Genomic DNA, 263,415 nt, shown 5'->3' with positions numbered 1-263,415 from the left:
TGTCACACAGCCCTGGTGGCACTGAGGGGCTGCCCGGGGTGGCACAGGCCCTGCAGGGTCCCTCAGCCCCATGGGTTTGGTGTCTCTGCCATCTCCTGGGATCTGGAGAATTTTGGGGTGACCAGGGACCACCTGTGGGTGCAGGCAGTGGTGGGCAGGTGCCGCTGACCCTCAGAGGTGGGAGAGCTGAGCACAGGGGGAACACCCACCAGTAATTTGCTCCCTGCTCCCTGCAGACCTCGGGGTGCAGGGCACAGCAGGGCTGGGGAGCCCCTGACCCTCACCCAAGGATTCACACGGTGCAAGAGGGGTCACAGGGAGCTTCTGTCACCTCCCTGTGGCACCAGGGCTGGGAGCTGGCTCCAAGCTGGGAGCTAGAAAAGAGGCTTTTGGGGATTTTTCAGTGCTCTCTTCTCCAGGTTGTGCTCAGCAGCTGTGTGGCCATGACAACCCCAGCGTGGCCGTGGTGTGCTCACCCACACCTCCCTCCCAACACAGAGAGGTTTCCTGCTCCCTGTGATCCCCAGCATCCCCCTGAGGCTCTGCCCTGTCCCCTGAGGGCAGGGGGCTCTCAGGGTGCAGTGCTGCCATGTTCCATGGAGCAGGAATGGCTTTATGGGCAGTTCAGGCTGTCCAGCCCATGCAGCTCCCAGCTCTGCACAGGCTGTTCCCTGCCCAGCCATGGGGTTTTCCCTTCCCTTCCCTTCCCTTCCCTTCCCTTCCCTTCCCTTCCCTTCCCTTCCCTTCCCTTCCCTTCCCTTCCCTTCCCTTCCCTTCCCTTCCCTTCCCTTCCCTTCCCTTCCCTTCCCTTCCCTTCCCTTCCCTTCCCTTCCCTTCCCTTCCCTTCCCTTCCCTTCCCTTCCCTTCCCTTCCCTTCCCTTCCCTTCCCTTCCCTTCCCTTCCCTTCCCTTCCCTTCCCTTCCCTTCCCTTCCCTTCCCTTCCCTTCCCTTCCCTTCCCTTCCCTTCCCTTCCCTTCCCTTCCCTTCCCTTCCCTTCCCTTCCCTTCCCTTCCCTTCCCTTCCCTTCCCTTCCCTTCCCTTCCCTTCCCTTCCCTTCCCTTCCCTTCCCTTCCCTTCCCTTCCCTTCCCTTCCCTTCCCTTCCCTTCCCTTCCCTTCCCTTCCCTTCCCTTCCCTTCCCTTCCCTTCCCTTCCCTTCCCTTCCCTGGCTCTGCAGGGACCAAACTGCCACCAGCAGCTGCCCAGGGTGTCTGACTGACAGGGGATCCATGGCCAGCGGGTCAGGGACCGCAGCTGAGCTCCTGAGGGGCTCTGGGGCTGCATTTGGGGTCTGCCATGGGTGCTGGGGGCTGGCAGGAGTTTCTGTGTGTTATGGGATGGGCAGGTAGCTCAGGGTGCCCCGGAGAAGTCCGGATCTGGGAGCACTGGGTTTGGAGCTGCTGGCCTTTGCCAAGAGCAGCAGGAACGGGAAGTGCTTTGGGCACCTGGGCAGTCATGAGTGGAGATCTCAGGCCTGCCTTCCCCTGAAGGGTCCCGGGCTCCTCTGCCCTGCTCCGGGTGTGCTGCTGCCTCTTGTCGTGTGCCTGCTTTGATTTCAGTGAATTTAATTTTGATTTCTCTTGATCTTTGGGACTTGGTGCATTCTCAGCGATAGGAAAAGCAGGTTTTGTTCAGATCCCAGAGCACAGCTTGGATCTCTCCTCTGCCCGTTCCCAAACCTGTTCCTGCTCCCAGCCCTGCCTGCTGCCACGGGTCAGCGGGGGCTCGGCGTCCCCTGTGACCTCTGTCCCTGCAGTGTCCCCTCTGCTATAACTGTGTGTCCTGCCATGTCCTGCACAGCTAAATGGCACCGAGCCTGTCCCCAGAGCTGCCCCACAGCGGGGCCGGGACCCCCACGGGTAACCCCCGTCCTGGGGGTGCTCCCAGCCTGTCCTGCCTGTGCCGGGGCTGAGCCAGCAGGACCCGCGCACTGGAGGGCACGGGGGGAGAAACCACACGGGGTTCTCTCTCATCCTGGCCCCGTTCCAGCGCGGGCACAGCGCCCGACGGAGCCGAACCCGCCGGGGGTCCCGGCTCGGCCCGGGGGGCGCGGGCAGAGGGCGGCGCTCCCGGCCCCGGGACCCCCGACGGCGGCTCTGGGGCGCTCGGAGCCGCCGTGCCGTGCCGTGCCGTGCCGTGCCGTGCCGTGCCGTGCCGTGCCCGTGCCCGTGCCCGTGCCCGTGCCCGTGCGCGCCGTCCCGCCCGGCGCTGCCCCCGCCGCTCCCCCGGGGCCTCCCGCGGGCCGCGAGGCAAAGTCCGCCCCGGCGGGCGCTAAGGGCCGGGCCGAGCCGTGCCGGGCCGGGGCGGGGGCCGGAGGAGAGGCTTTGGCGCTGATTTGCATAAGGTATAATGCCTTATGGTGGCGGTCATGGCTCGGTAGAGCGCGGCCCGCGGCCCGCAGCAGCCGCGGCCGGGGCGGAGCGGGAGCAGCGCGGCGAGCGGAGCGGCAGGAGCGGGGAGGATGGTGTCCCAGCTGAGCGCCCTGCAACGGGAGCTGCTGGGCGCCCTGCTCAGCTCCGGCGCCACCAAGGAGGGGCTGATCCGCGCCCTGGAGGACATGGTGCCCGCCGCCGGCTTCGGCGTCAAGCTGGAGAGCCTGCCGCTGTCCCCGGGCGGGCCCCCCGACGGCAGGGCCGCGCTGCCGCCGCTGGCCAACGGGCACGGCAAGGGCAAGCTCTCGGGCGACGAGGGCTCCGAGGACGGCGACGACTTTGACACGCCGCAGATCCTCCGCGAGCTGCAGTCGCTCAACACGGAGGAGGCCGTGGAGCAGCGGGCGGAGGTGGAGAGGATGATCAGGTACCGGCACCGCCGGATCCGCCCGCGGGGCTCGGCCCGACGGCCGCGGCCCCAGCGCCCTGCCGGGGCTCGCTCCGGTGTGCCGGGCCCGGTGCGGGCTCCCGGCGCTCCCCGCTCGCCCCGCGGTCGGTCCCGGTGGCGGCTCCCGGGGCTCCCGGCTCTCCCTGTCCGGACCCCGCGGCGGAGCGGCGCGCAGCGGGCAGGGGGAAGCCGGAGCCGGCGGCCGCGTCCCCCCGTCCCGTCGGGGCTGCCCGTCCCCGGTAGCGGCGGGGCTCGGACCGGCCGCCGGCTCCGTCCGTCCGCGCCGGCGGCTCAAACGTAAACCGCACCACGTGGAGCCCGCGGCGTTATTAATTTATTTCTATAAATCATCAACAGAAAGATACACAAAAGGCCGCGATCAGGGCGATCGGGCCGGCGGGTTATTCATTGCCGGGGTTGTAAAGCGGACCGGGAGCGGGGAAGGAGGAGGGAACCCCGACGGCGGCGGCTCCGCTCCGGCCCATCCCGGGATGCGGCTCCGCTCCGAACCGAACCGAGCCGGGCCGGCCCGAACGGGGCAGCCCCGGGCTCGGCGGGCAGCGCTGCCCCGGCCCGTGGGAGCGGCACCGAGCCCGCTCCGGAGCCCCGGGGAAGCGGCGCCGGTGTGAGCAGGTGGGAGCCCCGCGGGCCGGCCCCGAGTGCGGCGGGCACAGCTCGGGCTCTGTCCGTGTGGGGACACCGGGCGCTGCCGTTCCTGTCGCGATGCCCAGCGCGGTGCCCGGAGCGCGGCCCGGTGCTGCCGGCCCTGTGTGCCCGGTGCGGCCCGCCGTGTGTGCCCGCCGTGTGTGCCCGCCGTGTGTGCCCGGTGCTGCCCGCCGTGTGTGCCCGCCCTATGTGCCCGGTGCTGCCGCCGTGCGTGCCCGGTGCTGCCCGCCCTGTGTGCCCGCCCAATGTGCCCGGTGCTGCCGCCGTGTGTGCCCGTGCCCTCCGCCAGCCCGCAGAGCCCGGGGACGGCCCCGACTCTTCCCCCGGGATCTCGGCAGTCGCGCTCCTGTCCCGTCCCGGTACCGGCAGGTGCCCTTTTGGGGACCGGGCAGTGCCACCCATGCCCAGACCGGGACCCTTCGGGTGCCGAGGGGGTTCCTGCGAGGGAGGATCCATCGCGGGCCTCTCCCGATGGGCTCCCAGCCCTCCTGCCCGGCACGGAGCCCGCACCCCTGGGTGCTCCCGCCTGTCCCCAGTGTCCCCTTGCCGGCCACATCCACCCGGGGTGCCCGGGGTGCTGAGCGCCGGGGTCTCCGTGCTCCCACAGGTGTTTCTGAGCAAAGTTTGCCTCGGGTTCAAACAAGAGCGGGCACATGTCCCTGAGGAGCCTTTGCAAGGAGCTCGTGTTTGCTCTGAGAGAGGCCTTTGTACTTGGAGAGGGAGCAGCCAGGGCGGCCGGGAGACACCGACCGCAGCCCTGCTGGGGCTGAGCCCCTCTTCTCCTTCTCTCCTGGTGTCCCGACCCAGGGCAGGCTCAGCCCGGGCTGTGCCCACATCCCGGGGCTGCTCAGGAGCCCTGCGGCTCTCTGGGATTGGGGTCTGGGCTTTGCTGCCCACCCATGGCGTGGTGGGTGCTGTGGGGTGACCCATAGAGAGCCCAGCTCTGGACAGACCCCGCAGCTCCCTCCGTGCCCCATCCACCTGCAGGGCTCACCCACACCTCACTCAGGGAAACAATAAACCCCAGATGCCACCCGTGGGCTGGGGACTTTGGGAAGGCCACCAGCCCTGGGGACCCAGCAGAGCCACCTGAGATGCGTGGGGAGCGCAGGCACAGCCTGGTGTGCGGGGAGATGCTGGGCAGGACGGCATTTCTGCAGGGAGCTGGGCTTATAATCCATCTCTATAAATTCTTGGCATATTTCTCTGAGGATGTGGAGTGTATTTACCTGGTTTTGAGGCTGACAAAATGGGCGAGCTGGTCTGGGAGTCCCTGGGAAGAGGAACAGGATTTGCCCCCGCCTGTGTGTGAGGCTGGATGGGGAAATGATGGCTTTTTCTCGGGCAGCATTGGCAGCCAGGCTTTGTGGGGCTAATTTTGTGCAAGAAAAACACCTTTCCATGGTTCTGGTGAGAAGGACCGTGGAGCCAGGGCTGTAAACTGGTTTTCCAGTATTAGAAAGCACTCCTGGGCTGGGTCGGGGCTTTGGTTTTGTTTGTAAGTAAACTCCTGTTGAAGATTGGACAATTAATGTTTGTTTTATTTCATTTTGGTGACAGAATCAAAGAATAAGGGCTGGTGTTGACTCAAAAGGTTTTCCTCTCTGGCTTTTTAGGTTACCAAAAAAGAAAGGAAAAAAAAAAAGAGGCCAAACAAACACTCAAACGTTTCATTTTGGGTCAAGTCCAAACATTTTGTTTAACATGAAACAAAATGTTTGGGTTTGGTTTCAGGTTGTTTAACCCTTTTGAATACGGTCAAGTTGATTCGTAAAGGAAAAATCACTGCTCAGAAATTAAGACCTGAGTAATTGTTTTGAAAGTGTAAGTGTGAAACACGTTGGAAATGTCAAGGTGAAGCCTTTTTAAAAATAATTAAATGGAGGGAAATTCCGGGACTATTTTTACTAATTCTCTGATATTTTTCCAACCAAAATGTTGCCAAATTTTATGTGAATTTCCAAATCTCCTGTGTAGCCCCCGAGTCCCTCATTTGACATTTTCCAAGCGTGCTCTGATTCACATTCACTGACTCTCGGTTTCACTCTGAGCAAACGCTGCCCTGGGCTCGGTTGCGAACCAAACCTCTCTTAGAAATTATAATGAGCTCTGTTTCATTAACTCATTATTAATCAGTAATTAGTGGGATCAGTTGTGTGACATGAGCTGCTGGTGACAGCGGTCTGCCCGAGCCCCTCAGCTGGGGCACGGCGCCTGTGCCCGGTTCTCCTGGGCAGGACATTTCCTCCACATCCTTCTCCTCGATTCCCACTTTTTCTGAGAGCCATCCCACGGACAGGACCCCCAAACCAGCGGGGTTCCCTGCCTGGGGGTGCAGCTTTGGGCTCAGCAGCTCCAGGAAGGCTCCGTGGCTCCTTCCCGGGACTGACAAAGCCCAGCTGGGCTCTGCTCCGGTGTTTTGCCGTGGATCCAACCAGCTTTGTTTTCAAGCTACATTCAGGAATAAAAGTAAGAAATCTACTTGTTGGGCTTTTTTTTTTTTTTTTTTTTTTTCACTTGACAAGGTGAAGGATCCAAAGTAGGTGATGAATTGGGAAAGCAGTTGGACGTTCCAAGCCGGCGCTGGGGCATCGCATTATTTGAGTGCAGGACTGTGACCAGCTCTGGGCTCACGCTGATTTTTCAGTGCTGAAAGTGCTCCCTTTTAGCCCAGAATAAACCCTGGGGTCTTGGGTACAGCACAGGTGTTTTGGCCTTTTCCTCTGCTGTCACACTGGGTATTCGATAGAGCTAAAGACCACGGACAGCATTTGGATTTTCAGCTAATTTTCGTAATTTTATTTTTTCTAAAATAAAATGACGCAAATCATCAGACTGAATCAGCGGACAGTAAAGTAGTGTGATTTAGAGAAGAGTCATTTAGAGAAGAGTCATTTGGGTCCTACAGGAGCCAAATTCAAGTGTTTAATAATAATCAGGAATGACTCAAAATTTTCGGGGGTTTGGTTTCGGTTTTGCATTCGGGGTTTGTGTGCCTGGTTTGACCTTGGCTTCTCAGCCTTTTGCGTACGGTCAGTGCATGCACAGCTGTGGGAGCGAGGGAATAGGGTCCCTTTTAAGGGGATATTGAGATTTTTAGGTCGTTATCCCTGTGGGAATGGAAGGAAGAAGCTGCACAGCAAGTGCGATGGGTTCGGTGGCAGGGCAGGGGGCACGGGCACAGTGCAGGTGCTGCACCCTGAGCAGGGCAGGAAAAGCATCCCCAGCCCTTCTCCCTCTTCATGAGCAGAGCAGGATGGGCTCCCCATGCCCATCCATGCGCATGTCCCACTGCCTGTGCGTATCTTCCATGGGGAAATCACGCTGAACACAAGGGCAGCAGCTCATGGACGGGCTGTGCTTCTCCTTGGAGGGTCTGGAGGAGCTTTGCAGGCATTGATGGCACCTTGGTGTGTCCCATCAGGACACTGGGGTGCTCTCTGGGGGAACAGCCTGGCTGTGATCACACAGTGATGCTGTGAGCCCCCATTCTGCCATCCTGGGCTGGGACAGGGCTCTTTTGGGAGCCTGGGCAAAAACATACACTTGTGTACTTCTGAAGCAGTTTTAATAATACTAATAATCAATAATATTAGTAATGAAAGGTCTCCATTATGGGGAGAAGCAAATCCTGGGGGCTTTCCCCTGGCAGCAGGTGTTAACCCTTGGTTTCCCTGCCCGCAGCGAGGACCCGTGGCGGGCAGCGAAGATGATCAAGGGCTACATGCAGCAGCACAACATCCCCCAGAGGGAGGTGGTGGATGTCACCGGCCTCAACCAGTCCCACCTGTCCCAGCACCTCAACAAGGGCACCCCCATGAAGACCCAGAAGAGAGCTGCCCTGTACACGTGGTACGTCCGCAAGCAGCGGGAGATCCTCCGCCGTAAGTACCTGTGGGAATGGGGGCAATGGGGGAAATGGGGGAAATGGGGGTCCCCGTGTCCCTGTCCTGCCCTGGGCACCAGCACCAGCCCCAGACTCCACCTCCCCAAAGCAGTTTTCCAAGTGAAATGAATTTAAGGTGCAGGAAAAGTGGGTGAGAGCCGCTCTGGGTGGCAGGGCTCCCCCTGGCTCATCCACACGGCTGAATTTCTGGGTGTTTGTGTTTGTTAGAGCTGGGAAAGCAATTAATGATGGCTCACAATTAGGTGCCTTTCCCACCTTTCTACCTTTTCCCTGTTATTTTTCAGGCTGCTAATTTTTTTTTTCAACTAAGTGCAAAAAATGTAGAGAGAGAAAATTAAAAACCCCCGAGTTGCTGCTGTGTGTAGCAGGGTTTGGGGCAGTCAGTGCTGTTTAAATACGGATTATTTTGACCAAGCACACTTTGTGCCCCTCTCCCACTCTTCCCTGGCCTGGGATCTGTCCCGTAGCTCTCAAAGCAGCCCTGAGTGGCACTGGCACCCCTCAGGAAAGGGCTCTGCCTCCCTCTTCCAGAAGGATGCAATATCCAGCAGAGGGGAAGTGCAGAGAAGGGTTTAGCACCAAATACCATTGCTCTGAAAACACACCTTGAGACGTTAGAGCAAACAGAGCCTGCTCCAGCCTTGCCCTGTGCTTCCCCCCCGTCACGGGGGGAAAAGCCATTATAAAAAGAGGGAGAATTCCCCTGCAAAACTGGGAATAATAAAACCCTCCCATTAATCTCCCTTTACTGCCGTGGTGACAAGTGCCGGGGCTGGGGCGGCCGCCGAAGGTCACCTCTGGTGCTGCCCGCCCCGGGCACGGGTCCCACCGTGCTGGGAGGGGACTGGGAGGGAGCTGTGGCTGAGCACAGATCTGGGGCTCCCTCTCGGGGGGCTCTGCAGCCGTCCTGCTGGAAAAATCCTCCCGAAACAAGCGCGGGCTGGCAGGGCCCTGCCCATGAATATGCATGGCCATAGCGTGCCCTGCTCATGCCTCCCCATTAAACAGGGGTGGCAGCAGGCTGGCCCCTTCCCTTCCCTTCCCTTCCCGGGGTGGGTGGCAGGGGGCACCCGGCTGGCTCCAAAGGCTGCCCTGGGCTCGGGGTGCTGGGCAGGGGACACGGGGGGACCCTCGGCGCGGGACGGTGGCCACAGGCCAGCTCACGTCTGCTCCTTTCTCTTTCAGAGTTCAACCAGGCAGTCCAGGGTTGTGGAAATATGACAGACAAAGGCAGTCAGGATCAGCTGCTGTTTCTCTTTCCAGAGTTCAATCAGCAGAACCAGGGGGCTGCCCAGCTCGACGACGCCTGCTCCGAAACGCCCAGCAAGAAGATGCGGCGCAATCGGTTCAAGTGGGGGCCGGCCTCCCAGCAAATCTTGTACCAAGCCTACGAGCGCCAGAAGAACCCCAGCAAGGAGGAGAGGGAGACCCTGGTGGAGGAGTGCAACAGGTAATGGCTGCCCCACGCACCTGGGCTGCCTCCCCTGCCCACAGCCTCAGCCTTCCTTCTGAAACCACGGGAGATGCTGCAGGAGATGCCGTGGGAAATGCCGTGCTCCTGGCTCACCACCCCAGCTCCCGGCTCGTGGCACGGCTTTGCCGAGCTGCCAGGCCTCTCCTTGCCATGTTTTCCCTCTCTGGGTGATGTCTGGGGCAGAGTGAGCTCCATGCTTGGGCAGGGTGAGATGGGGATGCTGCAGGGATGGTACAGGGGGTACCACAGGGATGCTGCAGCATTGTCAGAGGGAGCGGGGATGGCGTTTACAGCATGGCTGGGTGGGCGTGCAGGAAGGGCCGAAACCCCCCAGATTTGTGGTGTCCTAGGCCCCCCGCTTGCCCCCAGCAGCCCCCTTGCTCACACGTGTCCCTTGCCCTGCAGGGCCGAGTGTCTGCAGCGAGGAGTGTCCCCCTCCAAGGCGCACGGGCTGGGCTCCAACCTGGTGACGGAGGTGCGGGTGTACAACTGGTTTGCCAACCGGCGCAAGGAGGAGGCGTTCCGCCAGAAACTGGCCATGGATGCCTACAGCTCGGGCCAGCCCCCGCACAGCATGAACCTGCTGCTGTCCCACGGCTCCCCCCACCACAACCAGCCCAGCGCCTCCCCGCCCAGCAAAATGCCAGGTGAGCCTTGCCCAGGGTGCTGGGGGGATGGCAGAGTTTGGGGGTGCTGTGTGTGCAGGGGGAGGATGCTCAGCCTGGTCCCAATGGTGACGGAGGGCAGCTCGTGCTGTCGCTGCAGCGCCGTGGCCGCGTGCCGAGGGCTGGATTTCCACCGTGCCGGGATAAATCAGTGTTTGCTCGATTGGTTTGACTCGTGGCAGCTCAGTTCCGTGTGGGCTCGGCTGGGCAGGGAGAGGCTGTGCCCAGCAGGGCAGGAGGAGCTGCCCCGTGCCTGCCGTGGTGTGGCAGTGCCAGCTCGTGGTGCGTGGCCACTGGGGAGCCCTGGCTCTGGGGGTGCACAGCGTTGTGCCAGTGCCCGTTCATGGGGTGTAACCCACTGGGGAGCCCTGCCTCTAGGGGTGCACGGGCAATGCAGAGGGAAGGGGTGGCAGCGTGTCCTGGCCCCGCTGCAGGGCTGGCTCCATGGCTCTGCAGCATCCCCGTGCCACAGCGGAGCGAGGAGGATGAAGAAAGCTGCCGGGGGTGCAGAGTGACCCCTCCTCCTCCTCCTCCTCCTCCTCCCAGCCCAAAGTCCGGCCCTGCCGTGCCCAGGGCTGGGCAGAGCTGAGCAGAGCCGCCAAAAACCCCCGAGGGATTGAGTGGGAGATAACGGCGTGGGGAGGGGGCTGCACACCGGGGGCTGCACACCGGGCAGGGGCGAGAGGCATTGTTGGGAGAACAATCCCCATTGTCCCTTACCTGCAGCCCGCTATGGGCACAGGGGGCTCGGTGATGGGGGCGCAGCATCCCCACTGCCCCGCGTCCCCTCGGACACAGCCCTGGAAATGCCCCTGGCTGGTGTGACACGCACCCAGCTGTGGAAATGCCCCTGGTTGGTGTGACACGCACCCAGCTGTGGAAATGCCCGTGGCTGATGTGACACGCACCCAGCTGTGGAAATGCCCCTGGCTGGTGTGACACGCACCCAGCTGTGGAAATGCCCCTGGCTGGTGTGACACGCACCCAGCTGTGGAAGTGCCCCTGGCTGGTGTGACACGCACCCAGCTGTGGAAATGCCCCTGGTTGGTGTGACACGCACCCAGCTGTGGAAATGCCCCTGGTTGGTGTGACACGCACCCAGCTGTGGAAGTGCCCCTGGCTGGTGTAACGCACACTCAGCTGTGGAAGTGCCCCTGGCTGGTGTGACACGCACCCAGCTGTGGAAGTGCCCCTGGCTGGTGTGACACGCACCCAGCTGTGGAAGTGCCCCTGGCTGATGTGACACGCACCCAGCTGTGGAAGTGCCCCTGGCTGGTGTGACACGCACCCAGCTGTGGAAATGCCCCTGGCTGCTGTAACGCACACTCAGCTGTGGAAGTGCCCCTGGCTGCTGTAACGCACACTCAGCTGTGGAAGTGCCCCTGGCTGGTGTGACACGCACCCAGCTGTGGAAGTGCCCCTGGCTGGTGTAACGCACACTCAGCTCGGCACAAGGCAAACCCGACGGAGCCCGTGCTGCGGACGGTGCCCATGGGAAGGGCAGGGTACCAGGGATGCTCCTGCACACCGGGGCTCGGTGCTGGCAGCCCCCGGGGATGCCCGTGCGCCGCTCCCGGCCCCGGAGGAACCGGCAGCATCCCGGGGAGCGGCCAGCGGTGACCAAGATGTGACCCTGCCCCAGGAATGCCCCGCACAATGGCCGGGACGGGCGGGACGTTTGCCCTGCTGTCAGCGGCTGATTGCTTACAAGGTGCCCCACAAGCACATTGTCAGCAGCATCAGCTGTTTTCGGTGTCGCGGCGGGGCTCACAATGCCCCACCAGCATGCAGCCCCGCATCGTCACGGCGCGTCCCCCGTGCATGCTTAATTGACAATTACGGCGGGGCTTTGAACGGAGCCCGCTGCCTTTGATGTGCCCCCGGCCTGGCAGCGCACATGGGGCACCCCCGAGAGCCTTTGTGTCCTTCGGGCAGGGGACAGCAATTACGGGAACCGCGGGCATTTATCTCGGCGCTGGAGGGCCCTGACGCCCCCGGCTTTCTTTGGCCGTCGGAGCGGGGCCAGCAGGGGCCGGCCGTGCCTGCAGGGCTCTCGTAGGGCCGCTGACAGCCCGAGCCGAGGGGCTTTCAGCGGGGCAGGAGTGATGGCTGCGGAGCACGGCCCCTCCGGAGGGGTCAGCAGGGCTTGGATGCGGGGACTCCTCTGGTGCTGGGATCCGTCCTGAGGAGGGGAAGATGGGCATGGCGAGGGACGCCGTGGGGTTTTAGGGCTGATTTTGGGGAAGCAGGCAGGGATGAAGCTCAGCCGTGGTCGCTCCAGGACACCGTGGGGTTTTAGGGCTGATTTTGGGGAAGCAGGCAGGGATGGAGCTCAGCTGTGATTGCTCCAGGACACCGTGGAGTTTTAGGGCTGATTTTGGGGGTAACAGGCAGGGATGGAGCTCAGCTGTGATTGCTCCAAGACACCGTGGGGTTTTAGGGCTGATTTTGGGGGTAACAGGCAGGGATGGAGCTCAGCTGTGGTGGCTCCAGGACGCTGTGGGGGTTTAGGGCTGATTTTGGGGGGAACAGGGAGGGATGGAGCTCAGCGGTGATTGCTCCAGGACGCTGTGGGGTTTTAGGGCTGATTTTGGGGAAGCAGGCAGGGATGGAGCTCAGCCATGATTGCTTCAGGGCGCTTGGACCAAGCCGTATCCCGGACGTTCCCAAACCAGCACCGGGTCCATCCCTGCTGTAACCCCTCCAGGGCATGTTTGGGATGCCCTCCCGGTGGGGCACACCCGGCTGACCCCATGGTGGCCGTCCATGCTGGGATTTGAACTGTCCTTGCCCCGAGGTGGCGGCGTCTGGGCCGCTCAATGCCTTAACAGCTTAATGACAGCCTGGGACGGTGTCCCTGTCCCCCTGCCCGCCACAGAAACGAGGGGCTGCAGCTCTGGGGCTGCTCAGAGCTCCCCCGTGCCCCTGCACAAAGGGGGTCACCCCTCCTTGGGACATCAATGGGGTCCTGCCAAAGGGCGGGATGACAGCGGGGCAGGGGTGGGAGCTGTAAAAGTCAAACATCCCCCGGCCTCTTCTCGGGGACCCATCTGTCAGGCCTCGAGCTGTGGGTTTTACCTGTTTGCAGGTAAATACCTAAAGCCTTTCTATCTTGGAGGCTCCTCTCCGAGGCTGGACTTTTCCCTTCCTCTGGGTTTTATCAGTGATCTTGGTTCCCTGTTTGATTTGAAGGTCACTCGGGGCTTTATCTCGGTGCCATGGCAGACTCTGGCTTATGCCATTTTTATCTTCAAGAGCCCCGAAGACAATCGGGGCATTGATGAGATTAGGGGAAGCACCGCCCGCCCCCGAGCCCACCCTGCATACAAAGGGCCCCAGGGTGGGGGGCACAGCATCCCTGGAGCCTGTCTGGGGGGCACAGCATCATCTCCAGCCTGTCCTGGGGGGCTGCATACCCATGGGGGTCAGGGTGTCATCCCTCCATCCATCCATCCATCCATCCATCCATCCATCCATCCATCCATCCATCCTTCCATCCTTCCATCCTTCCACCCCTGCTCTGCAAACATCAGAGTAGCAGATCAATATCTGAGCAATCACATTTATTTACATATATATGTGTATATAGGTATATGTTTAAACTCATTACTTTTATTTATATATATATATACACACACATTTAGATATCTCTATATTTAAATGCATTACATATATATTATATATTTATTTATTTAGATATCTCTATATTAAAATGCATTATATATATATATATATATATATATATATATATATATATACACATTTAGATATCTCTGCAGCTGGAGATAAACATAAAAATAACCCAGTGCCACCCCTGACATTCTCCCTAAAACCCAAAGGGCAGCTGAAGGGCTTTACCTTCCCTTTACAAGAAGAGCCCATCAGCAAACCCTGGCTCTGGGGTACCTGGTTTGTTCCTGGCTCTGGGGTACCTGGTTTGTTCCTGGCTCTGGGGTTCCCTGGTTTGTTCCTGGCTCTGGGGTACCTGGTTTGTTCCTGGCTCTGGGGTTCCCTGGTTTGTTCCTGGCTCTGGGTTCCCTGGTCTGTGCCTGGCTCTGGGGTACCCGGTCTGTTCCTGGCTCCCTCCCCATGTTCTGGGGGTGCTGTCTGTCACTGGGACCCTGTGGCAGTGGCTGTAATATTTTACTGTCAGGGACATTGTGGGGCTGGCTGGGTACAGTGCACTGTTAGGAGCTTTTCCCTGCTTTATGGGGGTAATTAGAACTTTATGACAGCAGTGAAATGGGAGGGTCTAGTCCCCATAAACGGGTTTATAATGGATATAAACTATGCACCTCTGTAACTGAGCGAGATTAACACTTTAGGGACAATTTGAGTGGCAGCCCAAAAGTCAGAGGTGCCCTCGGTGCTGCCTGGACCTGAATTTTGGGAGAGTGAAGTTGGTTGTCCCACAGTGACCTGGCTGTCCATAGTGTCAGTGGGTGAAGCATCACTGAGTCCAGCATGTCCCCAAAAGTTACACTTTGCTTTTCTCACCCCATTCTCACACCCTAGTCTGTGCTGGTGGCTGCATCCTGAGGGGTCAGGCAGAGCCAGAGCTGCATCCCCTCCACCACCAGATCACCGGTGAATTTTTGGGGTCTGTCTTGGGGTTTGGCATGGCTGGTGATGTGCAGGACATCGGTGAAGGTCTGGGCAGAAGCCTGGAGCTGGGGGAAGGGGCAGGCACAGTTGAGATGTGCTGTGGCACGGTGGCAGCAGGGCTCTCACTGCATGGGAATGACAGTTAAAAGTACAATGAGGGTTTTGTTTTAATATATACAATTTATTAATATCAAACATGACTTAAAGCAAAGCAGAACCAAACTGCTTCCCTGCTGGTGCCTGCCAAAGGCAGGGCCTGGTGTGTTCTGAGGAAAGGCACAAGGCTGTGATGAGAGTGATAAAGAGACTGATCCTTGCCCCAAACTCCCTCACCACCCCAAAAGCCCCCAAAGCCAAGCCAGGAGGGTGAGTGTGGCACCCCAGAGCAGTCGGGAGGTGCTGGGGCCCCTGCCCTGGGGCTGTCACTGCTGTCCCCATCCGTGGCTGTCACTGCTGTCCCCATCCGTGGCTGGAGCAGGGTTAAGGCTATGGAGCCAGACCCTGCTGGGGCAAGGGAGGGCAGTAAAACATTTCACAGCCTGTGCAGCTCAGGGCCCACACAATGGCCCGTCCCATAAACACACTTTTATGTTATGGCTGTAGCTCCAGTTAAAAATAAAGCCTTGAGGAGGGCAGGCTCCCGGGCCAGACCCATTCCTGTGACCCCATCCCGGCTCCTCTCCTGAGGGAGCAGACTGAGGGGGAATAAATCCCTTTGCACAAGGGCTGCCTCCAGCTGTGGAGGCACAGCAGAGCAGCAGGAGAACCCTTGTGCTGGGCCCTGATGGCTGTCTGGGCCCAGCCCATAAAGCCTGGATGCCAGAGCTCTGGAGGAATCCTTCATTCCCGGTGCTCACAGCTGTAACCCTGCCCCTGCATTCACCCCAGCCCTCTGGGGAGCTCCCAGGGCTGTGCTGCCAGGGCAGGGCTGCATCCCAGCCCTCAGTGATGGAGGGAGCCCGGGGAGCTCAGAGGAAAGGCTTCCCCATCCCCAGGGAGCTCCCTGAGTCCCAGCAGTGACAGCAGCAGCAATGCCTTGTGGTGGCATTAATATCCCTGATGTGAATGATGTGATCTGCCCAAACGCAGCCCAGCCCTGGGGACACGTAAATAGTAACACCCCTCCCGTTGTGGGGATGGGGAAATAATAATAATAATAATAACAACACTCCTCCCATTGTGGGGATGGGGGAATAATAATAACAACAACAGTCCTCCCATTGTGGGGATGGGGAAATAATAATAATAACAACAACACTCCTCCCATTGTGGGGATGGGGGAATAATAATAATAGCAACACTCCTCCCATTGTGGGGATGGGGGAATAATAATAATAGCAACACTCCTCCCATTGTGGGGATGGGGGAATAATAATAATAACAATAATAATAATAATAACACTCTTCCCATTGTGGGGATGGGGAATAATAATAAAACACCCCTCCCATTGTGGGGATGGGGATGGCCCAGTGAGGGTGGATGCTTCCCAAAATGAGCCCTGCAGGAGGATTCTGCCTGCCCTGCAAGTGTTTCTGAGCAGGTCCCTGGTGGGGCAGGACAGTGGCACTGCTGTCACCAACCCCAGGGCCCAGCCTGGCTCTCCTGGGGAGAGCTAATCCTCATCAGGACTCTTCATCAACACACAGAGCCTGCTGTGGTTTTATCTGGAGGCCCAAAATCTCAGTCCCCAGCCTATCTGGGGATCTCGGCGCTGGTTATTGTTCCTCAAACAATCAAAGGCTCGTCCTTGGGGCTGCAAGGAAGAGCTTCAGAATCAGCATTTAGCCACCCTCCTGTGTGTTATAAAGCCAGCTTCACAGCTTTGGGTGGCTTGGCTCACGAGGTACCACCCCCTCGGCTGGATAGGGCATGATTTTGCATTTAAAATGCACTTTTTGTTGTTTGGCTGAGCCCAGAGGAGGCTGAAGACAGCAGAAACTCTGATTTCCCTGGCGAGAGGAGCCGTCTGGCCCGGGTCTATCTCTCAGATCACGGCCAGAAGAAAGGGCTTTGTTTTATCTCCATGCCATTGTTCCACAGCGGGATGGATCCCGGCCCGCAGGGAATGAAGCACCCTCTGCAGGAATGGGAACGGGAATGGGAACGGGAACGGGAATGGGAATGGGAATGGGAATGGGAATGGGAACGGGAACAGGAACAGGAACAGGAATGGGAATGGGATTGGGAACGGGAACGGGAATGGGAATGGGAACGGGAATGGGAATGGGAACGGGAACAGGAAAGGAAATGGGAACGGGAATGGGAATGGGAACGGGAATGGGAACGGGAACGGGAATGGGAATGGGAACGGGAACAGGAATGGGAATGGGAATGGGAATGGGAACAGGAAAGGAAATGGGAATGGGAATGGGAATGGGAATGGGAATGGGAACGGGAACGGGAACAGGAACAGGAATGGGAATGGGAATGTGTGTGACAGTGCCCGGCTTGGGCAATGTTTAAATGTTTACCCTGCTCGCGCCTGGGACGTCCACTCGGGCCAATATCCACCTGCCAGAGGACATTCTTTTATTATCAGGGATAAAGGGGTTTGCTGGGAAATCATCAGGAGCCAGACATCGAGCTGATTCCTATCTGTGGCTCGTGTTTAACCAGCTGATGGGGGAAATTCAGGGTGATTGCAGAGTGGCTGTGGTGTGGTTTGGGTGGAGGCTCTGTGCTTGGTTTTGGAGCTGGGGGAAGCTCCTGGACTCCAGTTCTGGTTTCTTTGCTTTTCCTTGGTCCAGATATTGATTTTAGATCTGTCCTTAGAGCATCCTTCACAAGCCAGCCCCAGGGATGGGCACTCTGAGGAGCTGTCCCCAGTGTCCTTGGGGTGGATGGCAAGGTGGCTTTGCCACCATGGGATTTTCCCCCAGGAGAGCCATGGTTTGTCTGTCTGTCCATCCTCCAGCACTTCCATCCCAGAGCAGTTCAGTGAATCTGGCTGGGAGCACAGGGCTGGGCTCCTCCTAACCAATGGTTTTTCCTCCTAACAAATGGTTTTTCACCCTAGCTGTCAGGGCAGCCCTGTAAAAGACACTTTTGTTTGCCCTGGGTTTTCCTCAGTTAATTATTTGTGATCTGTGGATGCCTTTCCATGGCACATGGCTGATCATATGGCTATCAGTGTGGGGTGCTTCGGCCAAATTAAATACATTTATATGGGAGACCTGTGCTGGGGGCACATTTCCCTGAGGGCAGGGGAGGGCTGGGGTCTGCTCTGGGGGCTGGGGGGTGTCTGGTCCCTCTGGCTCGCTGCAGCCCCGTGTGTGTGTTGCAGGGGTCAGGTACAGCCAGGGCACACCTGGCACATCTCTGTGTTCCCCATGGATGACACCATGCCCATGTGTTTCAGGGGTCAGGTACAGCCAGGGCACACCTGGCACATCTCTGTGTTCCCCATGGATGACACCATGCCCATGTGTTTCAGGGGTCAGGTACAGCCAGGGCACACCTGGCACATCTCTGTGTTCCCCATGGATGACACCATGCCCATGTGTTTCAGGGGTCAGGTACAGCCAGGCGGGCGGCGAGGCCGTGTCCTCGGGGGCCATCAGCCACCACGGCGGCGCTGCCATGGTCACCACGAGCCAGGCTGTGCTGCAGCAGGTCTCCCCGGCCAGCCTGGACCCGGGCCACGCTCTGCTGTCTCCCGAAGGGAAAATGGTGAGTACACCTGGCCCATTGTGGCGGCGGCGGCGCTGATAAGATAAGAGGGCCCAGGGGCAGAGCAAACAGAGCTTTCCCCGGGTTTCACACCGGCCCGGCTGAACAATGGGGCATTGTGGGGGCCCGGGGTGCCACTGTCCCCACCTCCGAGGCGGTGGGACACACGGTGTGCTCCAGCTGCATCTGCCAGAGCCGGGCTCATTGATTGCAGGCTGGGTGGATCTCTGTTTGCTTTCCCCTGCCCATGACATGGTATCGATAAAATACTCATTCATTACTTCTCCTGAAGCCCTCCCGAGTTTGGGAAGGCTTCAGGAAAAGTATCCTGAAGCTGATAAAAAAAAAATCCAGGGGATTTTTTTTATTTAATCCCCTGTCCCAGGGGATTAAAGCTCTGACCCCACAACTCCTGCCTCTCCCCATCCCCTTTGCCATGGGGCTCTGCTGGGCAGAGCTGTTAGTGTCTCCAAGAATGGAGATGGGACATCAGCATCCCTGATGGGGATGGGGACACCAGCATCCCTGTGCTGCTGGACATGTCCCCATGCTGCTGCTGCAGGGCCATGGCACTCGGGGTGCCCCTTCCTGGGGCAAAGCCCCTGCAGGGTGGGTGAAGGAACAGGACAAGGAGGGGTGCAGGAGGGCAAGGAGGGGGTACAGAGGCTCAGGCCAGCACGGGATGGGTGTGATAGCCGAGCACAGCCCGTCCCTGGAGCAGCCTGGCAGGGCTTTGCCTGCAGCTGCTGCTTTTCCGGGAGTTTTTTTCCGGCTGAAATCGAAAGTCAAACATGGCACTGGGTGACGGGGCCAAGCCGGTTCCTGCCCGGTTTTCACTTCCATTTTCAGAGGGCTGTCCCTGCTGGGCCATGCTGTGGGTGCCCTGGTGAGGCTGGGTGTCCATGGAGGGGCTCCCTGTGCCCTCCCTCACTATGGCACCGTTTTGCTGTGCCATTCCCCCTGGCTGGGCAGGGTCTCTGTGCAGCCCCTCCGCTCTGGCACTCACCCTGCCGAGCCCAACGTGCCCTGCCACGCTGGGGGGACACTGCAGACAGACACCCCAGCCCACTGCCTCTGCCCCAGCATGCCCAGCTCAGCCCAGGGTGTGTTGAGCCTCATAACCCTCAGCCTGGAAGCCATAAAATGAGTCAGGGACAAAGGCAGCAGCAGCAGCACCGCATGCCCAGGGTGGGGGTCCCCGAGCACCAGGCAATGCCAGCACCCCCTGGGACTGGGCAGAGACCCCCAGAAGGGGCTGGGCAGCACGACAGGAGGAAAGGGAGCAGGTTAAACTGGGAAAGGCACTCAGTGAAGTGCAGCAGAAGAGATCTCCCCAAGGCACAGACACTGCCCAGCCGTGGGGACCCTGGCTCTGCCAGCTTATCTCTGATCTCCAGGCAGGGCTAGCTGGTGCTTGCCAGTGATTTAATAGAAACATGCTGTAGGCTGTGGTTTCTAGTAAGTAAACATGTGCCTTTGCTGCCCCACATGAAACGAGGAGCTGCCAAGGAAGTTGCTGCATCTCTCAGGAAGGAGCATTACTGAAATCCCTCGTGGCTCACTCTTTCCTGCTCCGGTGTTTGCCTGGGCTGTGTCAGTGCCAGGGGGTCTGCCCTGAGGGCCCAGTGCCCGGAGGGTCTTTTCCATCATGCCCAGTGCAGGTGCAGTGCTCTGGGGCCAAACACCCCGTGAGAGGAGCAGGGCTGCAGCGTGTGCCCGCCGGGAGCTGTTTGGCTTGTGCAGCCGAGTGTGCTGTAACCCGGCCTTGGAGGCACTTGGAAAGTGGAAAATACCGGATCAGGAAACGTGAGTCACTCCCGGGCTGTGGAATTTATTGATGGATTTGTTTCAATTGCTATCTCCAGCTCACATGTGCAAAATAAACAAGGTGCTCGGCACCGGTGTCCAGAAATGTCACCTGAAGGGCTGCAGGGATGGCTCTGCGCTGGGACTGGGGTCACCCTGTGCAGGAGGGCTAACAGCAGGAATTAGGGGAAGGGGCAGCAGTTAAAGAAATGAGGCACTGACACGTCCTGGGGAGCAGCTCCAGTGCTGGCAGCCCATGCCAAGTGCCTTTGTCTGATCCCTAAACTTTGGCCCGAAACCCCAGCACTGGCTCTGGCTGTGCACACCCGCCCTGTCTCACCAGTATCCTGCCAGGCTGGTGACTAAGATCATCACCACGAGGCCCTTTTCACCTTCCTCCTGTCATTTTTCTCCACTTCTCCGAGTTTATAGGTCCCACTTTCCCCTGCAAGCAGGATGGCTGAGTCTCATAAGGATGGTTAGGAGTTAATGAGTGCTGAGAGCCCTCAGCTGTCCCCAGGGCTGGAGCTTGGACTCGGGGTACAGAGCAGCCAGGGTTTGGGATGTGCTGTGTTCCAGTGCCATGCTCCAGTGCAGCTGGAGGCCAGTGCCAGCAGAGCCTTTCCCAATGCTGCTCTGCTGCACATTAACACCAAGATGAGGTGCTGCAGGCAGCGGGGGCTGTCTGGGGTGAAGTTCAGCAGGACTGCAGCCTGCTCCCCTCTGGGGAGGGGGCTCTGCTGATGCCCCCGTGCCCCACGGAGGGAAGCAGGGGGCTGTGCTGACTGTGCCTGTCCTGCCCCGCAGATCTCGGTGTCGGGGGGCGGGCTGCCCCCGGTGAGCACCCTGACCAACATCCACAGCCTGTCCCACCACAACGCGCAGCAGTCGCAGAACCTCATCATGACGCCGCTCTCGGGGGTCATGGCCATCGCCCAGAGTAAGTGTCCCCCCAGCTCCCCTGGTGCCCTGCCCTGGCCAGGGTGGCCCTGCTGCCCCTGCTGACGCCCCGCTCTGCTCTCTCCCTGCTCCCAGGTCTGAACACCTCGCAGGCCCAGAGCGTCCCCGTCATCAACAGCGTGGCGGGCAGCCTGGCAGCCCTGCAGCCCGTGCAGTTCTCCCAGCAGCTGCACAGCCCCCACCAGCAGCCCCTGATGCAGCAGTCCCCGGGCCACATGGCACAGCAGCCCTTCATGGCCACCGTCACCCAGCTGCAGAACTCACACAGTAAGGCCTGGGGAGCTGCAAGGGGCCCTGCATGGATTCACATGGGAAATGAGCTTGTGCCCTCCTCCTCCTGCTCTGTCCTTGGCTGCTGTCCCTCTTGTGGTTCCAGCCCATGGATGCTCAGCAGAGCAGGCTGGTCACGTCCTGCCTCATCCCTTCCTCCCTCTGGTCCAGCCACAGCCCCTCAGTCCCCACGGGTTCCTGGGGGTGAGCTGCTGCCTGAGGACGCAGTGGCTTGGGGGGAAGTGCTGGGTTCCTTCCTTGGCTTGTTTGATCCCATCCCCATTCCCAGCTGCCCGTTCCCATTCCTGGACATGCTGTGGCAGGGTTTGGGGTGGCTTTTCCCTGACCCGTCCCCTTGTGCCCACAGTGTACACACACAAGCAGGAGCCTCCCCAGTACTCGCACACCTCGCGCTTCCCCTCGGCCATGGTGGTGACGGACACCAGCAGCATCAGCACGCTCACCAACATGTCCTCCAGCAAGCAGGTAATGCCCTCGGGGCTGGCTGAGGGGGCACAGGGTGGGCTGTGAGCCTGGGGGGCAGCTTTACCCCCTCTGCATGTGGGGCTGGAGGGGGGAGTAGCACAGACCCCATCCTGCTGCCTGTGCTGTGCTCCTGGGGGGAGCTGAGGATGGGAACCCCGCTGCAGCCCCTTCATGGGCTCCAGAACACCTGCTTGTGGTGGTGGGATGGGATTTGGGTGGTTTTGGCTCCAGAGCACCTGCCAGCAGTGGTGGGATGGGATTTGGGTGGTTTTGGTGGTACCAGGCAGGCCCTGCTCATCCCTGGGAGTGGAGCATCCTGCTGGGGCTGAGGAGGCAGAACCAAGCAGGTTCTGCTGCCCACGTCCAGGGGGATCAGCCCTGGCTGGAGTCGAGTGCAGTCCAAGGCTGCCCAGCCTCCCCCAGCCCATAAACCTTTATCATCTGCCCACTGCAGGTGTAAGGCCGGACTTATCCTGGTTCAAATCAGGTGTGTGAGGTTTTCCTGAGACAATGGTCCCTTTCTGAGAGCCAGCTCTGGGGACTGTGGGAAATATGTGGCCCTTATTGATCGCTAGATAAATAAGAGAGAGCCTTGAACTTGCATTCAGATAAACTTTTCTTCCCGAGGTTTGACAGGGGACAGGGAAAAAATGTCTGCAATGACCACAGAGTAAATACGGCGTGGGATTGCTGAGACACCCCCCCGGCACCGCTGTGGGATCCTGGGCAGGGATGGAGGGAGGGGCTGCAAAGGGGGCACCTGGGGGGTTTGGGGCGCTTGGGGAGGGGTCAGGAACGGCTCCCCCGGGGGATCCCACTCGGGGCAGTCCCAGGGTGAGCGCTCAGGCACGGCCGCCCCCAGCTCCATTTCCTGCGTGCGGCGTTATCGGCCCATCTGCTGCGCGCTCAGCCCGAACTGCCCCTGATTAATCGAGCTCTGCTGCCTTTGATGCGGCAGCCCCGGGACACAGGAAATGTCCCTGGCAGCGAGATGGAGCCCGGCCATCCCCTGCTGCCCGGGGCCCTGCGATCAGCCTACCCTGACCACGCCGGGGCTCTGCCTCCATCACCTTCCTGCGCTTCATTCCAGCAGGGCTCAGGAGGGATACGGGGCCAGGACCCTTCACCTGCACCCCGTTACCCCCAATACATGATAAACATCCTGCAAGCACCAGGGCAGGACGTGAGCTGTGTCCTCCCGGCCCCCAGAACCTCTTTTCCCACCAACCATTCTGTGCCCAAGCTACTGCTGAAAAAATTCATCTTTGGGCATGGATTTCTTTCTTGGTGGTCAGCAGTTTCATCAGCCAGAGGTGGATGGAGTGTGACACATGCAGTGTAGGGAGACCATAAATGCTGTTCACCACCCAAATTGCTCAAATACCTGAATATTTTTGGTGATTTGGGTTTCTATCATTGAATGGGGCTACCAGGGGCTGCGCCCTGGCTCCTCCACACTTTGCCTCGGCATAAGGCAGGGAGCCCCCACCATATCCCAAAACCTGTTCCGTGGTGGAGGTGGCTGCTCCAGGTCCTGCCAGCGGGACGGAGCAGGAGGGAGGTCCCTGCTCACCCCCAGCTCCCTTATCAGATGCTGCTGTTAGACCTGGAAGGGGCAAATACCTCTCTGTTCCTTTGACAACGCTCGGGGCCGAGGCACGGCGTTTATGACGTTGGCAAACACCTGATAGCCAGGGCCAGTCCCTAATGACATGTCACGGGAGCCTCCTGGCGTCTCCTTATCTGCGCCTGATGATGTTTGCTGTGCAAGGTCACCCCGCCCCTGCCGGGCCCGCCGGGGGGACCCCCGGGATGGGCAGGGATGGGGAAGGGGCCCTGCAGTGGGATGGATGTGGCAGGGGGGGCTCTGTCCCTGGAGATGAGAGCATTGCTGGGGATGAGCCCCGGCACTGCTCCCACCCCAGCCGAGCTCAGCCCCACGCCTGGCTGCTCCCGGGCACAAACACGACTCCTGGCACAGCCTGGGCACAAACAGGACCTTTTTTGGCGTTATTATTTTTGGGAGGGGTGGCAATAGCTGGCTAAGAAAGTATTTTCTCACTGGCTCCCCCATAGGGGTGCCAAGGAGGGCTGGGGGCTGAGCAGGGCAGCACCAAGGTGGTCACAGAGCAGGGCAGGAGGGGATGCAGGGATGCAGGAGATGATGCAGGGATACAGGAGGTGATGCAGGAGATGATGCAGGGATACAGGAGGTGATGCAGGGATACGGGAGGTGATGCAGGGATACGGGAGGTGATGCAGGAGGGGATCAGGGATGCAGGAGATGATGCAGGGATACAGGAGGTGATGCAGGAGATGATGCAGGGATACAGGAGGTGATGCAGGGATACAGGAGGTGATGCAGGAGGGGATGCAGGGATGCAGGAGGTGATGCAGGAGGTGATGCAGGGGGCAATGCCTCCGAATGCTTTGTGTTGCTGCCTCCTCCTGCCGGCGCCGCTCACTGTGCCCCTCTCTCTCCCTGCGCAGTGTCCCCTGCAAGCCTGGTGATGCTCCACACCTCGCTGCTCTTGCACACAGCTACGGGAGCTCCTTTTCCTCACCATCCCGCCGGGAGCCGCCTGCCGGAGCAGCGCCCAGCAGCGAGCGAGGAGCCCGACACGGAGCCGGGCCCGGGGCTCCCCCTCCGGGGCTCTCCCGGGGCTCTCCCGGTCCTGCCTCTCCATCCCTCCGCGCAGTGTTTCCAAGACGTGTCTCGGGGATTGTTTCGCTGAAGTGTTTGCCTTGCAAGAGGCTCTCCCGAGGAACGAGGCACGGGCTGTGCTGGGAGCTGGCAGAAGGGGAAGATGGATCATGTTTGAGTTGTACTCCTCCGCTCGGACTGAGAGGGACCGGGTCTGTTACTTGGCGTTCGGAGGGAGGAACTGCATGTGTTGTTGAACTGAGCCAATTAACCTGTAAATATAGGTACAGTCTGCTCCATCCTCCCCCCTCCCACTCCTATACACAGAGATTTATATAAAAAAGAAGTAAATTTTGTCCAATGGATGTAAACTACTGTAATTAAGTGCAATTCCCCCATCTGTATATATTGGTCCTGAATATCTTCATTTTGTCTTTTTTTTTTTTTTTTTTTTTTTTTTTTTTTTTTTTTTTTTTTATGGTAAAGGTCAGAGCTGAAGATGGTTTTGGTTTTGTATTTCTCTTTTTCCTTTAAATGATTTAGTTGCAGTCCTGGGGCTGGCAAGGACCCTGGTCAGGCAGCACTGGGCTCTGCTGTGCAGGACAGACAGACAGACAGACAGTGTCCCCTGCACGGTGACACCCCACATGAAGGAAGGGCACAGGGCGAGCTGAGCAGAGCCCTGGCAGGACCTGGATGATCCATGTGGGGACAGCTGTGATATGAATTAATCTCAATGGATTTCCCTGCTTTTGGGGGCTCTGAGGGGGCTCTGGTGCGTGGGGAAGGACTCAGCAGCCCACAGGTACTGGGACGTGTCAGCAGCTTCCAGGTGAGCCTGGAGCATTTGCAGCACAGAGTGAATGAGGCGACATGGAATTCTGATGGGATCTGCCCCAGTGGGTTCAGACTCTCCCTTTTCTCCTCTCCCAGGGCACAGGAGGCTTGGGTGCCCAGTCACTGCCTCATCTCCTGCCCAGTGAATGGCCAGCACAGGTGGCTTCTTTCCACCTTCAGCAGGTGATGATGAACCTTGTTGGCTCCACCCTTAGTACACAGGGTGCTCTGGTCCTCATGGTGTCCTGGATGGATGGATGGATGGATGGATGGATGGATGGATGGATGGATGGATGGATGGATGGATGGATGGAACATGGGCTGTGGTGTGAACACTCCAGCTGCTGCCCTGCCTCAGCTGGCACCAGCTCCTGCATGGGAAGCCCTGCAGAAACATCTGCAGCTTGTGAATGACCCCAGCTCTGTGGGGAGGGCATGTCCAGCCCCTCAGCACACACACCACAGCTCTGAAACAGTTTGGGTGCCCAAGTCCAGCCTCCCAAAGCCATGGAAGTGTTAAAGGCATCGTCTGCCCTCTGTGAGACACGAGCTGCTCTGTAAATGGATCTCGTGCTCCCCAGCTGTGCTGATTTTCCGTGAACTCTGTGGCATGTGCCAACTTCTGAGAGGGATTTCGAGAGGTGGGCAGCAGCAGAGGTGCCCATGGACAGACAGCCATGCTAAGGACAGCACTGGATGTTCTCTTTGGGCTGAGAAGAGCTCTTTGACTCACAGTGGGACCCTCACCCTGGCTGGCACTGACAGGAGCTGCCCACTGGTGAATGCCATCAGGAATTTGGAGACCAATACTCAGAATTACATTTAATTTAATGTATACCATAATTAAACACCATTTTTTTCTGAGCCCTTGCTGCTGTGTGGTCTGTGAGCTCCACAGTGACCATCTGTGGTGGTTTGGCAGAGGTGGGGCTGAGGGGACACGGGCTGGTGGCACGTCCCTGCTGCTGTCCCTTGCAATGACCATCTCATTTACACCTGCCTGCATGTCCAGGGTTTCCTGTGCACCCCCAGGTGTCAGCCAGGAGGCTTTTGGAGGTGGGCAGAGCCACCCTCACCCCCTAATGATGCTGCCCTTGTCCCAGCAGTGGTCCCTCATTCCCTGCTCCTTTGGCAGCCCTTTAGCTGAGCAAACCAGTCAGGAAATCAGGAGGGGAGTGCCAAAGGCAAGCCCTGTGTGCTGGGCATGCTGAGCCCCAGGGGGAGGTGGTGGCAGGGTGTGCTCCAGGGGCTGGAGAGCTTTTGGAGGGCCTTGGTTGTGAAGAGCTAACAGAGCTGAGTGACTCTGGGCACAGCACTGGGAAAGGGTGGGACCTCTGTGGAGTTAATGGCAAATAATGTGGGGCTTTCCTGGCTGGTGCAAATCCAGGCTGGAGTGGCCCTGCAGAGGCAGGAATGGACAATCCAGGTGGGAGAGGGAGGCACTGGACCTGCTGCAGCTGAGCCTTTTGGGAATTGATTTCTGCACCAGCTGTAAGAGAGTCACAGAATTAAAGGATGGAGGCTGGGGTGTGGAAAACCCTTTAGGAAATGGTGCAGGGTCAGTGCTGCTCTGCAAGGAAGGTAAGTGAAAACCTTGGGAAAAGGAGGCTTTGAGAATTGACCCCACCACAGAGGGATGTGGTGAAGGAAGAGGGGACAGAGCCAGAAAACAAGGGGGGAAACAGCACAAATGAAGGCAGAGATGGAGAAGGTGGCTCCCAGAGCACGGTGTGGTGAGGCAGACAGGATAAAGTCTGTAATGTGAGTAGAACAAATGATTAATAACAGGTAATTTCCCCAGAGGTGTGGGTTTCTGGAGCTGCTGAACAGTGATTGTGTGCTGTCCCTTCCCACCCCTGGGCAGCGGCTCTGGGAAGGTGAAATCAGGGCAGGTTGCTGAAGGTGCTGTGGGTGCTGCACACTCCTGCATGGGGAGAAACTTCCTCTGGTTTTGAGTTAAAAATCAGGCTCAGGAAACCTTTCTGGGTGGCAAATATCACATAAAACTCCTGAGAGCAGCCTCTGCAGCAGCTGGGCTGGGGCTGTCCCTGGACCTCACCTTGCCCGGAGAAGCCCTGGGTGGGGTGTTTGCTCCCACAGGTGCCCTGGTGCCTCATTAAATGGCTGGGAAATGCCGTGTCATGTCAAATGAAGCTCCTGGAGGATCCTTCTTTCCTCCTGTTGCTGTGGGGCACGTGGTGTTTGTGTCTGATGCAGCTGTTATGGGGCAAAGACACAGCAGAGCCATGACAAAGTTCGTTTATGACCAAAACAATTTTTTACAGGCTCGGGTGATTATTTTACAGTTCAAATAAGGGAATTCCTTGCACGTGAGGATCCACGGGCTGTCACGAGGCTTTAGCATTTTCATCATTGTGGGAGGAACAGAGACAGGGAAACCTGTCCAGGGCTGAGTTTGGGGGCCTGGTGCCTGTCCCTGTCCTCAGGGGGGTGACTGCAGCCTGGTGCTGTGCCCACCTGGCTGTGCTGGGGTTCAGCTGCCAGGTGAGCAGCTGGTGCTGGCTGGGCTCACATGGGCCAGCAGCAAACACCGGAGTGCTCAGGGGGTCCCAGGTCACCCCTCTGGTGTCCTGCTGGCCAGGAGGGCACGGATGGGCTCGGGGGACACCGTTCCGGTGGCAGCTCAGCCCTTTCAGGGGCTGTGGGCGCTCTCTCGGTGTCTCTTGGTCGCACAAGAGCGCGGCTCACACACACACCCGCCGCCGCTCCAGACCCGTTCTGCCAGTCCGGCCGGTGCCCGGTGCCCGGCTGGGCGGGAGTGCCCGCGGCAAGGGCAGCGACAGCGGGGCCGTGTAGGGCCACGCCGTGCCAGGCTGGACTGTGGAAGGCCGAGCTATGCCGGGCCGTGAGGGGCCGGGCCATGCCAGGCTGGACCGTGCGGGATTGGCTGTGCCAGGCCAGGCTGGGCTGTGCGGGATCAGGCTGTGCCAGGCTGTGCAGGGCCAGACTGTGCGGGATCAGGCTGTGCCAGGCCGGGCTGTGCGGGATCGGGCTGTGCCAGGCTGTGCTGGGCCAGACTGTGCGGGATCAGGCTGTGCCAGGCCGGGCTGTGCAGGGCCAGACTGTGCGGGATCGGGCTGTGCCAGGCCGGGCTGTGCGGGATCGGGCTGTGCCAGGCTGTGCGGGGCTGGGCTGTGCGGGATCGGGCTGGGCCGGGCCGGGCTGTGCGGGGCCAGACTGTGCGGGATCGGGCTGTGCCAGGCTGGACTGTGGGAGCCCGGGCGGGATCGGGCTGGTATGGGCTGGGGCAGGACCTGCAGCCGGAGCGCTCCCTGTGCCAGGCGCTGATCCCAGCCCCCAGTGGCTGCCCTGCCCGTGATGTGCCTGCAGCAGAGCTGCACCAGTCCGTCACCAGGTGTGATGGGGCACAGGGGTGAGCCGGGAACGGCTCTGGGACAGTTTGCTGTCCTGAACCAGCAGCAGCCAGGGACCTGTGAATCCTGCAGCATCCTTTTCCCTGCTGCAGCCCCGAGCAGAACGGCAGCGTTGGGGAGCCACCAGCACCCGCAGGGAGAGGTCTCTGAGCCCCTGCGCTTTATTTCTCTGACCCAGAGAGGAAATTTAAAAGTCTAAAAACTCAAATGTGCCCCAGAGTTGTCCTCTCCCAGTGTAGGCGTGATGCGGAGCCACGGAAAACCAAAGCCTCAGGCGTTTTACGCTGTCTTGTAATTCAAGGAACTTTGATTTTACTTTTCTACTCAGCAAAATGAATCCTCCTCTCTGTAATTAATATGCTGCTCAAATGGATTCTTAATTACAGATAAATCACAAATCTACACACTCAACTGTTTTGCTTTTCAAGTAATAAAACAGATCATTTGTCTTCCTCAGATGAACAGAGCCCAACCAGCACACCATTTCCCCCTTTATGAAGAATTCATTTGCCTTAGAAAGAGAGTCTTTAAAAAAACATTGCAAGGATTTCTTGAATAGGGGATCAAAGCTCCCACACTGCTGGAAACCATTTTTCGCTAAACAAGATGTGAGTAAAGGGGGGAAAAGTAAAAGTTTTTTGGTAGTGGTTGGGATTACAACACCCTTGGGAGGGACGGGGACGTGGGGTCAAGAAGTGGTGACCAGGTTAGCAACACAGGGAACAGGAGGGCAGCACAAAGGAACAGAAAGTGGAAATGGACAGCTGAATGGGGACGCATGTTTCTGTGCTGCAAGAGAATGGATGCTACATCAATTCATACTGAGAGCTGAGGGCTGGGGGCCTGCGAATGCATCGGGGCACACAGCAGGGGCCAGAGGTCAGCAGTGTGCTCAGCCGGGCTAATTGACTCTCGTGGGCATGCAGGGAGGGTGATGGAGCACAGGGCACACTGTCCTGCATCCCTGCCACACAAACTGACTCTCGTGGGCATGCAGGGAGGGTGATGGAGCAGGGCAGGGCATGGGGGCACACTGTCCTGTGTCCCTGCCTCACACCCATGGGACAGATGGACACACACCTGTCTGAGTCTGTGTCTCCACCACAAAGCACAAGGACTCATGTCTACATGGTCTGTCCAGGGTCACCTGTGTACGACAGGGAAAAGGTACACCAGCAGCTGGGTCCTCATCATTTCATGTTGTTCTTCTCTGGCACTGTTGAAATATTTTTACCTCTTTTTACAAGGCCAACGGATGCTGGATTTCTGCAGGAGCCCACGGCTGCAGGGACTCGGACCTGGCTGCGCACACGGTGGAATAAATGCTCTCACCTGATCTGCTTTGCCATCTGATGGCATTTTATTTGAGCTCCATGCCTGGGGCACAGCCCAGTGACTGCCCAGGGCTCTCGGCCCTGGGAAGCTCCTCACCCTCACACAGAAGGATTTCCCAGCTGACCCACAGGGAGAATATTCCATTTCCTCACTCCTGGATCTGCCAGCAGCATCCCTTGGTGGGTGATGGATACTGGAGATGATTTATGGTTCTTTGTTACACAAATGCCTCCACATTCTTGCCCATCCTCTCGCAGCAACCAGCAGAGAGCAGGAGCCCCGGCCTGGGAACTGCACCCAGGATGCAGAGCTGGCTCTTTATTCACTGGAAATGCACAGCTGGGGACACAAGAAAGGGAAATGTCACCGCTGTGGGGCTCTGCACCCAGGCCCCTGGCTCTGCTTCCACCCGTGTGCTGGGAAGTTAAAGGTCTGGCAAAGAAAAGGGGATATAAATCAGGCAGAGAAGGGCAGAGGGGAGGATCAGGTTTACCCAATTTTTCATCTCAAGCTTTGTTATTAAAGTAGTGAATGTTCCAGAAGGAACAGCCTATATGTCTTAGAGCTCTTGGATTTCAGCAACATAAACCTTTAGCCCTCAAGACTTTTATTACATTAAATAATTTCTGCTGTTGCTAATTAAATTTCTGTTTGTTTTCCTTCATGAACAACCAGGAAAAATCTGTATTCTTTGATCTGATAGAGAGCACTAGATTTACCTGCATTATTGGACCTCACAGCTTATCATAATGAATAAATCCATTAATTAAATAAATTCTGATCTTAATCTGGGCAAACTTTCTTGAATGCCCTGAGGAGCTCAGCCAGTTGCCAGGTTGCTCCTGCCACAGCCTCAAGCATTGCTTTCCTCGGGCAGTTTGCGAGGCGGGATTGTATAAATCAAGGATTAGCAAAGTGGGTGTGCACGGGGCAGCACCCGCACCCTCCTCTGCTCCCTGCCGGGCTGCAGGCGGGGCCGGGCGGAGGCACCGGGGGAAGGAATTCTCCCTTGTCGCCCCCGTGCTGTCGCGATAGTTCTCCCATGTCGCCGCGGCCTAGCGAAGCCTGCCCGCGCCGTTGCCGTTGCCGTGGTAACGGGCCGCCATGCCGCCCGGGGCGGTTGCCATGGCAGCGGCCGGAAGTGCTCCCGGTTCCGGCGGCGCGGGGGCTGCCGGGAGCGGGGCGGCATGGAGACCCGCGAGCTGTTCCGCCGCCTCGGAGCCGGCGCTCGCTTCGACGTGCGGCGCTTCGGGCTCGACGCGCGGCGCTTCGGGGTGCGGGGACACCGAGGGGAGCGCTCGGGCGCCGGCCCGTGCGCGGGGCAGGCTCCGGAGCCCCGTTCCCACCGGGCGCGGCGCTGAGGAGCGGGGCCCGGCCGTGGCGTCTCACCCTTCTCCTGTTCTCCCGCAGGTGGTTAAAGGGAACCGCGGCAGCGTCTCGCTGGAGAGCCTCGACTTCTTCGGGAGCAAGGAGGGAGCCCCTCAGGGAGCTGCCGAGGAGGGCAGGGGGTTCGCAGGGGCTGAAGAGGAGGTGAAGCAGCAGAAAGATGGAGCGGGCAAGAACGATGGAAAGAGGAAAAGAACGGCAGAAAACGGCGAAGGGAACAGGAAAAAGAAAAAGGCACGAGGTATCTGTGCACACACACACACACGTGTATCCCTGGCAGAACCATCAGAATCCCAGGATGGGTTAGGGTGGAAGGGACCTTGAAGCCCATGCAGTTCTGGGTTCCTTGGCTGGCCTGGCTCAGAGCTGATATCATTACTGGCCAAGATTCAGTGCTGAGACCTGGGGTGTGGTTGCCATCCCTCTGGAGTCTGCATTAATGTTCTTGAGAATGACAGAAAAAAGGCTCTGAGATTTTTTTTTTGTCTCCAAGTAATGTCTGTCTGTATTTTACTAAAGCAAATTTCAATTTGTTTGCAACTTCCAGGAGCAGTATCAATGCCAGAGCTGTCAGAAAACAATGGAATAAAGTGGATGTCCTCTCTGGAAGCAAAAATTGAAGATGCAAAAGACAAAAAGCCTACTGCAGAGAAGCTTGAACGCTTGAGGAGAGAAAAGGTGGGACCAGGGGATTCTGGTGCAACAAGAGCTGCCTGGTGTTCTGTGGGTGTTTAATCCAAATTGGGGTTTATTTATGGTGATTCCTCACTGGAGGAGGGTGGAGGAAAAAGCCAGGGGAGGAATCCTTATGTGGTGAGTTTTGGGGTGCAAATTAAAAAGGAGTTTGTGTTTTGCCTCACAGATCAATCGCTTCAGGCACCAGCACAGGATCAGCATCCAGGGGACAGATCTCCCTGACCCCATTGCCACCTTTGAGCAGCTTCAGGAGGAGTACAAAGTGCACCCTAAGATCCTGGAGAACATCCATGCTGCAGGCTTCCACGTCCCCACAGCCATCCAGATGCAGGCAATCCCTGTCATGCTGCACGTGAGTGCTCTGGGTGTCAGGGGTCCCACAGAACCTGGGCCGGGGCTGCCTCGTGGCACTGTCACAGCTGGATCAGCTTCATCCAGCTGAGAACTTGGCTTTTTCAGTTTGCCTGAGGTATCTTGGGTCAGTTTGCGGCATCGATGTTTATGGGAATGGAATTTTTCCTCTTTTTTCTTTTTTTCCCTTGCTGAAATATAAGTTTGGTTTTTTTCTTACAGGGTCGGGAGCTTCTGGCTTCAGCTCCTACAGGGTCTGGGAAAACACTGGCATTTTGTATCCCTCTCTTAACACACCTGAAGCAGCCCAGGAACAAAGGATTCAGGGCTCTGATCATATCTCCCACCCGAGAACTTGCCAGCCAGGTGTGTGCTGAGGGGTCTCACCCTGACGGGCTGCAGTGTTGTCACTCTGCATCAGCAAAACAGCAGCTCAGTAAATGTTTTTTTCCTTTATTGCCCTCACATATCAGGGAAAGCCAATTTAAATGTTTCTTTCAAGTCTTTTGACTTCTGTGGAGTAGGTACATATCTATTATCTGGGTCTAATCTCAGTGATTAGATTAGGGGCTCAAGATTCTTTGATCATATTTTAAACTGCCCCATGCTCAGGTGCTCTTAAAACCTCCTTTCCTACTTGAGATTGCTCTGAGAGATTTATCTGTTTGTCCCAAACTTGGAATTTCAAGGGATAACTTTATAACACAGCTGTGTTGATAAATGATATAAAAATGCCACCTTTGTGCAGTTTTTATTCATGTGACAGAGGGAGCCACATGTGGTAGTGATGTGAATAATGCCTGTTAGAGAGCTACATTTTATTGTGCTAAGGAAATCAGAGATTTCTCTTAACTCTGAGATCAGGGTGAGGTTTGAAGCTCTAGGTTCAGGATTAGGGTGCCCAGAGCAGCTGTGGCTGCCCCTGGATCCCTGGCAGTGCCCAGGCCAGGCTGGACAGGGCTGGGAGCACCTGGGACAGTGGGAGGTGTCCCTGCCATGGCAGGGGGAACTGGATGGGCTTTAATGTCCCAAAGCATTCCGTGACTCCACGATGGGCAGCAGATTTTTGGTTAGAAAAGCTCATCAGCTCAGTTTGGACACCCAATCTCTGCTGCCTTTGCAGACCCACCGGGAGCTGGTGAAGCTGGCAGAAGGCACAGGCTTCAGAATCCACATGATCCACAAGGCAGCCGAGGCAGCCAAGAAGTTTGGGCCCAAGTCTTCCAAAAAATTTGGTAACTCTTCTAATGACTGAAGTGCTTCTAAAAATTAAAAATTGTCACTGGCCTTTCTCTTTGGGCTGTGTGGTTTTAAAGAGGTGGTTAAAAAGTGGCAGGGAGGAAAAGGGAAGTGAGAGGACATGGACTCTGCTAAACTGTACCTCTGGCACATTGGGTTGGATCTGATGCTCTGATTGTTGGGTTTATTTTGTGTCTTTTTTGACATTTTGCTTCTTTTCTTTTAATAGATATACTGGTTACTACTCCCAACAGACTGATTTATCTGCTGAAAGAAGATCCTCCAGCCATAGACTTGAGCAGGTAGGAGAGTGTTTTCAGTGTGCTTTGCCTCTCAGGAGTGGCTCTCCTGAAAACCAAACCTCTTGTTCCCAGTGTGGAGTGGCTGGTGGTGGATGAGTCAGACAAGCTGTTTGAGGATGGCAAGTCAGGATTCAGGGAGCAGCTGGGCACAATCTTCCTGGCATGCACCTCCCACCTGGCCAGGAGGGCCCTGTTCAGCGCCACCTTTGCCCATGATGTGGAGGAGTGGTGTAAGCTCAACCTGGACAACCTGGTGCTGGTGTCTGTTGGGGCAAGGTAGGTATTGTCTGCTTCTTTTTCTAAAAAAGTTTCACGGGAAATTGTTTTCTCTGCATCATCAGCCTCCTTGATTTTGTGGCTGCTCTTAGTCAGCACTGCAGGTTGTTTGTCTCAGTGAAAATTGTGTAGGCACTGAGATATTTCTCTTGTGTTGAATAAAGTGTTCTTTTCCTTTGCCAATTACAATTATTATCATCAAATAAACATCAATGTTAGGAGCATGCACTGCTTTTAATGTGCAGCATTTCTCATCCACCAGCTTATATTTTTGTGGGGGTTATATATGCTATATATATTTACTAATATATAAGTTTTTGTTAATGTATATAAAAATACTAAAGTGTTTGCGTTGGATTTCTGGTTTCAGAAACTCTGCAGCAGAGACAGTAGAACAAGAGCTGCTGTTTGTTGGATCTGAGACAGGAAAGCTAACGGCAATGAGAGAGCTTGTTAAAAAGGTATTTTGGAGAGACTGAGCATCTTTCTCTTCCTCAACTGAGCTGTGGTCTGTCAGAGACTCCCAATTTCCCAGGTCAAACACTTCTCTGTGACACATGTTAAACCATTGCCCAAATGTGCTGTGTCTCAGTTTCTGCAAAGAAGAGGATTTTGGAACCTGAGATAAACTTACTCTTTTGCAGGGTTTTGCTCCTCCAGTCCTTGTTTTTGTACAGTCTATTGAGAGGGCTAAAGAGCTTTTCCATGAGCTGATTTATGAAGGCATCAATGTGGATGTCATCCATGCAGACAAGACTCAGCAACAGGTAGGAGGATTTTATTTCTTTTCAAGAAATGCATTAGAAAAATTTAGCAAATTCCTGCAGGATTTTGTTCAGAGGTTTAGTTTTATTCCTTAACATCGTGACAACTTTAAGGAAACAAGTTCACCTCCTTTCTCAATTTGCTATTGGAACTGTTTCCAATTATCTTTTCTGTTCTTTTCCTAGAGAGACAAGGTAGTGCAGAGTTTCAGAGCTGGGAAGATCTGGGTGCTCATCTGCTCTGCGTTACTGGCTCGAGGGATGGACTTCAAAGGTGTGAACATGGTCATCAATTATGATTTACCAACCAGTGCAGTGGAATACATCCACAGGATAGGTGAGGCATGGCTCACAAAGCACCTCCTTTTCCCCATTTCTCAGGTCTTTAATGTAGATGCTCTTGTTTTTGTCAGCACCCTGTGAACCTTATTGAGATTTTTCAGACATAGCTGTGCTGGGGAGGAGGCTGGGGCTGTGAGGAGGAATGAAAGGACATGTCTGAAGTAAAATCTCTACTCTGCAAAATGTGTGCTTGGCAGGTCGTACTGGAAGAGCAGGACACAGAGGAAAGGCAGTCACTTTCTTCACAGAAGATGATAAACCTTTATTACGCAGGTAATATGTCTGGATTAATAATGTCTTTATTTCTTGCTTTGTAAAAAAATCACCACAAAAGAAAAGATCAACAACAAACCAGCCAGTTTGTTTGGTTTGCTGTTTTCCACAAAAAATATTTATCACTTTTCCGAGCACTGGAGTTGATCTCTTCCCTCCTGTCCTTTCCAGCATTGCCAACGTTATCCAGCGAGCTGGCTGTCCTGTGCCAGAATACATAAAACATTTGCCCAAACTGCAGAGGTATGTTCATTTCAGCACTTAATCAGTTTTTTAATCAGTGCTTTTTAATGACTTATGGAAGTTTCTAGAACTAGAAACCCTAGTAATTTAATCTTTCTTCACTATACGTTGTTCTCAGCAAACAAAAGAAGAAATTCATTAAGAAACCTTTGACAAGAGAATCCATTTGTACCACCCCAAAGTGCTTCTTGAAAAAAGACAAAAGAAAAATGTAAGTAGCTTTTGCTGAAGAGGAGGTAGGAGTTGCTTTTTGTCAAGAAACAGCCCAGAAAATTTAAGCAGAGAAATAGATATCTTATTTGGATGAACCACCCAGTCATAATGATTTTAGTGATGAAGTTTTAGTGTCAGAATCTTTCTGCTGGAGCTTGGATTAATGGCAACATTTTGCCTTGTGTGGTGGCATGTGTCAGGTGACAGCAGCCTGAATTTAAACCACCGGTTATGTTCGGGTGTCTGATCTCAGATGTGTTTCTTGTAGGAAAACCACAAAGGAAAATACTAAGGGAAAGAAGAAAGGTAAAGAAGACAAAAATGGCAGTAAATTACAGACTGTTGCAGAAAGCTGAATTCAGGCTGGTGAGCTGGGGCTGACACCTCTGTGCTGGAACAGAAGAATGAAGATGGCAGTGATGGTGAAGGGAGAAGAACATTTCTCATGCTTCCTTTGGGGTGGGGGTGGAGGTTTACATGCTAGAAAGTCTCTACTGCAATGCCAGAAGAGAATTCCTGGATGCTTCTTATAGAAGCTGGAGCATGTGCTCGTGCAGTGAATGCTCTGTATTTCTGAGAGTAGTTCAAAACCAGCATCAGCTTGTGTTACTTTCACACAGTTTTGTACTGCTCATTGAAAATATTGTTTGTGTTCAGATCACCCCTAATACATTTTTTAGACACTTCCAGGAGATTCAGAGACAAAAACCCCACAATGTTTACCATTAGGTTTGATAAATGCAACTGTCAGAGACTTCCCCGGACACTTCAAAAAAGCCTAAACAAACCCACTTGTATGTGAAAGTAAAGCCTTGCTCTTCCTACTGTTTTTCTTCTATAAAATTATTTTGAAATAAACTAATACATGCCATTAATTTTGTATGGTTTTATAACTGAGCCTGAAACTAGAATAAACAAGGTCATAAAATGCTAATTCAGAGACCTGTGTGTTTGTGCAGCCTCAGTGGAACAAGTCTGCAGGCAAAAAAGGCCCAGCTCTGTGCATTTTCCCTGTCTTCATCTGCCCAGCGTGTTCTCAGCCCACCCTGCTTTTGTCATCAGAATTCCAGTCAGGCAGGAATGGCTTCTTTGCAACTGCGATACTTTCAGGAAGAATTTCTGGACAGGATTGTCTTGGTTTAATCTGGTTTGGATGGGGCAGGCACAGCCCCCTGTGGCAGGGCCTCAGCACCCTCACGGGGAGGAATTTATTCCCAATATCCATCTAACCCTCCCTCTGTCGCTGTGAATCCATTGCCCCTTGTCCTGTCATTTTCAGGCTCTTGTCGCACGTCCCCAAATGACCCCTGCGAGAGGTCGGGCAGAAAGGCAGCACTTTATTTTCCTTTTTACGGAAAAGCGGTGGTTTGGATGCTGGAAACCGGCGCTCCCCGGGGGCAGCCGGGGCCACTCATCCCATCCAGGCCGTTCCCGGGGGCATGTGGGGCTGAGGAACCGAGGGGATGTGGGAGTGAGGAACCAAAGAATTGTGGGGCTGTGAAATCGAGAACCCACGGGGCTTTGGGTCGGTGGAGCAGGGGAACCGAGGGGCTGTGGAATCGAGAACCCACGGGGCTTTGGGTCGGTGGAGCAGGGGAATTGAGGGGCTGTGGGGAACCGAGGGGCTCTGTGGGTGTGGAAGCGGGGAGCTGCGGGATCGTGGGGCTGTGGAACTGAGGGGATGTGGGGATGTGGGCCTATGGAATCGAGGGGATGTAGGTCTACGCTTCTCTGGGGCTGAGACACGGAGGAGCTGTGGGGCTGTGGAACGAAAGAACCGAGAGGATGTGGCTCTGTGGAACGAAAGAACCGAGAGACCGTGGCTCTGTGTAACGGAGGAACCGAGGGGCCGTGGCTTTGTGGAACGGAAGAACAGAGGGGCCGTGGCTCTGTAGAGCTGCGGCTCTGTGGAACGGCGGAACCGAGGAGCCGTGGCTCTGTGGCTCTGTGCACCGGAGGAACCGAGGAGCCGTGGCTCTCTGGGGCTGTGTACCGGAGGAACCGAGGAGCCGGGGAGCGGCGGGGCCGGGGGCGGTGCCTGCCCGGGCCGGCCCCGGAAGCCGCCGCCGCCGCTCCGCTGACAGACGGCGGGGCCGAGCGCGAAGATGGCGCTGCGGCCCGGGCCCGGCGCGGGGGGCGCCGGCGGGGCGGGCGGCGGAGCGGCCGGGGCCGCCAGGTCGGTGTGACCGGGAGCAGCGGGCGAGGGGCTGCGGAGAGGGAGCGGACAAAGAGGGAAGGGCGGTGATGGGGAATGGAGGGGACGCGGGGAGGGGCGGACGGAGATGGGGGCGATGGTCGGGCTGGGGTGGCGGCTCGGAGGGCAGGTGCGGTGTCAGGGCCCAGGTGGGCTGTGCGGGGTTTCTGGCTGGCCTCTGGGGGTCCCAGGTAGGGTCTGTGGGGTCTCAGGTGTGGCACATCCTGGCTGGGGTGTGGGGCTCGCAGGTGTGGTGCAGGGGGTCTCAGGTGAGGTTCGTGGGATGTGGGTGGGGGTCCCAGGTGGGGTTCGTGGGTTGTCAAGTGGGCTTTGTGGGGTCCTGGGTGGGGTGTGCGGGTCTCGGGTGTAGTACCTGTGATCCCGGATGGAACATCGGAGGCCCAGGCGGGATGTGGGGTCCTGGATGGGGAGGTCCCAGGTGTGTTGTTGGGAATGCAGCCACGGTATCTCTGCATTTTGCTGCGATTTATTCACGTTTTGGGGGCCCAGGCTTGGGCAGTTGCGCCCCCCTTGCTGTCAGGCTCTGCAGCTGCCATCTCAGATGTTGGAGTGGGAAGGATTTGGGGGTTCTGCCAGCCCCGCTTGGTGCTGCCACGGTAAATGTTCTGTCACCGCTGCTCTGTCTGTCTGTGTCCTCCTGGGACCCAGCCTCCCTGGGGACTTCCCTCTTCCCCTCCTCACAAAGGGCACCTTGGCCACAGGGAGGACTGAGGAATCCTGTCAGGAGGGAAAAAAAACAATGTTAAAAGAGATGTTGCTGTGTTTCTGGAAAGGTTGGAAAACTGGATTTCACCACCTTTGAAGACTCTAGTAATGTGTTTTTTCCAATGTAGGTTCTTGTCTGCTATTTATCTCTTGTCCTACTTCCAGGGAAGCTGAAGAAATTTTGCATTTCACAATTAAGCTCAATGAGTTGTCTTGGAAATCCGAATCCCATGGTTTTGTCAGTGTTACTGGGAGTGTTGTCGTTGTTGTCAGTTTCAGAAATTGTTGTCAGTTTCAGAAATAAAGGTTCTGAGAAATAAAAGGATTTACAAATCGCCATTGCCCATTGATAGTATTTTGGTTTCTTTGAGGAAAAAGTCTTGAGGTAGAGGAAAAGTTCTGTTCTGTCTGTGTGGGTTCTTTGCCTGATTTCACTTCAATTTTTGTGCATTTCTGCCATTCAAAAATACTCTGACAATCTGTTGCATCGATGGAGTTGTACTGCTTGGGAGTTAAGGGGTTTAAAAATGCACTTGTGGATGGGAAAGCATTCTGTGTGGTTTGGAGCTGTTACAGTGAAGTCTCCATTCAGAAAAGGAGTTTTCGCTCCCCGCTCCTGCGTTTTGGCTGAAGCTGTTGCTTGGTTGGTTTGGGGCTTGGTGTTCCTTTTAAGCTCCATATTTAAAACACTGATTTAGTAGGACTGTACAGATTTCTGGTGCTGCTTTCAGAGGTCCGTTGCAGGGTGATCACTTTGTTCCCTTCCCTTCATTGTGTTTGTGCAGCGTGCCCAGGGCGCTCTCGCCCAGCACCGTCCCTGCGCTGGCTCCCTCAGCCGCCAGAGCCAGCTGCTTTCCCTGATTGCTCTGGGCAATTCTGCAGCTCCAAACAAGCACTTCACTCATCAGTCCCCATTGGTGGAGGGGTTTGAATCTTGGAGTGAATTGTGGTGGATCTGAGTACACGCACGGGGCTGTGCTGCCAGGGCTTGCTTTGGACCAGCTCCTCTTCCCGTGCCCTCTAATCAGCTGAGGGGGTTTTGCTTGATTGTTTATTTTTATTTTTTTCAGCCGGGACTTATAAATAAACCAGGAGCTCTGTGGAAAGGGATAAATATTTAATAGTTTGGCCTTTACTTGCTCCCAACAAGCAGTGGTACCTCCCGACGCTTGTTCGGTTTACGTTGCATTTGCTGGTTTGGGGAATTCTTGTTGATCAGGTTCCCCAACAAGAAGGGAAGCATGACACTTAGAACACTTCTACATGATTAGGAGATCTTCAGAAGTTACATTTAATATTTCATCATTCTATTTGTTTTCGTGTTGATACTGTGTGCCAAGGAGTGGATTAAAATGACTGAGTTGAGTTAAACAGACCTTGGCTGTGGTGAGAACCAAGCCCTGCACGTGTTTGGGGCTGAGCTCTGTAAGTCTGCAGACTTCTTAGGAGGGAGAACCCCAGAATGATGGGGTGGAGGATGGCAAGACTGGAGCATTGGGAAGCACAGGTGTTTGATAGTTGTGGAAGGAGAAATCAGCACACAGTGCTCAGGGCTGAAGGAAAAAGCTTCAGGATGATGAAGATCCTGAGTAGAGGATGAAGAGCAAATGGGTTGTCTTGGTGACCGTTGACCTGCTGCCTGTACAGTGGAGAGGTGCAATTTGCTCCTGGATAAATGCATAATTTAAATTCCCTATTTTATCCTAGTGCTCATATTACAGAGCTCTTTTATATTTATAAAGCAGGTTGGCTTTCAGCACTTCCTGCGGCCATTTCTGATGGCATTTTCTCTTGTACTCTTCGTCAGTTTCTTTTACATCCACGCTTGAAATTGAACATTGAATATCTATAAGTGTGTTTCCCTTCCACAGCACTTTGATGTAATAACTGCCTGGGACACTGAGTGAGGTTCTTGTTTGGGAAATTGCTGCTGACGTGGGTTTCTGCAAGTTGCTTGCAAATGAGAATTTTCAACTAGGTCCTTTTTGGCTGTTTGGCAGCTGTTTGAGAGCGAGGGCTAGCAATTTCCATCAGGATTTTAGTTGAAATTTTAATGGTTCTTCCTCTAGGTGCACTTGACCCTTGATATGTGAAAGGAGTGTTTTCTCCAAGGTTCTATTTTTGTTGTAAGTAGATAACTGAGAAAATAGAAACTCCATTATTTTGTGATGTTTCTAAAGGAGGCAGAAAGTGATGGGGTTTTGTGGATAGTTTATTTTTCTTCAGAAAGGCTGTTCCTAAGCAGCTGAGAATTGTTCTCTGGTGGTCCTGCTGAGTCAGATACTTCCAAGAGGAGCTGTTTATTCACTGCGTACTTAGCCCACACAACACACTGACCTGTTCCCACGCTGTGTGGGTGCTGGAAGTCTCTTGTGGGTGATGTGGATGAGTCAAAGCCGTGTCAGGGCTGCTGGGAGGATCAGCTCTGTGTTTCCTGGCTCTGCACTGCCGGGGTGCTTTGGGATCCCGCTGAGGGTTAACCACTCCCTTGGATGGTATTGTTTTCTGTGGGACCTGCAGGAGCAGCTGCAGGTGCTGACCAGAAGGTGAGAGGCTCCTGGTGATGGTGCTGATGTGGAAGTCGAGGTGGGTTTTCCGTTTTCACTGAAGTGACAGAATTTCACGTACTCTCGTTTTCCTCCTGCAGCTTCATGTTTCCCGTCGCAGGCGGTTTGGGCCCCCCTCAAGGTACGTATCAGCTTCACGTGCTGAGCACAAAGTTCTTGATTTTGTTTAGACAAACTAGACCTAAACCAGGTCTGCAGTGATGTTCAGAGGTGTGATTATTAATTGAACTCCATGGCTGATTTTTGCCCTTGAATTCAGCTCTCTCACTCCTCTGTTGGGAAAACCTCCTGTGTGTTGTTGAGGCAGCGTCACCAGAATGTGGATTAAAGGTCCAGGAAAACTACATCTCCTTTTTTAACCTGAACTGGCCTTTTGGATTCTGCTGTTATTTTGAGTGTGGTATTTCACCTCTCTCTGCTTCATCTCCCAGCTGTGTACACCCATGCTGTGTGGGTGTTGCAAGAGCTGGTAAATATTTACAAAGCACATCAAGACCCCGGGACAAGAGTCACAACCTGTGTGGAAAGTATTAATACAATGGGAGAGCCCCAGCCTTAAATTGCCTTTGTTCTCATTCCTGATGCAGTGCTATTTGTTTAATTAGGGGAAAATATGCAGAGAATTTATGGGGAGAATGGAGAGGTTTTTTTTTATTAAAATCCCAGGGACTGATTCATGGATTATTCCTGCCTGTGTCATGGCCTCCTGGAGTGTTTTTTGCATAATTATCTCATGGTGTGCTGGTAGCAAGTGCATGTTAGTGTTTGTCTCCCAAGACAGCAAAATGTGAGGCAGGAAGATACTGAAACATATCACACTTGCTTTGTTCATTGAATTAACACATTCCAGCTTGGTTTGTCCAATTTTGTGCATGTTTGGCTTTTACTGACAAGTACTGTTACCATTCTAACACGTGTAGTGGGCTAAATTAACCTAAAGTATGATAATTAACGTACAGCAAATTATCCAGCCAGGTCAGAGTGTGAAGTTGCTTTGTGAAAGGTTGACTTTATTTCCCAAGATTTATTTTCAGAAGCTGCTGGTTTCAAGAGAAATGGGAATTGCCAGCACCAGTCATCCTGGTTAATTAAATCTTTTTAATTGGAAATGACCCTTCCAAAAATCATATGGGAAGAAACCCACAGAGAATCTTTAGGATGGTGGGATAATTCATCAGCTTAGTTACTGAAAAGCCCTGAAATATTTTTCCCTGTAGACTGACCAGTGTTTAAACTAAGGAGATTATGTGGCTGCCTGCAGTGTAGCAAATGTTATTATTTTTATTTTTAAACCATCCAGCACAACTCAGAGTTTTTTATTTTCCTTTGCTAGTTTAGTAAACAAAAAAGAACAATTAAATGGGGGAGGCAGGGTTAGTGAGGGGGGAATAAAAAGCTTTTAACATTAACTGGGCACTTGGCTTGTTTACTGTTTCATTGCAGGGATGATTCCTATGCAACAGCAAGGGTTTCCAATGGTTCCTGTCATGCAGACCAACATGCCAGGGATGATGGCAATGAATTATGGCTCTCAGATGCCTCCTGGACCCATGGCCATGCAGGTGTGTGGCAGGGAAATGTGGGCTGGAACTGCAGGGCCCCAGGCTGGTTTGGGTTGAGAGGGACACTAAAGCCCATCCATTTCCACCCCTGCTATGGGCAGGGACACCTTCCACCATCCCAGGCTGCTCCAAGCTCCATCCAGCCTGGCCTTGGGCACTGCCAGGGATGGGGAGCCCACAGGCTCTCTGGGCACCCTGTGCCAGGGCCCCACCACCCTCACAGGGAAGAATTTCTCTCTAATATCCAATCTAAGTCTGCCTTCCTTCAGGTTAAGGCCATTCCCTCTGTCCTATCATTATAATTTTTTTTCCTTAAAGTAACTTTTGTCTTTAGTGCTGCTGTTGCTAATTGAGAAATAATAATTCAATATGAGCAGATAATACTATGTTTTCTCTCTTTTAATCTATTGTTTTCTTTTTAGCACCATATGTGCTTATGTACAAATTTCCACTTTGCTGAAATTTAATGTTTTTGCATGACTTTCTAACCAAATTGCTGTGTCACAAATGGAATTTATTGTTTTGCCATGTCCTTACACTCCCTTCCCTCCCCCAGCTGCAATTTATTATGTTATTCTGGCAAAATTTATAGTAGGAAGATGTTTTTATGAGAGCTGGTCTAAAAATAATAAACAACTTTTGTTCTCTTCCTACGTGTTCTGAGACCAAATGCAAAATGAATGGTAAGAAAAGTAAATTATTTTCTGGCTCCTTCTATATTAGGCAGCTTTGCTGCTCTAAATGTCCCAGAATATATTTCTCAGCAAATGCTTCTGATACAGTTTATTCAGACAAGGTTCCTCTTGGCTGTTATCATATATTGTCTGGGAAATGCCTAGACTACATTTTCCAGCATCTGTGCTTGGTAGGAGGCAATATAAAAATATTATGAAATCCCTTAGAATAGGAACCAGAAATCCCAAGAAAGCCCATTCTGAGCAGTGTAGGACGGCTGTAGCCTTCCTGCTCCTGGGGCAGGTTGGATTTGCAGAGCTGATTTTTGCCAGTTTTCCCAAAAGCTGCGAGTTTGAGTGCTTGTGGAGAGGAAGAGTGCCATCTACTGAGGGCACTGCTCCTCCAGCGCTCCGCATTCCACAGACTCCGCTTTGCTGCCGCTGCCAGTGGTTTGGCTTTTTCTATGGGAAAAAAAAAATACACTGGAGCAGAAAGCAGTGCCCTGGAGCTGTGTGCTGTGCTTGTTTGCAGGGTGGCATGGCCCTGGGGCCCGTGCCAGCAGCTGGAATGCCCTACATGGGACAGGCCTCCTTCCTGGGAATGCGCCCCGCCGGCCCCCAGTACGGCCCCGACATGCAGAAGCAGTTTGCAGAGGAGCAGCAGTAAGTGACACCTCCCTGCCTCTTGGGCAGTCCTTCTGGCAGGGGGACACGTGCTTTCTCTGCAGCAGCATTGTGTGGGGCTGTAGGATATTGCTGGATATTCCATTGTCTATGAAGTTTGTGGTGCTTGTCCTGGTCTGAGTAGAAGCAGGAGTGTGTGCACCAAACCATCTGAATCTGAGACAGTAGAAATGGAGAAATCAAGCACAAACCTGACGTGAAAAGTCTCATAAAAATTATTTATATTTTTAATTTTTTTTTAAATTTTCCTTCAGGAAAAGGTTTGAGCACCAGCAGAAGTTCTTAGAGGAGGAAAGAAAACGGCGGCAGTTTGAAGAGCAGAAACAAAAGCTGAGACTCCTGAGCAGTGTGAAACCCAAGGTATGGCCTGATAATATTTCTTTCTTCAGGTTGTTTTTTAATAGCTTTTAATGGGAGGGTCTCTTTTCAACAAGCAAATCAGTGGGAATTGCATAAGATGCTTCAAAAGCCTCTGGAAGAGTCAGTCCTTTGCACACTGCCAGCAGCAGGCATTGCTAATTCTGGTACTGAAGAAGTGTGGGTATTGGAGGAAAACTGAGCTGTTCTGTCAATTCTTCAAAACTTTTTCTGTGCTCTTTCAGACAGGTGAAAAAAGCAGAGATGATGCTTTGGAAGCCATTAAAGGGAACCTAGATGGCTTTTCTAGAGATGCTAAAATGCACCCAACACCAGCAACACATCCAAAAAAGCCAGGTTTGTAATTTTCCTCATTTTCCAACTGAAAATAAAACTCCAGCATTGGAAATCCTCAGCAGGGGAACTAATTCCAGCAAGTATTTTTATTTAGTAGTACAAAATGAGTGGATTAACAGTTTTGTAAAATTAAATGTCATTGTGGCAACTGTTTGCTAGGTCAGGGTATGAGAGTGAAATATTGATAGATATGAACCTTTATTAGAAGACTTGAAATCTTTAACAGAAAGCCTCATGTGCTGTGCTAAATGTGAAACATCAAGGAAATTGATAAAGCGTTTGTTCTTTTCTAGTCAAAGCATTAATTAATGTTTTGCAGAGTGCTTTTGAAGATGAGAAGTGGTATTTTAAGTGCTAAGAATGATCAAAACCAAATATAAAGACTTGAGTGGAGTGTCACAGCTGGCTGTTGTGTTGTTGGGCCTGGTCAAACCAAGCCTCTGTTCTCAGTAATTACACTGGCAACAATTGCCACTTAAGACTTCTTACGGTCTGTAGTCTAGTTTTTTTAGTGTCTAGCCTGAAACAAAGCTTATCTAGGCCAGCTTTTTCCTGTATAAAATTTGTGTCTGTGCTCTGGATTCACTCCCTGGTAAGTTTGTAGTTACAGGTGGTCTCTGACAACTTCCCTCTGTCTGTAGATTTGCCTGTCCTTCACCAGTTCTGTTAAAATGGGTAACACTGGAAGGGATCAAGCAGAAAATTGTCTACATGAGCAGACATTTCTTTTGTACTTCATGATACATTGCTGAGTTTCTGTGGATAAAACATTCCTTTGAGGGAGAATGTCCCCCTGACAGACCCCATTATGTCCAGTTTGAAATATTACCTCTGGATTTGTTTTAACCCTGTCTGCTTAAGACAGACAGAATACTTTCACAGCACGTGTTAAGAACCAGCTTTCAGTGTTCACATCCTAAAACCTGGGAGAGAAGATGTGTGGTTGGAAGGGGCTGCTCAGTTTTACCTTGTGCCAGTGACACCCTTCACGTGTCAGCACACGGACTCCACGCTGCTCCTCCTCACCCGTTTGCTGTGTATTCCCAGTGTTTGCCACTTTTCCACATTCCCACCCATGACCCCTGTTCCTCATCACTTTGCCTTGTGTGTTCATTCCATTTGCAGATCATCCCACACCATCCCATTGTGCTGTATCTGTTTCCCATTCTGCTTTTCTCGATGATGAAGAATTTAGTGACTTTATGCAAGGGCCTGTTGAAACCCCCAAACTGGTGCCTCAGTCCACCTCTCAGCCTTTCCATCCTGCCACTGAGGCTGGGCAGCTGCTTTCAGAGAGGGCTGTGCTCCATCCTGTCCCTCCAGCCCAGGCTCCAGTGCTATCCACCCTGCATGGTACAGCTGGGCAGGTTCCTTATTTTCCTACCTCTGCATCTCCATCCAATACCCATAAAACAGGTAACTCTAAAGTATCTTCTTTTACATGTCACCCTCTGAGCTACACAAACTCTTTACTTAATTTGTTGGGGTTTTTTTTTTTCAGTCTGGCTGGAAAAAAAAAATTTAGGCAATTAAGCAGAAACCTGCTGATCCACGGGAAAAGATGATTTAAGTTCTCTTCTTGCTTCCCTTAGAGCTGCCTGTAAAATCAAGTCATGTATGGATCCAAATACTGCTAGATATTCACATACCTGATCTTAGGTGAATTAAATCTTGTGTTTTAGCATCACCCTAAATCTGTGGGGTAGAAAAAGTCACAGTTGAGATGGTGGTATATGAAATAATGATTATGCTGCTGTGGAGCACTTGTGTGCTTTCTCCCTTGGAGGCTGAAGGGATGTTGCTGAGATGAACATGAATTTTGGAGATGTAAGTAGATACTGGGCACTTGTGCTCCTGATGCCTGGATGATTACACAACAATAACCCTAACGCAGGAAATAGCTTTGTGTCTTCCTCCTCTTACTTGTTTTTTGCTTGTTGAGTTTGTTGTGTTTGTGGTAAATGAAGGGCAGAACCAGGCTCTGAAATGTCCAGAGAGGGTGGTGCTGTTGGTCTGAGCTGGGGCTGATCATCTCTAACTCATCAGTGGTACCAAAAGTGTGCAAGTGCAGTCTGGGCAGTTCATAACAAAGTATAAATAATTCCTCCTGCTGTTTATTCAGGCTCTTCCTTGGAGGAGAAAGCCTTAGCTAATGGCTCAGATGAATCTGAACAAGAGCAAACCAAAGTTAAAACGTCCGAAGTTGGGCACAAAGCCTCGGCTGCAAGCCAAGCCCATCCCAGTCCCACCAGCAGTGACTGGGATGTTGTAGGTGGACATGAAAGTGGTCCCAGTGCTGCTGCAGAGGTGCACAAGGCTTCAGAACAAAACAGAGCAGTTGAAGAGTGTGGTGAGCAATCCAAACATTTGACGGAATTTCAGTCTAATGAGATGCTGCTTGGTGCTAACGCTCTGTTCACTAATTCCAAGGCCAACCCTGTAATTTTGCTCTGAACGCCTGCTTGAATAATATGTCAGTGCCTCCTGCTCCTTGCTCAAAGTGTAACTGCCATGATTTTGCTCTGAACTTTCTCCATGTGAGTTTTTTGTTGTAATTACCTTTAACATGTTTGTTTAATCAGGTTCACTGTTTTAAAATATTCTGTCCTGTCTTGGGGAAAAAGAAGTTGTGCTGTCTGAAGATATTTAAAAAAAACTGTTCAGGGAAACTTACCACTAAAGATGGTCAATGTCATGGTGGGTTTTAATCTTTTAACCTTGAGGGGATAAAATCTTGCCAGGTTAAAACTCTTAGCTAGTTAATACTTGTTTCTCAAGTATTTGCTGCTCATACACATTATGTCTAAAACTACCTGAATATTCAAAAGATGGTCTAGAGGAAATCTTAAAACAAGGCTTTGTTCCAGTTTGGATTTTGTTAAAACTGTAGACTCAGTATGGAAGGGGGGTTAAAACCGAAAAATAATGAGATCTGAGGAAGTGGCAAATTTATTTTACTTGGTTGTTGAAATGAAAGGAATTGCTTATACAAGAATGTGCTTGGGGTTGTGGGATAATTAGAAATTAGACTTCAGTCAAGAGGGAATCCATGTGGAAGATGAGATGCAAGAGTACTGAGAAAGACAATGAAATCTGAAGTGATGCTGATTTTGGTCAGAGCTCCATCCAAGATGAGCATAAAATCTGCTCAGGGAGACTGAGGGGAAGAGTCCCCATAGTGGAGAAAGAAATAACCAATTTTTGGGGGGTGAAGTGTGGCAGATGATGTTACAAAAGCCTGTAGGAGTGAAGGTGGCTGTGGTGTCCCCTGGAGCTGCGGACTGGGAGCAGTGGATACAGGTTTGTGCATGTGGGATATGATCTTGCTGAGGTTCAGTCCCTGGGCTGTTTGAGCATTTTCCAGTGGAGGATGTTCTGGGGGAACATTGAGGGGTTTATGGTAGGTATGGATTTATTTATTCCACAAATACCCCTAATAGCAGGGAGCTGATGGGAAGCTGAATTTGTTCTGACAGAACTGCTGTGAAACTTGAAGACAGTGAGACTTTAGGTTCTGTACATCTGCATTTTAGAGGGAGGCACGTGAGGAGCTCCTTATTTCATTACATATATAACTATAATCTATTACTGCCACATCATTCTAGTTATTATTTCATATTCCTGCAGTATCTGTTTTTCCTCTGAGCACAGTGATTCCTATCTGAAATCTTTGCCTGAAATGCTCAATGATGCTGACCAGCTGTGGTGTAGCCTCTAAGATCGCTGTGCTCTGTGTCCTAACACAACTGTTTTTCTTCCTGAATGGAATACTTTAGGAGTTGGAGTGTTCCCTCCCCAGGACCCCATCCAGCAAATGATGCCTCCCTGGATTTACAACGACAGCTTGGTCCCAGGTAAAGCATCCAGGAGCATTTGGCCAGGTGGGCAGTGCAAGGTGTGGGTGTGCCTGTGCTTGCATGGCCACTTATTGATCAAAGCCTTATTCCCTCATCAATAGAATCCTGGATCTTTGATATGTTACATATTTATGGTGTCTTATCTGCATTTGAAGAAACAGGGGTTTTATTTGAGCATGTTAACAAATTCTAGATTAAACATTTATGGCAGCAGCTTATCCCAGCAGAGGATGCATTGCTGATAATGCTGCTTTCATGGGTATTCTGGTTTTTGGCATGTCTTGTAATTAGGCAGGCTCATTTCTGAAGGCTATTTGTCTTCTATGTGTAAATAACACAGTGAATAGGAAATGAATTGCTGTAGTAAATATTGATTACACTGAGGTTTAAGTACATAAGGCTCTTACAGCTAGCTTTTTATATGGGTTATCCTGCAATTTCATTAAAGAAATGTGGTTTGAAATGCAGCACTAAGTGTATTTCATATAGAATATTTCTCTGCTTGAGTTAAACTTGTCTGTAAAGACCATCCAATAACACATTTAGATGAAACATGGTGATAGAATACAGTGCCAGAATGCTCTTGCCTTACCTTACACTGAGTGCTCCTGATTTGATATCATGAGTTTGAGACAACATAAAAAAGCAATAATGTTTGAAAAGAGCAGTTGTCACTGTCTAACACTGCCTCCCTCACAACAGAGCTGTATAAGAAAATCTTAGAAACCACTCTGACTCCTGCTGGGATCGACACAGCCAAGCTCTACCCCATCCTGATGTCCTCAGGACTGCCCAGGGAGACCCTGGGGCAGATCTGGGCCTTGGCCAACCGCACCACGCCCGGGAAGCTCACCAAGGAGGAGCTCTACTGTGTGCTGGCCATGATAGCAGTGACCCAGGTATGCTCTATGACAGCAGTGACCCAGGTGTGCTCTCACCTGAGCCCCTGAGCTGAGGGCCAGGCACTGCACAGCTCTGTAAAACACTGCTCCTGTTCAAGTGCAGCAGGGAAACTGCCCTTGTCACTTCAGTGGGCTTATAATCTTATCAATTTCATTGCTTATATTTCAGTTACTCTTTCCTTTAGTGTCAACTGAAGTTCTCAGATATAGTTACAAAACTCCTGAATATATATATATATGTAATATCAAATGTAACGAGCGACAGGACAAGAATACATGGCCTCTAGCTGTGGCAGGGGGTTTCAGATGTAACATGGGGAAGAATTTATTCACGGAAAGGGTAATTGTTACTGAGCACTGGAAGGGGCTCCCCAGGGCGGTGGTGGAGTCCCCATCCCTGGAGCTGTCCAAGGAAGGACATTGCTCTGGGCTGGGTGACAGGATGGGTCAAAGGATTAACTCAATGGCCTTGGAGGCCTTTTCCTACTTCAGTAATTCTGTGTTGAATATAATTCCCTTACGTGGACTCTGTTGGCACATTTGGATGTGGGAGGTTTACTGGGAGCTTGAGCAGTGCCCTGCTCGTAGTTGGCTTCAGCACGAGGAGCTGCAGGCTGGAGCTGAGAGCACACTGCAGCCTTTGTTCAGCCCTGCCCCTGGAATAACTGTGCTCGTTGTCTCTGCAGAGAGGGATCCCAGCCGTGAGCCCTGACGTGCTGAACCAGTTCCCGGCCGCGCCCGTCCCCACCCTGTCCGGCTTCCCGGTGCCGCTGCCCGCCGGGGTGAGCCAGCCCCCGCTGCTGCCCGCGGCCGCGCCGGCCCCCGTGGGGCTGGGCATGGGGCCCTCCGTGATGGGCATGGGCATCCCCGGCCCTGCCCCGGCCCCGGCCCCGGCCCCGGCCCCGGCTGCGGCGGGAGCAGCTCCTGCACAGCCCTCCGGAGCCTTCCTGCCCTCCTACCCGCCCGGCCAGGTGAGCTCCTGCCTGCCTGCAGACCCCTTCCCTGCAAGGGACATTGGCCTGGCTCTTCCACACTTACATGGGGAGAACAACCCCTTCCCTGCAAGGGACATTGGCCTGGCTCTTCCACACTTACATGGGGAGAACAACCCCTTCCCTGCAAGGGACATTAGCCAGGCTCTTCCACACTTACATGGGGAGAACAACCCCTTCCCTGCAAGGGACATTGGCCTGGCTCTTCCACACTTACATGGGGAGAGCAGCCCCTTCCCTGCAAGGGACATTGGCCTGGCTCTTCCACACTTACATGGGGAGAACAACCCCTTCCCTGCAAGGGACATTGGCCTGGCTCTTCCACACTTACATGGGGAGAGCAGCCCCTTCCCTGCAAGGGACATTGGCCTGGCTCTTCCACACTTACATGGGGAGAGCAGCCACTTCCCTGCAAGGGACATTGGCCTGGCTCTTCCACACTTACATGGGGAGAACAACCCCTTCCCTGCAAGGGACATTGGCCTGGCTCTTCCACACTTACATGAGAACAGATTTTAACTAAATGGCAAAAAAATCCCCAGCGCTGAAATCCAGCATGTGACATCTGAAAATGTGAAGTGCCTTCTACCTGCCTGGCCAGGTGAGCTCCTGCCTGCCCGCAAACCCCTTCCCTGCAAGGGACATTAGCCTGGCACTTCCAAACTTATATGACAACAGGTTTTAAGTAAATGGCACAAAAAAACCAGAGCTGAAATCCAGCATGTGACGTCTGAAAATGTGAAGTGCCGCTAAAGGCGTTCTTTTATTTTTGCAGTTCTTTCTGGTGGCATTAGAAGAGGTACAAAAGTGTTCTGTGTTCCAAAGAGGATTTTAGTTGTAGTTAGGATTTTGTAACGCACATGAAATGGAATTTTAGGTTAAACTGTGCAGCAGACTCTAATAGCTGGTAAAATAGGAGTTTCAGGAGCAGCTGAGAACACTGAAAACCTTCAGTTTACAAAGGTAAATCGTGGGGGATAAATTTGCTGTTTGCAGACATGCTTCATCCTTCAGAAAATATTTTTGTGGTGCTATTAATTTTAAATTATCCACTGATTTAAATTATTAATATTTGTCTTGTATTAAAAGATGACAGGGCTATGATCAATAAGACATTTATTGTGAAATAATGAACTATTGTTCATTCTCGCTCCCTGTAATCCTGTGTGTGTTTGAGTAGGGTGAGGTGCAGACAAGGTGGAAATGCTGATGATGCTGGTGTTGAAATGTTCTTTTCCTTCTTTTTTTCCCCTCTTAATCACACTGCTCCAAGCTGCTTTCTTGCTGTGTGACAGTTTGAAGAGGCAGCAGCGTAGCAATTCTTGTGTTGTTTGTAACTCAGGTAGTAAAACCAGAAGATGATGACTTCCAGGAGTTTCAGGATGCCTCCAAGTCTGGCTCCCTGGATGACTCCTTCACTGATTTCCAGGGGGAGGCAGCCAAAGCAGCCAGCTCACAGCACCGCAGCAGGTACCAGGTCCTTGGTGTTTCTGTCATTTCTCTGGCCAGTGCCTGAACTTTGGATACCTGACTATAAATCTCAATTGAAGCATCATTCAGACTCCAGCAGTCCTGGCTTTTCCTTTGGGAGACAAGATGTAATTCCTGATCAGGCAGGTTTTGTATAACAAAATAAATAAACATGTTTCCTCCCTTTGATAGTTTACTGTCGACCTTTCAAGGTCTACAAAGACTACAAAATTTCACCCTTCTTTCCTCTTTGTGCACCTCCCAGGTGTCTGATTGTAGACAGACATATTTTCTGGGTAGGAGCTGGCTGCTCTTACTGGCAAACAGAGCTCTGAATTCCATGTGAGCCCTGATTACCAGGTGCTCCCTCAGCAGTGACATCAAAGGGGGATGCTCAACCCAATTGTTCTCTTATGCTTCTGTGTAAGAAATAGAATTTTATATTTTATATAATTTTAAATACAACCCCAGAATGTTTTGGTTTGGAAGGGACATTAAAGATAATCAGTTCCACCCTCACCATGGGCCAGAGACACCTTCCATTAGACCAGATTGCTCCAAACCCTGTCCAGCCTGGCCTTGGACTCTCCCAGGGATGTCAGTCAATGCCACATGGGTCTGAAGATGCTGATTTAAGTATATCTTGTGTTAGATGTCGTTTTGCAGCTGAGGCTAATCTGTTACTGAAAGTTTTGACAGAAAACTGTTTGTTAGTTGCACAATGGGAAGTAGAGGATCATAAGGAAATATTTCAGAAAATGGTGTTTCTTTTTCATTGCAGCAGTTTTCTTTATTTAGTTGTGAAAGCGTTCAGTTTTGAACAAAATGTTACAATGAGCTATAATCTAATTGCTTATGGAGCTTTATTTTAAAAAAAGCCATCTGTGGAGTACAGCTGATTAACCATTCCATTTGCCAAGATTGCATATCTAATAGCCTGCTTTGCAGGGATGGGAAATTTAATTATATTACCATAAGCTCTGTTTTTTTGCCGTTGCACTGTCTGCCTGCAAGCAGCACAGACCAGCATCAGCACATGTGTGCAAGTGCTTGGTTTGTGTGTTGCTTGTAGGCTGCTGATAAGGAGATTTAAATGGCTCTGGAAAGATTCTTGCTCCGGGCTGAAGAATGCAATAGAAATTCATTCAGGTTTCCAGTGTGAGTGACACAAACTGGAGGTAGAATGCATCATTCATATGGAAAGGATGCTGTTGTGTGGAGCTGCCAAGGTCTGATAACAGGGCTTGTGTGGAGGGCAGGCAAAGCTCTCTCCTAAATCTTCCAGCCTTTGCTAACAAGGTGTTAGGTTGTTGTGGTGGTTTTAGTGGATAAAATAGAGTGTGTTTATGCAAAAAGACTTGCTTGTGTAACTGTGCACTAATCCTTATTTTGCTGACTAGATACCTGATTGGCACTGACAAAAATTCAGAGTTATTATTTTCCTTCCTTTGAACAGTGATCCCACTTTATTATCCTAATTTTACAATATGTAATGAGATATAATCAGAATTAGATAAGCTGAAAGTATGGAGCTGTTAAAATCTCATGCAGTTTTAACTCTTTACTGTACCTAGTTTTATTAGGGGGAATTTTCATAGGAATAAATTAAGCGGGAGTGGTTCCTGGGGTGTGTCTGTGTGCTTGTTCTCTCCTGGGCTACAGATTGCTTGGTATAAAGTTCTGGAGTGTTCTGTTCACAGTTTTGATAGAAATTAAAATCAAGAATGGTGCAAATTGACTTTGAACCAAAGAAATATAATTAGTTGAGATAAAGTGGGAATTTACCCAGCTGAGGTCACTTACATCAGGGGCTGGATTAAACACTCATTAAGGCATAAGCTTAGGTTTAGGAACCAAATTGTGTAGGCATAATAAGAGGCTCCATTAAATAAAACCTGGAAATGCAGATTTCTTATGGATCAATTAAGGAACTTTGCTTTTATCTTTTTTGTTTTTAGTGTTCCTTCTTTACTAATGCCACTCCCAGGTACTAAGCCACTTTCACCAGCTGACAAATATGCTGTGTTTAAAGGAATGGCAGCTGAGAAGCCTTCTGAGAGTGCAGCTGCTTTTGGAGGTAAAAGGACAAATACACAACCACTATGAGTAATTTCTTGTACAATTTCATATATCTTCTTTTTGGCATTGACAAGATATTCATCTTTAAAAAATCAGAGCAATTAATGTAACGTTTGCTGTATGAATTCCTCATTTTGCTGTATGAATTCCTCATTTCTCTGTGTAAATGTATTTCTTTTCTGCTCTTCTCTAGACGGAGGGGACAAGTACAGCGCTTTCCGGGAATTAGAGCAACCAGCAGAAAGCAAATACTTGGGTAAGCACTGGGCCTTTATTGGGTTTTCATTATCATTTGGAGCATTTCTCTTTGAGCTGCAGAATTTCCGTCTCTGCAATTCTAAAATAATGGTGCTGCTGCTTCTCTAAAAAACTTGGTAGGAAGTGTCTTGTAAAAGCAGGGCAATATCCTATTGGAACAACGTGCTGATGGTATTTCTGGGAGGTTGGCATCTCCTCTGGGTGCTCCTGAGTTTTATTTTAAAGTAATGATGTGGTTGGAATTTGTTTTAAGTAAGGAGTCATTCATTTATGAAGCCCCTGTGGTGTTTTGTGAGCTTCTCATGCTTGGAACCTCTTCAGGATTAAATGCTTGCAGTAAAATGAAATAACATTTGATCTCTTTCTGTACATGTTCTAAAATATAGAAAGTTGCTGTATTTGCCTGCTTTCAAAGTCTGACCACTCTTAACCCTTTCACCAGCTTCCATTTCTAATGGAAAAGTTTGCAATTATTCAGTAAGTTGAGTTTGCTGTGCTGTTGCAGTTTTGATCAATGAGTAGCAATTTCAGGAATATTTATATTGTTGCTGAGCCAAATGAATTTGTTTGGAGGGGAGGGAGAATGGAATAAAAGGTCAGGTGTAGTTGTGGTCCTGTAGTGCCATCACTAAGAGTATTCTTTTAAATCTTGGTTAAACTGATTTTAAAGTGTGACACTGAGGTAGCTTAATAATAAAATGCTAGTGGTGTGTTTCTAAAACAGAAAAAATCTATTTATTGGACACTTGTCTTACAGTAAGCATCAATACTTTAAAATTACAAGTAGTCCAAGTATGTATGTGCTGGTGAATGGGTTAAACAATGTTTTCATGTTCAAAAGAAGAAAGTTATAAAATTAACACACCAAAATATTGAATGTAAATTCAATGAAAACATTCTTACCTCATGTTGGTTTTGTCTCAGCCATCTGGTGATCCCCCCTGAAAAAGCTGCAGTATTTCAGAGGGAGGAAGGGAAGAATTGCTTCCATAAAAAGCAAACACTGTATTGGTATAAGTGAAATTCAAAATTACATTCATTGTTTGGCAAACACGAAGAGGATGAGGTGGGGAGAACAACTTGCATGGAAGCCAAATGAGGCAGTATTGGTCTCCTTTTGAATCCCTTTGTCATGGTGTGTTTTGATATTAACTCGGTGTAAAGGGAGTTTAAAATGACTTTGGGGCTGTTTGAGAGAATCAGGTGTTTGCTGGAGTGCAGAGCAGAATCAGTGCCCCTGACACTTGTGTGGCTCATGGAGGTTGAGTTTGCAGTTCCGTGTGCACCCCGAGGGCTTCCATTTCAACAGTTTGCCTAAAACCTTCTGGCGCTGCATGGAGTAGTTTGCTTGCTTGCATGGTGTGAATGCGCTGTGTGTGTTGTGCAGGGTTTAATTGTTGTTTTCTCCCTGTTTTCATTCCCAGGAGAGAACCTTGCAGAGTTCAAGCCCGCAGGAGCCGACGATGGTTTCACAGATTTCAAAACCGCTGACAGCGTCTCCCCGTTAGAGCCACCCTCCAAGGACAAAACCTTCCCTGCCCCCTTCCCTCCTCTGCCTGCTCAGCCAAAACAGCCAACACAAGCCAAGACCCCTTTGAACCTGGCAGACTTGGAGCTCTTTTCCTCTCCTGGAGAAAACAAGCAGCCATCCTTCCCACCTGCCTTCAACACCTCAAAGCCGGGCTCCTTTCCCCCTCCACCCCTTCCATCTGCCTCTGCCCAGCCAGCACCCAGCAAAACTTCAAGCTTAGCTGATGACTTTGGAGAGTTCAATCTCTTTGGGGAATTTTCTAACGGCGCATCAGCCAGTGGACAGGATGACTTTGCAGATTTTATGGCTTTCAACAACAGCGGCGGCTTTTCCGAACAAAAGCCCGAGGACAAATACAATGCACTGAAGCTGGAGGCCAGCCCTGGTGCTCAGGCTGGCTCCTCAGGCAGCACAGCGAAGGGTGGGCAGAGCTCTGCCACCTCTGCTACGCCCACCAAGTACGACATCTTCAAGCAGCTGTCCCTGGAGGGCCCCGGGGCGCCCTTCGAGGAGGGCAAGGATGGCGCGCTCTCCTCGGCCAAGAGCGACGATGACTTTGCTGACTTCCACTCCAAGTTCTCTTCCGGCGGCGCCGAGAAGTCGCTGGTGGACAAAGTGGCAGCTTTCAAGCAGGCCAAAGAAGACTCTGCTTCGGTGAAGTCCCTGGACCTGCCTTCCATCGGCGGCAGCAGCGTGGGCAAGGAGGACTCCGAAGACGCGCTGTCTGTTCAGTTTGACATGAAACTGGCTGATGTGGGAGGAGATCTTAAGCATGTCATGTCTGATAGCTCTTTGGATTTGCCAACAGTTAGTGGCCAGCATCCACCAGCAGCAGGTGAGGAACTGGTTAGATTGCTCTGGTAACGTAGGTGGTGCAGATTCCGTGTTCTCTGTGCTCAATTACAGTATTATGCACTCGTCTTTCAGTAGTGGAAGACTCCTCTGTGTGTGTCCCCGCCAGCCACGGCCCCTCAGCAGGGCACTCTTTAGTTTTTGTCTTAGAAGACTATAAATATAACTAGCTGGAACAGTTTGAACTCCAGGCCAGTTTATTTTTGAGATTTAACATCATCATACTGGTACCTGTTCGCCATTAAGGGACTCGAGTGGAAAATATTCCAGTGCAAACAGTGTCATTCCATTGTGTCAGCAAGATGATGGCAGAGTCTCACTTTTAATCTCTTGTTTTCCACAAAGCATTTGGCTTGGGGACTTCCCCCTCGGCGCTTCCCAAGGGTCACTAATTGGGGCTGTTAATGAGAAGCTGACTAATCGCCAAGAGCAGTGTATTCCCCTTACCGTGGGGCTCACTCTGGGTAGGCAGGGTTTTGCAGGACTGCAGTTTAGAGTATTTCACACACCTTCCAGTGTTAAACCCCTCGTGGAAATCATTGTGCCAAGGGGCTGCAAGTGCTGGTCTCATGATTGGGAGCTCTTGGACCTGAATTTAAACCATGAGACTTTCACTTTATCAGGTTTCCACCTTCTTTAATTTCCCTTTATGACAACATTCCTGAGGGAGTGAACTGACCATCTCTGACCTGATCACATATCATAAAACAAATTTCCCAAGTGTCCTGCTTTTTCTTTTCATATATACATAGGAGATAAGCTGTAGTTAAATGTTCTGTGGCCTTCAACAACACGGGAACATTACTGTGTTCTAGGACAAGTTTTATGCAGTCAAAGGCTGAACAGGGGGAACATACCAACTGTAAATGTAAAAGCTCCTACTGCAAGAATTGGTTATTTCCACATGAAATATTTCTTCCATTTTTTGCAGATATGGGTAGAGAAAAGATATACAGTACTGTAATTTTGCATTATATGATATTTTTAAGAAGGGGAGAGAATTAAGTTGGCAACTTCGATGTGGAAGATACTCTCTAACAGGGTATAAAATATCAGGAATAATTTATTAGCAAAGACATTTAATTTTCATATAACTGCTTGGGAAAACTCCAAGTTGAGTGAGCTGGCAAAACGTAGCACCAACAGTGTATTCTTGAATGTTTACTTTGGGTTTGAAAGCACTTTTTCCTAATATTTTTCTAGCCTCTTTAGTGGTAGTTTGACTTCTGTAGCTCTTTACAGGACGTGTGATTTTGCCACAGCAACCTGTGGTGAATAATTGCTGTTTGTGGCAGGAAAGCCTCTTTTTTTTTGGTTTGTTTAAAGGGGTTAGCCCTTCATGTGCTTGTTGCTAAACTTTTGAACTCTGAAGTATTAATTAGAAGCTATTTTTATTAAACTTAAACAAGTCTGTATTCTCCTATGGTGCCAAGTTAGATGTTATTCTAAAAGGGAGAGTTTAGCTCCATTTAAGTGTTTGGATTTGGTAGCAGGACGTGCTCTGGACACTGCTACAAACACTCCTGTGCTCACGTGTTCCTTTCTGTGTGTTTGATGCATTTCAAGCTGTGAACTGCTGATGGTCAAGTCCTTTATTTATTTTTTTTCTTTTTTTCAGTTTACACGAAGCTAAAAAGCAGATTTTTTTTTTTTCCTTTTTTCCTCACCGTTTCCTTCGATCTGTAAATGTAACGTCAGAAAGGGGCAGGATCCCTTGGTCACCTCCCTGCTGGGAGCTGGGAGAGTGTCCTGGGGAGCTGCCCCTGTGTCCCAGCTGCAGGGGAGCAGCAGCAGCACAGAGGTGCAGGGACGTGGTGCCCACACGGAGCTGTTGGTCCCTGGGCTCTGAGCTTTGCCATTTGTAGCTTCCAGGTACGGGCAGGTAGGTGCTGATGCTGGGAATCAGGGAGAAATCCTTGGCTTGCTTCCCCTGCCAGGGCCCTGTGCTCTCTTGAGGGGTGAAAGGTTCCCAGATTTTCTCTCTCCAGAGGGGATCCAGTCTCTCTAAGCTGCTAACTCTGTGTGTGGAAGGTAGATTGTACTAATGTTGCCTGATTCCTCCTGCGTTTTCTGCTATAACCCTTTGAGCGCTGGCTGCATGCTGTTAGTTGAACCAGGCTGCTTCTTCTACACCAAATTTCCCTTTCACTCTGAGCTGAGAGCTTTTGAATGGGCACCTGCTCCTGTTGGGTGAGCCTGATCTGTCCTTCCTGCCAAAGGCTGCAGCCAGAGGAGCCCTGCCCCAGGCACCCTCAAAGGGTTATCTGCTGCACTCACACACCTGTACAGTTCCTTTTTCTTTGGCATTACTGGAGATTCTCTGTATATTTTAATCAACTTCAGGTTTTTTTGCTGCTTTTTCTAATGTCTGATTTCAACTAAACATTTCCTGTGTGAATGTGCCTTTTCAGATCTGCTTTGGTATCTCTCTTCTGCAAGTATTGACCTGCATGCTTTTCTCTGATACCGCCCTCCCGAGCTCCTCTGTATCACTATCTTTTGTGATCTGTAAGTCCTGCTGTGTTAATAAATATTATCTTGGCATATTTTGAAAATGTGGGGGTGTGTGTGATTTGTTGCAAACTAGCAATGTATCTCTGCTCCCTCAAAAATACAGAGTTGAAGGTTCTGGTGTCCCCTTGAGCTGGTGGGAGCCTTTCTCTTGCAGAGCAGGGTGTGGGTGAGCTTCCTTCTCCTCCTCTTCAGTGCTTTGAGCTTCCTCCCTGTGACCTCCTGAATCTTTACATATCAACCTCAATAATATTTTTCCAAAGATCTGTGCTTGAGGGGGATGGAGTGGAGGAAATGTGTGGTGGCAGGGTTGTTTCTGTGAGTTGGCACTGAAACTGTGTTGCTGTCTAGACTTTTATGAGTAGAAGCCCACTCAATAATATTCTGGTATTTATTTACCTAATCCAGTGAGTTAACCAGACCCCCAAAGTAAATTTCCCATTTGGGAAGTTATACCTTTTAAATATTGAAACTTTCAAACATGAATGACAGCTGCAAATTTTTGGCATGCAATTATGTCACTTCACATTCCTCCAGCTCCTGAGCCACTGACAGCTTGGGATTAGCATCAAATTAGCAGACAAGAGAAAAAGCTAAAAATAATTGAGATGTGGAATAGTTCAAATGTTGTTTTGGGGTTTTGGAGTTGCCACAAGAGCAGAAACCAGCTCAGGAAGCAGAATGTGGCTTTTCTTCTTTACACCAAACTGGAGAGGCTTGAAAAAGGAAAAAAAGAAAAAGGGAGAAAAACATAACACCCCTCCTTGGTTCTGGAGATCCCAAGGTGTCCCCAGACCTGAAGGTTTTTAAACCAAAGCTTTGAATATAAAGCTGAGACCTAATTCTGCAGGGCTGGTGCAGTTTGTGTTTGTTCAGCCTGTCATTCCTGGAGCAGGCAGAGGAACCTTCATGGCTGTATTTGTGATGTTTTTGTCCAGGCTGAGTCAGATTGACTCCCTTGGCCTCATTTGGGTTAATTCTGCACACAGAAGAGCTCATCCACCCTGGTTTATCCAGGAGGGCTCTGCCAGGGAGGGTGTGGATGTGTTTGCCATGGCCTTCCCAAGGGCCTCAGTGGGACTGAGCTCCCAGTGTCAGCTCTGGGCTTTTATTCTGCTGTGAAACGTTGTTGAGCATGATCACTTCAAAATAATTAGCAAATCCTGTAATTCCGCAAGGTTTGGAGCCTTTTCTCTGCTGTTATTTACCTTACAGTCAGCATTCGTGATGCTTTCCACCTTAGCTACCGCCATTCTTTAGAGAAAGCAAATGGGAATAATTCCTTTTTGTTAACTGCTCCAGGCTTGCCCAGCTGAGAAACAGGCTTGGGATTTTCCAGGTTGCTGCAGCAGTGCATGAAACTGTTCTGCATCCTTCTGTTCCTTCCTGAGGGAGCAGGGAGAGGTGGAGCCTGTCCTGGGCTGCTGCTCTGGCTGCAGGGGATGTTCAGGGTGGCAGAGTGGGGATGTTCCAGGGTGACAGCACTGATGGAGCAGGGGATGTTCAGGGTACCAGCACTGATGCTCTGCAGGAGCAGAGCTGCACAGCTGCCACCTGTGTCACCCTAACAACCAAAACGTGGCACCAGAGCCAGGTTTATTCATCAGACTCTAATATCTACTCAAATACAAAAACCCGAAAGTCTCCTGTGCTGGCTGAAATCCCCAAATTTGTCCCAATGTCCCTGAGTTGTCTGTCTCAGTTTCCTTCAGGTAGGCACTAATGCTGTCAAGGGTTTTCCTTAAATGATTAAACTGTTGACATTGAAGGCTCCAGCTTGTAATTTGCCTCCAGCCATAACTTAATCCTTGGTAGTTGAAATAAATTATTATACTTGGCTCAAATCAGGGCTGGGAAGCTTTCCTTTAGATGAGACTGGATAACAGTATTTTTAACTGTATTTCATCCTGCTGTGCATTCCTTGCAGCCAGTGCTTTCCCTTGCTGGTTCCTGCAGGTGCACCTGGCCCCAGGTGATGATCAGGCACCTTGGACTTTGGGTTCCACATTCATATTTTTTGTAATTCTCACTAAATTGTTTAGGACTGCTTGAGCTGTTAACACTGACTCTGAATGCAGTGTTTTCCCAGTAATATAATATTCATAGAAAAAGGTTTATTCACTGGAGTGATCCTTCTGGAATTATCCGAGAAAAAAACAATCAAATGTACAGAATTGAACCATTACATTTCACCTGAGCCCTTGCACCTCTTCAGAGGTTTCATGTCTGCCTGAATTCACAGGCAGAGAATCCTGACTCTTGCTTTGTGAATAATTAAACTGTTGTTCCGCCTCCCTGCCCTATTGATTGCAGGTCAGTCAGGATTCCCCTGGAGCCTGCTGCTGATCCTGCCTGAGCCCGGGGCAGGCTTGGATCAGCAGAGCCCTGAGCTGGGCCTTCGGGATGTGTTTGCAGCTCAGAATCTGAGCAGCTATCAAAGGAACAATTCCCAGCAGGATGGGGTGGGGTGGGGTGGGATGGGATGGGATCAGCTCTCCTCCCTCTCTCCAGAACCACGGCAAGGCTCGGCTCTGTGCTGGGCTTTGGAGCCAGCACATGGTCAGGGGAAGCTGGTGCTGTTTGCAGGATCCCAGCATTAATTACAGCTGGCTCTCTCTTTCATGCAAAGCTTTCCTTTCCCTTCCTCAAACAAAAACGTGAGAGCCCAGCGTGTGGTGTGTGGGGTATGGTGATAAATCACTGAACCCTCTGAGCTCCTTTCACTCAGGTGCTTCCATCTCTCCGCTCACCCTCTGCTCATCCACAGCTCCAGGGGCACTGAGATCTGTGTGCAGGGTTCCCCTCTGGGTTTGGGGTGCTGGCAGGACAAGTGGCAGCTCCAGGAGGGGCTGATGGATGGATGGCTGGCTGGCTGTGCCTCACTGACCCACAGCAGTGGCCATTGAACAGTGCCATGTGTTGGTCAGGTTTTTCATTAGCCGTGGATGTGGGTCATGCCTGGGAAGCAGCCTGGAGCCTGGCCTGCTGTGCCCCTCCAGGGAGATGAACAAACCAAGGCAGAAATGGTTTGTTGGAATGGTTTCATCCTCGGGCTGGTGAGGCTGCAGTGAAGGAAGCGCAGCTGGGAATTCAGCTCGTTCCCCGTGGCTCTGTCAGTGTGCCAGCCTGCTCAGCACCAGGGTCTCAGCCCCAGGGAGGCTCAGGGAAACTCTCTGTGCTCTGGGTTTGCTGTCCCTGCAGCCTCCAGACCCTGAGCAGCCCAAACTGACAGTTCCTGCTGGAAAACAATGCCAAAAGTAGGCAAGGAGGGCTGGTTTGCTGGGGAGGGGGCTGATGCTCTAATGCCAACTGCCCAGCCCTGCTCTGGGTGCCTTTGGGGATCAGAGTCAGTCTGGAGTGAAAGATCCTTCTCTGATCTCACAGCTGCCCCTGGCAGGGAGAAGAACCTATTGGGCCATGTAATCACCAGGTGGGTACAAATGTTTGGAGCTTTCTGCGAAATAATTGGATTTTCTCTAGACTTAGCTTTTACAAACTATTTATTCAGTTAAAACATGATCTCTGCGATGTCCCTGTCAGTGCTGGCACCTGGAAGTTTGACGAGTCGGCCGTGCAGCACTGCAGGAGCCCTGATAAGCTCCAACAGGATTTCTAGGCTTTTTCAGATCCTTGCAGCACATTTTTACATGTTATTTGTATCAAAGCATGAATATAAAATTAAAGTGTATTAATACTTTATCAGAGGAATGGAAAAGTCAGCCCAGTCTTCTGTGTGGTTGGATTTGATAAGATGAAATAACTCATTAAAGGTGTTTGAGTTGTAACATTTATATTTTGATTGTAGATTCTGCAGCCAGAAAACTCAACTGGTGATCTGTGCAGCCTGGACTGGCCAGAAACTTTTTTTTTTTTTAGTGTTTCTTCACTACCATAGTGGTATGGTGACTTTCAGCTTAAAATGTAAGGCAGCATTCAAAGGTCAAGGCTTAGATTCATTGAGCAGAGAAATTTCTGTATGAAATGCTCAGGTATTTTCCAGGTTATTTTTGTGCACGCTGCAAGCCTCAGCGAGACAGAGATTCAGTGTTTGTCCTTGCAGCTCCTCCAGGCTCTCAGCAGGTCGGTGGAGAGTTGGAGGGTTTGGAGTTCAGCTCCTAACTGTGGGGCTTTGTTTCAGATGTGGATGACTTTAAGGGCGGCCCGTTTGGAAGCTGTCCTGGTGCTGGTGGTGGCTCTGCACTCGGCAGCCTGGCGAGCTCCGACAGGGACCTGCAGGACAGGGACAGGGACAGGAGGCTCCCCTGCGCCGCCACCGCCGTCCTGCAGAAGAAGGAGACCTTCTTTGGCAGCTCAGAGAACATCACCATGACCACAGTTTCCAAAGTGACCACCTTCTCCAGCGAGGATGCTCTGCAGGACGTTCCCTTCGCGCCCTTCGCCAACTTCAAGGACTCGGGGCCTGGCGACGATGACCTCGGGGACTTTGGGGACTTTGCCAGGCTCCCCTCGGAAGCTCAGGATGCAGCAGCAGCTGACACAGCCCTGGGCAATGATTTCCCCGCTGGAGCCTCCCCTGAGCTGCACAGAGAGGCCACGGATGACTTTGGGGAGTTCCAAAGTGAGAAACCAAAAATCAGCAAGTTCGACTTCTTGGTGGCCACTTCCCAAGGCAAGGTGAAATCCAGTGAGGAGATGATCAGGAGTGAGCTGGCCACCTTTGACCTGTCTGTGCAAGGTAAGTCTGCCTGTGGTGGAGGAACCTCATGGTGCGTGGGCTCATCAAAGGCTGATTTTCCTAATTGAATTATAAATCAGCTAATGGGGATTGTTCCAAAGGCTGCTGGAAACGACCTGAGTCTTCTCATTGATTTCTGTGGCATTTGGAGCAGGTCTTTTTCTACAAGGGAAATATTTGTTGTGCCAAAAACCTGTAAGAATTGAGGGACTTGGGGAGATCTGCAGCAGTCACTGAGTAAAGACAAATATTTGTTCTTCTGCAGGAGCGGGACAGTCCTTGCTGCCACTCCATTCATTTTAAACAGCCTGGATCTTCAGAGTGCAGGAATAACTTTTTACAACCTGACATTTCAGGGTCTCACAAGAGGAGCCTGAGCCTGGGGGACAGAGAAATCAGCCGCTGCTCGCCCCTGGCAGCCCTGGAGCAGCCCTTCAGGGACCGCTCCAACACGCTGAGCGAGAAGCCAGCCCTGCCCGTCATCAGGGACAAGTACAAGGACCTCACGGGGGAGGTGGAGGTGAGGAGCAGCCTGGGACACCCCTGAGGGGCTTCTGTGCCCCACTCTTTGGGGTTTTACCTGTTTGAGGATGGTGTGACTGTGAGATGTGTCTGGGTGCAGGCGGATGTTGAGTGGAACCTGGAGGTTTCTTCTCTCACGTCCTTAAAGGGAGATGGGAAAACACAGGATGTTGTCTGAAACACAGAATGTTGTCTGAAACACACACAGGATGTTGTCTGAAACACAGAATGTTGTCTGAAACACAGAATGTTGTCTGAAACACACACAGGATGTTGTCTGAAACACAGAATGTTGTCTGAAACACACACAGGATGTTGTCTGAAACACAGAATGTTGTCTGAAACACACACAGGATGTTGTCTGAAACACAGAATCACTTGACCTTGCAGCCTAAGCTTATGACTGGAAATTGGTTACAGTTTAAATCTAATCCCAGCTCTGGCAGAGAGCGTTTGCTTTGGGAATGGCTTTTTGGCTGCGTGGCAGTTATTTCTCTTGCTCATCCTGAGAAGAGATGGGAAAAGGACTCAGATTAAATTCTGCTAATCCCCATTGCTAGAACAACAGACTGGAACAAATGTGTCAGGAGGAGCTGTGTGCAATGAAACCTTTTACCCACCCCTATACATTCTCCTTTTGAAACTCGTTCCCACTCCCAGAAATAAAATTTTAGAGTTCAGGTGCACAGAGAATCTTGAAAGAATGGGGAGAAATTAGGAACAGATGTGTTAGAAGCTCACACAGCTGATCTGCAAACAGTCTTTTGAAATACCTGTCTGCTGTGTAGGAGAGAGGGAGAGAAATGGGTGTAGGAACAAGACTGAGCCTGTGCTTCTCTTTGCTCCAGGAGAGTGAGAGGTATGCCTACGAGTGGCAGAGGTGCCTGGAGAGTGCCCTGCAGGTGAGTGTGCCTCCTCCTCCTCCCTCAGCACCTGCCTCACTCAGTGCTTGGCAAAGTGTGGCAATCAGCCCTGGGAACTGCAGTTTTTAAACCAAAACTGCCACCTCCTCCTCAGCTGAGCACCCCACACTGCTCTCCCTGTGGCTGGGGATTAGTTTGGCTTCTCCCTGAATATCCCAGCTCTCTGGTTAGGGCTGCTCCCCTGTTTGGGTCCCAGTACTGGGCATTGGTACCAGAGCCTGGCTCCTCAGGGCTCCCTGAGGGACAGAGCTGGTGCTGTGCTGTGCCCAGGCACCGTTCCTGTGCTGCTGGGGGATATTGCACAGCCAGATCTGTGCTCCTGAACATTGCTCCTTTGCATCTGAGTACTAGAGAGCCCGAACTGTGAATGCTCTTATTAAATTAGACAGCAAGGCAAGCATGCTCTTAAAACTCTTATTTTGGTAATGAAACTATTGGGGGAATACATTAAGGTTTTAAATGTTCACACTCTCCCCTGATCTGCTTAAGCAGGAGTGTATAAAACATGTGATGGAGTGTGGCAGTCATTTCTTGTTTAATTTGCCTCCTTTTCTGAAGAGCAGCTTCTGCTGGGGGTAATCTTGTTTGTAATGATTATTCAAAGATAGAAACCCCATCATTTTATGGAATCCATTCCCACCAGGTCATAAAGAAAGCCAACGACACCTTAAATGGAATCAGCAGCTCATCTGTGTGCACTGAAGTCATCCAGTCTGCCCAAGGCATGGAATATTTACAGGGTATGTTTTCACTTTCCACGTGCTTTGCACTGAAAGTCCTTCCCTAAAAACCAGGAATATAGAGTCACTCTTCCCCACATGGCATTATTTTAAATCCTAATCTTTGCCTGCATATGAATAATGAAGAACTCTTCAGCCAAATAAATGTAAACTCCAGCTTTGAGCTGCCCCTCCATGGCCACCCCTCCTGTGCCTCTCTGGTTTTGCCATTTCCAGTGCATTCCCTGCAATCCCCCCTCTTTTACATCCACAGGGGTTGTTGAAGTCTACAGAGTCACAAAGAGGGTGGAGCTGGGCATCAAAGCCACTGCAGTGTGCAGTGAGAAGCTGCAGCAGCTGCTGAAGGATATTGATAAAGTGTGGAACAACCTGATCAGCTTCATGTCCCTGGCTGCTCTCACGGTAAGGCCCAAACAAGCTGCCTGGTTGCTAAAACAAATGTCATAATTTCATTTAAGGAGGCTTTGCAGGGTGTGCTGAGTTGACTGTTTGTGTTTCTTGTCTTGGAAAATGGAAATGAACTTATATTTATAAAAGCCAGTTTAAAATCCCCTAAGAGAAGTGTTATTTATGCACAAACATGATGTTGTCTTACTTGGTACCTCAATAATTTAGGCGATATCCTGGGTGTCTGTGGGCATCTCCAGTGAGGCAAATTGAATAAATTCCAAATAAGTCATTTTACAGAGCCAGAATGACATGGACATGTCTTGTTCTTTAATGTCCCTGCAATTGGCTTTAATGCTCACAATTGTGGAGCAACACAGGAACAACTGAACTGTTTTCCCTTCTCTCTGCACTTGGAAGTGCCTGAGTTTGTTTCGGTTCAGCTTTCCCTGCTCTGCACTGCCAGAAGAGCTCCCAGGGAGGCTGGAGGAGCTGCAGGGCTTTGGGTCAGGCAGGGATGGGGTGAGGGGAGCCCCTCTGGAGCAGGAGCATCCATGGGCAGGGTCTGCAGAGGAGCTGGGGTGGAGAGGGGCACAGAACAGACACAAAGGGAAGGCAGGAAAACCACCCTGCCATTGAATACCTTGGGGGGTTTGTGCTGCAGGAGATGCAATGCCCAAAATCACTTTCTTTAGCCATGGAAAACCTCATTATCTTAGGGAATCACCCCTTTTTGAGTGCTTTACATTGACTGACACAGATCCCTGGGACTCAGTGCACATCCAAGAGGCCTTCAGGGCCAGCACACCCCCCCAAGCATCACTGAGCACATCATTACCATGGGCAGGTTCCCTCTGAGCTTTTTAATTTGTGGCTTCCTCCCTGCACTGCAGCTGTGCCCACAAAAGGTTTTTCCTTCCCAATGAACACCCATTTGTCAGTAAGGCTTGGAATTCTTGGTTTCTGCCTGAAATGCCCATCTCCAGCTCACTGTCCTTCCCTGCAAGGCAGGGTTTATAAATGAGCAGTCCCTTTTTACACCTTTTGCGCATTTCAAACCTCCCCAGGTATTTTGGTGGGGGCACAGAGCCTGCCATCCTAGGAACTCTGTTTCCTCAGCATTTTCCTGCCTGGCAGAGGAGGCTGACAGACCTGGACTCACCTGTTGGAGCTCTGCCTTTGCTGATAGGAGCAGTCCCAAGAGCTGCCAGGATCTTGTCCTCATTTAAACGGGTGGATTAGAACACAGCTGCTGAAGCGCTTTTCCTTGGAAGATTGCAGGGATTACTGAAGTCCAGAGCCCGGCCCTGTGTTCCCTGAGCCACAGCAGCTCCTGGCTCGTGGCTGCAGCTGGAACACAGCAGGAGCTGCAAATTCTCACCTGCACCAGAGTCCGGCTGAGCTTACACAAACCAGGATTCCTTAATTCCCCAAATCCCCCCCGATCCTGCTTCTCTTCCCCACTGGGAGGGTGGAGCCCACACTTCTGCTCTTGCAGGATCCTGAGTGATGCAGAAATGCCAATTAACTGCAGAGAAGGATTCCCGCTCCCAGGCATGCTCTTGGAAAGGTTAATTTTATCTTTTAAGGGATTTTGTTACAAGGTAATTTTATGCACAGCCTTGTGGTTTTTCACAGCAAATTGCAGGATGACCTTCTCATTTGCTTCACTCATGCATTTGGTAAACAAATATTATTGAGTGCCTTTATTAATTTGATTGATCTGCTCAGAGATTAAAGGGGTTTTTTTCAGGATTTCAGTTCCTCTGCAGCCATTCAGAAGGGCAGTGTGAGCAGCATACCCACAGTGGGCATTAGGACACACATGGCCTGGGATCACACCATTTTAAAGTTCCTTGCATTTCTAATCATTGTTTTTATTTGCTATTTTCAATGCGAAATTTGAACGGTTTTATATCATCTTTGTGCAGTGTTTTAATTGATCATTTATCCTGTGGCTGAAATGTGAGGTTAAGCACTGGAAAAGTGACCACAATAATTTATTATTTACAGGTTTATTCTCCCACCCTTTGCCTCTCTTTACCCTGAGCATGTGTGTGCCTGGTGGCTGAATTCCATGGTTTGTTTAACCTTAATATCCCATTTTGTACTGCTCTGCCATATTGTAGGTTCAAAAAAAAAACCCAAAAGGAGAAAACCAGGTGCCCTTTTTTGCTGAGGCAATCCCAGGGAGTCGAGGACAATGAGCCCTGCTGCAGCCACCTGCCCACAGCTGCACAAACACCTGCAGACCCTCTGTTTGCCTTCCCCCAGCTCCCAGGGCTCCTTCCCCTTTGGATGGGGGAATGTGCAGCTCAGGAGCCCCTTCCTTTGTACTTGAGGCCTTTTTGAAGGCTTTGAGTGTTATAAACTGGTGCTGGTGGGGATGGCAGATCCCTCCTGGTGGTGTCACCGTGCCATGCCAGGTGACACCCTGGCTCTTGGTGCTCACTGATTTTTATTGTGGTGTCTGAAACCTTCCCAGGCCCTGGGAATGCTCAGAGCTGCTGTGTGCTCTCTTTAGCCAGATGAGAACTCCCTGGATTTCTCCTCCTGCATGCTGCGCCCGGGCATCAAGAACGCGCAGGACCTTGCCTGTGGGGTGTGTCTGCTGAACGTGGATTCCAGGAGCAAGGTGAGTGTGTGCTGCTGCAAATCCTGAATTTACAGCCTGGGCTTCCGTTTGTACAACCCCAGACTGGTTTGGGTTGGAAGGGACCCTAAAACCCACCCAGAGCCATGGGCAGGGACACTTCCCACTGTCCCAGCCTGTCCAGCCTGGCCTTGGGCACCTCCAGGGATGGGTGCATTGAAAAAATATTCCTGGTTATAATTTGTAAACTCTGAGCTGTAGAAGGGTCTCAATAAAATCCTGTAATGGAATATCCAGAGTTCCTTGGGCTCTGGTGTGACAAAGCTGTGGAGGAAGGGTTGAGTTTAATTGTTCGTAATGGGCAAGAAACTGCCATACTAAGATTTAAAAAAATATACATATTTTTTAACAAATAAAAATCCTTTAATGACTTTTCTTCATGAGATGGCTCACCAGAGGGGAGCAGAGCTGGGAGGGCCTCCCAGGACACGTGCAGAGCTGTGCCAGCCAGTTAAACCTAGAGGCACTTTTCCTGACTCTTTTTGGTTTCAACGTTATTTCAGAAAGAAGAGAAACCTGTGGAAGAGCTTCCCAAAAAAGTATGAACCTGTAAAAAGCATTCTTTCTAGACTCATTCTTCCTGAGTGTGGAAGGCTGAGGTGCTGCTGGGCTCTCAGCTGTCATTTCAGTTGTACCAATCATTAATCCTCTGCTCCAGTCGTGTTTTGTGGCCGTTAACTCTCGATCTGATCAACTAACACACCCCAGAGCCTCTCCCTGTGTGTCTGCATGCTGTGCCCTGTGCCCGGCTCTCTGGGCTTGTGCTCCTCCTGTTGTGTGCCACAAAATCCCTGACTTCCCCAGTTTGTGCTGCCCGGGTGTCTCTAGCAGGAGAGGGGGGATTTCAGGGCCTTTGTGCTAGGAATATTGACTTTTGCCTTTGTCTGGCAGGCTGTGGCATTTTTAGAAATCTCTGCAGGAAATCCAGGGTGTGGAGAGCAGGGCTGGGATATTTTTTTTAAAATAGGGAGCTGTGAGGCATTGGAAAATATCTCCTAGCAACAAACAGCGAGATGGTTTCAGCCTGCTCATGGCTTCACAGAGGCTCCTGTTGTAAGGCAGCTTCAATTAACAGGAGGAAGCAGATGAAATTCAACCTGAAATAACACTAATAGCAAGAATTGCACCTGCCTAACCCTCAGCCGGGCTGGAGCCAGGGAAATAAGTGCGGGAGCTGCCTGCTGGCAAGCAGGGCAAGGTTCCCCTTTGGTGGGGAGGTGGAACAGAAGCAGGAGGTGCAGAACAAGGTGAGTTAGCTCCAGGGCTCCCTCCTGCAGGGGGAGCTTGGCTCAGGTGTGATGGCTGAAGGTTTTGTCCTCCTGCAGTTGAAATCAGATGGAGTTGATGGGGTGGAGCTCAGGGGAGAGTCCTGGGCTGTTTCCCACCCTGGGTTTGGACCCTGGAGGGGATCAGGCTGTCACACTTGTTTCATTTCTTCTTGCAGGCCTTTAATTCTGAGACAGATAACTTCAAGCTGGCATATGGAGGGCACCAGTACCACGCCAGCTGTGCCAACTTCTGGATCAACTGTGTGGAGCCCAAACCCCCAGGTCTCATCCTGCCAGACCTGCTCTGAGAGCAGCTGCACTGCAGGTGGAGCCTTGGGCTCACCCTGCAGCACCTGGGGTAATGCTCTGCTGGAGGCCAGCCTTTCAAACCTTTGGGGTTGATTTTTGGTCCAAAAATCAACAGATTAAAGCCTGCTACTGCTACAGATGGGGAAGAGTTCACTTGTAATGGCCAAGGTTTCAGGAATAACTGGATAATATAAAGTATGGCATAAAGAAACAAAAGAGTGGCATTTCAGTCTTTGTGAGGATGCAAACGTTATCCTGTGCAAAAGCAGCCTGGGAACCATGTGCACAAAGCTGTGCATGGGAGAGGCCAGCATGGAGCTGCCCTGAGAGCCTGGGGTGCTGGGCTGGTTTGCATACAAACAACCACTGTCATACTTGAAGTCTGCATTTGCAAGCAAATCTTTTCCTTAGCGTTTTTGGGACCCAGACCTTGATGTTCTTTAAGTATTTGCTGCTGTGATATCACAGCACATGAGTCACACAGCATCCAGGCAGGATGAATTATTGACTCAGGAGAAGCTGCTGGGTGCTGGTGCTTGCACTGCTCTGTGCTGGAAGTTGTGCTGGATGCAGAACTGGTCAGTGCTGGAGGGTGGGACTGGAAAACTGCTGGAATTTTCCCTGTGCTCTGTGCATTCTGTAGTGCAGGCAGCTGGAGTTTCAAACTCCAGTCTTTGTTGTAAATACAGATAAACTTCCCTGGCTCTGTGCTGAGCTCCAGGCAGGGTTCTGTCTCTCCTGACCCTTTGGGAGCTGTGTGGCTGCAGCCCTGCTGGGAGCTGTGCTCTGCTGATGCAGCACATCTGTGCTCTGGAGGTTCTTTCCCTTTTTTGGCTGTGGAGATGCTGTTCCTGCTGGGATGGGGTGGCTGTGTGTGATCCTGCAGTCTGTGCTACCTGTAGCAACGTGTTCCTGTGACTCACAGCTGGCTCCTGCAGCAGGGAGTGCGATTGAACAGCCAGAGGGAATCAGCCCTGGAAGCTGGTGGTCTCAGCAAGCTGTGTTTGAACAGGCATTGTGTCCCTGCTGGTTTGTGGCTTTTGTAGGTGCCTCTCTGGACAGGTTTGTGTCACAGGCTCTCACTAAAAGTCACCTGTGCATCTAAAGTACCTGGTTCCTCCTTCAGATCCAGTATCCAGAGGACAGTGCAGGCAATGGAGTGCTGGTTACAGGATTTAAACCTGGGGGAGCCTCATGGTGTTACAAGAGACGTCCCACCCCCTGTCTGGGGCTGCAGGGAATGAAGTGAGCTGTAAGTCCATAGGGTGCAACTCTCTCCTTAATTCCTTGGCTTAGCCTCTCACATCTGTTCCTTTCCTCCAGCCTCTCCAAGCTAATCCTGCCCCCATTACCAGTACCTGACACTGACCTGTGGTTGTTTGCTGAAACAGAAATTACAATGAGGAAAACGATGCTTTGTATTTAAAAAACAAACAGGCTTAGTTATACGAAACTATTAATTAGGCCAAATGAAAGAATCTTGGCTCAGAGGTGTCTGGCTCCTTCCTTACACCAGTTACAATAAATCTCCTTGCTGCCTCAAATTAGCTCATTCATGAAATGCAGCCCCGTGTGCCTGCAGCTCCATCTGATCCAGAGGCAGAGTTCCCGTGCTCTGCTTCCCACATCCTGCCCAGCAATTTCCAAAAATGCAGGAAAACAGCTCCTTGCTTCTCTCCCTTTGTTTTATCAGGTGGGAAGGAGCTGCAGCAGCCCAGCTTGTGCCCGCAGCCCTTGCTGTGCAGCACAGTGAGGTGCTGTGCCCTCAGCAGTTTGGGGACAGGGAGAGGCTGGTGCTGAGGGTGCTGTGTTGGGAACAGGGATTTTTATGTCAGCCACCACAGCTCCCCAGCGCTTTGCTAGAGAGGATTTTTCCCCCTTAATTGAAAGAAGATGCCACAAATAAGGGGCCATGGTGTGAAGCTGTGACAGGGGCACTTCTGTGCTGGTTTTTCAGCACCTGTCACCAGGTCAGCCCCTCTCGTGTCCTTTGGCCCATGAAAAAGGGAAGGACATTTACAATTCCAGCTGCAGCAGAGCTCACTGCAGGATGGTGACACCATCCCTGTCCTCGTGGGGCTGGGATGCTGCTCCCAGGGAGGGTTTGCAGGGAGATCCCTGGATGGAGGCATGGCACAGCAGGATCAGCTGCAGATCCCAGTGACTCACTGGAGCATTCAGCATCCTCGGGTGCTGCTGCCAGCCAGAGCCCAATGTCCTTCCAAGCTGTCTCCAAGGTGACAGGATTGTCACAGCCCACCTTCCCCCACTGCCTTCCCTCTGCTTGGGCCCGATTTCAGACCTGTAACTCCTTTTCCTGCATGGATTCTCTCACTGGAGAAGAGAAATGAGGTTTTATTTGTTTTTTTTTAGCTAGAAAAAAGGGGCTGCCTTGGCGTGACCTGTGCAAAGTGGGGTTTCTGTCTCTGTGTGTACATTTGCAGCTCTGAGGATTTATTTGCTTGGTTATTTAATGTATTTATGGCTTAGCCCCGTTGTGTTCCTGGTGCTTCCTGCCCTGGCAGCTCCCCCTGGTGCTGGGGCTGCTCCAGCCTCTGCCCTGCCTTCCCTCCTGGTGTTTGGCTGCGAGTCCCTGCAGCCCTGGGATGACACTGTGCCCTGGCACTGTCACCTCCTGCCCTCACCATTCATTCCAGACCTTTCCTGGCTGGGTTTGGTGCTGGCTGTGAGTCCCTGCAGCCCTGGGATGTCACTGTGCCCTGGCACTGTCACCTCCTGCCCTGTCCATTCATTCCAGACCTTTCCTGGCTGGGTTTGGTGCTGGCTGTGAGTCCCTGCAGCCCTGGGATGACACTGTGCCCTGGCACTGTCACCCCCTGCCCTCACCATTCATTCCAGACCTTTCCCCCTGCAGCAGCTGCTCCAGGCTGGGTTGGTGGGAGCAGCTCCTGCCCTGAATCCCTGCAGAGGCTCAGGGTGAGGGTCTGAGGTTCAGCCCCAGGCTGAGCAGGAGCCCCTGCACACCCAAGGGCTGCTCAGAGCCCTGGCAGCTGCACTGGGAACCATAAACTTGAAACAAAACCTGCCTTTCCAATAAAGCTGCTATTGTACAAACTGCTGCTTTGGATTTGCTTTTGGTTCTGCACCTGTATTTAATTCCAGTTCTCAGTGTTAAAATAGGAATGTCATAATTTTATGAAGGAGAGCAATCAGAAAAGTTCTCTTTCTATTGTGATTCTTCTCCTGCCCTCTGGGCAAATGTTATTTTGCTTCCAGAAGTGGTTTTGTGATTATTATTTGGAGCTGTTTGGGTTTGTGCTGTGCCGGAGTTGCTGCTGATATTTTAAATCCAGTGAGAATAAGTGTTATTAATTGACTTTAGTACCTTGTTTACTCCCTTAATTCCTGCAATGATTTATAAATCCTGTGTTGAGATTCAAACCTGGTGTTCAATAAAAAGCTTGTTTCATATCTGACCGGCCTGGGAAGCTGAAATATTTATATCATATTTATATCATAATGTAAGTAAACCCTGCTCTGTGGCTGGGATGGGAAAGGTGTCTCACCAAATACTGGAAGATATAAAATATATTTTCAGATGATTTAGATACCACTTGGAAAAGCCTGTGGGGAGCAGGAGAAGGGGTGTGCTCAGAGCAATCCAAGCTAAACCAGAGCTCTCTTTTCTTTGGTTTCTGTGGATTTGAGAATGGAGAAAAACCTGGATTTTGAGGGGGAAAACACTTGTGTAAAATCTTTTGCTGTAGTGAATACAAGAGGAGCTTTTGCAGTGAAATTCCCACAAGCACTAAGAGTGTAATATAACCATGAATGGGGATTTCAGGTGAATTGTTTTCTCATGTGTTTTATTAGGCAATTTAACTTTTTATGGGTCTAACTTTCCCTTGTGTTTAGAGCCAGCCTTTGGTGCCTTCTTGGCTGAACATCAGCATCTCCCTCGCTCCTCGGGCAGTGTGTGCATAAAATCTACAGAATAATTCAAAGGAGAATTTTTAACCTTATATTTTTTAATACCAGAAATGCTGTAAAACCCTACGTTGCCCATTTTTAGGTAAAGTTAAATTTTGTGAGCAGATTTCAGTTTTTAGCATTTTTTTCCCTGTAAAATGTCATGTGTTGGAACATCTCCAGACCAGTGATTAATCCTGATTTTCACTCTCTAGTTCCTCACTTACCATTTCCCTGGCTGAAGCTTAACTCTGATAAATTTGGAAGATGAGTCTGTGTGTCTGCCTGCCACTGGAACTGGGATGCAGCCATGGAACCCGATGGCAAACCTCACCTTTATTTCAGTGGGGCAGAACTCACTGGGAAAAGCAGAAAACATCCTTCAGGCACAATTGTTTAAAGGCTGCTGCTGGAGCTCCACTAGCACAGTTTGGAACAGGAAACCAACACATGTTCTGGTTTAATCTTTATTGATTTTGGTTTTTTTACAAGTATAGAATCTCATTGAAATCAGACAGCGATCGCAGCACTCTGCCTGCTCCTCCTCCTCCAGAGGCCGCAGAAGCTCTGGTGCCTTCTCAGGAGCACCAGGGGCTCTCCTGGGCTCCAGCCACACTCCAAGGACCCAGCAAGGCTTCTCCAGGGAGGGCTGGGGCTGGGGTGGCTCCTGGCACGCTCTGAGCGAGGCCAGGCCTCTGTCACCACCCTGGGGACAGAGAGGAGCAGCCCTGGAGTGCAGCATAACCTCGAGGACGGAATGGAGAGAGGCAGGAGTGGCTAAGGCAGGTCCTGAGGGGAGCTGGAGCTGAGCAGCCCAGGGGATTGAGCCCCTCCAGGGCTGGGCTGGCTGCTGGATGCTGCTGGATGCTGGCACACACCCCCAGCCCTGGCAGGGCCATGCACACGTTCCTGAGCGTCTCTTTGGCTGCCCCAGAGGCTTCATCCCTCCTGCTTCTGCCTTGAGCCACATCTGGACAAGATCTGTCAACTTTCCACCCACAGAACACACCAGCATTTTCCAGTGGTTGAAGTGTATTCCAGGACTATTGCCCTGGCATGGAATGAGTGAAAAAGGATCTTGTATTTATTTGATTTGAATTGCTCAATTTTTATTTTACTTGTGGCCGACACGGACTGATTCAATCTTTTTGTTTGTTTGTTTTTTCCCTTTTTCCCCCTAACTTTGAATACGATTAAGAGCTGACTAAAGGTCTCAAACACTATATACTGAGAGTCACTACGGATGTTAAAGAAATCACCAGCACCAGCACCACAGCCCCTGTGCTCCTGCCTCCCTGGTGCTTGGAAAACCTGCTGCTGTGGGGCAGGGCCTTGCTGGTGCTGCTCCTGAGCCACTACAGGGTTGTGCAAGGAAGCAAACAAGCTAGAACAAAATATCCAGGCTACTACTGAGGCAGGAAGCGTACTTGGGCCATCCACTCTGCCCAATGCCTCTCAGGCCCTTCCCTGGAGGATCCTAATAAACTGACTAAAAAAAAAAAAGGAAAAAAATATGGAGGCTTTATGGAAGGAATAAACTTATAATGAGACCCGGATTTACTAAATCAGAGATGCAGATGGGAAATCCCCATAAGAAAAATGCTTCGAAGGGAATCGTTGGCCTTGCGGGTTAGTGAGGTGAGAGTTGAGGTTCTGCTGTGTGGTAGAGAACCAAAGTTGGCTGTAGAAGGAGAAGGGAACATCTCCAGTCTGCTCAACTCGCGTTTCCCCTCTGCAGTCCCGTTAAATTCCCCAGTAAGGCATCAGGGGTCTCCTCTCTCTCTCGTAAACGTCCGGGACGATGCCGTAGGGCGTCTGTACCATTTTAACCGTGGTCTTGCCAAAGAGCTTCCTCTCGTAGTCTATCAGCTGCCGCCAGAAGCCCACGTTGGGCCGGATCACGGGGCGCCGCGCCTTCACCCAGCTGTAGGCCTCCAGCAGGGAGACCTTGTGGTGCTTCATGAGGAAGGCGATGCAGAGCGTGGCCGACCTGCTGACGCCGGCGGCGCAGTGCACCAGCGCGGCGCCGTGCTTGCGCGCCACGCTCTGGATCTTGTCGGCCACGCTGTCGAAGTAGAGCGAGATGGGCGCGTTGGGCATGTCGGCCAAAGGCACTTTGACGTACTCAAACTGGGGCCAGTTGAAGTTGGGGATCTCGATGGTGGCGTTGATGATGCACGTGATGCCCCGCGACAGCAGCAGGTGCCGGTTGGAGGCCACGCTGCCCCGGCTCAGGTACAGCGAGGGCGTGATCTGGGCGATGCCCCCCAGGGCGCCTTCCGAGAGCAGCCGCGGAGCCATCAGAGTTCTCGGCAGGGAGTTGTGGCTTCTGGAGGTCATGGAGGATCCTGGCGCTCAGGCTTCCATCATGGGGAGAGAGCCAAGGGAGGATTGTCTGGCCCGCTGGCGGCGGGACAGCGAGAGCTCCCGCTGCTCGGTCACTGCAAAACACAAGGGAGGCCGTGAGCGGGGAGCTGGCCCTGACCTGTGCCAGGGAACAGGAAAGCCCAGCTCGCCCCGCTCTGGCCTGGCACGGCTCCGTGGGGAATGTGGGGCCGGGCTCACGGTGCTCGTTACTGCCGTCCCCCAGGCACTGCCTGGACAGATAGTAACAAAAAAATCTTCAGCCTAATTAACTCCAATTACTCGTCAAGGGTTCACTTGTGGGCCCGGACAGCATCTCAGCCGTGGAGGATGAGCTACACCTCTTCCATGCTTAAACACAGCAGCTTCACAGCTGGCCACAGTTCAAAGCGATGGTGAGGAACAGCAGATGCCAGCAATTTCCAGCAGGCTGCCCTCTCCCCAGTGCCACCCTTCTCCTTTTTAGGTGCAGGAAAGGCCCCGCCAAAGCACATAAACAGAGGAAAGTCGCTCATTAGGAAAGGCGGTGAGTCACGTCCATCCCCATCAGTCATCAGCTCTCACAGAGGCAGGGGAAGTGTGGAAACAGTGACCTGGTTATGTCAGAAGCTGGGAGTAAAACCCAAGAGCAGAGGCTGGGACAGGGGAGGCTCTTGTCCTGCTTTAATGCCTGACTAATGCTTGGCAGAGGCCTGGGATCACCTGTGAGAGCCACACGGGCCTGGAGGGTCCCTGCTCTGACCCTCCTGCTCCTTTGGGGCACCTCCAAAGCCAGGGAGAAGCTGCAGGCAAGGGGATGAGCCCTGGAGCATCAATAATCTGCCAGTCCCTGTTCTCTGTTTGGAGAAGGGCACGGGAAAGGCTCCAGTCTGTGCAGGCTGGGGAGTCCCTGCCCAGGTACCTCTGAGCCCACTTTGGTGGCACTGGCAGAGCTGAGGGGACTTGGGATGCTCAGGGCCTTGGGGAGAGGGATCTGCCCCTCCAGAATTCCTAATTATGTTAAGAGGGTCCTTTAAAGGGCTGTGGTTTCCCCTGCCCTCAGCTGTGTGCCCTCATGCCATGCTCTGGGAGGCACCAGCAGGTCCCAGCAGTGGCTGGTGGTGCTGCCAGTGGATTTTTGGCTCTGTGCTACAGAAACTTAATGAGCACAACGTGGCCTCCCCTGTGACTCTTCCCTGCTGGCAGCTACCTGAGCAGCTCCTGAAGCTGTGGACCTGAAGCTGCAAAAGTTCCTGCCCCAACAAGGCTTTTGCTGCAGCTACGAGTGCCCAGCTTCCCCCCAGTGCAGCCACCCAGCTGCAGCAGCAAGGAAAAGGGTGTTTTTCCAGAGGAATAAATTTCTGTGAGCAGGGGATATCCCTGCTCTGTCAGCTCTCACTGACAATGCAGAGGGTTTGGGCACTTACAGTTGGTGACAAGGTCCTGCTCTCGGTCACGGCGCGGCACCGCGGAGCTCGGGGCTGCTGGGGCTGGGGTGGCTCAGGGAGAGTGTCCCACGCTGGGCTGGGGAGACAAAGCAGCATGGATTGTACTGGGAGCTGTGCTGGATGTGACTAGGGGTGCCCAAACAGCATGGATTGTACTGGGAGCTGTGCTGGATGTGATTAGGGGTGCCCAAACAGCATGGATTTACTGGGATCCGTGCTGGATCTGATTAGGGGTGCCCAAACAGCATGGATTGTACTGGGATCCGTGCTGGATCTGATTAGGGGTGCCCAAACAGCATGGATTGTACTGGGAGCTGTGCTGGATGTGATTAGGGGTGCCCAAACAGCATGGATTGTACTGGGAGCTGTGCTGGATGTGATTAGGGGTGCCCAAACAGCATGGATTGTACTGGGAGCTGTGCTGGATGTGATTAGGGGTGCCCAAACAGCATGGATTGTACTGGGAGCTGTGCTGGATGTGATTAGGGGTGCCCAAGAACTGGCAGAGAGCACCACAGCTTCCCCACCGAGAGATGAGGACTCAGGGTGGCACTTGCTGCCAACACCAGAATGTCACCAGTTCCTGCCAATACGGCACTCAGAATCACCGTGAGCCCTGAGGAATCTGAGGCTGGCACAGAAGTCATTTAAGTAATTGATTTACTCTAATGTCTCCTTTAGCATCTGCCCAAGCCCAGACAGCTGGGGCAGGTCTGTGCCCTTCTGATGGTGCCCATGCCACCCACAGGGACCCCCTGTTCCTGTGAATGGGAAGGGGCAGAGCTGATGCCAGAGCCACAGCACCGTGCCCCCAAAAAGCTGAGGATGGGGCCAACATCCCCTTCCTTCCCCAGAAGCCCCCAGAGTGGAATCCCCTGGGAAACGCTGCTGGGTGAGAGCAGAGCCACCCCAAAGCAGCTCTGGGCAAGGCAGAGCCTCCAGCTGCTCCTGGGGGAGCTGGAGTGGTTTGGGAAGGGCTCTGCTGCTTTCCATAAAGTGGTTCCTGTTTGCAGGCAGGAACTTATCCGGGGATTTGCATGTGACAGGCTGGGCTCGCTCTGCAAACTGGGGCTGCTGCACTGGCAGCAAACACCTGCTCATCCCATCCCATCCCATCCCATCCCATCCCATCCCATCCCATCCCATCCCATCCCATCCCATCCCATCCCAGGGTGCTCCCAGCCCCATCCAGCCTGCCAGGACACCTCCAGGGACGCAGGGGCAGCCACAGCTGCTCTGTCCCACCTGTTACACCCCAGGCACACACACACGTATCCCCGGGGCTCGGAATGGCCAACACGGCTCCCCCTGAGCCAGAGCAGCTCTCAGCCAGGAGGATGGGATATTTGGAGGAGAATCTCGTTATTGCAGCGAGAGATAAGGCTGCTGTGCCCACAGCCCCGTGCCTGGGGGTGACAGCGCCCGGCTCTGGGCACAGCAGGGCGGGCACCGGGTCCCTCCCGTGCGGCGGAGCTGCTGCGATGCCACCGGCTGTGGCTGCTGGCTCAGGCATGTGACAGAGCCACGCTGCTGCCCACACACACCCGGCTGAGCAGCTGCTGCTGAGCAGGGAGCTGGGCATGGAAGGGGCTGCGCTGGCAGCAGCTCTGGCTCCCCCAGGCTCGCAGGTGTGAGCCTTCACCTGTGCCCGGGGCTGCACCCACATCCCTCCCGTCTGACCCCAGTGCCCTGCTGTGATCCTGGGAGATCCCTCTTTGTCCCCAGGGCCGCACCCACATCCCTCCTGCCCAGCCCCAAATCCTCCTGCCTAGCCCCAGAGCCCTGCTGTGCCCCCATGAAAGTCCCTCTGCCTCTCCCAGCACAGCCCCAGCGCACCCCCTGCAATCCAACGCTGCCGCTCTTCACGCGGCCATTCCCCTCCCCTCATTGTGCTGGGGCAGAGGAACAGAAAAGGAATGAAAAGCCTCTCCCCAGCCGTTGCTGAGCACAGAAAAAAATAAAGGAGAAAATGGCAGAAGATGGAACAAAGCCCTCACACAGCCTGGCGTGGCTGTGATGGCAAGGCTGGTGGCACAAGGGGCTCCTGGCAGGGCACAGGGAGGGGCACCGCTGCCCCTTCAGCCTCTGCACTGCCAGGTACAGCCAGGGAGCAGTGCCTCATGTGAAATAAAAACACCAGCTCTTCTCCCACTGCTCCTTGGTTGGGGTTTCTGAGTGCTGGCACAGGCTGGGCAGTCACAGCAGCCCAAAGCCCCGGGGTGCTGGAGCCAGAACTGTCCCCAAAGCAGCACTGGAAATGTTTTCCAAAGGAGCTGGAATGTCACTGGGGTTTCCTGCAAAGGCCTGACATCCCCAGAGGCTGCAGATGGTCCTCCAGGAGAACAGTGGGCTGTTGGCATCCAGGTGTTCCTGCCATCACATCCTCCTTTTCTGGGCTGACTCCAGTTAATGAATTAATTAATCTTGCAGCAGCCCTGACCCACAGTAAATCCCTTTCCAGACTGTGCCTTGGTCTTGTCCATGTGTCGAGCCTGGACAGTGCCCAGAGGGAGGGCTGGGACCCTGGGGTGGCAGGGGGACCCTGATGCAGCAGGGGCAGGACTGGAGCAGCCTCCTCCCTCCCCGGCAGACTGGTGGGTTCTGCCATTTCCCTCCTCTGCATAATCAGGGGTGGGGGAAGCCAGTGACTAATTACAGCCTGGAGAACACTCTGCTCCTCAAAGCCTCCAGGTCCTTCACCAGCGCTCCTGGCCAGCACCATCCTCGGGTTTATGGCGAGGGGACACTTCTGCAGCCCCGTCCAGCCTGGATCTCATCCTGCAGCCAGGGTCTCCAGCTCTCAGGTGTAGCTCCTGCTGCACTCCAGGCTGAGCTTTGTGCTTCCCCAGTGTCAGGAGGAGAGGCAGGTGCCCAGCCCGGGCAGCTGCTCCCATGGAAGGCTGGCTGTGTCCCACCTGGGCTGGATGTCCTGGCCCCAGAGCAGCTCCTTTGCAGGTAAGAGGATTTCCAGAGCAGTGCAGCGATCCCGATGCCGTGCTGGGTGTTTTTGGTGGTGCAGCCCCTTGGAAAGGTGGCTGCCGGCAACGCTCGTGGCTCTGCTCCTCCAAATCTTGCAACAGCTGGAGTTTGTTTCTCTTGCTTTCGTTCCTGGGAAGGCAGTCCTGTTAACAAAGGCTGGAATTCCCACGGGAAAGCGTTGCTGGCTCCTGGACCTCCTGAGAAAGACTTGAAAACACCTCTGGAAGCTCAGATGACAAACAGGGTGAGTTTGTGAGTGGAGTACTGTGATCTCCAGGACAGGAGGGAGAACTGGTCGGGCTCTAGACAATGAGTTGGCAAGTCTGAGCTTCTGCCTTCTTATTCTGGTGCTGCCGGGCGGTTTGCTCTGATTTTTAAGGGTTTGGTTTTTTGTTTGTTTGTTTTTTAACGCAGCTCCTCTGCCTTGAGAGCTGAGGCTGTGGCTCGTCCCTGGGGCACTTGAGTTTCTGTTGTGTTGTGTGGCAGGAACACAACCAGGGGCTGCTACCTGGACAGGTGAGAGCTCCCCAGGCCTCCCTCCCTCTGGAGCTCAGGTTTAGTGCAGGGTGGGCCCTGCTCTGCTCAGGGAACAGAGACACTGAAGCCCCTGCTTTAATTCCCAGATCATCATCTGAGATTTGGAGAAGATTTCTGGGCTGGGTGTGCGAAATGTCAGTACTGAGGCAAGGCTTCTCCCCCCTCCCAGGAGAGGAAAAGTTATTCATTTTGGAGATGACAAATGCTCTCTAATCCTGCAGTAAAGAGAAGAGTCAATATCGCCGGCACTGAATGAACGAGCCTGCTCAGGGCTCTTCCCAGCCAGCCTGAACAGCAAATTGCTGCAGAAATGGTCCTGGAGAGTGGCATTTCAAATAAATTTCAGCAGACGGCACAAACTGCAGCCATTCTGGGGTCAGGGCTTGCTTGTGCTGAGTCCGAGGGAGCCCAAAGCAGAGCCGGGAGGGGAGAGATCGAGTGGGAGCCGCCGGCTCCTCTTCCCAGCGCTTGGCTCTGCTCTCCTGCCTTTGGTCGCGCTCCTGGAGCCATTACAGGCGTGGGTCAGAGCCATCAGCACATCCTCACCGTGGAAAGGTCGAGTGGTTCCGTTTGGAACGGGAAAGGAGGAAGGGGAGCAGGCGGGGTGATCTGGGCTGAGACAGAGGATGCTGCGACCAACCCCCGGCTGCTGCTGCTGGCAGCCTGGGCCGGCCTCTCCGAGCAGGATGGGAGCTGTCAGATGTTAAATCAAGATAATAATCTGTCTGCCCGGAGCTCGGAGCAGGCCTGGCTGCCTGTGCAGCTCCCAGCACAGCTGGGTCCCCGCGCTTGCCAGAACACACCAGTAACTTCCCAGAGGATCCACAAAAAGGGGAATCGCGCCCAAAACGCACAACAAGGCACCCTGGGCTCTCTGGGAAGCTGAACGACCCCAGAGCGAGCAGTTCGGTCTGCAAGCACAGAGCCCTGCCTGCCCCCCGAGCCAGGGCAGCTCCTGCAGGGCTGGCAGTGCCACAGGAGCCTGTCCCAGCCTGCTGGCAATGCCAGCCTGCTGCCTCCAGAGGGGTGGCAGCTGACACTGCTGCGTCCCAGGGCTTGGCAAGGCTCACCCACTGCCTCCTGCCTCGCTCCACAGCCGCGCTCTGCTCCCACATGGCAGCACCGAGCCTCGGGCTGGCACCAGGCTCAGGGTGGTGCCTCCAACCCAGCCCAAAGTGCCCGGCTGAGCAGTGTCTGAGTGCTCTGCCAGCCCAAATCCCTCCCTGGCCGCCATGCTCCCAGCAGGAAATATGGGCCGTGAGGCTTTTGCAAGCACTCCTCTGAGGGAGGATGCCATTGGTGCCATGGGCAGGGTCCCAGGCTGCCAGGCAGGGCAGCAGCTCCGGATTGACACTGCCACCAACTCCTGGGACAGCGGCGCTGCCCACGGCCACGCTGTGATCCCTGCTGGGATCCCTGTCACCCTGCCATGGTCCCTACCATGCAGCCATCCCCTCCACAGCAGGAACAGGCGCTGCTCCCTCTCCAGCTGGGCCCTGCCAGCTGACAGCCAAACCTCTGGCCACAGGGAGGGCTCCTGGCCACAGGGACAGAGCGAGATGGGCAGCGGGCACAACCTGGGGCACGCTGGTATTTATAAACGCTCGCTCTGCTCTGAGGACAAGCCTCCCTCAGCAAGCAGCGAGAGGATTGGATGCAAGAAAAACAAACCATCTTCCCTTGAAACGCCACGTCTGTGCTTCCAGAGCCACGGGCTCCGTGTGCTGCTGGCCGGGGCACGGGGCTCCCCCAGCACGGGGCAGTGGCGTGGCCACCTGCATCCTGCTTCAGAACTGTGAGAAATGCTTTAAAATCCAGACCCAAGCTGTGAGGAGGCACGAAGGGATCCTCACAGGGGCGTGCAGCATCGGTTCCCCACTGGGCTGAGCACTGAGGGCTGTTTTCCAGCCCTGAGAGGCGACGCCGCCTCCTCTGGAGCGCCACAGATCGTTCCAGCGCCAGCTGATGGCATCTGGATCGCAGGTGGAGTTTGGGAAAGCTCCACGCCCTGCTCCCCGTGTCCAGTGTGACCCGGGGGAGGTGGATGGGGGGCACGTTCAGGGAGCAGACCCAGGCCTGGCTCTGGCTCACAGGGTGCTGCAAGATGGAGCCTTGTTTGTTCCGGAGCCGTGCCCTGCACGGTCACAGCTGACAGGAGGGACACAATCTCTTCCCTGTTAGCAGAACAAAACACAGGGACCTGGTGTGCTTGCTCGTGTGTGACCCTGCCGGGCCCAGGGCTGTGCCTGCTGCTCGTGGGGCTCTGCCCCAGCCCACCCCAGAGCCCATGAAATCGAAGGCAGCTGCAAATTCTCTGCAACGTGTCCTGGAAACAGCTCGGTGCCTCCGTGCTGGCCTCACCCGGGCCTTTTCCAGGGCCAGCGCCAACTGCTGCGTGCTCTCGGCTGCCTGGCTTCCAGGGGGGACCAAAGCTGGCACCCGATGGTGGCACCTTCCCCTCCGGAGGCACTCCTGGCGGGCAGGGGCTGCCCAGCCTTGCCCAGGCTCCCCAAGGCCGGGAGCAGAGGGATGTGCCCACAGCAGCTGTGAGGAACGAGGTCAGCCCTGAGCACACCCCTGGGGTTGTGTCGGGTAACAGGCAGAGAGGCCCATTTTAACCAGTTCGGGGAGATGGAGTTTACACTGGAGCCTCCTCCCCTGTGGGCAGCACCCCTCGGCTGCCAGGAGGCCCCTCTGGCTGCTCCAGGCTGGGGGAATTCCCTTTTCCAGAGATGCTGTGCAAATTCACATTTCCTCCATGAAGGACTCCTGCCCCCAAAGGGAGGGACCTGCAGACCCACCACACTGGGGGGTGGGATGGTGAAAATAAATGAGAATTAATTCTCACTGGCCTGGGAACGCTGACCCATCTGGCCTAGGGGTGGCTGTGGCAGCACCTGTTGATCCTTCCTGCTGGGAACTCCAAACCTGCCTGGGTATTATAATTTTATGCTATTTTTAAAGCAGGGGAGTAGCTGTGTGAGCTGAGCCCACGCACTGCCTGCACCACAGGTGCCCCGGGAAGGGTGGGCAGTGCCTTTGCCTCCCAGTTCCTGGCTTTATTCCCAAGCATCCAGGGAGCTGGGGCTCCTGTTCAGAGATTCCTCAGCTATTTCCGAATGCCAGAGCACTCCCTGCATGTTATGGCTGCTCAGAATGTCCTTTTGGAGCGATAAATGGGTGTGTGTGTGCTGTGTACCTGGAGAGGAGGGGCTGGGAGAGGCTCCTGCGCTGGTTTGAGGTGTTACCCCTCCCTTCCAGGGAAAACCACCCTGGAAGGACAGTCCTGCAGGGGTGGCAGGAAGCCTGGAAGGCTGCTCTGGTGAACAGCCTGGAATTGATGGCTCTGGTGGGGTCAGTGTGTGGTGCTGCCAGGCCCCACTGCCCTGCCCAGGTGCCTTTTCCCCACTCCTCATTCCCAGCCTTTCCCTGCACGCCCAGGCGTGCTGGTTCCATGGGACAAAGCTGGTTCTGGCTCCCAGAACACAAACCTGACACTTTTTTTGTGGTGGCTCTGCACCCCTTTGCTCCCTCCCAGGCTCAGGCAGATTTCCCCCACAGCCCACACGTTTCCAGCACTAGAGCACCGTGAGCTCTCCGGCTTTCCAGCTCCGAGATTCCAGCTGGGGTCAGGTATTGGATTAAGCAATGCAAATTTCCATCTTGCCCTGACCAAGGAGGAAGCAGTGCCAGAGCCCAGAGCAGAGCCCGCAGCGAGGGCTTGGATGAAATCCCCGGCATTTCACCTTTGTTCCTGCAGGAACCCGGGATCTGTGTCCCTGTCCAGGACCCAGGCGAGCCCTCGGGGGCAGGAAGGACAGGCAGAGCTGCACGGTCACACCTTCCAGGCACAAACTGATTAAAACCTGCTGCATTACTGCTCCCCTGACGCTCACCAGGGTCACGGCAGCCGAGCCGTGGCATCGGATCTCTGTGCCAGAGGGGAACAGCACGCGTCCCCCAAATGAGGGATCCTTCCTCCCCATTCCTTGGGAACCAGAGTGCCACAGAGCCCGTCCCAGCCACCGGGAACACAGCAAACACCAGGGTTTACAGCGAGGCCTGGGGGAGGAACGCACTCCCTGCCAGAGAAGGGCAGCTGATCCGGTGTCTCAGAAGGGAAAACAGTGTTTTGCCAGTGCTAATCCTCCACCATTCCTGAGGCAGGGGCATTAGGGATAAACTGAACTTGCAACATGATATTAAGGCATCTGCCAACACTCAAGCCTCCAGAATAAAAGGCTCATTTGCTGCCCAGTCGAACAGGTTAGAATCCTGCCCCATCTCCCTACAGCCAAATGCCACTCATTGATTACCGGTGTTGCTCAAAGCAGCTGCTCCGGAGCTGAGTCAAGGGCCGTGCATGCAGCCGGGCTGGATGTGAGGCCGGGCAGCTGCAGGCACCCCCGGGGCTTGGGGACACCGGGCTGCCCTGGGAGCCGGGGTGGGGAGGGCAGGAGCCACGGGTGGCAGCGAGGGCAGGAGCCAGGGGTGGATGCCTGGATGCCCAGAGCAGGAGAGCAAGGGCAGGAGCCAGGGATGGACGCCCAGAGCAGGAGTGCAAGGGCAGGATTTAGGGATGGGAGCAAGGGCAGGATTTAGGGATGGGAGCCCTCAACAGGAGTGCAAGGGCAGGATCCAGGGATGGATGCTGAGCTGGGGTGCCGAGGGCAGGATTTAGGGATGGGAGCCCTCAGCAGGAGGGCAAGAGCAGGATCCAGGGATGGATGCTGAGCTGGGGTGCCGAGGGCAGGAGCCGGGGGATCCAGAGATGGATGCCGAGCTGGGGTGCCGAGGGCAGCAGCCAGAGGGGGGGGCCGAGGCAGGATGCGGGGATGGAGCCCTGTTACAGCACAGCCCGTGCTGGGGTTGGTTCCGTTCCCCGTCGAGGAGCCCCCGGAGCCGTGCCCGCGGCTGCTCCGGTGCCGCTCGGAGCTGCCCCCCGCTCTCCCACCGCGATCTCTGCCGCGTCCCGCTCCCCGGGGCGCCCCGGCAGCGCTGCCCCGTCCCGCTGTCCCACGGCACAGCCCCGGCACCCCGGGCCCGCCGGGGATCGCAGCCTCCCCGCGTCCCGTCCCGTCCCGCCCTCCGGGGCCCCTCCGGAGGCACCGTAAGCGAGAGGGGCGGGCTGGGCACAGCGAACACAGCGGGGAACGGCGGGCCCCCCATCCCGAGCGCCCCGGCTCCCCCCGCCCGGCCCGGCCCGGCTCGTCCCTACCATGGCTCCCGGGCGGCGGCTCCGCGCTCCCTCGCGGCCGTGGCGGCGGCGGGCCGGGACTTTTATCGTGCTCGGCCGGCTCCGTCTCGGCGGTGCCACCTGACCGCGGCTGCCGGGGCCGCCCCCGCCCGCAGAGCCGCCGTTACCAGGCTACGGGGGGCGGCCCGGCCCGGCCCCCGGGCGGGGGCTCCGGGAGACCGGCCCCGCTTAAAGGCGCCGCCGCCGCCGGGCCCGCGCGGCCTGGGCGAGAAAAGGGACGGGAAAAGGGGCCCCGGTGGGGACATGACGGGGTCCCTGTGGGGATGGGGACGGCTGAGTGTCACTGTGGGGAAAACACGGGGTCCCTGTGGGGCTGGGGACGGCTGAGAGTCAGTGTGGAGAAAACACGGGGTCTCTGTGGGGAAGGGGAAAAATGGAGCATCCTGTGGGGCACATCAGGGTCGTGGTGGGGATCTGACTTCTCTGTGTGGGGATGTGACTGTGTGGGGATGAGTGGGGGCCCCGTGGGGATGGGAACAAGTGAGGGTTTCAGTGGAGACGTGATGGGATCACTGTGGGGATGGAGATGATGGGGACCTCAGTGGGGACATGACGGGTGTCCTGTGGGGATGGGATATGTTGAAGTCAGTGAAGGGACATGGCAGGGAGAGGTGGCTGCTGTGGGCACAGGGATGTGGCAGGGTCTCGGTGAGGATGGGACAGCCTGTGGGGATGTGGCAGAGCCCAGGACATCCCTTGTTAGGGATGGGACATGCCATGTCCCCATGGGGACCCTGCCAGCGTGTGTGGGGACAAGATGGGGTCCCTTTGGGGATGGGGATCTGCCAAGAGTCCCTCAGCTCAATGCGTCCTCACTGGGGAGGGGGCCAGCCCTGAGAAAGAGAGAGGAACCTGGTTTTGGGACTCAGGACATGCCAAGCTGCTCCTCCCCACACTGGGAGCACAGTGAAGGAATGCCAGGTGGTCCTGAGGCTCCCAGGGCTTCTTGTGGCACCCTCCTGGGGCCAGCTGTACCCTGGCCAAGGCAGGGTGGGCTCAGGTTCCTGTGGAGAGCTGGCATGGGCTGGGATCCGCAAGGAGGGATGGGGATCTCCAGGGAGGGATGCCACGGGCTGGGATTCCCAAGGAAGGATGCCCTGGGTGAGGGGATCCACACGGCACAGGGGCCACAGAGTTTTTTCCGGCTGCAAACTGTTGGATTGAGGTGAGGGCTCTGCTCGCACTGCCTCACCACCATGGCAGGGACGGGACAAGGCTGGCACTGGCAGAGGAGGAGGAGGTGGGAGGAGGAGGAGGGCAGCCTCTGCCTTAACCCCGCGGCTGCCGGAGCGAAGCGTGGCCACCCCAGCCCGCTTTTGTTCGCTTTCTGGTTTTGTTGTCGCACGCTCCGACTGAAATAGCCCAAATCCCTCATAGGAAGCTTCCCCCAGCCCGAGCCCTCGGCTGGTATCTCGCTCGGGCAGGTTTCATGACTCAGCAGCCCAGATGGAGCCGTCCCTCACAGCCCTCCGCTCCAAATCTGTTTATTGCTCCAGAGGCTGTTTTTCCAAGAACCTCGCTGCTTTATAGCAGCCAGAGCTCTCCCTTAAAACCCTGCCTCTCCAGCGAGGGCTCGCGTCACACTCCGCGCGGAGGTGGGCGAGGAACAAAAATAGACAAATTAAGAAAACCTCAAAAGGCCAAAAAAATGAGAATGTGAGGGGTTTGGCTCTCCAAGCTCGAGGTTTGCTTTGCCTCCGTGTTGCATCAGTTCTGCTGCCTTCCTTGGAGCTGCACCATCTCGGGGAGGGCAGGGATGAATCCCGGGTGATCGCGGGGTGATCACAGCTCTGAGATGATGAGAGACGGCTGAGCCCCCGGGGTGTCCCCTCGGGGTGTCCCCCCGGAGCTGGGGGCTCGGAGCCCTGGCAGGGCAGCCTGGGGGTGTTTATGGGCCACGGGCAGCGTAGGGAGAGCCGAGGATGGGCTTTGAGTGGCAGCCTGTGGGATTCCCTGCGCAAGCATCTACACCCCTCATTCCCCCTCACCACTGCCGAATGAGGAAAAGGCTCTTGCACATCTCCAGTTGCTCATCCTGGGCAGTTTTTAGCTACTCACACAACTACAAAGGTGTTTCTAATGCTGGTGCTTTTAACCTGCACTCTGCCAGGAGCTTTATGTGTGTTTGCATCTCTTGGAAAAGTTCTGAAGATTGCAGGGACAAGATGCTCCAAGTGGTGACCGATGACGCCCCATGGTGCCTTTGGGGGTGATGGCTTTGGAAGGGCCAGGATTGGGCTCTGGTGCTGATGGGTCAGGATATTCCGTGACTCTGTGAGCTCAGCTTGCCCAGCCCAGCCTGGCAGATGCCCCTGGCTGTGCTGGGGTGAGCTCTGCCCGGTGGGTCCCGGCACATTCCCGAAGCGTGCGCCCGACCACGGGCCATTAGCTGGTCATTAGGGCAATTATCTTAATCAGGGTGTTGCCCTGCTCCGTGCAGGGTGTGCTCAGGGTCACGCAGGCATGGATGGATGGATGGATGGATGGATGGATGGATGGATGGATGGATGGCAGCCTGCTCCCATCCATCCATCCATCCATGCATGCAGATGTGGCCATGGAGAGCCTGTGGTGGGGCAGGCATTGCCCAACAGCTCCCACTCTGCTTGCCCCCATCTCTGTGCTCCCCATGCTCTTCCTACTCCCTGTTGGGTTCCACATGGTCCTGACCCAGCTTTGCCAGGTGTGACAGCACCCAGCTGGGGTGTGTGACAGCACACGGCCGGGATGTGTGACAGCACACAACAGGGATGTGTGGCCAGGCTGTGGTTCCCCTGTAGAGGTGTGTTCAGCTCCCTGGGCAGCAGCCAGGTGTGAAGAGGCCCGGTGGGCTGGGGGCTGCAGGAATTGGTGAGCCTGGTGCTGGGCTCAGTCCCAGCACTGTGCGTCGGCTCCAGTCACAGGGAGGGCTGTGGGAATGTGCTTTCTCCAATAAATCCATGCTGGCTTTTCCTGGAAGGTCACCCAGCCAGTTTGCTGGAAGGCCAGAGATCACTATGGGGCATCACCACGTGGATCTTTCCCTTTTCCCTTCTCACCAGGACGGCAGCCTGGGGTTTCTCTAACCACGGCTCAGAAGCTGCTGCTCCAGCGTGGTGTTTTCTCCCAAGGAAAGGTGGTTTAGGTTTCACGGGCCCCTCCTGACGGGAATTTGAGCAGGCACTAAAAGTAGGGCTCCTTGTGTGCCGCCGTTATCGGCGCTATCTGCTCCGTGGGGAGCAGGAGGGCGGGAGGAGCCCCCACCGCCTGGGCTGAGTCACAGCGGGCCCAGCGCTTGCTGCTGGGGTGACGGCAGCTGTGAGTCCCAAAAAAAGCCCCCAGCACTGATGCTTTAATGACAGGCGGATAACACAGCCCCGGGAAGACTCATTCCCTGCATAGCTCAGTGCTGTGACTAAGCTGGAGCAGCCGCAGCCTCACCCCGGCCCTGGTGTCACCAATCCTGCAGGTCCCAAAGTGCCCATCTCCAGCCTGGCTCCATATTTAATGTTCCATATTTAATGTTCCATGGCCGCCCGAGGCTGTAATTAAGGACCTGCATCCCCCAGCTGTGAGTCTGGAGTGCAGTGGGGGCTGGTGTTCCCCAGCCCCCCAAACCAGCCCCAGGATGGTTCCAGTGCCCTCGGCTCCTTTTCTGCCTTTGGGTGAAGTCACCCAAAAGAAAGGCAGTTTGGCTGTTAACTGTTAAAAGACAAGTGGGAAAAGCATTCCCAAGGTTTTACAGCTTACTGTGCCCTTTCCCTCGGCGTCCCCAGTCTCAATTTCTGGATTTTAATCTCCAGCACGTCGTTTATTACTGCTGCTTTTCTTTAAACAGAAGTATTTGCTAGGCAATGCAGTGGCTGCATCCCTACGGCCGCTGCTGGGGTTTATCTCCTCTCTCCTGGTGAGGAGCTGATGGATATAGATCCAGGCAGCTGTGTGACCTTTACAGTCTCACTCCGAGTCTGGGGACGTGGATGTAAGATTGTTTCAAGTCATTTTGATTTTATTACAAACCAAAATACTTCACATTCAATGGCACCTCCTGTCCACAGGATAATTACTCTTGGGGAGCAAACAACAACCCAAACCTCAACACCTTACTGGTACTGGTGCAGCTGGAGCTCAGTTAGGCTGTTCCAAGAGATCCCAAACTTGGGAGCATCCAACACCCCACCTGCTCTGGCTCCTGGCTTTCCTGTGGGACATTATTCCAGCATTACACCCTAGCAGGAAGCTGTCTGACAAACAATTCACTGTTCAATAAACACACAAGCTGCACCTGCAGAGAGCCATCTTCATCATCCAACTGACTGCCAAATCCCCACGTTTGGTGCTGGAGCTCCTGGATCAGATGATGGCATGGGGGCTGTGTTTGAGCAGTGACTTGTGGCATCTCCTCAGGCATGTCACTGGTAATGCTGAGGGAATAAAGCCCCACAAACAGGAGCTTCTTCACTCCTTTTCTGTGGGAGAACATCAGGGTCCCGAGAAGCTTTTTATCCCTGTTCCCAAAAGCTGCATGGCTGTAGCTTCCAGCCTTCCCAAGGAGCAGAAGGCTGAAATGGAGGGATTATATTTAACCTGACACCCCCAAATCACGGGGGGAGCAGGATCCAAGCTCCTTGGTTTGTGCAGAGCCGTCCTGCTGGGATGTGTGCTAATACCACATAAAAGTAACAACTGTTGAGGAGCTTCCCTGCCACGTCCTTTCCCATCCTTTATCACAATCAAGTTAAAAGGACCGGACCACTGCAAGCTCTATTTTTACAGCCTCGGGCACGTGCTGTCGCCTCTGAGAGCTGCTGCTGATGTAGGGAGGAACACAAGGAGGGAGGGACTGCATCTCTGTACCCTGTGCTGCAAAAAGTGTGGCTGTGTCCTGATTCTTTGTCAGCAGCACACAGAGGTACCGTGGTGCTCTCTGCAGCCACGGGAGGTGTGAGGAATGAATGCCCATTCACGTTTAACATCAGCTTCTGTGGCACATGATCCTTCCCAGCGCTGCAAGGCAGAGCAATCCTGACATGACAACAGCAGAGTCAGAGTCAAAAGGAACCCAGACAAATGTCAGCATTCATGCAATTTAACAAAGCTCCCCATTTGTTTCTACAAAAAAAAAAAAAAAAAAAAAGGAAAAAAAAAGCCCCGAAAGGTTTTAAACAAAAGGAAATGTCCTTCATTCAACACTGGTGAAATATTTCAGCGCTGTCAAAGCAACTTCAAAGCTTTCTCCACATCTGCCTGCTCCAGCCAAGCACTGCTGCCTGTCCTCAGGCCTTTGTGATGTACCCCTCTCTGATCAGGAAGTCATAGATTTTCCTGGTTTTGTTCACATCAATCTTGATGAGGGCTCGAGCCTGCGCCAGTCTCAGGCCTCCCTGTTTGTTGCACTCGTTCACTAAAGCAGCTTTATACTCCAAATAGGCTCCAGGGACCAGCCTCACCATCTGACAGAGCTGCAAGACAAAAGGTGAAGTTAATAAACACCAACACTTGCCGTGGTCTCCCATTCCCAGAGCCCTGCTGGGGGAGGAGCACGGGGAATATTTTCCTGAGAACACTTGCAGCGTTTCCTTGCACAGGGCAGGCACACGGGAATGCTGTTTGCATCCACAGGTAGGGAGGGGAGGAGCCTGCTGGCTGCTGCATTCACAAACACTCCTGATGGAAAATAAAGGAGGAGGATGAGAGCAAGGCCTGGGCTGGCAGGAGCAGGGCTCTGAGTGTGCCCTGTGTGGGTGCTGCTCCTTCCCAAGCCCGGGAAGCACACATGCCACACTTGGAAGCAGCAACTGGGCTGGCTGGGAGCCAGGGAGGGCATCTGGCTGCTAATCCCCTGCAGACTCAGGCTCTAATACCTTCCACAAAAGCAGCTCCCTCTCCACAAGTCTGGCGTGGAGGCTGTGCAGGGAAGGCATTCCGTGGCTGGAAGTTTGGTGAGGAATGGCTGTGCACAGCCCCTGAGCTGTTTGGCTGCACAGCTCCTGCTCAGCTCCCAAATTCCAGCTGCCTTCCAGGAGCATGGCATTGCTCCTGCTGGAGAAACTGTCTGTCTCCTCCCTTTAATAAGGAAATGCTTCATGCTCATTCCTCGCGGATAGGAAATTGCAGAATTCCTCAGCCCTCAGACTTTCTGTCTCAGCTGACCAGGGAATCAGATTCCGCACACACACTGATGTCCTGCCACCATTATTCCCGTGCTGAATGGAGCAGAAATGCCAGTTCCACCAAAGCCAGGAGCTGATTCCCAGCGCTGCCAGCTGCAGCCAAGGGAAACACGCACAGAGGGGAGGCTGAGGTACAGCTGTGCTTCCCGGGCACTGCAACCTGCCTGGGGCAGCCTAAGGACACCTCAGGGCTTCTATGAAGAAATAATAATCTCTCATTTCAGTATTGTTCACTGAGTTAGAGGAAGGGCCTGCACTGGGCTGAAAAACAACCAGTGTTCATTAAGAAAAATTAACCCCTGTGCTCAGCCCAGCCTCAGAGAGCAGGCAGGGAGATGGATGTGGAAACAGCACCAAATATCACCCCGGTGCTCTGCTCCTTTCTTTGCTACACGAGCCACTTTGTGCTGTATGTGTACAACTGGAAACCCTGAATGATTTCTGTGAGAAAGGAAGAGCAGCCAGGGCGTGTGCCTGAGGTGACATTCACAGCTCCACAGGCGTGCTGTGGAGACACAGACGATGGAGATGGTCCTTCCATCCTCTCCTCACCTCCTTCTCCTTCTCGTTGAGCTTCTCGGTGCCCGGCAGGCCAGTGAGGTTCAGCGGTGGGGCACTCCTTCTGCCTGGGGATGGGGAGGAAAAGCTCCGTCAGAAAAGCTCTGTCAGAACCAGAACAGCATGGGCTGGCTGCTCCTGGGCTCTGCCAGGGATGAGGAGGAAAAGCCCCATCAGGAAAGCCCTGTCAGAACCAGAGCAGCCTGGGCTCTGCCGGGGAGGCACACCAACCCAGCTGGAGCCAGGTGTTTACAGACAGGGTTAGTCAGGGCTCAGCAGAAAGCTCTGCTGATGCCACAAAAGGTTTGGTTTTGCAATTTGAAGCTCTGTGGATGTTGCATGAGACTCGTGAACTGTTGGTTTTTGGGAGGAACTGCAGAACAAAAGCTCTGTGTCAGACTGGCATCAGGCATGGCTCAGCCCAGCTGACTGTCCCACTGCAGGGAGGGTGTGCCAGGTGTGCTGAAACCAGCACCTTGTAAGGATGATGAGACTTTTTATTGCTGTGATTAAGCCAATTTCTCTCTGGCATTACTGACAGCTTCATGAGGCACAGTTTTCTTCAAATGCCTTTAAATACCATGCAGGTATTGCAAATTTGTTTTGCAATCCCCTGTTTGGGCATTGATTTTTTTGTCTGTTAGGATGAACAGTTCTGAAGGAATATTTATCACAAGCTCATCTGGTGTTTATCACTTTCACTATTGTTTCTATATTATTATATAAACAGCAGTTATAAGTTATTGTTTATTTTGCTGTTACCTTGCATAGCCTAACTTTCACAAGGGCTGCCTGCTTGCAGACAGCTTTTTTCTCTAATAGTTGTTTGGGTTTTTTTTTTTCCAACTTGCAGATCTCAGGACAAAGTTTGGGTTATTTATTCACATTGAAAAAAGGCTCTCACCCTGTGCTGTGGGCTGCATATTTAGCACTGTTAGAGATAGGTGTCCATCCCAGGATAACTCCCCAAATTTGGTGAAGTGATGAGACCTTGGGAAATGTGCAAAATAAATTTGTTTGTCCCAAGGATGCTGCCCTGGCCAGGTCCTGCCCTGGCACTGGAAAGTGTCTGTGTCTCTGGGCATCTGCAGGAACAGAAGGGATCTGGCTGGGTGTGAGGAGCTGAGCAGAGGGAGCTGGGGACTGGGGAGAAGCTGCAGTGTGAGTCTGTGGGAGGTGTAAAGGAAGTTATTTCTCAGCACTGCTCCCCCTTCCCATGGCATGGGGCCACTGTGCTAGGAGGGACACGACAGAATTCAGTTTTACTCTTTTATAAACCAGAAAATACCACACACACACACACACAAACTACATGAAATAAAACATATCAAGGCTGCAAAATCAAGAGCTCAGAATCTAGAAGTGAAGCATTAATTTGCCCTCTTGTATATTCAGAGTGATGCAGCCTTTAATTAGAGCCACGTGGCAGCTCTTCCCCAGCATCCCTGGGCAGGATGTTTGCTTCATTAGCAACTCTATGGTATTCTGTTTGGGTTTTGTTCCACACGTGATGCTGCTTGTAAACACTGTGAGCTATCACACTCCACAGGCAGCACAGTCCCCTCCATGGGACACTGGATCCCTGACTAACAGGGAAGTTCATCCCTCATTCCAGACCTTCAGCTGGAAGACGCTGTCCTCCCTTCACGGACTCCGAGATACACAAAGCTGGTTTTTAATCCAAAACACCAGATCTTGGCAATCACCAAACAGGTTCAGGACAGTCTGGAGTGCCCTGACTCACTGCTTGGCATCCTGACCCAAATCTACCAGGAGGAAATGAGGGAGAACATATAAACCAGTGTCCACCTCTGAGAGTTTCATTCAAGTGGTTTAACAGCATCCACATAAAAAACTGGGTGTAGGGACAGAGCCAAAGCCATTTTGCCTGGCAACATTTAACAACCTTGTAGTAAAGCTTTATCCCAGTCTCAGTCACCCCACGACCTCAACAAATGGGATGGGAATTTATTTATGAGGACCTTGACTGACCCCTGAATCTGTCCTGACTGGCACTGAAAGAAGATGGGGTCCTCTTGGTGGAAATACCCTGATTTGTGCTTACAGACTGTGAAAATTCTTTTGTTTCCTGCCTTGCTAATGTAGCTTTAAGATGGGTTTTGACCTCTAGTCAGAAAAATCTAGAAATTCAGCAAAAAATCCTGCAGGATATGTGAGTGGAATGACTTGCAGATTGATGTGATGTTGACTTAAGCAGTGCTTAACCGTGAAGCTTGAGGACTGACACTTTGCCACTCAAGAGAAAGAGTCAGAAAAAGGCTGTCAGAGAAATATTACTGGCTTTTGGCAGACACCATCTAACACTTACCTGTAGTTGAAGGAACTGGTACCGTGGGAGTCAGGCCAGAATCACTGCAAAGAAAGGAAATTTTCAAATTGCCTTCAAGTTTTTTTAAGCATAACTTCATGTGTTGGCCCTGAAATTGCTTCTTCCACAACTTGTAATAATTATACAATTCAACTTGCATAACCCAGGCCCTGACTAGGAGTCAACGGGATTTATAAATATTTAGTGTTCCCACATTGACAAATATGTGTGGAACCTGTTAAAAAACCCAACAAAGAAACGTGGAGGGGCACACAACTAAAAATGCAGTGGAGATTGAGTGGGGAAATTCCAAACCATCTCCTGCACACAGGATGCACTTCCTTTATGTTTGCTCCTTAAATCCAAGTGCTCGTGCAGGGTGATGACACATTAATAATGCTGCTACATCTAAAATCATCTGAAATATTTCAGGCATCAGCTGTACCCTCATTAATATCCATAAAGAGCTCATTTCCCTCTGTGACTTTATGAACAGCAGCTCAGTTCCTGAAATCTAAATTTGGGAAAACTGAGGGGTTTGAGTCCCTCCTTTGCCTGCACTCAACAAGCACTATTGCTGTCACCCACCTTTCTGCCCTTCTCAATTCTGCAGGCTGCTCCCACTTTGATAAACTGGGAACGGATTTGTGACTATCAGGCAGGAAAATGTGTTGGATGCAAACTGAAGCACAGAACCCCAGGAAGGTTTGGGGTGGAAGGGACCCCGAAGCTCATCGCTCCCAGGGGCAGGGACAGCTCCCAGTGGAACAGGCTGCTCCCCAAGCCCCTGGCAGCTGGACGGGGCAGTGCCAGGCTGGGGCAGGCTCCCTGGGCACCCTGTGGCAGTGCTTACATGTCTGCCTGGCGGCTGAGCCACTGCTGGCAGGCGCTGCTGTCCTGGATGTACTGCAGCACCTCCGAGAGCATCGTGCGCTTCAGCCGCTCCTCGTCCCGGCTCTTCTTCAGGTGCTCGTAGGTCCGGGCACCTGTGGCACACACACAGCCTGCCCTCACCACCTGCCTCATCCAAAAACTCTCCAGACTGGCTTGCCCCTGCTTCAGGGGATTTTGGGAAGGTCAGGAGCCTGCCACCCCCAAAGCCTTGTCCCTGTTCAGGAGATTTTGGGAAGGTCTCTGCCCCCAGCCCAGCCTCTGCTGTTTCCCCTCGTGGTGACCACTTGGCACCAAAAGGGTCCAGATCCCACCCTGCACCCTTCCCCCTGTTAATTTCAGGCCAAAACCAAACAAAAAGAGCTCCCATGATCCAATTCCAGGACAAAGCAGGGTATTTTGTTATGGGGAGGTCTTAGGCCTCTCTCCAGATATCACAGGTGTTGACAGGCAGTGAAAGTGTCCCAAGATAAAGCACTGAGTCCACTGTGCTGTGACATAAATATTTTTAAATGAAGCTTTTGCAAAGTGCTGCCCAGGGCAGACACTGTGTTAGACACTGATCTCCAGGCTGATGGCTCAGATCAGCTCCAAACCAGCCCAGCTGGACTGTGCATCATTGCTGAAGCCTTGCTCAGCCCCAGAGCCTCTCTGAGCTAAGTGCCTTTTTATTCAACACATCCTGGATGTTGTAAAATCATCCTTCCCTTCCTTGATGGATGGGAATGGGCTGAATAATGCATCAGGTACTTACTGCAGAAATTGGTGATTCCTGCTGCTCTGTATTCCTGCAGTCTCTTTATTTCCCTGCGCAGCTCAAATTCCACTGTGGGACCCCGCGAGGTGGCAGGAGGGAAAACCAAAAAAGCAAAAGTGGGTCAGTGGGGTGAACTGGGAATGTGGCTCTTTGTTATCTGCCTGCCCAGCTCAGCTCTGAGCACACAAACCACAGCCAGGGCTACCCTCCCTCCACAGGACCTCAATATCTCTGTGTCCCCGTGCTCCTTGGTCACAGATTGCAGCTGGTTTCTAGAATTTCTGTGTTCTGAAAAGTCATTTTCTCTTCATGCTTTGATAGTCCCTTTGCCCTACCCTAGACAAGGCAAATAACAATACTGTGGGATTTCTAGAAGGCATTTCAATAGCTTTGAGGAGCCTGCTCCAGCCAGGCTCCTTATACATCAAATATTCTCTTGGAACTATGATTTTCCTAGCTGGACCTTCCAAAATTTTTCCTTGCAGACAATTTTTTTCCGGCAGTCAGGAAGATGAAATTATGAAATGTTTCTTTTGCTCAGAGATATTTCCTGTCTGTTGCTTTCATCAGCTGCCTTCCAGCACTGCTCAGTTTTGCAGGGAATTAGTTTCCTTGTGAATTTATTTCCTGCTGCTGCTCAGAGACCTGGGTAGTGCCTGTACCTCACTGCCAGGTTCACCTGAGGATCTGCAGCCACTACAACAACAAAACCAGGTTCCATGCAGGACTCATGACTTTGCAGGATCATGCTTTTGGTATTTCACACTGGCTGTCCTGAAAACACAGGCACAACTTGGTAAATGCTTTGTTCTTTCTAATGAGCAACAACTGTCCCAGTTTAAGTCACAGCATGAAGCAGGATGTGGTGACTGGGACTGGAATCTGCCTAAATGCAGGCTATGGGATGATTCAGGGATGGAACAATGCCTCTCCCCTAAGGTAAGGACATAATGACCACTGCACTATGTAATTATGTGACATTAAGCACTTTAACGTGTGTCTTTCAAAGAATTCACTCTGCTGCCAGCTCCCAATCTCTCCACACAGACATAATATAGGGATTTTATTCTTCCCCTGATACAGAGTCCCAGTAAATAAACAGAGCTCTTCAGATAAAAAAATATTACCTCTACCACATGACCAGAATGTTCAGTCAGCTGCAAACTCAAACAAAGAGCTGGGACACACTTTAGTGGAAAAACCCCACTGGCTGCTCACTGAACACATCAAACCACAGACGCATTTGCTTTCCTGAGGTGGTTAGATGGGGAGGAGGAGGAGGAGAAGCCCCCAGGACAGGGCTGCGTGTGTGGGGAGCAGGGCTGCAGCCCCCCGACTCACATGCGTGGCTCTCGATGAACTTGTCGTGCTCCAGGGGCCCCAGGATGCGAGCAAACCTCCTCATGGTCTCGTAGAGCTCCTGCACCTCCTTGGGGTAGCGCCTTTCCAGGACTGCAGGGACAAAGGGCCACGTGTCACCACGCCTGCTGCCAGGGGAACACACCTCTGGGGGGCTGCTGCGAGCCCCAGCCTGGCATTCACTAAAAATCCACATTTTGGCCTTTTTGGTGCCACAGCTACAAACTGCTGAGTGAAAAGCAACAGAAGTTACAGGCTCGGGGTAACGCCTTTCCAGGACTGCAGGGACAAAGGGCCACGTGTCACCACGCCTGCTGCCAGGGGAACACACCTCTGGGGGGCTGCTGGGAGCCCCAGCCTCAGCACTGCCCCAAAATCCACATTCTGGCCTTTTTGGTGCCATGGATACAAACTGCTGAGCGAAAAGCAACAGAAGTTACAGCCCTTAAAGTCCTTAAGGCATAAAGGATGATATTTAAATGTTGCTCAGTCATTTCTCACAAGAGTGAGGTGCACTTGAAAGGCCTGGGTTTCACCTTGCCCCTTTTCCCCACTCAGCAAAGCCCAAAGTGCTTCTCAGGAGCAATTTTGAGACAAGAACTAAAGCGCTGGGCTGGGAGTAGTTAGAAGCAGACAGCTGGAAACAGCTGGGGCAGGAAATCTGCTGGAATTTAGAACATCTGAATATGTTCCAGTATGAACAAACCACACTGGTGACCTGGAAGTGGTGAATGTGTGAAGCTTTGCCACTTTGAAGTCAAGCAGTTACACCTGATACTCACTCTGAAATTTTCTGAGGTTGATCAGGCCATGATCTCTTATAATTCTGGAAATGAAAGAAAATGATATTAATAAAGGCCATTACTCCTGCACTGCCTCACAAACACAAAGGCTTCAGAAGAAACTTTGATTTAGACCATCAGAGGAGTCTAAAACTAAACATGAATGAGATTTCCATAAGCCCTGGGCTGGCTGGAATGGAAACATGATGCAGTGTGTCTTTAATCAGGGTAAATTCTGGGCAGTGGTGTGCATTAGCACTGAGCACAAAGGGAGCTGCAATCACTTTAAAGGTTGGAAATTGCTTCTTTAGGCACACATTTCACATCCACAGCATCTTATAACTTGTCCTTCCAAAATCAGAGGTAATGAATGTCTCATGAACATCATTCCCAGCCTCAGAGAGAGACAAACTTCCCTCTGCTCAAGCACAGGGCAGAGCTGGCTGTGAATGCCACCACTGGCACAGAGAAATGCATTTTTCCATGGCAGCCTGGGTTTTAAGGAGGTGATGGAGGTAACTCTGGGCTTGAGCTGCTCCTGCTGGGATCAGGGGAGGAGCAGAGGGACAGCAGGTGCCTGACAAGTCCCTTTGTGCTGGGGTGAGCAGTGCCACGTGCTCATTGCTCTGTGGTGACTCCACTGTGGAAAATAAAATACCACAGAGCTGGGCTGGCAAGGGCAGCCCAGAGCCTGCCCTGTAAAATCCATGACATTTCCTCTGCTGGGCACAAAACCTTCCTGTCCTGTGCACAGTCACCTTCCTGACAGTGGCATCAGTGACTTTTGGGGCATTTTCCACATTTCTGTCCCATCCTGCTGCTGGAACTTCACAAAACCTGACACTGGTGTAACCACAAGAGTTATGGAGAGCCCTGCAGCACTTTCCTTCAGCATGACAAGATGGATCATCATGGAAATTACACCACATAAATACTTTTTATTTATGAATGACAAAGAACCAGGTCAATCCTTGCTGTCACTCAGCAGAACTGTGGAGTTTTATGAGAAGGACTGGAGCAGCCTCACTTCAAATCACTAATCCTTCCACTATGGACTAATCCAGCAAGATATAACTTTAAATATTGAACAAAGTACTTCAAAGTTATAATAAAACTTAATTTAATTAATAGATTGAGTCATTCTAGAGCACTGTCAAATGAGTTGAATAAATTATTCAAGCCCACGTCAGCAATTGAGTTATCTTCAGCGTGGAAAACTAACTTGGGGGCCACTAGGATTTAAAAATAATGATGCAAATATTTCTGGGGGAAAAGTGGGGGTCCAGCAATCAGTCACAGTCTGGCAGGATTTTTCTGCAGAAGGAAATTCATGGTGTGCAATCCATCAGCATTGCACAGGGAAGGGAACACACAGTGACTGCTTCAAAACTCACTTTTTCCGTCTCTGCCTCTCCTTTAACCTGGAATGATAGATATCTACAACTGCAATCTTCAGAGCTGCAAAACACACAGATTAAAGAATTCATCAGCAATCGCTGCAGGAGGCTGGATTCCAAGCTTTTATGTTCACATTAGGCTGAAATGGTTTAAAAATCCTGAGGCAGTTTCACAGGGGCATCAGCTCAGTGCAGCCCTTGCTACCTGGGGAAGGTTTCCTTTGCTTCCTCCTGCCAAATCCATCCCTGTAAACACACCCATGTCAACATGAACCTGGGCAGGTCTGGGAACTCCTCTCTCCTCCTTCTTGGACTGTTCTGCCATCTGCAAATATTTGTTCCTTCATACATGCAATAGCCAATATTCCCTCTCCTGAGGCGTCATCCTTGGGCAGAGGTGTTTGGCCAGAACAGGGAACCCCAAAAAGCAGACACAGCTCTCACTGTGGGCACTCAAAGCAGCCTTTGCTGCAGTTGCTAAAGACATCTGGAAGGTTCCAGCTTGTTAACTTCCAAACTTACCTGTCTGCCAGGAGAACAAAGCACGGCTCAGGACAATGTGAAGAAGCCCAGGAAAAAGCCATGCTCATTAGGAATCACATCCTTCCCCAAATCAAACCTGCCCGAGCCACTCACACAGCCTGCAGCTCCTTTCTCCTGCACACATTAGCTTAAGAAACTTTCTTTTGGGTAAATTCTTGAAAGACAAGATAAAGAGACACCTATCACCTTCCCTTCCCTCGCTCTGTTGGATAACACAAATTCTAGGACATTAAATGAGTGCAAAAGTGGCTGATTTTTAATGTTTCTTTAGAATTTATGTTAATAATTTCCATGTGCTCTCAGAAGGAAGAGGCTCAAGGCTTGGCAGTGGTTTGGAGGCTGGGACACAACAACCAGATTTTGGAAAAAGGGGAACTGGGGAGGCCCAAAGGGGGCAGAACCCAGGATCCATTTCGCCCTGTAGCTACACAAAAAGAACAAAACTGATAGTGGCAGTTTATTGATTGTACTCTGGGATTAATAATTAATAATGCAATTAAGAAGCGTGGTTCTGTGCCTATCTGAAATATGTATGTAGGTGTAAACAGCAGGAAGCCCCAGCCTGTGGGAAATGCATCCCTGCATCCCTCTGGGTAATCAAATTTCATACAGACAGGGACAAAGCCCAGAGGCTGTGGGGATTCACTCAGGAGCTTGATCCAACAAAACCCCTTCAGTTTGCCCCAAATTGCTCTGACATTAATCTAAGAGTTAAAGATTCTGTATGAGCTAGGAGGGGTGCTGCAACATTCCTCCTTGTTTTTCCAAATTTCTTGCATTTTCCAGCATCATTGTGTATTTTCACAGCGAGGGATTTAAGAACAAGTTTCCTAATTTAAGAACAAGCAGAGACAGCAAATTCTCCTTCGTGTTAAAATGTGGGGATGAGAAATTGGGAATGCAGCAAGTTAAACATGAATGAAATCCATTAGGAAGGGCTGGAATTGGAGCCAATTTACAGAAAATATTTTTGTAGTTTTGAAACCCTCTGCAAGCTCAGCCAACTTGTTATTTTCTGGGGTTTGTGTGGGCAGAACTTAATAAGTACATGCAGAAACTGCACTGGAGAACCTCTATAAATATCACAAGCAATTATGCACCTCTAACCATGGAGTTTTGATGCTTTCACCTGGGTGCACAATATTCTAAAGAAACGATGATCAGCTGTGGAGGGGAAGGAACAAACGAAGGGAAAAAATGGAGTTTCTACTCGCAGAGAAACGAGCATTTCTGCCACAAGCCCTTCTGGAGGGGCTTTTGTTTTTAAGATCCAGACTCAGGCAGGACAGGCATTGCCAAGGGTGGAATGCATGAATGGCTCTGAGCGCTCCAGTGCCCCTCAGAGCATGGAAATGAGACGGGAGATGCTGGGGGAATGGCAATGACCTGCAGGGCTCTGTTTGTGCTGCTGCTGCTGGGAGACAACCCGGGCTGGCCCCGTGCTCAGCGTCCACTCTGGCCTCTGATAAGGCTCTGATAAGGCTCTGAAGGCCCCACTGACAGGCAGCAATTCAAGGTTTCTTCCTCCATTCAAAAAAAAAAAAAAAAAACCCAAAACCCCCAAATATTTTGGTTTCTCCAGAGCGTGCCCAAAACAGTTCCTTTGCTTTTCATTCCTGTCCAGCCTCACTGGGTGTGCAGGAAAGTTTGTGGAACACCCATGAGTGAGAGCTTTGCTCCATGGAGAGAAACCTGCCTTGGCAGGGGAGGCACAGACAATGGGGAGAACGCAAATAATCCCAGTGACAACTGTGGGATGGGCTGGGGACGAGCTGAGGGGCTGCAGCCCAAATCCAGGCACTGGAGCACAGCAGGACCAGGGCAAGCAGGTAAATCTGCTTTTGGGGCACGGCAGAGCTCGCACAGCACAGCAAACATTGCTCTGCCAGGCAGGACATGCAGCTGCAGCTCAACTTCACATCCCCCTGCCACTTGCAGCCCATTTCCACTCCCTCCTAAATCTGTGGTTTCAGCAATTACTTTGCAGTGTTAGAAGTGAAAAAATCATTTACATGAGAAGGGGGGGGGGGAAAGCTGGGAAAAAAGATAAATTACCAATGTTCTAATTCAGCCTGATGAAAACTTGTAGTTCATGAAATATTCAAGCACTGTGGGCTGAGTTAGGCTTGTAACTGGTTGGTGCTTTTGATCTGTCCATTATGTTTTTGTGTAACTGCAATATGGATTTGCATGCCCTCACTGTACTGCCAGCACTGAACAAAAGGGAACAATTCCAGAATTTAACTGAAATATCAGAGGTTTCATACAAATTTTTGCCTGGAAGTGGCAGAATGATGTCTGTGACCTCCTGTGAGGTGGGAAGGCAGCAGGTACAGGTTCTGTGATCCTCATAAAAGCTGCCCGGGAGCCTTCCCACCTTGCAATAAATATCATTTTCTTGTGGGAATACCAAGAACTTGTTTAGAGTGACACAGGGAAATCTGACAGATAAAATACATAAGATAAAGCTTTAAATATAAATGTCATATAAAAGATATACATCAGAAAAAACATCAAGCAGCTCAGATCCAGAACTTCTTAAAAAATAATTTTTACAAAATATGACAGAAAGCAGTGTGGGAGAAGGGGAAGAAGGGGGAATTCCACTGCAGTGGAAGCACAAATGTTCCTGTGGGATGTGCAGCACCAAGCTCTGGTGCACCAAGAAAAGGAAAGAGAGACCACAGGAATTGCACTGGGGTGTCCTAGGGCCCAGCCTGAGTGACTTGCAGCAAATGCAATATAAAAGTAATTTTCAAAAGTTAATCTTGAACCCAGTGAGGTTTAACAGGAAAACAGAGGATTTTCCTCCCCACCTGAGCCTTAGGCTGTGAGGCCTCGTTTGGGTTTCTCTGGGTTATGAAATGGGTTCAATCCCATTTTTGTCCCATTTTCACTCTCACCCAGGCTGTCCCACAGCCCATCCCCAAGCACAAAGCTCCTAAACCACCCCTGCTCTCAAGACCCCTTGTTGAGCATTCCCTGCCCCTTGGGCTCCACAGCTGGGCTGCAAAATTCTCCCAAGCAAAGTGGGCAGCTCCAAACCTGCAGCACAGGGAGCATGAGGCTCCTGCTTTTTGCTGTATTAAATACCAGGGGTGAAAGATCTCACTCCAAATTCTTTAGAAAATAATTCCTGCTCTCCCCAAGGGAAGGCAAGAAGCTGGCTGGACCCCGGGGCTCATTCTGGCCAGGTTTTCACTGCCACAGGGGCACATCTGGGGAGGCAATGCCAGAGTTGCTGGGCTCAGAGACCCCAAGTGCAGCTGGCCAGGCTCTGCCAGGCTCTGCCAGGCTCTCTGCACACTGCAAATCCCTGCCAGCCCTTCCCAAACTCTGCAGGCAGCCGAGGGATGGAGCAGAGAACACCCAATGAAATTACCCAGTGAAAATATTGCACAGGCCGGGGGAAGTGCTTTTTCACACAACAGGTAATTGAATTGTGAGCTCCTAATTGGATTGTGGCAGTCCCTGGTGCAGGATGTGCAGCAGCACAGGCAGATCCAGCTCCAGCAGGGGTGAGCAGAGCTCCCGCAGGATGGGGGCTGCCAGGAGGGCAGTGGAAGGCAGTGCTGCACAGCCTCCTTGTCTGTCATTAATGGGCAGAAATAGGAGATTATTTTGCTTTTTCAGCTCACCAGCACCCAGGATAGGATGAAACACAGAGAGCTGGCAGGAGGAGTCCCTGCCCTGGCCTCCAGCCAGTTTCCCCTCAATAGAAGCTGAAAGGGGAGAGGCTGACACAGGACCCAGGAGCTGCCCTGAGCCAGGGCAGTTTGCATTCCCAAAGCTCCTGCGTGCACTGCTCCACTTCCAACTGGCTTTTTAAACTTTGCCAAGCCTGTCTGTACGTAACAGGGATTTGTCTGTCTCCAAGGGATGCAGAGGCTTTAGCTCAGAACTGCCTGACACAGATGGCAGAGTTCTGAGGCACAAACACAGGGCTCCTAAAGCCTGGGTGTACTCACAAATGTGGGGAAATGCAGGATCTTCTCCTCTCTGTGGATTAAAATGTCACTTCAGTAATTCCTGTTATTGCATGTGATTAAGGCAGCATGCCCACAGAAACTCAGAGCAGGAACTGGGCTCATCAAATCATCTTCACAATGAAAGGAAGTTGTCACACACAGCTGATGCTACTCTAACTCAGGGCATGCTCAACATATGAGAAATCACAGCTTTGAGTCCAACACTTTTAATGTGTTTCACATACACTGCACACCTCCCTGCTGCCTGCATTAACACCCACCCTGATAGATTTAATGCATTAAAAACCCAAACATGAAACCCCATACATTAAGTGTATGCTCCCTTTTAAAGTGTGTGCAGAAAGAAATTAAAAGCTGCACAGGCATCTGAAAGAGTTTCAGCCTGGGTACAAAAATATGGCACTTACCATGCAAAATGTCTGAATCATCTTCCACAAAATCAATATCTCTCAAATCCCACTCGGCATAGTTGTCAAACTCCTGTGCAGAGGTGATTAATACAGGGTCACTAACGAGCATAAAACATTGCCCTCAGGTTTCAGAACAGGCTGGAGGAGTGGGACAGAGATGTTCACCCAGATACAGGGCACACGGACAGAGATGTTCACCCAGACCCAGGGCACACAGATGTTCACCCAGACACAGGGCACAGGATGGCACAGAGATGTTCACCCAGACATGGGGCACGAGGCTCCATCCAAACAAACAGCCCAGGGCAGCTTTGCCTGGGGCAAACGTGTAAATGCTCCCCCAGGGCTGCGGCCCAGCAGGATGTTGTGACAGGACACTGGAATTAGCCAGCTCATGGGATGGAACTCAGGGTGTCCTGAGCCGGAAGGGACTCACAAACACCCCCAAGCCCAACTCCTGGCCTGGCTCAGGACACCCCCCTGTGCCTGAGAGCCCTGGCTGGGATTTTGGGGTGCTGATCCTGCTCCGAGACCCAAACCCGAGGCCCTGTGGGGCTGAACTGGTTCCTGCACGGACAGGAGCAGGAATGGGGCCTGTTCCATGCCCAAAGCTGATCTCCCAGCGATGTGGGGAGCAGGGAGTGTGCTCCCCTCAGGCAGGGACAGCGCTGGAGCCGGCCCTTAGGCCCAGCAGCCAATCCCAGTGCCCAGCAGAGCCACCTGGACGGACAGCTGGACAGCTGGACAGGCGGACATCTGCTGGCAGCAGCAGGGCCTGCAGCCTGTGCTCCTGCCCTGCCTCTGCAGGCCACCAGCGCCACCTCGGGCACCAAAGGCCTCATTAACACAGGGCTTAATTACCAACATCTCACCGTGGGAGGGAGGATCAGAGAGCAGCTCCTTACAGGAGGATAAAATAAATGTAAAATTAAATGGGAGGAGAGTGTTTCTTACCTCAACAAAGTCAGCTCTGGCCGGCATGTAGCCAGCCATGTCCCTGGAGAGCAAGGAGTCAAAGGTGGGCCGTGGGGGATCATCAGCAGCTGCAAAAAACAAAAGGTTTCCAGCTGTTGAGTGGGGCTTGGGATCTTCTTTTAAGGATCTGTAAATAGGTGTTTATTTTGCAGGAAAAGTGGGAATAATTAGCTGAAGAAAAATACCCTGATTGGGGTTTTATTCGGTGTTACAGTCAGAAAAGAAAGAGTTCATCCAGAGAAAAATGCAGCAATCTGAGATCTCCGCAGTATTCTCAAGAGTCAGACACAAATTCAAGGTAATAAACAGGTAATAAAACGTAAACTTTGCATTTTGGAGCTCAGCATCCCCCTGTAAAGCCCTGCAGACCCCTGGGGCTCAGCGTGCAGGCTCCTTTAGTTAATGGCACCAGGAGTGTTAAATCTGCCTCCTTCTGGGGGCCATTGGCAGGGCTGCAATGAGAGGCAGAGAACTCCCAGTTTTACAGCCCTTCCCAGCTGAGGAGCTCGGTGTTTCACAGACAACACGAGCCTGGGGCTCACAGAGCACTCAGCTTTGTGTGTCCCAGGGCACTGATAAAGCAGGCTGAGGCACAGGGCACATAAAAATATCAATAACAGCCAGGGACACAACCAAAATTGCCCAGTTCCCCCTGCTCAGCTCTAACCACTTCAGTGGGAAATGTAAAGTGCTTGGCCCAGGGGGGCTGGGGAGCTCTGCCATGAGCAGCTGCCAGACCGGGGGAATGCTAAAGATGTGAAATGCAAGGAAAACTGAGAATTTGTGAACTTGCTGCAGACTTTTTTAACAGGCAGCTTTCAAGGGAGAGGTGTGAAATCAGCATAGCTGAAAGGAGTGATTTTCTGGCAAACTGAATCAGCAGGCAGGCCTGGGACAGGGCGTGTGCACAGAAATGTGCACGGGAGCAGGGGGAACGCTGCAAGGCACAAACCCCTGCTCAGCTCCCTTTGCTGGGCAGGGTGACAACCACACTGGGATCTGTGCTGAGGGAGCTTTGGGGTGGGATAAAACACCCAAAACCTCTGCTGGGGTGGTTTCTGTGTTGTGGAGGATTTCTATATTGTGGAGGAACTTCTGCTTGTGATGCCCTGACGTTTGTGCCAGAGCCTGTTTCCTGCCTTGCCCATGGAGCTGGCAGCCAGGAATCCATGCAGTGTGAAGGGAACCAGCTGCTGAAACCCCCCAGAGCAGCTCCCAGCCCAGGCTATCCCCTGGGAATGAGGGCACACAGAGCTGGGGTACTCACAGTGGAAGGGAATGGCTGTCTCGTGGTGCTGAGCCTCCTCTGCCTGCCTCAGCTTCAGCAGCGTGGAGGCAAACAGGGGGTTGTTGATGAAGTGCTTCATGTAGTGCTTCTCACACTCCTCCTTGGACTTGGTGCACATCTGGTTGGCCACGTCCTGCCTGGGGTGGGGAGAGGGGGAGGCTTGGTGTGAGCAACACAGAAATGTTGTCTTTTTAAAATTTTCTCCAGTGGGAAAAGGTGATTTTGGACGAGAGATTGGTTGTGTGCAGAGAGCTCACATCTTGGTGCCAGGGAACATTTTTGGGAGCCCATGAACAATGAAATTCACTGATTTCATATGGGAAACCCTCCGGCTGATGCAATGTGCCTCATCTTTAACAGGCTTGAAATTTTACTGATGTTATTGGAGAGCTTTTTACACGTTTTACTGACTGCAGTTAACGGCAAACTCTGTGACCAGTTGTCAATCCTATTTCTGACAGCAACGTGCACCTGAGAACTCTCAGCTCTGCTTCTGTGCATTCTGGGGTTCTGCACTTTAAACACAACTATTTTTAATAAAGGAGGAGACAGATAGCTCATGAAAACAGGATCTGATACCCCAGCCTGCTTTCAGCTGCTGAATTAGTGCCTCACCCACAATAAATCATTGAACAGTCAATGTGCACTGATGAATTCCACTGTGAGACCCAGGGAAAAGAAAGGAAAAGCTGCCCATCAGTGACTGAAATTGGCTGAAGCACAGAACTCTCACCAGTTCCCAAATCCACAGTCCATCACAGCTTCCAGGAGAGACATCTCCTCCTGGGCAGTCCAGTTGGGGTCCAGCACAGGGAAATCAGATGTCTGGGGAAGAAAAGAGAACAAACTGTGATCCTGTGTTCCAGAAAGGGCAAAGAAGTTCTGAACCACAGATAGAGATAATTCTGGTAGCTTTAAACTGCCACAAAACCTGATTGGATAATTATTGGATTACTCAGGGCATCAACCACAGCAAATCCTGGAACATGCTGTGTCTCCCAGCTGTAATTGCACCATGTTGTACCATGAAACACAGAAAAATTACTGGAGACTTTAAGAATTATTAATTTGGAGGAGGAAGAAACAGCCTGGAAAAAGAGAAGCCAATGTGCCTGGTTAAGGGACTGTGAGGTGCATTGTGCTACACAGGCACAACAAAAAGATGCAGCTGGAAATTACTCCACTACTCCACTCTGTTCCAGGTGGATATTTTTCTTTTTTTTTTTTTAATAGTTTAAAACCTCTGAATCAAAGAATTGCATCTTCTTTCAGTGCAACATGAGTAAGCAAGGGGAGCTGTGAGAGCCCAGACTGAGCAGTGCTATCCAAAAGGAATATTTACCATGATCTCATAGGTGTGATCACTTTGGTGCTTCTTGTACTCAAATCCTCGGGTGAAACACTGCAGAACAAAAGACCAGGACCGTGTTACTTGTGCCCTGAAAGGATTTTCACTGGTCCCTTTCTTAACTCCCATTCTCTGCGCATGTCTTAGTGCTCCACCCTCCATCCCCCTTGTCACTGCCCTGTCCCTGGAGGGAGCAGGGGTGGCAGTGGCAGCCCGTGGTGGCCCTGGTGGCCCTGTCAGGGCAGTGGCAGCTGCTGGCACTCACCTGCAGGCACAGCAGGAAGGGAGGGGGCCCGCACTCGGCACACTTCACGTAGGGCTCCGTCAGGTACGAGGAGCAGCCCCGGCACGGGGGCTTGTCAAAAGGGTCACCTGTGGAAGGCAGAGGGAATCTCCTGTCACACAGGCACTGTCACACCAGCAAACACAGCCCCTCAGTCCCCTGGGCCCAGCCCCTGCAGCTGAGAGTTCATCCCAGCTCAGGATGATTCTGTGGATTTTGAATGAACTCATCTGCACAACAAAATTAATGGGGCTGTCAGGTTACAATGGCTTCAATCTCAGAGGGAGCAGGGTTAGATTGGAGAATTGGGAGGAAATCCTTCCCTGGGAGGCTGGGCAGGCCCTGGAACAGCTGTGGCTGCCCCTGGATCCCTGGCAGTGCCCCAGGCCAGGCTGGATGGGGCTTGGAGCAGCCTGGGACAATGGAAGGTGTCCCTGCCTTGGCAGGGGGTGTAATTGGATGGGCTCTAACGTTTCTTCCAACCCAAACCAGTCTGGGATTCCACGATTCTGACTTTTCCCAAGGAAATGGGTTTGAACCAGCTCAATTTTAAGTAGAGGAAAATCAGACAAAACTCATACTGCATCATTTGTGTGAGCACTAAAGCATGTCCCCGAAGTGCCACATTTGCTCATTTTTTGGGCACTTTCAGGGATGGTGACCCCAAAATCCCACTGCTCCACGGAATGCCTGTACCATCGGGTTTTTCCTGAGCAGATTTCTGTGGTGGCACTTACTGCTGAAGGAGGCCAGGCGCTCCATCCCTGCCCTGCTGCTGGCTGTGCTCCCTGGGGTGCACCTGGCTGGCCCAAGCACCCACGGCGTGAGCCTGTCCCAGACTGTGGATCCCAAAGGGAATTCTGGGATCCCTCGTGGTGTGATCCTCCCAGGATGTCCTGAGCAGCAGGCAGAAGGGCTTCAGCAGCCTCCAGACCCCATTCCACACGGATCAGAGCCCCCTCTCTGGCTGTGGGGAGAAATCCAGCATAGAGATGTGGGGTCATGGGGATGCAACGCCAAAGGGAGGGGTCAGGGGAATGTCATGAAGGAAGGAGAGAGTTATGGTATTCAGGGAGAGTTATGCAAGGAAGCGCTCTGCATCTCCCAGAAGCACTTCCCATATCCCACTGCCCCTATTGTTTGTGTAGGAATCCCAATTCCTACTCCCCATATCCCACTCCCCCACATCCCAATTCCCATTTCCCATATCCCAATTCCTGCTCCCCATATCCCACTCCCCCACATCCCAATTCCCATTTCCCATATCCCAATTCCTGCTCCCCATATTCCACTCCCCACATGCCAGCTCCCGTTCTCAATCCTCACTCCTCCATATCGCACTCCCCATATCCCAATTCCCAATCCCCCATATATTCCCATCCCTATTCCCAATCCCATTCCCATTCCCATATTACCATCTCCATCCCCATATCCCCATTTCCATATCCCCATCCCCATCCCCATATTCCCATATCCCCATACCCCCATATTCCCAATCCCATATCCCCATTTCCCATATCCCCATATTCCCAATCCGATTCTCATACCCCCATACCCCCATATCCCCAATCCCATATCCCCATTTCCCATATCCCCATATCCCCAATCCCATATCCCCATACCCCCATATCCCCATATCCCCAATCTGATTCCCATACCCCCATATCCCCATATTCCCAATCCGATTCCCATACCCCCATATCCCCAATCCCATATCCCCAATCCCATATCCCCATATCCCCAATCGGATTCCCATACCCCCATATCCCCATATCCCCAATCCCATATCCCCATTTCCCATATCCCCATATCCCCAATCGGATTCCCATACCCCCATATCCCCATATCCCCATATCCCCAATCCTATTCCCATACCCCCATATCCCCAATCCCATATCCCCATTTCCCATATCCCCATACCCCCATATCCCCATACCCCCATATCCCCATATCCCCAATCCCATATCCCCATACCCCCATATCTCCAATCCCATTTCCCATATCCCCATACCCCCATATCCCCAATCCGATTCCCATACCCCCATACCCCCATACCCCCATGTCCCCATTTCCCATATCCCCATTTCCCATACCCCAATCCCATACCCCCACACCCCCATATCCCCATACCCCAATCCCCTCCTGCCCCTCTCCCCATCGCCGCCAGGCGGCGCCCCCGCCAGGCCCCGCCCCCTCGGCGGCCCCGCCCCCTCCGGCCCCGCCGCGGCCCGCGCGGCTCCGTGAGAGGCGCGCGCGCTCCCGCCGCCGCGCTCCCCGCGCCCCGCGCCGCCCGAACCGCGCTCTCCGCGCTCCCCCCCCGGCCCTGCCCGGCCCTGCCCGGTGCCGGTGCCGGTGCGGCCCGCAGGGGGCGGCGGGGGAAACCGGGGCCGCCGGGGCCGCTTCTCACCTCGCTCGGGGCGGCGGGTCGGGCCCGCGCGCGTGCCCGGCCGTGCGCACGCGCCGGGGCGGATGCGCGCGCCCCCTGGCGGAACCCGGCGCGCGCCGCAGGCCCCGCCCCGCCCCGCCCCTCCCCTCACGGGGCCTGAGGGAGCCGGGCCCGGCCGGGACAGCGGGACCGGGGCCGGGGAGGGACCGCGATCACACCGGGGCACACAGGCCGTGCCAGCCTCGTGTCCCGCGGGGAACTGCCCCGGGCCCCTCTGCCTGCCCGGGAGAGCCCCGCGCTTCTCCCATGGTCACCGTAGCAGCTGCCCCCGGCTCAGGCGGTGTTCGGCCTCCATCCGGGCAGCCCTTGAGGTGGGAAGGGGTGGATTTTATGGGAAAGGGCTCCCGTGGCACTGTGGGTGGCCGTGTGAAGCAGGGGCGGGAGGAGCTGGCCCTGTGGGGGATTAAAACAGATAGAACAGAGAGAATGCCGGAGCGGTTTGGGTGGATAAACCTTCAGGATCACCCAGTGCCACCCTGCCATGGCACGGACACCTTCCACTGGCCCAGGTGCTCCAAACCCATCCAGCCTGGCCTGGGGCACTGCCAGGGATGTGGAGCCTGTGCCAGGGCCTGCCCACCCTCACAGGGCAGAGCTCCTTCCCAATATTCCATCTAACCCTGCCCTCTGGCAGTCTGAGCCGTTCCTCCCTGTCCATCTCTGCTCCTTGTCTGGACTATTTACCAACAAGACTAAAAACGCTGGCAACTATTTCCTTTTCCGTGTGAAAAATTATGGGAAAAAATTCAGAATTTGGGAGAGGCAAAGTGTGGAATGTCAATGAAGTATTTATTGCTTCTGCTAACAGGTTTTTCCTGCATCTGGGAGTCTGGGTGGTTAAGGGAAGGAATCAGCCTGTGGGGATCTGGTTCCTGCTGTTCCCAGGAAAGGTGATGCATCTGCAAGGTAAAAATGCTGTCCTGAAGCCTGCAGATATTTCAGTGCTGAGGGTCTTCCTGTTATGCCTCTGGCATGGGAATGAAAAAAATATTCATAAGGAACATTAAAAATCCGTGGAGTGTTTGAGGTTTTTCCAAAGGGTCTCAGCTCAACTCCCAACCTCTTTGTCCCTCCAGCTGCACTCCAGGAAGATCCAGGTGGATACTCTGGGATGAATTCAGTGCTCACATGCTGTTACCCAGAGGTTTTAGTGAGTGAGGTCACTTTCATTTGCTATTTGGAATTATCTGCTGATAATTTCTGCTCCCCTGCAGCCCAGTGCAGGCTGAGCCAGGTGAACCACACCAGTTTTGGGGCAGTGTCCCCAGCAAACCCAGAGGCCACAGACACAGAAATCAGGGGGAGCATTGTCAGGCCTCTCTCTCCCTGCTCTCGGTGGGATTGCTCGGCGCTGTTGGGCGGAGTTTTTGTGGCGTTTTCTGCCTCGGACACACGGTGGCGATGGAAATCACCTTTTCCTGCAGAGCTTCGGCCTTTGGACTGCTCGCTAACCACACGTGTGTGTGTCCCAGCATGGAAGGGTGAAATATTTCTGTTCAATCCCAAATAAACGCTGACGTTTCAATTGGCCGCAGTTCCAGAGAACCCAGAACACTTTCTCGTAAGCATTGATATTATTTAAATTCAGGTGTTTGTGTTTAAACAAGAGCCAGTGGAGGGCTGGCGTTTGGCTTTAAAGGGTGATCTGACCTTTCTCTCTGTTCCTGGGTGCCAGGCTGGCAGTGTCACCGACCCCTCACCCGGGCTGATCTGGGCTGTGTTTGCACTGGGGCTGTCACCAGAGCGTGGTCAGGAGAGGTGGGACCGGCACTTGGCGTCACCAGAGGTAAAAACATTTCCCCCGTGTGTTTTGGGGTTTGTTAACTCAGGCTGAACTTCCTTTTTTTGAGAGAGCAGAGTGGCACGAGTTCCCCGTGCACGTGCTTGGAATCATGGATGAGAGTAAATAACTGTGGCCAGTTTTGGGGCAGCACAGGGAAAGGTGTCAGGTGCATTTACCACCCCTCCTGCAAAGCAGAACACGGTTATGATTCAGTTAAAAGAAACCCACTGCAAAGTGTGTGTGAACCCTGTGAAACAATTGAAACACAGATTATTCCTGCCCAGACTTGAATCCAGGATTGTTATGTTGGAAAAGACCTGGATTGCTATGTGGAAAAGACCACATCCAGGCATGGGGACCCCTCCACTGTCACCAGTTGAATTTCATGGGATCTCCTGAGTTGGAAGGGCCCCACAAGGATCAGCCTCACTGTCCCCCAGCTGATCACTGCAGTGCCCTCAGCCTCTCCTCACATGCCTTCTCCTCCAGACCCTCCACCATCTTCATACCCCAAAAAATAACAAATTTTTAATTTTATTTCCTTCCAAATCCACGCTGGGTTTTTAAGGTGAATGTCTTTAACTCTCTGTTTTCCACGTGTTCACGGCTCTGTGTGCCCTTGACTGGAGGAGTTGCTGCAGATTTGAGAGAGTGAGGCAATCCCTCCCCGGCAGTGTTTGGACAGCGTTTGGAGCTGGCTGGATGTGCTGGGCTGGGCAGGCAGAGTGCAGGTGCAGGTTTTAGCAGGCCTGGAGCCCTGGGAGCAGCAGGCAGGATGAACTCAGAGCCTGTTGTAATCTCTGGTTTGGTAAGTTCTGTATGTGGTGATTATCAGTGATTTGGGACCAGCCCCTCAGCAAGCCAAGCACTCCCCCTCACTCCTGCAGCACTTGGGATTCGCACTGAGAGGATTAACCAACACCAAACCCTTCTCTTGAGCTCCTCCGTGAAATACTCACTGAGAGGAGGATTCTTTGTGTGAAACACGCATCTGTAGCTATGCATTTATGTCTACAGAGGTATGAATAAAACTGTCCATGCCCAGATTTTCCAGATTTAGTCCAGTGGATGTGAGAATATGCTCTGTTCCCCCAATAGTTTTATTAACTCCAAAGCCCCAAATTGGATTTTCTGGGTATTTCTTGCCTGCAGTGGGCACCCATCCCATGATGTGCAGTTTTCTGCAGTCTCACACCTGCTAACCACTGCCTTGGTGGGAATTATCTGTATTTGGGAGCAGTAGATCCCACTTTGTGCAGATCCTGGGGCACCTCCAGCAGGATCAGCCTGCACAGCTCACCAGATCCAGCAGCTTTAGCATTGAAACTCATGTTACTCATTCCATTTGAATTTCAGCAAACCTGTAACGGCGCAGACTTCAAATAAAACACAAAATGTGAAAGAAGGAAGAGGAGGAGTTCTTCAAACCATTGTCTGTCAGCAGAACAAGCAGCTGAAGGTCAGAGCCAGGCAGGAGAGGCGCTGGCAGTGCCTGGCCCTGCTTGGCCGTGCCCTCAGCACCTGTTTTCAGCCGTGTCCTCCTGCCTGTGCCAAGGTGGGGACAGGGCAGCGTCCGCGAGCCACGCGGGCCCCTCGTGCACAGGGACAGCCTGGGGACTGCTGCTGCCACCAGCACTCATGGGGGCACCTGGTGCTGTCCCTGCTGCAGGGGGTCACGGCAGAGCACAGGGACAGCCTGGGGACTGCTGCTGCCACACTCATGAATGGGGGCACCTGGTGCTGTCCCTGCTGCAGGGGGTCACGGCAGAGCACAGGGACAGCCTGGGGACTGCTGCTGCCACACTCATGAATGGGGGCACCTGGTGCTGTCCCTGCTGCAGGGGGTCACAGTGGAGCACACAGCACCGGGCTGCTCCAGATCATGCTGGACTATCTGAGTATCTCCATTCAGGACACTCCACCCCCTGCCCGGTCTCTGTTCCTGCACACCATCACCTGCACAGGAAAGAAGTTTTTCCACGTGTTCAGGTGGAGCTTTGTGTGCATCAGTCCCTGCCCACGTTCCCTTGTGCTGTTGCCGGGCGCCACTGGGAAGAGCCTACTCCAGCTTGGCCCCCACCACGGACACCACTGGGCATTGCTGAGGTGCCTTCGGTCACCTCCTCTCGAGGCCGAGCAGGCCCAGCCCTCTCGGCCTTCCCTCCCAGGAGCGACGCTCCCGCAGTCGCGGCGGTCCCGCTTGCCCCGGCGGTCCCGCTTGCCCCGGCGGTCCCGGCTGTCCCGGGGGTCGCGGCTGTCCCGGGGGTCGCGGGTTCGAGCCCCGCCCGTCTCTCATGCCACGGGCATCGCCCCACGGGCCCCGCCCCCGCGGCACCTCCCCATTGGTCACGCCCCCCGCCGCGGCCCGGGCGGCAGCCAATGGGAGCGGTGCGGGGCGGGGCGCGCGCGGGGCGGGGCGCGCGGGGCCTGACCCGAGGTAACCCCGATCACACCACCGGGGGGCGGCGCGGGGGGCGGGGCCCGGCGGGCGCGGGGCGGGCCCGGGGCGGGGCCGTGGCGGGGAGCGCCAGGCCGGGGCCCGCGGCGGCTCCGCTGCACCGGCACCGTGAGGTGAGGGCGGGGCCGCGCCGGGGGGGGCGGCCGGGAGCGCGGGGGGCTCGCGGCACCGGCGGGCGGCGGCGCGCGGCGCTGGGCGGGGCCGCGCCGTGCCGCGGGAGATGGCCGGGCCATGCCGTGCCGGGCGGGCGGGACCCGGCCGGGCGCCGCGCCGGCGGGAGGCGGCCGGGCCATGCCGTGCCATGCCGAGCTGTGCCGGCGGGAGATGGCGGCATGCCGGGCCGGGCCGAGCCAAGCCGGGACGGGCGGGGGTCTCGCGGGCCGGAGCCGCCCTGCCCGCCGCAGCAGCCGCCGCCCGGTTCCTCCCGGTTCCCTCCCGGTTCCCTCCCGGTTCCCTCCCGGTTCTCTCCCGGTTCCACGCGCTCCGCCGGGCGGGCCCGGGCCGCGCTCAGCCGGTGCCGTGGCTCGCGTGGCCTCGCCGGTTCCCCGCGGCCTGAAAGGAGCAGCACGTGGGCGGCGGGGAGTCCGGCACGGACTGGCTGGGCCGGGCCGGGACCGGGACCGGGGCTGGGCCCGGGCATCCCTGCTCCGTCCCATCCCTGCTCCGTGTCACCCTGCCGCTGTCCCGGGGCAGTTTCGGGATCCTGGGAACAGGCTGGGTCCGGTCCCGCCGATGGGCTGAGAGCAGCCCTGAGATGCTCAAACCAGTCAAGTTTTAAAAGCAGATTGGCGAACCAAATATTTGTTCTTGCCCTTCCATTCTCCTAAATATTCTTGAAGTTTAGAATGAGAAGAAGTGCTGTGTTTGAAAGTATCTGAAGCGTGAGTGGAGTCTGTTCCAGTTTAGCAGGCAGGAAATGTTCAGCAAAGTGTTTGAGTGATGCCAAAATCTCTCCAAGACAGTGGGATTCAGCCAGTCTCGAGTGTTTCAGCAAACTGGGATAGCTGTAAATACAGGCTCTTATGTTGCTCTCTGGAGGTTTGGGCTGGATAATGGGAAACAGCTTTTCCCTGGAGGGTGCTGGCACTGCCCAGGCTCCCCAGGGCACGGCCCCGAGGCTGCCAGGGATGCCCGGGGTGAGAATTTGGGGTGTCTGAGCTGGCCTGGATGATCCTGTGTGTCCCTCCCAGCTCAGGATGTTCCACAATTCTGTCATTCTACATCCACAGGTGGAAGGTTCTAGGCAGTTGTTTTTCCCCTAATACCCAGCCTAGCCCTGCCCTGGCACAGCCCCAGCTGTTCCTTCGGGTCACAGGGAGCAGAACTGGGAGCTGCAGCCCCTGGTGAGTGTCCCTCAGTGTGCTCCAGCTGGACAAACCCTCAGCTCTGCTGTGAGACCCTTCCCATGCCCTGTCCCTGCTCTGGGCACCCTCCATCCATCAGCTTTGGCTCTTTGTGCCCGGGGCGGTTGTGAGGAGCCCTTGGAGCGCTCTTGGGTTGTGTTTGGGGCCGGGGATGAGGCAATGCCCAATGATTAACCAGGAGGGCAGGCCCAGGTGGGGCAGGCCCAGGTGGGGCAGCCGTGGGGGCGTTAAAACAGCGTGGCCAGGGAGCGCCAGGGTGTTCTGAGCAGGGACCCTCTGCTGCAGGAGCCTCCCTTCTCTCCCGAGCTGGAACTGCCCCCCCAGCCCTGGTACAGGTGAGCACTCTGCTGCTTTTTACTCTTTTCATTTCGTTTTACCTTTGTTTTGCTCCGTTGTTTTCTGTGTTTCTCCAGGTGAGAGCACAAATCCATTTCGTCACTTTAAAGTGATTCAGGTTGATCAGCAATGCCACAGCTCTAATCAGGAGGCATTTGAGCACAGCTAGTTTTATTAATTTCCTTTTCATGTGCCACATCAATATGATAGAAGTGTTACTGTGATTTTTTGAAAGAGCCCACTGAAATACTGATGTTCTCTTCAGCTGTGGGTTTGCCTTCAGAATGGGATGGTTAGAGAAAAACAGCCAACTTTAATTCCCACCTGTCATTGCCCAAGTTTCATGCCTGGGTATATTTTTACAGAATTAAAAGTGATTTTAAGGTGAAGCTGTTATAAAACTTCTCAAGTCTGGTATTCTTACCAGTGCATTTCAGGGTCAAGCCAAAGATGTGAGTAATGGAAGCAGCAGAGCTGTGGAGGAGTGAAGTGGGGCTGGATTTGCCCCGGGCACTTTCTGGGTTTGGGTTGCGGAGTTTTCCCTGCTGGTAGCACGGATTTATTTGGGTGTTGGATGCCTGGACACCTGCTGGGAGTGGAGCTGATTTCCCTGGAGCAGGGAGCTCATATATGCATAAATGTACCCCTTTATTTATATATATAGGGTACATAAATATACCCCTTTATTTATATATATAAGTACATTAGTATACCCCTTTATTTGTACATATGTAACATACCTCTGTGTTGGTATATATACCTCTATATGTGTATAGATAGTGCAAATATATTTATAAAATATACCTCTACATGAGTCTAGCTAATGTAAGTGTATTTTTGTGCGTGTTACACACCTCTATATTTATATGTAATTCACCTGCATAGTTGTAAATATCTGCAGTTTACCTGTCTATTTCTGTATATGAAATTAACCAGTGCACAGCCTTGTGCATTTCACGCCCAGCGCTGAAATCCAGTGAGGAGATCCCTGAGAAAGTCCCTGTGTAATTTAGCCCCAGACAATGCTGAAATCAATTTAAGTATGAACGAGGCCTCTCGGTGTGCTGAGAACAAGCCAAGCTTATCACCCCAGCACTGATTGCACAACCCCAGCAGGACTGCTGCCTGTGGGACTGGCTCCCAGGGCTGGGAAGTGCCTTGGGAAATGGACCTGAGTGGGGTTTCACGGATATCAGCCTGGTTTTTGGGAGCTGAGTCAGACAAACAAGGTGCTGGAGTGAACTTGGGTGAGCGTGGCACTGCCTGGCCTTGGGTGGATGGTTTCTCGTGGAATATTTGAGTGAAACACCTCCCTTCCCGTTCCTCTGCTTCTGAAAACCCCAAAATCCTTGAAACTTGCTCATTAATGTATTAGTTATTGAAATGAGGAAAGGTTTTCTTCAATGAAGTTGGGCTGAAGTTAGTTTGGCTGCATCCCAGCCGCTTCGGTGCCAACAGTAAATGTGTCTGGATGAAAAACTTGAGGAGAGATCTGCTGCCAGGATAAATATCCACAAAAAAACTGTCTGCATCTTTGTATGCACAAACAAAATTGGATTTGTGCTGTCTGAGCACCTCAGCTAAAGAATCTCCCTGCCTGGTTTAGCTTGCACATCACAGGTGCACAGGGAGACTTCCTGGTCATGCTTGCCCTTCTTCTCATCTCTACCCTCAAAAAATACATTTTTTAATGCTTTTAATGTCCATGTGAGACAGATATTTGTGTCTTTTCAGTTATAAAATGGTTAATGATGCCTCTGCCAAATGAAGTGCCCGTGGCCACAGGGCAAGTGGAGTTTGTGGGAGGAGTGATGTCAACACGGGATTGGATCTGAGTAATTCAGCCAGGCACCTTGGTGGCAGGAGTGCATGAGCCAGTTGGATGAGTTCTCAGCTCTCAGTCACTGATGGGGTGTTTGGGGGTTGCTCTGGCTATAAATACCCCTCTGGGCCTTGTTAAGGTCCCACCATGTCCCATTGCTGTGACACCACGGGCCAGGTTTTGGTGCCGCGCCCTTGGCTAACGGGGCTGTAATTAGCAGGGCTGATGAGCCTTGCCCTCCCTGGGGTTCAGCTGGAAGCAGCCAGAAGGGGACAGGAGAGGTTTGGTACCGGTGGATAGTGGTGGCACACCCCACTGTTCCTGGTGGTTCTCAGAAGATTCCAGAAGGATGGACCAGCAGGACCTGCCAGGGCTGGATTTGGGCACTGCAGGTGTAGCTCCTGGGTTAGTCTGTGCCTGGAGCAATCCTGCCAGTCTGTGGAGTGCCTGTGGGGTTTTTTTGGGATGGTTTGGATGGTGTAAACAGGAGAACACGCATGGGATATGTTCATTATAACCCTGATGTTTACTTCCCAATCCTTTTCTTTTCCAGTTCGTTTTGGAAGTGGCTCAGTGCGCAGATTGCGCGGATATCCAGAGGTGAGTGCCCTCCTCAGTTCCCAATGGTGTGTTTGCTGCTGGCTGGAGCTGTCCTGGGAGTGCAGCAAAGTCAGGCAGAGCAGGGGGATCAAATGTTTATTCCCCATCCCACCTTTGTGCTGTGGGGTTTTCCTTTGTTTTCCTTTCTCAGTTGAAATTATTCTTTTGACTTTTAAGAAAATGCTTTCATTCCCTGCTGGAATACTGGAACAGACCCATCCCTGGGAGTGTCCAAGGACAGGAGCAGCCTGGACTGGTGGAAGTGTCGGGGATGAGATGAGATTTAAAGTCCCTTCCAACCCAAACCAGTCAGGGAATCTCTGATCCTGTGAATTTTGATACTCAGAATCCCCTGCCTTTGTCTGTAGGTTTTGGGCCTGGTGTCTGGGGTTATTTTGGTGGTTTTTTTTTTCCTTTAATGCCTCCTGCAGCTTTGCCTGAGGTGGGAGGTTCTGCAGCTTGTGAATCTCAGAGTCCTTGTGCAAGCAGGGAAATCAGTGCTTGGAGCAGAGCTGGTTTTGATCCCGCACTCAGGGGTTCAGCTCTGCCCTTTTAACGTTTCATTTCCCACCAGTGCCCCTTGCTTTGCCCTCCAGGGGTGGCTGTTCACTCGGGTTTGGCTTTGTCCTTTGTCCTGCAGTGCTGAGAGCCCAGTTTGGGGCAGCCATGGAGGATTCCTCAGAGGCCAGCAAGGCCGTGGATGCCAACGCTCACTCGCGCTTCATCATCGGCTCCGTGTCCGAGGACAACTCCGAGGATGAGACCAGCTCCCTGGTGAAGCTGGACCTGCTGGAGGAGAAGGAGAGGTCCCTGTCCCCTGCCTCAGTCTGCTCCGACTCCCTCTCGGACCTGGGGCTCCCCAACGCTCAGGATGGCCTGGCCAGCCACATGAGGTATGGGCACAGTTACATTAAAGTTCTCCATTGGATAAAATAGTTAACCCACATGAGGTATGGGCACAGTTACATTAAAGTTCTCCATTGGATAAAATAGTTAACTCACATAAGGTATGGATAGAGTTAAATCAAAGTTCTCCATTAGATAAAATAGTTAACCCACATGAGGTATGGGCACAGTTACATTAAAGTTCTCCATTAGATAAAATAGTTAACCCACATGAGGTATGGGCACAGTTACATCAAAGTTCTCCATTAGATAAAATAGTTAACCCACATGAGGTATGGGCACAGTTACATCAAAGTTCTCCATTAGATAAAATAGTTAACCCACATGAGGTATGGGCACAGTTACATTAAAGTTCTCCATTAGATAAAATAGTTAACCCACATGAGGTATGGGCACAGTTACATCAAAATTCTCCATTAGATAAAATAGTTAACCCACATGAGGTATGGACAGAGTTAAATCAAAGTTCTCAAATAAAATAGTTAAGACATGTGAGGTATGGATACAGAGTTAAATCCAAGTTCTCACATGAGGTACGGACACAGAGTTAAATCCAAGTTCTCAAATAAAATAGTTAAGTCACGTGAGGTAAGGACACATAGTTAAGTCAGTTCTCCATTAAATAAAATAGTTAAGCCACATGAGGTATAGATACATGGTTAAATCAAAGTTCTCGATTAAATTAAATGGTTAATTAAAGTTCTCCAGTCTTTTTACCCTGTCAGTTCCAAAGATAATCCAAAGTTCAGCTTTATATCTGTGTTTGGCTTCAAGTGTTGCTCTGGCATTTTGTTTTTAAATGGCCACTTGTCTGTATCAAACCCTTTGATTTTCCTTTGCTTTTAGTGAAATATTTGTGCCTAGATTCCTTAAGCACCTTGCCTGTCTTGTCCTGATTTCAGAAAATGGAAGTGTCTTCACTGAGATATTTCATAAGTTTTCACTCGTGTGTGGTTTTTCTGGGCCCTGTTTGTTGAGAGCAGGAACAACATTTGCCTGTTTTGTCTTTGCATGGATTTGCTGCTTTCAGTGTAGCCAAAGAATTGGCAGTGAGTTGGATCAGTGGCTCCGTACTGGAATTTTTTTTGGTTAGAATAGGGAAAATTGTGCTGGTTGTAGTAAAGCCTGGAGTCCTGCAGCCTGGCTTTGCTCTCCCACGGACCCTTCATTTATTTGCCATATTCCAGGAGGTTCAGGCTCTGTGTGCCTGTGCCTTCCCATCCCAGGAAATGCAGGAACACCCAGGACAGAGTGGATCCCACTCCAGTTTCACTGGACAGCCCCTCACTGCCTTTGCTGTGCTGCTTTTGAAGGAATTTCCATTCCAGCAAGTTTCCTGACCAGTTTATATTTACACAACTATATATGTAAATATAAAATATCATATTTAATATAATATTATATAAACCAACCAGCTAATCCTTGTTTTGTGTTTTACTGGTTCCTTTGCTTGTGCAGGCTGAGGAAAAGTGAAAAGGTTATAATATTTCCTTTTTTTGGTATTTCCCATCCCATTTTCAGAGAGAAGCTCAGGGATCACACAGTCCCAAACCCCAGATGGGACAGAGGGGACATTGCTCTGTGCATTGCTCTGAGGCATGTCCAGCCAGCTGGCACTTGCACAACTGATGCAAAACCTTAAAGCAAATTTACACAGGGCTGCCTTTCCACAGCCTGCCAGGTGCAACGATCTGGCAGCACAAAAGGTGATTTTGGAGCAGGAAACTGTAACTATATACAGCTTAGGTGCTCATCCAATTTCTTCTGTTCCTAACCACAAGTGTGTAAATGGAAATATCAGAGGAAGAAACTTTCAGGGCAGTGTCTGGCCCCAGAGTGCAATAGGTGTGCAACCTTGGGCACCTCTGTTGTAACCTGCTTACTTTGGCAGCCCCTTTGGGGAACTCTTGACTTTTGAGTTAAATTGGAGAGAAATGCCAATTCAAATAGAAAAGTTACAGCATTGTGGGCTGTTTTTCTAAGATAAACTGAGGTGAGCTGAAATACTTTTCAGGATGGTTGTCCCTTTCATCAGGAGATTTCTAAATCATGTTTGCAGATGGAGAAACTGAGACAAAGACAACAGCAAGAGACAAGTTCAACAGCTTGCCTGGAGTCACTTTGTGTCACTTAATGGGACAGAGGTGCCCTGGCTTCCAGCTTCCTTTGGGTGGTCACAAAGGTACCACACAGTGTCAGGTGATAAAGGAGATTTCACAGGCAGTTCTGTACCCTGGGACACAAGGTGCAGGTCCAGGGGACCGTAACTTTTGGAAGAAGTTGCCAAAAACCTTTTCCACTTGCTGGTGATTTTCCCACAGGGTTAAAATGGAGATGGCTCTGTTTGGGGTGAGGGGCTTTGCTGCAGGGCAGTCCTCAGGGAGCAATTACAGTTAAAATGCAGGATTTACTCAGCTGCCAGAGGGTCTGTGAGGGCAGGTTTGTGTGACCTATTGATCTGGCAGTGTTAGTGCTGTTGCTGAAGTCACTCCTGCCGGGACAGGTTGTGCACTCTGGGCTCTCCTGCCCTGGGGATCCATGGAGACCTTCAGGTGTGCCAGCTGGCTGCTGCTCTGAGGCTTAAAATGAGCTTCCAATTGCTGTGTGGGTCATCAGCATCCAGAAATGTGTGTGGGGACAGTGACCACCCAGGCTGAGTGTTCAGGGGGTCTCTGTTGCATTTTGCACCTTTCAATAATAAATCCTAGCCTGCCTTTTTTTGTTTTTCCTTTTTTCTGCCTGTGTTGTCTCTGAGTTCAGAATTTTCCATCAGCGCTTCCAACCAGCCCTGCTGGGACACAGTTTTCCTTGAAGTGACCTGTAACAGAGTTGCTGAGCTCCTTCCTGAAGTTTTAGTGGCAGATTGAGTAAACTCCTCCATAAATGCCACTTGGAAAGCACTTTGGGCCCATCTGTCTTGTTTAATAAATTGTTGTTGATTATTGCTAAATTTAATTCCTAGTTTCCGAGATGGTATCTTGTATCAAATTCTTGTTTAAAATAGAACAAAACCTGGATGTCTTCTGGTGTTTGTCCATCAGGGCTCTGGTTTCATAAGCAGTGACATGGGTGCACAGTCACCTGACAATCCACTTGTATCAGCTGAAAGCCAAATTTTTGGATGCAGTTCAGCTGTTACCTCACATGAAGCCCACAGAGTTTTAGCTTGCTGCTCCTAATACTGGATGGACTCCTCGGTGTCTCAATAAATTATGGGGATGCTTAAGCAGAACTAATCATCTGCTAAAGGAAATTTGGCCAAACGCCCCAATTTCAGCCTGGGCAGCAGGGGCTGAGCGTGCCCTGCCTGGCAGAGGGACAAGGTGCCTGCTTAGAGTGGCTGCACAGAGCCCTGGGTGCAATGAAAGATCCTTTTGAGCCTGTTCTGAATGAAAAAATTCCTTTGCAGCCCAGCAGGTTGTGGCTGGAGCTGCACTGAGGAGCTGTGGTTGTGTTGATGCTGTGGTTTTGGGCCAGCTGTGGGCAGGGAGGCACAGATGTGCTGTGGGGCTGCTCCAAGGGGATTTCTCCTCTGCTGCATGGAGGAATCCTTCTGCTCCAGGCTGTCTGCAGGCTTGGGATCAATATGCACTGTCTGCACCTTTGTATGCACAAACAGAATTGGGTTTGTGCTGTCTGAGCCCCTCAGCTAAAGGAGTCTCCCTGCCTGGTTTGGCTTGCACATCACAGGTGCACAGGGAAACTTTCTGGTCGTGCTTCCCCTTCATCTCTATCCTCAAAATGATTCCCCCTCTGGCTCTCCCTGTGCTGGAGCTTCTGTGTGGGCAGATTTCTGAGGAAGGAACATTTCCTCTGTCCCAGCCTGGCCGTGGATGCTTCCAGGGATGGCCCCAGCTTCTCTGGGCACCCTGTGCCAAGCCCTCCCCAGCCTCACAGGGAGCAATTTCTGCTTTATTTCCAACCTGAACCTGCCCTCCTTCAGCTTAAGGCCATGAACTTCATCCACCTGCAGTGAAAAGGTGACTTCCTCCTCTCTCTGTTGAGAGAACAGGTGGTTTGGCCTCGTGGCTGTGCCTGGTTGTACTGATAAGGTGGGAATTGCACATGGGAATTGAGCTCCTTCCTTCCCTGGAAGCTGCTCTGCTCCCTGAACAAACACGGTGTAGCTCTGCCTGCCTCTCTGAAGCTGTGTTCTTGTTTTGGTGTTGTTTTACTGCCTTTAGCCTCAGTTAACAGAAATGTCCTCTCCAAGTTCAGTCATTTGTTGGGAGATTGTGCAGAGATTCCCTGGCTGGGACAGCCCAGTGTGACAGCCACGTGCTCGCTTATCTGATCCTCCTGCCTGAGAGATAACCAATCTCAGCGTGGTGAATTTAATGTGAGACACCCCCCCTGCCCCAGCTGGTGTAAAAGGGTCCATTCTGGTGGTGTGCAGATCAGATCTGTCCAACACCTGAACTCTGCCCAAGAGCACTGCAGGGCTCCCTGCCAGGACTCCAGTTCCTCTCACTGCTGCACAGCTCTCTGCTGTTGTTGTTATTCACTTTTATCTTGGTGCCAGGGCTTGACATGGAGACCTTTGGGCTGTCTGCTGCTCTGGGAACATGTGGAGTTTTATACTTCACGAAGATGGAAAAGCAAAGCTCTTTTGGTTCTTTCTAGGAACTGGAGTATGGATATTAATTTGATTTTAGCTTGGCTGTTCACCTGGATTGATGTGGATTCGGTGGATGTTTGAGTGCCAGGGTGTTGCTTTTGGGCTTGCAGGGAAGCTCAGTGATTTGGGCTGTGTGTGCTGGGAATGTGTGTCCTGTGATTTGGGCTGTGTGTGCTGGGAATGTGTGTCCTTTGATTTGGGCTGTGTGTGCTGGGAATGCTCCTGTTCCAAATGCACCTGGCACGGCAGGTGAGCAGCCAGGTGTGTGACTAGGAAGGGAACTTCTGCCAAACTGTTGGCACTGGGTAATTTGGGAGGAATCCTGGCAGCTTGTACCCATTTGGGCTCTGTAAATATTCCAGCTTTAGGCTAAAGACCTGCCTGGGCTGATGCTGCATTCTGTGTTAGCAGGGAAGGGAAGTTACCTGCCAGGCAGTGCAGGGAGGGCTGGCTCTGTTCTGTGCTTTATTTCATTCTATCCTATATTATTTAATTCTGTCCTATTCCCTGAAATCCTGAGGCTCAGCTCATGTCAGAGCCGAGTCAGGTTTCATTTGTTTTGACCTGTAGGTCCAAGCCAGAGCTTCACCTGCAGGAGCTCTGTGCCACTGTGTGTGTGTGCCTGCACCAGCTGCCTGTGGCATTCCCTCAGAGCTGTCCCTGTCCCCTCCCCACCCCTCCTGACAACCCCACACTGGCTGCTGTAGTTGTAGACTGGCTGGTCCTTTTGGGCTGAGCGTTTTGTATCAGGAAAGGTCAGTTAGGTGAGAGGCAAGGTTTTGTCCTCTGTTGAGGAGGTTAGTTATGCTTAGATGGTGGGTTAAGGGGATAAAGTACCCTAGAGATGTGGAGAAGTTTGAGAGAGGGGTTTGTTTTGTGAGCATAAGTGTTTGGGCTATTTCTGAGATTTCTAGGGCTAAAGCAATGCCTAGGGCTGTTACAACCAGGCTGTTGCAATCCTGCAAATGCATTGAGCCCCTGGGGTCACCGAGCCTGCAGCAGCTGGGGATGTGCTCGCCTGGACAGGATTCCCAGTGGGTGCTGCATCGGATGTTCACCCGTGGGTGCTGCATCCTTCCCTCCCTTGGGTGCTGCTGCATCCTTCCTGTGGGTGCTGCATCCTCCTGGGTGCTTCAGCATCCCTCCCTTGGGTACTGCATCCCCTCCCATGGGTGCTGCATTTCCCTGGGTGCTGCTCCATCCTCCTCCCTGTGGGTGCTCCTGCATCCCTCCCGTGGCTGCTGCATCCTTCCCTGTGGGTGCTGCTCCATCCTCCTCTCCCTTGGGTGCTGCTGCATCCCTCCCGTGGGTGCTGTATCCCTCTGGGTGCAGCATCCCTTCCTCCCGTGGGTGCAGCGCCGCCCGTGGGTCCGGGATCTCCCCGAGCCCCGGTGCTCGGAGCAGCCGCGGTGGGCTCATTGCTATTACGCGGCTCATTACTATTACGTTGCTCATTCCGCTACTCACTGCTCGTTGCGTAACGGCGGCCGGGCTGTCCCTGCCCCGATCAGCCGCTCCGCTGACGGCAGGAGGGAGGGAAGGAGGGACGGACGGAGGCCGGTCCCCGTGCTGCGTCACCGCCACTGTGTCGCCGTCACCGCGAGGGTGGCGCGGCGGGGCAGCCGCACACAGCTGGCGGCCTTGGGGCACCCGCGATGGGCCCTGCTCGCAGGACGAGCCCGGTGAGGCTCCCGGCAGCGTCTCCGTGAGCTGCAGGGCTGCGGGGAGGAGCTGCGAGCGGCCCCAGCTCGGCGATTCCTCACCCACTCACTCGGCATGGAGGATTCTGCGGAGCAGAGTCAGGAGATGAGGTACCACATGCTGCAGAGGTAAGGATCGCTGATCTGCCTGCCTCCCCTGGCTGGCCTCTGCTGGGGATGCTCTCTGAGCTCCTGGGGTTCATTTCATCCTCTGGAACTCTGGAACAGCCCCTGGGCTCTGTGCTGGGGATGCTCTCTGAGCTCCTGGTGTTCATTTTAGCCTCTGGAACAGCCCCTGGGCTCTGTGCTGGGGATGCTCTCTGAGCTCCTGGGGTTCATTTTATCCCCTGGGCTCTGTGCTGGGGGTGCTCTCTGAGCTCCTGGGGTTCATTTTATCCCCTGGGCTCTGTGCTGGGGGTGCTCTCTGAGCTCCTGGGGTTCATTTTATCCCCTGGGCTCTGTGCTGGGGATGCTCTCAGAGCTCCTGGGGTTCATTTTATCCCCTGGGCTCTGTGCTGGGGATGCTCTCAGAGCTCCTGGGGTTCATTTCATCCCCTGGGCTCTCCGTGCATGCAGCCTGTGACAGAGGTGCCAGGGTGCAGCTCAGCTGGGGCATCAGGGTTCTTCAAGTTAGAGGTTCTGCACAACTTTTACCCCTCTGTGTCCTCATTCATATTTAAATTGATTTCAGCATTGTCTGGGGCTAAATTACACAGGGACTTTCTCAGAGATCTCCTCACAGGAGCCTCTGGATTTCAGTGCTGGCAGTGAAATGCACAGGGCTGTGCACAGTGCACTGGTGTATTTCATATAGAGAAATAGAAAGGTAAACTTCAGATAAATACAACTGTGGAGGTGATTTGCATATAAATATAGAGGTGTGTAACATGCACAAAAATACACTTACATTAGTTATATAGATGTATGTTTTATAAATATACTTGTACTATCTATACACACATAGAGGTATATATACAAACACATAGGTATGTTACATATATACAGATAAAGGGGAGAAAAGCATTTTGAAAATTCCTCCACCACAAACCATGGCAGTTGTGAGCAGGTTAATAGGGATGACAGTCACTAACTCAGCATTTATTCTGTTTTGTTTTGATAGATCCATACTTTCTTCCCTCCTGTCCAGCTTCTACCTCATCTTATCCTGCAAAAAACCCCAACTCTTCTGTTTTGATTACAGTGTGCAGCCTGTGATTATTGATAAATAAACTTGGTGTTCTTGGCATGCTCACAAATCAAACTGTAGTTGTTTATGTCCAAATGTTTGTTGCATCCTGAGTTATGAACCTCAGGCTCTGTTGACATGTTGCCTGGAGCAGTATCTTTGTGTGTGGTAATTTCTTGGTGGGACAGTTCATATTTAAACATGTTCACAAATCCTCACCTTGGCATTCTGATCTTGTTTTTGTTGAGACTGCTCTCAGTAACCCTGTAATGCATAAACCTCTCTGGCTCCTTGGACTGTGCTCCTTCCTTGCCAGGAAGACTCTGACCCCCTAAATGCATCCATTTAGTAGAAATTCAACCTTAACTGCACCTTTGCTCTCTTTCTTGCCTGTTTCTCCTGTCCTTGCATTCCCAGGCTGAGTTCACAGCAGTGTGAGAACTTTTGGGGACAGCTCTGAGTTTGGTGACAATGTCTGGAAGTGCAGCTGGGTGGAAGAAGGGAAAGTACCAGGGGCTGAACCTGTGCGCACAGAGCTTGTTCTGTGCCTTTCTCTGGCTCTCAGCTCCTCTCTGAGATAAGATAGTTGAGCGGATGGAGTTGTTGTGACCTAGCACAGGTCCCAGGGTGTCACTGGCAGGGACAGCCTTGCTCTGCGGTGTCCCTGTGCTCCTGGTGAGGTGCTGAGGAGGCTCTGTGCTCCATGTGGGGAAACCTTCATGGCCATAAGGGCTTTCTGAGGGAATGTCAGAGGGAATTCCCTGCCAGGCTGTGGCCAGGCCCCAGGAGCAGCAGCTCCCTCCAGCAGGGATGCTCCAGCAGCAGCTCTGGGGCTCCCTGGCCTTGGTGGCAGAAGGAAACCTGTGCCTTGGCTTCTCCTGGTGCTGCTTTTCCCTTTGTGCCCTCCCCCAGCTGCTCTCCCTGCATCCCATGCCATTCCCAGGGGAATTGGGGATTACTCAATGGAGCAGCTGAGTAGGGCAGAGGTTCTGTCCAGAGGTCTCCTGGGCACAGATCTGCAGTGACCCTTGGTGCTGCTGAGGCTTCCCAGAGCTCTGAGCTGAGATCCTCATTCCTGAGGATTCTGGATTCCTCATTCTGAGCTGAGATCCTCATCCCAATCCTCATTCCTGAGGATTCTGAATTGTTCATTCTGAGCTGAGATCCTCATCCCAATCCCCATTCCTGAGGATTCTGGATTCCTCATTCTGAGCTGAGATCCTCATCCCAATCCCCATTCCTGAGGATTCTGGATTCCTCATTCTGAGCTGAGATCCTCATCCCAATCCTCATTCCTGAGGATTCTGAATTCCTCATTCTGAGCTGAGATCCTCATCCCGGTCCTCATTCCTGAGGATTCTGGATTCCTCATTCTGAGCTGAGATCCTCCTTTCCAATCCTCATTCCTTCATAAAGGTCTGTGCTGGTGCCAGGGGCAGGGGAAGGGCTTCCCTGTGCTCCTGGGGAGGGAAATCTGGGGAAATCACAGTAAAAACAAGTGATCTGTGGGCTGAGCAGAGGTGAAGCTTCAGTGCCTGTGACATGGAAAGTGTCGCATGAATTCCCTGATTTCCAGCCATGCTGCACCTGGGCAGGCACTGGGTGTGAGGAGCAGCTCTGTGCTCTCCCCTGGAATTTCCTCTCACAGACTGGGCTTTGTGAGCCCTGGCAAAGCAGAGCCAGAGGGGATCTGTGCCTGTGGTGTTGCTGTGGGAGCTGGAGCAGGAGGAGGGGAGGTGGCCGTGCCATTCCCACACACAGGAGCTGTGGCAGGGCACGGGGCTGGGCTTGGCAGGCACAAAATTGGCTTTCTGTGCTTGGAGTAGGAGTAATGTGATTAATTTGTCCTCTGGCTCCCAGAGCTTTTGAGGAAGATATTAAAGACTGGGTAGTGGAGAGCTCCTGGAAGATGATTTCCACAGCCAGTCTGAGTCTCTCATTTGCACCTGGAGATAAATTTGCTGTGCTTTCCAAGAGGATTTCCTTACAGAGCCTGATCTTTGCAGCTTGTTTTGCCAAAGCCAGAAATCACTGTTGTTTCCAGCTTCTCTGGATGGATTGAAGGCAATTTGGTGGAGCATTGTTCTGTGTTGGGACAGCAACACACAGCAGATGTAATTTTACCTATTTATGTTTTGACATAGCTGGGATTTTTCCAGATAACCTGAAACTTTTGGAAATAACTGAAAAAAGTAGTTTAAAAGGAGTTATCCCTGCGAAACACAGCACCAGTTTGAGGGTCTGGGGGCAAGGAGAGATTCTTCTTGTCTGACTGGGGAGCGTGGCCAAAGAGAACCTTCCCATTGCTCACACGCTTTGTTCTGCTGGTGTCCGGCTGTCCTGACAGGCTGTTTGTCCGTCCCTCTCCCCAGGCCCAGCATGTCTGGTTTGCACCTTGTCAAGCAGGGCCGGGACAGGAAGAAGGTGGATGTGCAGCGGGATTTCACCGTGGCTTCTCCGGCAGAGTTTGTGACTCGCTTTGGGGGCAATAAAGTTATTGAGAAGGTAACTCCCTGTCCTGTTCCAGATATCCCAGCTCCTCTCTGCAGCTCTGCCTCGTCTCTCTGAGGCTGTGCACTGCAGGTATCAAATTACCGATGTTTCTGAGCTTGGAGGTTGTGCTTCTGCCTGGAATCATCGTGTTTCCTTTTAATCTGTGATGAACAGATATCTGATTATTTTATCTTAAAGTAATAAGAAAAAATATGTGAGTGAGCCAGAGCACTTCTGCTGGTACAGAAGGATTTATAGACAGAAAAAAACAAAAGTAGACTGGAAAAACATTAAGAAATGTATTTTAAAATGCTTAATAATTTGATTTGAGTCCTTCTGCTCTTTAATCCAACCAAGGCATAGCACATTAAAATTTTGTGTTGAAACAGGAGCTGCTCTCTGAACTGACAGATGTGCCATGAGCAGGATGCTGGCTGAAAAGCTGCACAGCCCCAAACTGGGCAATAAATCTGTGGGGGGGAAAAAACTTCTTTAATGATTGTTAACATGTAAATATAAAAATAGAAAATATACAAATATAAACTTGTAAATATAAATATACAAGCATATATTTTTGTGCTATTTATATAAACATAAAAGATATAAATATAAAACATATAATAATGTACATTTATAATATATAAATAATAATAATATATAAGAAATATATTATTTATATTTTATACACATATATAAATATATAAATATGAATAAATATATAAATACAAATTTTGTGCTATGTATATAAATATAAAATATATTAATATAAAATATATGATAATATATATTTATAATATATAAATAATACTGTATAATAAATATATAGCATATATTTTATATAAATATAGAATATATAAATATATAAAATATGAATAACTATATAAATATAAATTTGGTGCTGTTTAGACTCTGTTTGATGCCAGCTTCTGATGCCCCCAGGTGCTGATAGCCAACAATGGCATTGCAGCAGTGAAGTGCATGAGGTCCATCCGCCGCTGGTCCTACGAGATGTTCAGGAACGAGAGGGCCATCAGGTTCGTGGTCATGGTCACCCCTGAGGACCTCAAAGCCAATGCAGGTGAGCTGGGCAGGGTCACAGCCTCCTCCTGGCCCTGGGAGGGCTCAGCCTGGGGAAAGCAGGATTTTTAGAGTGAGTCCTGCTCTAAAAAAGCAGGATTTTGGAGTGAGTCCTGCTCTAAAAAAGCAGGATTTTTAGAGTGAGTCCTGCTCTAAAAAAGCAGGATTTTAGGCTGCTGTTAGATTTGCAGGCTGAATGGACCCCCTGTGTTTGCAGAGTACATTAAAATGGCAGATCACTACGTGCCCGTGCCAGGAGGACCCAACAACAACAACTATGCAAACGTGGAGCTCATCCTGGACATTGCCAAGAGGATCCCAGTGCAGGTGAGAGGTGCCACAGACCCTGGGCTGTCTCCTGTCCTTCAGGAAGGAGCTGTGCTGGGGAGCAAAGCAGGACAAAGAAACTGGAATTCAAACCAGATGGGCACCCAATTGCAGCCCATGGGACAGTGCAGTGGCTGTCCCAGTAGGAATATCTGCAGGAGAAGGAGATCCCTGCAGCCCTGCACTTTCCTGCACCCAGATCTTCCTCAGATCCTCCTCACCCAGATCTTCCTCACCCAGCTCCTCCTCAGCCTGCTTGCACTTGCCTGCAAGGTGCAAGCCACCCTTGAAATTCAGCACACCCTGCAGCTCAGAGGCTGTTCTGAGGCTGTTTTCCATGAGGAAAAGAAAGACTTGGAGTGTTTGCATGTGTCTGTTTCTGCTCACTTGCTTGTTGCATTCAGACAAAGAGCAAATTGTTTGTTTTCTCCTGCAGGCTGTGTGGGCTGGCTGGGGCCATGCATCAGAGAACCCCAAACTGCCAGAACTTCTCCACAAAAACGGGATTGCATTCATGGGTGAGGAGATGGACTGCCATTCTGGTGTCTGTTCCTTGTTTGGAGTGGGGAGGTTTAGGGGGATAGAAACCCAAGAGAGAGCCATGAGGAGTGGTCTGCAGTGCAGGGTGGATGAAATGTTCTTTACAGCAGTCCTTGTATGGAAGAAGGGGAAAGTTTTCCAAAACAGCCTTTAATGTAGAGGTAAAAAATCAGAAAATATTCCTGTTAAAGCAGATTGTCCCTGTACTCGTTTTAAAGAGGGCTCAGTTTTATGGGAGGGGTGGAGTTTTTCCTAAATCAGATTTCTGGACCTGCCCTAATGTCCAAACCCCTGTGTCTCTCTCATGCATGGTCTTTGCTCTCTGCAGGTCCTCCCAGCCAAGCCATGTGGGCCTTAGGAGATAAAATTGCCTCTTCCATCGTGGCTCAGACTGCTGGCATCCCAACTCTTCCCTGGAGTGGCAGTGGTAAGAGGGAAGTTGTCCTGTGTTTATCAAGAGCATCCTGATCTTCTTTCCCTCCAGCATGTCCAATTTTTAAGAAGCTCTGTGCTCACAAGTGTGTTCCAGGAGATGTTCCATCTGTTCAGGCTTTCCCATTTGTGCTGTCTGCTCAGCACACCAGTGACATTGGGGGTGAGATGAGCCTGGGGTGGTGGGAGAAGCTGGCAGCATGCAGAGGAGGGATGGGAGGGGATGTGAGCAAACATGGAAGAGGTTCTTCCCTGGAGTGCAGCTGATGCTCACAGGCTCACCTGGTCTGATGGGAGCTGTCCCTGCCCTGGAACAAGGTGATCCTTGAAGTCCCTTCCAGCCCAAAGCCCCCCATGATCGTGTGCAGCTTTGGAGCCCATGCTCTGCTGCCATGGAATTCCTCTGCAGCTCCAAAGCACTGTAAATAACAGCCTGCTTCTCACAGATAAATGGAGGGGGATGTGATGGATTGGATAAAAACCCTTGCTCCCCAGAGATCAGCAATGTCTGTTACCCTCTGCACTCTCCTTTTCTGAGGGCTGCCAGCCCTTGCTCAGCACTGTGACTGTCACTTGTGTCCTGCAGTGGCTCCTCACAGCCTGGCAGCACTGGGAGCTCAGAGGGTGCTGAGGACATTTCTTGTGTTTAAAGGTGGTGATTTATGTAGATTGTGCACATTTTAACTGTGGCTAGACCAACTCAGGGGGTTCCTCTGCCCCAGTGGTTGGGACTTGACCCCTGTCAATTATTGGATAGACAGAGGAGATGAATGGGTTCATTTAGAGGGGCTTTATCAGACTTCAGCTGGAAATACAGACTCCAGTCTGGCTTTGTCAGTTTGTGGTCTGGTTTTAAGTCATTTTGTGCTCCAGGGCTGCGAGTGGACTGGCAGGAGAACGACCTCCAGAAGCGAATCCTGAGCGTTCCCCAGGAGCTCTACGAGAAGGGCTACGTCAGGGACGCTGATGATGGCCTCAGGGTGGGTCTGGGGGCTTCCAGGGTGGGTCTGAGGGTTTTCATGTTACCCAAATTTTTAAATTATTTTCTGTATTACACAAAAGCTTTTCTGTGAATTCGTAGATTTAATAACATTGAAGCACTGACAAAACATTTTGTGATCGCTTGCAGAGGTCAGAGTTCTCTGTAATCACAAAATCCCTGCTGATTTTTCCAGCTACAAGCACTCTTGCCAATGGGGTATTTGGTTTCTATGCCATTGGTTGCTAAATAGTCAGATGTGGATGTGAATCAGAAGGGATATAAGGAAATAATGATCTTGTTGCTGGATTCTGCTGCCTTTTTGTCCTTACCCTGCTGCCTTTTTGTCCTTACCCTGCTGTTCTGCTCCTCTTGCCAGGCTGCTGAGGAGGTTGGCTACCCTGTCATGATCAAGGCCTCTGAAGGAGGAGGAGGAAAAGGGATCAGGAAAGTGAACAATGCAGATGACTTCCCCAACCTGTTCAGACAGGTGATGCTCCCACTCCCCTGGGCCGCTTTACTCTCGGTGTTCAGGCTGGGTCTGTGGGACCTCAGCACCGAGGGCGCCTCTCACACGGGGTGCTCTGCCTCTCTCTGCCCCTGCTGCAGGTTCAAACAGAGGTGCCAGGCTCCCCCATCTTTGTGATGAGGCTGGCCAAGCAGTCCAGGCACCTGGAGGTGCAGATCCTGGCAGACCAGTACGGCAACGCCATCTCGCTCTTCGGCCGCGACTGCTCCGTGCAGCGCCGCCACCAGAAGATCATCGAGGAGGCCCCAGCCTCCATTGCCACCTCTGCAGTGTTTGAGCACATGGAGCAGGTGAGAGGGGCTCTGCAGCTTGCCCTGCCCTGCCAGCACTTGGTATTTTTGTTTTATATTTGCATTGTTGAGTGTTTTAAAGGAGCAATGCAGCGTTGTGTCTCTCCACCTGCTTGGCGTGGGCAGCCACTCACATTCCCACACTAAATCTCACCAACAGCTAAATCTCCGGTCTTCCACACTAAATCTCCAACACCAACAGCTCATTTCAAAGATAAATGCCCCCCCAAAAAAGGGGAGGGAAGTGTGTTTTAAATGTGTTAAGTTTTGCATTAGTTAGTGTTCTAAAGGAGCGATGCTGGGCTGTGTCTCTCCACCTGCTTGCTGTGGTCAGGCACTCACATTTCTACACTAAATCTCACCAACAGCTCCTTTCAAAGATAAATGCCCCCCCAGAAAGGGGAGGAAAGTGTGCTTTAAATGTGTTACCATATCAAAAGCAAGTTTCAGGAGCTGCAGGAATTGCCTGATGTTGAGTGTTGCAAATATTTGCTTCAAACTCTGCCTTCTGTGAATTGTAGATGAAATAAGTCAGAAATCAAAACTCCACTGGTTTTTCTCTTGGGCCTGTTACAAGTGTTGGGGTGTTTCAGAATGGCAGCAGAAATCTGGAGTGGGTGTGCTGGGTGAACAGAGCGAGCAGGGGTGTCTGGCAATGCAATATTCTTGTTTTGTGTGACTGGCAATGCAATATTCTTGTTTTGTGTGTCCCAGTGTGCAGTGAAGCTTGCCAAGATGGTGGGCTATGTGAGTGCAGGCACTGTGGAGTACCTGTACAGCCAGGATGGCAGCTTCTACTTCCTGGAGCTGAACCCACGGCTGCAGGTGGAGCATCCCTGCACTGAGATGGTGGCAGATGTCAACCTGCCAGCAGCACAGCTCCAGGTGAGCACACACATGGAATTTCCCACCTTTCAGCAGTTGTTTGATGCTCCCCAAAGGCACCAGGGGTTCCCTCAGAGATCCTGTACAGAGCAGTTTTTGGTGTGCTGTGGCTTGTCAGGCCCTTGTGTGTCCCCCCAGCTTTCCAGTGGGTGGATGCCACAGTCCCCTCACACCTCAGTAAGGCTCTGTGTGATTTTTCTAATTCTTTTTTGAACTGTATCTATAAAAAAAAACCCTACTAATGAACAGGCAAAATGGGATTTTGCTCCATAAGGATGCAGCCAGCAGCTGGTTCTGCAGGTTACTCTGCCCACAGTTTATAATTGCAAAATTCCACAGTTTCCTATAACTAATTAGGGCCCTTCTGCCTCACTGGGACCTCAGTATATTTTTACCAGGCCTAATGCATGCCCATCCTCAGCTGACCTGGCACTGCCAGCATTCCCTGGGGCCTTTTAATCAGTCAATGGAAAATGCTGGCTTGAGGGCTTAAGGTGGATATTGCACTGAGCTGAGCTGTCCTGGGAAGTGTGAATGCTTGCCTCTGTGAGGGGACAAACTCAGTGGCGGGGCTTGTTTATTTATCTATGTTTCCCTCCTCAGATTGCCATGGGGATCCCCCTGCACAGGATCAAGGACATCAGGGTGATGTATGGAGTTTCTCCCTGGGGGGACACCACCATTGACTTTGAGAACTCGGCCCACGTGCCCAGCCCTCGTGGGCACGTCATCGCCGCCCGCATCACCAGCGAGAACCCTGACGAGGTGAGGCCTCCCCTCTGGCCCTGCTGCTCACCCTGGCCTTCCCAGGGCCTCTCCCTGCTGCTGCTGCTGCTCAACGTTTTGGCAGCAAATTTAAGAGGTTCTTCCCTTACCTCACTTAGACTCCGTTAGACACAGCCTGAACTTGTTACACCGCGGTGCAGCGCAAAGAGCTGTTCTCAGAGCCCTCATTCTGGGTTGTTCACCTTTTCTGTAGGGCACAGAGCAATGTCTGAGTGTCTGTCTGTCTTTGCAGGGGTTCAAGCCCAGCTCTGGCACAGTCCAGGAGCTGAATTTCCGCAGCAATAAGAACGTCTGGGGCTATTTCAGCGTGGCTGCTGCAGGAGGGCTCCATGAGTTTGCTGATTCCCAGTTTGGCCACTGCTTCTCCTGGGGGGAGAACCGTGAGGAAGCCATCTCGTAAGTGATGTGGGAGGCCTTAGGAATTGCTTGGCTTTGTCCTCTTTGATCCAGGGAAAACGAGGCTGCTTACTTCTGGGAGCTTCAAGAACAATTTCCCTGTCTTTATCTTGTTTTCCATTTTGTGGCCAGGCTTCTCATCCTGTCTTGCTTTGCAATCCCATTATGTTGCACCTACATTTCTACACTTTTTGCTTAATTTTCTTTCTTTTTTCTCCTTTTTGTTTCATCCCTGCCTTGTATACCTGCTGCTGGGCTGTGACACAGCCACCACAGGGTGAAAATCTCTCTTTAAAGCATCCAAGTGAAGGCTTCTAACAGGGAAACATTGCTAACCTGAGTGAACAATGCTTCAGGATGGTGTGTGAGCCATGCAGTGTCCTCTGTGCTGTGGGATTTTAAAGCACCTGGTCCTCAGGCAGACCTGTCTGACCTATCATCCACGTTTTTCATCCAGAGCCTTTCCCAGTTCCACTCTGGGTGGGGTGGACACCACATCTGTCTGTCTGTCTGTTATACACCCCTGACACGTGGTAGGGCCTGGGTGATGATAGCAGGGGGAACTCCTGATCCCACTGGGCTGCTCTGCACACCAGCAGCAGGGAGATCAACATTCTCCCATTCCCAACCATCCCTTCACACCAACAGCAGGGAAATCAGTATTCTCCCATTTCCAACCATCCCTTCACACCAGCAGCAGGGAAATCAGTATTCTCCCATTTCCAACATCCCTTCAGGACCCTGCTCCATCCAGTGCCCGCGCTCCTCTGCTCTGACCTTCAGGTGCTTTTCTGTCTGCAGCTGCCATTAGGATGGGATAGATAACAGGGCTTCTTTCCCCTTTCAGGAACATGGTGGTGGCTCTGAAGGAGCTGTCCATCCGAGGGGACTTCAGGACCACTGTGGAATACCTGATCAAGCTGCTGGAGACAGAGAGCTTCCAGCAGAACCGCATCGACACGGGCTGGCTGGACCGGCTCATCGCTGAGAAAGTGCAGGTGAGCTGCTTGCCCTGCAGGGACACACCTGGCAGGGGCAGGGGTGGTGTCTGCTGCTGCTAAAGGGTGTAGGAATGGTCACTGTCCACTTGATGAATAAATATTTTCATGGCATTGCTTCTTACATATATCAGAATCCTAGGTCGTCCCTTTTGGGGAAAGTTGGTCTTAAAGTTGTCCAGAAAATCATTAAGACAATGTTATGTTTGGAATCTGGGACAGATGACAGTGGAAGTGTTGTTGGAACCTCGAGATGTGATCCAGGCAGAAGAAAATGTAGTTTTAAATGGTTACAGAAATAATGGCTTCTGTGTAGGGTTCACATGGCTGCCACACTGACTTGATTTTAGAGTGTTGGCCGTGAACCAAAAATGGAGCTGAGGCTGCTGATTCTTGTAGCTGTGTGTTGAGCCTGGGCTGAGGCTGGGGGAGGTGTGACTGTGGCTGTCCCTTTTTTTAGGCTGAGAGGCCTGACACCATGCTGGGGGTGGTGTGTGGGGCCCTGCACGTGGCTGACGTGAGCTTCCGAAACAGCGTCTCCAACTTCCTGCACTCCCTGGAAAGGTGAGAGGCCAAGCTGCTCTCCAGGAATCCCTGCTGCTCTACAGGTTCTGTTCAGTGCAGCCCAGCAATGCTCAGGGGCTGTTATCTGCTGGCTGCTGCCTGGCCCCAGGGAGCTCTTTATCTGCTGGGAAAACTGGCAGGTATCTGCATCTGCAAACATCCCCTGCTGGCTGCACCGATTGCTTTGGTTTCTAGCAGGAGCTCCAGGAAATGGCTCAGAAACACGGAGTTCTTGCTCTGTGTGCTGCTAGGGCAGCATCAGGGAGTCTGGAATCACCCAGGAGTGGATGGAAAGGAGAGCAAAGCTGCCCTGTGTGGCTGGAGGGACTTTGTTTGACTTGGTCAAACCGATTCGTGTCTCTCCTAAGAGACTATAAAAACCTACTCCCATCTCTCTGCCAGTGTTTCCTGAAGCCTTGCATGCATCTCTGAAGCTCTTTGGACCGCTGGTAGTCCTTTGGTGGCTTGTGGAAGATCAGTTTTGTTTTGCCCTTCCCTTTCCAGGGGCCAGGTCCTCCCTGCTCACACTCTGCTCAACACGGTGGACGTGGAGCTCATCTACGAGGGACGGAAATATGTGCTGAAGGTACAGAGTGGGACCCACCCCCTGCCTGGGCTGCACATGGCCCCCTGTGCTGCTCTGGCCTCCCCTTTGCACAGATCCGTGCAGGGAGTTCTGTCTGAGCAGGGCTGATGTTCTCTGCTTTAGTGGGTGAAGAAATCAGCAGGGCAACACCCCTTGCATCGCCCCATTGCAATGTCTGTAAACATTTCAGCCTCTTGCTCTGAGCAGGGTGAAATTTGCTTTGTTACAGGCAAAAACTACTACAAAATAGTTTTGTTTTGGTTGGCCAAAACTTCCAGCTGATTTTTCTGAATGTGTAGGTCTGCTCTGCTGGGGTTTTGACACACCAACGTGACAGAATTTGCAGCAATTTCTCCCCATGGTGTTGCTTTTTTTGCTGCATGCAAAAGCCCCATGTTGCAAAACCAAACAAACATATGAAAGTTAGGAAATATTAGACTTAAGGTTGCCTGTGCAATCCTCTTTAGCTTACTGGGGCAAGTTTGTGTTGAAGTTTTTAATGGCAAGACCATAGGCTGTTTTTTTGCAGCAGTGAGAATTCTGCACCTCCCTGGATTTATCTTTGGTGAGGAATAGAAGCATTGAGCAGCAGCTGAAGTGTTCTTTAAAGGATTTACCCAGCTTCAAATAGCAGCTCTGGGGCAGAGACTGGGATAGGATCCCCTTCTCAGGGAGAGCACTTGTTGCTGTGGGACAATTTCTCGTTTTCCTCCCAAATTATCTCCTCCATTATGCAGTGTAAGTGCACAACTGTGCCTTGTAAGGAGATAAGGGTGAGCAAATCGTGATTGCACAACCAAACCTCAACCTTCAGTGCAGAAGTGTGAGAGGATTAAATCAGCATTCATGGACAGCGCTAGTCCTGGCATCTCTTGGCTGCTGTGTCACAGAATCCCAGACTGATTTGGGTTGGCCCTTGTGAAAAGCCTCTCCATTTTTCTTGTGGGCTTTTGGAAGGCCACATTTAAACCTCCCCAGAATTTCTCTTCTCCAGGCTAAACAGTCCCAATTCTCTCAGCCCTGAGCTGCTCCATCCCTCTGCTCACTTGCTTCCTTGCCTTTGTGACCCCAATTTTTTCACACAGCGTCGAACACCTCCGTTCCTCTTCATCAACTCCCGCTATTGCAGCACTTGGAAAACTCTGTGTTGTGTCAGGCAAGACCCTCAGTGCTGTGCTCAGTTCCCTGGGTAATTCCCATTTCTGTGGCTTGGCAGGTGACCAGGCAGTCTCCCAACTGCTACGTGGTGATCATGAACAGCTCCTGCGTGGAGGTGGACGTGCACCGCCTGAGCGACGGCGGGCTGCTGCTCTCCTACGACGGCAGCAGCTACACCACCTACATGAAGGAGGAAGTGGACAGGTAGCAGCTCCATCTTTAGCGTTTGCACTGCTAATGTGAGGTGCATTTGTGACTTCATGCTTCCCGAAAGGTCAGCTGGGAGGGGAGTTCTCTCCTAGGTGGAGTTTACTGCGTGCGCTGTGGGTGAGTTTTGAGACAGAGCAGATCTTGGCTGCTGTTAGAGGAATGATCTGGCCGTGCACCAAGTGGAGTCCATATTCTTCTCCTTGGTCCTTACAAGTGACTTTTGGGATTATAAAAACAAAAAAAAACCCAGAACCTGAAAATATTTAAAATTCTTGTAATTCCACGGCTGCTTCAGAAATAAAGACAAGTTTTAGTGCATGCCCTCGAAATTCCCTGCAAGGATCAGAGCAGTAAGGGCAGTGAAGGGCATCCCCAGGTCTGGAATGTGAACTCTGCCCCCTCTGCTGTGTTATCTTCTGGGAAAAGTAATGGATCTGCTCAGGAGGACAGAGAATTTGGGTAACGCTTGGGTTGCGATCTCCACCTCTCTGTTGGTTGAGGTGTTTTCCTGTAGTTTTGTTTTGAAGTAGAACAGGGAAAGGCAGACTGGATTTTCCCTTTCCCACACCTTTCCCCATGGAATTCTGTCCCTCCCCAGGGAATTCTGTCATGCTGATGTGTCCTGCTGTCCCCCAGGTACCGCATCACCATTGGGAACAAGACCTGTGTGTTTGAGAAGGAGAACGATCCCTCCATCCTGCGCTCCCCCTCCGCGGGGAAGCTGATCCAGTATGTGGTGGAGGATGGGGGACACGTGTTTGCAGGCCAGTGCTTTGCAGAAATTGAGGTAAAACTGCCAGAGAACTGGTTTGGACCAGGGGAGGGGTGTTGGATGCTCTGGGACTGGGATTTGAGCATGAGGGATGATTCACAGTGTTTCATTTGCAAATTTTAACCAGAAGTACAGCAGGAATCATCAATGAGGGTGATGGGGAGGGGAAGAAATTTAACAGCAGAAATTTGAGTGTTGATGACTCTACACCAAGTGATGAGCAAAATTGCCCAAAAATCCTGGGATTATCACCTTCCTGAGGTTCCAAGGGAAGGTGGGATCCCTTCCCAGGTGAAGAAGGCTTCTCCTTGTACTACTGACACAGAGTTGTATGCCAGGATGAGGTAACAAACTTTATCCTGGTTAGCTGATCATTTATCAGGTTGATCCCAGAAGTTAATAAGTGTCACTCCTCCCTTCTCCCTAGGAAGTTACTTAACTCTTACTGAGGAGGAGGAGGAGGATGAGCAGTTTCTGCATCACGATGAGGAAAGCACAAGGGGCTGTGTAGGAGTGTGTGGCTCAAAACAGATTTGAGGGAGGGGAAGGTGTGTGATGACAGAGGGGCAATTAAACCAGCTGGGGACAATGAGTAGGAGAAGAATATCAAGACATAGATGCAGCTATTTTATGTAAGTGCTTTTGCACTGCAACAGGTCATGGCTAAGAAGGCACCACCCACACAATCCCTGTGATGTAGTGCAGAGCAAGGGTAAAACCAAGCTGGCTCCCCCATACCCAACCCCTCTGCTCCAAAGGCAGCAGCTCTTGATCTGAGGAAGCATTTCTGTCTGGGAAGAGCTCTCTGAGAGCTCTAGAAAGTGATCCTGCTTCCCTCTGCTTGAAGTGAAGATGTGGCTGCAGCCTTTGAGAGGAGCCTTTGGAACGCAGCAGAAAATTGTCAGCCTTGTTCATTGTGCTGAGTGTGGGACCTTCCTGAGTGCCCTGTTTGTTCAGGCAGCGTGAGCAGTGCCATTCCTGAAACTCCTGCTGCACTATTTTGTGGCCAATTATTTTGTTCTCCCATTCACTTCAGTGTCTGGGTTTTGTTCCCAACATCTGTGCTTGTGAGTTTTGGGCACACCTGAGTGCAGCTCTGTCTGGGGTGGGACACTGCCCGCTGCCCCCCAAAACCAGAGCCATTTTGGGGCACAGGGGATGAATGTGTAACCTCTTTCCTTGCTACAGGTGATGAAAATGGTGATGACCATAACAGCAGGGGAGTCAGGCTGCATCCACTATGTCAAACGCCCAGGGGCAGTCCTGGACCCGGGCTGTGTGATTGCCAAGCTGCAGCTGGATGATCCCAGCAGGGTTCAGCAGGTGAGGAGCTGCAGAAGGCACAGATTTTGTGGGGTTTTAATGAGGGAGTAATGTTGGGAGCGGTACAGGATGTTCCAGTGAGCCAGTTTCCCATTTGTGCATTGTACTGGAATTGTCACTTCACCGTTTATTTGTCTCAGATGAGGACTGGCACTGAGATTTTTCTCTCCCTGTCTGATTCAGGCCAAACTTATCTACCATTCCTGCTTACCTCAGCACTGTTGTGGGGTTGTACCTCTCAACCCAGTGCATTTCCCACTCTGGGAATCATTGCAGGTTAACCCTTGGCTCCAGCTGAGGGTGACTGTTCCCAGGGCTGGTGACCCACAGGAGGCTCACTGGGGCTGTTCCCCATTGCAGGCTGAGCTGCACACAGGGACCCTGCCCCAGATCCAGAGCACAGCCCTGCGGGGTGAGAAGCTCCATCGCATCTTCCACTACGTGCTGGACAACCTGGTGAACGTGATGAATGGCTACTGCCTGCCAGAGCCCTTCTTCAGCAGCAAGGTACTGAGGCCTCTCTTCCAGAGCCTAAACTGCCTTCTTGCAGCTCAAGGAAGGCTGGGCAATTTTCCTGCCACAGGGGAGGGGATGTTGGACATCACTCCTCTCCTTTTTCCTCTTGTTGTTGTTTTTTCTCTTCTTCGTTCTTGCCTTCACTGCCTTGTCTCTCTCCAGGTGAAGGGCTGGGTTGAGCGGTTGATGAAGACCCTGAGGGATCCCTCTTTGCCCCTGCTGGAGCTCCAGGACATCATGACCAGTGTTTCTGGGAGGATCCCACCCAACGTGGAGAAGTCCATCAAGAAGGAGATGGCGCAGTATGCCAGCAACATCACGTCGGTGCTCTGCCAGTTCCCCAGCCAGCAGGTGAGCAGCCACCTTCCTGGAGGGGGAAAATTGCTTTGTGTTGGGGCACACAGAGAGAAAAAGTTCCTTTGAGTGACATGGAGGTTAACTGGACCTGAAAGGTGTGTTTGGGCAGGGGGTGCTGATGGTGGAAGATCCTTACCTCTGTCACTGCAAGGCTGTCTCTTTACCTGTGCTGCAGGGTCTGTGCTCCCTGCTCAGTGTGGCTTCAACCAGGCACACTGCTGGGAGCACTTTAATCTTATCAGTGGCCCCGTGGGCATGATATATGGGCAGTTTGTAGTGCCAGTGGATCCTCAAAATAGGATGATTTTGAGGGAGGTTAGGATGATTTGCCAAGGGAGGCCGGGTAGGATTTCTCCGTGGTATGATACACTGCATAGATTTTTGTATCACTGGCACATCTTGATCTCCTTTGCTGGAGTCTGTTGGGGCTCTGCTGTGTCTCTGCTGGTTGTCCAGCCCACTGAGGCTTTTCCCTGTGCTTTTTCCCCACGTTCCTTTCCCTCTCAGATTGCCAACATCCTGGACAGCCACGCGGCCACGCTGAACCGCAAGTCGGAGCGCGAGGTTTTCTTCATGAACACGCAGAGCATCGTGCAGCTGGTGCAGAGGTGAGCCCTGCCAGGCTGTCCTGCAGAGCAGCAGCCCCCCAGCAGCCCTGGCAGGGGCTGGCTGTGCCTGCAGCTCGCTCAGGGCTGCCTTGGTGCCCCTGCAGGTACCGCAGTGGCATTCGGGGCCACATGAAGGCCGTGGTGATGGATCTGCTCCGGCAGTACCTCAAGGTGGAGACTCAGTTCCAGCACGGTGAGTTCCTGAGTTTGGTCCTGCAAAGTCCCATGTGGGCCCTTTGGGGAAGGTTTGCCCTCATCTTGTGCTGAGGTGAGGTGCACAGGATTGGTTTTGGGGTCTCCCTGGGTTTGGTAGGGGAGATTCTGTCCCGAAGCTCAGCTGAACTGAGAGGTGAAATCAATGCCTTGCACTGCTGGATCCAGGCACAAGATGGCAATGGAGCCCTGGTTAATTCCAAAGCTCTGGCTCTTACAGGTAGTTCAGATCCCACTCTTCTTTTGTCCTGCTCCATTACCTGCCCTGGCCTAATGGTACTGCAGATTCATTTCCACTTCAATTTGCTGGCAGCAGAGGATGGTGCAAGGCTCTTTGCTGTTATTTCATTTTGGTTGTCATTTGAATGAAAGTCTGAGCTCCGTATTCCTCTCTCAGAATTGCTCACAAAGGAGGCATTTGGTGTTGGAGCTGTTTATTAAGAGTGGGATGTTAGAATTAAAGTTTGCAGTAGGTGATGGTGGGAATGATTCCTTCCCAGATTGATTGTGTGGACCATAGAGAAACACAGAATGGTCTGGCTTGGAAGGGACTTTAAAGCACATCTCATTCCACCCCTACCATGGGTAGGGACAACTTCCACAATCCCAGGGTGCTCCAAGCCTGGCCTTGGGCACTGCCAGGGATCCAGGGGCAGCCACAGCTGCTCTGGGCACCTGTGCCAGGGCCTCAGCACCCTCACAAGGAGGAATTTTTTTCAAATACCCAACCTAACCCTGCTCTCTGTCAGTGTGAAGCCATTCCCACTTGTCCTGTCACTCCATCCCTTGTAAATAGTCTCTCTCCATTGTCAGCTCCCTTCAAGCCAAGCAGATGCTCAAAAAATACACCTAGAAAAATACAGACACATCTGGTAACTTGCAATCCTTGCCACGGAGGTGTGAAGGGTGGAAAAGCAATGTGCATTTCTGCTGCAGGTCACTATGACAAGTGTGTCTTCACCCTTCGTGAGGAGAACAAGAGTGACATGAACGCCGTGCTCAACTACATCTTCTCCCACGCCCAGGTCACCAAGAAGAACCTGCTGGTCACCATGCTCATTGTAAGGGCCTGCTGCCTGCTTTCTCTCTGTCTTTTTCTCTCTGTCTTTTTCTCTCTGTCTTTTTCTCTCTTTCTTTTTCTCTCGTTTTTTTCCTCCCTTTTCCTCCCTTTTCCTCCCTTTTTTCCTCCCTTTTCCTCCCTTTCTGTCTTTCTCTCTCTTTCTCTTTTTCCTCTTTCTTTTTTCCTCCCTTTCTGTCTTTCTCTCTCTTTCTCTTTTTCCTCTTTCTTTTTTCCTCTTTTTGTCTTTTATTTTACAACCATATTGTAGTCTGTTACTGCCCAAAAGACATCTAAAGAAGCCATCCACTAAATAACTCTCCAAAGCAAAAGAAGAGCCATAGTTTTCCTAGACCCAAGCTGGGTTTCTCAAATTCTCATTTGCAAGATGTAAGGATGCTGGTGTTCTTTCTTCCTGGCCCTCCTTTTTCCCCTTTTTCCCCCCTTTCCCTCTTTGGTGTGTGGTGTGATTGTAAGTAACGCTTGCCTTAAGAATCTCATTATTTGAACACGGAGCCATATTTCCTCTGAGAATTCTGGAGTAGCTTTGAGCTGGGGCTGTTCATTTCTCAAGTAATCACGCTGGTGTGATGGAGAGAGAAAATGGCAGCTGTTCACAGCTCAGGCCTTCAATTTTCTTCAGAGTCCAGTCACTCAAGTGTGTAATTACACGGGGGTGCGGGCGAGGCGTTAGCCCCTGTCAGGGAGCTGGGCCCAGGCTCTGCTGCTGCCTTTGCCAATCAGTGCAGGCACAGCCAGCCCTGCCTTTGGCTTCTTGTTGTCATCCTGAGCAGCCCTTGCTGGAGCAGGACTGGAGCTTTCAGTGTTTGTCACTGGTGTGGCTGTGCCTCGCTGGCTCTGGTGGTGTGAGGGGCATTGGGGAGGCCTCAGAGAGCCTCCCTTGTCCCTTGCTCTTGGGGCGTTCTTCACACCATCACTGCCTGCTAGTTCTGCTCAAGCAAAGCCCAGCTGGAGCCAGAATCACCAGGGAGACCTTGGTGGAGGAGCCACTCCTGGTTACCCAAATCCACAGTGCCACCTCACTGGGGGCACAGGGATTTCCCTCTGCAGTGGGAACAGGAGCTCAGGAGGGACATCATGGTTACCCTTGGCACACCTGGGTGTCCCTGAGCTTCTAGGCTCTCCATCAACCAAAAGACCATCATCACTCCTCTCCCACCTCGTGGCTCCAAACGTGCTGTGGTGTGTTTGGTGTGACCAGGGTGGCAGCTGTGGTGTATTTGGTGTGACCACGGTGACAGGTGTGGTGTGTTTGTGTGACCATGGTGACTACTGTGTTGTGTTTGGGGTGTTTGGTGTGACCCCTGTGTTGTTTTTGGGGCCCAGGCTGTTGGTGTGTTTGGGCTCAGGGCAGCCTGGCTGCCTGTGGGGCTGTTATTGGTGGATCCAGGAGCCCATTATTAACCAGGGGCTCCAAGGATGCCTCAGTAATGCTGTTGTGCTGCCATCACTCACCTTTTCTAGCCAGCAGGCACTGCAGGCAGGGTGGGAGCGGCCTCATCCTTCATACATCTGTTGAAGTGTGGTGTGATTTGTTGTGTGTTCATTTTCTGTGCTTAGCTTATGCACATCTTGGTCTGAGCAGGATGGAGTGGCTGCTGCCATGGCAGGGCCCCCTGTCCTGGGGGATTTCTGCTCCCTGGAGCAGCAGCACAGCAACACCAGGAGTCTGTGTTTCAAACCCAGCAGTTCTGTGTTCCCCTGTAGGACTTCTGTATTATTTGGCTTTGCTTTTTAATTCATTTTCCCTGGCAGGTTTGTCAATCCCACCTGCTGCACAGAGGTTTCCCCTCATCCTTTTCTATTCCCTGGCTCTTCAGATGGCCTGTTCTGGTCTGTGGGTGTTTAAGATCTCTTTAAACTTTTAGGCCTCAGCTCTTTCTCCTGGCAAATCCCTGTTTCATCTCACATTTCCCTGCTATGATTAATTTATCAAGACAAGCTGTTAAGTGCTGTGTGGAAGAATCACGTTAGAGGCTCCTAGAGGCTTCAGGGTGGGAGGGGAGAAGCTCACAAGAAGTGTTGAAGACTGTGGGATTATTCATGGGAATTGAAAGTATTTTTGGAAGGAAGTCTCTACTGCTGGCATTTTTTGAATGGATGAATTCAGGGGAGTTTTGGAACAGCGTTAACACTGCAAGTTTGTGCTCTTCAGTTTTGTTGTTTTATCCAGCCAGTCTAGGCAGCAAGGAAAGCTTGTGGATTTGCTCAGATCCAGGATTCTCTGGTTAGAAGGAATGTTATGGCGCCAGTCGAGTACTGTGGCAGGAAATACAGAACATTATTCATGGGTTTAGTTAGCTTTGCTTTAGCCTTGTCAGAGCAGTGGCAGATCCTGTTTCTGGTGTTGGCTGAAGCTGCTGAAAGCCTGGGTGGTTTGTGGCTGTGGACTTGTGGGGACTTCTGAGGTTTGAGGTGATTTTTAGGTGGGTGTCAGGAGGTTCTGTGGCAATGTAACTCTGGTCACCCTTCATGGGGAAGGTCTGGTGACCTTTACATGTTCCATAAGGTGCCTGGCTACAGTTTAAGCTCTTTGAGTTTTCCGTTTGTACCAGAAGGAGAAACTTCTGGTACAAACCTGAAACTGGGTAATGGGAAAAGGTTTCCTGAGCCTCTCTGAGAAGTCAGCATGTGTTTGGGTGCCAAAACATGTGCTGCAAATTGGAGAATGGAGTGCCTGTCCCTTCTTTCACCTTGTGAAATCGTTGAATGCTGAATATTTGTGTCCTTGTCAGCACAGAGTTGCAGGATAATCCAGGTCAGGGCTGCTGGGGATGCTGTGGTCCAGCCTGAGTGTGTGCTTGCAGGCTCACACTCCTTTGGGGGAGCACGGCTGACGTTTCCCCCCTCTCCAAGCACTTCTCCTTGTCTGTGTTGCCAGGACCAGCTGTGTGGCCGTGACCCCACGCTGACAGACGAGCTGATCAACATCCTGACAGAGCTGACCCAGCTCAGCAAGACAACCAACGCCAAGGTGGCGCTGAGGGCACGGCAGGTGAGGCTCTGCCCAGGTGTGACGGGGCTCGGGGGGTCTGGGGATGAGGGGAGAGAGGAGGATCTGACTCCGCGCTTCAGAAGGCCTGATTTCTTATTTTATGGTATATATTACATTAAAACTGTGTGAGGGCACGGCAGGTGAGGCTCTGCCCAGGTGTGACAGTGTTCACAGGGGTCTGAGGGTGAGGGGAGAGAGGAGGATCTGACTCCGTGCTTCAGAAGGCCTGATTTATTATTTTATGGTATATATTACATTAAAACTGTACTAAAAGAATAGAAGAAAGGATATCATCAGAAGGCTGGCTAATAATAGAAAAGAATGAAAGGATGAATAACAAAGGTTTGTGGCTCTGAGCCAGCTCACTGTGATTGGCCATTAATTACAAACATCCAACGTGAGCCAATCACAGATGCACCTGTTGCATCCCACAGCAGCAGATAATCAATGTTTACATTTTGTTCCTGAGGCCTCTCAGCTTCTCAGGAGGAAAAATCCTAAGGAAAGGATTTTTTATAAAAATTGTCTGTGACACCCAGGCTGCTCCTGCCTGCAGCTCAGCCCTGAGACACCCACTGCTCCTGATGTTTGTTTCCATCACTGTGCACATGGGGACAGTAGGTTCCTGTGAGCAGCACTTGGGGAGTGAAGCTAATTAACAGTGATTAACTGTGGTGCATTCCCAATCACTGTAATATTTAAATTCAACATGCATTACTTTGTCCCTGCTCCTCCAAAAAAAGTTTTGTGTGGCTCACACAGGGGTTAGCTGTGAGTAGCCCATGGTTTGTGTGATGGAGGAGGTGGGAATGTGTGGCCACTGTGGGTTTTGGTGGTTTTGTCATCTGCACACCTGACCAGCATAGGCTGCCTGCATTGTGCAGGAACAGCATGGCTGGAGCTGGAACTCCTGGTTCCTCGGCTGTGGATCCATGTGTGCAGAGAGCAGGGAGAGCCATTTGCACAAGAACCAGCTGTTCTTTGCAGCTGCTGAGGAATTACCACAAAGAATTATGCTGCCCTTTTGCAGGGCTTCTCCCATCTCGGAGTTGGGCTTTGTCAATTTTGTTCTAACCTGGAAATAATTGGAAAAACTCTGGATGCTGTAAATTCCTGCAGAACCGATTCGAATGTCACACAGGCACCCAGATATTGGTGTGAGCTTCCTCCTCAGCAGTTCATTGAACCTCCCTGTGTTGCCAGGAGGGGCTGAGAGGTTTCCTGACCCCAGAGTGTGATCACTGCTCTCACTGCACCCTCCACATCTCCAGCCTAAAGCAGGAAAGCTCACACTTGGGGGGGGTGTCTCTCCTTTTATTTCAAAGCTTGGCTGTTGAAGATGAGCAGGGTGTTTGAAGCTGCTCAGTGACCTTCTGTTTCCTCCAGGATTGTGTTCGTGTCCTTGAACCTCCGCACAGCAGCTGGGGATGGAGCTGCAGCCCTTGTGCTGCTCTCCCACTTCATTTTCCCTGCAGGCTGCTTCCATTTCCTACCTCTGCCCCCTTCACCTGGGGCATTTGGTGCCTGGCACCGGTGGCTGTTCCCTCCCCTGCCCATGAGCAGAGCCTGGGTGTCCCCACAGCTGCTGCCCACCAGCTCTGCCTCCCCATGAGCAGCTGGGCAGCCCTGGCAGCTGTGCCCTGCTCAATGCCACGCGCTGATGGGCCTCGATTGGAGCCGTTCCCTGGGGAATTGCCAGTGACACCAAAGCAGACACAAATGAGCTGGGGAGGGAGAGGGCACAGGATGCCTCCCCAGGGATGGAGCAGGCTGCTGGCCCTGCATGTTCCCTTCCCCTGACCCTGCCTGTGTTTCCCCAGGTGCTCATTGCCTCCCACCTGCCCTCCTACGAGCTGCGCCACAACCAGGTGGAGTCCATCTTCCTGTCAGCCATCGACATGTACGGCCACCAGTTCTGCATTGAGAACCTGCAGGTACCCCAGCCCCTCTCCTGGGCTCCCTTCTCGCTGACCTTCACCTCCCTCTGCTGTCCAGCTTTGCCCTGTGCCAGTGTGGGGATGGCCTGGTGCCAGTTCTGCACCTTCCTGCCAGGGTAGAGGTGCTGGTTCCTCCTCTGGGCACCAGGCACGAGGGCACGGATGCAGCTGTGCCAGGGGAGGTCCAGGCTGGGCATTAGGGAAGGGTTCTTCCCCAGAACAGAGGGAGCTGGCGCTGCCCAGGCTCCCCAGGGAATGGGCACAGCCCCAGAGCTCCAGGGCAGCTGGATGAGCTCCTCTCACATGGTTCTGGTTTTAGTCCTGTGAGGAGCAGGGAGCTGCACTCAGTGATCCCTTCCAACTTCAGGTTTTCATTGCTTTAATATTAAAAAGTCATAATCCTTGATGAACAAGTAAAGCTTAGCAGTCAGAACTACCCAAGCTTGATCTGGGGTTTTTCCTTTTCTGCCTGATTCTGGTTGCAAGACACTCTTTTAAACCTCTGCTTAATGTGATCTCCCCTAGAAACTCATTTTGTCTGAGACATCCATCTTTGATGTGCTTCCCAACTTCTTCTACCACAGTAACCAGGTGGTGAGAATGGCAGCTTTGGAGGTGAGTTTATTCCCATTGAAAAAAAAAAAAATCATATTTTAATTTTCCTGTGGATTTGGTTTATATTGAGCACTGTCTGTTTTGAGCAACCCTGCATGATCTAAGAGGGCTGTAGGTTGTGTGGGATGGGGCATGCTTAGAATTAATGTTAACAGCATTAACGTTGGTAATTGAGTAAAATCTCAAATTCAGGTTATGTTTGTGTGAAGACTGCGGTTAGAATTAATGTTAACAGCATTAACACTGGTAACTGAGTGAAATTAAAAATCAAGTTAAGTTTGTGTGAAGACTGAGATGCTTGAAGGCAGAAGGTGAAGCTGCAGCCCGAGCACAGGATCATAACCCTGATGGTTCTGCCTTTCTCAAAGAACAAACTCTGGTTGAAGTGGAGTTTATCCAGGTGCTCCTTTGCAGGGATCTGGTTGTTCTGGACCCTCCAGGGGTGTCTGATGGCTCTGTGTCCCTGCCAGGTGTACGTGAGGAGAGCCTACATAGCCTACGAGCTGAACAGCGTGCAGCACCGCCAGCTGAAGGACAACACCTGCGTGGTGGAGTTCCAGTTCATGCTGCCCACCTCCCACCCCAACAGGTCAGACTGCCTCTGCAGGGGGCTTTGGGGAAAGGGGCTTCATTTCAGTGGGATGGTTTTCATGAGTTTTCTGGTTTTTAGCTGCAGCTTGGGTTGGACGTGATCTCTGGAATGGCAGTTCTGGCTGAATCCAGAGCCTTCCAAACGGTGCAGTTCCAGACAGAATGATCAATTAATCAGAATTTCAATACAGAGCAGTCAAACAGTGCCTGTCCCCCTTCTGCCAGCCCTTTTTGACTGCTTGTGTGGCTCTGCTCCTTCCTGCCTTGGCTGCATAGGGTGACATCTTCTGTAGCACAGGATTCTTTGATGGAGCAGACCAAGATCAGAGTTTTACACAAAATAAAGCTGTGATTTATGTGGGGTTGGCACACGTTGATTTTCAGTTTTACATTCCTTGTGACTACGACCAAAAACAACCAAAAACACCCAAAACCAACCAAAACCATGATGGTTTGGGCTACACAGCAGTGGTGATAGGGGCACTTATCCTGCTGCCTCCTCCTGGAGAGAAGGGTGGCATCTCCAGTTCATTTCGAAAAAGCAAACCTGATTATCAGACCTTGCAGCACCATTGGATTGACGTGGTTTGGCTTGGAAGGACCTTACAGCTCCTTCCTCCCTTGGAAGGACCTTACATGTTATTCCAAGGGCAGCTGGCCCCGGAGCAGGTTGTTCTGGCAGTCTCTGGGCTCAGCCCATCCCCTCTTTCCCCCGAGGGTGGGAGCTCTCTGTGCTGTCCCTGCTGGCTCCCGGGTCGCAGTGAGTCCCCGCAGCCACCGGGTGCCACTGTCGGTCCGTGCCGGGCCCCTCCTGCCTCCTTTGTTCCCCACATCTCTGCCCTGCTCTGGTTTTTGGTGGGCTCTGGTCTCGTTTCGCTGGAACCCGTCAGGAGTTGTTAGGGAATGGTTTTCAGGCTCTGCTCTGCTGGGAGTGAATGGCTGTCCCCAGGCAGCCCCAGCCTCTCCTGGGCTCATCTGTGTCCCTGCATTTCTGGAATGTTTGTACATAATTGCAGGCTATTTTTAGTGCCCCTTTATCGTGCTCTTTCCCCCCCTTCCTTCTCCCTCCATTTCTCTCTGCTGGCCTCCGTTGCCTTTGCTGCTCAGGGAGTTTTGGCTGCTCTGGGCACAGCCTGGATCAGACAGGGCAGCTGGGAGAGGGGAAATGTTCCTTCCCTGCTCCAGGAGCAGCTCCTTGGCCTGAAATCTCCTCTGCCCTTACTCTGGCTTGGCTGGGGCAGGTTCTGAGCTCAGCTCAGGCTCCATGCATGGTCCTTGTGCGGGGGAGGCAGGATCAGGGGCAGGATCAGCTCCTCTCCAGCTGCCAGGGATGAATTTGGCCCCTGGGCAGCTCCTTGCCCTCCTCTGGGCTGGCTGGAGGTGCCCAGGGGCTGATGGTGGCACAGGGGCTCTGAAGCCACCACCTGCTGTTAAACCCAGGACAAGGAAATCTCCAAACCCTGACACTGTCCTGCTTAAATCTTCTTTGTTGTTCTTGACCATGGTCTGTGTTCATCATGTGCTTTTCTGTGTCTTTTGTAGCACAAATTCTTAGGCTGAAAAGCCAAAAATGCATCCCAAGGGCAAACCCCAGAGGCAGAATATCCCAGAATGTCCCTGGAGGCTCTGCAGGGCTGGGGACCCAGAGCAGGTGCCAGGAGCCCTCAGGAGAGCATTCCCTCTGGGAGCTGCTGTTCTATGAGGCCACACGTTTTCCAGATATTTGTAATCCCTTTGTGTCAGATATCTGTGAAGCTTTGAGAGCCCCCAGGTTTTACTGAGGCAAACATCCACATAGAGAAAACAGCAGTAGTTTAAATTTCTAATTAGGTGTTTAAATTCGTATTTAAATTCTTCATTATTGGTATTTAACCCTGCTCTGCCTTTCCTTAATTGTGGCAGAAGCAATGCCAGTGACTCCCTGTGAGCTGGCTGATCACAGCTCAGGCTTTGTGCTTGTGGCCGTGGCAGGATTGCCATCAGCTGCCCACAGGGAGGCATAGAGGACAGAAAAGCCCTTAAATGTGACAAAGTCACAGAGTGCAGCCTGCTCCTGGTGGGTGCTGTGGGCAGAATCTGACTGGGGAATTGTTTGTTTAAATGAACAGCAGACATCCTCATGCAGGAACAGCAAGGGGAAGTCACAGGGAGGAAAAGAGCTTTTAATGGGAGCCCCAGAGGGCTCTGTGGGTCCAATATCCCAAAAACCAGGTGAGATATCCCAAAAGGCAGGTTGAATATCCCAGAAGCCAGGTGAGATATCCCAGAAGCCAGGTTGAATATCCCAAAATTCAGGTTAGATATCCCAAAATTCAGGTTAAATGTCCCTTATCCCAAACAGGACTTCTTTAAGAACCCCACACTCACATTCAGAGCAGCGTGCAGAGATTTTTTCCTGCTGTCCTTCTACACTGCTCTACTCACAAAATGTGAATTTCTGCCCCAGTTGACAGCATTTTCTGTGGGCTGTTTGCTGGAGCAGCCTCTGGCACCAATCTTTGGGTGCCAGGAGCGACCCAGCTGTGGGCTCTGACCCCACCTGGAGCCCCAGAGGGGCACTCGGGGGGTGCCAGGGTCCCCTCCTGGTTGTGAGGGTGGGTTTTGGGGAAGGGGGGGATGGAGGATGGTCCCAGGACACCTGGAGATCCCTGCAGCCCCGAGCTGGGTTTGATGTTAATGGGGCAGCGGTGACGTGCTGCTGTTCCCTGGGCCTGCCTGCCTCAGAAAGGGCAGAATCCTCCAGCAGAGCAGAGAAGGGGCTGTGCAAGGGGCAGCAGAGTGAATGGAACCAGGATAATTTTATGCAAATTGGACTCGTGCAGCAGATTCAGCTCGGCTGAGTCACAGAGGGAGCGGAAGAATGAGGGAAGAAAGAGGGAGAGGGAAAAGCCAATCAAAATGTATGGTTGGAGGCATGTTTCACTGCCTTCTGCTGAGATCTGCTGCAGAAATGAGGAAACATAAGAGGAATGGCACTGGCCAGAGCCTGTGGAATTGCTCTTTCTGCTGTGGCACCGCTGTTAATGACTAAAGTGGGGTATTGAGCCAGCCTGGGCTGGTTCTGCTTTGCTGCCTCATTCCTGAGCTGTGCCCTGTGCTTTGCCCACAGCTGAGCCCTGCGTGGCCACGGGGCAGCTCCCAGAAAAAGGGAAATAAAGGAGGAGGGGGCCCGGGGAGCTGGATTCAGGGGTGCAGGAGCAGTGGGGCTGGGGGAGTGATGGAGAGCAGGGCCAGGACAGGAACATTTCCAGCCCATCCTGGGATCAGAGCAGGCTCTGCAGGACAGGCTGTGAGCCTGGTGCTGCTGGGGGCTCTGGGGGGGCCCTGCCACACAACCAGGGCATGGAAAGGACCTTGAAGATCTTTTATTCCACCTTCCCCTGTGCCAGGGTGTATCACAGACATCTTTTCATGAAAAATCCTTTCTTTAGGATTTTTCTTTTTGAGAAGCTGCGAGGCCTCAGGAACAAAATGTAAACAATGGTTATCTGCTGCTGTGGAATGCAACAGGTGCATCTGTGATTGGTCTCATGGGGTTGTTTCTAATTAATGGCCAATCACAGTCAGCTGGCTCGGACAGAGAGTGTGAGACAGAGCCTTTGTTATTCTATTCTATTCTATTCTATTCTATTCTATTCTATTCTATTCTATTCTATTCTTAACCCTAACTCTATTCTATTCTATTCTATTCTATTCTATTCTATTCTATTCTATTCTATTCTATTCTATTCTATTCTATTCTTAACCCTAACTCCTATTCTATTCTATTCTTAACCCTAACTCCTATTCTATTCTATTCTATTCTATTCTATTCTATTCTATTCTATTCTATTCTATTCTATTCTATTCTATTCTATTCTATTCTATTCTATTCTATTCTATTCTTAACCCTAATTCTATTCTATTCTATTCTATTCTATTCTATTCTATTCTATTCTATTCTATTCTATTCTATTCTATTCTATTCTATTCTATTCTATTCTTAACCCTAACTCCTATTCTATTCTATTCTTAACCCTAACTCCTATTCTATTCTATTCTATTCTATTCTATTCTATTCTATTCTATTCTATTCTATTCTATTCTATTCTTAACCCTAACTCTATTCTATTCTATTCTATTCTATTCTATTCTATTCTATTCTATTCTATTCTATTCTATTCTATTCTATTCTATTCTATTCTATTCTATTCTATTCTATTCCATTCTATTCTATTCTATTCTATTCTTAGCTGGCCTTCTGATGAAATCCTTTCTTCTATTCTTTTAGTATAGTTTTAATGTAATATATGCCATAAAATAATAAATCAGCCCTCTGAAGCATGGAGTCAGCTCCTCATCTCTTCCCTCATCCTCAGAGCCCTGTGAGCACCCTCACAAGGGTGCTCCAAGCCCCATCCAGGCTGGACAGTTCCAGAGATCCAGGGGCAGCCACAGCTGATTTGGGCACCTCACACCCTCACAGGGAGGGATTTCTCCCTGACCCCCCTTTGAAGCTGCTCTCTCTCAGTTTCAGCCCATCCTCCCTGTGCTGTTTCCCTCGTGTGGAGAGGCAGGAGAGGCTCCCAGAGCTCCAGGTGCCCCTCTCGAGGCTGAGCTGAACATTTGTTGTGCTGTTTTCTGTCCCTCTCTTTGCTGAAAGCCTTCCAGGGACGGCCACAGGAGGGTTCCTGCTGGGGTAGGAACTGCCAGTCCTCTCTCCATGCTATTTTTTCCCACTCAAGTGGATCACATGCAGCTCTGCCACTCCTTGCCAAGCTCAAAAAATAGTCCCAACCCCCTGAGGGCTGGAGGCCAGTTCTGTCCTGAGCACAGGCTCTGCAGCACAGGGTCTGTCCCCACCATCCTCCAAATTAAATACTTAAATACTACTTAATTTAAACAATTTAAATACTAATACTAATATAAATATTATAATAATAAATACTAATAAATAGAATAATAATAAATATATTAAATAAATATAATAATAAATACATTAAATATTCTAATAAGAAATAAAATTTATAAATATTATAATAAACAAATATAATAATTAATATGAATAACGTTTATAACAATAAATATATTAAATAAATATAACTATAAATATTATTATAATTAATACTAATAAATATACTAATATACAAATATATAGTAATAACTACTAATACTAATATAAATGCTAATTTAAATGCCACTTAATAAATACTTAATACTTAAATACTACTCTGTGGTACTTATAACAGATATGGTTTTAGGTATTTTTCCCCATATGGTTTAAGACTATGGAAATTTTTTGTTTCTCAGTAATGCACCCAGCACATCCCCTTGACTCTGCTGTCACCAAACCAGTCTGGGAAAATTTTCCTCAAATTAGCATTCAGGTTGTTCTGTTTAGCCTCCAGGTTGTTCTGTTTAGCCTCCAGGTTGTTGTTTTGAGCCTTTAGGTTGTTGTTTTGAGCCTTTAGGTTGTTGGTTTTAGCCTTTAGGTTGTTGTTTTAGCCTTTAGGTTGTTCTGTTTAGCCTCCAGGTTGTTGTTTGAGCCTCCAGGTTGTTGCTTTACCCTTCAGGTTATTGTTCCAGCCTGCAGGTTGTTCTGTTTGGCCCCGAGTGCTGAGAATCCCCAGTGTTCCATGGTGCTGTGTTTCTTTGTCCCTGCCTGGCGGGAGCTGTGCGTGGGCTGCTCTCAGCCTGCAGCTTTGGCACTGAGCATTGGCTGCTTCTCCTGCACCTGTTGCAATTTCCCCGTGTGAGATGCTGATTTGTTTTTCTCTTTGTTTCTTGCATCTCTGCTGTTTGCTGCTCTGTCAGGGAGTGCAGGCCCTCGCCCTGGGCTCGGAGGGGACCGTGGAAGGTGCGCAGGGCTGAGGGTCCCTGGCACATCCCAGGTGTTCTCCTGGGAAATTGCATTGTTTGCGTGGCCTGGCTGTGCCCTGCGGGGCAGGGGGGCCCTGGCAGCTCTCCCTGATTTGGGGCAGCCCCTTGGGAAGGTGTTGCTGGTTGTTTGATGATGGTTCTGTGTGATGGCTCTCACTAACCAGTCTGATTAACTGTGCTTGTTTGATTTCAGAGGGAACATCCCCACCCTGAACAGGTACAGTACCCACCATCTTCTCAAATTCCAAATCCACACTAGAAAGGAGCCTAACCCTGAGTGTTTCAGCATGTTTTGATGTAGTGCCCTTCTCTTTGCTTGGGAAACTCTCAACCATAACTCTTATTAACTCCTCTATTCCTCTCCCTTTGTCTAAAACATGTTTTCAGCTTCTCTTTAAAAAAAACCCCAAAACTTTGCATGCAGCAATCTCTGTAATTAAATTTGCTGTGTGACTCAGCTCATCTGCAGCGTGTTACACAGCAGAATGTTGTCCTAGGATCTTTTTTAGCACTGAATTCCCAGGTTTGGGTCCCAGGGTGCCACAGTGACCCCAGGCAGCTCCTCCCAGCCCTCCCTGGTTTCTTGTGCATGGCTTGGGATTTGTCAGGGCTCTTTCACCTCCCTCACACCCCAGATGAATCTACATCTCAAACAGCTGACAGCATGTTTTGTTGTGCTTTGGACACTAATTTTTCCTCCCGTGTCTCAGTTGAGAAGTATTTCTTGTTTTAAATAATAGATGAAAAATGTCTGCTGTCTCTTTGTTCAGTTCCTGCTCTGTGATAGTTTTTGTGTGAGTTGTAAGAATGTACAGCAAGGCATGCCCTGAAAAATCCCCCTCTTTCAAAACCTGAATCCCTATTATTTACTGCTGCTTACAAGCCTATTTAGGGAAAAATAGTAAAAATGGGCCTGGAAGTCTCACGGCTCTTAATCAGAGATAAATTGCAGAAACAGAGAGTGACTTTAGGCATGGAGGGCCATTAATCACCCTGCTGATAGTTCAGGCTTGTTGGCACTGGGCTCAGGGCTGGATCTCAGTGGGTTTGGTGTGTGGCAACGAGGAGATCCCAGCAGGGCTGGCTCAGCCAGGTCCTGGTTTCTCACAGTGAGCAGCCTCTGCATTTCACAGCTCTGAGGCTCCAGAATCCATTCCCTGCCTTTCTCCCCCATCTCCTCCAGTTTTGGCAGCAAAATCAACGTGTCCCCAAGCCCAGGGAGAGCAAGGGAGGTCCCTGGGTCTCTTCAGAAGTGTCACCACCTTGCAGGCAGCTCTGGAAGGGAGTCTGAGTTAAGATGAGTCTGCAGTACAGCTCAGAAATTGGTGATAATTACTGCAGAGGAGGCAGAGCCCAACTGTGGTCACCAGAGGAAAGTCCAATATCTCATTGTGGGAGAAGCTTCTTCTGCCAGTCTTGGCCATGGCACTGTGAATCTTTAAAAAAACACAAAAATCACAGAATTGTTGAGGTTGGAAAAGACCTTCATGACCATGGAGTCCAAGCTGTGCCTGATGCCCACCTTGTCACCCAGCCCAGAGCACTGAGAGCCACATCCAGCTGTTTGTTGAACAGAAAGGGTGGGAATGAGAGGGTAAGACTCAGTAGAGAACTTTGGACAAGTCACTGTACCGTGCTGCATTTGAGCAGTGAAAATTATAGTCCATATATATTCCATATATATTATGGAATCAGTAAGTTAATACAGCCTGTGTGAAAATGTACTGAATCCTTCAAGTGTCAAATCTCAGAATTGCTGCTGCTTGAGTCATGTTCCACCTGTAAAGCAAAACATAAAGACAGGAGGAGAAATAGGAGGGAAATTCAGTCAGAATTCTCCTGTCATCTCGAGAAATACCTGTTTTAAGGGGTTATAGCATTATTTGCTGACTCTGGTTGTTTCTGTCATTGAGACAGCATCCAGGGAGGGTGGCACCAGAGGCATGGGTGGCACCAGAGCTATGGCAGGGCTCTGGACAGGCTGAACAATCCAGCAGAGATTGCCCTTCCTGGGAGGGTGGCACCAGAGCTATGGCAGGGCTCTGGACAGGCTGAGCAGCCCAGCAGGGATTGCCCAGCTGCTGCACACATCTTTTATGAAAAATCCTTTCCTTAGGATTTTTCCTCCTGAGAAGCTGAGAGGCCTCAGGAACAAAATATAAACAATGGTTATCTGCTGCTGTAGAGTGCAACAAGTAGATCTTTGATTGGCCCATGTTGGTTGTTTCTAATTAATGGCCAATCACAGTCAGCTGGCTCGGACAGAGAGCTGAGCCACAAACCTTTGTTATCATTCCTTCTTATTCTATCCTTAACTAACCTTCTGAAGAAACCCTTTCTTCTACTCTTTTAGTATAGTTTTAACATAACATATATCATCAAATAATAAATCAAGCCTTCTGAAACATGGAGTCAGATGCTCATCTCTCCCCTCACCCTCAGACCCCTGCGAACACGGTCACACAAGCCAGCCATGCTGCAGAGCGCTGCCCAAACCTGCTGCCATGCTGTCCCCTGCCCCTGCTGACTGTGCCCTTGCTGCCTTGCTCCTTAGGATGTCCTTCTCCTCCAACCTCAACCACTATGGGATGGCTCACGTGGCCAGTGTCAGCGACGTGCTGCTGGACAACTCCTTCACGCCGCCGTGCCAGCGCATGGGGGGCATGGTCTCCTTCCGCACCTTCGAGGACTTCGCCAGGTGGGTGCCGCCCTGGGCCTGCTGCTGTGCCCACTGCCCCACCTGGGGCCTGGCAGAGCTGGGGGGAGGCTTTGCCAGGCCTGCAGTCAGGTTTAGGTGGTCCTTGACGCCAGCAGGGGCTGTTTACAGATCGCTAACAGGACAGGACTGCTGGAACGTGCCTTGAGCTGTTTTATGTTCAGCATCAGTCTCATTACGTGGTTGTGACCATGGGAAGATGCCAGCAGCTCACATCCCACGCAGCAGACAAAGAACTTGATGTTATAACTCACTTTATAAGTTTCTTGACCAATCACACAAAGCAAAAGCACATTGACAGTATTTATATCTGTATAGTATATATTCTATATTGACAGTAGTTCTATCCAACCACTATAAGCACAGGTACCTTTGGTTAAACACTGCTTGCTCATTTCAAATACAATACCTGCTTGTAAGCCTTGAAACACAATGCACAGAGCTCCATTATTAAGCTTTAACCTTCCTAATATCTTGTTAGAAAAACTTTTCTGTAGCTTAGAGAGTTATTCTAGACAAGTGTTAATACACAGACCATTGTTCTATTTGTCTTTGCCTTTCTACAGTTTAAATAATTTTTTTGCTGACCAATCTCATGGCTGCTGCTTAGCTCCAATCACAGTTTGGCTGTATCTAAGGCCTGCCTTTTGCAGCTTTCCCAAACCCCTCTGATTTTGTAGATTCCCACAGTCCTGGGCGTGTTTCCCTGCTTGGATCCCTGCGTGTGTCCCGGGCTGCAGGAGGAGCAGTTTGCACGCTGAGGGATCAGCACCCCGGGTTCTGCTGGTTGGGAACGTGCTGGTGTCTCCTGATGCTGTGTGGGGGGCAGCTCTTTGTGCTTCCAACCTTTTGGCACAGGCAAACCCTTCAGCCCACACCCAGGAGGTTCAGACCAATGGTGGCCAGTGCAGACCCTGGTTTGAGGGATTGCCTCCTGATCTTTGAGCCCAGCAGGGAGGGAGCCCTGTCCTGGCAGGGCTGGAGGGGTCAGTGCAGGGTGCTGTGTGTGCAGCAGTGCTGTGGTGCTCACTGCTCCTTCCTCTGTGTCCCAGGATCTTCGATGAAGTCATGGGATGCTTCTGCGACTCTCCCCCGCAGAGCCCCACGTTCCCCGAGGCCGGCCACGCTTCCCTCTATGATGAGGACAAGGTAGGGGTTTGTTTGTTTTTCTGGAAGGTTCTCTGGGGCTGGATGCTCCTCCCTGGCTGAGTGCTGGCAGCAGGAGTTGGGAGCTGTGTGTATTTATGGCTGTGATTTGCCTGCCTGTTCCACAGCAGGTGACTCGGCGTGGGCGGCCGCTCCCAGCTCTGCTCCGCAGCTCAGCTCTTGCTCCCCATGTAAATTTAGTTTATGGCTTTTAGCATCAGCACAATTCCTGGATCCACAGCACCATAACAGAGTTTAAACCCACCATTAAGTCTCCAGACCCTCTCTGTGCACCAGGATGTTGAACTGCATCTTCAGCTGTCTTTGTCCTCCATCTGACTTGCTGTGTTTCCTGTCTTACACCCCTCCCAGTCCCCTTAAATCCTGACTCTTCCCTCTGCTCTGCCTCTTGGAGCTGTTTTTGGGAGGGAAAGCTGAGTGGAGCCGCTCAGTTTGTGCAGAGATGTGGAGAACAGGTGCAGAGGAGGCAGGTGGTCCCTAATCCATAGGGATGGAAGTCCAGTTTCCCTTAGACACAGGACCTGCTCCACAAGAGTGGGAAGCTCTGCTGGAACACAGCCTGTGTCCAGAACAGGGCTTTGTTTTCCTCTGCTCCATTGATCCTGATGTGTGGAAGCACTGTAGCCTTTTCCAGAACATTACTGTCAACCTTAATGTCCTCAGATCCTTCTCTCTGCATCCCCCTCACCTCACCGAGGTAATTTTCTGTCCAGTCTCAGTTTTTCCCAGTTAATCACAGGCTCCTGGAGGCTGAATTTGTAATTCCTTGGAGCTCAAGTGGAATTGATGTTTCCACATAATTTCATGTTGTTGTAGATATGGAAACTCACACTGTTTTGCTCCTACACTTTGATTAATTTAATTAACCTTCCTTGATGCCAAAGTCCTCTAATGTCCTTGTGCTGCATCTGGTAAAGAGAGGCCCTGACCCTGTGCCCTGTCTCATCCTTGAATTCTCCCAAGGAGGCTCCTGTTTGGTGTTTGTGGGCATTGACTTCTGTGAAATTGCAGATTTCTGAGGCTGTCTGGCCAAGAATTTCCCTCATAGAGTTCCCTGGTGCTCTGCTGAGGTCCTTTCCTCCAGAACATCTCTAAAGCTGGGTTTAGGGAGCCTGTTCTGAGGTGCTCACTGTTAATCACTGCTCCATGGGGATCTGGGAGGTGCTCACTGTTAATTCCTGCTCCATGGAGATCTCAGAGGTGCTCAGTGTTAATTTCCTGCCCCATGGGGATGTTCCCTGTCCTTGCAGAGTGCCCGGGAGGAGCCCATCCACATCCTCAACGTGGCCATCAAAACCGACGGCGACGTGGACGACGACGGCCTGGCTGCCATGTTCCGGGAGTTCACCCAGAGCAAGGTGAGCCCCTCTGCACCCCTCTGCCCCTCTGGGGTCTGCAGGACAGCTTGGGGAAGCTCTAACTCTGTGCTCCCTGGCTTTGGGGTGGTGTGGTTTGGTTTCAAAGCACACGCACTGCAGTCACATCCTTAATTTATCCCCTCTGGAGCCTTCCCATTGCTTTGGGTGCAGCTGCACCTTCCTGAAGGCACCAGGTCATTGTTGCTCCTTCTAATCTGTCAGGTCAGGACTTTTTCCCTTTAGTTTTTGATGGGATGAAAGATTTGGGAGGTTTTAAACACATCAGGTCAATCTTCAGTAACTGTCTCCACATGCTATGAAAAATGGGTTCTGTCCCTTTCCCTGGTGATAAAGTTGTTGGAGGAGCAACAGAACCATGTAAAATAGCATTAAAATGTCCTGTATTTGTGTGTTACCATAGTCCTAATGCAATTAAAGTTTATTGCCCTTGTTAGGGTGCTGGAGCATCCACCCTACACAACATTGCTGGCATGAGGAGGAATTCTTTGGCATGTTCTGTTGCTCCTTTCTTAGTGTGGGATGCACCTCAGAGTCCCAAATGTCAGTGCTGGGACAGCCTGTGTTGGGAACAGCCTCCTTGTGTCCACCCTGGGCTCTGCCTGCACCTGCTTTTGTGTGGTGGGAAGAATTCCAGTGGTTTGTGGGGCTGAAAATCCCACCAGGAGCTGGGATCCTGGAGCTGCACACTGGTTTGGGAAAGCTCATTGTATTTCCAGCTTCTCAGTGTGGAATATGGGAACACACCCTGCAGAAATCAGGGGTTCCAAAATGAGACTGGCACCCACATGGCTTCAGCAGCCTCCTGTCTCTTTAAACAAGGAAAACAATCAAATCCAAGAATTAAAACTAGTTCTGCTTTTCATCTGCTTGATCATGCTCCAGGCGTTTTATGGGAGGGGATAAAAGGAAAGAAATAAAATATATTACAAAAAAAAAAATCCAAAACCACATTAAACTATCAAATAGGTTGATCCAAATTGTCCAAATAATCTTCCAGTCCCAGCATGTTGTGTGTGGTTTTTTTAATAGAAATTAGGATCATATACTTGTAAATGACTTGTGGAGGAGATTGAGGCAGTCAGTGGAAATGGAGTTTCTCCAGGTGCTGATGGCTAATCGCTCTCTAATAGCTGTGGCCTTGCTGGGAGACCCACATTATTACCATGTAATCAGAATCCTGTTGCTCTGCTGTTATTGTCTGCCACTTGTGGAATTTTAAAAGCAATAACAATTTTTGCTTTTTAAATCATGGCATTATTAAAGTTATTTTCTTCCTCTTGCCATGAATATAGTCACTGCTGCTCATTTCCAAAGGGCTTAACCTTAGTAAAACATCACAGTCTGTGCAGAGAGGGGCTGGTTTGCTTCTGCTTGAGCTGAGCTGTTGTTCCTTCTTTTAAATTGGAAGAGGGAGGAGGAAGGAGAAAAGTTTGAAAAAGTTCAAAAGGCAATCCAGGATATTTCCTTTACATTCAAAGGGCAATCCAGGATATTTCCTGCACTGTTCAAAAGGCAATCCAGGATATTTCCTGCACATTCAAAAGGCAATCCAGGATATTTCCTGCACATTCAAAAGGCAATGCAGGATATTTCCTGCACAATTCAAACCAATCCAGGATATTTCCTGCACTGTTCCAAAGGCAATCCAGGATATTTCCTGCACGGTTTGGGGGTGGCTCTGCTGCGTTCCTGCCCAGCCAGGCTCAGCCTGAGCTCACTGCTCTGTGCTTCATCCCCTTCCCTGCTCAGGGGAAGGGATTTGGGGGTTTGTGCTGCCAAAGGAGCAGCAGGTGGGAGATCCTCCCTCCAGGGGAGCAGGGGCTCAGAAGGATCTGCAGAGATTTTCCACTGCACAGAGGGTTCCAGCCTGCTTTAATTGTCCTTTTTCTGCACTCCAGTCACTGTTTGCACCCTTGTTTTTGCAGAAATCAGTCCTGATTGAGCATGGCATTCGGAGGCTGACGTTCCTTGTGGCACAAAAGGTATTTCCACGTCTCTCCTGATGCTCACACTTCCCTGCTTTCTACATTGGCATCTGACATGGTTTTCCCCCAAATTTAATGCTGTATTTATTGTATTTAGTTCTCTCTTCACTGTTTTTATGCTCTAAAACTCGAGATGGTTTTCATGAATTCGCTTAAGAGAATTAATTTACAATTGTACGCAATCTTGACGCCTCTTGTATTCTTGAATTAATTAATTTTTGATTTTAATCCTAATTGCTAGCTGTCTTCTGCTTTGTTTTTTTTTTTCTTCCTATGTGTGTATGTTTCGTTTGTAAGGACTTCAGGAAACAGGTCAACTATGAGGTGGACCAGAGATTCCATGTAAGTAAAAAGGGCCTGGAGCAGGGTGGCATTGCTGCTGCGAGGCCAGGGGACACCCAGGGGGCTCTGGCCTTCTCATTTGGACCTCAGGCAGGCATTTCATGCCCATGCCCTGTCAAAGTGAAGAGTTGAAGTGTTTATGTATTGAAGTATTTATAGTATTTATTTGGAAATCTGGCTGCAAACCAGGCTGTGCCCGTGGCATTGAGTGTGTCCCTGGTCACCTGGCTGAGCTCAGGAAGCCACACTGACAGAGATTTCCTTGTGTTCCAGTGGTTCTTGTGTTCCCTTTCTGTTCCAAAGTGCAATTATCAGTGAAACCTTTGTATTTCCTTTGTAGTGTGGTGATTCCTTTTGGCCTCTTACTGATTTTAAAACAGCTTCGGTCACTGGAGGGACTTGTTAAATTTTGCAGAGTGGTTTTGTGGTGTGGGAAATGTTTGATGCTCTTACTGCTGGGAATTCCTTCTTTCCCCAGGTCTGGGCATGAGTGGGGTCTGGTTTAGGTGGCAATGTCAGGCATAAACCAGATTTTTGTCTCTTGGGCATCAGTGAGATCCGGTTTAGGTGGCAGTGTAAGGCATAAACCAGATTTTTATCTCTTGGGTCTCTGCTTTTCAATTCTGGAAGTTGTCAGGAGCCTCTGAAGTGCAAGAAACTCCCCTTGTGCTCAACACAGCTGGTCTGGGAAGGTTTATGAAGGGAAAACAAATCAGCAGAAATAGTGCTTGAACCTGTCACCACATGGGAATTGCTGCTCACAGCACAGGTACAGAGGTGTCAGTCAGCAGCTTAGGAAACTGGATTTTGTGGAGAGTCTTTTGGGACATTTAGCAGGAAAATCTGGGCTTTAGGTGTGAAAAAGGAAGTTTTGGAGAACAGAATGGGCGCTGAAAAATGGGAGTTGCTGAGTAAGTGCTATGGGACGTGCCAGAGGTGAGAAAGGAGGCACAGAACAGAGAGAGCCATCCCAAGCTCTGCCTGCACCCTCAGTGTGGGCTCACCTGGCTGCAGAGCTTGTGGAGAACCTGGGAGCTGCTCTGTCACTCTGTCCTTGCTGTCTGCTGTCCCAGCCCCTTCATTACTGGACCAACCATTAACTTAGCCAGGCCTGGGCTTGGGTTTGTTTTTGTTTTAATTACAGTCTATATAATTAGTTCCCAGCATGTTGAGGTAATAGAGAGTTGCTCCAGCAAGCTTCCAATTTCCTCATCTCATTAGGTTTTTAACGTGATTATTAGTATAATAATCAACTCTGATGATTTCTGGTGCAGCTCCTCGCATTCTGCAGTTTGCAGGGTGTCTTGATTGGCTAATTTAGGCAAATTATTTTGATTGTCTTGATGATGGTTGGTTGATTAGAACACAGCAGGGGTATAATTCTTCTGCCTAGGAAATGGAGCACTCTTTTGGATTTTGGTAGCAGGGCACTGAGGATTTTTGTGTGTGTGCACATCTAATTATGATATTTGCCCAGCACACCAGTGAGGTGCCCTGGAAGCAATTCCATTAGTGGTGGAATGAGCCTGGAGATGGTGGGAGAAGCTGGCAGCATGCAGGGGGGGACAGGTAGGAGGGATGGGGAGAAGCCAGGAAACATGGAAGAGGTTTTCTCTTAGATGAGGCTCACAGACAATTGATGTATTGAGCGAGCCTGGATTTTTAGGCAGCATTTCTTGTACCACTGCTTATTTTGGAAGGGTTTCCAGGCAAACACAAGTTGCTTTGCTCAACTGAGAGCCATCAGCTGAGGTTTGGGGGCTGTTTCACCTGGGAGGGAAGGGAGATGACTGACTGGAGCAGTCCTTTTAGCCTGAAAATCCGTGTTGCTCTGTGGTGGCTGTGCAGTGTCACTGCTTGTCGCACTCCCTGCAGCTGGGGCCGTTCATCTTTCATGGATAACGGAATGTGAGCCGGAGATTCAGAGGCTCCAGGTCAGAGTCCTGGTTTTTGCTTAGTGAGCCAGTCCTGGTGAGCTGTGTGTGTCCCTCAGGTCACCTTGAGCAGCAGAGCTCCCACGTGGGGCAAGCGCTGACCAAAGCCCTGCCCAGTAAAACTCCAGTTCCAGAGCAGGGGATGGATCTGCCTGGGTGGAGCTGGAGGCACAGGATGCTGTCCAGGCTTCCCCTCTTCATCTCAGATTTGTACCATATTTCAAAAAACTCTCAAGGCTCTGCCAGGGTCTTACCTATGCAACAGAAAACCAGAGAAACTCAGTGGTAGATGGGGGATTTCTGTAATTTTTTGCTGCTTCATACAGGAGAACAAAGTTATTTGATTGCAAGTCCCAGTTTTCCTTGGGAAGAGAGCATTTCTGGCAGTAATGGTATGGAGAGAGCTGTAGAATAAGATCATTGTTGTGTGTACATCTGCGTCCATAACAGAGTGTTCCTATCACTCCAGACATTTCCACTGGAATTTTAATCATAACAGACCTAGAAAAAGTTTCCCTCTACTGTCTGGACACTTTTGTTATCTGTTAATAACTGACAATAACAATCTAAAGCCAATCAAGCAGCCTCTTCTGCATTAGTGAGGGCAGGTTTGAGCTGCCTCTGCTGTCCTGAAGGTGATTTGGTTTTCCACCCCCTTTGTGATGTTGGGAAGTGGCTGGGAACAGCTTGTGTCACCTGCTGTGCTGGGGTGCTGCCCCAGGAGTGGCCTGGGAGCACTCTGGGCACATCAGTGCTTGCTTTGGGGACACTAACACTGCTGTTTTCATTTTCAAACAGAGGGAGTTCCCCAAGTTCTTCACCTTCCGTGCCCGGGATAAGGTGAGTTGGATATTCTTAATACTTGTCTCCAAGTGTTGGCTTGGAGTTGCATGCAGTGATTCACTGCTCAGAATCAGGACAAAACCTTCTGGTTTCTGTGGAAAAGAAGGGTTTTTGAGGGGGGTGGGCTTGAGAACTTGCTGCCCTGCAATTTGTGTTATTCAACAATTTCACAGCTCCCAGTGCTGTGTGAGATGGAAGCATCTGGGTTGGATTTGTTTGAATTTTTAGAGTTTGAGTTAAATATGAAATTTCATAAGGGGCGTTGTGGGGTTCTTCCCTGAGTGTTTCACCTCTCCAATGCCCTCTTTCCCCCCTGTGCTGTGTCCCTGCAGTTTGAGGAGGACAGGATCTACAGGCACCTGGAGCCTGCCCTGGCCTTCCAGCTGGAGCTGAACCGCATGAGGAACTTCGACCTGACGGCCATCCCCTGTGCCAACCACAAGATGCACCTCTACCTGGGGGCTGCCAAGGTGGAGGTGGGCACAGAGGTCACAGACTACAGGTTCTTCGTCAGGGCCATCATAAGGCACTCGGACCTGGTCACCAAGGTGGGTTTGTGCCCGTGCAAGGCTGTGGGTAAAGGCAGGGTCACCCTGGGGAGCTGCAGGAGCCAAAAGGGACCATTCCCTGTGTGGAGGGCTGGGGTGGTGCCCTCTCCTTGCTGGTGCTGCTCTCAGAACCAGCCCTTTGGAGTTCCTGTGCTCCAGGGAGATTTTTCAGGGCCCAAGATGAGAGTCGTAAATCCTTAGATCTTGAGGCAACACTGGCTTGCCCTGTGTGGTTTCAGATTTACTGTGAGCTAAAGGAGGGCACAGGGCAGCCAGGGGTGGGACCCAGGCACTGGGAGCACTGGCTCTGTGCTGGGGATGGATCTGCTCCAGGGCTGCACGTGGGGTTTGTCCTCTCCATCCCACCCTCCTGCAGCTCTCCAAACTGTGGGGAATTCCTCTCCATCTTCCTCTCCATCCCAGCCTCCTGCAGCTCTCCAAACTGGGGAGAATTCCTCTCCATCCCACCCTCCTGCAGCTCTCCAAACTGTGGGGAATTCCTCTCCATCTTCCTCTCCATCCCAGCCTCCTGCAGCTCTCCAAACTGGGGAGAATTCCTCTCCATCCCACCCTCCTGCAGCTCTCCAAACTGTGGGGAATTCCTCTCCATCTTCCTCTCCATCCCACCCTCCTGCAGCTCTCCAAACTGGGGAGAATTCCTCTCCATCCCAGCCTCCTGCAGCTCTCCAAACTGGGGAGAATTCCTCTCCATCCCAGCCTCCTGCAGCTCTCCAAACCAGAGAATTCCTCTCCATCCCAGCCTCCTGCAGCTCTCCAAACTGTGGAGAATTCCTCTCCATCTTCCTCTCCATCCCAGCCTCCTGCAGCTCTCCAAACTGGGGAGAATTCCTCTCCATCTTCCTCTCCATCCCAGCCTCCTGCAGCTCTCCAAACCAGAGAATTCCTCTCCATCCCAGCCTCCTGCAGCTCTCCAAACTGGGGAGAATTCCTCTCCATCTTCCTCTCCATCTTCCTCTCCATCCCACGCTCCCGCAGCTCTCCAAACCTTGCTTTCTGGGGCAGTGATTTGTGAGCCAGAACTCAGTGTTTTGTTGGCACTCCTGGCAGGAAGCCTCCTTTGAGTACCTGCAGAATGAGGGTGAGCGTTTGCTGCTGGAGGCCATGGACGAGCTGGAGGTGGCCTTCAACAACACCAACGTGCGCACGGACTGCAACCACATCTTCCTCAACTTCGTGCCCACCGTCATCATGGACCCCTCCAAGGTGGGACCTCCAGCCCAGCTCGTCCTTCCAGGGCTTCACTTGTCAGAAATAAAATGTTTTCTGTTCATAGAATCACAGGAGCATGGAGTGGTTTGGGTGGAAGGGACCTTAAAGCTCATCCTGTTCCAACCCTGACACCTTCCACTGTCCCAAGCCCCATCCAACCTGTCCTTGGACACTCCCAGCCTTTGCCAGGTCCTCTCCACTCTCGTGATCAGGAATTCCTTCCCAATATCCCACCCATCCCTGCCCTCTGGCACTTTAAAACCGTTTTGTTGTGCAGCTCAGCTCCACTGTGTAAACTGAGGGACAATTATTGGAAATATGTTTTGTATTTGAAACCAAACCTATTTTTTCATTGTGTGTTTGAGGTAAACAGTTTTAATAAGGAAGCGGGTCTTCTGTTTGTTGCAAAAGTTGAGATTCCATCCAAATAAAACATGAGCTAAATTAGGAGCTTAAAAAGAATCTGTAAATTCAGCTACAAAATGCCTCATTTTCAGTCTCTGGTGCAAAACCACAGAGATGAACATTATAAATAAATGAACATTAAATTTTGTAGATGCACAAGTGAAAGTGTTCAGGCATAAAGGATGCTTGTGGCTAGCAGAATCACCACAAAAGAAGTCCCAGTCCCAAGCCCAGGCTGAATTTAGCTGGAAATCAGCATTCAGTTCATGAGTACCCAAAGATGAGAGCTGACCTTTCCTGAGGAGAGCAGCCGAAAGTTAGAAAGATGAATTTGGTATCAAAATAACTCTCTCTTGCTTGCTGACTTTTAAATCATGATTAAAAATTGGTGGCTTAAATCCCTTTTGGATGAGCCTTTCCTGGTGCATCCAGAGCTGTTGGTTCCCAGGAAGTTCAGAAGAAGCTGGAATATTCACCCCTGGAAGTTGGGCTGCCCTCAGATACAAACCATGACTTTTCCTTGAGCTGCTGTGCAAAAGAGACTTTTTTTGGGAAAAATGCTTAAGCCAGCCTATAAATTGCCTTCTTTTAATATGTGCTTTGCCCACAGTGGTATTTTATAAAGTTTAATAGAAGAGCAGAAGGCCCAGCTCCAAGTGGTAATTGCTTTGTTGATTTAAAGCTCCGTGCAGGCAGTGAAATGTGATTATTGTGCATACAAGGGCTACAAAACTGCTTGCCAAGGATTTGGCTTCCCTGGATTCTGTAGCTCCCAGGTGTGAGCAGTGCCTGTGCAGGGGAGGCAGGGGCTCCCTGTGCTGGGGTGGGCTGTGCTGGTTGGGCTTGATGATCACCAAGATCTTCTACAACTTAATGATTCTGTGTGCCATGAGGAAGCAGGGATGTGAATCCAGCACTGTCCCACTACATCAATCCCCAGGTGGAGTTCCTGCATGTCTCAAGGCTTAGGATGAGGAGGGACAGGGTCACCGAGGTGCTGTCACTGCACTGGGCACACTGTGCTGATGTGTGGTGCTTCTTCACCACCTCGGAGCCATGGGAAGAGAGGGACGCAGAGCAGTGATGGATCCAGGAGGAATCCCAGAATGGTTTGGGTTGGAAGGGACCTTAGAGCCTCTGGCACAGGCAGGGCCACCTCCCAGCCCAGCTGAGGAAGTCTCAGAGCCCTGCTGAGGAAGGTTTTTCCCCCTTTTCCCCCTTTCCCCCCCTGTGTGCAGATCAAGGAGTCGGTGCGCTCCATGGCGATGCGCTACAGGAGCCACCTCCAGGAAGAATCCCAGAATGGTTTGGGTTGGAGGGGACCTTAGGGCCCATGTCACTGCACCCTGGCCCAGTCAGGACCATCTCCCAGCCCTGCTGAGGAAGGCTTTTCCCCCTTTCCCCCCATGCAGATCGAGGAGTCGGTGCGCTCCATGGTGATGCGCTCCATGATGATGCGCTATGGCAACTGCCTCTGAAAGAATGCCAGAATGGTTTGGGTTGGAAGGGACCGTAGAGCCCCTGGCCCAGGCAGGAGCACCTCCCAGCCCTGCTGAGGAAGGCTTTTCCCCTTTCCCCCCATGCAGATCGAGGAGTCGGTGCGCTCCATGGTGATGCGCTACGGCAGCCGCCTGTGGAAGCTGCGCGTCCTGCAGGCCGAGCTGAAGATCAACATCCGCCTGACGCCCACGGGCAAGGCCATCCCCATCCGCCTCTTCCTCACCAACGAGTCGGGCTACTACCTGGACATCAGCCTCTACAAGGAGGTGACAGACTCCAGGACGGGCCAGGTGCGTCCCTGAGGATGCAGGGCTGGGTGGGACCGTCAGGAAGGGGATGTGCTCCTTCCTCTGTGGGCTGTGGTGTTTCCAGGGAATCGTGGAATGGTTTGGGTTGGGAAGCACCCTGGAGCTCATCCCATTCCAACCCCCTGCCCTGGGCATGGATGTTGGAGTCCTGGGTGCTGGGAATTTTAAACTTTCTGTGCTGAAGGGCACAAGAAAATGGAGGCAGTGCAGTGATGAAGTGGCACATCCTCACACGGACACCTTCCACTCGACCAGGTTGCTTCAAGCCCCATAATACATTTTAATTTAACACAAAATTGTCGTTCAGCTTAGCCAAAGGAAGGAGAATGAAAAGATAAACTTGCAGCAGCAGATGTGAAAATGTGAGCGATTAAATCAGTCAGGATTTCTGGTTGTTTTGTGCCCTCAGTCATTTGGGCAGCTGTTTTCCCCAACAGTTTTCCTCAGAGTGTTCAAACAATACTAGAAGAGGAATCACTGCTGATGCTCATCCTGTAGATTGTAATAAAAATATTATTAATTGTACATTTTTCTGAGTAGAGAGAAGAAAATGTGTGAACATGTCCTTTAAATTCTAAAGATATAAGGGATGACCTGGGCAGGAAGATGTAAAATTATGGAAGGTGCTTTTATATCATTTTTCTGAAGCGTAATGGGCTCTTTTGGAATGGTTGTGGTATTTCTGTTTTCCGTGGTGTAGGAACAGTGTGGTTAACCGCAATACCTACATATGCTAAAATCCATGGAGCATGGGATGCATGGAAAATATTTAAATAGAGAAATGTTTACATCTCCCTCTGTAATCATCTCTGTGCCAGGCAGGAGAAGCAGCAGAATAAATCACTTGGGCGCTGTGAATGTAGCACACAAAGTGCTGAGTCACCTTTCTCCCCCTTTTTCCATTTAATTTTTCCAGTGCTGGCCGTGGAGTCCATCCAGCTCTGAGATCCCAGAGCAGATAGTGTCAGTGTGTTTTACCTCATTCCTGCCTTTGAGGGGAGATGAGAAAAGAAAAGAACATTTTAATAATCTCCAGCAGCTCAGCTTAACCCTTGAGTTGGGTCACTCACTTGTGAAGGTCACAAGTGAACTCTGAACTGATGAGCTTTGTTATTTAAAGCTTGGGGAATGGGCTCCTGTGGGTGTGTGAGGCTTTAGCTGCTTTCCAGTATTAAATTTGATTAGTTTTCCAGATTATTAATCACATTTTAGTAAAAAAATATACTGGTATTTTTAGGAAGCTTCCCCCTCATGATGGAGGTTTATAGGGAGAGTTCAGATCTGGGAATTTTTTTCCTGTGTTTCCAGAGGGTTCTTTTAAACTTAGAGAAATCTTTCAAAAAAAAAAAAAATCATATATTACTGATGTGCTGGGTACTTTCCTGACTTCTGAAGAATGGGAGGATGGCTTCATGGTGACAGAATGACCCTGATCTCTTGTTTCTCAGTAGTGATAAGTGGTGATGCTCAGCAGACTTCTCCAGTTCCCTTCAGAGCTGCTGTGGAGCTTCCCAGAGATTTAAGGAGAATTTCCAAGTGCAGATCCTGGCAGATCCCAAGACAGGCATTGCCACAAACACTCATTGCCCTGAACAAATGCTTCTCCCATTAAAGAAGCTGCCTCCCAAATCAATGTTTGTGCAGCCTGAAGAGAGCATAAACTGCTGGTTTTATCTAAAATAAAAATAGGCTTTACTGAATTTTGTGTAACTCTTCAATTAATTCCTCTTCAATTAGCCGAATTCTGTGAAACACATCCTGATCATGTCCTCTCTGCCAGATGTGGCCCTGTTAAACAGGGTTTGGGTTGTTCAAGGTGTTTTTATCCCATTTTTATCTCCTCCTGTTTCTCCCTTGGAAAGCTTCCCTTCCAAGTCCTGCCTGCTCAGAATATATAGTGCCACGAAGCACAGCAGTTGATAATTCATGTTGCTACTCTGGGAAAATCTTTTAGACTTACAATATCAGAACTTGAAGCCCCATGACATATGCAGGTCCTGAGCCGGCAGGCGGGCGCAGCCGCGGATCCCCATCCGTAAATGACGGAGCTCTCCTGGCTGCTGCCAGCATCCCTGGGCACAGACAGGGCTCAGGGAGCTGCTGGGCACCGGGAGCTCCTCTCAGGGCCCAGTTTGTGCTGGGGAAGTGGCTCTGTGTGCTCTGGGCTCCGCTGGGATGGGCAGTGAGCGTGGGATGGTGCAGTGACGGTCCTGAGGTGTCCCCAAAGGGCAGCAGTGAGCGATGGAGCCCTGGCTGTGCCTGCCTTGCAGAGGGCAGGGACGAGCAGGCTGGAGCAGCCTGGGGGCTTTGCTGAGGGCTGGGTCAGCTCAGTGTTCAGAACCACCCCTGGTCTGTCCTGCAGATCATGTTCCAGGCGTATGGAGACAAGCAGGGACCGCTCCACGGGATGCTGATCAACACTCCCTACGTGACCAAGGACCTGCTGCAGTCCAAGAGGTTCCAGGCACAGACCTTAGGGACATCCTATGTCTATGACATTCCTGAGATGTTCAGGCAGGTGAGTGTTCCTTGGACTCTCCTTGTCGCTTCTGTCTTTGCCATCCTCATTGTTGGGGGAGCCTGGAGTGGCTGCCCGTGGTCCCCAGGGATTATCAGCTGTGGGTTGGGTCTATTTTGAATGAAATTAGGATAAACTGGAGTTCCATCAACGGGTCAAACAGTGAAACATAAGCCATCTCCCCTCTCTTGTTGCTGTTTGTTTCCCCATGTTGTCATTTGCCCTTCCTAGGAGGCATTTCTGATTTGCTGGGTTCTATCCCAAACCACCTCATCCACATTTCACTTTGGGTGAAACTGTTTCACGACTCAAATCCCAGAGCAGGTGCTGTCCCTGGAGTACTGTCAGTCACACTGGCAGGAGAGGGATATTTCAGGGTGCCCTGAGTTGGGAACAGCCCCAAATTCTGCTGGGAATAGCACACTGGAATAGATTGAAATGTAAAGATTAACATAGATATTTATGTTATATACAATATAATGTTATATTTATGTTATATATATATTATGTAGATATGTATGTTATATGCAATATAACATTATATTTACAACAATATAACAATATATACTATATAATGTAAATATAACTTGCATATATTATATAATGTAAATATTTATATTTAAATTATTATATGTATATTATCTATATCTATATCTATACTGTGTAATAAACTATGTTTATATTATACTATTATGTAACAATATTATTATATTAATATAATATTATAGTTATAATACTATTAATGTAAATATTATTAAGTAGATTGAAATATAAATATTGACGTAGATATTTACGTTATATACAATATAAAGTTACATTTATGATATATATGATATAATGTAAATATAACTTGTGTTATATACGATATGTAAATATTTGTATTTAAATTATTATATTTATATATAATATAGATATATTATATAGTATTAATTATAGCTATATTATATTCATATTATGTAATATAACTATATTTATATTATTATACTATTATATAACAATATTATTATATTAATATAATATAATTATATTTATGATAATGTTAATGTAAATATTAAGTAGATTGAAATACAAATATCGAATATAAACATTTGTGGGAGGCATTGCTAACGAGGGTTTCTCCTTGCCCCCAGTCCCTGATCAAGCTGTGGAACTCCATGAACGAGCACGCCGTCCTGCCCCCAGCGCCGCTGCCCTCGGACATCCTGACCTACACGGAGCTGGTGCTGGACGACCAGGGCCAGCTCGTGCACATGAACAGGCTGCCAGGAGGAAACGAGGCAAGTGCCCCTTCCCTGCCTGCTGCTGCTCCCTCCCTGCCCCTCAGGACCCCGTGCTTTGGGCTGGCTTTGGCCGTTGTAATGAGAATTTGCCAGCCGGGCACAGAATCTATCCCTTCAGCCTCTCACAGATGGAATCTCACTCTTGAAAATGAGATTTTTGTTTCATTAAAAATTAATGCCTTCCCTACAATGGGTATTTTAACTTCCCTAGTAAATGATGGTTCCATTTCAAACCTGTGCCTATGCTGGGCTTCCTTCATAATTAAAAAATGCTCATTCAGCTGTTCCAGGTAACTGGGGTTTGTGTTTGAGCAAAATGTGTTTTACAAGACTAAACAGAAATATTTTCATTTGCTGAGAAAAACCCTAACCACAGAAAAATCTGTTTTATGCTTCCATTTCCATCCTCCCCACACAGTTGGTATCAAGGTGTGTGGCACCTCCCACTCTAGAGCAGGATTTACTCAAGGGTTACAACCGAGTTGATGCTGGGGGTCACTCCTGGAGCTCGAGCAGGAGACTTTGCTGTAATGGTGGGGTTTTGCTGGGTGCAAAAAAATTGCAGCTTTGGAATGACTGCAGAGTAAAGAGAACCACTAGAAGATGTGGTGGTTATTTTTGTGGGAATTAGTAAGCGAATGTTCTAAAGTAATTTCAATTTGAACAGCCTTAAGTGTTGGTATAATTTATTTTTTTCTTGATGTTGTTGAACTGTATTTTCCTAAAATCACAGCTTAAGGTTTGCAAAGGCTCTGTTAAACCCATCAGGGTAGGGATGCAAGGAAACAGAGGTTTTCCTCACCATTTCCTGCATGCATCTTGTCGGGGGGGAAGGTTTGGAACAGGATTTTTGCCAATTACCCCTGATGGTGTCCGTGGGGTCGCTGCGGCCTTGTCTTCTGCTGGACTGGAGCAGAAGTGTTTGAACTGCTCTGATTAAAGCTGGAATGAGCTGTTCCCTGTTCCCAGGGCAGGCTGGGGCTGCTGGGGAGCCCTGTGCCATCATCTTTCTCTCCTTCCCTGCTCTCATTCAGCGCTGGAGTGGATGGTGGCTGGGGAAATAGCAAAGTCCCTCAGGGACGTCGCTCTGTTCTTGCTGAAATTACAAGCACAGAGCTGCCTGGGCATGAGCATGTAGTGTTTACTCTGCCAGTATGAATACAAATAGTCTTATTATAAGAGATTCTGTACCCAAAGACCACCAAAAAAAAAAAAATTAGGAGATTTTTTTTAACCCTTGGTTGTGCTCGGTCTGTGAAGAAATCACATGGCTGTTGTGGTGTGTGTGCAGTGTTGGTATTTAAATTAATCTGATCAGATGTGATCTATCGAATGTTTTCTTGCCCAGAGGGGTTGTAGAGGCTGTGGGCTCCCCATCCCTGGCAGTGCCCCAGGCCAGGCTGGATGGGCTTGGAGCAGCCTGGGACAGTGGAGGCTTGTCCCTGCCATGGCAGGGGTGGCACTGGGTGGGCACTGAGGTCCCTCCAACTCTGAGTCTGTGCCCCAGACATCCAGAGCTGGTCCCAGTGAGCTGGCTGACAGGTGAAATAGGAGCTTCTCAGGGAAATGTGAGATTTTTGTTATTATTTTTCTTTCTTGCCAGCAAAAGGTGCTGGTTCTCTGAATTCAAGCTCCTTGAAGAGCTTGCCCATTGTGTTTTCTAGTAAAGAGGAGATGTCTGCTGGGAATTGCTGTCTGTGGTAAAGGTTGTTGTTGCTGGGTACATCCAGGTTCCTGCTCTCCTTGTTTTGGATCAGAGGCTCAGAGCTAGTCCCACATTGCAGTGGGGGCCTGGCACTGGGGGATCAGGGCTTGGCCTTCCTGACAGGTGCATTTCCTCCGTGTCAAAAGGGGTCAAGACACCCCTGCTGTTTCAGCATCCAGCTGAGCTGAGTGCCCTGAGAGTCTGAGCTGATGGGAGGAATTGAGAAAGCAGCAGAAAATCAGGAGATGTGTGGGCAGCCAGGGCTGCAATCCCTGCTCTGACAGGGCAGGGCAGGAGCTCCAGCCTGGGCTCTCCATGTCCTCACAGAGCTGGCCAGCAGCATTTTGGGCAATAATCTGTGTTTTCAGTACAATCTGGAGGTCTCAGGGCTTCTCCCAATCCCAGAGGTTTTCCTGGTAGCTCAGGACCACTCCCCTTGCCCACCACACCATTGCAGTAATTAGCTCTTTGCTGTGGTCTCAACAAAGAGGCCAGGGAATTAATGGACTGTGAAAATACATATTGTTCTTTATTCCTATACTGCTGTGGGTGCTCCAGAGCAGAGGGTCCCAGTCCTTGTGCTGCTGCCCTTGGGGCACAGCACCATCACTACAGGGCCTTTTCCATCCTCTGACCATCCAGAGGACAGCTCCTCTTCCACTTTGTCACAGAATCCCAGGCTGGTTTGGGTTGGAAGGACCTTAAACCTCATCCTGTTCCACCCCTGCCGTGGGGCTGCGCTGAAATGGGGAATTCTCTGAAAGGGCTGGGAATTGGTGAGCACAGAGCAGTTCAGGAGTGTCTCCACCACTGTGTAAATCACCGTGCTGGAGACAAGACCTGGAGCACAGTGCCACCCCCTCCAAAGCCCAGGGCTTTGTTCCCCAGATTAGCATATTAGCACAAATCTCAGTGTGAAAAGGTAATTCCCTCAGCCCCTGGCAGAACTCAATATATTCCTTGTCAGTCCTGAGCCAGCCATTGGGATGCTTTTCTATAGCACTTTATGTATTTTGACTACAATTTCCCCTGATCCTCTGGCACCAGGAAAGCACCAGCTGCTGATAAGAGCCAACTAATCTTCAAGGACAAGGAGAAAGTGATGTAAGGAGGGCCTGCAGCAACACCCCACATCCCCCTTCATCCCTCTGCTGCCTCTGCCCATGGAAAATGTCATTTTCCCCACTGGCACTAGATGTCACAGTTTTTCCTCCTCAGCAGCACGAGGATCAGAAATAATCCACAATCACTGCTGCTGGCTTGGAGCTTTGGCTGCTGCACTTTCCCTGGCTAGCTGGGGAGGTTTGGCCAGGGGAAATTTGGGATGGCAGAGGGCTCCTGGAACGCTGCTCTGGTGGCTTCCCACGTTGCCAGAGGCAGGAAGGTGTAGCTAATGCATTTTATACAAGCACAGCTTCATCGCTGAGCTGCATGTTCTGCTTTGTCACCCCCTGTTCCTGCATTTTATGGCAGGCACAGGGAATTAAAACAGCAGCCAGAGCTGCACATTTCTTGGAGGGTTTTCAAATGCCCCAAATCCTTCCAGGAGCAGGGATGGGAGAGGTGGCACAGTTTTATTCTCTTGCTCATACAGATGTTTGAACAGGTGTATGTGGCTGACATGGATACAGGAATGTTCTTGCCCACAGAAAGCCCCTGATGAAGGCTGTGTGTTGCTCTCTGTCATGTATCTTTACCATCTGTAACCTCAGGAGGAATTTCCCCATGGAAAGGGTGGCCAGGCACTTGAGGGGTGGTTTGGAGTCCCCATCCCTGGAGGTGTCACGACTGGATGTGGCACTCTGGTCTGGGTGACCAGGTGGGGATGGGTCACAGGTTGGACTTGATGATCTTGGAGGTGTTTTCCAAACCTGGGTGGTTCAGGGGCTCTGTGACACTTTTCCCTGAGCTCTTGGTGTCACGCTGGAGCTGTTCCCTGCCATTGCTCAGATCGTGCCAGCGTGCTTGGCTGGGCTGCCACCAGCACGCTTGGGTTGCTGAGGGACACCTTTTCCAGAGCCAAGAAGGAATCCTGGCTTTTGGCACTCCACCCTTGTCAAGGCACGGAGCTGGAATGCCTCTGGCAAACCATGTGCACTCTGCCCTTTTCCTGGGAGCTGGTTCCTGCTCCAGATAAAAATTCAAAAGCTCTGCACAGTGTAAGTGCAGAGAGTCACTCTTTTAGATCTGAACTTCCAGGCAGCAGATTCAAATGTTGAAATGCCAAAATTGCTGCATCTGCACCAAGTAAATACCCACATTCATCTTTCCAAATTTGGATGTGAATGGATAAAATGAAGCCTGGTCTTCAGTCCCCAGGCTCAGCACCATCCTGTAGTGAGGGAAGTGGAATAAACCAGCACTGATCTCTTCTCTCTGGTGCCCAGTAACAGGACCTGAGGGAGCAGCTGGAGCTGTGCCAGGGGAAGGTTTAGGTTGGATATCAGGAAAAGGTTCTTTCCCCAGAGTGTGGTGGAGCACTGAACAAGCTCCCCAGGGAGTGGTCAAGGCTGCCAGAGCTCCAGGAGTGTTTGGACAATGCTCTCGGGGATGCACAAGGTGGGATTGTCAGGATGTCTGTGCAGCGCCATGAGTTAGACTGGATGATCCCTTCCAGCTCAGGATATTCCGTGAATCTGCTGGCTGTGCTTCTCCAGGAATTACAGAACCTGCCAGAGAGAGCCTGCAAAGCTCCCTGTCCCCAGCTGGCAGTGGCATTGGCTCCCTCTGCTCGGAGCCTGCCGCGCTTCCCGGAGGGAGCCTGGGATCGGCTCCTTCCCGCTCCCCTCGGAGCCTGCTGTCAACAGCTCTGCCTGCCACCGGCAGTCAATTTGGAACTGCATCAGTGTGTGTATTACTGTTCCCATCGATAGTGCAATTAATGTTGAAGTCAATTTTGGTGTTAATTTTAGGCCATGATTAGTGTTGACACTGGGTGTCAAACGAGCGGCGTTTACGAGCGCCGGGGAAGCGCCGTTCGTTAGCGCGCCCGTTTTACTGGCTCTTAATGCTTCCATTAAGGCCAGGATGGAGTGGGAGAAGGTGTGTGTAAAATTATACATCTGAAACTTGGGTGTCATCTCCGTGTGTCTGCGGGGCTGGGGCCGTTCAGGGAGCAAATGACAGCTGAGCACTGAATCCTAATCACAGTTTGGAGCATCAGAAATAATGATCACTTCTGATCGGGGCTTGTGAATAATTCATCCCCTTTGATTTTCACGTGCTGCCCACTGATACTTTTCAAACCAAATGTGTTCCTACAGGAGAATAATGGTCCCACTTCTTATGGAAATACCAGGGCACAAATCATTTTGCCAACATAAAAACAGTTAAATAAGATGGTTCCTGCTTTTATTTTTCCTCCGCCTCTTCTTCACTCCTGGGTGTGCTGGGAATGGAGCCGTGGCAGGAGCCGCACTTCCAAACTGTGCTGCCTCTTCAAAGGAGACTGTTCCAAAGCCAGGGCTGCTCACCATCACCTACCATTGCCTGCCAGTGCTCTTAGGTGATTAGCTCAGCCTGGCTAATTAACCTGGGAACTCTCCAGTTTTTGGAGTGCTGCCGTTAACTTAAAAATCTCGTTATTCTTTTTTTTTTTTTGGAATAGAAAGTCATTCTCCACTGCCCATAAATCTCAACTGAATCTAGCAAATTCATAGCAAAAAAAAATCCTTAGTTGTGCAGATCCCCGTGGCTTTTATTACTGGATAAATGGCACAAAATGTGTGATGAATTGGGGAGGCAAAAGACACCCAAGTTAATAGTGGTGCACTTTTAATTTTTTTTTTTCCTAAACTGTATAGGGTTGTTCCATATTTGTCAGCTGTAAACTGTTTTCAGGAGTTTGTGCCCTGGCTAGGTTGTTTCTGTTCTGCTGGTGAGCACTGGCAAAAGGGATTTTGCTGGTGTACAGGACCCAAGACCTTGGGTTAGGAAACTATTCCAACACCTCTGTTACAACCTGAATTTTCTAAATAAGAAACACCTTAAATTGGCCTGTTTCCTGTGCTGTCAAAAATCATCAAGCTGCTGAAAGTGAGGAAAATCCCTTACATCCTGGTGGGATGGAGTATGGGACCAGCCCTGGGGACTCCCTGGTCCGTCACTGGTCCCTCAGCCCTGGCTGGTGGGGTCAGTGTGGCTGTAGGGAAACAACTCTCAGGGATTTCTGCTCCCTTCTTTGGAGCTGCTGCAGCATCTCTCTGTTCCAAACCCTGCAGTTGGATGCTGAGGTGGAACTGTAAGTCTGCAAATGTTCAGAGGCAAAAAGATTATTCTGTTTGACTTGTCAGAGTAGGAGTGGAGGAATCCAAGGAGAAGGTGAACTGAAACACTCTGTTAACTTGCAATCTCAGCTCTTGGAAGGGGAGGTGTAAGGAAGGATCTGCCAGTAGCTGGCTGTAATATTTTTGGATTGCTGCCTGCTTTACTTCCAATGACCCTTTGATTAATTCTTCTGCCTCTTTATTTTTTTTAATGAGCCCATTATGGCATATCTTATTGCAGATACTGATTGGATCTGGGCTGTGTATTGTGCCATTTGGATGTGGATTAAATGGCACAGATCTATCTGCTGCCTCTCCCCCTCCCACTTTAGTTCATCATGCTCAGAATTCCGAGGCTCCACAATGAGAGCCTCAGCCCTGCTGATTGCAGAGGATGTGCAATCGGCTTGAGGAATGTGTACTCAGGGCTTATGATCCTTGGGCAGGCAGGGACTGGGTGATGCATGTGGCTTTCAAGGGACGCTGCTGCTCCCATCTGTTAATGGCACTCGGAGCCCCGAGCGCTGCCTGAGGGATGGATGCTGATCCTCCCGGAGATGGGGCAGGCAGGGATCTGAGGGATGGGGCAGGCAGGGCAGGGAGGGATTCTGCTGATCCTCCCGGAGATGGGCCAGCAGAGATCAGTGATTTTTTGGGAAAGAAAAATGTGTGGCAAAAGGCGTTGCTTAGCCAGGCGGGTTTGGGATGGAGCTGCTGTGAAACTAGGGAAGGGAAAAGGGAAGAGAGGAAGGAATGAAAAGGGTATTTGAGATAGCAATGAAATAAAAAGGGGGTTAAAATGAGGGTTGGGTGAGGGGGATGAGGGTGTGGGGTGACACCTGGGAAGGCTGTGCAGCAGCACATCCCAGCTCACCCTGGGAGCACAGGGAATGCACAGCTGCCTGTGAGAGGGATGTGTTGGACCTGTGATAAACCTCTGAAAGGGGAGAGGGAGAACCAGTGTGAGTGTCCTGGTGTTGTGAGAGCAGTGCAGAACGTGCTCCAAGGAGTGTGGGAAGCATCAAGTGCTTCCAGCTGTGCTGTGCACTGGCAGAGCCCATCAGAGCTGCTGTCATCCCCAGGAAAATGCGCCGAGTCCAAGAGAATTCCCGTGTGCCTCCTTTCTCTCGCACCTTGAGGACACAGCATTCATTTAGTGCCGTTCTCTTCTCCTGGCCTGCAGATCGGGATGGTGGCCTGGAAGATGACCCTGAAGACACCCGAGTACCCGGAGGGCCGGGATATCATTGTCATAGGCAACGACATCACGTACAAGATCGGCTCCTTCGGGCCCCAGGAGGACGTGCTGTTCCTCAGGGCCTCGGAGCTGGCCCGGGCCCAGGGCATCCCCCGCATTTACGTGGCTGCCAACAGTGGGGCCAGGATCGGGCTGGCCGAGGAGATCCGGCACATGTTCCACGTGGCCTGGGAGGACCCCGACAACCCCTACAAGGTGGGGGAAACACAGGGGGAAACACTGCAGCAGCCCACAGCAGGCTTGTTTTGATAGCACCTTGTTGTATTTGCTCCCCAGGCAGAGGAAGGAATGATGAATTTGATTCTATGTTCTTAGAAGTTCGGTTAATTTATTATTTTACGATACGATACTATACTATACTAAAATATATAGGATATATAAATCTATAAAGGAATATAGGAATACTATACTAAAGAATACAGAAAGAATACTTACAGAAGGTTAAAAAGATAGTAATGAAAACTCATGGCTCTTTCCAGAGCTTCAACACAGTTTGGCTGTGATTGGTCAATAAGTTAAAACGATTCACATGAAACTAATGGAGCAATCTCCAAACACATTCCAACGCAGCAAAACACAGGAGAAGCAGTGAGATAATATTGTTTTCCTTTTTCTCCGGGACTTCTCAGCTTCCCAGGAAAAGAATCCTAAGCAAAAAGGTTTTTCCAGAAAATGTAACTGTCACAGCACCTCTTCTAGCAGAGGTGAGGGTAAAGATTTCAGAGTGGCACGTCCAAGGTTCTCCTCAGTACTGGATGTAGAACACTGGAAATGCCCAGTGCTGAGCTGGATGAGGCTGGGAGTAACCTGGTCCTTTCTAACCCAAACCATTCCATGACAGGATTTTACCATCTCCCAAACAATAGGTTGGCATCTAGAAGGAGTTAGTGCTAAATATTGCACCATTCCCAGCTTTCACTGGCCTCAGCTGCATCTCCAATATTCAGAGGATATTCTTATCACTCTGTGGAAGTTTGTCTGAAAGGGGTTGCAGGGGATGAGGAAGGGGCTACAGGTGGGACTGGGATGAATGAGCTGTTTTTCTCTGCAGGGATACAAATACCTGTACCTGACTCCTCAAGACTACAAGAAAGTCAGTGCCCTGAACTCTGTTCACTGTGAGCACGTGGAGGAAAATGGAGAGTCCAGGTAGGAATGGAGAGCTTTCTGTTCATCCTTGGGGCATGCAGGGCATGTCCTTATCCTCCCAGAGCTGGGGCATTCCCTGGGGTAGGGGATGGAGCATGGGAGAAGGAAGTGAAGAAAAGGTGAGAGCCTTGTTGTAATCCTTGTTTTTTTCATCTTTCCCTTTGTCTGCATTCCCTTCCTTTTGTAATTCCCTTTCCCTTCCTTAATTTTCCTATTAATCAGCCTGCTCCTCAGGCCCTTTGGGAACGACAGGACACTTTCCCCAGGCCTCCCTCTCCCTTGGCCTTTCCCCTTGCAGTGCTGCTCCTGTGGAAAGGCTCCGTGGTGCTGCAGGACAGGCCCTGCACAGCCCCTGCCCGGGCTTGACGCACATTTCCCCTTGGAGCCTTAATGATATTTAGTCACTTTCCATTTTCTTTGTAGCAAACTGATTCAGCAAATCACTGGACTTGTGGCTCAGGGGCTGTGTGTGTCTCCCTCAGGTACAAGATAACGGATATTATCGGCAAGGAGGACGGGCTTGGAGTAGAGAACCTCAGAGCATCTGGCATGATTGCTGGAGAATCATCTTTAGCCTATGATAGTGTTATCACCATCAGCTTGGTAATCCCCCACTGTTTTCTATTCTTCAAATGTATTGTCTGTTTCAGCTAAAAATCCTGTGATGATATCCCAAGCATCCATCTGGGATCAGCCTTCTGGCTGATGGAAATGGGCTCCTGTAGGCTTTGAGCAATGCTCCTGGCACCAGTGCAGGGCTGGGTCCCCTCCACACTCAATCTAAAACACTTCAGGCATTTGGCCTCGCATTTTCTCAGTCTTGCTGCTTGTCTTTTTTTTTTTTTAATAAAACACATTTTTGTTCAGATCCTGTGCTTTACAAAGCAACAGATTCTGGAATTTTCCAGCGAGACTAGATTTCATGGCCTTGTACTACAAACACACCTAGTTTTATCTCAGTGTTTGAATCAATAGGTTGTGGCTGTGTGGAGAGACAGAAATCAATGCTGTTGCTTTTTCCTTTTTTTCCCTTTTTCCCTTTTTTCCCAGGTGACGTGTCGGGCGATCGGGATCGGGGCCTACATCGTGCGGCTGGGCCAGAGAACCATCCAGGTGGAAAACTCCCACATCATCCTCACGGGCTGTGGGGCCCTCAACAAGGTGAGTCCCTGCATTTCAGCCCTCAGAGCCCTCAGGGTGCTCATGGAGTCTGGCATGGTGTGGGTTGAAGGAGGAGAGCAGCTCTCCACAGAGGGTGTGTGTGATGTTGTGCACAGGGGTCTGAGGGTGAGGGAAGAGACGGAGATCTGACTCTATGTTTTAGAAGGCTTGATTTATTATTTTATGATATATATTACATTAAAACTATACTAAAAGAATAGAAGAAAAGGTTTCATCTCAGAAGGCTAGCTAAGCTAAGAATAGAATCAGAAAGAATGATAACAAAGGCAGCTGCCTCAGACTCTCTGTCCAAGCCAGCTGGGCTGTGATTGGCCATTAATTATGAACATCTAAGATGGGCTAATCAAAGATCCACCTGTTGCATTCCACAGCAGCAGATAATCATTGTTTACATTTTGTTCCTGAGGCCTCTCAGCTTCTCAGGAGGAAAAAGTCCTAAAGAAAGGATTTTTCATTAAAAGATGGCTGCGACAGTTGTGGGCATGAGTTGAATCCCAGGCAGGGCCTTCTCCCACCCTCTGAGGGCTGTGAGGGGAACCAGGGCTGGTCCTGGTGTCTGGAAGTTGCTGCTCCAAAACACGTGGCCCACAGTCCCCTGAATTCCAGCCAGCCCTAGCATTGTGTTAGTTCTGGGGAGCACTGAACCTCAGGAGCTTGGGCGCTGATTTTCCAAGCTGGGAGTGAGATCTCCTGCTGGAAACCTCAGCTGTGGGGACAGGAGGAATAACTGGGGCTGTTACAAAGAAAACTTAGAGCCTCACAGCTAAAGTGGCTCTTTTTTTTCCCCCACTCCAGAGGCAGATTTTCTTGTCCCTTGCTGCCCCAAGCCCATTAATCCCCCAGGCTGCAGCCTGGTGCAGACACAGCTCCCAGCCCACTCTGCTCCATGGCTGTCCCTGAGGGCTTTGTTTCCCTGAGTTGGGGCTGTGTGCTGTGAGTGCCCTTCCCCATCGAGCAGCTTTGTTCTCAGGCACTCTCAGCACCTGGGGTGCCTGTACTCCATGGCAAGCTGTGTTTCCAGGAGTGCCTGCCTGACAATGGGAGATAAAGGAAAACAGGCTCTTGTTGAATTATTCTCCTGAATAAAGGGGGCTCTGCAGAAAATGAAGCATTGATCCTATCAACTCTAGGCTGCAGCACCCTCAGTTAGATCTCTTACACACATCACACACACCTGCATCAATGGGAGGAAAAGAGGCATTTGAAGATCCAGCCTTTAAAAAGAAATTGAGTCAGTTTAGTGCTTGCTGGAGTGCAGTGAGTTGCCTGGTTCCAGCTGTCACTTGCTGGGGCCCTGCAGAGTTTCCCAGATGGCAGAGCCAGGCTGTTCAACTCTCCCCTCTTCCAGGTTTAACTGCACTCCCTGCCCCTGCTCTCAGTGCCTGTTTGCACAGGACTCCTTTAATCCCACTGAATTTTAGGCACTTAAAAATTAAGGGTGTGGACTGGTTTAAGCACCTGACCTCTGCCAGCAGGCACAGGCGGAAGGAGCTGCTTTCTGTGGGAGGATTTATCCCATCCTGAGGATTTCAGTGGGCTCAACAATCCTGTGTGTCCCTTTCTGTGAATTTCAGTGGGCTCAATGATCCTGTGTGTCCCTTCCCCTCCTCCCTGCTCTGTTGGGGTGTTGGTATGCTTGTGCCGACTCTGAACCTCTACCTGCCTGAAGGTGAGGGAGGATCCTGCTGCATCCTCCCCAGCTTTCCCAGCCAGCCCCAGCAGTGTTCACCTGCCCTTGACCAGTCCCCTCACTCCTGGGTGTGTGTGGTATCTGCTCCTTCAGAGATCCTCAGTTTCCAGTGCCTGCAGTTCTGCTCAGGGCTTCCTGGAGGGATCCAGCTGCAGTTGTGTCCCAGAAATGTGTTTGAAGCAGGGAGCTGGTGTCCAGGGCTAGCCTGGAATGTCTGAGCTCAGTCTGGCTGACCTGAAGCAAGCAGTGGATGCTGATCCATGCAAGCACATCTTCAAAATGTCTCCTGTCCGCCAGCAGAACGTGCAGCACAAAACTGTTCCTGCAGCAATGGAGACAATTGGGCTTTCAGAGAGCAGGCAGGGCTTTCTGGGAAGTTGTTTCATTTTATTTTTTTCCCTGTGAAATGCTGGATTCTTTCTAATTTACAAAGGGAGCAGAGGGGAATGGTGACAAACATTATGTGCAGCCGAGCTGTTGCTGGTCTCGTTCATTATCATTATGTAAAAGCAGCCTGAGGGTTTAGGTGTAGAGGGAAAGGTCCAGCTGCCAGAGCCAGGGGTGACCTCTAACTCAGATGATGAGCTCAAGGTCAGTGTCACTTGCAGCTGCAGCTCCTGGTGCCTTCTGGGCTTGGCTCCTCACATGCACAGGGCACATCCTGGGGAGACAGCTGGGTTAGAGCTCCCTCCAGCCCTTCCCTGGCAGGGAATGCATCAGGGTTCCCCTGGTGGAGCTGTCTTTGTGTGCCCATGCCCAGGTGAAGATGCCATGCCCCAGGTGCCAGCACAGGGCACACAGGGCCGTGTTTTTCTGCCCCTTTTGTGTCCCCAGAGCATTTCACAGGGATGTGCAGGGTTCCATGGTGGAGCTGTCTTTGTGTCCCCATGCCCAGGTGAAGGTGCCACGCTCCCAGTGCCAGCACAGGGCACACAGGGCCGTGTTTCCCTGCCCCTTTTGTGTCCCCAGAGCATTGCAGCAGGGGGTGGCTGGAGGGGTGGAAATGCCATTTCCCTGCTCGGGGTGAGCGTGTGCCGCGCTGTGCCGAGCCCGCTGACCCCCCTGCAAATTGAAATAATGATAATGCGCGTCTCCTGACTGCATCAAAGTATCAGCACATCAAAAGCCAGGAGGCATGAAATGCAAATGATAAAGTGAAAGCAGATGGATTGTGCATGATCGCCTGATGCCCAATGAATTTTAAAAGATGCTGGTTCACATGGGGAGAGGGGCTGAAATAAACACGTTATCCCTGCAATTTTTTCTTTTTTTTTTTCCCTCTTTTTTTTTTGTTCTTGCTGCTCACTCCTGACAATATTTTTTCACACTTCAGCGAGCAGCCACTCCATCTCCCTCCCTCCCTTCCCTCTCTTTCTCTCCCTCTCTCTGTGGCGCTGTCTCTACCTCACACACGTCTCGGGTCATGTCGCCGCAGCTCCGGTGGAAATAATAAGATATAAACCACGAGGTTGTTATTTGCATAGAAATAGCATGGAGCCCCAGGCAGCATGGGAGAAGGACACAGAGATCATTTGTCTAAAATTTTAATGAAAACTTTTGCTGAGGCAGAGATTTTTTTTTTTTTTTTAACTTCCCCTGCCTCCCCCTTTTTCTGCCCCCAAACCTTCCTCCTCTTCTTCCTCCCTCCCTCCCTTGCCTCGTGATAACCTGAGCCAGGTTGTGTGATTTCAGACCTGACGTGCTGTGCCCTGCACCAGCACCTCCATTTCCATGGGTTTTCTTTTTGATGGAAGTCAGACCAAAGAGCCTGGCATTCCCCATTCCTGCACTGCTTCCAGGGCTGTGTTCCATTTCAGCCATCCCAAGGATGTTCCAGAGTCTGCCTCTGACCTATTTTTAATCAGTTTGCTCCTCCTTGTCTTTTGTGTTTAAAAGAAATCCCATCTTGGAGGCTGTTGTGTTAATGGAAACAAATAGTGGCTTTCAGTCACATTTTCCCTGCAGATGGGTGTTCTGGGCTTTTCCTGAGGGAAGCCAGATTCAGCTGAGACTTTCAGGAGCAGGATTCCCATCAGTTTATGTAGATGTTCAGCCAGGCTCTCAGACAGTTCATTTTGTGAGGGTGATGAAGAGCTGCCCTGAAGCTGCCAGAGGTGACAGAATTCTGACCAGCCCTGGTTTGTTTCCCTCCTGTTTTAGCTTTATTTTCCCCCAAACCCTCTGGTCTTGACTTGCCCTGTGCTCCCCGTGGTTTGCTCAGAGCACCAGGGGTGAGCTGGACAAACCCCACCTGCCAGGACTCTGCAGGGAGGATGAGGGGTCACAAACTGAAATATGAAACATTCAAGGCACAGTTCAGCACTTTGGGCTTCATCTCCCCGCCTGGTCATGGGGTGGCATTTCTGACCAGAATGGGTCAAAAAAGAAAAAAAGTTGTTTGGTCTTGTTGGATTCCTTTGCACGAGGCCAGAAGAGAATATCTTTGTGGTTTTGATTCGGTCCTGAGTTGTGCTGCAGAACGTTCTGGATGCTCTGGGATTCACAGAACAGGATGAGACAATAGGTCAGGGCTGCTCAGGGGGCTGTGAGAGAGGTCTGGGCAGCTCTCAGGCTCCTCAGGGAGGAACAGGAGGCTCACACAGCCTGGGGAGTGATTGCCAACAGCAATATTTGCCCTTCAATTTCACAATCTGCAAAAATAAATAAAAGCCCTGTGAGCCTGATGCTGTTTGGGGTTTGTACTGTGGAAAGCTATTTTTTTTTTTTTGAGATTCAAGGCAGGGATAGCTCAGTATCTGCTCAAGATGACTCCAGTCCTGGGATTAGATCAAAGCAATCATGTGAGAGCAATCATGTGAGTTAGAACAGCAAGTGCCAGCCCTGTCATTCAAAGGAGCATTATAATTATTAATGCATGATATGAATCATTCTGTAGTGGCACAGCAGGACTGTTGGGAGATCTGTATGGGTGCAGGGTGCTGGAGAATGCTAAGCAAGGAGGGCTGGGAATGTCAACCAGAAACGAACACTCACCAGCATCGAGGGTTGGCTCCTTGTGTGGAGGTTGGGGCTGCCCAAGGTTATCCTGGGGAGCAGCACAGGCTCCCCTGCTCTGCCCTGGGCGCTGGGGACAAGGGCGGGCCCAGGATGGAGGTTGTGTTCTCTTGCTCTGTGTGGAGCAGTGCATGCGGGCAGGATGGATGCCTGGCCTCAGTGCAGATAAACAGCCACCCTCACCCTCCGTGGCTGCATTTTTGTTTTAATTGCCTTTCTTTAAGTGGTGATATTTGTGTATTGTTCCCATTAGAGACAATTTACGTTCCAGGCTTGCCATTATCAGTCCCTTGGTGTTTGCTTAGGGAGCAAAGTCTAATAGATTTCTGTTGACTTTTTTTATTCTCCCTCCTTCTATCATTTTTAATACAGATCTGGCTCAGTCTGTCTGTGTGGGTGGGGGCTCTGTGTGTGTTTAATTCTGCTAAACACGAGTTTACCATCATGGCCCATATTCTGCCTGTCCAAATCTCCTCCCCAGGTCTGTGTCCCAGCTCCTGGGGTCCTGCAGGCTGTGTTCTCACCGGAGCATTAACTCTGCTCCCTCATGTTCCGCAGGAGCTGAACTTTTCAAAAATATCCCAGAATTTTTGATCCAGACCATCCCTCCTGGGCTGTCCCCAGGGGCACATTGGGATGAGCAGCCTGGGGTGTTTTCTATAGAAATTCCCTGTGATTCTGGACACATGGTGGGAACTGCAGAGAATTGCAGCGGAGCATTTCTCATGACTGAACCTAAACTCAGACTGCAAAGTGAGCAGAGTTTCAGTGTGCTGGTGAAGAGGTCCCTGCACTGCAGCCTGTGCCCCAGGGTCTCTCAGTGACAGGGTCCCAAAGGTTCTCTGGGGTCCAGAAGGTGACAAAGGAAATGACCAAGATCTTTGCGTTGGAGACAACCATTGGTATTGTTTATGGGGTTCATATCTAGATTAGGGAACCCCTGGCTGGGACAGGTGGGATTTATGGGCGTTGGCACCATGCAGAAGAGGGGCTGTAATTTTAGTTTGCAAAGTGAATTGAGTCCTTTTGATTTACTCCCTTTTGCTGAGGGAGTGACCTTGAGCAAAACACACGCAGTGAGAGGAGAGAGGGGCACGAGGGTTTTGACAAGACATTTTTCATTTGGAAATGCCACTTCACTGAAACTGGAGCTCTTCAGGAAAAGTATCAGTTTGGATGGGCTTCTCCTCAGGAATTTTTTGGGTCGAATGAAAAGTTGTTCGGTTTTCATTTCCCAGCTGATTTTCTTCCCAAATTAATTTTTATTTTTAATACGTACAGCAGATACTTTAGAGGTCATTTGGAGCCTGTCTGATCTCGAGTTTGTAGTTCAGCCCTCAAGATGGCAAAACCTGATTTTTCTGCTGCAGCTCAGAAATTTTCCTCAGTAACTGCAAGGTGTGAAAACCTTCCCACCAAAATTGTGTGATGGAGACAGACAGACAGACAGAACCAGTGGTGTGTGTGACCAGCTGTGGAGCCCTGCTCCCTGTGTGTCTGTGAGGAGCATTGGGAGGCGCAGGAGCTGCATTTCCACGAGCACCTGGCTGCACCTTGCCCTGCTGAAGTGCAATTGCTTTTTTGCCCCTTTCCCCTCTGATCCCACCAAATGGAAGCAGGGAAGGACTCCACCAGCAGGACCTGCCCCTGGATTTGCAGTCAGGAGCCATCCCCAATAACCATCAGGCTGTCAGCTCCCCACCTCCCCCCAGCTCCCACCTCCCCCATCACTCACCAAAGGGAAAAAAGAGCCCGGGCTGCAGCTTGAAATATATCATGCAATAGTGTATCATGAATTTCTTGTGAATCACATTGGAGAAGCAGGTTTATTTATTTCCGAGACTCTAAATCAATACAAAGTAGGTCTCTTAGTTCTGAAGCTGGGATGGAGTGGGAAAAAATGAGCCCATTGTACTCTTAAAACTTTGGGGAAAGGAGATGACAGCTATATAATTCCATTTACCAGGCACTAGGGGCTTTAATGTGAAGGTGACAGGGAGCTCTTTGTGCATTTAGAGCACCATATCTTCTAAATAAAAGATCTGTAGACTTGATAGTGGAGTATAGCTCTGCCTTTAATAATCTCCAAGCATTAGACCGAGCCAATCTGTTCCCCAGTCAGAAGGGTCCCCCACGGCAGGCTCGTAAATTCCGAGTGCAGGAACTGCACAGAGCCAGGATTAGCAATGCAGGAAGGGCAGAGAGGAGCTGTCTGTGCTCCCAGTGCCAGGCACGGGGCTCTGCATTCTGTGCTCTCTTCCCTCTTGCTGCTTTTCCCCCTCTAATGCGTGATCCGTGTGGGGGAAGAGCTGGAAATGAGCACTGAGCTCTGTCGAGGCTTGGCTGCACATAATAGCAGTCAGGTTTGAAGTTCCTGCATTGTGTTCCTACATTTTTTCTGATGAGACATTCATTCCCATCATTTCTGCCTGTTTATGAAAAATAGGCTATTTATAGGACGTGCATATGCCTCTCCTGCTTCGTGTTCCTGGCAGACAATATAAATTGTGGGATGGGAATTGCAATTATTGAAATTATTTGGATAAAAATCTGGCACTTATATTTGATATGAACACATGATATGCTTGGAATAATAACAGCACTTATGTTACATAATGATTCCCATTCAAGCCCTCCAAGCTGTCGTGTTTTCAGATCTTTCAGCCTGGGTGAAACAGATGAGCCAGCCCAGCTTTGCAGGGAAGGTCCCAACTCTCCAGCAGCTCAGGTTCTGAGAGGGGAAAGCAGCTGCTCAGCATGGGTTGGGGTGCTGGAAAATTATTTATATGCACATGATGGGCCTATGAACCTGTTGAGGACCATCCTTTAGAGGCTGTTGGAATCCTGGCTCTGCTCGTGCTTGCCAAAAGATCCTCTGAAATAACAAGAAATGTGATTTCCTCATGGGTTTTTTGAAGATCTGATGAACTCAGCGTTGGCAACACTGCCCCAAGTATTTTGGAATATTTTGGAAGTCTTCTCCAAGGTAACAAATGGCAGCACAAGAGGAGATACAGGACACTAGGAGGAATTCCTTCATGGGAAGGGTTTAAGGTCCCTTCCCAGCCAGACCATTCTCGGTTCCATGATCCCCCTGAGCCCCCAGTGCCAGGCAGGGGATGGAGCAGCCCATGCTGTGCTGAGGGCTCTGTGATTCTGAGCACTGTCCCCTCTCACAAGGGCTCTGTCCCTCTCACCTGTGCACCTCCAGCTCATGCCAGTCCCAGCTCAGGCTCTCCTCACAGCACCTTTCCCTGCAGCTGGGCTCCCTCTGCCTGGCTCCCTCCTGCGCTGGGCTCTCCCCCTGCCCCAGGCTCTGCTGGAAGGGCTGCAGCACTCAGAGAGGGAGCTGTGTGTTTATCTGCATCTCCAAAAAGGGATTTAAGGGTGAGAGCAGTGCTATGTTAGGCTGTTTCATTGCCTGTCAGCAGTGCTAAACCTGAGCTGTCTGCAGAGTCTCCAGATAAGCAGGAGCAGAGGCCCGTTTTGCATGTACATGCGTTTGCATTGGTTCAGAGAGGGGCAGTTTAAATCCTCTTTATTTTTATTTTCCTCTGTGGGAAGTGTTTAGCTAGGCTTGTGCCTGGCATCTGGAGGCCTGGGCTTTCCTTATCCTTGAACCTAAATCTGTGCTGCTGTCTTCTCTACCACGGCTTTGCTTGGCACTGATCCTGTTAGAGGAGGAGGAGGAAGGTGTTGGAGCTCAGAAGGGAGAGCCAGGAACATCCCTTTGCTAAAACACACCCTGAATTCTGTATTTGGGGTTAGGTTTGTGACGTCTGTGCCTCGGTTTTTTCTGTACATAAACCTTGGCTGGCATGTGCCAGCTCCTCAGTGCCCAGAGTGAGCTGTGCTGGGTGTTTGGGGGAGGCCAGGCTGGTGCTGTGTGTTTGAGGGGGTTTTGAAGATCCAAATGAAGCAGGTGTGTAATGTCCTCTGTCTGTTAGAAAGACTCAACCCATAAAAATAACAAACGGCGTGTATTTGCTGGAATGTCAAAGTTATGAGTTTATTTTGTAATGATGTGCTCCTGCCTTCATGAGGTAAACTGGCCGTGGCAGAGGTGTTATTAGTAATATGGAGTCAGTGGAGCAGAAAGCCAAGTGACCGAGAGATCAGTGTATCAGTCAGGGAGAGGGCAAATGGGAAGAGACAGCAGGAGAATGAGAAAAGAGCTGTGCTGCCCAGGCTCAGATTAGAGATGGAGCTGTGCAAGGGAATGAGCAGCCCCAGCCTGCCTCTGGCCAGCCTCTCCCAGGAGCTCATGGGCCTTTGTCCGGTTTTTCCCCCAGTTATTCATTTAAATACATCCAACCACAGTTTTCTTGGAGCAGTTTGGGATTAGTGAGCTGAGCTGGGCTCAGCACTCAGGAGCTTTGGTCACACTGCTGCTTGGGGAGGGGGAAAACTGCCTCAGTTTCCCCACTGGTATCATTCCCCTTGAGTATCATAGAATCAGAATGGTTTGGGCTGGGAGGAACCTTAAAGATCCAATTCCACCCCTGGCATGGGCAGGGACACTTTCCACTATCCCAGGCTGCTCCAGGCCCAGTCCAGCCTGGCCTTGGACACTTCCAGGGATCCACAGCTTCTCTGGGCACCCCGTGCCAGGGCCTCCCCTGGAAAAATTCCTTCCCAATATCCCACCCACCCCTGCCCTCTGTTCACTAGGGGTCATGTTCAGCAGCTCTTAGCTGCACACAGGGCTTGGGAAGCTGTGCTGGGAGAGGTTTGCTCCACCCTTTCCATTTCCAGGTGATGCTGAGGTGCTGCAGGGCTGGGTTTGTGTGTCCCTCCTTGGCCAGCACCTCCTGCTCACACCCCAGCCCTGATGGCTCTCCCATTTCTCTTCCCCCAGGTGCTTGGACGGGAAGTTTACACCTCCAACAACCAGCTGGGAGGGATCCAGATCATGCACAACAACGGGGTGACCCATGGCACTGTGTGTGATGACTTTGAAGGGGTCTACACCATTCTGCAGTGGCTTTCCTACATGCCAAAGGTAATTCCTGGGCCTGCCAGGTGCGAGGTGCCCCTGTTTGCTGTGTTTGCAGGGTTTTGGGAATGGGGCTCTCACTTCCTTCTGTGTTTCCCTTTTTCCCTTAGAATATCCACAGCCCTGTGCCCATCCTGAAGGCCAAGGATCCCATAGACAGAACCATTGACTTTGTTCCCACCAAGGCCCCCTACGACCCTCGCTGGATGCTGGCTGGACGCCCCAACCCAAGTAAGGCCAGGACATGCAGCAACTCACCTTGTTCCAAGGCTGTTTGCCACGTGTCTGCTACCCAAATATATTTCAGATTCTGTAAAATAATTAGTTCTGAGCAATATGGCTAGAATATATAAATATTTACACATAATAATATTAATCAATAATATTATTTATAAACAATATTTAAAAGTAGCATGTAAATCCTGAGTGCTCAAGGACACCATACTTTTATGGATTATCTATTTACTGAGAATAGGTACTTCTATGGATTTTTTTTATGATTTAGGGTAAAGTCCATCCACAGAGGGTCTGTTTAAGGAATCACAATATTCCTGCAGATCTTGGGGAGTTGTTGTGTTTGCACCGCTGGGGTTGTGCAGCCTTGTGTAGGTACAAGCTGCAAACTGGGTGACCATTACTCCCGCTGTTATTAATGAGTTTGGGGGGCTGAAATGAGATTTGTGATAAACTAAGTTTTCTGGTTTTGGATAATATTTTTTCATCATCTCTCAAGCAATTCATCCAGCTGTCCGGGCGCCGCAAACGCCGGCCTCCAAATCGAGTGACTTCAGATTTTAATTTAGTGGAAGCGTTAAGGAAAGCAGATGATTCCCTGTGATAAGTTAAAGCAGATATCTCCTAGGTGAAAAGTTAAAGCCATTTATTAGAGGAGATATTGCCGTGATATTCTTCAAAGTGACGCCCGACACGAGGCCAGAATCTCAACGATCAGCTTCGGGCTCGCGATAAAGAGATAATTCTGAAATGGATGGTCACATTTTACAGTGGGGCCACAGAGGCAAGGAATGTAGAACACAGTAATTACAAGTTTGGGCTTGATAAAACACTCTCCATCCTGTTTAAGTCAGCAGAGGTTAGCGTGCTCGGATCTCCACTTTTTAATTGGTTTTGGACTTGGGTTTGCAGAAGCAGAGGGAAGAGTTCCTCGGGAGCTCTGTGCCAGGGGGTGAAGCTGGGAGGGATTTGGGGTTTTGGGGGGATTTTTTTGTGGGTTATTTTTATACAGAGCTTCCCAAAACCCCAGTGCACGGCAGCTGCCCCACAGTATTGTGATTTCTGTAACTGATTCTGAAATACAATTGAAATTTTCGTATTTAGTTCCTGGGTTTCTGCAGCATTCCTTCTTTCAAAGAAAGATTAGGCAGGATCAAGAGAAGAATATGAGATAAGTTTTAAAATAGAAATAGATGTGTTGAAAACCATCTTTAATGACTTTACTGCCTTTTGACAAATGTTTGTAGTCTTGAAAAAAGCAGAGTTATTTATTTAAAAGCACAGGAAGTCCCTCTGCTCTCAGAACCCCATCGTTTAACAATAAATGATGCTTTTGCTGATAAATTGCTGTCTTTATGCAGACTAGGAAATGAAATAAGACATGATGGCTGAAGGCAGACAAATGCTCAGCTGTCTAATGTTCCCTTGTATTGTCATCTATTTAAAATTAAATAAATAAAAAGACAGTGCCATGTTCTACAGCTGGCATTTTAAAGCAAGTTTGATTTGTTGCTTTGATATTCTGTTTTCTTTCTTCCCTCTCTCCTTCCTCTTTTGATTTTCCCTTTTTTCCCTTCCTTTTAGATCAGAAAGGGCAGTGGCTGAGTGGCTTCTTTGACCATGGCTCGTTCATGGAGATCATGCAGCCCTGGGCACAGACAGTGGTGGTGGGGAGAGCAAGGTAAGTTCTGTGTTCTAGGCAATTGTAGAAATCAAGTTTGGGTTAGCTTTGCATTTCTCTAGAACACAACATTCCTGTGATTATTTCATTCTCTATGTGTATATATATTTAATAGAAGGAGTTGAAAAGAAAGGGATTAGATGACCTTTAAGGTCCCTTCCAACCCATTCCATGGCTCTATAATTCTATAATTTAAAGGCTTCCAGGCCAAGCAGTGTGCCAGGGGTGGAAATCAATGATTTGGCAAAGCCAGAAGCTCTCTGTCCATGCTCAGCTTCACTTGCAGCTCCTTTCTTCTGACAAATTCCGAGTGGCTTTGGACTCTCACACAGCAGGGATATATAACACAAATGAAACAGACTCCTTTCAAAAGCAGTGGCACTTTGAAAAAAAAACAAATATGAATGTATTCTTCTGGGATTGTTACTGTAAGTGCTGCCAAAACTCATCTCTCGTATGTATGTTTGGAATATGTGTGCTGTTGGCTGTAAATTGTCTTTTATTATTCTATGGCAACTTGTCCAGGGACACACTATAAAACAAGATGTAGCATCTTCATGTGCTGGCCTGATAAAATTTATATGAAGTATTATGGAAAACAGAAGTTGTTTTGAGCTGTTTTCAAGTTCAATAAATAACTGTAATACTTGGATAAAGATGTTCTTTATTAGGTCACATGGGCCCTAATACAGAAGTTATAAGTTACCGATTTAGGACGGCTCCTGCAATTATGGGGTTCCAGCAGACTCTTCATCACAGGGAATGGGAATATTTCAGCCCCTTGGTGCACATGGGCCCTGTCTCTGCCCTGGCTGTGGGAAATCAGCTCGGGCTGCCTGGGGAGGGAGAGGGGCTCTGCTGGGACTGGCCTGGCAGCGTGGCCTCCATGGCCTTTGTGTGCAGCAGGGCTGGCTGCCCTGGGAGGCAGAGCTGGGATCTTCCCTGGTGCCTGCTCTGCTGTCCATCCCTCTGTCCCTGCTCCCTGTCCCCTGGCTGTCACCCTGCAGAGCAGTTCTGGGGAAAACACAGGAATACAGGAATTGTTTACCAGCTCCCTGTCCCCCTGGCTGTCACCCTGCAGCTGCAGATCTGGGGAAAACACAGCAATTCTTTAAAGTCCCCCTAAATACCAACCCCTTCTGGGATTCTCTGATTTTTCATTGTCAAATCCACCAGTACCAAAATCTGGGTGATGGCAGGTGAAGGGTGGTGGATACACAGATTTACCACTCAGAATCTGGGTTTGGTTTATTCTGTTTGATTTTTAGATAGGAATGTGCTCATCTTTGGAGTAGATTTTGCTTTGAGGGCTGTGACCTCTCTGGAACTCTCCAGCCCCAGCTCTGCTCCCGTTGCTTGTCCCCCCTGGCTGTTTGGCTGTGTAAAAAAGGCAGGGGTGGGGATTTCAGTGTCTCACCTGTTTGCAGGCTGGGAGGAATACCTGTAGGAGTGGTTGCTGTGGAAACGAGGACGGTGGAGCTCAGCATTCCTGCTGATCCTGCAAACCTGGACTCGGAGGCCAAGGTGGGTGGGCCCTGTGCCCCTGTCCCTGTGTGTCCCCTGCCAGTGTCCCTGTGCAGGTCCCTCCGTTCCCCAGGTGTGGTTCCCATTCCTGGGGAGCTGGCAGTGCCTGCACTCTGCTGTGTGACCATTCCTACATTCCTAACCTCCAGGAATTCCCAGATTCCCTGCAGCCCTGACTCGGGGAGGGGCAGGGATCAGGGATCGGATGTGACAAGCAAAGATCCCTTCCCTGCTCTCCTGCTGTGACTGCAGTGCTCCATGACCTTCCTGCTGTGACATTTTGCTGTTCCCCTGCCTGGCTTCACAGCCCTGGCCCTGCTTCATCTCTCCAGGGCTTTCTCCTCTCCATCTCCTTTTCTTTCTCTTACAGCATCACAGTGTCAGGCTGTCCATACTCTTTTCTTAGCTGAATTAATGGGAATGCTGAAGTTGGTGACAAAAGGATTGTCCCAGTTTTCCCATGGCCAAGCAGATCCCACACATTTCACCTGCCATGTTCCTCGTTGTTTATCCCACATCACAGCTCCTGATGGTTTTTCTGTGTTTTAACTCTTACATTAATGTGCTTCAAGGCCTGACAGTGGATTTTTCTTGCCACCAGATAATCCAGCAGGCTGGGCAGGTGTGGTTCCCTGACTCTGCCTTCAAAACAGCCCAGGCAATCAAGGACTTCAACAGGGAAGGGCTGCCCCTGATGGTCTTTGCCAACTGGAGAGGCTTCTCTGGGGGAATGAAAGGTAAGCAGCACTTTGGAGCTGGCCTGGGGCTGGTTTGGGCTCTGGCTTGGCTGCTCAGGGCAAGAGTGCTGCTTGAAGTGTGGTGAAGTGCCAAGGGTGTGAGATTGATGCTGTAAAATGTGAAGTGAAAGATTGGATCAGGGCCTCTTGCCTGTGTGAGGGAGCACTGGAGCTCTCAGGGTGGCAGAGGCTGCTGGGCGCAAGGCAAAGCCTCTCAGTTTGCAGAGGCAAAGGTGGGAGTTGGCAGAAGAGGGCAAAATTCTTCCCTCTGGAAAACACCCCTTGCCTTTGAGGGTGGATTCTGCTCCGTTTGCTTATTCTGCACCCTCTACATGAGCTGCTTTCCCAGCCACACAACTCCCTGGGATGCTGTTGATGTAATTTTAGCTTATTTATTTACCTTATTTAGTCCTTAAATATTGTTTTACGTTAAAATGTCAGTTCTGGCCTTGCTGGGTTCCTCAGAAACTGAGTTTGAGCTTTGGGCTTGTGTAGAGCAGGCAGCACGAGGATGTTAATATTTATATTGCATAGCCCACGTTATTCCAGGCAGCTGGCAGCAGGAGGAGGGCAGGACAGAGCCATTGCAGTTTGCACCTTGCTCCTTGCATTTTCCAGCCTCCTGCTTGCTGCTGGTGTCTCCTGACACTCTCAGGGTCCCTTGGGGAGTTGTTTGCAGTTTTGGTTTCAGTGCTGGCTGGGGATTATGCAGGGAGGAAAAATAAACAATTATGCCACCCCTCAGTGCACACAAACACACTGCCAGGAGCCAACTGCACTGTGGGTAAAATGACTCCAAAATTGTGTGTAATGAGTAGGAAAAGATTAGAGACAGCTCTTGCTATGCTGAAAATTGACATTAGTGAAGGGGGAGGAAAAGGAGAAAAAAAAAGAGGGAAAAAATTAAACCCCCTCTTTCCCAGTCAGCCTGGGAGGTCTAATTCCTGCTGCAAAAGAAATAAATATATAAAAAACACCCTAAATGAAGGCAGCTCGTGGTGTGGTGGTGTCCCCTTCTGCGGCCAGAAGGCTCCTGAGCACAATGAGAATGAAATGCTGGAGAACTGGCTGGCTCACTGTGCTGGAGGAGCCATTTGGCAGGGCTGCTTTGGGCTCCATTTGGGCGAGGCGGCGCTGACCCACGGCGGGGACACCCCGAGCGTGACATTCCCTGGAAATGAGCACCAGGGTCCTCCTGCAGCGGGGCTGAGCACGTGGAAACCCACCCACAGGGAGCCCTGATCCCCCCGCGGGGGCTGGGGTTCCACTGTGCTCCCTTCTGCCCGGGACAGAGCCCCAACAGCATCAAAGAAAAGGAAAAGAAACAGGAAAGAATTGGCAGAGGAGAGAGGCTGGCCTGGGTGGTGGGTTGTGGGGCTGGGTACTGGGTTGTGCACAGGCACACAAAGGATCCCAAAGGATCCACAAGTACAAAAAGGATCCCAAGGGATCCTCAGGCACAGAAAGGATCCAAAAGAATCTATGGGCACAGAAAGGATCCCAGAGGACGCACAGGCACAGAAAGGATCCCAAAAAGGATGCACAGGCACAGAAAGGATCTCAAAGGATGCACAGGCACAGAAAGGATCCCAAGAAGGATCCATGGGCACAGAAAGGATCCAAAAGGATCCACAGGCACAGAAAGGATCCCAAAGGATTCACAGGCAAAGAAAGGATCCACAGGCACAGAAAGGATCCCAAAGGATCCTCAGGCACAGAAAGGATCCCAAAGCATCCATAGCACAGAAAGGATCCCAAAGGAAGCACAGGCACAGGAAGGATCCCAGAGGATGCACAAGCACAGAAAGGATCCCGAAGGATCCTCAGGCACAGAAAGGATCCAAAAGCATCCATGGGCACAGAAAAGGATCCATGGGAACAGAAAGGATCCCAAAGGATCCATGGGCACAGCAAGGATCCCAAAGCATCCACAGGCACAGAAACACTTCCCTGACCACCTGCTGGCACCTGGGAAATGAAATCCCCTCCTGATCACACCCTGGAGCTCTGAGAATGCATCAGGTTCCCCCAGTTCCTCTGCCTCTCCTCCCTCTGCCCTGTTCAAACAATTAGTGCTGCTCTTCTCTGCTCTTCACCTGAGTAAAATATACACCCGTGGCAGGAGTGAAAAATGTATTGCTAATTACACAATTATTTTATTATGTAGCACTAGTAAAAAATGTCTAGTAAAGAATTAATTCAGTTAAGAAAATAATTGCTTGATTCAAATTATTTTAACACTAGAATTAGCTGAAAGTACTTCAAGTGGTTTATTACTAGCACTACATAATAAAATAATTGTATAATTAGTAATAAATTTGTCACCCCTTTTGAGTCTTTTTCTTTGCTCAGGACAAAGGGAAAGGTTGGAGTTTTGTTTGTTCTCACTCTTCACTGTCTCTGCTGGGATTTATGTTTATTCCCAATTAGATAATATATAAATATTAAAAGTTATAATATATTATAATATATATTTATATTTATATAAATATTAAATATAAAAGAGTGTTTCCCAAAGAGTTAATTGCTTAATTATGTTCCTGTTAATGCTTAACACTAACATGAGGGTTAAATGACAAAGGCACCTTGGCTTTTCTCGAGGGATAGGAGGATTTTAGATGAATAGAAATGTCTCAGTGTTCCCAGACTGTTCCTGTTGCAGCAGGTGTGAGTACATAAATGCAGATCTTTTGTTTTCTCTGCACTGGTATTTTAATGAGGCAAACTGGGAGGGTCCAAGCAAAAACCAAATTATGGAGGAGGTTGGAAGGGTTGAGAGGTGGATTCCTGCAGGAGGACAAAGCCCACTGAAAATCCTGCTGCTGTTTGTGGTGAGCCTGAAGGAGAGCAGACACTGTGCAGGTGGTACAAGGGGTAGTGACATGAAATTAATGGGGAGGGAGGGGAAGTTTGGCTGAGTTCTGAGGGAAATCTCATCTGTTGGGCTGTGGAAATGCCCCTAAAGAAGCAGATTTATTGTTTGGGGTTTCTAAATGGGAGCTTTCAAAAGCACTGTGGGAGAAACAGTCCTGTGTGAACAAAGAGGTGGGTTAGATGAGCCTAATAACTATTTTTCATTTCTTGTATTTTGATTTAATACTTGTAGATATAATTATATGTAACAAAATATATATATTCAAGAGTGCCCGTTTCCATTACAAACTGTATCCATTAGAAACTATATCATCTCAGAAATTCTTCTGCCTTCCCTTTTTCTCTTTTATTTAAATCACCTTTGGGGCTGATATTTTCAATGTACTGTCTTTACACAGTGGAGTTGTTCTTATTAATTTTGAGCAAAGTGCCTTAAACAAATTTTAATGGAGGAAGAGCAGAGTGCTGCTCCCCATCCCTCTCCACACACATTTTTATGAAGATCTGGAAGAGCTCTGCTGCCCTTAGGTGCATTTTATTCACATTACACGAGTTGTGGGAGAGGTCTGGGGTAGTGAGTCTGAAATTGGGCAGTGCAGACGTAGCCAGGCTGATTCCCCAAACTGTGGGAATGTTTGTGGGCTGGGAAGGCACGGATGGATCATCCCCAGGGCACCTCCAGTCACTGGAGCAGTGACTCCAGGCTGTTTGTCCCTGTCCCAGCAATGCTTGACCATCTCTGTGTCCATCCCCAGCTGTGCCTGTGTCCATCCCCATCCATTCTGACCATCTCTATGTCCATCCCATCCATTCCTGACCATCTCTATATCCTGTCCATCCATCCTGACCATGTCTGTGTCCATCCCGAGCCATGTCTGACCATGTCTGTGTCCATCCCCAGCCATGTTTGACCATGTCTGTGTCCATCCCCATCCATTCCTGACCATGTCTGTGTCCATCCCCAGCCATTCCTGACCATGTCTGTGTCCATCCCCAGCCATGTTTGACCATGTCTGTGTCCATCCCCAGCCATGTTTGACCATGTCTGTGTCCATCCCCATCCATTCCTGACCATGTCTGTGTCCATCCCCAGCCATTCCTGACCATGTCTGTGTCCATCCCGAGCCATGTCTGACCATGTCTGTGTCCATCCCCAGCCATGTTTGACCATGTCTGTGTCCATCCCCATCCATGTCTGTGTCCATCCCCAGCCATTCCTGACCATGTCTGTGTCCATCCCCAGCCACGTCTGACCATGTCTGTGTCCATCCCCAGCCATTCCTGACCATGTCTGTGTCCATTCCCAGCCACGTCTGACCATGTCTGTGTCCATCCCCAGCCATGTCTGACCATGTCTGTGTCCATCTCCAGCCATTCCTGACCATCTTTATGTCCATCCCTTCCATCCTGACGGTCTGTGTGTCCATCCCAGCCATGTCTGACTGTCCGTGTGTCCCTCCCCAGCCATGCTGACCATCTGTGTGTCCCTCCCCAGACATGTATGACCAGGTGCTGAAGTTTGGGGCGTACATCGTGGACGGCCTGCGCGAGTACCGGCAGCCGGTGCTGGTGTACATCCCGCCGCAGGGCGAGCTGCGCGGCGGCTCCTGGGTGGTCATCGACCCCACCATCAACCCCAGGCACATGGAGATGTATGCTGACAGGGACAGCAGGTACACACCTCTGCCTGGGACGCTGCTGGGGCTGCCTGGCTGCTCCTCGTGGCCTGGGACGGGTGCTTTCCATGGGGTTGGACATGTGGGATGTCATCTGCGTTTTTGGCTTGGAGAAAATGGAGCTAAAGATTCCTCCAGTCTCCCGGATGGGGGAGGAATTGAACATCTGACTCCGTGTTTTTAGAAGGCTAATTTATTGTTTTTATGTATTATGTTATATTAAAGAATGTTATACTAAACTATACAGATATCACAGATATTTACAGAAGGCATAACAAGATACTACTGAAAAAGCTGGGACTCTCTCCAGTGTTCTGACACAGCCTGACTGTGATTGGTCATTAAATAAGACCAATTCACATGGTGGATAAACAGTCTCTAAAGTAGCAAAATACAGGAGAAGCAAATGAGATAATATTGTTTTCATTTTTCTCTGAAGCTTCTCAGCTTCCTAGGAGAGGAAATCCTGGCAAAGGGATTTTTCAGAAAATACGACAGTGACAATTCTCCCTTTGTCCTGTCTCCCTCCCCGTCCTTTCCGGCAGGTGTTGAACCATTCAGTTTAGTGTCGGATGACACAAGGTCAGGTACAAGAAGTGCTTTTGTGTTTTCTCCTGCAGGGGAGGGATCCTGGAGCCCGAGGGCACGGTGGAGATCCGGTTCCGCAGGAAGGACCTGGTGAAGACCATGCGCAGGGTGGACCCCGTGTACATGCGCCTGGCCGAGCGCCTGGGTACGTGGCACAGCCCCTGGGCACCCCTCGGGGGGCAGCTCAGCACTGCTTTTCACTTTTATTTACTGACAGGTGTATTTACTGACAGTTTTATTTGTCTGACTTGGGAAGAAAACCAGTGAGACCACGGCATGTGTGTGTGACCGTGTTCACAGGGGTCTGAGGATGAGGGAAGAGATGAGGATCTGACTCCATGTTTCAGAAGGCTTGATTTATTATTTTATGATATATATTACATTGAAACTATACTAAAAGAATAGAAGAAAGGATTTGATCAGAAGGCTAGCTAAGAATAGAATAGCAAAGAACGGTAACAAAGGCTCTGTCTTGGACTCTCTGTCCGAGCCAGCTGACTGTGATTTGCCATTAATTAGAAACAACCAACATGGGCCAATCAAAGATCCACCTGTTGCATTCCACAGCAGCAGATAACCATTGTTTACATTTTGTTCCTGAAGCCTCTCAGCTTCTCAGGAGGACAAATCCTAAAGAAACGATTTTTCATAAAAAATGTCTGTGACAGGTGTGTACCTGTGAGATGGCGCTCATGCACGCTCAGCATACCTAGGGTGTGGAGTATTGTGGGGTTTTGAGTTGATTTCTCTTTTTTATTATATTTTATTGACTGGGTCTCACAAGAGCCCCTCACTGCAGATGCTTGGGTCTAATTTCCAGCTCAGCAATTGCTCAGCTCACTAAAGGTTTGTGGGCCAAGCCTTCAGTGAGCATTGTTTCACATAAGGAAGGGTTTGATCAGAGACACTTGGGCTGCTGGACTGTCGCTGAGTGTCTGGGGTAGTTTGCAGTAATGATATCTGTGTGCTCTTCAGTTCCAAGGGAATGAGGAATGTTGTCCATGTCTCTGTGAGCAGGGCTCAGTGCTGGGTTGTGTTATTACCACTCCGAGTGATCCCAGTGCCTGCTGTACACTCAACATCCCAAAATACAGAGTGTTCAGCAAAATATACTTAATATCAGATATGTTCTCTCTTGGGGGAATAGGCTTTTTAAATAGTCCTTTACTGGCTCTTACTATAAGAGTATAATCTTACAGAGCCTCCTTTTACCTCCAAAATTGAGTACATTTCAGTGGAGGGAGAAGCGTGCCATGTGGGTATGGCTTGAATTTATAAAGCCTTTTGGGATCCTTCAGGAGGAAAAGTGTTCTGCAAATGACTGATAAATCCTGGCTATTGCTGCAGTTACATTTTATTATTTGGTTTTTTTTTTAAATTTATGGCAGGGCAACAATTTATATACAAAACAACCCTCCTGATATGCCTCGAGAAATAGTAACGGGTGAAGGGTGAGGGGTGCCCTGGGATGGTGGAAGGTGTCCAGTTAAATGATCTTTAAAGTCCTTTTCAACTCAAACCATTCTGTTATTCCATGACTTAAATCCCAGTTTAAAAGTCTGCAGCTGCAAAAAGGAGGTTATTTTCAGCAAACCTCACTTTTGGCCTCTGTCAGATTTGAGTGTCCCTTTAGGAGCAAAGGGACAGCGACCACCCCAAACCATGGGGACCCAGATCAGGACTGCAGGGAGAGGGAACAGAGCATCACCTTCACTCCCCTCTGTGGCTGCAGGACACCCCTGAATCCTCTGGGACACTGAAAAAACCCACAAGGGCAAAGATGGGAGAGTTTCTGCCAACAGCCCCACAGACCCAGCTCCATGTGAGGTGGGAGCCTGATCAGGGTTTTTCCCCTGTTCCTCTACAGGGTAATTACTCCCAGCAAACTCCATACACTTTAATTAAAATGACTGCAACACAAGAGCGAGTCACTTACAACTGTACACAGGGAGAGCTCTAAAAGCTTCAGTCACTGATAAGCATCTCCCTGAGATGGATGTAATTGCTGCCAGCACCGCCTGATCATCGCTGTTGTTTTGCCACTAATTCCATACCAGAGCAGCAGAGCCAGGATTGCAGGACACACTGAATTGCATAATTTTTTTCCCTTTTTTTTTTCCTTTTTTTTTTTTTTTTTTTTTTTTTTTTTTGCCGGTTTTCTTTCTGGCCAATTTAAAATTTGTCAAAGTCGGTCTTCTTCTGGATCACTGCCCTTTGATATTTCGCGCACTCCATTTGCCACAAACAAGCCGCAGGGCCGCGGTTCATGCTGACTCCAGCAGAAGCAGAGAAAGCTCCATTTATCTTACACTGCCTGCTGAATTCTTACTCATTAGCTGGGGGTTCACTGCCTCTCTTTAACCCCTGAGTGGCTGTCATCCTGCCCGCAGCTCTGGGGAGCAGCACCGGGAGCTGCTCTCCCCCGGCCCGCGCCGGGGCTGGACGCGGTGCTTGGGGAGACACTGAATCATTTGACACAAATCTGTTCATTATCAATTCTGCAGCAGCGTTGCTGAAATGTTGATTAGCCCCGCGGTTTATTAAAGTGTCACTCAGGGTTGGGCTGCTCCAGCGAGGGGAGACAGGGTGGCCCTGGCCCAGGGCACGGCCCCACGTGGGCAGGGACATCCCACAGGTGTGCGGGGATCACCCAGAAATGTGGCAGCGGGGCAGCCTGCAAGCCTTGGGCCACAGTTTAAAATACAGAGACTCAATTTTATTGTTTTATTACTATTAGACTAAAACACATCATGAAAATGAGCCTCATTGCACAGATTCTGTGTCAGAGGTGCAGGGAAATGGGTGCAAAAATGGGGTGGAATGTGGGTGAGAGGAATGGCAGAATGGCTCCAGTTACAGCAAGGCTGGCTATCGCATTTCCATGTTTCTTGTAGGGAAAAGGCAGCATCCAGCCATCACCTGATGCACATTGTGCCAGTGGGAATGTCCTTGCTGGTCCTGTGAGGTGTTCTGTGTGCTGAATGCACCTCTGGTTTCATTTATTTCATTTATTTCATTTCCTAGGGCAGTCAGTCTGTGCTGCTGGGGCTTGGTTCACACCTTACTTGAGTATCCAAACTGCCTTTACATTTCCAAATAATGAGTGAACACTCAAATATTCAGCACTCAGCTCCACTTCAGCACAGCAGTTCCTCTCTGGAAATGAACATTTTGGGGTGCAGGACCAGAACTGACCCTCACTGCCAGTTTTTCAGGAAAACCTGGGAGGAACACTGCTCCTCTGATCCCACCTGTCATGGGGTGCTGGATAAACACAGGTTGTAACTTGGTTTGTGGGTGATGCTGGTTTCAGGTGCTGCTGCATTTAAATTGGTGTTAATTCACACTCACAGGCTCCCAGAGCAAGCCCTGCTTTCTCTCAGCTCCTCCTTGGCACTGGGATATCCTCCCAGAGGGGCTGGGGTTGGAATTTTATTGGAATTGTGTCCCTGCCACACTTGAGGTGCTGGGAAATGGGACCTGAGGAGCAAAGGGAGGGAAGGGCAGGGTGGGAACCACCGGGATCTGTGCAGGGCTATTTGCAGCCTGTGCCACGGGCTGGTGTGACCTTCACTGGCTGTTCATGCTGCACCTTTCTGACATAAATCCTGCTGAATATTTAGTGAAGCAATTACAGCCTGTCTCATTTAAAGAAACAAGAGACAATCCAAAAACGCCTGTCTCTCAGGGCACGTGAGTGGCTCCCTGTGACCTTCCCTCTCCCCTCTGGGCTGGGGGAGTTTCTGGGCAGCCTGGACACCTTTGGCATTTTTGCTGAATTTCCCGGAGTCCCAGGGTGGCTGGGATTGGAAGGAGCCCTAAAGCCCATCAGGGACACCTTCCATTATCCCAGGTGCTCCAAGCTCCATCCAGCCTGGCTTGGGCACTGCCAGGGATCCAGGACAGCCCCAGCTGCTCTGGGCACCCTGTGCCTCCCAGCCTCACAGGAGAGAATAAATTTGTGTCTGGCACTGTTTTGCTGAAGGCAGAAGCAGAGGAGGTGAGGTTCAGGTGTGAGGCTGCTGCTGCAGGTGTGGAGAGAGGTGGGACCCCAGGCTGCTGCTTCCCCAGCCTGGCTAAGGCAGCTCTGGTGCTGATTAAAAGAGAGCAGAGCAAAGCTTGTGGTACCAGGAGGTGCTGGGTGCTCCCTGCCCTGGGGGGCTCTGGGGGTGTTGCAGCAGAGCTGAGATGATTCCCAGCCCCATCCAGAGCCAGGGGAAGCTGCATTCCATGGGAAAGGTGCCATTCCCTGGCCCTGCAGAGCCTGCCCTGTGCTCCCTGCCACACCAGGAGGGTCGCTCCTGTCCCTGGTGCTGCCCCACCTGTGTGCCAGCTCTGTCCCCATGGAATGGGGCTGTCTGGAGCACTGCTCCTTTTGTTTCCCTATTGATTAGCAGCCAATCCATACCTAGAGGTCTATAATGTTCCTATGATTTAAACTTTAACAGTTTCATTAACTGTCGAGTACCTCTAGAGCAAAGGAATCCCATATTTTAACTCCCCTCTCCTTGCCAGGATAAGATTTGTGGAAGGAGACTTCTTTTTTTCCCTTTTATTATTATTTTTTTTTCACCTTAAGAAATAAATAAATAAATAAATACCAGGCTTTCTGAAAAACCCTGAGGCCTCGAGATCTGACTAGGAAAGAAAGAAAACCATTCCAAGATATTTAATTGTACAGGGGGCTTACGGGATTGATCGAGAGCTTAGCTTTTTACAATGGTGCAGTGAATAAGAAATGCTCCTGACAAACGATCGATGATGGGATAATCACTCTTTATCCCCCCTCCTCATTGTTACCTTCTTTCTTCCAGGAGAACAGGGTTCAGAAGTCAAAAATCTTTATAGACGCTGCTTTTAAATTAAGCAGAAAATAGACATTGACATATTTGTTAATCTCACCTAAATCATTACTGGGCCTGCCTGGGTGGACTCGGTGGCAGGGGCTGGAATTCACCAGCAGGGCTGCCCTGAGTGCCTGTGCTGCCATTGAAACCAGGGAGCCTGGGCCTTCAGCCTGCATAAATACAGATAATTTTTTATTCCGAAGGTTACAAGGGGAGCTTCTCTTAATTAAAACCTTCTTACTGGCATCTGAAGGGTTAGGTAACATTTGTATTGGTAGGTACAGGGAAAACATTCCTTCCTTGGCAAGGATCTCTGTCTGGAGGGCTTGTGCCTTGGAAAAATACAAATATGGAGTGTGTGAGCAGGTACTGAAATCATAGATGTATGGGGTGTGTGAGCAGGCACTGAAATCATACATATATGGGTGTGTGAGCAGGCACTGAAATCATATATATAAGGGGTTTTGAGCAGGCACTGAAATCATACATATATAGGTGTGTGAGCAGGCACTGAAATCATACATATATGGGTGTGTGAGCAGGCACTGAAATCATACATATATAGGTGTGTGAGCAGGCACTGAAATCATACATATATGGGTGTGTGAGCAGGCACTGAAATCATACATATAAGGGTTTTTGAGCAGGCCCTGGGGTGCTCAGGCCCCTGGGCAGCTCCTCCCTTTGGTCCAGCAGCCTTGGATTATCGTGCCTGTGGGAATGAGGCGTGGAAGGAGCAGCAGCAATCTGGGATGGAGCCCCCAGGATGCTGTCCCAGCTCCCAGCTGTGGTTTAGAGGCTTCCTGAGCACAGGTTAATATCTGAACTCATGCTCAGGAGCCTGTGCTGGAATCTCCTTGCATGGATTTGTCTGATCACCCTCTGTGAGCCCCTTTGGGCCCAGTGGCAGTGAGTTCCAGCCTTGGATTGTGCACTGGGTGAGGCTGGTCCCTCCCGGGGTTTCTGTAGAGCTTCTGCTTCTGTTGAGCTGGGTTTGTGGGCTTGGGGGTGCTCTGGTTCCTGCTGTGATTGCAGAGCCCCTGAGAGTTCTCCTAAAGGAGAGCTTGCAGTGGTGGAGGTGGTGTGCCATGCTCTATGTTTCCTGCTAAATGAGCAGCAGTGTTGGGACATTATTCTCTTTTAGGAGTAAGCCCTGTAAATGTCACTTAATTGATGGCTTAGATGGTTGGCATTTAAATGGAGCAGAGTTTCCATGGTGAAAACACCCTCAGAGCCCTCGCCTGAGTCTCTGTGGCACAGGATCTGGGCTGGAGCAGGGATTTGCTGGGCACTGCTGGGAGCTGATGCTCCGGGGCTTGGCCTTTGGCTTTCCCAAGCTCTGGAGCTGCAGCCCTGAGCATCCTCAGGGTCTGAGCTGTGTGTGGTTTGAGCTTCCCCAGGGTCTGAGCTGTGTGTGGTTTTGGGTACCCTGAGCTTCCCCAGGGTCTGATCTGTGTGTGATTTCAGGTATCCCTGGATTCTGATCTGTGTGTGATTTTGGGTACCCTGAGCTATCCCAGGGTCTGATGTGTGTGTGTTTTCAGGCACCCCCGAGCTGAGCCCGGCTGACAGGAAGGAGCTGGAGGCCAAGCTGAAGGAGAGGGAGGAGTTCCTGGTGCCCATCTACCAGCAGGTGGCCATGCAGTTCGCTGACCTGCACGACACCCCCGGCAGGATGCAGGAGAAAGGAGCCATAACCGTGAGTGTCCCGCGGCTTCCCTGGGGACAGGGCTGGAGCCAGAGCCTCCATCACCACGGACAGCCCCTGGTGCCCCGCGGCTTCCTTGGGGACGGGGATGGAGCAGACCCTCCGTGGCCCTGCGGAGCACCTGGTATCCCAGATGGGACGGGGGGGATCCCCAGGGGAGTCTCCATCGAGCGCCAGCCTGGGCTTTAATTTGGGAATGAGCTGCGTCTGCTGCTGCTCTGTTCCTGCCGTCCCTGACCGCTGTCCCCGTGCCGCGGGCAGGACGTCCTGGACTGGAAAACCTCGCGCACGTTTTTCTACTGGCGGCTGCGGCGGCTGCTGCTGGAGGAGGCCGTGAAGAGCAAGATCCACGAGGCCAACCCCGAGCTGACGGACGGGCAGATCCAGGCCATGCTGCGCCGCTGGTTCGTCGAGGTGGAGGGCACGGTGAAGGTCGGTGTGGGCTGGGGCACCACCTGTCCTGCCAGGGCTGGGGGCATTGCCCACCCTGACGCCCTGCCGGCGTCTATTTTATTTTATTTTATTTTATTTTGTTTATTTATTTATTATATTTTTATTTTATTTTATTTTATTTTATTTTACTTTATTTTATTAAATTTTATTGGGATTTTTTTATTTATTATTTTATTTTATTTTTTCATTCTATTCTATTCTATTCTATTCTATTCCATTCCATTCCATTCCATTCCAATTTCATTCCATTCTAATTTCATTCTATTCTATATTTTATTCTATTCTATATTCTATTCTATTCTATTTTATTCTATTCTATTCTCTTCTATATTTTATTCTATTCTATTTTATTCTATTCTACTGTTCTATATTTTATTCTATTTTATTCTATTTTATTCTATTCTTATATTTTTTCTATTTTATTCCACTTTATTTTATTATACTTTTTCTATATTTCTGTATTTCATTCTATTCTATTTCATTCTATTTTATTTTATTCTATTTTATTCTATTATTCTATTTTATTCTGTGTTATTATATTCTTATATTTTTTCTATTTTATTCTATTTTATTCTATTTTTTTATACTTTTTCTATATTATTCTACTTTATTTCTCTATTTTTTCTATTTTATTCTATTCTGTTTTATTTAATCTAATTTTTTATATTGCTTAGTTTTATGTATTTATTTAATTCTCCTTTGTTTCTATATTACTTTATTTCATTTTATTTCATTTCTTTGTTTCATTTTATTTTACTTTATGTTACTTTATTTTACTTTGTTACTTGATTTATTTTACTTTATTTTATTTATTTTACTTTATATTTTAAATTTCAGCATTTTATATTTTAATTCTATTTTTTTCCACTCTGCTTTTGAAGTCCCCAACAGGCAGGGGTTCCAGGGAAGGGGGGATGTTCTCTGGAGGGCAGCAGCCTTTCCAAGGTAGAGCCTGAGCTCTCCAAAAGCAGGCAGCTCGTTAGCTAATACATTACACCAATCAAGGAGAGTTATCTTAAGCCACAATTAATCTGCTCCCTGGCATATGTTGATAGGGAAGCATCATGCTGTTTCTTAATTAAAAGCAAACGGATTAAAAATGATTAATAAGAGTATTAAATATTCTCCTAAACGAAAAGCTTTGGGATTCTTGGGTAAATGGAGCTTTCCACAGGTCTGGGGCTGTGCTGCAGCTTCCCGGGCTGGGCTTTCCCCCCTTCCCTGGAAGCTGCCTTTGTATGCAGGGACTGTTTGCTGCCTGCCAGGGGCACGGGCAGGGAGCAAAACTCCGAGTTCCAAACCTTAATAAGGAGAAAAACAATGAAATAAGCAAAATCTTGAAGTGACATCACCGGGCTGAGACAATCAGAGACATCAAGTGAAAGGAAATGAAATAATCCTGGGGTTTCTGAAGTGTGTCAGGGGCTGGGATGGGCTCTGACACCAAAATTCCTCCCTGGGAGGGTGGGCAGGCCCTGGCACAGGTGCCCAGAGCTGCTGGGGCTGCCCCTGCATCCCTGGCAGTGCCCAGGACAGGCTGGACAGGGCTGGGACAGTGGGAGGTGTCCCCTGTGCACAGCTCCTGACAGGAGGGGACAGCCGGGGAACAGGGACAGGGGAGAGGGAGCAGCCCCAGGCTGGGCCAGGGGAGGTCTGGGTGGGATATTGGGAAAATTCCTCCTTGGAAAGGAAATTGCTGCATGGAAAAGGAAATTCCTCCCTGGGAAGAGCTGCCCAGCCCTGGCACAGCTGCCCAGGGCAGTGCTGAGTCCCCATCCCTGGAGGAGGGATTTGAAATCCCTGTGGATGTGGCGCTTGGGGACACGGTCAGTGGTGGCCTGGGCAGTGTGGGGAATGGTTGGACTCAATGACCCTGAAGGTTTTTCCAGCCCCAATGACTCTGTGACTCCTGGCTCTGTGTCCCAGAGGTGCCACCACGGTGTCACCACCCCCAGCTCATTGTCATTCTGCCTTTGACTTGGTTAGTGATAACAGAGAAGGATAGTGCACCTTTAAATGAGGAGCTTTGTGTTTAATTACCCAAATAAAATGACATAAATATGAATGAGTGCTAATGGCAGTACTTGCTTTTCCGGAAACCATTAACAAAACGATTCTTAAATGATTTGTAAAGAAAATGAGAGGAGAGGAGAGAAGGCTGTTAGGGGCTTACACTCTCCTGAGTTATTACACAGCCAACTATCTAGCAAATATCAGGTGAAATGATCTTGTGAAAGGCACAAAGGGGGTCGTGGCTGAGGGTCCAGGCACTCCAACCTGCCGATGATTTAGCACTGGGACAATCCCCAGAGCAGCTGCATGTCAGGTCAGCCATGTTCCACCAGAATTTGGGGAGCTGATAACCAGGGAGACTGGGATTTATCTGGGACAGCTGCAGCTCGTTCCCTGCAGCACTGACCAAGTACCTCCTTGGTCCCCTTCCGTCACATTTATGGCAGGATGCAAAAGAAATGGATAATCCTTGACCTTGTGCTGATTGTTAGGTGTGTTTGTGGGGTGAATCTGGGCAGTGGCAGGGCTGGGTGCAGGCTGAGCTGTGGCATTTTGACAGGCCTACCTGTGGGACAGCAACAAGGACCTGGTGGAGTGGCTGGAGAAGCAGCTGACGGAGGAGGAGGGCGTTCGCTCGGTGGTGGAGGAGAACATCAAATACATCTCCAGGGATTATGTGCTCAAGCAGATCAGGAGGTGAGCAGGGAGGGGAGCTGGCTGGCAGCGGAGTGGGGCACACACTGAGGATTCCCCAGCCCAGCAGGGTCCTGAGGGGGCTCCCAGCTGCCCCCAGGGCTGTGCCCACTCCCAGCCCCACGCTCCATCCCCCTGGAATCGCTGCTGGCAGCTCTGGATCTGCCTCACTCTCCCCTCTGTGCTCTCCACAGCCTGGTGCAGGCCAACCCCGAGGTTGCCATGGATTCCATCGTGCACATGACCCAGCACATGTCCCCCACGCAGCGGGCCGAGGTGGTGCGGATCCTCTCCACAATGGACTCTCCCTCCTCCACGTAAGAGCCGGGGCTGCTCCCGGCCCTGCCCGGGGTGGGAACTGCCCTCGGTGTGCTCGGGAGGCTCCGGGAGCTGCTGCAGGGACACCTGGACTGTTCCAGACCAGAGGGAGCGTGTCCTTTGGCAGGGACGCGAGGCAAACGTACAAACGCGAGCGGAACGGAGCCCCGCCGGCCTCCTGTACCTTATTTATTGCTCAGAGCGGGGCTGGGCGCTCCGGAACCGCGAGGCCTTGGCGCGGCAGGGCCTGCAGGGACACCCCTGTCCCTCCTGTCCTTCCAGGGACACCCTGCCCCTGCAGGGACCCCTGCCCTCCTCCCCTGCTCCCCGTGCCCGGCGGCAGCTCCGTGCTGACAAGTGCCAACGTCCCCCCGCGCCCTCCCCTCTGTCACCGGCGATTCGTGTGTCACCCTCTGTCAGTGGTGATTTGATTTGTGTGTCCCACGTCTGTCCTGTCTCCTAGGTAGAGGAAAACCAGCCTTTAGCTGCTGTGGCCGTGCCCCCAGGAGGCTCCCCAGGGCTGTGAAGGGTTTTGGGGGGCAGGATTTTGGGGGCTGTACCCCCGTGGCTTTGCCTTTGTGCCCAAGTCCTTTAGAGCAGGCTGTGAATTTTGTGAAAGGCCCTTCTGGGAGGGGGCACAAGAGACCAAAGTGCAGCTGCTCAGCGTTTCTGCTCTCTCTCCCCTGATGTTTTCAGGGCTAACAGTGCCCATCCCTCCCTGTGGGCAGCTCCAGGCAGCTGAGGTGAGGCAGGAGAAGGGACAGAGCCAAATGCCCCAGTGGGGCTGGAAGTGCAGAAGGAAATCTCAGTCTGAGGGTCTGAGGAGAGCTTTCTCCATCATCCTGCCCTGCCCCAGAGCTGCCTGGGCATGGCTGGGAGGGGCCACTCTTACCTGGAATGTGACAAATGTTGGGTTTGGTATCTGGTGGCAATGGTCAGGAAGAGCTGGGTGGCAGCTGAGTGCAGGAAGGGGTGGCAGCTGCCCAGGTCCCCCCAGGCCAGCCCAGATCCCCAACCTCTTTGTACATGTTTTTTACGTAATAAAAGCTCCGAGAAGCTGCAGTGCTGGAGGGAAGCACAGCCCAGCCCTCACACAGCTCCTGCACAGGGCTGGGCTCTCCGGGCTCACCAGTGATGGTCCTGGAACAATTTCAGACTTCACAGCCCCCCCTTAGTCCAGCAGGAAGGGCTGCAGGACAGAAGTGTGGTACAGAAGGGCTGTTTGAGGAGAGAATGGATCAATGATGCTGCCAGTGCCTCTCCCCTGTCCCTGTTTGCTCCTGAAGTGCAATGCAGCCCTTCTGCCAGTGCTGCCAGTGACCAGAGGTGCCAGCCCGGGGCCGCTGCTCCCCTGCCCGTGGCCAGCAGAGCTCGGCCACCCGCAGGACTTGCTTTTTCTTAATAGTTAAGAACCCTAATTTGATTCAAGAGATTTTTTTTTTCCACTAGAGCCCCCTGAACAAGCCCCAAAGACGCTTTTGCTTACGCCAGGGTGGGCTGCAGCAGGACACACAGACAGAGAATGTGTCAGCCAGGCAGGACCGGGACTGGTGGGCTCTCCCTGTCCCCAGGATGCCCCGTGGTGGTGCCACCAGAGTCCCTCTTGCAGGACGTGTGGGAGGGTCCCTGTGCCCACGAGCAGCCCCCATTGCAGTGTTACAGCACCGGCTCGGGCCTGGCCCCAGAACATCCCTTGGGTGGCACCGGGGTCTGGCAGTGCCCTGGGGGCTCTGGGCCTGCTGGGGCTGTGGCAGCAGCACCTGAGATGTCCCCAGGTGGGTTTGGGGGGGTCACCGGGTGGGGGGAGCCCCCTGGGTACGAACGGTTCTCGCTGGTGCTGAAGTATTTCACTTACCTCAATTTCTTTTAATAAAAAGAATGAATTACAGCTCTGCTGCTGCTGTGAGTGCGATCTGTCACCCCTGGCCTGGGGAGCTGAGCTTTGCCTGAGGCCAGGACTGCAGAGAGGGCTCTGTGGGACCCCCCAGGCCAGCTGTGCCCTGCCCTGAGTCCCAGCTCATCCCACAGCTCTGCCCCATCCCCAGGTGTCCCCAGGCCCGATGGTGGCCTCTCCCCATTCCCATCTTCAACATCACAGTCAATGGGACAGGCAGGGAGAAAACCCCAAACCCCAGTGGCTGCTGCTGAGGTGGGAGAACTCTGGGACCCTCTTGCAGGGCTGTTTTTGGGCAGGGATGGCTGCACTGGATGATCTTGGAGGCCTTTTCCTGCCTCATTCGTGCCCTGCTCAGCAGGAAAGGCCCAGCAGGACTTTAAATAAAGGATGTCCCTGGGAGCTGATGCACAAACACCTTTGGAGGTGTCCCATGCAAGGTGAGATTTAAATGTGCCCACATGAGCCACCACAACTCCAGCAGTTGGTTTTTCACATTTCTCAAACCAGAATCACAACAGTTAAAATTTGGGGGGTGGTGAGGGGACAGAACCCAATGAACTCCAGCATCACGTTTAAAACTCTTTAGCCTAAAATATCTCCGTGTTAAAATGCCAAGAAAAGACATACCAAAGCTGTAAGCTCTCCAAAGCCCAAGATCAAAGTGCCATCATCTTTTAATGTAAACCTTTTGTTGCATCAACAGTCTTAAGAGGGATGAGAGACATCAAAATAAAAACTGAGACAAACTGGGGCTTTGTAGCTGTTTTTGTTTCAGTCTCTTCTCTCAATTTGGGCCATGAAATAGGTCAGCTCCATTACTGATCAGCCTTCCCACAAATATTTAAAACAAATTGAATTGCACACCCAATACCCATCACAATTACGCCAGGCACAATAACTAAATTAGCAATTCAACAAAATAATTGGAAATGCGATTCTCTCCATTCCAGAGCCTCCCCCGGGGCCCTGGCCGATCTATGGGGGGAAAACTCTGCTTTACTAATTCTGCAGCTAATTAGAGACACACTTGTAAATGAAGTTGTTTGTCTGAAAGTTGAAATTCTTCGCTGTGGCGGGGTTGGGGGGAGAGGATTAACACAACCCTCTGTCCCTCCCCGTGCACAGCCCATCCCCAAAACACCTCCAGTGCTCTGCCAAGGTGCAATGCCCGTTTGTGGAGGTACTAATTAGCAGCTGGATCATGAATTAATAAAGAATTAATATTCTGTTGTGGGGGGGGGGGGAAGAAAGGGAAGATCTCACTTGATGTTAATTGGCAGCTTTAGGAAAACTTGGTGGAAATCACCCTGGTCCCTTCTGTGTGCCCAGGGAGCTGTGCCCGTGCTGGACACCACCACCATCACCTGGGGACACTGGGGGTGAAGCAGCTCCAAAATAATCTGTGTGAGTTTTTGGGGAGGCACTGTCCCCTCTGCTCCTGGTGTGCCACAATGCCAGAAGAGCCCCTCGGGGCTGCCCTTTGCCAGCAGCACCCCCACACCAGGCAGTGTAGGAATCCCTTTTCCTACCTTTTTCCTGCCCTTTTCCTGCAGGATTTCCACACCAGGAGTGTGTGAATCCTTTTTCCCGCAGCACTGCACATCAGGCACTGTGTGAATCCTTTTTTCTGCAGGATTTCCACACCAGGCACTGTATGGATCCTTTTTCCTGCAGGATTTCCACACCAGGAGTGTATGAATCCTTTTTCCTGCAGCATCTCCACACCAGGCAGTGTGTGGATCCCTTTTCCTGCCCTTTTCCTGCAGCATCTCCACACCAGGCACTGTGTGGATCCCTTTTCCTGCAGCATCTCCACACCAGGCAGTGTGTGGATCCCTTTTCCTGCCCTTTTCCTGCAGCATCTCCACACCAGGCAGTGTGTGGATCCCTTTTCCTGCAGGATTTCCACACCAGGCAGTGTGTGGATCCCTTTTCCTGCCCTTTTCCTGCAGCACTCCACATCAGGCACTGTGTGGATCCCTTTTCCTGCAGGATTTCCACATCAGGCAGTGTGTGGATCCCTTTTCCTGCAGCATCTCCACACCAGGCAGTGTGTGGATCCCTTTTCCTGCCCTTTTCCTGCAGGATTTCCACATCAGGCACTGTGTGGATCCCTTTTCCTGCAGGATTTCCACATCAGGCAGTGTGTGAATCCCTTTTCCTGCAGCATCTCCACACCAGGCACTGTGTGGATCCCTTTTCCTGCCCAATCAGTGCTGCCTCTGCAGCAAGGTCAGCACTGCAGCGGGGCCGTCTGTCCCCCTCTGTCCCTCTGTCCCCGTGTCCCCCAGCCTGTCCCCGTGTCCCCAGCCCAGGTGGAGGCAGGGCAGGGATGGCAGAGGCTGCTGGAGTGCTGATAAGTGAATTCCAAAGCTCTGCTCAGCGCGGCTCGCGCTCTTATCTGCTCCAACAACACCGAGAAGTTATCACTGGGAGAGTGGTTCTGTTCCCCTTTAACATCACAGCCAGAAAGGGAAGGGAAAAACCTCCTTCAGAAGGGTTTTAGGGACAAAGCAGAGAATGCAGAGAGCTGGCTCTGCTCCTGGGCTGCCCAGGACCCCTCTGCCTTTGATTCTGACCCATGGAGCAAATCACCAGCTCTGCACAAGTCAGGAGAGTTTAAGCAGAATAATAATTAGTTGTCACTAACTATTCATTCTACTAAAAAAGTAGAATTTTGGGGGTTTTGGAATGGAGGCTTGGGGTCCCAACATGGAGGAATTTGGGTGTGCTTTGTCCTTCTTGCTCCTTTTTCCTGGCCTCCATGTTCGGGGTGATGGTGGCACTTTTGGATTGGTTTAAGGTAGGAACACACTGTCTAACACAGGTGCTAGGTATTGGGAAATTACTGTAAATAATGTTATTGGAAAATTATTGTAAATAAAATACACATAGTTTTTAGTATAAAAGACAACACTGCCTCTGAGGGCAGTCAATGTGCCTCTGTCTGACCTGCTGGACAGACATCAGCAGCCAGGGAAAGAATTTTATAGATAACAGAAAATAAACAACCTTAAAAACCAGAACAGAAGAATTCTGACTCCTCCTTTGACTGCCAGGCTGGGAAAAGAGACTTTCTAAGGCATCTTGGGGTCGTTCTGACCACAGAGATTCTGAGGCTGGGCAGCCTGAGGGAGCAGCTGAGGGCAGGAGAACACAGCAGCTCAATCCAGCCCCTAATTCTGCTCTGCTTCTTCTTTTTTGTGACACCAGGAGCTCAATCCCAGCTCCTAATTCTGCTCTGCTTCTTCTCCCTTTGTGATTTTTCCAAACAGAGACCGGTACAGCTCCGTCCTGGGGAAAAAAGGGAGAGGGAAAAGTCACTTTCCAAGGTCAAAATGGAACCAAAAAGCTGCCACAAACCCTCCACTCCTTCAGCAAAGCAATGGTGTAATTAAAAATGCATTTGAAAATCTTTATTAATAAATACAGGCAGAGGTGTGAGCCCAATCCCATGCAGGGCAGAAATATGGAAATATTGCAGTGTGCCTGGATATTGGATCTCCAGAGAATGAGGGTTTCTATAAGTTTGCCCTTTACAGACAGGCTCTTCAAGTAAGAAAACAAGATTGAATATTTTAATAGGATGTTGGGGCCGTGAGGAGGATTCAATCACACAGCCAACGTGGGGCTGTAATTTAGTTTTCATACATTTTCTTGGACAGTACTTGAAAAACAATGAAAATGACCCAGCAACAAGATTCCAATTAATATCCCATGTGCAGCAATTCTGATAACAGGAGCAAATTTCCCTTTAAAAAAAATTAAAAAAGAAAAGTAGGCTGGTGTTATTTATCTTTAATTTTAGAGGCAGAGAATGTGAGCTGGGAGAAAGGAGGGATGTTCATAAAGCAGGAATTTCTGGGATGGAGGGAAGAGCTGCATTTTCTCTGTCTGCATTTCTGGGATGGAGGGAAGAGCTGCATTTTCTCTGTCTGCATTTCTGGGGTGCAGGGAAGAGCTGCATTTTCTCTACTGCAGCTCCTAAAGCCTCGTGGCTGCACACACAGAGGGGAGTGTTGGGCACACAATGGGATTTTCCCTTCCATCACAGCAATATTTGGGTCTGGGCCTGGTTTTGCTTGCAGACACCTCCATGGGAGGGTTTTCTGTCATTTCCAAAGGAGGAATTCCATTTTTATCAGTGATGGCAGAGAAACCTCCCCAGGAGGAAGGGCAGGAATGGAATCTCAGGGCCAGCAGGGCAGGATGGACAGACAGAATCTGGTCCTGCCCACAGGGAACAGCCTCAAACCTTCCCCAAAACCACCCTAAGGGATCTGGGGAAATCTGAGGAAATCCCTGTACTCTCTCCAGGCCCTTCTCCTTCCCCATTCACTCCTTTTTCCAGAGCCAGCAATGTGAGGGAGCTGAAAACCAACGTGCACCATTTGGGGAACCCCAGGGAACGACTCCAAGAGAGCAAAGCTTCTGTGCCTGCCCCACGAGCAGCCGAACCCCAAAAGTGCAGCTCTGCAGCCTTTCCCTCTGGGGGAGAACCCCTGGGAGAACTCCTGGGGTTTTCATCCTCATTTCTGTGGGTTTGGTGCTCTCTGTGGGTGCAGGAGTTCAGGCATGGATGCAGGTTTGCTCCAATCCCACAGATTTTAATCAACAGCCGTTTCTCAAGCAAGCAGGGCCTGGGGAGATCTCGGGGAGGAATCTGTGTTTGCTGGCAGAGCAGTGTTGGCTGGCACTGACATGGGAACTGCACGTTTTGGGGTCTGGGGGTTCCCTCACCCTCCCAGGAATGGGACTGGGAAAAGGAATGGAGCAAAATCCCGATGGAAACTTCTGGAAAATGACACAGCAGGGACAGACAGCCTGGCACAGTGACAAGAGAAGGAGAGCAATCAGGTAACCCAAACACAGGGCAAACATTTCACCGTGAAAATCAAATATTAAATATCAAACACCCCAACCCTTTTCCCCCCTCTCCTCATCAGCCAGGCTCCCTTTCTCCTGCAGCCTCTCCCCTCAGCAGGATTTAACCACGCAGAGAGCAAAACTCATCAATCCTCCAGGTTTAACCTTGTCTGTGTCTCAATTCACCAGGGTAAGTGCACATTTTAATACTTCCAGCCCCCTTAAGGCTATGCATAATGAACTTGGATTTTGGTTAAGAAAATATCAAATTTCTCTCCTCCACCCGCAGCAATGACACACCAGCCCTGAGGCAGTGGCCTGGAGCAGCCAGGGGTACCTGGGGCTGGCCAAGGGGATTTAGGGAATCACCTGGGCAGGGCATTGAGCACAGCTCCCACCCAGCACAGCCCCTGAATTAAAATTTAACTCACCCTTTATTGCAACCCACAAAAGCAAGTAATGAGCACTAACATTTTTATTTCTTTTAAACTGTCATTTAGGCTGCAGAGGGGATAATTACCTATTTCCACTGTAGTAAGGTTTTATCACCCTTAGTGAGGCATTTTCTAATTTAATATTTTCACTGTATTATCATAAAACCTGTTTCTGGAAAAAATGATCAGGAGCCACACAGCCATTTGCCATAAAACATGTGTGTGTGAGAACCTTGGCTTAATTATTTATGCATCTTTTCCAGAGGATGGTCCCTCCCCATTGGACACTGCTGCTTCCAGGTCAGCAACAGCATTAAAAAAATTTAAATAAAAGCAGCTACAGCCAGCCCAGGTGCTGAGAGTGGCTCTTGCCCCTCCAAGCCCCAGGTGTAGCGAGCACAGACATTTTACAGGCACAACAGGGAGAAAGGAGTGCCCTGGAAGAATATCAACAGCACATTTCATAAATCTCCATGAAACACTAAAATATAAATCCCAAAAACTCTCAGCAGATCCCCAGGAATCTCCTGTGCCCCCCTGCAGCAGCAGCAAACACTCCAAGGGGACACCAAACATGAGCTGCACATGGGATGGGAGCAGCCAGTGCTGGGCTGCTCTGTGGAATTAGTCATGTTATTCCCTTTTTGAAAATATAAAAATATAAACATATTTATAAATAGAAATGTAAATATATATACTATTTCTATATAAATATATATCATTATATATGAAATAAATATATAAACTTATTATTTGAAAAATATTTTATATATTATATATAATATATATTTTATACAATATAAAATATATAAATATATTATATATAAAATAAATAAGAATAAAATAATATATAAAATAAATAATATAATTATATTTATACATTATAATTTTATATAAATATATTTATATTGTATAAATATATGTATATATTAAGTATATATCTATATATTAAATATACTTATATTTATTAAATCTATTTCTATTTATTAAAATAGAAATATATAGTTCTGTAAAGCAGTGGAAGAACAATACTAAGGGGGAAAATTCAATTTCTAGGGGGTGTTTTTTTATTAAAATAGCAACAGTGCTCCAGTCACTGCTGTGCTCTTCAGTAAAAACACCCTCCAACCAATTTCTCTGCCTTTTCCCAAGTACCTTTTACTTCTTCTCTTCTTCTACCCAAAAAAAAAAAAAAAAAAGATAATTTAGAATATGCCACAAGCAGTACTGAAATGAGTACAGCCCCTATTCCTACTGCCATCCTCCACTGGGAACTATGAATTTTTAATTCACAAAAACTGGAAAAGATGGAACAGAAGCACCTGTGGAAAACACAGCTCCTGGTGGAAACTGGAGCTGGCTGATGCTTTCCTTGGAAAACTTTCTGTTTGTACCAGGTTGGCTCAGAGCAGGGGGCTGCTGACACCAAATGTGGGGCTCAATCCATGGATCACTCCCTGAAGAACTGCACCTGATGATCCATGTGCTCCCTTCTCTGAAATGTTCTGTCCAGTGTGTGAAATTCAGATTAAAGAGCCCAGCAAGCACAGCAGGTACCGGGAAGACAAAACAAATCTGAAGCCTTAAACGTCTCAAGAAAAATGAGTATTTCCTTTAAAAAAAGAAATGAAAGGAGGAGGAATTCCAGGGGAGCTTGGTTTGCAGCACTCACTGACCTCCTGCCCAGCCCTGGACTCAAGGCACACTCTGGGGCACAGGGGGACCTCTCACACCTTGAGTTTGGTGCCAGTGCCATTCCCACACACTCTGGGGCACAGGGGAGCCTCTCCCACCCTGGCTTTGGTGCCAGTGCCATTCCCACACACTCACAGGGCACAGGGGAGCCTCTCCCACCCTGGTTTTGGTGCCAGTGCCATTCCCACACACTCACAGGGCACAGGGGAGCCTCTCCCACCCTGGTTTTGGTCCCAGTGTCATTCCCACACACTCTGGGGCACAGGGGAGCCTCTCCCACCCTGGCTTTGGTGCCAGTGCCATTCCCACACCCATGGGGCACAGGGGAACCTCTCACACCCTGGTTTTGGTCCCAGTGCCATTCCCACACCCATGGGGCACAGGGGAGCCTCTCCCACCCTGGTTTTGGTGCCAGTGTCATTCCCACACTCTGGGGCACAGGGGAGCCTCTCCCACCCTGGCTTTGGTGCCAGTGCCATTCCCACACCCATGGGGCACAGGGGAGCCTCTCCCACCCTGGCTTTGGTCCCAGTGCCATTCCCACACACTCACAGGGCACAGGGGAGCCTCTCCCACCCTGGCTTTGGTGCCAGTGCCATTCCCACAGCAGCACAAAGCACAGGAGACGCAGAGCACCAGCAAGCACAGGCACCCCCAGCAGCTCCCATTTCCCCAGGACATCCATCAGTGCTGCCTCCCCGGCTGCCTGGGATGGGTGTTTGAGCAGGGCAGGCTCTGGGAGTGCCCTGTGCAGAGGGAGCCATTCCTTGTGCTCCTCATATTCCGAGGACGATTTCCCCCCTTCACAGCTTGCCTGCTCCATAACGGATTTGATGCAGGAGAAGACAAATTGTCTCACGAAGGAAAAGCGACAAATCATCTCGCAGCCCTTAACGGGTTATTTTTTTTTTTCCCCCTTTAAGAGGGAAATTTCCATAGCAGAGGCTCCTGTGCGTTTGCCAGGGATGCCAAACATCAGCTGTGGGGACGGGAGGGGGGCACCCAGTGCCACCAGTGGGGTCACATCCAGCTGAGCAGCCCCTGCTGCAGCCCCAGCCCTTCCCAAAGCCCTGGGGAGGGCCATGGGTGCCACTCTGCACCTCCAGGGCTCACCAAGCCACAGGCTGGGGGGATTATGAATAAAATCAGGCACAGAGAGAGGAAATTCCGAGGCCAGGTTGGGCACTGGGGCTGGAGCAGCCTGGGACAGAGGGAGGTGGTGATGGCACTGGATGGGCTGGAAGCTCTCTCCCAACCAAACCAGTCTGGGATTCTGGGATTCCAAAGCTGTGGTGCCTCAGGATCTCCCCAAGCAGGTTCAGTCTCACAGGATAAGGTTTTTCCTTTGGTTCCAGCCTGCCCTCCCCTTATTTCCCAAGCAGGACATCCTCTCCATCCTCCTGGACAGACCTGGATGCATTTTCCCCACACCAACAGGGTCCCTGGGGTCTGTGCCATGCAGCACGAGCTGCTGGCTCAGTTCTCCCTGCAGGAAGGGCTTTGCTTCCTCCCAGGAATTCTGAGGTGCTGAACACCCTGGATTGACAATCGCAGAGCCCAAATTCCTCCATTAATCTGCTCTCATGGTGTTTTAATACCCCAAGTACAAAGTGAGCCAAGTTAAAGGCTGGTATCTCACCAACCTTTTTTTATTTTTTTATTTTTATTAAACTCCTATGTCATATAAGTAAATTAATCTTTTAATACCAGGATTTCCTGCTACGTACCCCCCTCTGCTTGCTGTGACAAAGCAGCTGCACTGAAGGGAGAATGCTGATTGGGAAAATGCACAGAATGCACAGGCCTGCTCTGGATGCAGGGAAAGGCTCTAAACCAGAGCTCAGTGGCAGCTGGATGATCTGGCTGTGAATTCAGGCTCCCAGCAGGGCCCTGGGGACAGGGGGACATTTCCTGCCCTTGGATGGGGCAGTGAGGGAAGGGATTCCCACCTCACATTGTGGGGACACTGCTTGGTTTGACACAGCCCCAGCAGAGCCCCTGATCCCCTCTGATCTGGCTCACAGAGGATGCACATTCCTCCTCCCCAACGAGATCCACTGCTGTCACAGACATCTCTTACGGAAAATCCTTTCCTTAGGATTTTTCCTCCTGAGAAGCTGAGAGGCCTCAGGAACAAAATAAAACATCGATTATCTGCTGCTGTGGAATGCAACAGGTGCATCTGGGATTGGCCCATGTTGGTTGTTGCTAATTAATGGCCAATCACAGTCAGTTGGCTCGGACAGAGAGTCCAGACACAAACCTTTGTGATCATTCTTTCTTTTTCTATTCTTAGCTTAGCCAGCTTTCTGATGAAGTCCTTTCTTCTATTCTTTTAGTATAGTTTTAATATAATATATGTAATAAAATAATAAATCAAGCCCCCTGAAGCATGGAGTCAGCTCCTCATCTCTCCCCTCACCCTCAGAGCCCTGTGAGCGGTCACAGCACCCAGCCTGCACAAAATGGGATCCATTCCTGCAAAGCCCAGCTGGAACTGCAGTGTGTCCCTCACGTCCTGCTGTCCCTCCTGCAGGAGAGGCCCCTGGGCTGCTCAGAGCCCTGTGCCAGGGTTAATGATGATGTATGGGTGCCCTCCCCCCGGGCTGTGGGGAGGGGTCACACTGCCAGCCTGGGTATCAACAGCAAATTACAAACCATGTCAATCCCAGCTAATGCACAGCTGTAATCCTCTTTAACAGAGATCAAATCAGTGCCATGAGTTATGTTCATTCCGTAATCTGATAAGAAATAGAGTGAGCCTCTAATAAAAGAGTAATGAGAGCCCTTAATGATGCTGTTAAAAGGTAGTGCCAGTTAAAATACTGCTGTTGTTCCAGCTGATTAGATCACTGTTGCATATTTGCACAGTCTTGTTTCACCTGTCACAATAACCTGAGCTGTCTGGGGAGATAAAGGTGTTGGGACCAAACATCTGTGTCCTTAGAGGATGTCTCTCCCTGCAAGCCGCTGTCCTCCAGAGGTGAAATGAGGATGTTCATCAGAGTTTGCAGCGATCTGACACCAGCCCTGGCTTTGGAGTGCTCACAGGGACAGAGCTGGGGCTGTGTGTGTCACAGCTACAGACAGACAGACAGGATAAACCCCAATGGACACACAGACCTCACCTGGGCCGGGCACTGGAGCCACCCCAGCACTGGGAACACCCCAGGGGCACTCCTGAGCCTCAGCCTGCCCATGGATAAATAAACATTTATTTATTTATACACGAGAGCTCTGCAGATGCCCGTGGCTGACCCCCTAAAGGAGGAGGCTTTCAGGGCAATGCTGCTCAGAAATTCTGGGTTCAACCTCAGCCCCAAGATGTGTGACATCTTCAGGAACTCCCTGAGGCTCCTGCCCCAAGGATCTCTGACCAAGGGCTGTGAGATGGGGGCTATCACCCCTCTGTGCCCCATTTTCTGCCCTGCTCCCAGCTCTGTGCACGAGGTGCCACTGAAGGATGCCACGTCCTGATGATGGGAAATTCCTATTTCAAGGGAAGTCCAAGAAGGGGGAACCACATGAGGCCACCCTCAAACCCAGGAGGAGGCAAGAATCTGTTCCCACCTGGAACAGGACATGAAATTATTGTCCTAAATCACAGCAGAGGGAAATTCCAGCTACAATTAGGACTGCATGGCTGGAGGAACAGCTTGGAGCTACCACATTTCCTTTTGTGGTGAGAGGATCCTAACAATACTGAAAAAAATCAGAGCAGCTGGGCTTTGCTCTCACTTGAAAAGGGAAAAAAAGGAGAGAAAAAAACCCAGAGTAAAGCAACTCAGAGAGAGATGAAACAGCACAGGTGCTATGGACACAAAACTCCTCATCCATAAGTCCCTGCAATCCCCCAAAAGGCAGCAGGTATTTGGTTTCCTTTTCACAAACAGACAAATGACATCTCTCCCTCACAAAGCACAAACATGTTCCACAACCCAGGGGAAAGATGTTTCTCAAGCTTTCTCCATCCATTCACTGGAAAAATTATTCCACCTCCTTCCCACAAACTGCTCAGCTTGTGGAGATTTGGGTTTAAAGTATTGCTGGAGAAATATGGGTGGGGATGTGGGAGAGCTGTCTGCAAACCATGCACAGAATTCCACTTTAGTGTTTTCTTTACTAATTACCACATTAAAACCTTACAGCCTTCCAATAAAATTCTGTACTCTTTAAATAGAGATAAACACAAGCAACATAAAAGTCCTGAGTGAATCTTGAGAGAACTATTGCAGTTATTAACTGAGCTAAGAAAATGCACATTAACCAGAGCATAGGAGTTGCCATTTCTGTTAGAAGGGAAGCTCTTTTTAAGCTCTGATTCCACCTGAAGACACCAGGTGGCTGAGCTGTGTATTCCCAAACTGATTCCACAAAATGGGGAAATTTCACCATTTAGGACTTTTGAAATTAATTTTAAAGTAATTTAAAATTAGGAGCTCTAAAGCAGGAATCAAACCCTGGGTGCTGAGATTATGACAATTTCTGGTTTGTGCCACAGTAATTACAGAGTGAAGGCTCAGCCAGGCTGCCAGGACAGATGTGACCAAGACACCCAGGCTGCGATGCCAGTGACAAATGGGGAGCTGATAAGAAGGACTGGAGAGGGTGACAGGCTGAAGAACAGGTCAATACCACGCTGTCATGGAGCCATTTGAGCAGCATAATTAATCTCTTACTCACCTGGCATCATCATTCATTGTGCAGGGGTCAATAGGTGCCATGAAGCTCACCAGCTTGCTGTGGACGTGGAACCTGGGGAGAGCATCAGGAACGGCTCAGAGGAGCAAATGCTGAGCAGGGGCAGCCCAGGGGAAAGCAGGGCTCTCCTGGGGGCTGATCCCTCAGAAATCACCAGCTGGAGCTGGCAATTCCCCTGCTCCCCTCTGCTGAACAATGAGGGACAGAAATCCCCTCTCATCCCAGCCAGGGACAGGACAGCAGCCCCAGACAGACAGACAGACAGACAGACAGACAGCCCCTCCCTGCCACTGCAGCATCCATCTGCTCCCCCTCCTGCCCTGCTCTGTGCTCTGCAGAGCCCTCAGGGACAGCAAATCCCACTCTGGAGCCATTTCCAGAGCTGGGAATTCCCACCCTGAGTAACTGCACACGGAGCATGGAAACCCAGGCAAGGAGGGGACAGCACAAGGGCTGTGCAGAGATGGGGCATGTTCCCACCACCAAAACACTGCTGCAGCTGCCCAGAGAGAGAATCCCCTTCCATGTGCCACCCTGGGCAGGGGTTTCATGATTTATATTCAAAGATCTGACATTAAATTTAACAGGGCACTGAGGAGGTTTTAAAGCCAGTGTCCAAGGGCAGGGGACTCCAAACCCAGGCATTGTGAGCACTGCCTGCCCCAGCCTGAGGGTTCATCCAGGCTGCTGTGATTTACAGAGCCCGACAAACAGCAGGCAGCAGGACTCAACAGCATCTGCCCAGCATCACCTTCCCACTCTGCCAGCCCTGCCCTGCTGCTGTTTGCAGTGCAGGAGCAGCTGTGGGGATGCTGAGCTCAGAGGGCTCCCCGTGCCCAGCTCACACAGGGGCACCCTGCAGCCTTGTCCTGGCCTGGCAGGGATGGAGCCAGGAGCAGGCACGAGCTGCAGCTCCGCTGGCACAGCCTGGCACCCAGAACTCCTGCCCACTCAGCCCCAGCTGTCTGCACACAGCTGGCTGCTGTTGGAAAACCCCAGTGCAATGGGAAATATTCCATATGCAATGGGAAATATTTCACTTAGTGCAGAGAAGGACACCCCAGCCCACAGCAGCAGAGCTCAGCAAACACTGACAGGAGAAAGGTGTGCACACATCCCTCCTCCACAGCCACCTGCAGCTCTCTGAAGTTTGATTTTTGGATTAATTCATTTCCCCTCTCAATGCCCCAATTTCCCTCGTGCCCAGGGGAAGACTGACTGCTTCTGGAAGCACCTGAACATCCTCAGGCCCTGCACTGCACCCAAACAGGCTGTAATACTGAAGCTTTGCTAAAAAGGAATTAAGGAGACAGATGAAACTTGGTATTAAATATTTGGTTCTCCAGGACCTCAAAGTCCCCCATGTAAGCAATGCTGTCCCAATTTTAGAGAAGAACAGAGGTCAGGGATCTGTCTGGGGTGACACCAAGTCCCTCAGTGGAAGCACCAACTATTTACAAACCCATTTGGGCTCCACTGCCCAATTCTGAAAAATGCAGGAGCTCAACTGCACCTCAATCCCAAACACACACTATGAGCCTTTCTTGCTTTTATTGTTATTTTCCCTGCAGGGTCAGCAGAACTTTTAGCTAAAAAGCAAAAAGAGGCACCTGAGATGTCAGAGCAGCTCCCCCAGGGCTGCTGGGGGCACAGCCTGCACACCAGGAGAGGTTCCCCATCACTCCTGCAGCTTCATGGGGCTGCCTCACTTGTGTGATGGTGTCAGGAGTTTTGACTGAATCCTGAATATATCCAATTATGTGTGATGCTGACAGAAAGGAATATTGATAGTCAATAATTATAGGCTTTTCAGGCCAACAAAGTAGCTCTTCCCTCTTTCAATAAATTATCTTATGACATCTATCTTAAAAATTGCTATGCCAGGCCAGACCCAGCCTGACTCCAGTGACTTTCCATCAGATGCCATCTCAAGTCAGGATTTATAGTTTACTCACAAAGGATGGTTAATGTGCTGGATTTTTCAGGAAGCAGAGCAGCTTTTCAGCATCCTCCCTCCTCCCCCACAAATCATGCTGATCTCAGGGAGCTCAGAGAGGGAAACACCTCCTGCTCTCAGGGCTGCCTCCCTCCCCACGAGGGAGATTCCAGCTCTGAGCTCAGCCCAGTGAGTGACCCAGGAGGGAAATGGTTCAGACATGAGGGAGCTGTGGTGTGAGTTACCAAGAGAGACCCGACACCAAATTCCAGTTGGCACTCGGGGAGAAACAGAGATTTACCTGAGGTGTTCCTGCACATCTTCCCTAGGAGGTGCTGCCCACGTCTCAGTCAGGAAACACAAATTGCACAAAAGGGGTTTATTGGCTGTCTCTGGAAATTCCAGCCCCAAAAGGCTCAGGGACATGTGAGCAACTTTCCCTGGTGTTTCCACAGACCTGAGTGGGGCAATGCTGCCAGGCTGCATCCACCAAGCTCTAATTCCAGGAACACCAGCATTCCCCACTGATTCCAGGCTCTAATTCCAGGAACACCAGCATTCCCCACTGATTCCAGGCTCCAGGAACACCAGCATTCCCCCCTGGCTGCCCACAGCAGGAAATCTCCTCCAAACCACAAATCAGCCCAGACCCCCAGAGCCAGCTGGGGTAAAACACACCCAGAGCTGTCAGATTTCTTTTCCCAAAATGAGGATTTGTGTGTGCTTGCACAGGTGTCACTCACCGGATTCTCCTCCCTTTGCTGGCTTTCCTGTCCACTTTCTTCTTTATTTTGCTCCGTAACTTCTGGATGGCCAACCACTGCCTGGGGAATGCAGAACAGCAGGAGCACAGCTCAGAGCCACTCAACACTCCCAGAAACACTCTCTGATCCCCAACTGCATTAAAAGCTCCACTTCCCAACCACAACTTCCTCGAGTCAAAGAAGTTTCCAGCAGGGAAAAACTTCTCCTGGTTATAAATATTTTTTTAAACTGAAATGAGAGTCATCTCACCTGATTTATACAATGGAAACTCGACATCAGGGAAAAAATCTAACAAAATCCAATTACTGCAATCTTAATATAATCTTAATTACTGTAATCTATTTTATTGTAAAGTCAGATAAATGTACAATGCAATCACCACTTAAATGTAATTTTGTCTATATCGTGTTAAATCATAGTGAATAGCTTTCCATAATATTCCAGACGTACACAAAATAAATCTGACATTGCACTAAAATCTGGGTGGTATTTTACAAGGAGAAAAGTTGTTTCACCATCAAAATATTTCTTGATGCATTTTCTTCCTCTCCCTATAGAAACCCCCGAAAATTGTTTCAGGGAAGAGCCACACTCCAGCTTTCCTTGGCTTTTACACTTTCCTGAATTGCACCCTGTGGCTATTTCAATGTACACTTCTCATGAAGTGGCATTTGGAAGATTCTTTACTTTCTAACTCTAGAATTAAACAGAGAAATAATAGCTTCTCTGCATTAAATTATAGTTTAGTCCTGCATGCAGGGAGCATTCATTGTGCATTTTCATTGTACAGAATCCCTTCTTACAGGAGGGATACACAGGAATTGCTTGAACTGATGTCAGAAGGATTATTCTGCTCAAACAACAGCAAAGCTGAGTTAACAAAGAGCCAAAGCCAAACTTCAGCAGTGGGCAGGCAGTTTTTGTGCCACTGAGAGACAGAAACACCTGGACCAAACCTGGAAATACCTCCAGAGGATCACACACACACAGCTTCAAGCCAGACTGGTGATCCACAACCTCTGCTGGAGAGGAGGATTTCCTGAATAATGGCACCATGGGTCCTCCCAGAGCACTGTGCCCTCTGCACTGAGCTGTGCTGAAGGGACAGGGCTGTCCCAGCCCCTCACTCACCTGCCCATGGCCACCTGGTCGTTGGGGTCCAGGGCTGTGGTTTTGCGCTCGATCAGCTCTCGCAGGAGCTGCAGGAGAGACAGAAACACATCTGAGACAACAAAACCCATCTGAAACAAGGAAAACCCACCTGAAACAAACAAGCAAAACCCATCTGAAACAAGGAAAACCCACCTGAAATAAGCACAACCCACCTGAAACAAGCACAGCTGCGCAGCCAGCTGCCCCAGGTGTAATGGGGCAATGTGCAGGAAAAGCCCAGCCCCACAGGCTGCCCCCAGTGCTGGGGAAGGGCAGGGGAACTGAAACAATTCCCCAACAGAAGCAATGAAACAATTCCCCAACAGAAGCTGGGCAGCGATGCTCGCTCAGAGAGCAGCACAGCAAAATCCCTTTTATGGCTCCAGCAGGAATGCTCAGGCAGCCTTTTCTATTTCTTTTCATGCCCTGAGGGCTGGGGTTTGTCCTCCTTGCCTCCTGCAGCCAGAGGATGTTGTGAGGAGCCTTTCTGGATCCCTGACTGGGGCTGTGTGTTTATCACCACTCTCTGCAAACCCTGCCTGCTGTGCCTTGGGCACTGGCCAAGGTATCAACATGAGGAACAGAAATAAACCCTCCAAAACTGAGGGGAGCAAACTGCTTTATGGACACCTGCCAGTGAAGGTACAGCTCAGAAACACCTGGAACTGGCCCACCTGGAACCACAATCCAGGCAATTCCAGGCAATTCAAGGATGCAGGATGCTTTTCCTCCACCCTGTACTTCCCTCTCCTTCGAGGCATACACCACATTACCAGAAAAAGAGTGATTCAAACATAATTAAAAACCTGCCACTACTTTTTTTTTTTTTTTTCCTACTTGCTAATTTTTAGAGATTATTACCACAGCAATTACATTTAAAAATTCCAGGAGCCAGGCCACTGGTTTATTATCACCAGAAAACAGCAAGCAACTTCTCTGCCCTGTTTATCTGATTGATTCCCAACATCTTTCTGGCACCCAATCTATCAGTTTATCTCTGCCACTTCATCACAGTCACTTCTGGCAGCTAAATACAAGATCCAAATCCAGTGTTACACAGACACACGACACAGCAAACCTGTGTAGCACTGCCACTCTGCAAACAGCTGCCCTCAAGGCTAAGCAGAAATGGGATCTTGCTTTCCAGTCAATATTCTGTCAGAAGCAAGGTGGGAGGGAGGCTTGGAGCAGCAGCCACAAGTGGTGCAGAGAGCTCAGGGCGGCTTCCCCTGCTCCAGCAGCGAGGGGAAGTGCTGTGTGCTCTGATCCTGTCCCTGGGTGTCACACCCAGCCACCCTGGGCAACAGCAGCAGGGCAAATCCTGCAGGGCTGGGCTCCTCCTGCTGGCACAGAAACCCTGCAGCACCATGGAGAGCCCCAGCTGCGCCCACACAATGCCAGAGGGCAGCTGGATGGGATACTGGGAAGGAATTCCTGGCTGGGAGGGTGGGCAGGCCCTGGCACAGGTGCCCAGAGCAGCTGTGGCTGCCCCTGGATCCCTGGCAGTGCCCAAGGCCAGGCTGGGCAGGGCTGGGAGCACCTGGGACAGAGGAAAGTGTCGCTGTGATGGGCTGGAACAAGATGAGCTTTAAGGTTCCTTCCAACCCAAACCACTCCACAATTCCAAGATGCATTTTTGGGGCTGGCTCCTAACCCTGAACCAGTTCTGTGCTCCAAATGTTCTTCAGGGCACCCCAGCTGTGGCACTGGGGGCACTGCCTGGAGAGGAGAGTGAGGCAAAGAATAAAATTAAAAAAAAAAAAAAAAAGAAAAAAAGCAGGAGCAAGAGGGAAATTAGGAAATGGAAATAAAAGCTGTGAAGCATCTTGTTACATCTAAATAGCAAAAGTCTCCGAGCTGAGGTTATAAATCATGCTAACAATGGTTACTAAAATAAAAGTGGATGTAGCCAGAGGCTACCACTGAAAAAGTCAGGCCAGGCCTGCCTGGCTGCCTTTGGTCTTTAAGGATTTGATTAGTTTTCTGTTTTCTGCTTTCTGGTTCAGAGTCCTGCATCCAGCCCCTGCTCCAGAGCCAGCCAGAGCCTGGGACACAGAGTGAATGATAAATTCATTTACTGAATAAAGCAACACTGTTTTCCCAGCACAAGACTTAAAGCACTTCCCAAATGGTAATATTTCATTAAGCCTGGCGATTCTGCTTCAAATTTATTAGCCAAAACAGAAAACTCTCATCAGACCCCATATATTCCATTAGGAGTGATATATGGTGTCTCCCAATGTCTAATTATTAACTAGGAAGTGTGAGTAAATCACCATCAGCCTTAAGCCCTGATGTGTGAAGAGAGTTAGGCAATCCCAGCATCAAAAGGCTTTGATTTGAAAGAGATCCTGCTTTGCTTTCCTTCCTTCACCTCTGCCCTGAACTGGGGAAAGCTCAGTGTCCCAGGGCACACACAGAGTGCAGGGAAGAACAGCTCCATCCCAGGCTCAGCTCAGTGTCCCAGGGCACACACAGAGTGCAGGGAAGAACAGCTCCATCCCAGGCTCAGCTCAGTGTCCCAGGGCACACACACAGTGCAGGGAAGAACAGCTCCATCCCAGGCTCAGCTCCCAGTGCCAGCTGATCCTGGGACCACCAGGACAAGCCATGGGAGCAGAGGGAAGTGTCAGGGATCTTGGTTTTGCTTTGGGTCCTGCAGCAGGAGCTCTCCTGGCACACAGCAGCACTCCCAGCACCACTGAAGGGCTCCCTACAGAATCCCCCAAAGCAGCTCCCCTCAGTGCCAGGCAGAGATGCACACAAACCCACTGGACACAGTCAGAAATGCCATCAGGGTGTTGTTCCAGGGCTCATTTCTCATTTTAGAGGTCAATTTTCATTGTAGAGGTTAGGTCTCATTTTCATGCACTATCTATCAGTGTTTCTAATGCTGCACTCACTGACCTTTGTGATTTGCAGACCCCTAAGAATTGCCAGTGGAGACAAAGAGCTAAGGAGAGCTGAAATCAGCCTCTGACAAAAGGCTGGCTTGTCTTACACCTTACAGAGCAAATCAAATTTAAAAAGAAGTCCATCTACAGATGCCCTGTAACAACATTTGGATTTCTACCAGAGAAAATTTAAGTTGCAGCTCAAATATTATTTTAAATCCCCTTGAAATGCTTTTTAAAAACTTGTTCTTATATTTAATAAAATGCAAGTGGAAATCACTGGGCAGTCTCTTTTTAAAGCCCATTTTATTCAAATTTAGGTTTGTGTAAATGCACAGATTTGCCTATTTTCAAAGAACCCATTAAGAGAAGCTCCAAATCAAGCTTTAAAATGTGTTATTAACCATCCAGCCAGCCATTTGAAAGATACATGCCTGTGATAAGAGTATTGTATTGCCATTAACCTGTGGGATGGTTCGAGACATCTCTTATTCACACAAAACTCTAAATGCATCTAATTAAAGCCACAAGATCAGCTGTCCATATTAATCACTCACCGGTTTAATTAAGGTAAACCAGCTTGTCACAAAGCCAGCCTTCTCTATTCCTCACCATTATTGACTTTTAATACTTCTCTGGATTGGTGATTCCTTGTTTAGGGCACTGCCAAACTCAGGGAGAGGACACCAGGGTCCCCCAGGAGCTGCTGGGGACACCAGGGGAAATCTCCATCAGTGAAATTTTCCAGAAAAGCACACGGGGGGGAGTTAAGGATGCTGATTTGGGGGTAAATCCCAGCTCTGAGAACCCTCCTGGAAGGATTTGGTGATTCCTTGGGTGCTCCCTCTCCACTCTGGTGCCCACAGCTGTCACAAAATGCCCCAAACCAGAGAGAGCAGAGGCAAGAAGGGATTATGGATATTCCCAATTCTCCCCAGGCATACCTGCTGCCAGAAGTGATGAACATTTGTTCTGGGAAGAGCTGCTACCAGTGGAACACTTAGCATATGAACACTAACCTAATTCCTGTTGGAAATAAACCAATTTCCACTCTCTCCTTTACCAGAGGAGTATTTCAAGCTAACAATAAAATCTCCACTGTAGCATGTCACAGCAGCAGCTCCCTGGTAGCACGCTGGAATTTTAAGTCTTAATGCTGCAATATCAGCTGTAATGAATCCTACGTAAATATGACTCCTAAAAATAAAAAGCCTTTTTCTTCCCTAAAAACCATGTATGAAGGAGGATTTAAAGGAAAAGGAAACCTCCAGCCCCTCACTGCTGCCAGTAATGAGGAGCTTCTGAAACACTTTAACTATTCCCACCCAAATAAAAATATTTCACTGCATTACTCAGCTCAGCTTTCCATCACCATCCAATATGGGTCATCACAATAAAAACTGCTTATAAAACAAGTGAGGAGCAGGAGAAAAGGCAAAGTAGGATGAACAGGCAGAAGAGAGTTAAATCCTGAATCATCACAAAATTCCACCAGACCCACCTGCTGAATTTTACTGAATATTAGACCTGGACAAGAAAATTGTCCAGAAGAAAAACAGATTAATTAAAGAGCTTTTTATTATAATCTATAATAAAACAGTGTAACTACTTATTCTGTTATCATTAACTTGTGCACATTCATCAAATCTGGTTCATTTTTACTTGCCTAATTTCACACTGACACATAGAGGAAGCTGATTTCCAGTGCAGTTCTTTATCTGAATGTTTACCTTTTAAGCAGTAATCAAAACAAATGAACAACTATAAAATGCTATTTAGAAGAGTGAAAAGGATGCCAAGGCAAGCCTGGATGCAGATTTCCATAGGAAGGAAGAGGCAGGTGCTGAAATGCAGGCTGCAATCAGTGTTATGCACAGGGGTCAGGGGCTGTGAGCACCCTGAGCCTGCTGCTGATCACTGCTGCAGAAGCAGCTCCCTCCCAGGGTTTATTTCCATGCCCACATGCAATCCCACACACACAAAGCAGCGCTCAGCTCTGACCCAGGGAAAGCAGAGCCATTCAGGGCCCTGGCAGCCCCATTGTGCTCTGCTCTCCCTGCTCTCAATGCAATGTTCAGCTCCAGCTCAGCGCCCTGACAAATAAAGGAAAGCACTTTATGAATCCAATTTAACTGGGAGGTGACAGAAAACACAGAGCCATTTTCCTCAGCCTCATCCCTGAACTGGCTCCAGCCTCTGCCAAACCCCACCGAGCACGGGACACCAACCAGGGCACCCCAAAACCACTGGGATCTGCAGAGGAGGCATTCTGGGGATGGAGGAGAGGAGGAGGGAGGGAGACCAGAAACAGCCCAGCAAGAGAGGAAATGGATGTGCAGCTGCCTGGCTGCTCAGCAGATGTCTGCCGGTGATGTACGAGGCCGGCAGAGGCTGTCGGAGCTGCTGCCAAGCCCTGCCAGGTGATTAAAGCCTGCTCCAGCCCCAGCGCTGCACTTCCAGCCCCTGGGCTCCCCAAGTGCCACCCAAGGCTGCCTGTGCTGCCAGATGCTGCTGGCTGGGGCTGCCCCTGCAGCTGGAGCAGCAGGGAAGGCAATCTGGAACCCAGCCCCTGTCACCCATCCTTCACCTCTGCCCGCGCCTCAAACTGCTCCAGTTTGCTGCCACCTCCCTCCTGGGAAATGGCCAAGATACAGTTGTGCCTGGCAGAGCCATTTGTTTTACTCAGGTGACTCTCTTCCCTCAATGACCTCTATTAGTTTAAGTTTTAATTTAGATTAACCCCAGCACCCCAATTAACCAGGGAGGGGAGAAGTTAAGCTGGGCCTGCTCATATTTCTGAAATCACCATTTAGCACAGTTACAGTTATTAGAGGGAAAGATGGGGACACTCATCCATTGCTGTTTTCTTTTTTAAAAATTAACATTTCATGGCCAAGAAGCACTTTCTCTGCACAGGTCCTTGGACTGTCAACCTCAGCTGTTTCTCCACTGCATGATTTTGTTACTCCAACTTCACTTCTTCTGTATTCTGAGGGTCTAATTTTCCCCCAAAGCTGAGCTTCTGGGCCACTTGGACCCAAAATTCCACCTCAGTATCAATCAATAAATCTCAAAAGATTTATCTTTATTAAGATTTATCCTCAATCCCTGCTGCCAACAGGACAGGCCCTGTCCCATCACCACTGGCACCCTCACATGGCAACAGCTCTCTCCTACTCCCCTAGCACTTTACTGGCCACTCTAATAATTATTCAAATTTTTTAAAAAAATCTGTCTTTTCAGTGATAAAATGATATTTGTCTAGTCCTGAAGGTCAGGCTCAGTGTGGATCACCAAAGCAGGCAGAGGTTTCACACTCTGGGGAAAGGCTTACAGTGACATATTCCTCAGTATGTGACAATTCCAGTTCTCACAAAGCTGGCACTGTCTTCATTAAATGAGCTACAAACACAGTGTTTCCCTGCACTGGGTGCAGATTACTTGCTTCTAAGAATTCTGCAAATAAAGGAATAACTGGCCTGGATCCAAGCTGGCCCAGCTCCAAGGGAAGAGCTGGAGCAGCCCAGGAGCTCTCCCGTTCAGCAGGTGAACGAGATGATTCAGGCTGAGGCAAGAACAACTTTCAGTGCTCCTGAGGATGCTCTGGGACTGTTTTTCCTAAGGGGGCTCTGCCCACAGAGAACAGAGAGGATTCAGAGCTTTTTCTCCTGTGTTGTTTCTCAGGGAGAACAGGCACAGCTCCTGCAAGCTCACACCCACAGGACAACTCCAAACTCACACAGCCCCAGAGCAAAAACTGAGAGCAGAGTGCCCTGAGGGACCTGCAGAGATTTTGGGTGCTAAAGCAGGTACCTGAGTTTTACAGGTAAAGAGAAATACAGAGCACAGAACCAACTGCATTTTCTCTGTGAGCATTAAAACCCAACTGGAGCTGTAATTGCACCACACATTTAGCATCACCTACCTGGTGATAAAAGTCATCATCATCAAATATCTCCTCATCAATGTCCTTCAGGTGCCTGTTGGAGTCTGAGGCAGGGAGGACTTCCTGCAAGCATCAAGGAAATACTGAGAGCTCACATGTGCACACTTCTGTCCCTGGCTCCAGAGACATCACCTGCAGCAGCCTGTAAACACACTTGATGATATGGAGGAATGGGGGAAAATTCCCAACATAACCAGCTTTTAAGGAGCAGGAATACATTTAAAGGCAAGGCAGAAACGCTGCCAATGCCAGAATAGATTTATGATGCCTTTACTGGGAAATAAATAGGACTGTGCAAAGTCTTTCTGGCAAAATACTACAGATATTTTTAATGTAATGGCAAAAATACATCTTGCAAGTCCAGTAATTCTACCTGATCTCTCAAAATTGAGTATTTATTCATTCTTAAATACTAAATTAATAAAGGGCTTACTACTAACATATTCTGTAGGTTATATGCAGTATGATCTTAAAAGGGACTTTCTGGGTTAAAGACTCTAAACTGCAGAGTGAAAACCAAGTTTTGCCGCCTCTACCTCAAAAATCAGATTTAGTGAGCAGCACAGGAGGGGCACAATCCCAGCTCAGGGAAAGCCTGTCAGGAACTGGGACAGGAGATAATCACAAAACTGGAATTTATATGTTTTTCGTCAGCCATTACACTGCAGGAATCCACACTCAGAAATCCAGCAAAGTTTGCAAATTTCTGGCTTGGCACTCTATTACTGGCATGTGTGGCTGCAAAGGGAGACCATTTTCTGTGGGAAAAAGAGATCATTTCCCTGGGTGAAATAATTTCCCTGGGGTCTGGTATCAGCTCAGAGGTGGCCCTAAGGGGGCTCTAAGGGCATGCTCAGTCCTCCCTGGTGGCAGCTTTAGTTTTGAGAAACCCAGCAAAGTTTGGAAATGTTCAGGTTGCTACCCCAGTGTCAGCAACCAAGGGAGACCATTTTCCCTTGGAAAAGAGAAGTGTGGCTCCCAAGGGAGACCATTTTCCATGGCAAAGAGAAGTCACCCTCCTCCACCCAGCTCCCAAACAAGCACACCCCATCGCGCCGCCGAGTTTCCCAGGCTGAATCAATGAAACACCAGCTCTGCAGAGTTCCCCAGGATAAACCAGTGGAATTCCCCCTCCTCACCTCGCTGTCAGGCCCGGGCTGAGGGGCTGGGGCGGGCTGGGGCTCCTGCCTGCCCAGCACGGTGTACAGGGAGCGGCGGGTCTGCGTGCGCCGCAGCAGGCGCTCCCTGTCCAGCAGCACGTGCTCGATCTGCGCCAGCACCGAGCGCTCCAGGGCTCCAAACCCCTGCAGGGCACCAAGCACTGTCAGACAACACACACACACACAGCCTCTCCTCGCTCTGCGTCCCCATGTCAGCTCAGTGCAGGGATTGCTGCGAGCGTCTTTTATTTGTTTCTCCCTTCCCGACCCGAGGCGAGTTGATGCCTGGCTTAATAAAATGCCTTTGCTGTTCTGGTTCAGATTAACTTCTCCGTGATTAATACCAGCTCAGAGATGTGAGGAGAGCCTGGATCTCCGGGTGAAATGATTACACATTGTATTAAAGACTACACATCTTGGAGGAGGAGAGCCTCAGAGGGCCCTGCTTCTGGGAGGAACCACAAACAGCTCCTGCAGCAAGAGTGACATTTTCGGCTGTGAGGGGATGTCTGGTTGAGAAGACACAGAAACTACCAAGAGACACCTCCCACTGTCCCAGGTTGCTCCCAGCCCCATCCAAGCTGGCCTTGGACACTTCCAGGGATGGGGCAGGCACAGCTGCTCTGGACACCCTGTGCCAGGGCCTCCCCTCACTCATAGGGAAGAATTTATTCCATGTACCCCACCCAGATTTCCCCTTTTTCAGTATGAACTCATTCCCCATATCCCTGCTCCAGGGGAGCCATGTCAGCACACACAAACCAGGCCTTGCCTTGCCCATTTTGCCAGTTGCCAGCTTGGTCTTGTCGTGCCACTTCTGCAGGGTGCTGTTCCTGTAGTTCCTGAAGTCCCTGTAGCGCTTGGCTATGAACTCAGGGTACTCCTCAAACTTCAGCTTCCTCTTGGGGAGCCTCCTCCTCTTCTCCTGAGCCTTCTCCACTGGCTCCTCATCACTGCTGCTCAGGATTTCATCCTCACTGGAACAAGAGCACTCAGGATGAACACCCTGTCCCTCCCCAAGGCAATGTGGGATCCTTGCTGGCCCCTCCACACTGATATTTCTGTTAAAAGCCCCATTTAGCCCCGGCTCCATAATCAGAAATATCCCAAACCAGACTTCCCACAAGGAATGCAAATAACAGAGTGTCTGTCACCCAGGCCCAGCAGCACCTGAGAGAGCAGCAGGGTGAGGGTGCTCAGGAGGGCTGGGCATTGTCCTGTTTGCTGGAGACCAAAGGGTTCAGGAAGATTTTATCTCTTTTTTGCATTTACCTCTCAGTCTTTGCTTGCTTTCCATCCACCAGGTGCCTCGTGCCTGGGTACTGATAAAGCAGCTCATCCTGAAGCTCCACCAGCACTTTCAGCAAGGCCTCCAGGGCTTTACAACCTGCAGAGCCAGAGACACAAGTGATGAGATCTGATCTATGGGGGAAACCTTAAACCATGACCTGGTGAGTTTAATGAGAGGACTCTGATCAGAAAAGCAGAACTCCAGGCCCAGAAACCCTCAGGAAGAGAGAAAGGGAAGGAAAGATGGGGTGGAGGGGTGTAAATCGATCAATACACGGTGTGAATGTGATTTTTGCTGGGATGAGCAGTTCCACCTCACACACACAAATCCTGAAGGAAGATGTGATGCTGTGTAAAGGTTTTTGCAGCTGACAGTTCCTGTGTCCATGCAGTGCCTGCTCCAAAGGCTGTGGGCTCTCCAAGGTCACACAGCTCCAGTTGACTGTGGGACAGGTTAGCTGCACACTGCCACAGCATTTGCCCTTCAAATACAGCTCTTTTGTGGCAACCAGCAAGGCTGCCTGCACAACTCTGGTAGAAAACAAGTGTCTGCCAGGTCTACACAAACTGTCCCTTTGCACATCCACCACAGGGTCAGCTCTGCCAGCTGAAATACACCCAAAAACCTACACTGACCTTCCTGTGGCAGAGCACGGGGGTTTGTGTGGGGAGCAGGAGCTGGATCTGGGTTTGTGTGGGGAGCAGGAGCTGGGACCTTCCCCAGAGCTGCCCCTGCTGCCTCCTCTGCCACGGAGCCAGTGGGGCTGCTCTGATAACTCCCCAACCTCCCTTTGCACGTGGCACAGAAAGAACAGGGAGAGCTTTTCCCCACTCCATTGCTGTCTTTATTTCTGCTTTTCAGTGGGGGACACAGGGATCGTGGGCAGAGTGAACAGCAAATCTTCCTGAGGCAGACAGAGGCAGAAATCAGCCCAGACACTCAGAGGTCTCAATCTCTGCGTGCTCCCACTGTGATATTGCTCAGCTGTCACCACCTCCAGATAAATGATGGCCTGACCTCAGGAACAGCAGTGTCAAGGAGAAGATGCTTTAAGATTTCTGTTGCAGATCAGCTGCTGGACTGGCCCTCCCTGAGCCCGTGGTTCATTATAGATCCACCCTGACAACTGCTCTATATAAACCTATTAACGGATTAGGTTTGCTGCACTTGTAAATCAGACGTGCGTGAGCACCAAAACAATTCCACCAGACAAACAGACAAAAGCCCTTAAAAATGCATTTGTTGTAGGTGTCTGCAGCTAAAGCATCACCTGCAGGAGCCAAGTGCCCCCACCCTAGCCTGAGTGCACAGCTCACACCAGCAAAATCCTTCCCACTGCCTGCAGCACAGCCCAGCATCCCCTGAGCTTCCCAAACTGTTTATTTTCTCCCTGCTGCCTCTCCTCCAGCAGCAGTGCTAATGCACCCCAGGCAGCTTTGATCCTGGCAATTACAAGTGGAGCAGCACTCCAGCCCTTCTGGGGTACAGCAGCAAGGAAATAAAGACAGGCTCAGGCTGCCCCAGGCCATGAGACAGAGTCCAGCACAAGTGGGCATGGGCAGCAGTTCCATTTGGAGTGAAGGGGCTGCAGAGGGCAGGGAAGACAATGACCGTGTGTCTAACCAGGTGGGAGGGCTAATTACTCCAGGCAGTGCCTCCATCACAGCCTCTCAGAGCTGGGTAATTTCCCTGCTCTCAGTTCTTGGGTATTTAATGGCATTATTGGATGGCATTCTCACTTCTGCTGCTGGCAGCTTCAGTGCGCTGTAAACTCAGCTTCAGAATCACCCTCTTCTGCTCTCTGCCCATCCAACCCTGCCCTATCCATCCCACATTTCATTCCAGAGGGGGCTGTTTTCTTTCCAGCCTCCTCTCCATCTCCTCTTCACTCTGAAGTCCCTTTGCAGTGCCTGCTCTGGGGCAGAGTCTGGCCCCACCTGTGAATGAAGGCAGCACAAACCCAAACTAATCCATGGATGCAAACTGGGTCATTTAGAAAGGACCCTGGACACTGACTGACCCTCCTACCTACCCCCAGCAGGATTTTTGTAATGCTGCTCCTTGGCTGGAACTGGCACACAACAAACCTGGCTGGAATGTAATCTCCAGCTCAGATGGGACTCAGCGTCAGTGGTGAGACACTACTCTGGAAGAGTCCACAGGAGCCCCTTCCTTGGTGTCCAGGAGGGAAAAGTTGTTCCAGACCCATCAGGCAGCAGATGAACCCACCCAGAACACTGGGAGCCAGCATCAGTAAATCACAGCGTGCCTTTCTCTCAATATTCTTACATCTTCCCTTCATGCAGCCCCCAGCCAGGCTGGAAGCAGCCCTGGAGCATTTAGCTCCATTCAGGGACAGCACTGCCATGGATCAAAGTGCCAGGACACCCACCAGAGATGAAACCTGTCCTGCTGCTGCCCTCAAAGCACACAAACTCAGTTCTGTCAGTGCCAGGGGTTGTGGGCACACTGAGTGGGGACACCTGGCTGCAGGGGCTGCTGTGCTCATCCATGCTCCAGGCCCAGCATTCCCACAGCTTCCCAGCCAGGAAAAGCCCTGCACTCCCTTCCATGAGCTCTAAAGATGGGGTCTCATTCCACCCTCCCAAGCAGCTGCACGGGACACTGAATCCTTGGGAAAACCCTTCCCAGGCTGTTCCAGCAGGAACCACCACCTACCCAGCACACAGCTCCACTGCAGAGCTGTGCCAGCACTGCAAATTGAGTGTGGTGTAATCCCCCCACCTACCCAGCACACAGCTCCACTGCAGAGCTGTGCCAGCACTGCAAATTGAGCACTTTTCCCCCTCAGTTCAATCTGGGGCTCTGGCATCACAGGACCATCACAGGCATGCAATGCTTTCCATCCTCCCTGCCCCTCCACAGGCTGGGGAAGCACCCACACAGGAAAGCTGGGGCAATGCTGGCATTGGGATGAGGGGATGCAGAGCAAAAGCTGGGCTGGGAGTGTTCCCCTGCCTCCAAGGACAGTCCCAGGGAGCCCCCATGACCCCACCACACAAATCAGATGGAGGAGAAGGACCCACCCTCTGATCTGCATGGCTGCACACAAGGAGAAGCACCTCCACCTGGCACACAGGTTTATCCCAGGAGAAGGGGAACCTTCCCTCCCTTCAAGGCTGTGGGACAGGAGTTAAACTCCAGGTCAAAATGGCCCTCGAAGAGCTGGCCCTGGAACAATGCTCCCCACTCACAGCCAGCAGCAGCCACTTGCACTCGTCATCCCCAGCAATTAATCCCCCACCAAACACGTTTGATTAAATCTTTTCAAGCAAATCCTTTGCTTTGCTTTTGTTAGTTCACTTCTTGTCAACATCTATTAAAATATGCCTTTAATTCTCCCACAATCTTAAAAAACACCGATTCCACTGTCTTCAACTTTAATCAACTGTATGGCCGGCATTTTTCATTTCATAATAATGTGCTGTTTGGAATTCAAGAGGCAGGCTCAACATCAATCATTCGGCAAGAATTTTTCCACTGCAATAAATATGCAAATGAGGAAAGCCAGTCAGTCGTATTTCAGGCCCGACTTGCTAGTGTTTTAAAAAAGACACAAATTTATTAATTGCCGTTGGCCAGCGGAATCCTATTACTTTGGGCATTGATTACAAAGCTGTGTGAGTGATTATTGTGCAACTCGCAGGCTATCCAGGCATGAGGAAAAATTATTAAAGCAAGGCAGAGATTATCAACTCGGAATAACAATAAGCCTTAACATTTTAGGCCTCTAACTTCTTCAACAAAGAATTACGCCGCAGCTCCAGTGTATCATAATTCTGAAGGCTGTCAGTATTACTTTTGGAGCTTGCTCTGTATTCCCAGCAGCAGGGAAAGGAGGGGGAATTCCTCCAGGTGGCACATCCCAGACACGGGGCTGGGGATGGGAGCCTGGATTAATCCCAGGGTGGAAGGAACCTCAGAGGAACAGGCAGGATGGCAGCAGCCCCAGCCTGGCACCCCTGAGCATCCTGGGGTCCCACAGCAACATGGCACAGAAATGAAAGAAATAATTCTGGTGGGTACAGGAGCTCCAAGAGCCAGCCCAGACTCGGTGTGATTTTTTACAGGTGGGGTGGTTACATTCCCATTTCTCACACACTTAAAGCACTGGGAAATCTGTCCAAATGGGAGCAACACTCCTTTCATGCTCCCCAAAGCAGGGGATTTGGGGAATTTTACCAAATGATAGAGGAAAAAGACTGACTTTGCTGCTGGCAGCTCCACACCCAAGCCCAGTTTGCCGGTTCCATTGGAATGCAAATGATGCAAGAGCCTTTGCAGAGGGGAAAATTGCATTCCCTGGGCACAAAGGAGCCAGGGCTGCACCCCCCTGCCACAGCAGAGCTTCAGCTGACTCCCAAGGAGTCCCAGAGCAGCCTCAATTTAGCCCTTCCACTCCGATATTACTGCATCTGACAGGGAGGACAACAGGATCAGACACAGATGAGTTTGCTAAAAGTAAAGAAAATAAGTGGATTCAACAAGAGAATAAAGGCTGGGTGCTCAGGGGTTTATGAGAGGGGACTGGGGGAGGGGGACAGCTGAGCAGGAGAGAAAGAGAAACACTTGCATGAAGTTCATGCTCTGCTGATTCACCTCAACCATCATCTTCCGACATCAGCCCAAACCAGGGAGGGGCTGGGGCTGGCAAAAATGAGATTTATAAAAACTGATGCTTTCCATTGCTGGAAATGCAAAGAAGCTGACAGCACACATTCCTGCCTCTGCCAGCCTGGAGGCCCCAGGTACGTGGGCAAGGAGGAGAAAGGAAGAGGAAATGTGAGATTTCATGAGATTCCACAGTTCTATCTGGATATTAAGGCCAGAAGGGACCATTAGCCCATCCACACTGACCTCCCCACATAATACCAGGCCATTAATTATATTTATCATGACAAGCTCTGAGTTTCCATCTCAAGGTACCCAATTGCCAATTAATCCCAGTTAGCTGACATTTGCACATGCTTGTCTGGACACTTTTAAAGCCTTTGTTTCCCTGCATCTTGTTTGTGCAGTACAAAGACTAACATGCACAAATATTTAGCTAAATTCAGTTTAATTAGCTATTAATCTTGAGAAACTCAGGTGTAGGCAAAGCTGAGTGTGGTGTAATCCCACGGGCTGGGGTTCAGATGGATCAGGGCACCAGCCAGGGACTGTCCCAGCTTTTCCTGCACCAAAATTTAAGGCAGATTTCAAATAAACCTCAGACATCACCAAAGAACAACACACATGGGCTGTGGAGATCACCTATAAAATCAATTTACCACACCCATTCATGAGAAGGAGACAACAATTCAGCTCAAAAATACTGAATAGCACAAGCCAAAAGCCTTGGCACTCTGTGGGGGAGGACAAGAGTTTTTCCTCTGAAAATACCCAAAACTGCATGTTAAACACATATCCTGCATTTCTCCACTACCTCCCACACAGAATTCCTGAACAAACCACAGACAGTAATGACAAACCAGAAAATACCTTCCTGGTACCTCTCACAGCCCAAATTCTGCACAAACATCTGCACTTCATGACCCAACTTAACACTCACAGAGCAACTGCAGAGCTGCAAACCTGAGCCCTCTCCATCCATGGCTCTTCCCTCTCATATCACACCCAGAATGGCTCAGGAGCTGCTCATCCTACATAGCCCCTCCCTACCAAAAGTTCTCCATGCATATTCCACAGAATTCAGAAAAAAGGATCTGATTCCTTCACTTCCTTCAGCTGAGAGAAGAGTATTCATTAATGTCAACAGGCTTTGGCTCAGTCCCAGAAAGAGCTGAACAGATTCTCCATGAGATCAGAGAGGACAGGTGGAATCTGGGGACACCTGCATCCAGAGGAGAGCTGGAATTTGGGGACACCTGCACCCACATCCATTTCCATCCCACCCAGTCCTGCAGGAACTGACAGGGCTGATGCTTTTTGTATTCATAAAGTGTCCAGACTAACACAATTCAATTAAAATGAACTACCAGTTTTAAGTGGGCTAGATCTGATCACAATAATTTACACTCAGGCTTGAAACCCGGTTCTGCTGTCACACATTTGTGCAGGCTCCCAGTAAAATCTTCAAAGCAAGAATATATTTAAGTCCATGATCTTGCCTAGCACCAATTAATCCTGTAAGTGCTCTATGCCTCTGGAAACTGTGTAATCTGCCTGTGCCTCAGTTCCTCCCCCTCCCTGACACTCACCCTGCTCTGCATTAATGCATTAACATCTCCAGATGGAGGTGTGGATACACTGGAGCTCTAAAAGCCACCCAGGAATGGAGGGGGGAGCAGAATTACCAGGGAGTTTTGCTGCTGAGTCCTGCAGGATTCCCTTCAAAATTCCAAGCCTGTGTCAGTGAATCCCATTTCACCACAGAGCTGTTCCCACCCAGGTGTGCCCAGGTGAGGGGAGAGGGGAGGCCTTGCAGCAAATCCCCTCTCCCAGGAAGGAACAGCTTCTCTGGCACCTGCAGCACACTGGATTTATCCAAAATTAGTCCCTGTTTAACCAGGGTCCTCAACATGGCTTACCTGGATGTGGTGGAGGATGTAAAGATATTATTTTAAAGACTGGGATTAAGAGAGCCCAACAAAAATCCTCATTAAACGACACTGAGAACACACTCATACAATAACTGAGACTAAACAGAATCTTTCCTTGTCTCCTAAATTCAAAATATTGCAGAGCCAACCCAGAAGAAAATGAAGCTACTGAGGGTGAAGCTGAATGTGCTGTTTGGTCCCAAACCACAGAATCTGTCACGGGACAGGAACCCAACCTGCTGTTCCAGGGCCCAGCTCAGGAATTATTCCAGATGAGAGCACAGCTCTTTCCCACTCACCACAAATTTCCACCCCAGAAACAGCCACTTCTGGGTCCCTCAAAGTTCTAGCAACAAAAATCCAACAACTTCATTTCCCAGAAGCCAACAAAGCCCTATGGTGGTTTTTGTTGTTGGGTTTTTTTGTTTTGTTTTGTTTTTTTTTTTTTTTTTTTTTTAATCTGATTCACTATATTCAGGTTTATTTTATTACTAATCACAAACCTTGGTGAAACTTCACCCCAGCTCTCCAAAATGTAAATAAGTTGATATTTGCTGTTGGGTCCTGCACTGAACAAATCCATCCCCACACACCCTGCATATCTACTTTTACCAAACCCACTATTTCCTCCATTTCTTGAAATTATCTGCAGCTTATGCTGAGGAATAGAAATGTGGGATTCTGGTATTTTCTCTCAATCCACTGACAGATGGAGACAGAGCCAAAAAAAAAACCAAACCCCACACAAATGCAGTGAGCAGTTTGCATTTCAGGGACCTCCTGAACTCTTGCAAAAGGGAAGCACAGCCACTTGTCCCTTTAAAATCCTGCAACTTCCATCAGTTTCTGGCAAAAAACTTCCTCACCTTGGTTTCTGTACACTCTTAACTTATCTCACCAACTATAAAGTGAAAATAACACAATCTGTTATTTAAGAGCTGAAATTCCCAGCTCTTTTTGAAAAGCATGAAGTATTAGTCACTGAAGTGTTCCCAGTTTAGCATTTTTAACCAGAATTAGAAAGGAAAAGCTCCAGGCCTGTACTGAGAAGCTCAGGCCTTTGAGGATGGAGAGATTTAATTCCTTAAAGCCCTTGTTACCTCCTTGTCCCTCAATTATTTGTGGGTTTTTCTGTCACCCTATCAAGATTTAACACAACAAGCCCCAAACACTGGAACTGTTTAATTCCTGACACCCCACCAATGTTTATCCCACCTCTGCTTTGGCTCTGCCTTGCCCTTGAGGGGATTTTTGTGGCCAATTCCAGGAGCTGCCCTGCCAGGCTGGCAGCACAGTGAAATATGAGTGGCAGGCCTGCAATCTGTGCACAGCCCCACACAGAAACTTGCACCTTGCACTCCCTTCCTATGTAAATAACGCAGGGATCCTGCGGGAACGTGCCAGGGATTGGAATTTTTAATTAATGGGTCTCTTTAATGTGCAAATCAGGAGCAGATTGCAAATTCTGACTCGCATTGATTATGAAAAACATTAATTGAACGTGCAAGACCCCAAACAGAGGCAACATCTCAAGCCCTGGACCAGACTGGGAGATGCAGAGCAGGGAATACAAATCTGTCCTGAGGAACAGCCCAGCACCCTGGAATTGTGAGCTGGGAGGGTTTGTGTGTGCAGGACATTAAACACTGGACATTTGTGCTGCTTTCAGGGCTCAGCCACCCTGATCTCAGCACTGAAAACCACCCAGACTTGGGTGCAAAGCAGGAATAAACATGAGCTCCATGCCCACAGCTTGGTCTCCCATTTGTATGTAAAAAGGGTGACAGAAAAAAAAAAAATCTGGGATATAATTAAAGATTTAAAAAAAAAGGGAAATAAAAAGTAAGACAGCACAAACAAAGCAATGCTGTCTCTTTAAACAGAAATTCATCCTATATAAATTATGGCCATAAACTTTTCCTGCAGTGCAGCCTAATTAATTCTTGTTCTATACACAAAGGGAAATGCTGGGTGACAAATGGGTGTGAAGCCTGAAAGCTGCCAGGTCTGCAAAACATTTTCTACTTCAATTTATAAGCAATTTTGCAGTAAATCATCTACCAGAACCTGAGATCTCAGGAATCTAAGGTTGTCCAAAGCATGTTGTAACATTCAAAGGGAAAAAAAATCATAAAAGATTACAAAAATAATAAATTAAACATTTTAGGTATCGTAACCTCCGGTCTCAAAATCTGGAAAATGAGCATGACCTTGCCATTTTCACCCAGGTTTGGCTTTAAAACTGCAAATGGATGGAGAATTGCTGTCTGCTCTTTAACACAATTACACTCTGGCCCTTAGGGAATTCCAGCACCACAACAGGGCTGTCCTGAGTAGGAGATACCCAAGAAGAAAACACACAAAGGACCATTTTCCAATTCAAAAGATTCAATCTTCCTTTGAGCACAGCGCAGAAATTTCATGAGAAATAGAAAGATTTAGGGGAAATGACTGGGAATACTCTTGTCCAGGAGCTCTGAGAGCACTGGGAGCCTCCTGACTTCAGCATCCTGCAGGGTCACCCAGAGTCTGGGATTTTGGCACCCAGTCTTTTGTGCAACTGGAACACCAAATCATTCCCTCCTGCTCAATGAGGGGTGATGAAAACATGCCAGATTTATTCTGTGGGCTTGGGCAGAAGTGCTGAGGCTGCCCTGAAAGGAGAGCATCATCCAGGCCATGATGAGCCCCAATCCTGCCCAAGGCTGAAGTGCAGCAGCAGTGGTGGAATGTCCCTAAATTCAGCATTTCCCATCTGTCAGCCTGAGATTTCCCCAGCTAACACTGCCCTGTCACTCCAGCTCTGTGCTCTGTCCTCACAGATGACCCAGAGAACACAAACCCAAGCTAGGAGGAACATCAGAGAACATATCCCTGCCCAGATGATGAGGAGAAGGTCAGGAGGGGACCATCCAGCACCTCTGAGCAGTGCAGGTTCCCCCAGAGCCCTGCACAAGTGAGGCCCCAGCCTCTGCAGCACTGGGGACATTACACTCCATGCTCCTGGCTGTATTTTGCTTATGGGAAATACCAAAATGTCAACCACTGTTTCTGTTAAAGGTCTTTAATGATATTGCATCTTAGACCTGTAATGAAACATGGAGCTGGGGCAGCTTGTAATGCATCTCATTAAGGACATTAATAACGTGTGTTCCACTGAAAGGTCAGCACAGCCTTGGTGGAGTTTGCCTTTTTGTCCTTAATCACTTCACTTCAAGCAGCAGAGCCACCTTTGAGGCAGAAAGCAGCTCACCTGTAACTGCAGGTAAGCTGGCTGCCCTGAGGCAGAGGAGCTCAGGCAGAACTTGCTGCAGGACCAAGGTTCAGGGGATGTCTGATCACCCAGACATCTCCCTGCCCCTGCATTCACCTCCAGGCCAGGAAAAAGGTGTCCAAATATAAAAACGGAACAGACCCACACCACACTGAAACCCAGTACTCTGCACCCACCCACTGCAGCCTGCATGTTATGATTTCATACTGGGGAATCTACCACAGATCTCATCAGAACAGACTCAGGAATGAACAGATGGAACATTTCCATGCTGGAATTCATGTGCACAGCCCCTCCTTTGGGCTGCTCTGCTCCTGCTTTGGGCATACCCCAGCATTCACTGGCCCAGCACACCCCTGGCACAAGGTGTCTCTGGACAAAGCACCCAGCTCTGCCCTGAACAGCAATGGGGAATTGTTTGTAAGGGTCTGAGCAAGGGAGAAAGATTAAAAGGCTCTTACAGTTCTCCACAGCGTGGTCAAAGTCCTGTCCCCCCTCCTTCCTGAACCTGGGGTAGGTGTCTGGCTGGGGCAGCCTGTTGGCTGTCAGGAGCACCTTCTGCATCTTGATCCTCCCTTCCATCAGCTGATCCCACAGGGCTTCAAAGAGAAGGGGAATGAAAGAATCGGTTAGCAGGACAAAGCACTGGTTCCTGTGAAGGGCCTGGCAGCTCAGGCCTCTCCTCCTGCCCAGGGCAGCCCTGGCAGGCACTGGAGCACAAAATGGGAGCCACAAATTGTCCCTGGACAAAGCAAATCCCAACTGCAGCTCTGTGACCCACAGACCAAACCCCCCCTTTGCTTTACTGCCTCTAAGGTGTGACAGTTTAACAGTTCAGACAGGAAGAAATGGCATTTTGGGAGTGACACCTTGGAAAGAATCAAAGTGATCACAGCAGGAGCAGTGCAGGGAGCTCCCAAACCCATGAGGACACTCAGCACTGGCTCAGTTGAGCTCATGGATAAATACACTTCCCATCAGGAGCTGTTCCAGCAGCAGGGACACCAGAACATCTGGCAGAACATCTGCACATACAGGGGGCTGCTGCAGCTGCACCATGCTGAGGGGCTCAGCTGCTCTCACACCGCCAAACACACACAAACATGCACAAACCTAGCTGGTTCCTCACAGCTTTGCCCTTCTCCACTTCCTCAGACTCCTGTCCTCTGGAGAAGGTCAGCACTCCCCCATCATCTTCACTGTCTTTGGCTTCTTTTCCATCATCGTGGTTCTCACTCCCAAATTCCTCCTCCTCCTCGTTTCCATCTTCCATGTCAGCATCATCCTCATCCTCGTCTTCATCCTCCCCTTCGCTGCTCCCCACATCATCCATGCCCTCTGTAAACTTCTCAAAGTCTGTGATGTTCTGGGAGCTGAACTTGGGTGCCTTGGCCTCTTCATCATCCTCTTCCTCATCCTCCAGGTCCTCCTCCTGCTCACTGCCAGCACTGCTGGGCTTCTCCCTGCCCTTGGTGCCACCACTGTCCTCCTCTTCTGAGCCTTCACTGGCACTGTACCAGTCATCCAGTGCTTCTTCAGCTGATAAATGAGAAAAAAAAAGTTATTTACTTGGCAGAAAAGTTCACCAGCATCAGCTCAGGTCTGGCTAGTTGATGTCCATCTCAACTGTGGCTGTTCCCTGCCCTGTGACAGGTTTGCCATGCTCAGTCACGAGCTGACACCATGTTTTGCCAGCAAAAAGGGGGGGAAAAAATGAGATTTCTTACCAGATCCTTCTTCAGACAGAGCATCTCCCCAGAGCTCCTCCTGCAGAGCCTTCCGAGACGTGGCTTTCCCACTGTACCTCTTATCAGCCTCCAGGAGAGAGGCTGAGGCTCTCTTCCTGATATTGCCAACAGGCAAAATGTCATCCGTGCCCTCATCCTCAAACCTGTCAATCACTTTAGCAACTGTAGCTGTGGGGGGAGAAAGGGAAGGGGTGCTTGAAACTGAGCTGAACTCCAGCCTGGAAGGAGCCCTGGGAAGCTCCTCAGGCTCTGTAACAACCAAAGAGCTTCACCCCTGCACTGCACAGGGGAGCAGCAGCTTGGAAAAGTGCAGGAAAGGCACACAAATAATTCCCTGCAAGGGGGAGAGGCTCCTGCATGAAGCAGAACATGAACTAAGCCCATCCAAGCCCTCCCTGGGATGCAGGAGAGCCATTTGTGACTCTGCAATGCCTTCACTCACTTCATGCCTGCAGGTTAAAGAGGAAAACTGCAATCCAGCACTCTGGCCTCTTGCTATATACACAAACCACATAAATACATAAACATTTCAGAAAAGCTCCACAGAGGAAATCATTTCACTGTGGTTGTTGCCCTCCTTCATCCCCATCTCCTGCAGGACACAGAGCAGGGCAGCCCAGCCCAGAGAACACATCCCACCCTCCTCCCTCCCTTCCCACTCATGGGCAAGGCACCCTGTGCCAAACTACAGGGGCAGCTCTGTGGGCAGTGACTCAAACCCCTGAGTGCTCCTAGTGAGTGTTTGGAAACGTTAATGCCTGGCTCGGAGTGTTTGTGAGAGGCAGAGGGGGCAAAAAAATCTCATAACCAAAGCAACAAAGTACAGACGCTCCAGGCAGCAGAGGATGCAAAATGCTGGGAAACACGGAGGGCAGGGCAGATCCTTCCAGCCACCTCCTGGGATCCTCAGTCTTGGCACCACCACGGGATGAGGTTCTCCCCAGAGCAGCTGGGGCTGCTCCTGGATCCCTGGCAGTGTCCCAGGCCAGGCTGGACGGGTTTGGAGCAGCCTGGGATAGAGGGAGGTGTCCCTGCCATGGCACTTGATGGGCTCTGAGGCCCCCAAGCCAACCAGTCTGGCATTCTGTGAAGTCTGGGACAAAATTATGGTTATAAAATGGGAAAACGTCTCTGCTGACCACGGTAACTTCCTCAGTTAACAAAAGAGACGCTGCTGCTCTCACACAGACTGCAGGAAAGAACCAGGCCAGGCCTAGCACAGCCCCGACCGGGGGTGGCCCCAGCCCCTGACAGAACCCCGATCCCGGACACATCCCCGACCCCACAGGCGGCTGGATGAGCCCCATGGCGGAGGAAACCCCCAGACCCGAACAGCCCCGACCCCCGAGACCGCCCCGGGCCGGGGGCACGGCGGGAACCCGACCCTCCCCACGGCCCCGCGCCACGTGCGGCCGTTCCGGCAGCGCCCGGGCCGCTCCCGCCCGCCCCTCCCGGCCCCGCCGGCCGCGGTGCCATCCCCCCTGCCCCGGTTCTTCCGCACCTTCCTCCGCATCATCCTCGGGGTCCCGCGGGGCGGGCCGGGGGTCCAGCAGCTCCTGCAGCTGCAGCGCCAAGGGCGCCGCCATCTTGGGGTGAGCGGGGCGGGGCCGGGGCGGAGCCAGCGCAGGGGAGGGGCTGGGGGCGGAGCCTGCGTGAGGGGACGGGGCGGGGCCTGAGGGGCGCCCGGACTCACCGGCATCCAAACGAGAATAAACCCGAGATCCAACCGGGAATAAACCCGGGATCCAAACGAGAATAAACCCGAGATCCAACCGGGAATAAACCCGGGATCCAACCGGGAATAAACCCGGGATCCAACAGGGAATGAGCCCGGGATCCAACCGGGAATGAGCCCGGGATCCAACCGGGAATAAACCCGGGATCCAACCGGGAATAATCCCGGGATCCAACCGGGAATAAACCCGGGATCCAAACGGGAATAAACCCGAGATCTAACCGGGAATGATCCCGGCATCCAACCAGGAATGAGCCCGGGATCCAGCCGGAGCCCCCCCGAGCCCCCCACCATTATCAGGGGATTTGCAGCCCGTGTGGGCAGCAGGGCTGTGGGAACTGGGGCACCCGGTACCGGATCCCAAACCGGTGCCAAAGTGCCATTAATAACGCACAATATGACAACTATTGCTTTAAATCAACGTCGAACTTTCTCTGCCTCTCCAGCTGTGCAGAACTGAATTAATTCTCCTCCCGTCCTGTGTTAGATATTCTGTGGCCTCTGCTGGAGTCCCTCTCACTGCAGCGAGGTCCCGGAGCTGCGTTCTCAGGCCAGGCCTTGCTCACAGATAGATCCTTACACCTGAGTTACACCTGAGTGACACCTGAGCTACACCAGCCACGGGGAATTCAGTAATTTTGGCTCCTGGGGTCGCACTGTGGCCGAGGAGCAGCAGCCAGGCGATGAAGACATCCCTGCAGAGAGAATTAGCAGGGACAGGTTCTCTGGGCTTGCCCTCTGCCAGCCTCTCCTGACCCCTTTCTGTGCTCCTAAGGTGGCCCCAAAACTCCGGGAATTGCCTGGAATTGGGGAGGCTGGCATGGATTTTGTTCCAGGGAGCAGAGCCCCCTCTCAGCCTCTGCAATCCGAGCTGCAGATGGAGCCCTGAGCTCCAGACCCCACAGTGAGCTCCAAATTTGGGCTTTCCACATCCACATTCACCTGCGAGGGCTCCAGCAGCCCCCTGTGAACCTGAGCGAGCTGATGCTCATCGCCTTCTTGTCCTCCCTCCCCCAGAGGTGCCTTTAAATGCAAATAAAATAAATAAAAACCATCAGGATGTGGCTGGTGCTGGGAGGACGGGGCCGGGATGCAGCCGGATCCATCCCGCCGCACGGCTCATGCGGGCGCTTCTCCTACAGAGGGCAGAGGAATATCAGGAATTCCCATGGCCGGGAGAAACCTGGCAGGCACCGCGAGGGAGCGGCTGGAAAATCCCAAACATCGCCGTCCCCTTCCCAGCCCCGCTGGGACGCTCCCTGACACTGGTTACCTTGATGGCAAAATAAAGCTGGATTTATAGAAAACCCAATGTTTACTGAAAACGCACATTTTCACAGCAACCCAAGCCTTAAAATACCCAACAGCAAAAAATCCAACTCAGTTTTGAGTTGTATTTATTGTTGAGTTTGTATTTATTTTATCACAGCAGGATGGATGGCTCTAATGCTCTGCATCATCGATGGTGGGGGTTACCCCTTCTCCAGCAATGAGAAATTAAACACTAGCTTTTGTTTGTTTATTTATTTATTTACAAAGAAAAATTATTTATTTATTGGAAAACCCAGAAAACTTATAAACCAGGAGGCATGCACAGTGTATCTTCCCTGGCTTTGCTTCTAGGTTTTCCTTTTTTTGTACCCTTTGAGTTTGTTGGTATTTTGTTCCCAGATGCCGCCATAAACAAAGGGAGGAGCCTGGAGAAATAAATCCGTGAAAAATTAAGTAGCAGGAACAAGTGCTTACCTGTGCAGTTACTTCTGAGTAACCAACCACTCACACAACCAGAGAACTAGTGCCAAGACTCCCCTACATAATTGCATTTTCAAACCTCTGCACTCTTGGAGTGAAAAAGGGATGTTCTCTACCCTCACAAATAATGAATTGCCCTGTTAATGAAGGGAGAGAGGCTTTTAGTGATGGTTAAATAAAACAGACCCAGCAGAATTAATAAAAAATACAAGTGAGTTGCATTAGTCCTTTGGAGTAAATAATGAGCTCCTTGAAGTCCCAGCGTTTTTGATACCCAGGCCACCGAGATCAGGATTTCACCCACTGAGACTAATGGGACAATTGCTCCATATAAATCCCAAAGGCAGCAATGCATTCAAATCCACATCCCACAGCTGTGAGCCCAGGGGGGCCTGGCAGTGCTGGGCTGTTCCTGCTCTGTGCCACATCCATCACTCACACCCGCAGAACAAACCTGTGCTCAGGTGTGGGGGACCCCTCACCACCGGGTCACCCCCAGCCCGCTCCCACAGCCACAGGACCTGTTAATTCACAATTTTTCAGGAGGAGATGCAGTCAATGCAAAGCCACATCAAACGGCAGCTGCAGCCCGGGAAAGTCGGGGATTGTTAAAATATTTCACCCACAGAGTCGCCTTTGCCGCTGTTTATTCTCTCTCCTCTGCCTTTCACTTAGCAGGGTAATTAAATCAGACTCCAGGGCTGGGTTTTAATTTCTGGTTCACATGCCCTCCAACCATGCTGCCGTGCCTGGGACTCAGAATAGAGCAGGGAATATTTGTACAAAATCTGTATCGATACATTTTCATTTCAGATGCTCGTGAAAGGCTTTTTATGCCTCGCGGTCGGTTCATAGAAACTCTTGGCCTGTTTAGAAACTCCATCAACCTCACTGCCATCATCTCTTTGGCATTTTCCCTCTTAATTTTACTTTTTTATTCACGTGCCTGTTTGCTAGGATGGGAATAACCTGAACACAGAGCAGATAAACAGGGGAAGGTGGAACAGGCTGGGCTGTAAGAATGGCTTCCAATTTCTCCCACTCAGCGTCTCTCGCTGCCATGCCCGTGGAGCTTTTGGGAAATTGTCAGATGAGATGGCAGCTGTGGCAGGGAAGGGCTGTGCATCCTCTCGTGGCTGTACAATTACAGGTTGTTAATATGAATCCACCTTTCAGAGCCATTCCTTCAGCGGAGCACAGGAATGGGCTGGGATGGGAGCGTGGAGCCCCTCGGGCACTGCCAGGAGGGATCACAGGGGCTGCAGGAACCCATTCCAACGGCATTCCCACAGATCCACGGGAATTACCCACCCCGGAATGGCCTCTGCTGAATTTAATTGACTTACTTCATCAAGAGCAAAATTTGACCCATATACAGAGGGCCTCATGCTGGCCAAAAATAGCCACGAGCTGGGGCTGATCCTGCCAATGCTTGGGTGAACAAATGTCCTTCTCCAAACTGACCTTTATGGTTTCAGTCATGCTACTTCAGTTAAAATTTCCTTTTTAAACCAGCAACACAAATTTATCCATGAAAAGGAGAGAAAAAAGAAGTGAAAAGATCTGGGGAGGAACAGAAAAGAACACAAGCAAACCCCATCCACTAAAACAAATTACATAAAATTTAGATTATGTACATAAAGAAACTCTCCTTATAAATATTTATTAGTATTTTTCTTCTGTGCTTTTATTTACTTGAGTACTTCTGCTATTCCTAACCCATCCTTCATTCAAAAAACACAATTGCTTTAAAGATTTTATCAACCCTTAATGGTTCCTACATTGAAAAATAGAAGGAACAGAGTGTGTCTGAAGAGATGCACAGCCCAAAGATCCTTACAGCAGATAAGAATTTTAAAGGCCACCCAAAGGCACTTTAAAAAGTAGACAAAAACTGGTTTTGGAAGGAGCAAAATGTCTGATATTCAAGCAAACCACCCTCTGTGTGCTCTCCTATGGACACAGACCGGCACCAGGGCAGTGTGAGGCAGCCTCTCCCAAGGGCTTCACTCCCAGAAATGCCCCAGAGCCCCTGGAATTCCTCTCACCCGGCTCTGAGCAGCCAGGGGAGGATTTCCAGCCCAGGTTCTGCACTGTGCCACAGTTGTCACCCTTCCCAGGCACCCTGCACAGCCCTGCCCTGCCCTGCAGACCTGGGCCAGGGATTTCCTCCCAGCCACGAGGGATCCCAGCGGCCCGAGCAGGGTCAGATCCCTCAGGAGGGAGCTTGGGGTAAAACCAAACAGCAGAAATGGATTTTGAGATTTCCCAAACTGTGAGCAGTGCCCACGTGGCACCGAGGCAGAGCTGTCCCTGGGTTTGGTGACATCCTGGAGCAGAAGCTGTAAGAGAGCCCAGTCACAGCCGTGTCCCATCAGGGTCACCAGGGGATGTTCCCACAACAAAACCACGAGATGACAACAGAAATAACAACTGTGATCCCTTGTGCCAAGGGAACAGCCCTGCAGGGACACCCTGAGAACACCCCAAGAACACCCCACAGCCACGGCTCCACAGCCCCAGGGACATGGAGTGAGGGATTTGGAGGCCACCTCACCACAAGGCCACATTTCCTCTCCAGTTCCTGTGTTAAAATTCTGCATTTAATGAGTGAACCACTCTCACATCAAACTCTGCTTTCCAAGCATGAGCTCTGTAGCTAAACCACCACAAGTACTATCAACAAATAAACAAATCCCAGATTTATAATCAAAATATTTTTAAATGGACACACTAATTTCATTTATAACTTCATGGGTGTTTTGTTGGCATGAGGAACGCTGAGCACTCCATGCCATGGCAGAGACAAAGAAAGGATTTCCCAGAACCTGCTCTAGCATCACAATTCCTTGTTCCCAGCTCACCAGCACAGAAGGATTTGCGTCAATTGTTTAAACTTAGTAGTTGTGAATTTATCTGTTAGGGGTAGGAACAGAAATGGGGATTGCAAATGCTTTAATTTCATATTGTAAGAACATGCAAAGCTTAAAGACAACACAGTTATTCAAGAGAAAAATCCAGACTACAGCAAAAGGAACCATTCTTGAGAGGACACTGCAATATCTGCCACTTCCCAGGATAGCAAAAGTATGTCAATCGGCACTGATATTTTTAAATTATACTTATTTATCAGTTTGTATCCTGTACCCATCACTCGGCACCTGGGTACAGACAGTAAAATATTACAAATAATTTATCTACAAATCATCATTTAAATACATCTTTACTCCTGGGATACAGATCTTCCCAAACCCCCTTCCATCCCCAGCAAACAGATCCCAGCAGGGCCCGGGGAGGGAGGGAGTGGGCAGAGAGGAGCCTTGGTGGGGCAGCGTGGGACATTTGGGCCAAAGCAGGGCTTTGGAAACTCACAGCATTTTACAGACTTTGATCACCTTGCACAAGCCCCCTCCCAGAGAGCAGCCCCGCACGGACAGTACTCACAGCAGAGCCTGGAACCCTTCTGGGCCTGCAGCAGCTCTCGCAGGGGCTGTGCACGGATCTTCGGCTGGGCCCAGCATCCCCGGCCGTGCCAGGCAGGGCAGGGGCAGTGCCAGCTCTGCCCTCGGCTGGGACGCGGCCCGAGGTCACCGCAGGCAGCAGGAGAGACCAAAAGAGAGCAGTTACTGCCCAAAGGGCTCCTGGGGCGGCCCTGCACGGACACAGAGCCGGGCTGTGCATGGCAGAGGCAGTGCAGGACCCCGGGGTGGCCCCAGGCCCTTCTCCCGTCCATCCATCCATCCATCCATCCATCCATCCGTCCGTCCGTCCGTCCGTCCATCCGTCCATCCGTCCATCCGTCCATCCACCAGGGAACGCTGCCGGAGTCAATGGAAATGCTCTTGTAAACAAGGACTTACAAGAAGCCAACGTGACAATGCTTTCAAAAGGAGTTTGCCTGTGCAATTGTTGCTGGATTAGGGGCTTCAGACGCACCGAGCTCGCTCTGAGGAGAGCAGAATTCCAATCTCCACGGGCTGGGGCTGGGCCTCGGCCATGGGAACGGCTCCTGGGCTCCCCCAAAGCCAGCACAGCCCCGAGGAAGCGATGGGAGCATCACAAAAACACAAACTCTCCTTTTTACAACCTAAACCGAGCCTTGTCACTGCCTGAATGAACACAGAATAAACTGTACAAGGACCCAGAGAGAGAGAATGAAAGGGAAGAACCCCTCAAAATTTCCTACAAAACAAACCTATTTGGTGAAGTCCTCATTTAAAATCATCGATTCAACAATAAAGCAGCAGCCCAGCCCAGCAGCACAAACAGCAATATTTATCTTTCCCAGATAAGTAGAAGTTTGGAATAAATAAATCACCCATATAAATGCAAACCAGAGCAACAAAACATGGCAATAGCAAAAAAGACAAACAAATGAGTTAGACACGGAGTCCAGGAGTTTAAAAAGTCTCCCCTGTATTTAATAAAGCATGAATTATTTTTTTAGAAACACTAACAGATCCCTTGCAGATAGTTTTTTATCTTTATATTGTTATTATATAAGACATTTTGTGTTTAAAGTGAACTATTGCTTCATCTAGGTGGCCCCTCGGCTGGGCATAGAAATTAGCTATAAAACAAAATCAAAAATCACCATTGAAAATCACAAACTATACAACTCAAAAGCACTTGGAGCTGGTTCTTTTCCCACCCCCAGTCCGAAGAGAGAAATAATGGAATCACTGGGAACGGGCAAGTCTGGGGGTTACCATAAAATTCTGTGTCTGCATCAAATGCAAGCGAAGGCAGCCCAAGCAGAGGAAGGAGGAGATGCAATCCCAGCTCGTCCCTTTCCATTATTAACCCAGCAGGTGGAACATTCAAACCAGGGCTCTGCAGAACCCAGCCTGACTCTTTGTCCCCAGCACAGCTCCAGGTCCTCTCGGAACCAGCGGGAATTTTGCTTTTGAAGAACTGAATATTCACGGTTGATAATTAAAACGTGAAATTTGGCATTTCTCAAGGCTGCAGGATTTTTTTGTTTCATTTTTCTCCAAGAGAATGAGGCTGCATCGAGGGCAAAGCAAAATATTCTCCCCCACTGCCTTTAGAGAACTTCAGAACGAGCAAACGCCGCCAATGCGCTGACTCTGCCTCAGCTCTAAGAGAAAAGGATTCAAATTACTTCCAGGACATTGAGGCTATGCTGTGTCCAAACCATCCAATTAGGAGAAAAAACCCAAAATTACCTTCAAAGAATTAACTAAAAGTGGATCAATTGCAATCCGTATCTTTGCAAGCGTTTTACATTTTCAACACATTTTTGTTTATGCATAAAATCAGCATTTCGAATGTTCTATCTTAGCACAGAGCACGAATAACTGAAGATATTGAATAATTTGATTATTTCTGAATTTTAAAATTTAAAATGCTGTGGAACAGGGTATTTGGACTTCAACAGCTGAGCCTGGAGATGGAAAGAAAGGCTGGAGCTGCCTCTGGCTGCTGTGTGCATCGACACCAGGGCTGAGGCTTCCCCCAGAGCCAAAGAGCTGCCAGGATCAGCAGCAGCGTGGATCATCCCTTCTCAGGGCTATTTTACTCCAGAGAATCAATTTCCAAAAATTGCTTGAAACATCAAATGAAACACGAGTTATCTAAACATCAGATTTTCTAATTTTATTAAAAACGCACAAATTTTATCCAACATGTTTTCTTTCATACAGTGAATGGTCTAATATGCACTGGAGGTCACACAAGCTCAGGTTCATTAGAACAATAAAAGACATATGAGAAATTTAATATATAAAGAAAAAAGTAGCAGCTGTTGACTGCATATTTGACCATAAAATTTAAATATTTTGGACTTTTATTTTAAAGACACAAAAATAAAACCTGTGTGGGTCTATATAAGTCATATTAACAATTCCATGAATGTTCAACAGGACTAAAAATTAGCAAAGATGTTTGTTTGTCTTTTTTTTTTTTTCTTTTTAACCTTGTAACACTTTTAAACACCTTCTCGGGTTGCTGGTGCAAAGCACCTTACAGTATTTGTGCTATATATTTACTTTATTTGGCAACTGTCTGGGTTTTGTGGGTTTTCTTTTTCTTTGCCTTCTGTAAACAACACCTTTTACAAACTAGCACAGTGAACCACAAGCCCTGCAATCTGTTAGAACATCTACAGAAAAGAAAATGAACTATTTTGGTTGGCTGCTCAAAATCTTTTGCTTTTGAACAAGAGGTTTTTCTAAAACAGGATTTGTTAGTAAAACATTGAGCTCCTGAATTTAACATTAGACGTAAACAGTTGACTGTTT

At 50.7% G+C, this 263,415-nt stretch overlaps 8 protein-coding genes across 10 annotated transcripts in view; 4 read left to right on the top strand and 4 right to left on the bottom strand.

Annotated features, from left to right (window-relative positions):
• The first annotated feature begins 2,459 nt into the window (after positions 1-2,459).
• Positions 2,460-24,292, top strand: HNF1B (HNF1 homeobox B). Of its 2 annotated transcripts, none has more exons than XM_058817839.1 (9): positions 2,460-2,797; positions 7,169-7,368; positions 8,655-8,841; positions 9,271-9,512; positions 17,645-17,805; positions 20,419-20,551; positions 20,647-20,838; positions 21,209-21,327; positions 23,818-24,292. In XM_058817839.1, the coding sequence occupies exons 1-9, from the start codon at positions 2,460-2,462 to the stop codon at positions 23,836-23,838; spliced, it is 1,593 nt and encodes a 530-aa protein (XP_058673822.1). In that variant the 3' UTR covers positions 23,839-24,292. The 2 variants fall into 2 exon arrangements, with proteins under 2 accessions (XP_058673822.1, XP_058673821.1); XM_058817838.1 differs by having other exon boundaries at positions 8,577-8,841.
• Positions 24,293-30,725: 6,433 nt separating this feature from the next.
• Positions 30,726-36,516, top strand: DDX52 (DExD-box helicase 52). Its single transcript, XM_058817855.1, has 15 exons — positions 30,726-30,812; positions 30,949-31,165; positions 31,472-31,602; positions 31,787-31,972; positions 32,194-32,337; positions 33,095-33,206; positions 33,440-33,512; positions 33,585-33,788; positions 34,159-34,249; positions 34,433-34,555; positions 34,739-34,889; positions 35,092-35,167; positions 35,339-35,410; positions 35,529-35,621; positions 35,892-36,516. Exons 1-15 carry the CDS (start codon positions 30,726-30,728, stop codon positions 35,977-35,979), a joined length of 1,848 nt encoding a protein of 615 aa, XP_058673838.1. The 3' UTR covers positions 35,980-36,516.
• A 1,212-nt stretch (positions 36,517-37,728) lies between these two features.
• On the top strand, positions 37,729-71,388 carry SYNRG (synergin gamma). Of its 2 annotated transcripts, XM_058817644.1 has the most exons (23): positions 37,729-37,799; positions 41,191-41,231; positions 42,554-42,672; positions 43,879-44,009; positions 44,285-44,390; positions 44,633-44,744; positions 45,870-46,160; positions 46,867-47,094; positions 48,521-48,598; positions 49,304-49,500; positions 50,190-50,474; positions 51,838-51,965; positions 53,924-54,042; positions 54,238-54,300; positions 55,727-56,668; positions 63,335-63,892; positions 64,249-64,412; positions 65,263-65,316; positions 65,981-66,077; positions 66,331-66,479; positions 68,989-69,099; positions 69,621-69,656; positions 70,562-71,388. In XM_058817644.1, the coding sequence occupies exons 1-23, from the start codon at positions 37,729-37,731 to the stop codon at positions 70,691-70,693; spliced, it is 4,212 nt and encodes a 1,403-aa protein (XP_058673627.1). In that variant the 3' UTR covers positions 70,694-71,388. The 2 variants fall into 2 exon arrangements, with proteins under 2 accessions (XP_058673627.1, XP_058673628.1); XM_058817645.1 differs by lacking the exons at positions 45,870-46,160; positions 46,867-47,094.
• Positions 71,389-75,088: 3,700 nt separating this feature from the next.
• DUSP14 (dual specificity phosphatase 14) lies at positions 75,089-87,293 on the bottom strand. The gene is made up of 3 exons (XM_058817799.1): positions 87,150-87,293; positions 78,395-78,491; positions 75,089-77,065 (listed from the first exon to the last, which is right to left on the bottom strand). The coding sequence occupies exon 3, from the start codon at positions 76,962-76,964 to the stop codon at positions 76,368-76,370; it is 597 nt and encodes a 198-aa protein (XP_058673782.1). The 5' UTR covers positions 76,965-77,065; positions 78,395-78,491; positions 87,150-87,293; the 3' UTR covers positions 75,089-76,367.
• A 5,028-nt stretch (positions 87,294-92,321) lies between these two features.
• On the bottom strand, positions 92,322-112,702 carry TADA2A (transcriptional adaptor 2A). The gene is made up of 16 exons (XM_058817812.1): positions 112,657-112,702; positions 110,987-111,216; positions 110,232-110,338; positions 109,961-110,020; positions 109,352-109,443; positions 108,598-108,755; positions 107,310-107,398; positions 106,353-106,425; positions 101,411-101,474; positions 100,017-100,060; positions 99,217-99,327; positions 97,873-97,944; positions 97,081-97,213; positions 96,228-96,271; positions 93,893-93,966; positions 92,322-92,629 (listed from the first exon to the last, which is right to left on the bottom strand). The coding sequence occupies exons 2-16, from the start codon at positions 111,009-111,011 to the stop codon at positions 92,444-92,446; spliced, it is 1,332 nt and encodes a 443-aa protein (XP_058673795.1). The 5' UTR covers positions 111,012-111,216; positions 112,657-112,702; the 3' UTR covers positions 92,322-92,443.
• An 8,312-nt stretch (positions 112,703-121,014) lies between these two features.
• ACACA (acetyl-CoA carboxylase alpha) lies at positions 121,015-217,124 on the top strand. Its single transcript, XM_058817890.1, has 55 exons — positions 121,015-121,058; positions 121,699-121,951; positions 131,841-131,973; positions 132,901-133,039; positions 133,256-133,365; positions 133,802-133,883; positions 134,234-134,332; positions 135,211-135,317; positions 135,696-135,806; positions 135,926-136,135; positions 136,850-137,020; positions 137,624-137,785; positions 138,039-138,202; positions 139,050-139,200; positions 139,661-139,764; positions 140,269-140,350; positions 141,567-141,712; positions 142,355-142,505; positions 143,679-143,813; positions 144,174-144,320; positions 144,492-144,680; positions 145,194-145,294; positions 145,399-145,487; positions 146,444-146,568; positions 149,467-149,580; positions 151,401-151,514; positions 152,043-152,132; positions 152,603-152,721; positions 158,776-158,799; positions 161,137-161,280; positions 162,351-162,447; positions 163,716-163,823; positions 165,770-165,826; positions 166,127-166,171; positions 168,904-168,945; positions 169,281-169,496; positions 170,565-170,720; positions 172,718-172,921; positions 175,302-175,457; positions 176,588-176,734; positions 183,891-184,160; positions 185,017-185,114; positions 185,597-185,717; positions 186,165-186,275; positions 195,860-196,003; positions 196,108-196,228; positions 197,816-197,912; positions 199,340-199,436; positions 200,038-200,173; positions 204,543-204,720; positions 205,344-205,456; positions 211,703-211,857; positions 212,128-212,298; positions 214,892-215,028; positions 215,220-217,124. Exons 2-55 carry the CDS (start codon positions 121,725-121,727, stop codon positions 215,344-215,346), a joined length of 7,044 nt encoding a protein of 2,347 aa, XP_058673873.1. The 5' UTR covers positions 121,015-121,058; positions 121,699-121,724; the 3' UTR covers positions 215,347-217,124.
• Positions 217,125-219,744: 2,620 nt separating this feature from the next.
• AATF (apoptosis antagonizing transcription factor) lies at positions 219,745-255,262 on the bottom strand. The gene is made up of 12 exons (XM_058817889.1): positions 255,167-255,262; positions 253,645-253,833; positions 253,031-253,456; positions 252,379-252,516; positions 242,062-242,176; positions 241,562-241,766; positions 240,769-240,933; positions 239,609-239,692; positions 232,769-232,836; positions 231,616-231,696; positions 228,919-228,990; positions 219,745-220,534 (listed from the first exon to the last, which is right to left on the bottom strand). Exons 1-12 carry the CDS (start codon positions 255,249-255,251, stop codon positions 220,471-220,473), a joined length of 1,692 nt encoding a protein of 563 aa, XP_058673872.1. The 5' UTR covers positions 255,252-255,262; the 3' UTR covers positions 219,745-220,470.
• Positions 255,263-262,786: 7,524 nt separating this feature from the next.
• The window catches only part of LHX1 (LIM homeobox 1), a 5,418-nt gene continuing 4,789 nt past the window's right edge, over positions 262,787-263,415 (bottom strand). Inside the window, exon 5 of the mRNA XM_058817874.1 lies at positions 262,787-263,415. This exon is cut by the window's right edge and continues 1,200 nt beyond it. The gene's annotated coding sequence lies outside the window, so the exon portion shown is untranslated.

The sequence above is a fragment of the Ammospiza caudacuta genome, chromosome 20 (assembly GCF_027887145.1).
Source record: "Ammospiza caudacuta isolate bAmmCau1 chromosome 20, bAmmCau1.pri, whole genome shotgun sequence".
NCBI lineage: Eukaryota > Metazoa > Chordata > Aves > Passeriformes > Passerellidae > Ammospiza > Ammospiza caudacuta.
This window is presented reverse-complemented; position numbering and strand designations above follow the sequence as displayed.

Coding starts and splice junctions, on each gene's coding strand:
- DUSP14 (XM_058817799.1), bottom strand. CDS start 76,964: ATGACCTCCAGAAGCCACAACTCCCTGCCGAGAACTCTGATGGCTCCG.
- DDX52 (XM_058817855.1), top strand. CDS start 30,726: ATGGAGACCCGCGAGCTGTTCCGCCGCCTCGGAGCCGGCGCTCGCTTC. Junction 31,166..31,471: donor GAAAAAGAAAAAGGCACGAG/GTATCTGTGCAC, acceptor TGCAACTTCCAG/GAGCAGTATCAATGCCAGAG. Junction 33,207..33,439: donor CAAGTCTTCCAAAAAATTTG/GTAACTCTTCTA, acceptor TTCTTTTAATAG/ATATACTGGTTACTACTCCC.
- HNF1B (XM_058817838.1), top strand. CDS start 2,460: ATGGTGTCCCAGCTGAGCGCCCTGCAACGGGAGCTGCTGGGCGCCCTG. Junction 7,369..8,576: donor GCAGCGGGAGATCCTCCGCC/GTAAGTACCTGT, acceptor TTTCTCTTTCAG/AGTTCAACCAGGCAGTCCAG. Junction 20,839..21,208: donor CCAGCTGCAGAACTCACACA/GTAAGGCCTGGG, acceptor TTGTGCCCACAG/TGTACACACACAAGCAGGAG.
- TADA2A (XM_058817812.1), bottom strand. CDS start 111,011: ATGGAGCGCCTGGCCTCCTTCAGCA. Junction 107,399..108,597: donor GACAGCCATTCCCTTCCACT/GTGAGTACCCCA, acceptor TGTTTTTTGCAG/CTGCTGATGATCCCCCACGG. Junction 96,272..97,080: donor CTCAGCCGCCAGGCAGACAT/GTAAGCACTGCC, acceptor CTTTCTTTGCAG/TGATTCTGGCCTGACTCCCA.
- ACACA (XM_058817890.1), top strand. CDS start 121,725: ATGGAGGATTCCTCAGAGGCCAGCAAGGCCGTGGATGCCAACGCTCAC. Junction 142,506..143,678: donor AGTGCTTTGCAGAAATTGAG/GTAAAACTGCCA, acceptor TCCTTGCTACAG/GTGATGAAAATGGTGATGAC. Junction 197,913..199,339: donor GTGGTGGTGGGGAGAGCAAG/GTAAGTTCTGTG, acceptor ACCTGTTTGCAG/GCTGGGAGGAATACCTGTAG.
- SYNRG (XM_058817644.1), top strand. CDS start 37,729: ATGGCGCTGCGGCCCGGGCCCGGCGCGGGGGGCGCCGGCGGGGCGGGC. Junction 41,232..42,553: donor CGGTTTGGGCCCCCCTCAAG/GTACGTATCAGC, acceptor GTTTCATTGCAG/GGATGATTCCTATGCAACAG. Junction 48,599..49,303: donor CAACGACAGCTTGGTCCCAG/GTAAAGCATCCA, acceptor CCCTCACAACAG/AGCTGTATAAGAAAATCTTA.
- AATF (XM_058817889.1), bottom strand. CDS start 255,251: ATGGCGGCGCCCTTGGCGCTGCAGCTGCAGGAGCTGCTGGACCCCCGG. Junction 241,767..242,061: donor AAGCAAGCAAAGACTGAGAG/GTAAATGCAAAA, acceptor CTCTTGTTCCAG/TGAGGATGAAATCCTGAGCA. Junction 240,934..241,561: donor CAACTGGCAAAATGGGCAAG/GCAAGGCCTGGT, acceptor GGTGCCCTGCAG/GGGTTTGGAGCCCTGGAGCG.